This window comes from Xenopus tropicalis, chromosome 4, assembly GCF_000004195.4.
Source record: "Xenopus tropicalis strain Nigerian chromosome 4, UCB_Xtro_10.0, whole genome shotgun sequence".
In the NCBI taxonomy this organism is placed as follows: domain Eukaryota; kingdom Metazoa; phylum Chordata; class Amphibia; order Anura; family Pipidae; genus Xenopus; species Xenopus tropicalis.
In genome coordinates this window covers 148,513,665-148,798,774 of record NC_030680.2, presented here as the reverse complement: position 1 = coordinate 148,798,774, position 285,110 = coordinate 148,513,665, and the positions used below count along the sequence as shown (strand labels likewise).

At 45.9% G+C, this 285,110-nt stretch overlaps 8 protein-coding genes across 12 annotated transcripts in view; 3 read left to right on the top strand and 5 right to left on the bottom strand.

Annotated features, from left to right (window-relative positions):
• Positions 1-2,214: 2,214 nt before the first annotated feature.
• il17rd (interleukin 17 receptor D) lies at positions 2,215-76,795 on the bottom strand. The gene is made up of 13 exons (XM_002940030.5): positions 76,622-76,795; positions 27,315-27,372; positions 26,934-27,059; positions 17,343-17,461; positions 17,008-17,128; positions 11,982-12,026; positions 11,539-11,690; positions 10,666-10,731; positions 10,510-10,564; positions 10,252-10,362; positions 7,730-7,914; positions 5,074-6,001; positions 2,215-4,399 (listed from the first exon to the last, which is right to left on the bottom strand). The coding sequence occupies exons 1-13, from the start codon at positions 76,742-76,744 to the stop codon at positions 4,299-4,301; spliced, it is 2,190 nt and encodes a 729-aa protein (XP_002940076.1). The 5' UTR covers positions 76,745-76,795; the 3' UTR covers positions 2,215-4,298.
• A 35,163-nt stretch (positions 76,796-111,958) lies between these two features.
• On the top strand, positions 111,959-116,012 carry hesx1 (HESX homeobox 1). The gene is made up of 4 exons (NM_001016712.2): positions 111,959-112,131; positions 112,365-112,564; positions 114,629-114,730; positions 115,675-116,012. Exons 1-4 carry the CDS (start codon positions 111,972-111,974, stop codon positions 115,771-115,773), a joined length of 561 nt encoding a protein of 186 aa, NP_001016712.1. The 5' UTR covers positions 111,959-111,971; the 3' UTR covers positions 115,774-116,012.
• A 9,814-nt stretch (positions 116,013-125,826) lies between these two features.
• On the top strand, positions 125,827-147,238 carry appl1 (adaptor protein, phosphotyrosine interacting with PH domain and leucine zipper 1). Its single transcript, XM_031901258.1, has 22 exons — positions 125,827-126,016; positions 130,209-130,307; positions 130,989-131,048; positions 132,218-132,289; positions 132,750-132,837; positions 132,985-133,026; positions 133,714-133,772; positions 133,852-133,998; positions 134,453-134,535; positions 135,364-135,522; positions 135,606-135,794; positions 137,715-137,757; positions 138,800-138,856; positions 139,303-139,394; positions 141,497-141,679; positions 141,911-141,957; positions 142,362-142,536; positions 142,809-142,845; positions 143,691-143,837; positions 144,610-144,660; positions 145,881-145,970; positions 146,620-147,238. Exons 1-22 carry the CDS (start codon positions 125,963-125,965, stop codon positions 146,770-146,772), a joined length of 2,127 nt encoding a protein of 708 aa, XP_031757118.1. The 5' UTR covers positions 125,827-125,962; the 3' UTR covers positions 146,773-147,238.
• Positions 147,239-149,685: 2,447 nt separating this feature from the next.
• Positions 149,686-164,159, bottom strand: asb14 (ankyrin repeat and SOCS box containing 14). Its single transcript, XM_002935049.5, has 10 exons — positions 163,955-164,159; positions 162,299-162,435; positions 161,770-161,822; positions 160,663-160,794; positions 160,432-160,590; positions 159,097-159,342; positions 157,818-157,989; positions 151,973-152,516; positions 150,742-150,895; positions 149,686-150,317 (listed from the first exon to the last, which is right to left on the bottom strand). Exons 2-10 carry the CDS (start codon positions 162,418-162,420, stop codon positions 150,139-150,141), a joined length of 1,761 nt encoding a protein of 586 aa, XP_002935095.2. The 5' UTR covers positions 162,421-162,435; positions 163,955-164,159; the 3' UTR covers positions 149,686-150,138.
• A 2,494-nt stretch (positions 164,160-166,653) lies between these two features.
• Positions 166,654-250,820, bottom strand: dnah12 (dynein, axonemal, heavy chain 12). The gene is made up of 74 exons (XM_004914173.4): positions 250,678-250,820; positions 249,475-249,638; positions 246,651-246,741; positions 246,242-246,268; positions 245,883-246,072; positions 244,863-244,938; positions 243,638-243,796; positions 242,075-242,270; positions 241,003-241,191; positions 237,712-237,865; positions 237,409-237,500; positions 235,999-236,177; positions 235,227-235,362; positions 234,491-234,616; positions 233,538-233,672; positions 233,068-233,261; positions 231,697-231,940; positions 231,321-231,506; positions 230,384-230,584; positions 230,043-230,237; positions 228,838-228,959; positions 226,752-227,034; positions 225,780-225,899; positions 225,419-225,575; positions 220,835-221,007; positions 219,471-219,623; positions 219,019-219,258; positions 218,275-218,520; positions 216,644-216,763; positions 215,613-215,722; positions 215,340-215,520; positions 214,684-214,824; positions 214,235-214,318; positions 213,966-214,154; positions 213,767-213,886; positions 212,770-212,958; positions 211,334-211,485; positions 209,981-210,119; positions 208,383-208,549; positions 206,044-206,299; positions 205,278-205,577; positions 203,560-203,738; positions 202,438-202,630; positions 200,265-200,426; positions 199,081-199,275; positions 198,200-198,333; positions 197,152-197,314; positions 196,287-196,367; positions 195,700-195,876; positions 195,116-195,247; positions 194,815-194,904; positions 194,124-194,264; positions 192,293-192,534; positions 190,743-190,890; positions 190,314-190,459; positions 189,509-189,723; positions 187,911-188,103; positions 186,647-186,839; positions 184,997-185,169; positions 183,884-184,024; positions 183,004-183,162; positions 182,213-182,357; positions 181,588-181,738; positions 177,454-177,707; positions 176,751-176,891; positions 176,169-176,306; positions 175,780-176,013; positions 175,019-175,207; positions 174,256-174,359; positions 173,920-174,124; positions 172,840-172,977; positions 170,994-171,085; positions 170,842-170,909; positions 166,654-167,565 (listed from the first exon to the last, which is right to left on the bottom strand). The coding sequence occupies exons 2-74, from the start codon at positions 249,636-249,638 to the stop codon at positions 167,375-167,377; spliced, it is 11,883 nt and encodes a 3,960-aa protein (XP_004914230.2). The 5' UTR covers positions 250,678-250,820; the 3' UTR covers positions 166,654-167,374.
• Positions 250,821-254,463: 3,643 nt separating this feature from the next.
• Positions 254,464-267,909, bottom strand: kctd6 (potassium channel tetramerization domain containing 6). 4 transcript variants are annotated; one of them, XM_012960691.3, is made up of 3 exons: positions 267,824-267,909; positions 257,166-257,269; positions 254,464-257,073 (listed from the first exon to the last, which is right to left on the bottom strand). In XM_012960691.3, the coding sequence occupies exons 2-3, from the start codon at positions 257,244-257,246 to the stop codon at positions 256,387-256,389; spliced, it is 768 nt and encodes a 255-aa protein (XP_012816145.1). In that variant the 5' UTR covers positions 257,247-257,269; positions 267,824-267,909; the 3' UTR covers positions 254,464-256,386.
• A 160-nt stretch (positions 267,910-268,069) lies between these two features.
• Positions 268,070-274,904, top strand: pdhb (pyruvate dehydrogenase E1 beta subunit). Its single transcript, NM_001016212.2, has 10 exons — positions 268,070-268,117; positions 268,207-268,266; positions 269,916-270,023; positions 270,092-270,154; positions 270,761-270,796; positions 270,884-271,169; positions 271,506-271,616; positions 272,185-272,276; positions 273,186-273,327; positions 274,035-274,904. Exons 1-10 carry the CDS (start codon positions 268,082-268,084, stop codon positions 274,181-274,183), a joined length of 1,083 nt encoding a protein of 360 aa, NP_001016212.1. The 5' UTR covers positions 268,070-268,081; the 3' UTR covers positions 274,184-274,904.
• A 2,062-nt stretch (positions 274,905-276,966) lies between these two features.
• The window catches only part of pxk (PX domain containing serine/threonine kinase), a 49,737-nt gene continuing 41,593 nt past the window's right edge, over positions 276,967-285,110 (bottom strand). The window contains exon 18 of one of the 2 annotated variants that reach the window (XM_031901255.1): positions 276,967-279,072. In XM_031901255.1, the coding sequence (XP_031757115.1) occupies positions 278,858-279,072 (215 nt within the window). In that variant the 3' untranslated portion in view covers positions 276,967-278,857. The remainder of the gene's footprint in view (positions 279,073-285,110) is intronic. The other variant, XM_031901256.1, reaches the window with a different exon arrangement.

Here is a 285,110-nt window from a genome sequence, read left to right as displayed (position 1 = left end):
AAATAACTCTACGTGGCACAGACCTGGCACAATGACTCGCTGGCGCCTCCCTGGTGAGTGTAACAAACTACAATATTTACAGAAAATGTTACAAAGGAACCCCCCCCCCCTTTAAATATAATGGGATTTATAATGTCTGTATGTTGGCAAAGTTCACCTTCAGTGAGCGGATGATGGACATCATCGTAGCGGCTGTGCGGTTGGTCTGGTGGTTTTGGAAAGATTTACCTTTCTTATTCCATCTCTGCTTGGTTGCTAAGGCCAGTGATCCCAGCAACCGCAGAGTAAATAACCAGTCAGGGGTTTTATTTGTTCTTTTATTGCTCATCTTTTTAATCAGATCCTCTGCTGTTTACTTTATTGCCTGGTTACTAGGGTGAGTGGGCTTAGCAACAAGTGTTGCTAATTCTAAGTTGCAAAACAACAGAACAAGAACATTTATTAGTTTACACTGCAAGTAAAGGCCAACTTGTCCTTTAATTCTCTTTACACTGCGGTGGTCTTGCCCCAAAAAGGAAAAAAAAAACAATTCTGTGACTGAAGGGCACAAAATGTAAACCTGACCCCTCTGTTAGGGCTGTGGTACAGCAATAGGTGGCCCTGGGTATAGCGCCCCCGGGTGGCTACCCCCTGGAAATGCACAATGACCAATAAGAGGCACTTTTACTTATTTGGTGCTGGAAATGGCCCGGGTGATGGAGGATGCTGGGAGCTGTAGTTTAAATAAATGTGTAAAAATTCCAGACTGCAGATCCCTGGCAAACCCATTATCAGCGTGGGCCCCACACAGCACAGGCCCTGGGTGATTGGCTGCCTGGAAACCCATAATCAGCGTGGGCCCCATACAGCACAGGCCCTGGGTGATTGGCTGCCTGCAAACCCATAATCAGCGTGGGCCCCATACAGCACAGGCCCTGGGTGATTGGCTGCCTGCAAACCCATAATCAGCGTGGGCCCCATACAGCACAGGCCCTGGGTGATTGGCTGCCTGCAAACCCATTATCAGCGTGGGCCCCATACAGCACAGGCCCTGGGTGATTGGCTGCCTGCAAACCCATTATCAGCGTGGGCCCCATACAGCACAGGCCCTGGGTGATTGGCTGCCTGCAAACCCATAATCAGCGTGGGCCCCATACAGCACAGGCCCTGGGTGATTGGCTGCCTGCAAACCCATTATCAGCGTGGGCCCCATACAGCACAGGCCCTGGGTGATTGGCTGCCTGCAAACCCATTATCAGCGTGGGCCCCATACAGCACAGGCCCTGGGTGATTGGCTGCCTGCAAACCCATTATCAGCGTGGGCCCCATACAGCACAGGCCCTGGGTGATTGGCTGCCTGCAAACCCATAATCAGCGTGGGCCCCATACAGCACAGGCCCTGGGTGATTGGCTGCCTGCAAACCCATTATCAGCGTGGGCCCCATACAGCACAGGCCCTGGGTGATTGGCTGCCTGCAAACCCATTATCAGCGTGGGCCCCATACAGCACAGGCCCTGGGTGATTGGCTGCCTGCAAACCCATAATCAGCGTGGGCCCCATACAGCACAGGCCCTGGGTGATTGGCTGCCTGCAAACCCATTATCAGCGTGGGCCCCCATACAGCACAGGCCCTGGGTGATTGGCTGCCTGCAAACCCATTATCAGCGTGGGCCCCATACAGCACAGGCCCTGGGTGATTGGCTGCCTGCAAACCCATTATCAGCGTGGGCCCCATACAGCCACAGGCCCTGGGTGATTGGCTGCCTGCAAACCCATAATCAGCGTGGGCCCCATACAGCACAGGCCCTGGGTGATTGGCTGCCTGCAAACCCATAATCAGCGTGGGCCCCATACAGCACAGGCCCTGGGTGATTGGCTGCCTGCAAACCCATTATCAGCGTGGGCCCCATACAGCACAGGCCCTGGGTGATTGGCTGCCTGCAAACCCATTAATCAGCGTGGGCCCCATCAGCAACAGCACAGGCCCTGGGTGATTGGCTGCCTGCAAACCCATTATCAGCGTGGGCCCCATACAGCACAGGCCCTGGGTGATTGGCTGCCTGCAAACCCATTATCAGCGTGGGCCCCATACAGCACAGGCCCTGGGTGATTGGCTGCCTGCAAACCCATTATCAGCGTGGGCCCCATACAGCACAGGCCCTGGGTGATTGGCTGCCTGCAAACCCATTATCAGCGTGGGCCCCATACAGCACAGGCCCTGGGTGATTGGCTGCCTGCAAACCCATAATCAGCGTGGGCCCCATACAGCACAGGCCCTGGGTGATTGGCTGCCTGCAAACCCATTATCAGCGTGGGCCCCATACAGCACAGGCCCTGGGTGATTGGCTGCCTGCAAACCCATTATCAGCGTGGGCCCCATACAGCACAGGCCCTGGGTGATTGGCTGCCTGCAAACCCATTATCAGCGTGGGCCCCGTACAGCACAGGCCCTGGGTGATTGGCTGCCTGCAAACCCATTATCAGCGTGGGCCCCGTACAGCACAGGCCCTGGGTGATTGGCTGCCTGCAAACCCATTATCAGCGTGGGCCCCATACAGCACAGGCCCTGGGTGATTGGCTGCCTGCAAACCGCTTTTCGCTCTTATTGTCCCAGAAATGGAGTCTTCCCAGTGACCGGCGCCAGGAAGCTGCCATTGGGCAAAATCTCCCTCTGTCCTGTAGCCTCGTCCCATTGGGGGAAATAATGGTGATTACTCACAGCACTAGGGCCACAGAGCTGACACTCGTGTAAGGGGATCATCAGTCTCAGCGAATAAGGCACTGGGGTTAGAAATAAGAAGAAAATGTTGTGGAAAGACAAATATTTACCCGCCGCCCATTCCAAGGGCAAATAGTGAGTGAGTTCTGGTTCCTCTGAAGGACACTTGGGAAAAATCAATGCAATACTGGCTCTGAACTGCAGGGGGCAGACATAACATGGACTATCAGACTCTATGCACTCACAGCCGTAGCTCCCAGGGCATTTATAGAAACTGGGCCCTTCCAACCTTAAACTGAACTACAATTCCCAGCACCCCCTGGGGTTCAATAGCAACCAAACGGCTTCTGTTTGGGCACCTACATCACAATCATCATCTTGCCCCAATCTTCCCATCATGCTCTCATGTTGGCCACTTACCTCCCTGCTTCCAACTTATATGTGACCAGTATTAAAGGGGTGAGCGGCCACACTAATGCTTTTCTCTTTATGTAATAAAGGAGAGGTCTCAAAGGGGCAGTTTCTCAGACAATTTGCAATTGGTCTTCATTTTTATTATTTGTAGTTTATATTAGTTATTTCAGTTTTTGTTCAGCAGCTCTCCAGTTTGGAGTTTCAGCTGCTATCTGGTTGCTAGGGTCCAATTTAACCTAGCAACCAGGCAGTGGTTTGAAAGAGAGGCAGGAATATGAATGGAGGAGGGACTGAATAGAAAGATAAGGAATAAAAAGTATCAACAATGATAAAATTGTAAGCTCACTGGGCGAGAGTATTTCTGCTGCCGGGGTCAGTGACCCCCAAGGGAAATAATTCAAAAACTATACAAAATAAACAATGAAGACCAACTGAAACGTTGCTAAGAATGGGCCATTCTATACTAAAATGGAACCTGAAGCTCACCCACCCCTTTAAATATGTCTTTGTTCTGATTGGCCAGAGACCATACACTGCAATGGGTTTGGGGAACCCTCTGTCTCTAGACATCACTACCCAGGGGGCCTTCCGACTGCCCTATACTAAGTGACCAATGAAGACGCAGAGGGCGGAGCAGCAAGCTGCGCTTCTCATAGGGTGCTGCCCGTAGCCCAGGGCTGGGTGCCTGGGTGCAGGATAAAAGCAGCAGTGGCACAGTGGCACCGAGGGTCAGGGGCCAAAGTTCCGGTTGCTATGGTAACACTATGTCCATCACTGGCTCCGGCGCCATCACTTCATTTACAGTCAGGTTTGGGAAATCAGCTGCTGCAGAACCTCTTGAGCACGTGAGCTGACACTTTTAAAGGCACAGAGGTCTTGGTATGGTGCTTCTGCCTCCCCCCCTGCAGAGAAGGCATAGATGGTAGGGCCCTTCCTCCCCCCCACAATAACCGTTCCTTGTACTCGGCCGCTGGGGGCCCCATCAGAGTCCAGGGCCCAACCCAAACCCAGGAAGGTCACATGACTTTTGATTCAAGTAGGTTGAGGCTCAGCAGTCCCGTCCCGCCCTTATCCACGAACCCTGGGCTCTCACTTCCTAAAGTGGCAATGCATATTAACCTCTTCCCTGCCAGGCGGGCCCCCCCCCGCCCCCCACACACAGGGAAAGGCCGGACCAGGAAGGGGCTACAAAGGGGCGATGGCCTGGAGTTCCTCTGTGTGAAGGTGCAGATCCGCTTTGCAGATTCCATAAACCACGGATTTGGGGATGGACGGCTCCTCCTCTCCTGGAATGGAAAGCAATCAATCAGCTGATGCCATCAATGCCATTTCATTATCGGGGGCACAACATGGGGATTAAAGGGGAACTTAACCCACAAACTGTTTTCTGAAACAATAACTTAGTTAACTCCCATCCGTTAAAGGAGGGGGGGGTTCACCTTCAGTTCAACTTTTAGTACATTATAGAATGGCCTTTTCTTAGCAGCTTTTCAGTTGGTCTTCATTTTTTGTACTTTTTTAATTATTTGACTCTTTGCAGCTTTCAAATGGGGGTCACTGACCCCGGCAGCCAAACCCTATTGCTCTGTGAGGCTCCAGTTTTATTGTTACTGTTACTTTTTATTCCTTATCTTTCTATTCAGCCCCTCCTCTGTTCATATCCCTCTCTCTCTTTCAAACCACTGCCTGGTTGCTAGGTTAAACTGGACCCTAGCAACCAGACAGCTGCTGAAATTCCAAACTGGAGAGCTGGTAAACAAAAAGCTAAATAATTCAATAGCTGCATATAATAAAAAATGAAGACCAATTGCAAACTGTCTCACATCTACATCATACTAAAAGTTAATTTAAAGGTAAACATCCCCATTAATCAGCTGGCTTTTGCTACATTGTTTCAGCAGTCGCAACCAGCAGTGCAGAAACCAACATACAGTAATAATACACAGTCAATACATCGTACCTAGTCCGGATGAAGAAGAGACACTTTCCGCAATGGACGACGTTTCTGCCTGATCCGCCAACAGTCCATCCATTAAAGGCAGTGAGAGCTCAGAGGAGGGCACGGAAGAGTCATATATCCCAGAATCCCTGGGCATGTCCGCCTGAGTGACAGCTTTAACAGAATGCAACACGGGCTGCAGCGAGCAGCTGGCACTCGGCGCTGCATCTGGCGCCTCTAGCCCCTCCCTGGAGCTTTTAATCAGGGCGGCCGCTGGCGCCGCAATGTCCATTTTACCGGAGAGGTCGGTTTCCGCCACCTGTTTCCCCGTTACGTCGTTCAGCACCAACCCGGAGTCGAACTTCTCCATGACGGGCTCCTGGTAGTGGAGGGTCGGGGAGTGGGCCGGGAGGTGCTGCTTCTCGAACCAATCGGGTTCCTGGTCCTGGTACTGGTGCATGTTGCAGATGGCGATGTAGAGCGAGCGGCCGGCCTTGCTGCGGAAGTAGTTGCGCTTGCTGATGTTGGCGGGGTACTGCTCCGGGTCGTGCCAGCTCAGCTCCTTGGAGTACAGGTGGTAGTAGAGCTGGGGAAGGTGGTCCATCAGTTTGTACTTCTTGGTGTTGTCCAGGATTCCCGGGATGTCCGAGTCGGAAGAGTAATCGAAATAGACGGTGATGAATTTCCCAAGCTCCTCGGGGTTTCCCTCCCCACTGCCGCCGGCGCTGCTCAGTTTCTCCCCAATCATAGACATGGCGCTGACGAAGATCTCCCCCTTCCCGTCCTCGGGGGGCGCCCCCTTGTGCTTCCGCTTCTTCCTCTCCACAAAGTACTTGAGGCCCTTGGAGCAGACGATGATGATGTAGTGGGAATCCCGGATCTTGTGCTTCAGCCACTCGCGCTGCCCGTCCTTGCAGATCTTCAGGTTCTCCCACAGGTCCAGCGAAACCTGCAGGGCAAAACGGAGTGTTAGCCCATGGGACTACTGTAACTGGGGGGGCCATTATAGGATTTACATTGAGTGTTACTGGGCACCTTACTGCAGCCCCCATGGGTGCACTGGTATTCTCCCTCTGTTCTGCTCTGCAATGCATTCTGGGGCTGCAGGATGCTGGTGAGTATATTATAGATGGTTGGGCATTTCCTTAATCCAAAAGGGGAAGAATAAAGGAAAAATACGATTTCTAACTTTTTTTTTTATAGGGGTTTTGGATTTTTTAAACGCTAATCTTTGTATCAGACTCCTCCCCAATTTATCTGACATTCAGACACATGATTGGTTCCTAGGCTGTGACACAGCAATCATGTCAGATTGAATGGTTACCCGGAAAAATGCAGAATGAAGAGGTTCCACTTCGTAACACTAGGGGGCACACAGGCTCCATATTTATAGCAACTCCCAGCGAGCTTTTCCATTCTGTCCCCTGCCTGAGCTCAAAATTACACCAAACTGTATCACTAACCCTACTATCAGTTTGTGACCAGTTCCTTGCCAGCGTTGCTAGGGGCACGTAATATAGAGATTAAGCCAAAGGCAGAAGGGCCCAGCTTGGCATTTACCTGACCCTAATATACAGCTCATTGTGTTTCATGCTAACAAAAGAGGGCAAGCTACATAGCAAGTATGTCTGTATAATGTACCCCCTACTGTAAATGATAAGGATATTAGCAGTCACTGAGGGGTTCTGTGCCCATATAAAGGCACAAGGCTGCAGGCTGAGTTATACAGGGAACTCTGAGTATCACTCATGTATTATAAGGGATAATGTACCCCCTACTGTAAATGATAAGGATATTAGCAGTCACTGAGGGGTTCTGTGCCCCCCATATAAAGGCACAAGGCTGCAGGCTGAGTTATACAGGGAACTCTGAGTATCACTCATGTATTATAAGGGATAATGTACCCCCTACTGTAAATGATAAGGATATTAGCAGTCACTGAGGGGCTCTGTGCCCCCCATATAAAGGCACAAGGCTGCAGGCTGAGTTATACAGGGAACTCTGAGTATCACTCATGTATTATAAGGGATACTGTACCCCCTACTGTAAATGATAAGGATATTAGCAGTCACTGAGGGGTTCTGTGCCCCCCATATAAAGGCACAAGGCTGCAGGCTGAGTTATACAGGGAACTCTGAGTATCACTCATGTATTATAAGGGATAATGTACCCCCTACTGTAAATGATAAGGATATTAGCAGTCACTGAGGGGTTCTGTGCCCCCCATATAAAGGCACAAGGCTGCAGGCTGAGTTATACAGGGAACTCTGAGTATCACTCATGTATTATAAGGGATAATGTACCCCCTACTGTAAATGATAAGGATATTAGCAGTCACTGAGGGGTTCTGTGCCCCCCCATATAAAGGCACAAGGCTGCAGGCTGAGTTATACAGGGAACTCTGAGTATCACTCATGTATTATAAGGGATAATGTACCCCCTACTGTAAATGATAAGGATATTAGCAGTCACTGAGGGGTTCTGTGCCCATATAAAGGCACAAGGCTGCAGGCTGAGTTATACAGGGAACTCTGAGTATCACTCATGTATTATAAGGGATACTGTACCCCCTACTGTAAATGATAAGGATATTAGCAGTCACTGAGGGGTTCTGTGCCCCCCATATAAAGGCACAAGGCTGCAGGCTGAGTTATATTTATACATAATGGCCTCTTACCTCACACCCACAGAAATCTTGTAGGAAATAGGCAAAGCACTGGATGACATTAATGTGCTTTTGACAGTCTTTACTAGAGTAGCAAATAAAAACTCGAGGGCGCGGACGCGGTTTCTCCACATGCAGACTCCCTGCGTAAGTAGAAGATTCCGAACTCTCCTCGTCCAGGTGTGAGTAAATGTTTTCTGGTGGGCAAACAAAGACAATATGAGGGTACAGCTTATTGTGTGCCCAGAACATTCCTTCTCTGTATATTTGTATTTATACATATGGGTAGGGGGTGTCATAGTGTTTCCCTTAGACAGTACAGTATGGGAGTACAGCTTATTGTGTGCCCAGAACATTCCATCTCTGTATATTTGTATTTATACATATGGGTAGGGGGTGCCATAGTGTTTCCCTTAGACAGTACAGTATGGGAGTACAGCTTATTGTGTGCCCAGAACATTCCTTCTCTGTATATTTGTATTTATACATATGGGTAGGGGGTGCCATAGTGTTTCCCTTAGACAGTACTGTATGGGGGTACAGCTTATTGTGTGCCCAGAACATTCCTTCTCTGTATATTTGTATTTATACATATGGGTAGGGGGTGCCATAGTGTTTCCCTTAGACAGTACAGTATGGGGGTACAGTTATTGTGTGCCCAGAACATTCCTTCTCTGTATATTTGTATTTATACATATGGGTAGGGGGTGCCATAGTGTTTCCCTTAGACAGTACAGTATGGGAGTACAGCTTATTGTGTGCCCAGAACATTCCTTCTCTGTATATTTGTATTTATACATATGGGTAGGGGGTGCCATAGTGTTTCCCTTAGACAGTACTGTATGGGGGTACAGCTTATTGTGTGCCCAGAACATTCCTTCTCTGTATATTTGTATTTATACATATGGGTAGGGGGTGCCATAGTGTTTCCCTTAGACAGTACAGTATGGGGGTACAGTTATTGTGTGCCCAGAACATTCCTTCTCTGTATATTTGTATTTATACATATGGGTAGGGGGTGCCATAGTGTTTCCCTTAGACAGTACAGTATGGGGGTACAGCTTATTGTGTGCCCAGAACATTCCTTCTCTGTATATTTGTATTTATACATATGGGTAGGGGGTGTCATAGTGTTTCCCTTAGACAGTACAGTATGGGGGTACAGCTTATTGTGTGCCCAGAACATTCCATCTCTGTATATTTGTATTTATACATATGGGTAGGGGGTGCCATAGTGTTTCCCTTAGACAGTACAGTATGGGAGTACAGCTTATTGTGTGCCCAGAACATTCCTTCTCTGTATATTTGTATTTATACATATGGGTAGGGGGTGCCATAGTGTTTCCCTTAGACAGTACTGTATGGGGGTACAGCTTATTGTGTGCCCAGAACATTCCTTCTCTGTATATTTGTATTTATACATATGGGTAGGGGGTGCCATAGTGTTTCCCTTAGACAGTACAGTATGGGGGTACAGTTATTGTGTGCCCAGAACATTCCTTCTCTGTATATTTGTATTTATACATATGGGTAGGGGGTGCCATAGTGTTTCCCTTAGACAGTACAGTATGGGGGTACAGCTTATTGTGTGCCCAGAACATTCCTTCTCTGTATATTTGTATTTATACATATGGGAAGGCGGTGCCATAGTGTTTCCCTTAGACAGTACAGTATGGGGGTACAGCTTATTGTGTGCCCAGAACATTCCTTCTCTGTATATTTGTATTTATACATATGGGTAGGGGGTGCCATAGTGTTTCCCTTAGACAGTACAGTATGGGGGTACAGCTTATTGTGTGCCCAGAACATTCCTTCTCTGTATATTTGTATTTATACATACGGGTAGGGGGTGCCATAGTGTTTCCCTTAGACAGTACAGTATGGGGGTACAGCTTATTGTGTGCCCAGAACATTCCCTCTCTGTATATTTGTATTTATACATATGGGTAGGAGGTGCCATAGTGTTTCCCTTAGACAGTACAGTATGGGGGTACAGCTTATTGTGTGCCCAGAACATTCCCTCTCTGTATATTTGTATTTATACATATGGGTAGGGGGTGCCATAGTGTTTCCCTTAGACAGTACAGTATGGGGGTACAGCTTATTGTGTGCCCAGATCATTCCTTCTCTGTATATTTGTATTTATACATATGGGTAGGAGGTGCCATAGTGTTTCCCTTAGACAGTACAGTATGGGGGTACAGTTTATTGTGTGCCCAGAACATTCCTTCTCTGTATATTTGTATTTATACATATGGGTAGGGGGTGCCATAGTGTTTCCCTTAGACAGTACAGTATGGGGGTACAGCTTATTGTGTGCCCAGAACATTCCTTCTCTGTATATTTGTATTTATACATATGGGTAGGGGGTGCCATAGTGTTTCCCTTAGACAGTACAGTATGGGGGTACAGCTTATTGTGTGCCCAGAACATTCCTTCTCTGTATATTTGTATTTATACATATGGGTAGGAGGTGCCATAGTGTTTCCCTAAAAGCCTACTTTATATCCGATCTGTATATTAATGTTACATACCTTGCTGCTTCTTGCGGCACATTACAGTGAATAGAGTGGCAAAGGCAGAGATGATGACCAAGGGTACAGTAATGGCGATGGCGCGTATTGGGCCGGCCCAAGGGGAATGCACTGTTGGAGGAAGAGATATGGGGAAGGTTACACCTCTGCTTTGCACAATGGCAAAAAAGGGGATCCAAAACCTTTACATAGATACAGTAAAATCATTTAATGTCCCGTTATTCCCGTGGGTTCGGCCCCAGGGCCCCCCACACTTGCCTGGTTTCAGCGAGTAATGCATGAACCTCCTTGTCGTGTTGGTGTCGTCCACGAGCTGCGAGAGAAAGGAGATCTTTGTAAGCTTCCTCGGGATTGGGGAACATTAACCAATCAGCTAAGGTTTAGTTTCCCTTTAATTACAAATAAATTTTTTACCTCAATGACATAATCCCCCGGGGAGACGTTCTGGATGAGGCAGTTGGAGAAGTCTGTGTTCAGGACCTACAGACATAAAGGGTAAGTACATTGTTAGGGGGTTTTGAATGTTTTCATGGCAAAATAGTCCGTTTGCTGACTCCTTGCCAGTAGAGGATTTGCCCCCTGTGTCGTTGCCGTTATAGTTCTGCTGTGCCAGATGTAGGCATTCACTTCAGTAAGCAGCAGGGTGGACGAGATAAGAAAGCTTAACAAGAGGCAGAGTAAATAAAACCACTGTACTTTTAAAAAACGAAATGATCTGATTGGATAAGAGAGTCCCTGTTGGCTGAGCTGTGGCACCAGAATCTTTATGGACCATAAAAACCCAGTGAGCAGCACAGGGGCCACAACACAGACACCCCATAATATAAAAGAAGCATTCTGGGAGGCTCCTTGTATTTAGTAGACGGAATGCTATGCCAGGCTGACTGTGCCAGGATATGAGGGCACAGGGGCCCAACCCTCAGATACTGGCACTACCAGGCTCCATGCCCCATTGATGCCAATTGGCACAACCTCAGCCCAGAGAATCTGTTATGCAAACTGCTCTGCCAGGGATAAACAGGCAGGGATAATAACCGACAGTCGGCACATTGGCACTGGACCCCAAGTGCCACTTCATTTGCCCCAAACTGTGCCACCCTGGCAGCGCCACGAGGTATCTGTAAATGCAATTGCACCAAAGCACAATCTCTCTATCCCGTTCTGCCCTCTGGTTGGGGCTCTTGATAAAGTGTAGCAGTTGTGCTTTCCAGGAGTGTTAATGAGCCGCTACATTGCTTCAAGAGTCGCAACCAGCAATGCAGAGAAGCTAAACAGTCGGACACTCACCTGCCGGCAGATCTTCTGTTTAAAGGAGCCCTCGTGCTTCAGTTTGTAGTTGACCGAATAGGAGTTGAAGCCGAAATTCTGAGGGGCGTGGTCAAAGGACACCTGCATGTTGACGCCCTGTTGGGTGACGTTGACGTTTTTCGGTTTCCAGTCTGTGGGACAGAAGCAGAGGTAATGGTAAGGGTTAATGGGATAGTAGTTTGGGGCTTCTGTAAGGAATGGGGTGCCCCTAGCTATGCCCCAACCTACCCATAGCCTAAACTGCCCAATCCCACCCTGATACCCCAGTGCCATAAGCACATGCCCCTGGAACCCCCCCCAGAGAATCTCTGTAGGTCCCGACCCATTTCCAACCCACCCAGCCCTATCCCTTTAATCCTGCCCACCCCCCCCAGGCCTTCTGACTGCCCCCCCATCCCGGTGGCCCTTTACTGGATACTTACACGGCCTGCAGGTCAGACTGTCCGGCTGCAACAACGACTCGCAGGCTGCAAGATACAGAGGTAGGAAATCCGTTAGTACATTAATACTCGCACATACTCATTACTCTTAAAGGGATACTGCGGCCAGACTGCAAAGCATCTATTTATACCTAAACACACTTCTTACTTTGCTCCCAATAATGCAGTACTGATAGTAAGGGGGAGGTTCTGGTGCTCATATGGACCCTGACCCACTGCAGCTTGGGTTCTGCAGAACTGAATTAACCCCTTAAATGTCTGGCAAGCTGCATGGGAGGAAAATCAGGGATAGCCCCCCAACAGGTTGAAGTATAACTCCCATCAGTGTCAGCTGACTCCTGCCTGCCTATAGGCCTGCTGGAGTCATGGAGGCACAATATGTAACATATATGCACAAATATATATATTATATATTATATATATATATATATATATATATATACAGTGGTGTGAAAAACTATTTGCCCCCTTCCTGATTTCTTATTCTTTTGCATGTTTGTCACACAAAATGTTTCTGATCATCAAACACATTTAACTATTAGTCAAAGATAACACAAGTAAACACAAAATGCAGTTTTTAAATGAGGGTTTTTATTATTTAGGGAGAAAAAAAATCCAAACCTAGATGGCCCTGTGTGAAAAAGTAATTGCCCCCTTAACCTAATAACTGGTTGGGCCACCCTTAGCAGCAATAACTGCAATCAAGCGTTTGCGATAACTTGCAACGAGTCTTTTACAGCGCTCTGGAGGAATTTTGGCCCACTCATCTTTGCAGAATTGTTGTAATTCAGCTTTATTTGAGGGTTTTCTAGCATGAACCGCCTTTTTAAGGTCATGCCACAACATCTCAATAGGATTCAGGTCAGGACTTTGACTAGGCCACTCCAAAGTCTTCATTTTGTTTTTCTTCAGCCATTCAGAGGTGGATTTGCTGGTGTGTTTTGGGTCATTGTCCTGCTGCAGCACCCAAGATCGCTTCAGCTTGAGTTGACGAACAGATGGCCGGACATTCTCCTTCAGGATTTTTTGGTAGACAGTAGAATTCATGGTTCCATCTATCACAGCAAGCCTTCCAGGTCCTGAAGCAGCAAAACAACCCCAGACCATCACACTACCGCCACCATATTTTACTGTTAGTATGATGTTCTTTTTCTGAAATGCTGTGTTACTTTTACGCCAGATGTAACGGGACACGCACCTTCCAAAAAGTTCAACTTTTGTCTCGTCGGTCCACAAGGTATTTTCCCAAAAGTCTTGGCAATCATTGCGATGTTTTTTAGCAAAATTGAGACGAGCCTTAATGTTCTTTTTGCTTAAAAGTGGTTTGTGCCTTGGAAATCTGCCATGCAGGCTGTTTTTGCCCAGTCTCTTTCTTATGGTGGAGTCGTGAACACTGACCTTAATTGAGGCAAGTGAGGCCTGCAGTTCTTTAGATGTTGTCCTGGGGTCTTTTGTGGCCTCTCGGATGAGTTGTCTCTGCGCTCTTGGGGTAATTTTGGTCGGCCGGCCACTCCTGGGAAGGTTCACCACTGTTCCATGTTTTTGCCATTTGTGGATAATGGCTCTCACTGTGGTTCGCTGGAGTCCCAAAGCTTTAGAAATGGCTTTATAACCTTTACCAGACTGATAGATCTCAATTACTTTTGTTCTCATTTGTTCCTGAATTTCTTTGGATCTTGGCATGATGTGTAGCTTTTGAGGTGCTTTTGGGCTACTTCTCTGTGTCAGGTAGCTCCTATTTAAGTGATTTCTTGATTGAAACAGGTGTGGCAGTAATCAGGCCTGGGGGTCACTACAGAAATTGATATTGAAATTGAAAATTGAAATTGATAAACCACAGTTAAGTTATTTTTTAACAAGGGGGGCAATCACTTTTTCACACAGGGCCATGTAGATTTGGAGTTTTTTTTCTCCCTTAATAACGTAAACCTTCATTTAAAAACTGCATTTTGTGTTCAATTATGTTATCTTTGACTAATAGTTAACGGTTTTTGATGAGCAGAAACATTTAAGTGTGACAAACATGCAAAAGAATAAGAAATCAGGAAGGGGGCAAATAGTTTTTCACACCACTGTATATTATATACAAATATATATATTTTATATATATATATATATATATATATATATATATACACAATATACATTTTGGTCATTTCCCTGTGGGACCAAACTGTAAATAAAATCCTTATAAACGGTGCTTAGTGATGTCATCAGTTATAATCGGAGCTTAGTGATGTCATTTCTGTCACATGACTCACTGAAACTTGTATATTTTAATAAAGTGCCCCCTGTTGTCAAATATGAGGATATTAGAAGTTGCAGAGGAGTTCCTTATAATATATAGTGAATAAAGTGCCCCCTATTGTAACATATAGGGATATTATAACCCCCAGAGGGGTTCCTTATAATATATAGTGAATAAAGTACCCCCTATTGTAACATATAGGGATATTATAGGCCCCCGAGGGGTTCCTTATAATATATAGTGAATAAAGTACCCCCTATTGTAACATATAGGGATATTATAAGCCCCCAAATATGAGGATATTAGAAGTTGCCAAGGAGTTCCATGACCAGTATAAAAGCATGAGGCCGAAGGCATCGTGCTTTTATACAGGTCATGGAACTCAGAGGTGACTTCGGAGTTCCATTATGACTTATAATATCCCTATATGTTACAATAGGGGGCACTTTATTCACTATATATTATAAAGAACTCCTCGGGGGCTTATAATATCCCTATATGTTACAATAGGGGGCACTTTATTCACTATATATTATAAGGAACTCCTTGGGGGCTTATAATATCCCTATATGTTACAATAGGGGGCACTTTATTCACTATATATTATAAGGAACCCCTCGGGGGCTTATAATATCCCTATATGTTACAATAGGGGGTACTTTATTCACTATATATTATAAGGAACTCCTTGGGGGCTTATAATATCCCTATATGTTACAATAGGGGGCACTTTATTCACTATATATTATAAGGAACTCCTTGGGGACTTATAATATCCCTATATGTTACAATAGGGGGTACTTTATTCACTATATATTATAAGGAACTCCTCGGGGGCTTATAATATCCCTATATGTTACAATAGGGGGTACTTTATTCACTATATATTATAAGGAACTCCTCGGGGGCTTATATTATCCCTATATGTTACAATAGGGGGCACTTTATTCACTATATATTATAAGGAACTCCTCGGGGGCTTATATTATCCCTATATGTTACAATAGGGGGTACTTTATTCACTATATATTATAAGGAACTCCTCGGGGGCTTATAATATCCCTATATGTTACAATAGGGGGCACTTTATTCACTATATATTATAAGGAACTCCTCGGGGGCTTATAATATCCATATATGTTACAATAGGGGGTACTTTATTCACTATATAGTATAAGGAACCCCTCGGGGGCTTATAATATCCCTATATGTTACAATAGGGGGCACTTTATTCACTATATATTATAAGGAACCCCTCAGGGACTTATAATATCCCTATATGTTACAATAGGGGGCACTTTATTCGCTATATATCTGCCCACAGTCAGCACAGGACAGGCCCCATTTAGGCAGTGACTGGCTCTCCCATAATAAATACTGTTATTATCGGGCAGAATGGCGGCCAAACTCCCAGCACTCGGCTCTATTTTTGTTGTGGATATTGTTAAACAATGCGTTCGTGGGATGAAAGGATCCGGGGGCCCCGGCGCTGCCAAGATTTCCTCATTCTCTTCTTGTGGAAAGGATGAGTTTATGGATTGGGAAAGTCTCCATGGATAATGTTCCTGCCAGACCCTCCCACTCCCCGCAGGCTTCTCGCTATTAACCCAACCGTGTGTGTAACGTTTCTGTGAGAGGTGCACAGGCATCTGTGAGAGATGGGGCCCACGGAGAGCTTGTTAGGGCCCCTTCCCATGACCCTAACTGCAAACAGCAACCAGTGTATTGGAATCTTTCTTTGTAATGAGTGGGGGGGGGGGGGGCTACAAAGCACAGTCTGACCCTAACCATAAACATTCATTCACATCAGGTTCTTTCCAATGGGCTGTTAGCGAGTGTGTATAGTGTGCCCAGAACATTCCTTCTCTGTATATTTGTATTTATACATATGGGTAGGGGGTGCCATAGTGTTTCCCTTAGACAGTACAGTATGGGGGTACAGCTTATTGTGTGCCCAGAACATTCCCTCTCTGTATATTTGTATTTATACATATGGGTAGGGGGTGCCATAGTGTTTCCCTTAGACAGTACAGTATGGGGGTACAGCTTATTGTGTGCCCAGAACATTCCTTCTCTGTATATTTGTATTTATACATATGGGTAGGGGGTGCCATAGTGTTTCCCTTAGACAGTACAGTATGGGGGTACAGCTTATTGTGTGCCCAGAACATTCCTTCTCTGTATATTTGTATTTATACATATGGGTAGGGGGTGCCATAGTGTTTCCCTTAGACAGTACAGTATGGGGGTACAGCTTATTGTGTGCCCAGAACATTCCTTCTCTGTATATTTGTATTTATACATATGGGTAGGAGGTGCCATAGTGTTTCCCTTAGACTGTAAAGCTCATGGAACTTTGAGTATAATGTACCCCCTACTGTAAATGATAAGGATATTAGCAGTCACTGAGGGGTTCTGTGCCCCCCATATAAAGGCACAAGGCTGCAGGCTGAGTTATACAGGGAACTCTGAGTATCACTCATGTATTATAAGGGATAATGTACCCCCTACTGTAAATGATAAGGATATTAGCAGTCACTGAGGGGTTCTGTGCCCCCCATATAAAGGCACAAGGCTGCAGGCTGAGTTATACAGGGAACTCTGAGTATCACTCATGTATTATAAGGGATAATGTACCCCCTACTGTAAATGATAAGGATATTAGCAGTCACTGAGGGGTTCTGTGCCCATATAAAGGCACAAGGCTGCAGGCTGAGTTATACAGGTCAGTAAGGGAGAGGACTAATTGACTATACTCACTGCGGGTTCTGAAGAAGAATGGATGGTAGTTGCTTTCGTTCCTTACGGAGGGAAAAGGGACAATTTTTGCAAAATAATCCGTTTCAAATTTCAGGTTCATAAACGGCTGCGTTTCCATTACCTGCAGAGGGGAAACATAGGGTTAAAAGGTGCCATTGTGCCAGCGCCAAGTCTCATCTCTTTCCCTGAGGGCAATGTGTGAGCCCTGGCCGGGCACAGAAAGGGTTAAACACTTGCAGCCAATTACCATTAAAGTCAATGACGGGGCAATTCCAACATCCTACAGTACAGAAGGTGTCGGGAGTGCTGGGGGTTAATAACGGTATCACACTTACGACTCTCTTGTAGTTTCCGTTCAGCTGCTTCGGGTCCTTCATCACCATCTGCTGACAGAATCTCCCCTCCGACTTCAACTCTTCCACAACAACCCGGAAGCCTTTCAGGTAATCCATGCCTACGGAAAAACATACGAATATGGCGGGTCAGTGGCACTGAAACAATATAGCCAGTTCCCTTCCAAGTCTGTAAATCAACTTCTGCAACATTGTTTCAGGAGTCAGAACCAGCCGTGCAGAGAAGGGAAAGGGACAGGCACAGTGACAGTTACACATAACTATAAACCCAGTGAGAATGAGGGATGAATGGATATTGGGGAGTTGTATCAGGAGTCAGAACCAGCAGTGCAGGGAAGGGAAAGGGACAGACACAGTGACAGTTACACATAACTATAAACCCAGTGAGAATGAGGGATGAATGGATATTGGGGAGTTGTATCAGGAGTCAGAACCAGCAGTGCAGGGAAGGGAAAGGGACAGACACAGTGACAGTTACACATAACTATAAACCCAGTGAGAATGAGGAATGAATGGATATTGGGGAGTTGTATCAGGAGTCAGAACCAGCAGTGCAGAGAAGGGAAAGGGACAGACACAGTGACAGTTACACATAACTATAAACCCAGTGAGAATGAGGGATGAATGGATATTGGGGAGTTGTATCAGGAGTCAGAACCAGCAGTGCAGGGAAGGTTACACATAACTATAAACCCAGTGAGAATGAGGGATGAATGGGTATTGGGGAGTTGTATCAGGAGTCAGAACCAGCAGTGCAGGGAAGGGAAAGGGACAGACACAGTGACAGTTACACATAACTATAAACCCAGTGAGAATGAGGAATGAATGGATATTGGGGAGTTGTATCAGGAGTCAGAACCAGCAGTGCAGGGAAGGTTACACATAACTATAAACCCAGTGAGAATGAGGGATGAATGGGAAGTTGCTAATTAATATTTTATTATGAAGTATTTTGGAGGAGTTGCCCTTTAACCCTTTTACTGCCAGCCATTTTGGTCAAAGCGGAACTTGTATTGCCAGACAGTTTTTGAACATTTTGCACTGTTTCACTTTAGGGGCCTTTCCTCGGGGGGACTTTTAGTTTACCAAGGAAAACAATATATCGTTTTTTTCAGAACAACCTAAGCTTTCAAAATATGGTAGAATTTTTGTGTAATTCCAATTCTGTAACAAGATATAGGCTTCTAAATGTCTAAAAATGCAAAAAAAATCAAATTTTCCATAATATAATCACACATACTAGAAACAAAAATTATTTTATGCACGAATATACAACTGATTTGGAAAGTCCCATGTCTCCTGAACGTGCCAATACCAAATATATATAGTTTTATGGAGATTTCTCACTTGTATAGGTCAAAAACTCCCAGCAGTACACTACCAAATTCCCAAAGCACTGCTCCAAAAAAACTGCATACTTTGGATTTCAAGGCCAAAATTCCACTAACAGAAGGTTTATCCCAGAAAATTGTACATTTTTGGAAAGAACTGATTCTGGGGAATACAGAATAGGCACAACTGTCTGTCTACTCCAAACTATCAAGTCGCAATGCTTTCCTAAAGTTATTGGTTTTTATCAAAATTTGTGATTTTTTTTAAAAATCGCTTCAAAGCTTCTAGTCTATAGTATCTTATCTCCTACAGGTCATAAAGTAACCAAATAAAACACCCTAAATATGAATGCCTGGGGTCCACTGAACAGTTTGATGCCCAATATGTATAGGTTTACCTAAGTATGTGGCATGTAGGGGCCCCAATGTGAACATACCCCCATATATACTGTCATTTCTGTCATTTCAGCTTCTGCAAAATCAACACATTTACATCATTATATGTGGGATGAAGCTAGTAAAAAGTACGCTCACCCCAGAAAGTCATATATTTTTGGAAAGTACACATTCCCCCGAATCTAAAATGGGTACCCATGTCTTTCTACTCCAAAGTACCAAGCCGCACAGCTTTTCTAAAGTTAGCAATTTTGATGACATTTCCAAAAATCCCCTCAAAGCTTCCACTTTGAAGCATCTTATCTCCCACATAGCATTAGGTACCAAGATAAAACACCCTGAATTTGAACGCCAGGGGTCCACTGAACAGTTTGATGCCCAATATGTATAGGTTTACCTAAGTATGTGGCATGTAGGGGCCCCAATGTGAACATACCCCCATATGAACTGTCATTTCTGTCATTTCAGCTCCTGCAAAATCAACACATTTACATTATTATATGTGGGATAAAGCTACAAAAAAGTACGCTCACCCCAGAAAGTCATATATTTTTGGAAAGTACACATTCCCCCGAATCTAAATGGGTACCCATGTCTTTCTACTCCAAAGTACCAAGCCGCACAGCTTTTCTAAAGTTAGCAATTTTGATGACATTTCCAAAAATCCCCTCAAAGCTTCCATTTTGAAGCATCTTATCTCCCACATAGCATTAGGTACCAAGATAAAACACCCTGAATTTGAACGCCAGGGGTCCACTGAACAGTTTGATGCCCAATATGTATAGGTTTACCCAAGTATGTGGCATGTAGGGCCCGAATGTGAACATACCCCCATATATACTGTCATTTCTGTCATTTCAGCTTCTGCAAAATCAACACATTTACATCATTATATGTGGGATAAAGCTAGTAAAAAGGATGCTCACCCCAGAAAGTCATATATTTTTGGAAAGTACACATTCCCCCGAATCTAAAATGGGTACCTATGTCTTTCTACTCCAAAGTACCAAGCCGCACAGCTTTTCTAAAGTTAGCAATTTTGATGACATTTCCAAAAATCCCCTCAAAGCTTCCACTTTGAAGCATCTTATCTCCCACATAGCATTAGGTACCAAGATAAAACACCCTGAATTTGAACGCCAGGGGTCCACTGAACAGTTTGATGCCCAATATGTATAGGTTTACCTAAGTATGTGGCATGTAGGGGCCCCAATGTGAACATACCCCCATATGAACTGTCATTTCTGTCATTTCAGCTCCTGCAAAATCAACACATTTACATAATTATATGTGGGATAAAGCTACAAAAAAGTACGCTCACCCCAGAAAGTCATATATTTTTGGAAAGTACACATTCCCCCGAATCTAAAATGGGTACCCATGTCTTTCTACTCCAAAGTACCAAGCCGCACAGCTTTTCTAAAGTTAGCAATTTTGATGACATTTCCAAAAATCCCCTCAAAGCTTCCACTTTGAAGCATCTTATCTCCCACATAGCATTAGGTACCAAGATAAAACACCCTGAATTTGAACACCAGGGGTCCACTGAACAGTTTGATGCCCAATATGTATAGGTTTACCCAAGTATGTGGCATGTAGGGGCCCCAATGTGAACATACCCCCATATATACTGTCATTTCTGTAATTTCAGCTCCTGCAAAATCAACACATTTACATCATTATATGTGAGATAAAGCTACAAAAAAGTACGCTCACCCCAGAAAGCCATATATTTTTGGAAAGTACACATTCCCCCGAATCTAAAATGGGTACCCATGTCTTTCTACTCCAAAGTACCAAGCCGCACAGCTTTTCTAAAGTTAGCAATTTTGATGACATTTCCAAAAATCCCCTCAAAGCTTCCATTTTGAAGCATCTTATCTCCCACATAGCATTAGGTACCAAGATAAAACACCCTGAATTTGAACGCCAGGGGTCCACTGAACAGTTTGATGCCCAATATGTATATGTTTACCTAAGTATGTGGCATGTAGGGGCCCCAATGTGAACATACCCCCATATATACTGTCATTTCTGTCATTTCAGCTCCTGCAAAATCAACACATTTACATCATTATATGTGGGATAAAGCTACAAAAAAGTATGCTCACCCCAGAAAGTCATATATTTTTGGAAAGTACACATTCCCCCGAATCTAAAATGGGTACCCATGTCTTTCTACTCCAAAGTACCAAGCCGCACAGCTTTTCTAAAGTTAGCAATTTTGATGACATTTCCAAAAATCCCCTCAAAGCTTCCACTTTGAAGCATCTTATCTCCCACATAGCATTAGGTACCAAGATAAAACACCCTGAATTTGAACACCAGGGGTCCACTGAACAGTTTGATGCCCAATATGTATAGGTTTACCCAAGTATGTGGCATGTAGGGGCCCGAATGTGAACATACCCCCATATATACTGTCATTTCTGTCATTTCAGCTCCTGCAAAATCAACACATTTACATCATTATATGTGAGATAAAGCTACAAAAAAGTACGCTCACCCCAGAAAGCCATATATTTTTGGAAAGTACACATTCCCCCGAATCTAAAATGGGTACCCATGTCTTTCTACTCCAAAGTACCAAGCCGCACAGCTTTTCTAAAGTTAGCAATTTTGATGACATTTCCAAAAATCCCCTCAAAGCTTCCATTTTGAAGCATCTTATCTCCCACATAGCATTAGGTACCAAGATAAAACACCCTGAATTTGAACGCCAGGGGTCCACTGAACAGTTTGATGCCCAATATGTATAGGTTTACCTAAGTATGTGGCATGTAGGGGCCCCAATGTGAACATACCCCCATATATACTGTCATTTCTGTCATTTCAGCTCATGCAAAATCAACACATTTACATCATTATATGTGGGATAAAGCTACAAAAAAGTACGCTCACCCCAGAAAGTCATATATTTTTGGAAAGTACACATTCCCCCGAATCTAAAATGGGTACCCATGTCTTTCTACTCCAAAGTACCAAGCCGCACAGCTTTTCTAAAGTTAGCAATTTTGATGACATTTCCAAAAATCCCCTCAAAGCTTCCACTTTGCAGCATCTTATCTCCCACATAGTGTTAGGTACCAAGATAAAACACCCTAAATATGAACGCCAGGGGTCCACTGAACAGTTTGATGCCCAATATGTATAGGTTTACCTAAGTATGTGGCATGTAGGGGCCCCAATGGGAACATACCCCCATATGATCTATCATTTCAGCTCCTGCAAAATCAACACATTTACATCCTTTATGTGGGATAATGCTACAAAAAAGTACATTCACCCCAGAAAGCCATATATTTTTGGAAAATACACATCCCCCCGAATCTATAATGGGTAAATATTTCTTATTGCTACAAAGTACCAAGCTGTAAAGCTTTCCTAAGTTTGCAGATTTATATGACATTTTCGAAAATCGCATAAAAATGTTGCAATTTGCCGCATTTATCTCTCACAATTTCTTGATAAAGATCAGATAAAGACAAATCACCCCAAAAAGGAACACCAGAGGTCTACTGAACAGTTTGATGCCCAATATGCATAGATATACCAAAGTCTGCGGTATGTACTGAACCCTAAATGAAAATAGCGCATAAGGATTTCTCGCCTGCCAGCTCAGCTTTTGCACACAGAGCCCCCTGTCAGTGTATTATGTGCCAAAACTTCCCCTAACTATACAGATCCCCCACAAAACCATATATTTTTGGAAAGTACACATTCTGACAAATCCAACAAGGGTAAAGAGTCCTTTCTACACCAAAGTACCAATCTGCAGAGCTTTCCTAAAGTTATTGGTTTTTATGACATTTCAGAAAATCGCCTAAAAATGTTGCAATTTGTCGCATTTATCTCACACAATTTCTTGCGTACAAAGGCAAGTCACCCCAAATAGGAACACCAGAGGCCTACTGAACAGTTTGATGCCCAATATGCATAGATATACCAAAGTCTGCAGTATGTACTGAACCCTAATGAAAATAGCGCATAAGGATTTCTCGCCTGCCAGCTCAGCTTTTGCACACAGAGCCCCCTGTCAGTGTATTATGTGCCAAAACTTCCCCTAACTATACAGTGACCCCCACAAAACCATATATTTTTGGAAAGTACACATTCTGACAAATCCAACAAAGGTAAAGAGTCCTTTCTACACCAAAGTACCAAGCCGCAAAGCTTTCCTAAAGTTATCGGTTTTTATGACATTTCAGAAAATCGCCTAAAAATGTTGCAATTTGCCGCATTTATCTCACACAATTTCTTGCGTACAAAGGCAAGTCACCCCAAATAGGAACACCAGAGGCCTACTGAACAGTTTGATGCCCAATATGCATAGATATACCAAAGTCTGCGGTATGTACTGAACCCTAAATGAAAATAGCGCATAAGGATTTCTCGCCTGCCAGCTCAGCTTTTGCACACAGAGCCCCCTGTCAGTGTATTATGTGCCAAAACTTCCCCTAACTATACAGATCCCCCACAAAACCATATATTTTTGGAAAGTACACATTCTGACAAATCCAACAAGGGTAAAGAGTCCTTTCTACACCAAAGTACCAATCTGCAGAGCTTTCCTAAAGTTATTGGTTTTTATGACATTTCAGAAAATTGCCTAAAAATGTTGCAATTTGTCACATTTATCTCACACAATTTCTTGCGTACAAAGGCAAATCACCCCCAATAGGAACACCAGAGGCCTACCGAACAGTTTGATGCCCAATATGCATAGATATACCAAAGTCTGCGGTATGTACTGAACCCTAAATGAAAATAGCGCATAAGGATTTCTTGCCTGCCAGCTCAGCTTTTGCACACAGAGCCCCCTGTCAGTGTATTATGTGCCAAAACTTCCCCTAACTATACAGATCCCCCCACAAAACCATATATTTTTGGAAAGTACACATTCTGACAAATCCAACAAGGGTAAAGAGTCCTTTCTACACCAAAGTACCAATCTGCAGAGCTTTCCTAAAGTTATTGGTTTTTATGACATTTCAGAAAATTGCCTAAAAATGTTGCAATTTGTCGCATTTATCTCACACCAATTTCTTGCGTACAAAGGCAAGTCACCCCAAATAGGAACACCAGAGGCCTACTGAACAGTTTGATGCCCAATATGCATAGATATACCAAAGTCTGCAGTATGTACTGAACCCTAAATGAAAATAGCGCATAAGGATTTCTCGCCTGCCAGCTCAGCTTTTGCACACAGAGCCCCCTGTCAGTGTATTATGTGCCAAAACTTCCCCTAACTATACAGAGACCCCCACAAAACCATATATTTTTGGAAAGTACACATTCTGACAAATCCAACAAGGGTAAAGAGTCCTTTCTACACCAAAGTACCAAGCCGCAAAGCTTTCCTAAAGTTATCGGTTTTTATGAGATTTCAGAAAATCGCCTAAAAATGTTGCAATTTGCCGCATTTATCTCACACAATTTCTTGCGTACAAAGGCAAGTCACCCCAAATAGGAACACCAGAGGTCTACTGAACAGTTTGATGCCCAATATGCATAGATATACCAAAGTCTGCGGTATGTACTGAACCCAAAATGAAAATAGCGCATAAGGATTTCTCGCCTGCCAGCTCAGCTTTTGCACACAGAGCCCCCTGTCAGTGTATTATGTGCAGTAACCCCCCCCTAACTATACAGTGACCCCCAGAAAACCATATATTTTTGGAAAGTACACATTCTGATGAATTCAAAATAGGTAAAGTTATTTTTGTACACCAAAGTTACACCTGGCAAAGCTACGCTAAAAACAGATCAGGAACACTTATATAGGGATAAAATGTGATAAAACCACAAAAATTGTGCAAATCAGTGAAACAACAAAATAAGTTACATGACAGTGTAATTAGTGGCCAGAATATCTGATCCAATAGTTACGCTGTCAAAATAAACAGTTTTTAGGTAAAAGAAAATAAAAACAAAGTGGTAAAATGAAAAAAAAAAAAAAAAAAAGCAAAACAAAAAAAAACCAAAGTGTTTGTGTATACATGTGTGTACATGTGTAAAAGTTGTGTGATAGTGTGTAAGTGTGTATATGAGTGTAAATAAGTGTATAAAAGTGTGAAAAATGAAAAAAAAAAAAAAAATAAATAAAAAATAAAAAAATGCTAAAATGTGTGCTGTAAGTGTGTGTAAATGTATGTAAGTGTGTATAAATGTATGTAAATGTGTGTATAAGTGTGTAAAAGTGTGTAAATGCAATAAAAAAAAAAGTCCTTACCTGTTCCTGAAGACCGATCGCCTCCTTCCTCATTTGGGCCGGCGCTGGGGGAGAGGGAGGAAGCAGGAAGCAGCAGATGCGATGCGATCGCATCTGCTGCTTCCTGGAGGGTCCTGCGAGCGATCGGCTCGCAGGACCCTGATGACAGCCCCCCTGGCACATTGCCCAGGGGGGCTGTCATTGTTAGAAGCCCTCTGCAGCGGCGGCACATGCCGCCGCTGCAGAGGGCAGCGCTTAAACGCCAACGACGTATGAGACACGTCGTTGGCGTTTAAGCCCTTTTACTGCCATCACGTATGCCATACGTGCTTGGCAGTAAAAGAGTTAAACAAGGAACAGTTTAGGGAGGTTACATGAGGATACAGGGGTCGTTGCACTAATATCTGTCAATACTACAAGTCGCTCCAACAAAAGCGCTTTGGCCCCGGTGATGTTTAACAGGATTTTCCACGCAGACGACTGCCAGCGCTTCCCGTGCAGTGATGTCATCATTCTCGCCAATCACGTAAGCGTCACGTTTCTGAACGTGCAGATCACACCTTGGCCACTAGAGGCCCCCAGACTGATCTCGTCCAAGGATGGTTCTGCTCAGCCAGGAGCCGTTGAGGAGTGGGCACCTGGGAATAGGGAGTCTGGGCTCCACGTCTCGTTGGAGATCTTTCATTGTCGGACTAAACTCGCCAGAACGAGTGGCCCCTGATGGGTTTCTGGCGGCGGGACATCCTCCGGTGACTGATTTACAAGTCGGTTCCCTGGGCCGGAGTTCCAGCTGCTCCCACTGGCAGTAACAAAGGCTGCAGAACCCCAGGGCAAGGATAGAGGGCGCCACATCATCAATGCACAACCAGCAGCCACCCCAGGGGATTCTGGGAGCAGAACCAAATAAATTGGCCAGTGGGAGAGTCCCAAGCCGGACTTGGATTTCTTACTATTGAGTGCTATTCTGATACCTACTGGGAGCTGCTATCTTGCTCCCTTCCCATTGTTCTGCTGATCGGCTGCTGGGGGTGAGGGGGGGGTATCACTCCAACTTGCAGCGCAGCAGTAAAGTGTGCCTGAGTCTGAGCTTTCAGAAGGTGCCAGCGCTACACATTAGAACTGCTTTCAGCCTATTGTTTCTCCTACTCCCATGTAGCTGGAGGAGTCCCAAGCCGGACTTGGATTTCTTACTATTGAGTGCTATTCTGATACCTACTGGGAGCTGCTATCTTGCTCCCTTCCCATTGTTCTGCTGATCGGCTGCTGGGGGGGAGGGGGGGGGATATCACTCCAACTTGCAGCGCAGCAGTAAAGTGTGCCTGAGTCTGAGATTTCAGAAGGTGCCAGCACTACACATTAGAACTGCTTTCAGCTAACCTATTGTTTCTCCTACTCCCATGTAACTGGAGGAGTCCCAAGCCGGACTTGGATTTCTTACTATTGAGTGCTATTCTGATACCTACTGGGAGCTGCTATCTTGCTCCCTTCCCATTGATCTGCTGATTGGCTGCTGGGGGTGGGGGGGGGGGGAATATCACTCCAACTTGCAGCGCAGCAGTAAAGTGTGAGTGAAGTTTATCAGAGCACAGATCACAATGCAGGTCAGTCGGATCGCGGAATACTGGTGCAACTTACCAATTTCATTGGCCGTCCAGAGGACCGAAACCGCCACTTGGTCATTGCAGGCAAACTGGCTGATGGTTATGTTCTGCACATCCCCAATCAGGTGCTTTCCTCCAGGGTTCATGTAGGCAGTGCAGTCTGCGGCAACAGGGACAGTGGAAACTGTTATAAACATGAATTTTAAAGGGGAAATTCACCCTCCCCGTTTAAACATATTAAACAGAACTTTCCGTCCCTGTATATTATGAATGTGTATTTCAGATACACAGGTGGGAGCTGCCATAGACTCCACTTCTGGCCTGTGTGTAGGAGGGGCTTATAGGGCTAAATAAATCCTCATACACAAACTGTATTTAAAGTCCATAAAAACCCGACTGTGTGTGTAAAACTTACTGTCATATCGGAAGGTGACGTTGGGCAGCCCTGCGTTCCTGCTCAGCGCAGACGCTCCCTAATAAACAGAGAGAAAACGGATAAATCTCATGGAATGTTCCGATGGAAACACTCAATAATAACACTTATATCCTATATTCCCATAAAGCTCAGTGTCTCGTAACTTCGAGCAGGACTACAATTCCCAGCATGCTTCAAAATACAATCAACGGTCATGTGCATGCTGGGAGTTGTGGATCTGCACCATGTTATTCATCATTAGATGTAGAGAGAGATATTCTGAGATAATTTGCAATTGGTCTTCATTTTTTATTATTTATAGTTTTTTTTAGTTATTTCATTTTCAGTTCAGCAGCTTTCCAGCATGGAGTTTCAGCAGCTATTTGGTTGCTAGGGTCCAAGTTACCTTAGTAACCAGACAGTGGTTTGGATGAGAGACTGGTATAGGAATAGGAGAGGGGCTGAATAAAACATATTCAAAGGGGATGTTCACATTTGCATTAACTTTTAGTATGATGTAGAGAGAGACATTCTGAGAAAATTTGCAATTGGTCTTAATTTTTTATTATTTGTAGTTTTTTAGTTATTTCATTTTCAGTTCAGGAGCTCTTCAGTTTGGAGTTTAGCAGTAATTTGGTTGCTAGGGTCCAAGTTACCTTAGCAACCAGGGAGTGGTTTGGAAAAGAGACTGGTATATGAATAGGGGAGGGGCTGAATAGAAAATAAAGACAGTTTGCAATTGGTCTTCATTTTTTATTTGCCGGTTTTGAATTATTTAGCTTTTTGTTCAGCAACTCTCCAGTTTGGAATTTCAGCAGCCGTCTGGTTGCTAGTGTCCAGTTTAACCTAGCAACCAGGCAGTGGTTTGAAAGAGAGACAGGAGGAGGGGATAATAGAAAGATAAGGAATAAAAAGTACCAATAACAATAAAACTGGAGCCTCACAGAGCAATAGGGTTTGGCTGCCGGGGTCAGTGACCCCCATCTGAAAGCAGTAGCTACCATTTCCCAGAATCCCCTATCAGCCAAAGGAACCGCCAATCCCATACTAAATAGAATGAATGTATATTTAAAAGTTACATTTGCTTTCATTATGAAAAAAAAAAAAAAAAAATCAGTATTAGGGTAGAGTTCCCCTTTAAAGACAAATAACGAGCACAACAGAAGCCTGGTCCTTATCAACGGGGCAACATTTCCCAGTTTCCCTTGTGCTTTTTAATTGATACAAGAAGACAAAATCTAACTTTTATGGCCTCATTAGCGCAGAGCAGAGTCGACTTGGTGGGGCCCCCGAGTGAGGACGACGCCAGCCCCCCGAGAGATGCTCGGTAACGACCCAATTAGCCCCTTCGTTTCTGAGCAGATGGCTGCAAACTGGGCAATTCCAATCTTATTTACTGCCGCCCCGCTAATCCCCCCCCAGCGACACCTTCCCTGTTAAGTCAAGTCATTATTTGGGGGGGGGGGGGGGGGCGCTGGGTGCCGAGGATGCTGGGAGTTGCAGTTTAGCAGAAGCAAATTGATTGGAAAGTCAACTTTTTTTTTTTACTGGGCAAAATGTTGAGGTTTATATCCCCTTTAATAGCAAAGTCAGTGTCCCGGTGCCTTTGGGAGGAGTTGGCACCGAGGTAAAACCAATAACAATGGGGCCTTTGAGGGGAGAGATAGCGGGAACAGAGGGTTCCTATCGCTCTATAAAGAACAGAGAGAGTTTAATCACAGTTACACCTTATCGGGTAACAAACGTAGGTAATTAAACCCCCGGCCAGCCTGTAATCACTCATTAGCCCGCCCAGGGTCTCCATTCCCTTACAAGCCCTCCCATTCCCTTACAAGCCCCCCCATTATTATTGTAGCCTGACACAAAGGTTCCCAAGCCCCGCCCCCCTCGCCAAGGGGCCCTATAAAGAGATCCCATGCCCGTGGGGCTCATTCCCACACACCCACACTGTTCTTTACAGCAATCATGGTGTAAGGTGCCCCCTGCCTAATGATAGTGGTACGACCCAGAGCAGGGGCCACTATTAGAAATCTATTTTGCACTCTAGGGGCCAATAACAAAAGATGCCAAGTTCCCCTTTAAAGTAAGCTGGCTACACATGCAGAGAATTAGGTTACTGAGTAGAGAAGCACCTTCTGACGCATCTCGGCTCAGTTCTGCCACTGAGCTTTCAATAAATTATAGAACTGAGCAGAGATGAATCAGGGGGAGCTCCCTATAGATCCTCTCAGGTCCCTGTCTGAGTTTCAAATGAGGGGTGGGTGTGTCCTAACGGTCCCTGCCAGAAGCACAGAAGGAGGGGGAGAGCCAATCACAGCCCTGCAGTCACACAAGCACAGACAGGCTTCAGTTCCCTATCAGGTCAGCCTAGCTGCTGATTAGTTTGCAGGTTAGCAGGGCATCTTTGCTCTTGGTACCAGGGTATTTGCCCCCTGGTGCCTTGGTACCCATAAGCCAAAGCCAAGTGACGAGAGGTCGCTCGGTACCATGGGAGGGGCTCGGTACCACGGGAGGGGCACAGACTTTACACGGGATCCGTTCCGGCCCGGAGCACAAAGCCCATATCTGGGTAATGATATTTGCACTTACAGGGCTACTGTGTGTGATAAGCGCAGCCGGACGCCCGGCACAAAGTACATCTTTATCAGAACCATTTGGCCCATTTACTTTAATTCCCCGATTACAGAGAATGGCACCTCTATATCAGACTGAGGGCAGAGGAGCCATTGCCCACGCTCACGGATCTCGTGCCCGCGGCGCCAGTCGGGTTTTGTGCTTGAAACCGTTTCAGAGTATAATTGCCCCGGGTCAACAAACTCAGGGGTGAGATTTGTCTGCGGCCTGTGTCTGAGGAAGGAACAGCTAAGCCTTCAAAGGGTTAAGTTCAAGCATGTTATATGCTATTCCTAGCAACTTTGCAATTGGTCTTCATTATTTATTTCTTATAGATTTTCAATTATTTGCCTTCTTCTTCTGCCTCTTTGCAGCTTTCAAATGGGGGTCACTGACCCCGGCAGCCAAACCCTATTGCTCTGTGAGGCTCCAGTTTTATTGTTATTGTTACTTTATATTCCATATCTTTCCTATTCATATTGCCGTCTCTCGTTGAAATCACTGCCTGGTTGCTAGGGTAAACAAAAAAAGCCAATTAAATAAAAAAACAACAATAAATACAAAATGCATATTGTCTAAGAATATCAATGTCAACGTCATACTAATAGTTAATTTAAAGGTAAACAAGCCCTTTTTTGAACTGTTTAAACACAAGGGTCTCTTGTTGTACTGCAACTCCCAGCAACCCGTGACTACTAGAGAAGCACAGATTTCATCCCCCTTGGAGCACCCCTCTCCCAATGCAGGGTTGATATAAGGAGATCCCACACATATATACCTGCAAGCCCTTTGGTTATACAGTTCCTCCCCCTTTTATTTTGTCTGAATGAGTTAAATGAACAGGGTGCAATTCCAAATGTTGCGTGCCAGTCTCGCAGAGCTGCCAACCTGGAAACGCTGTGTGTGCCATTGCTAGGGGGCATCCTCTACAATCCTGAGCGAGGGAAGAGGGGGGTTCATAGAGACCTGGGCTGTTCCTGCTGAGCATTTAATGATAGGTGCGAGCGGAGACCCTCCAACTGTCGGCTGGAGCTGCCAGACATCACAGGCTAATGAGGGGTTTGATCTTGTCAGTAAGTAGGTGTTAGGGGCCCCTCTGCAGGAAGGAGCTGAGCGGAAGCTCACTAGGGGGCACTTGGAATAACACCCCCCTTCACCAAGGATCCTTTGAAAGGTAACACATTAAGGAAACACTTCAATGCTACAGGGGCTTTATGGGGTCTCAAATGAGTGACTACAGCCCATAGCGAGCGCGCAAACACCCCCCCACCCACCCCAGAGACAGTGTATGTTACGGAATAGACTAGATTTATAAACAGGTAACAGACATGGAGGAGAATTGGCTTCTGCTACATTGTTTCTAGAGTCACAACCACAGCTTGCAAAACAGCAGACATGATGTTTATGGGGCACTTTTTATCTCTAAATGACACTGTTACACAGCAAATAATTCCCTCTGCCATTTAACCTTTTATTCTTCAACCAACAAATGTATTTGTAGCTGTAATATTGGTGTGTAGGCGCCATCTCAGTGCCTTGTGCCTGAGTCTGAGCTTTCAGCCAGCGCTACACATTAGAACTGCTTTCAGCTAACCTATTGTTTCTCCTACTCCCATGTAACTGGAGGAGTCCCAAGCCGGACTTGGATTTCTTACTATTGAGTGCTATTCTGATACCTACTGGGAGCTGCTATCTTGCTCCCTTCCCATTGTTCTGCTGATCGGCTGCTGGGGGTGAGGGGGGGGGGATATCACTCCAACTTGCAGCGCAGCAGTAAAGTGTGAGTGAAGTTTATCAGAACACAGGTCACATGGCTGTGGCACCCTGGGAAATGAAGAATATGGCTAGCCCCATGGGAAAAACAGATTACAATGCAGGATTCTGCTGGAGAAACTCTATTAACTGATGGATTTTGAAAAACAAAACACATGTTCTCCCGTGACAGTAGTGCTGGGCGGTATACCGGTTTAACCGGTATACCGTTTTTTAAAAAAAAAACGGTATGAGTTTTAAACATACCGCTATACCGGTATGCGCGCCTCCTGCTGTTTTTCTCCTATTACTTCCGGGTTGCGGGGGGGCTGGGGTTGGTGTTGGGGGGGTGGGGGGCCACCAATATTTATTATTTATTTTTTTATTTATATACCGTCAAATACCGTGATACCGATATAATTTTGAAAAATACCGTGATAAAAATTTTTGGTCATACCGCCCAGCTCTACGTGACAGGATTTCCGCAGGCGTTTATGTCCCTGTAGCGTGCGAGACACTAGCGCACACAAGAGATAAGCATAAGTGGATGTCGGCGGGATGAGAGGGTGTCGTGAGGAAACGGCCTCAGGTCCAGACGTGCCCCCCGTAAGCTCTGCATTCCCCTCCGACACGCCAGCGCTCTCTGAATTCCTCCCGTACGGGGAGGTGTCTCAGCTCACAGGAATGTGTCTCCCTCCTCACCTGTGCGTGCAAAGCTCCCTACGTGACAGCGCCGAATTGTAGGTGATACTGTCACATTTTTGTGCATAGGGAACAGGTACAGGTGCACCCAGTTACACTGGGGGGGGGGGGGTAATAAGTCAGTGTGCGTGACAGCAGGGAATGGCCTTTATTATACACCTCAGGCTGGGGGCCACCTATAGGTGCTGAGTTATTATTACAGAGAAAAGGGAATTATTTAACCATTAAATAAACCCAATAGGGCTGTTCTGCCCCCAATAAGGGGTAATTATATCTTAGTTGGGATCAAGTACAGGTACTGTTTTATTATTACAGAGAAAAGGGAATCATTTAACCATTAAATAAACCCAATAAGGCTGTTCTGCCCCCAATAAGGGGTAATTATATCTTAGTTGGGATCAAGTACAGGTACTGTTTTATTATTACAGAGAAAAAGGAAACCATTTTTAAACAAGTGAATTATTTGATTATAATGGAGTCTATGGGAGATGGCCTTTCTGTAATTCGGAACTTTCTGGATAATGGGTTTCCGGATAAGGGGTCCGATACCTGTATAAAGCAAATGCCAATGCAGAGAAGCTTTGCAGGGACAAACCCCACTGACCCCCAATGAACTGACTTATTAGCACTTTATTATTTTTATGAACTACTAGGGACTAGTTACTGGGCCCCACAGCAATATCATCTGCCCGCGACGCTTACGCAATCTACGTAACTTGTGCAAAAACTTATGTTACTTTCAAAGAAACTTAAAGTATAAATTCCACTGACCCCCCCCCTCCCAATTCAAAAACTGACTTATTAGCACATTCATTATTTTTACTATTTTTATGAACTGCTACTGACTGGTTATTGGGCCCCACAGCAACATCATTGGGCCCCTAAACTTACGCTGTTTACGTAACTTATGCAAAAACTTACGTAACTTCCAATGGCAACGCAGAGCAGGGGCAGGTAGGTGGGAAGGGGTTAAACTTAGGATGAACCCCACTGACCCCCAATAAACTGAATAACTTATTAGCACATTAATCAATAGAACTCTTTATACAAACTGCTTATTATAGAGGGACATCAGCTGTTTATATTGCACAGATAAGAAGTGTGTCCAAAATTTTGGTTCTGGGCGCTTGTGTTCATGGGGGGCCCCATATAAATAACTTGTGTGGGGATGCTGGGAGTTGTAGTTGAACAACACCTGCAAAGCCTCCATGCACCGTTACCAGCTGAATGTTACAGATCCCACCATGGAGAAATCACAGGAAGAACAATATCCTTATATTCCTTTCCCTTTCATGTGCGAGAGGAAGAGATGGCACCTTCCCTAACAAAGCCTGGCCGCTTTTATGGCCCAATAAACATCCTCTGGTCTGATGGCCGCACACCTGTAGCATCGCCTGTACAGTTTACACTTCATTCAAAGCCCTCGCACAAGTGTGTGAGAAGTGTTGGGTCACTAGGAGCCCCCCCTATACAAATATACAGAGAAGGAATGTTCTGGGCACACAATAAGCTGTACCCCCATACTGTACTGTCTAAGGGAAACACTATGGCACCCCCTACCCATATGTATAAATACAAATATACAGAGAGGGAATGTTCTGGGCACACAATAAGCTGTACCCCCATACTGTACTGTCTAAGGGAAACACTATGGCACCTCCTACCCATATGTATAAATACAAATATACAGAGAAGGAATGTTCTGGGCACACAATAAGCTGTACCCCCATACTGTACTGTCTAAGGGAAACACTATGGCACCCCCTACCCATATGTATAAATACAAATATACAGAGAAGGAATGTTCTGGGCACACAATAAGCTGTACCCCCATACTGTACTGTCTAAGGGAAACACTATGGCACCTCCTACCCATATGTATAAATACAAATATACAGAGAAGGAATGTTCTGGGCACACAATAAGCTGTACCCCCATACTGTACTGTCTAAGGGAAACACTATGGCACCCCCTACCCATATGTATAAATACAAATATACAGAGAGGGAATGTTCTGGGCACACAATAAGCTGTACCCCCATACTGTACTGTCTAAGGGAAACACTATGGCACCCCCTACCCATATGTATAAATACAAATATACAGAGAAGGAATGTTCTGGGCACACAATAAGCTGTACCCCCATACTGTACTGTCTAAGGGAAACACTATGGCACCCCCTACCCATATGTATAAATACAAATATACAGAGAAGGAATGTTCTGGGCACACAATAAGCTGTACCCCCATACTGTACTGTCTAAGGGAAACACTATGGCACCTCCTACCCATATGTATAAATACAAATATACAGAGAATGGTGATGTAGTGTAGTAAGTGGGCAGCAGGGCGAGACAGAAGGCACAATAGGCAAACACTGGGTAATGAAAGGGAACGGAGCAGCTCAGGCTGTGGGCACCATATTAATAGCCCAAATAATACCGGCTTTTGTTTGCAATCCCATTAATAAGCAGAGGCTGGCATTGTGCCCTCTGCCTTCTGTTGTATAATGGTGCCAGTCTGTACCTAAACTTTGTTCCCATTACAATCCACACTGAAACCTTTGTTATGGGAACCTTAGGGTAATGGCACATGGAGCGATTTGGGGTGTTTCTAGCAACACTGGCGAGGGCCCAACGGCTCCAAAATACCCACATGAAACTGCAACGGGCACTTCCAAGAGGTTAAAAAGGGGGTAATTCGGAGCATTGTCTGCCGGTGGTGCAATTGGGCCGGGTGCAAAAACCGCCAGATCTTGAAATGAAAAATACTACTCTGCCCATGCCCAGTGTCGGACTGGCCTGGTACAGGTATAGGACCCGTTATCCAGAATGCTCGGGACCGAGGGTCTTTCCGTAATTAGGATCTTCATACCTTAAGTCTACTAAAAAAATCAATAAAAGGTTAATTAAACCCAATAGGATTATTTTGCACCCAGTTCGGATTAATTATATCTTAGTTGGGATCAAGTACAGGTACTGTTTTATTATTACAGAGAAAAGGGAATCATTTAACCATTAAATAAACCCAGTAGGGCTGTTCTGCCCCCAATAAGGGGTAATTATATCTTAGTTGGGATCAAGTACAGGTACTGTTTTATTATTACAGAGAAAAGGGAATCATTTAACCATGAAATAAACCCAATAGGGCTGTTCTGCCCCCAATAAGGGGTAATTATATCTTAGTTGGGATCAAGTACAGGTACTGTTTTATTATTACAGAGAAAAGGGAATCATTTAACCATTAAATAAACCCAATAGGGCTGTTCTGCCCCAATAAGGGGTAATTATATCTTAGTTGGGATCAAGTACAGGTACTGTTTTATTATTACAGAGAAAAGGGAATCATTTAACCATTAAATAAACCCAATAGGGCTGTTCTGCCCCAATAAGGGGTAATTATATCTTAGTTGGGATGAAGTACAGGTACTGTTTTATTATTACAGAGAAAAGGGAATCATTTAACCATGAAATAAACCCAATAGGGCTGTTCTGCCCCCAATAAGGGGTAATTATATCTTAGTTGGGATCAAGTACAGGTACTGTTTTATTATTACAGAGAAAAGGGAATCATTTAACCATGAAATAAACCCAATAGGGCTGTTCAGCCCCAATAAGGGGTAATTATATCTTAGTTGGGATCAAGTACAGGTACTGTTTTATTATTACAAAGAAAAAGGAAATCAGTTTTAAAAATCTAAATTATTTGGTTAAAATGCAGTCTATGGAAGACAGGCTGTCCTTAATTCGGAGCTTTCCGTATACCGGGTTTCAGGATAACGGATCCCATACCTGTACCGAGTTCTCCCATTGGGGCCCCGGCCAAACTGCTGTGGAAGTGTATGTATGTATATGTTTATTTATAAAGTGCTACTTATGTACGCAGCGCTGTACAGTAGAATACATTAATACAAACAGGGGGTTATTAAGATAAATACAAAGTATTACAATAAACACAGATAAATACAAGTTACAGTTGCAATAAGATAAGAGTCAAAGACACAAGAGGATGGCGGTCCCTGCCCCGTAGAGCTTACAATCTATATAGTGTGCTCTTGGTGTTCCCTAGGAAGCCCAGTCCAACACTGCCTGCGCCCCTCAGGGCTGTTTCCAACAAACAAAGCCAGAAAGTGCCCAAAATATATTATGTAACCGTATCAGATCCAGGTCAGTGAATCAGAGCGGTCAGTAATTGGCACAGAACTGTCCTGGTTCTGCCATGTAGGAACCGGCCGGCCCACAGTGAAACAGAACGGCTGCTCCATCTGTCATATGGCGTTAATTAGAACGCACACGTACTGGGCTCTACCCAATAGAAAGGCTGGGAGAGAGCACAAGATGTTCAGTGTTTTCTGCCTCATTCTATGCGTCAGTACCGAGTCGCCGTATGGCCCAACCCACTTCTGGTTCTAGTATTTCAAGCAAGAATGTATAGCAGCGCCCATGGGAGAGCGTACAGCTCCTAAATACTAGGGACGCATCAAATCCGTTATCTTTGGTTTGGCCAAAATCCTTCGTGATATCTATCTATATATTTTCCTATGCTGCAAATCATATTATCCTATCCTGTATTTCTCCTTTAGCGCCTTTTTGGCTGTAAGTGTTAATATGAAGAGGAAGCATCGCCTCTAATGCAGAAAACTTATGCAAGAGGCAAAGTACTGGACTTGCAGTACCGCTTCTCACCAGTTGTGCCTCCACAGGCAGCAATGCAACAGCGCCCCCAACTACATACACCTCCAAAAAAAGCATCTTGTTTTGGAAGTTTAATCAGCTTTAGAAGGTACCTATTATGGATAATTGTACTTTTATTCAGGGGGTCACCTCACCCCATAAAACAGTATTGTCATATTTTTAACCCTTGATGTAATAATTTCATTTCAAGACACCAGTTTGTCTAAATAAAAGTACTTTTAGGGTATACATTAGCCATATCAGCCTATCGAACAAGCTGTTCAGGCCCCGTTTCTGTTGCTCCATAATCACGACCACAATAACCATATTCAGTTTCGGTTCATTAAATAATTACATATCTGGCGATAAGCCCACTGTATTGCTTTCAATAAAGGGGTAGTTTAACTTTAAATTAAATGTTGGTTTGATGTAGGCATCAATACTTTAAAATAACGCACAAAAAAATAAAAAAATGAAGACCAATTGCAAATTGTTTTAACTTTTTGTTAAGCAGCTCTCCAGTTTGGTATTTTAGCAGTAACTTAGAGTCTTATTTACCCTAGCAACCAAGCAAGATGAATAGGAGAGGGCCAGCATAGAAAGATAAGTAATATAAAGAAACAGTAACAATAAAACTGGAGCCTCACAGAGCAATAGGGTTTGGCTGCCGGGGTCAGTGACCCCCATTAGAAAGCTGCAAAGAGTCAGAAGAGGAAGGAAAATAGTTCAAAAACTATGAAAAATAAATAATGAAGGCCAACTGCAAAGTTGCTAGGAATAGGCCATTATATAACATGCTAAAAGTTAATGTAAAGGTGAACCACCCCCAAACTATTCACCCTCAGCCGCCTGTTCGTGCTTCCCACTCGGGGGCCCCCGGAATGCCAACTGTCAGCCGCAAAGACCGCACGAAATAAATAGAATCCCCATGAGCTCCGGGACATCACAGGCGGCGCTTAATGAGTTAATTGCGCAGAGATTGCATCCGAGGGCCCCGCTCTGTGATGTATATACATTGTACAGATTTCCATCAACAAAAAAGCTCTTGTGATCTCGGCTCTGGGAGAATTAAAGGCCGCATTCTGGGATCAATTATAGGGAGAAATTCAATCCAGCTGAGCCGGGCAGAGCCGAGATCCGTATCGGGGTCCGGCGAGCGCTTTCTCGGATATCTCTGTGCGTCTCAACGTCAGGCCTTGGGCTCTCTCTGTATCTCAGTCATTAGGATCTTGTCAAACTACATTCATTCTTTCCCTTTGTGCTAATGCCCCCCCCCCAACTGAATAAAAGGCGTATTGTTAGGGGGCTCTGAACGCGGGCTCACTGTAGGGGAAAAGGTATCGATGGATTCTAAGCAATAACCCCAGCATGGGAAGCCCCCAGATGTAGTTAAATACAACTCCCAGCATCCCCTGTCAGTCGAAGAGGCTTCTAAGAGCTGAAGAACATTTGGGGGGCCTCCTAAATAGGGTCAGTTTCGTGCAAACATTACATTACTCCCAAAGAGGGTCCTAAAATGCCCATACAGGGGGTACCCCGTGCACATGGGGGTACTTTGGGTCAGGTATAGAAAACCAGGGCAACCAATCAGCAGCCACGGTGTACTGGACCTTGGGCACTTTGTTCGGAGGAATGAATAAGCATTCAGCCACTGAGGCTGCACTTTACTACTCTGATGTAAGCCTGAAGGGAAAGCATTTTCTGCCATTAAGGCTAAGGGCACCCATGGTGGGTGCTATGAATGCTCCCAAGTAGGGTCAGACTGACTAGCAGATCAGGACTGGATTTTCAAGGCCCAAATAGCTCCGGCCCATTTGGCACAATCAACAATTTTGCCAGTCCGGGCCAGGGTACCTACCTTATTACCAAAGCTGAATTTAGGCACAAGTGTCCGGTTTTTGTTTTTACACATTGTCACTGGGAAGGGGGTGGGGGGTGGCCCCTAAATTTGTTGGCACTGAAGGGGGCTACATAATGATATAAGGAGCCAGAAATATGCAATGGAGGTGGGGATTGGGCAGATAGGGATGGGTCTATTGGGTCACCAAGAGCTGCTATGTATTGGGGCAGATTGGGAATATGCATTGGGGGAGGATTAAGGGATTACATATTTACTAGCCAGTACCTTGGCAGAATTTAGCTGGTGATATACTGGTTTTGCTGGGCAGGTATGTGCGCCCTAAGTCATTCAGATGACAGCAGGAATCCCCGAGAGGAGTGCCACTATACTAACTGCCAGCGAGCGGACATTGCCCTCCTCCTTTCTTATCTCCCCCGTGGAGCTACTTCATCTTATCAAAGTCCTTTCTTGCCAAAAGGGAAAATAAATGGAAACTGTGAGCCGTTCTGATAAAGTCTATCATTAACCTTTCCATTATGCTGGGCACGTGCCGGGCACTCATGGCCCAAAAAATGCAACACGCGCCGCAGTTGGTCTATTAATTCTAACTGGGAATAAGCTGTATTTAGGTTTGATGCACATTTGTGCCGGCGTCAGTGCAAGGCTATTGGGTGTGAGTTTGGTAACCAGCAGGGAATAAACTGTATTTGGGTTTGATGCACATTTGTGCCGGTGTCAGTGCAAGGCTATTGGGTGTGAGTTTGGTAACCAGCAGGGAATAAACTGTATTTGGGTTTGATGCACATTTGTGCCGGTGTCAGTGCAAGGCTATTGGGTGTGAGTTTGTGCCGGTGTCAGTGCAAGGCTATTGGGTGTGAGTTTGGTAAACAGCAAGGAATAAACTGTATTTCGGTTTGATGCACATTTGTGCCGGTGTCAGTGCAAGGTTATTGGGTATGAGTTTGTGCCGGTGTCAGTGCAAGGCTATTGGGTGTGAGTTTGGTAAACAGCAAGGAATAAACTGTATTTCGGTTTGATGCACATTTGTGCCGGTGTCAGTGCAAGGTTATTGGGTGTGAGTTTGTGCCGGTGTCAGTGCAAGGCTATTGGGTGTGAGTTTGTGCCGGTGTCAGTGCAAGGCTATTGGTTGAGAGTTTGTGCCGGTGTAAGTGCAAGGCTATTGGGTGTGAGTTTGGTAACCAGCAGGGAATAACTGTATTTCCGTTTGATGCACATTTGTGCCGGTGTCAGTGCAAGGCTATTGGGTGTGAGTTTGTGCCGGTGTAAGTGCAAGGCTATTGGGTGTGAGTTTGGTAACTAGCAGGGAATAAACTTTATTTCCGTCTGATGCACATTTGTGCCGGTGTCACTATTGGGTGTGAGTTTGGTAACCAGCAGGACTCACAGACATGGGAAGTAACAATAAAAGTTCTGCCGTCTCAAGATTTACTGCCCCTCAATAGCACCACGATACAGGGGGGGTAATAAACTTCAAGGTCCAGTCTGACTAAGCAGCATTAATCTGCAGGTCCCCCCGGGGCACAGGGAAACGCTGTTCATCCTCGCACCTCGTTTAGAGCTTAAACGGCAAAAACACTTTGAATGTGAAAAGGCCGAGCAGTTTTGGGTCCTGTAATGTGTTTTCCAAAGGAAGCGAATGGGCGTCTCTGGGACGGGCCTGTACAATATAATAATACGGCGCGGGACACTAGCGGATCAGGACAATAAGCCCCCAGCGCTGTCTCCCAACAGAACTACAGTTAGATGGGACACAGGCCCGACACTCCCATACCCCAATGTGTTTACTGAGGTTTAACATTCTATAGAACAAAGGGTCTCTCTGTGCGCATCGGAATATGTTTCCCCCCCATCTTCTGCAATAAAATGGGTGGACAGGAGACACTAGGAACACTGCATGTCTGTAAAGCAAAACATTATACTAATAACCACTAAATATATTCAAAGGGGATGTTTACCTTTAAGTTAACTTTTAGTATGATGTAGAGAGAGATATTCTGAGACAATTTGCGATTGGTCTTCATTTTGTATTATTTGTAGTTTTTTAGATATTTCATTTTCAGTTCAGGAGCTCTTCAGTTTGGAGTTTAGCAATAATTTGGTTGCTAGGGTCCAAGTTCCTGGTTATCCAAGCAACCAGGAAGTTGCTTGGATGAGAGACTGGTATATGAATAGGGGAGGGACTGAATAGAAGAGGCAGAAGAAGAAGGCAAATCATTCACCAACCATAAAAAATAAATAATGGAAACCAACTGCAAAGTTGCTAGGAATAGGGCATTGTATATCATTTTAAAAGTTAACATAAAGGTGTACCGTCCCTTTAAGAGCATTGTTTACAAAAGAAATTATTTTTGCATTTTCAATTAAAAGGAAAATGATACCCAAAACATTTATTTTGATTAAGTTAATTGGGGGACTCCCAATGCAGTGGTTGCCAGATGGCAGGAAACTCATTAGCAACTTCAGATCCAGGTTCCTGGCTGATCAGACAAAATCTAGAGACAGAAACTCTAAAAACAGGGCCTTTACTTGTATGGGGAACTGTAACTATATACTCATATAATGTATTCTCCTATTCTCTCAAAAGCAGCAGTCCTGCCCTGCTTTATGGCTGAGATTCTAGCTATCTGTATAACAGAGCATTCTGTCACAGTGGCACAGATCCTATCTGATCCCCCCATTGTAAGCAGCAGTCCTGCCCTGCTTTATGGCTGAGATTCTAGCTATCTGTATAACAGAGCATTCTGTCACAGTGGCACAGATCCTATCTGAACCCCCCCCCCCCATTGTAAGCAGCAGTCCTGCCCTGCTTTATGGCTGAGATTCTAGCTATCTGTATAACAGAGCATTCTGTCACAGTGGCACAGATCCTATCTGATCCCCCCCCATTGTAAGCAGCAGTCCTGCCCTGCTTTATGGCTGAGATTCTAGCTATCTGTATAACAGAGCATTCTGTCACAGTGGCACAGATCCTATCTGATCCCCCCATTGTAAGCAGCAGTCCTGCCCTGCTTTATGGCTGAGATTCTAGCTATCTGTATAACAGAGCATTATGTCACAGTGGCACAGATCCTATCCCCCCAATTGTAAGCAGCAGTCCTGCCCTGCTTTATGGCTGAGATTCTAGCTATCTGTATAACAGAGCATTCTGTCACAGTGGCACAGATCCCATCTGATCCCCCCCATTGTAAGCAGCAGTCCTGCCCTGCTTTATGGCTGAGATTCTAGCTATCTGTATAACAGAGCATTCTGTCACAGTGGCACAGATCCTATCTGATCCCCCCCCCCCATTGTAAGCAGCAGTCCTGCCCTGCTTTATGGCTGAGATTCTAGCTATCTGTATAACAGAGCATTCTGTCACAGTGGCACAGATCCTATCTGAACCCCCCCCCCCCATTGTAAGCAGCAGTCCTGCCCTGCTTTATGGCTGAGATTCTAGCTATCTGTATAACAGAGCATTCTGTCACAGTGGCACAGATCCTATCTGATCCCCCCCATTGTAAGCAGCAGTCCTGCCCTGCTTTATGGCTGAGATTCTAGCTATCTGTATAACAGAGCATTCTGTCACAGTGGCACAGATCCTATCTGATCCCCCCATTGTAAGCAGCAGTCCTGCCCTGCTTTATGGCTGAGATTCTAGCTATCTGTATAACAGAGCATTATGTCACAGTGGCACAGATCCTATCCCCCCAATTGTAAGCAGCAGTCCTGCCCTGCTTTATGGCTGAGATTCTAGCTATCTGTATAACAGAGCATTCTGTCACAGTGGCACAGATCCCATCTGATCCCCCCCATTGTAAGCAGCAGTCCTGCCCTGCTTTATGGCTGAGATTCTAGCTATCTGTATAACAGAGCATTCTGTCACAGTGGCACAGATCCTATCTGATCCCCCCCCCCATTGTAAGCAGCAGTCCTGCCCTGCTTTATGGCTGAGATTCTAGCTATCTGTATAACAGAGCATTCTGTCACAGTGGCACAGATCCTATCTGATCCCCCCATTGTAAGCAGCAGTCCTGCCCTGCTTTATGGCTGAGATTCTAGCTATCTGTATAACAGAGCATTCTGTCACAGTGGCACAGATCCTATCTGATCCCCCCATTGTAAGCAGCAGTCCTGCCCTGCTTTATGGCTGAGATTCTAGCTATCTGTATAACAGAGCATTCTGTCACAGTGGCACAGATCCTATCTGATCCCCCCATTGTAAGCAGCAGTCCTGCCCTGCTTTATGGCTGAGATTCAGGCTTTAATTGAAAACACTTTTCACCAGGCAATGACAGTTGGCACAGAGCAGAGTGCCCTTTACTTAGGGAAACAACTATATTAATTAGTATTCATTAATTAGTAGGAATTTGAGCATGAAAGCACCCACTGAACTACAAACACAAGTCATGACAGGGGATAATGGAGTCTGTATCTGGACCTTCCTGTGTTTCATTAAGAAAACAAACATGGAAGGTAATTAGCAGGAGATGCTCCATCTCAGTATTTCTCCTTTGATTCCGTGCCTTTTCCATCCGTGCACATTGATCACTCAGCAGAAAGCCCGGCACAGTCACAACCCAGTGGAAGGTTGGGTTCAGGCTGCAATTAGCTTGTAATTAATTGCTCCGAGCAATACAGATGGGAACAGGACTGGGGAAACAGTCTGCCACCAGATGTGCTCGGCCCGCTATCTGATCGGCATTTATTTCCAACTCTGGGCTATAAATTAAAGATAATGGGGCTCATTTACCAATCCCACGAACACAAGGGCTGGAGCCTGAAGGTCCTACTCCCCCAGCGCCGGCACCCGTGGGATTTGGGGCAACACTTGGGGTTACAAACAGAACACGGTCGGTCCAATGATGAGAATCTGGAGTCGGCACATTTCAGTGTATGTCCCAGAACACACGGCTACCCTATCTGCCGGCCACCAAGTCTCCCAATTCATCAGTTGGGGCAACAATGGACTTCTGTTCCCCAATCACTGCGGCCTATTGACCGCTCCTATAGCCCTGGGCTACACTGCTGCCCTGGGAATGTTTATTTTTATTATTTATCACTATTTATCAGGACTGGGCCTACCAGCCGCTAACCAGAGCCGGGCAATTACCAATCCACAAAGGGATTTCCCCCTCATTAGATCTCAGTACTCTGCACAAACAAGTCGCACGAGGGTCCGGGACATTTTCCCACATCTCCTTGTTGCATTGGTCTGTGCAAATACAAGGGAGGGGGGATAAAGCGGCTGTTTGTTTGTGCCGGGTATGTTCTGTGTGAAAACAGTGCTGGAAAAACACAATGTAGAAAGAAAACAATAATATTTACCCTTTATGCTTACGTGGAAGAGCATTCGGCCTTCCCTGGCCTTACTATACATTAAGGAATATATTCTTTTAAAGGGATAGTTCACCTTTAAAGTAACTTTTAGTATGATGTAGAAAAATTGGAGTTATTGTTCAGTAGCTATTTGGTTGCTAGGGTCTAATTTACCCTAACCACCAGGCAGTTGTTTGAATGAGAGATCTGGAATATGCATATGTGAAGGGCCAAATAGGAAGATAAGCAATAAAAAGTGATAATAACAATAAAATTGTAGCCTCTGAGCAATAGTTTTTGGCTGCCGGGGGCAGTGACCCCCACTTGAAACTAAAAAAGAGAGGCAGGCAAAAAATCTATAAGCTATAAAATAAATAATGAAGACCATTTGCAAAAATAGGACATTCTATAACATACTGTAAGTTAGATTAAAGGGGTTCATAAAGGGGTTATTAATTTTACCCCAACAAGTCTCAACAACAAGGTATTTTGAGGGGCTTGGTTGACCCCAAGGGAGCACAATTTCCCGCGGGTAATAAAGCATATCAGTATACAGGTATAGGACCCATTATCCAGAATGCTCAGGACCAAGGTTATTCCGGATAAAGGATCTTTCCGTAATTTAAGTGTACTAAAAAATAAATAAAACATTAATTACATTTTATTATTACAGAGAAAAGTGAATCATTTAACCATTAAATAAACCCAATAGGGCTGTTCTGCCCCAATAAGGGGTAATTATATCTTAGTTGGGATCAAGTACAGGTACTGTTTTATTATTACAGAGAAAAGGGAATCATTTAACCATTAAATAAACCCAATAGGGCTGTTCTGCCCCAATAAGGGGTAATAATATCTTAGTTGGGATCAAGTACAGGTACTGTTTTATTATTACAGAGAAAAGGGAATCATTTAACCATGAAATAAACCCAATAGGACTGTTCTGCCCCAATAAGGGGTAATTATATCTTAGTTGGGATCAAGTACAGGTACTGTTTTATTATTACAGAGAAAAGGGAATCATTTAACCATTAAATAAACCCAATAGGACTGTTCTGCCCCAATAAGGGGTAATTATATCTTAGTTGGGATCAAGTACAGGTACTGTTTTATTATTACAGAGAAAAGGGAATCATTTAACCATTAAATAAACCCAATAGGGCTGTTCTGCCCCCAATAAGGGGTAATTATATCTTAGTTGGGATCAAGTACAGGTACTGTTTTATTATTACAGAGAAAAGGGAATCATTTAACCATGAAATAAACCCAATAGGGCTGTTCTGCCCCCAATAAGGGGTAATTATATCTTAGTTGGGATCAATTACAAGGTACTGTTTTATTATTACAGAAAAAAAGGAAATCCGTTTTGATATTCTATATTATCTGATTAAAAAGGAGTCTATGGGAGATGGATAATGGGTTTCCGGATAAGGGATCCCATACATGTAGCGAGAGAAGCTGCTGCAGATAAAAAGAATTGTGGCTGTTTTATTTAATTTCTCGATCGCCCCCCAAACCGGTTCCTGTTACACCCGACAGATCTCGCACGTTATAAAATAGCCGGGAAACGTCACAGAATAGAGCGGCTATGCCGGGGCTGGGAATGGGGCAGGTTTGAGTGGGAGCCAAGACAAAGGTTTGCGTGCCGCTACCCCCGGTCAGATGCAGCTCCTAATTACAGTCTGTGTGCAGGGATATTTCCTGAGAAGAAATCTAATCGCTCCACTACGGGCCCTCATCAAACACGGGTTGTGTCAGTACACGTTAGCCGAGGCACAGGGGGGCAGGACTGGCTCCCCCTCACTAGCAACACCCCTAAAAACAAGGGCATTAAAGGGGGGTATGTAGCAGAAGCAGAAGTCGACTTCCACTATATTGTTTCATGGCTCTTAAAGGGATTCTGAGCCCCTGTATAAAGGCAAACAACTGATTGGTTGCTATGGGTTTCTAGACCCTTTTCTCTGTAATAATAAAACAGTACCTGTACTTGATCCCAACTAAGATATAATTACCCCTTATTGGGGGCAGAACAGCCCTATTGGGTTTATTTCATGGTTAAATGATTCCCTTTTCTCTGTAATAATAAAACAGTACCTGTACTTGATCCCAACTAAGATATAATTACCCCTTATTGGGGGCAGAACAGCCCTATTGGGTTTATTTAATGGTTAAATGATTCCCTTTTCTCTGTAATAATAAAACAGTACCTGTACTTGATCCCAACTAAGATATAATTACCCCTTATTGGGGCAGAACAGCCCTATTGGGTTTATTTAATGGTTAAATGATTCCCTTTTCTCTGTAATAATAAAACAGTACCTGTACTTGATCCCAACTAAGATATAATTACCCCTTATTGGGGGCAGAACCGTCCTATTGGGTTTATTTAATGGTTAAATGATTCCCTTTTCTCTGTTATAATAAAACAGTACCTGTACTTGATCCCAACTAAGATATAATTACCCCTTATTGGGGCAGAACAGTCCCATTGGGTTTATTCAATACTTAAATGATTTTTAACAGATTTAAGTTATGGAGATCCAAATTACCTAAAGACCCCTTATCCGGAAAACCCCAGGTCCCGAGCATTCTGGATAACGGGTCCCATACCTGTACTAGGACTAGGAGTTTAAAAATTCCTTGAAAAAAGCAAATAAAACCAAATAGGTTTTTCCCACTCAATATGGATGGAGCTTTTAAAGGGGAAGTAACAGGGGAAGTAACTGATCCCTTGCACAAAAAACTAGGGAATCCACTAGTTGGAATTCAGCCAAACCCCGAATCCTTTGTTAAATATTAGGGCAAATTAGGATAAGGAAGGGTTAAAGAGAACCGCGCACATCATCAGTTGTGGAGAGAATTTTGGAATTTGTTTGACAATATTTCTAATCCCACAGGAATAAACAGATACAATTGTGTATAATTTGTTTCATTCACATTTGATCATAATTCTAATTTTATGATATTTAAAAGTCATTAATGGCCCCTCTGTGTCTGGAATGTTCTAGGCCCTGAATAATATTAGCATATATATAGATTATACCTGTATATATATGAACATATGGTTATAGTAGGAAATTGTGAAACCAATCCCATGTATAAAACTAAATTTCATCCTTGCGATTTATGGGGAGAGTAACAATGTGGAAAATATAGAAAAAGCATTACAATATATTCATTTGTTTTAAATCCATACTTTGATCACCAGCACTAACTCTGGACTATTAAAGAAACTGTGCCAAAACGGATTATATTCGACTAAAACCTCTTTTTTTCATGCAGACTTTGTCTGGAAACATTAGGCAGGATATAGATTAACTCATACCTAACCAGGGCAGGTACTTCCTACCCCCACTGCTACTATAGGCACCATCTCTCCCTACTATACCTGCTATCCCACAGCCACAGTCCCTTCCCAGAGGCTATTATCCCCCCCACTGCTACTATAGGCACCATCTCTCCCTACTATATCTGCTATCCCCCAGCCCCAGTCCCTTCCCAGAGGCTATTATCCCCCCACTGCTACTATAGGCACCATCTCTCCCTACTATACCTGCTATCCCACAGCCCCAGTCCCTTCCCAGAGGCTATTATCCCCCCACTGCTACTATAGGCACCATCTCTCCCTACTATACCTGCTATCCCACAGCCCCAGTCCCTTCCCAGAGGCTATTATCCCCCCACTGCTACTATAGGCACCATCTCTCCCTACTATACCTGCTATCCCACAGCCCCAGTCCCTTCCCAGAGGCTATTATCCCACTGCTACTATAGGCACCATCTCTCCCTACTATACCTGCTATCCCACAGCCCCAGTCCCTTCCCAGAGGCTATTATCCCCCCACTGCTACTATAGGCACCATCTCTCCCTACTATACCTGCTATCCCACAGCCCCAGTCCCTTCCCAGAGGCTATTATCCCACTGCTACTATAGGCACCATCTCTCCCTACTATACCTGCTATCCCACAGCCCCAGTCCCTTCCCAGAGGCTATTATCCCCCCACTGTTACTATAGGCACCATCTCTCCCTACTATACCTGCTATCCCACAGCCCCAGTCCCTTCCCAGAGGCTATTATCCCCCCACTGTTACTATAGGCACCATCTCTCCCTACTATACCTGCTATCCCACAGCCCCAGTCCCTTCCCAGAGGCTATTATCCCCCCACTGCTACTATAGGCACCATCTCTCCCTACTATACCTGCTATCCCACAGCCCCAGTCCCTTCCCAGAGGCTATTATCCCCCCACTGTTACTATAGGCACCATCTCTCCCTACTATACCTGCTATCCCACAGCCCCAGTCCCTTCCCAGAGGCTATTATCCCCCCACTGCTACTATAGGCACCATCTCTCCCTACTATATCTGCTATCCCACAGCCCCAGTCCCTTCCCAGAGGCTATTATCCCCCCACTGCTACTATAGGCACCATCTCTCCCTACTATACCTGCTATCCCACAGCCCCAGTCCCTTCCCAGAGGCTATTATCCCCCCACTGTTACTATAGGCACCATCTCTCCCTACTATACCTGCTATCCCACAGCCCCAGTCCCTTCCCAGAGGCTATTATCCCCCCACTGCTACTATAGGCACCATCTCTCCCTACTATATCTGCTATCCCACAGCCCCAGTCCCTTCCCAGAGGCTATTATCCCCCCACTGCTACTATAGGCTCCATCTCTCCCTACTATACCTGCTATCCCACAGCCCCAGTCCCTTCCCAGAGGCTATTATCCCCCCACTGCTACTATAGGCACCATCTCTCCCTACTATACCTGCTATCCCACAGCCCCAGTCCCTTCCCAGAGGCTATTATCCCCCCACTGCTACTATAGGCACCATCTCTCCCTACTATACCTGCTATCCCACAGCCCCAGTCCCTTCCCAGAGGCTATTATCCCCCCACTGCTACTATAGGCACCATCTCTCCCTACTATACCTGCTATCCCACAGCCCCAGTCCCTTCCCAGAGGCTATTATCCCCCCACTGCTACTATAGGCACCATCTCTCCCTACTATACCTGCTATCCCACAGCCCCAGTCCCTTCCCAGAGGCTATTATCCCCCCACTGCTACTATAGGCACCATCTCTCCCTACTATACCTGCTATCCCACAGCCCCAGTCCCTTCCCAGAGGCTATTATCCCCCCACTGCTACTATAGGCACCATCTCTCCCTACTATACCTGCTATCCCACAGCCCCAGTCCCTTCCCAGAGGCTATTATCCCCCCACTGCTACTATAGGCACCATCTCTCCCTACTATACCTGCTATCCCACAGCCCCAGTCCCTTCCCAGAGGCTATTATCCCCCCACTGCTACTATAGGCACCATCTCTCCCTACTATACCTGCTATCCCACAGCCCCAGTCCCTTCCCAGAGTCTATTATCCCCCACTGCTACTATAGGCACCATCTCTCCCTACTATACCTGCTATCCCACAGCCCCAGTCCCTTCCCAGAGGCTATTATCCCCCCACTGCTACTATAGGCACCATCTCTCCCTACTATACCTGCTATCCCACAGCCCCAGTCCCTTCCCAGAGGCTATTATCCCACTGCTACTATAGGCACCATCTCTCCCTACTATACCTGCTATCCCACAGCCCCAGTCCCTTCCCAGAGGCTATTATCCCCCCACTGCTACTATAGGCACCGTCTCTCCCTACTATACCTGCTATCCCACAGCCCCAGTCCCTTCCCAGAGGCTATTATCCCCCACTGCTACTATAGGCACCATCTCTCCCTACTATACCTGCTATCCCACAGCCCCTAGTTTGAGGCTATCATCCCCAGTGACTAGACTCCTATAAGTACATTTCTGCCAATAACAATTGGGAATAGGAAGTCTCAGTAGAGGTGGTTGTTGATTTAATAATACTAATAATGATTTTAATAAACACACACAATTACACAAAGGAAGAATTTTCTCTGTAAAAAAACAAAAGAAAACAAAAACTAAAAAAGGGGGTTTAATTATCTTTCTATCTATAGGGACTTGGCTGAAATCAGACCCTGCAGCCTCGGCTCTAATGATCTGAAAGGGAAATATTTCCTGTGTGTGCGCTGCCAGTTTTTGCTCCCAGAGTGATACAGCAGATGTCATCCAGCACAATAAATTCTTTTATTAACCATAAATTTGAGACGGCTTCTGGGATTTGAAGTGTTTGGTTTCATGCTGAAAAAATGTAATGGTATCTACAGATTGTTAGTGTGCGAGGGAAACGCAGGGACACCATTCAGAGCCTTTGATCAGAACTTAAAAAGAAAAAGATTGTAGAATAAGCGAGCAGATAGCGAGCCTTAACCATGTACCTGCCGTCACAACTCGGGAAGTGATCCACAGGTGAATCAGTTGGTTACAAACAAAAAATGTTTGACTGAGAGATTACAGCAGAATTATATATTCACAGTGGGGCAGATTTCAGAAAAATACAGATTCTCCCCTCTACAATGAGTTTTGCAAAAAAATATTGGGCAAGGATAACATTGGTGCTGATTTGAACCTCATCCAATGAGTCCCCATAGGCCTAGAGCAGTGGTCCCCAAGCTCCTAAGTGCCAAATAAGAGCTATGATTGGCTATTTGGTAGCCCCTATGTGAACTGGCAGCCAACAGGAGGCTGTGTTTCATATCAAACAAAGTTTTTATGCAACCAAAACTTGCCCCCAACCCAGGAATTCAAAAATGAGCACCACTGGGAGCAACATCCAAGGGGTTGGTGAGTAACAATTTGCCCCCGAGCCACTGGTTGGGGATCACGGCCTAGCCCAGTGATGCCCAACCAGTGGCTCAGGGTAACATGTTGCTCCCCAACCCCTTGGATGTTGCTCTCAGTGCCCCCAAACCAGGGAGATATTTTTTAATTTCTGACTTGGGGGCAAGTTTTGGTTGAAAAAAAACAAGATTTCCTACCAAATAAAGCCCCCTGTAAGCTGATAGGGTGCATAGAGGCTGCCTAATAGCCAATCACAGCCCTCATTTGGCTCCGCCATGAACTTTTATGGTGCTTGTGTTGCTCTCAAAGTCTTTTTGCATTTGACTCTGGCTCACGAGTAAGAAAGGTTGGGCCCCCTGCCCTAGACTAAAGGTGGCCATACACGCACCGATAATATCGTACGAAACCTCGTTTCGTACGATATTCGGTGCGTGTATGGTATGTCGGCGAGTCGACCAATATCGCAGGAAGCTGCTGATATCGGCCGACTCGACGATCGGACCAGTTGGAAAATTTTGATCGGGCGCCATAGAAGGCGCCTGATCAAAATCTCCCTTCAGAGCTGAATCGGCAGAAGGAGGTAGAAATCCTATTGTTTCTACCTCCTTACCTGCCGATTCAGCCCTGAATGGTGTGTGGCACATCTGACGACGTTTCGTGCGACCGATGGTCGCCACGTGTATGGCCAGCTTAAGTCTGGTTGTTTCCCCTGGGTTAAATGTATCTATCTTTATGGGTATGGCCAGCATTAAGCCAACTCCTCTACTTCATTCTACTGAAAGGACAAAGGGTCCTAAATTGTTCATCTTAGTCTAAAATGACCATTATGCTGTGCTACAGTTTTTACAGCCATAAAGCAAACACAGGCTGCTGTCCTGATGCGAAGCAATGAGACAGTCACACGAATATCAGTAAAAACCCCTATGATTGTAGCTGCTGATATCAGTCCCTTAGACCGATTCGGCAGCTTATCGGCCCGTGTATGGGCAGCACCGAGGGGCCTGACTGACTGATATCTGGCCTGAAATTGGGCAGATATCGATCGGGAAGGTTATAAGATTTAGTCGGATCGGGGACCGCATCGGCTCGTTGATGTGGTCCCCGAACAGACTGCGCCCATATTGCTCACCCGTAGGTGGGGGATATCGGGAGAAGATCCGCTCGCTTGGCGATCTTAACGTGTATGGCCACCATTACTCATGCTGCCAGATCTGGCATGGAGACCAATTGCCCCAGAATTACTCCCTACATCATACTAACAGTTAACTCAAAGGTGAACAACCCCTTTAACGCTCTTAGCACAAAGCTAATCCACAACTGATCCCATTTGCTGTTTGGGAATTCCTATAATGAGGTAAAACTGGATTCAGCTACAGATTTTTCTCATGAATCAGCCGGACATTAGATAGGACTGATTTATGTGAGCAAAATGGCTGAACTTGATGGATGGATGTGGTTTTTTTTTAACCTTAACTACTATGTAACTATGAAACATCAATGATCTCAGATCAAAGTGAAGCTGTTGAACTACTAAGCCAGATGTTGCTGAACTATGAGAGGCTCGGAGTGGTACTTACACAATGACTAGAGGGGCTGCAGAGCTCTAAAGCCTAATATGTAATTACTCATTTCATCTGCCCTACAGCCCTGCCATTAAGCAAGCAGCTCGGGTTGTAAAAAGACTTCTGCTTCCATTCATTGAATTAGGAATGGTTTGTGCGCACATCCTCAGAGCGCACATGTTCCAATTGGTTATTCATTATAAGGAGTAGAAAGCATTCCGCGCAGCGGTGTCCCTATGACACATTCTATATGGAATGCTCCCAATCCCTGCACGTTTCCTTATGTTCCCATCTGAGCATCCCATTTAAACATTCATGGAAATAACTTGATATTCTTTAATAAATTCTTTAGGCAGATAGCGGCTGCATTATTCATTCACTGAATTCCACATACAGATGCCCTTATAGAGGAGACACATGCAGAAGATTCCCCTGTGACCATTCATAGAAAAATGTAAATAAATGAGCACAGGGTTTATTTCCATGGTTTTACCTTCTCTTGCCCTACTAGCTCTCTGGGCTATATGGGAGTTGTAGTTCATCAACAGCTGAAAAATCACAAGTCACAACTCTTATATTATACAGATATAGGACCCCTTATCGACAATGCTCGGGACCAAGGGTATTCCGGATAAGTGGTCTTTCCGTAATTTGGATCTTTATAAATTAATAAAACATTAATTAAACCCAATAGGGCTGTTCTGCCCCAATAAGGGGTAATTATATCTTAGTTGGGATCAAGTACAGGTTCTGTTTTATTATTACAGAGAAAAGGGAATCATTTAACCATTAAATAAACCCAATAGGGCTGTTCTGCCCCCAATAAGGGGTAATTATATCTTAGTTGGGATCAAGTACAGGTTCTGTTTTATTATTACAGAGAAAAGGGAATCATTTAACCATTAAATAAACCCAATAGGGCTGTTCTGCCCCAATAAGGGGTAATTATATCTTAGTTGGGATCAAGTACAAGTACTGTTTTATTATTACAGAGAAAAGGGAATCATTTAACCATTAAATAAACCCAATAGGGCTGTTCTGCCCCAATAAGGGGTAATTATATCTTAGTTGGGATCAAGTACAGGTTCTGTTTTATTATTACAGAGAAAAGGGAATCATTTAACCATTAAATAAACCCAATAGGGCTGTTCTGCCCCAATAAGGGGTAATTATATCTTAGTTGGGATCAAGTACAGGTACTGTTTTATTATTACAGAGAAAAGGGAATCATTTAACCATTAAATAAACCCAATAGGGCTGTTCTGCCCCCAATAAGTATTAATTAGTTGGGATCAAATACAAAGCACTTATTTTTACAGAGAAAAAGAAAACTTAATTTTAAAAATCTGAATTATTTCATTTAAATGGAGTCTATGGAAGACAGGCCTTCCGTAATTCGGAGCTTTCTGGATATCGGGTTTCCGGATAATGGATCCCATACCTGTATAACTAATAGGGACTCACAAATCCTGTTTTGCCCAGGACCCATTATTCACGCCCTGACACAAAGCCTGCCCTGAGACTGGTGGAATACATGCTTAGCAATACCAAGCATTAACCTTTCAAGACGGCACAAAATGACAAATAAAGCACAAGGGATATTAGTAGCAGGAATCGGGCCCCTTGGTTCATTTTAGAGTGGGTTTTAGTTCACATGAATTGTACTGACTGAGCCCTTTCACTGGGCGCCTGAATGCCCCCCTATTAACTCCCTGCATGACATTTCACGCTTTCCAGCCTCTATTTAATAGGAGGCCAAGACGTGAGTGACATGATTACTGAATTCCCCTTCCCAAATGGGACTATTTGCTGTAACACGAGCTCCGCCAGCTCGCCATTGTTCTGGGCTTATGAATAAAAGATGGCGTTTGTGCGTCCTATATGCGAGAGAGCGACTTTTCACCTGTTAGGTTGTCAGATTCTAACTCTGCTGCTTCACACGGACCACTGACTGTATTGAAGAAAAGAAGGGGAAATAAAATCCCCCCTAGGTAAAGGAACAAGTGCCCATTTAGCCATTATCTATTGTATATCAGTGGCAAGTATCACAACAGGATCCGAACCATTCATAGGCGCCTGCTACTGCTCAAAGGACACAACACAAGGGGGGGGAATAATACAGAGTAAAGGCATTTAGTCACACAGGCCCTTATCTCCTAGATTTGGTAATTCTGGTAACATTTTATGGGTAAGGACCCACAGAGCGGATCAGTCGACTGCAACAGATCTCTGCCATCGCAGGCGACTAACCGCTTCCGAAATGGCTTTCCACCAACAATTGGAGTCGCCGGTGGAAAGGTATTTCAGATCAGTTAGTCGCCGAGATCTATCGCAGGCAACTGAACCTCTCTGTGGGTCCTAAGGGTGAAGACACACAGAGCTACTAGTAGCAGCTACTTTTTCACGGCTACTAAACACCAAAAAATCCCCTGCCATAGACAATACTGAGAATTGCCTCTGCTAAACACACGTAGGGACAATTATCAGTAAATGATCAGCATTGTCTGTTTTAGTAGCCACGACAAGTAGCTGCTACTAGTAGCTCCGTGTGTCTTCCCCCTAAGGGCCAGATATATTTAAGTACGAATTACAAGTACAATTTACGGAAATTCCCATTAAATAAGCAAATCTCTGATGCGTGTCGCGCTTGTCCGAAAATATCGTGGAAGACCTGAAAGTTGCGTAATTTCCGTATCCGAACGATCGTAAACGGTGCAAATACCTTCCTGACTTTGAACTTCAGTGTGTGATTTTGGAAGCCTCCCATAGGGCTCAATGGCACTCTGCAGCTCCAACCCGGCCCAAGGAAAGTCTCCCATAGGGCTCAATGGCACTCTGCAGCTCCAACCCGGCCCAAGGAAAGCCTCCCATAGGGCTCAATGGCACTCTGCAGCTCCAACCCGGCCCAAGGAAAGTCTCCCATAGGGCTCAATGGCACTCTGCAGCTCCAACCCGGCCCAAGGAAAGCCTCCCATAGGGCTCAATGGCGCTCTGCAGCTCCAACCCGGCCCAAGAAAAGCCTCCCATAGGGCTCAATGGCACTCTGCAGCTCCAACCCGGCCCAAGGAAAGTCTCCCATAGGGCTCAATGGCACTCTGCGGCTCCAACCCGGCCCAAGGAAAGTCTCCCATAGGGCTCAATGGCACTCTGCGGCTCCAACCCGGCCCAAGGAAAGTCTCCCATAGGGCTCAATGGCACTCTGCGGCTCCAACCCGGCCCAAGGAAAGTCTCCCATAGGGCTCAATGGCACCCTGCAGCTCCAACCCGGCCCAAGGGAAGCCTCCCATAGGGCTCAATGGCACTCTGCAGCTCGAACCCGGCCCAAGGGAAGCCTCCCATAGGGCTCAATGGCACTCTGCAGCTCCAACCCGGCCCAAGGAAAGCCTCCCATAGGACTCAATGGCACTCTTCAGCTCCAACCCGACCCAAGGAAAGTCTCCCATAGGGCTCAATGGCACTCTGCAGCTCCAATCCGGCCCAAGGAAAGTCTCCCATAGGGCTCAATGGCACTCTGCAGCTCCAACCTGGCCCAAGGAAAGTCTCCCATAGGGCTCAATGGCACTCTGCAGCTCCAACCTGGCCCAAGGAAAGTCTCCCATAGGGCTCAATGGCACTCTGCAGCTCCAACCCGGCCCAAGGAAAGTCTCCCATAGGGCTCAATGGCACTCTGCAGCTCCAACCCGGCCCAAGGAAAGTCTCCCATAGGGCTCAATGGCACTCTGCAGCTCCAACCCGGCCCAAGGAAAGTCTCCCATAGGGCTCAATGGCACTCTGCAGCTCCAACCCGGCCCAAGGAAAGTCTCCCATAGGGCTCAATGGCACTCTGCAGCTCCAACCTGGCCCAAGGAAAGTCTCCCATAGGGCTCAATGGCACTCTGCAGCTCCAACCCGGCCCAAGGAAAGTCTCCCATAGGGCTCAATGGCACTCTGCAGCTCCAACCTGGCCCTAGGAAAGTCTCCCATAGGGCTCAATGGCACTCTGCAGCTCCAACCTGGCCCAAGGAAAGTCACCATACCGAAGCTTGAATGAATTCCGAAACTTTCGTACTTGTTGCAACAAATACGATTTTGTCACAAACTACGAAAAAGTTGCGCAATTTCACAAAAATATTGTATAAAATACGCAAAAGTTGTAAACTTTAGAAAAAATTGGAATTTTTTGTCATCTGACCTGTCGCACTTTAATGAATGTGCCCCTAAGGGTAAAGACACACAGAGCTACTTAGTAGCAGCTACTTGTCACGGCTACTAAATGCCAGAAAATCCCCTGCCATAGACAATACTGAGAATTACCTCTGCTAAACACACATAGAGACAGTTATCAGTAAATGATCAGCATTGTCTGTTTTAGAAGCTGTGACAAGTAGCTGCTACTAGTAGCTCTGTGTGTCTTCACCCTAATGGGAGATAAAACAGTAAAAACAGGTTTCACGTATACAGGTATAGGACCCGTTATCCTGAATGCTCGGGACCAAGTGTATTCCGGATAAGGGGTCTTTCTGTAATTTGGATCTCCATACCTTAAGTCTACTAAAAAAAATAATCAATAAAACATTAATTAAACCCATTAGGATTATTTTGCAACGAGTAAGGATTAATTATATCTTAACTGGGATCAAATACAAGGTACTGTTTTAGTTTTACAGAGAAAATTTTTAAAAATATGAATTATTTGATTAAAATGGAGTCTATAGGAGACGGGCTTTCCATAATTCGGAGCTTTCTGGATATCGGATTTCCGGATAAGGGACCTCTTACCTGTACTTCGGTATATTACTGATGATCAGAATACAAGTACAGGTATAGGACCCGTTATCGAGAATGCTCGGGACCAAGGGTATTCCGGATAAGGGGTCTTTCCGTAATTTGGATCTCCATACCTAAAGTCTACTAAAAAATCAATAAAACATTAATTAACCCCAATAGGATTGTTTTGCATCTAATAAGGATTATTTATATCTTAGTTGGGAAGAATTACAAGGTACTGTTTTATTACTACAGAGAAAAGGGAATCGTTTAACCATTAAATAAACCCAATAGGGCTGTTCTGCCCCAATAAGGGGTAATTATATCTTAGTTGGGATCAAGTACAGGTACTGTTTTATTATTACAGAGAAAAGGGAATCATTTAACCATGAAATAAACCCAATAGGGCTGTTCTGCCCCCAATAAGGGGTAATTATATCTTAGTTGGGATCAAGTACAGGTACTGTTTTATTATTACAGAGAAAAGGGAATCATTTAACCATTAAATAAACCCAATAGGGCTGTTCTGCCCCAATAAGGGGTAATTATATCTTAGTTGGGATCAAGTACAGGTACTGTTTTATTATTACAGAGAAAAGGGAATCATTTAACCATTAAATAAACCCAATAGGGCTGTTCTGCCCCAATAAGGGGTAATTATATCTTAGTTGGGATCAAGTACAGGTACTGTTTTATTACTACAGAGAAAAAGGAAATCAGTTTTAAAATTCTGAATTATTTGGTTAAAATGGAGTCTATGGGAGACAGGCTTTCCGTAATTCGGAGCTTTCTGGATAACGGGTTTCCGGATAAGGGGTCCGATACCTGTACTTGCCATTTAACACTACAAAATATGACCCAGAAGTTGGAAGTTTAGGTGGAATGGAGAAAGAATGGCAGCACAGTGTGACAGGAAGAATCTGTTGCCTTGGCAACCTGTGGCATGGCAGGAGTCCATTTTGTACTACAGGGGGGCTGCTGGGACAAACAACTAGTGCATTCCACTTATCTTTCCTCCTATTCTGTGCAACTGCATGAGTTCCCCATCGTGTTCAAGGCAATGGATAAAAAGGAGAAATAACCTCATTTTGGAAGCCCTGGGAGTTACCGTCGTTAGCCGGCCTTTCTACAGATTGTAATTAATTCACACAGTCAGCTAAGCAGGAATTTTCTCAGAGCCTTCACCAACACAAAAGTCCGGAGGGTGGGAGACTGCATTCTGTTCTGATGGGAGGGAGCTACAAATACCTCAGGGCCTTCCAACATAAAGGGGAGAAAGACCCCTCTCAGGCCGGCCCCAAACCTGAAAGCCCCCAACTTCAAAGTCAGGCTATGGGGGTGTCAGATACGTTGGCAGGGAGGGAGGGGCTGACTGACAGCAAAATAGGCCACTCAGTCGCTCCCTACACCAAGGTCAGCCTGACAGATTATAAAAAAGGTTTTCTAAAAATATTTTTGTGAAACTTTTTCCCTGGTTCATGATTTAAAATGAATTGGGTTTGTATGTAAAAGCTTAACGAACCGTGGTTTGGTTCTAAAAAATAATAATTACATTTTCCCTGACAGAAGGGAATGATTTAGTGCTACTCTCCCTCACAGTGCAACATATATAGTGAACTCAGTAATATAAGCACTTGTGATGGTCAGCTCAGTGCTCTGATAGGCTGGAGTCAAAGGTCTTATCAGCCTATCAGAGCACTGCACACCTAGGGGCTGATTTACTAACCCACGAATCCGACCCGAATTGGAAAAGTTCCGACTTGAAAACGAACATTTTGCGACTTTTTCGTATGTTTTGCGATTTTTTCGGATTCTGTACGAATTTTTCGTTACCAATACGATTTTTGCGTAAAAACGCGAGTTTTTCGTATCCATTACGAAAGTTGCGTAAAAAGTTGCGCATTTTTCGTAGCGTTAAAACTTACGCGAAAAGTTGCGCATTTTTCGCGTAAGTTTTAACGCTACGCAAAATGCGCAACTTTTTACGCAACTTTCGTAATGGATAGGAAAACTCGCGTTTTTACGCAAAAATCGTATTGGTAACGAAAAATTCGTAAAGAATCCGAAAAAATCGCAAAACATACGAAAAAATCGCAAAGTACCGATCATTACGAAAAAAACGCAATCGGACTCCATTCGACCCGTTCGTGGGTAAGTAAATCAGCCCCCTAGTGGAACCTTCAACCCAGCAGTTAGATGACCCAGCAGTGAGGAATTGCTGTTACAGGTATGGGACCGGTTATCCAGAATGCTCAGGACCTGATAAGGGATCTTTCCGTAATTTGGATCTCCATAACTTAAGTCTGCTAAAAATCATTTAAATATTGAATAAACCCAATAGGATTGTTTTGCCTCCAAGAAGGGGTAATTATATCTTAGTTGGGATCAAGTACAGGTACTGTTTTATTATTACAGAGAAAAGGGAATCATTTAACCATGAAATAAACCCAATAGGGCTGTTCTGCCCCCAATAAGGGGTAATTATATCTTAGTTGGGATCAAGTACAGGTACTGTTTTATTATTACAGAGAAAAGGGAATCATTTAACCATTAAATAAACCCAATAGGGCTGTTCTGCCCCCAATAAGGGGTAATTATATCTTAGTTGGGATCAAGTACAGGTACTGTTTTATTATTACAGAGAAAAGGGAATCACTTAACCATTAAATAAACCCAATAGGGCTGTTCTGCCCCCAATAAGGGGTAATTATATCTTAGTTGGGATCAAGTACAGGTACTGTTTTATTATCAGAGAAAAAAAGGATATCATTTTTAAAAATTAGAATTATTTGCTTATAATGGAGTCTATTGGAGATGGCCTTTCCGTAATTCGGAACTTTCTGGATAACGGGTTTCCAGATAAGGGATCCCATACCTGTACAGGAGAGGAAGATGGAGGGAGCAAGGCAAGAAGGCAACTGTTCGACAAGGATCCTATAGGCCAGGATGGAGAGATTAACACTTCATAAAGTGTTGCCTATGGCGGGTAATATCGGGCTAACTAGATCGCTTGGCCCTAGGGCCAAACAAACAAATATATGGGGTATATGGGCCACTGGATCGGAGACCGCATTGGATCATTGAAAATCAAACTTGCCAGATCGAGATCTGGGCAATTTTAGGCCAGATATTGGTCGGGAAGTCCCATAGGGGGTGCCCATACACAGGCAGATAAGCTGCAACCTTAAGATGGATACAGAAATGCTATATTTATATCAGTATAAATACAAAATATGCAAAAAATAAATACAAAAAGCCTGTTTTGGCCCATACCCCAGGACTACAAAAGACAGCCCCCGCCAGAGCTTTAATTTATCGAACAAAACATCAGATTTCCATATATTTTTCCTTGAACGCCAGTTATTTCATTACAGTGGGAAACGGTGACTATATGAGAAGAACCCTGGCCCTAGGCAGCCCGACTGAGAAGGGCTGCAACTTTAATTTCTGGCTACAGCGAGCCGAGAGCCCCAGGGTGCACTTATATTTCCCAAACAGCTTGTCCCAGCTGCTCGGCTGCCATCTAAACAGTCTGGAGCTTCACACGCTTAAAGGGATAGCGGCAAAATGACAGCATTTATATATATATAGTTATGTAAGTTCCGCTGCACCCTGAACTCATTTATGTCTTCAGTAATAATAATTGGTATTTATTTGAAAAAGAAAAAAAATATTTCACCGGCCGGAGTAAAGGAAACGCTAATGATAAAACCATTCTGCCTCCATGGAGTCATTCTAGCGCAAATGGTGGGAGAGATCCCTTGATCCCAACTAAGATTTAATTACCCCTTATTGGGGGTTTATTTAATGGTTAAATGATTCCCTTTTCTCTGTAATAATAAAACAGTACCTGTACTTGATCCCAACTAAGATATAATTACCCCTTATTGGGGGCAGAACAGCCCTATTGGGTTTATTTAATGGTTAAATGATTCCCTTTTCTCTGTAATAATAAAACAGTACCTGTACTTGATCCCAACTAAGATATAATTACCCCTTATTGGGGGCAGAACAGCCCTATTGGGTTTATTTAATGGTTAAATGATTCCCTTTTCTCTGTAATAATAAAACAGTACCTGTACTTGATCCCAACTAAGATATAATTACCCCTTATTGGGGGCAGAACAGCCCTATTGGGTTTATTTAATGGTTAAATTATTCCCTTTTCTCTGTAATAATAAAACAGTACCTGTACTTGATCCCAACTAAGATATAATTAATCATTATTGGAGCCAAAACAATCCTACTGGGTTTAATTACCGTTTAAATAATTTTATTAGTAGACTTAAGGTAGGAGATCCGAATTACAGAAAGACCCCTTATCCAGAAAACCCCAGGTCCCGAGCATTCTGGATAACGGGTCTAATACCTGTATTTCCATAAAATATTAGTCTATAACTAACTTTATGTATGACAATAATAATATATTCTCAGTTCTGCATTTGTGTTTACTTTAGGCGTATTTATTACACATGGGTGGCACCTTGTTACGATATGGGTGGGCTTCCTGAATAGCCAGGCTCATTCTTTCAGATTAGGATCAGTATTTGTAATTTATATCATAGGTGCCTGTAGGCCAACCTTTATGTGTATGAATAGTTCCAAAGTAGTCTGTATGAATCAGCTCTGACACATGGCAGCCTGCCTTCAGCCCAATGCTTTGCCAGACGGGCAGGCCGAGAATCAGCCAATCAGCTGGCCTCTGCTCGCTTCTGTGCCCGCACTTCAAGGCACTGCGTCAGTCTGGGTGCAGACACACGGAGCAGATTTCAGCAAAGAAGTGCATGAGTATTTATTTATATATATATATATATATACCCGTCTGGCATTAGCCTAACCCTGTAAGTAATCTTGCAGGGAGATAGAAAAACATGGTTTACAACAAAGCACTAAGCTGACTCCTACATATGGGTTCCTCCATGACACCTACACAGGGTCGGACTGGGTCTTGTAGGCTTCACCAACCCAGGTACGAACACTGCAACCAACTTAGCCCTCCAATCTCCCCCCCCTAACAATGCGACGCAAGCGACAGAATGCAACGCAGTGGAGAAGGCACACCCACGAGTTGGGAAGTTCACGACTGGGGTGGGGGACCCCCAAGGTGGCAGCCATGGTGGGCCCCAGACTCCCCAGTCCTGGATGTATATAAACGTTCCCAAACATGCAGAAAATATACTGATACTAATGTGAGAATTGTATTTACCCCTTTGGGATTTAATGCAATGCTGCTCTGAATAACCCTATGGGGCTGGGAATCTGTAACTTCAGGGCCACCATAGCAGAATCTAAGATGTTTTTAAACAGACGGCTGTTAAAAGCTGCCTGCTGACTTGTTGCTATAGGCAACTAGACCCATACCTTGTTTTGCACCTTGAATTACATTTCTTAAGGGAGACATATAGGTTAAAAGAAAAAAACTAATTTTATAGGAAATTATGTATATAATACATGGTGCTGGTTTCACTTTGGTCTGTAAAAATGGCCCCTTTATTGGAGCTCCCTATAGATCCTCTCAGGTCCCTGTCTGGGTTTCAGATGAGGGGTGGGTGTGTCCTAATGGTCCCTGCCAGAAGCACAGTAGGAGGGGGAGAGCCAATCACAGCCCTGTAGTCACACAAGCACAGACAGGCTTCAGTTCCCTATCAGGTCAGCCTAGCTATTGATTGGTTCCAATCCTACAGTGCCACCGGCCCCCCTGCACAGCCTGGGAAAGGAGGCAACAGGAAGTGGAATAGATGGGCGGAGCTAGTGAGGTTTTTGGATACATTTTCAATAAATCAGCCCGAAATATAACTTTTTAAAGCCCATTCCTTCTATAATTAGATGAGTACAATTCATTGGCACAATATGGTTTTTCACACAATATCCACCACAACACTCGCAGTATCCCAATCAGTAAAATTCCGGCCATTTTATGTATTAAAAAAAGTTGCGTTCTGCAGTAAGAAAGTCATCAGCGTGAAAATGAAAGGCTTCTATTACTGGGTAACACAGCTATTAAGGCTGTAAAAGACACTCATCCATCAACAACAACCCTTCATTCCATTATCTCACCCTAATATTACAGTCATTTCACATGGCTTCAAAGCCCTTTGCTGGAAGCTTTTTATATTTACAGCACTGTCTGCTGGAGAGGCCTGTGATAGGTAAAAGCAGGAGATCCAGAAGGATAAAACGCAGGTTTAAGTCATATAAATGTATTAAACATTGTAGACAGTTGCCTCCCCCCACAGTTTGGGATTGAACCCCAGTGGTCCCCCCTTCCCTGTAATCATAGCTCAAGCGTATATTGCAGCCCCGCCATCGCTCTCAGGGGTGAAGAGGTTAATTGCGACCTTGTAAGTTACGGGCTCCGCAGACAAACACATGCGTCGGGAAGGGAATTAGCTTTGTATGTTCATGGTAAGACCCGACTTCCGGATTTCCTTACTGATCTGCTTGAAGGGGCAGCTGGTTCCCATTAGGTGCCCCCACTAAATGCTCCAGCTTTAATTAAGCGCTGTCCCCATCACGCGAAAACCAACCAACGAGGCAGCCGAGATCACGCAGAGGGTCCCAAATAAAAACATCTACTAATAACGAGGGGGGGGGGGGACTAAGGGGTTTAACCCCAGGCTACTAAATAGGGCCAGGGCAAAGGGCAAATTAAGCCAAATCCCCTTCCCCTGAATTACGGGTGCCAGTTAATTGCGGCTTGTGTCGGGCACCTCAATGCCCTTATACAATGGCTCATTTATTGATACCCAGAGGCTACAAGAAATAAACCTTCCTGCTCTGCTGCTGTTTCTAATAAACCCACAGATATGTGGGAAGAAACAAAGGGTTCTGATCCGGCCCAGGCACATCTCATTTTTAAAGGGGAAGTAAGGCGCTTCCACAGATCCCACAATCTCTTTCTAACAGGGTCTGCTCTATATATTCTCTATGTATTCTCCTGTCCTGCTGTGTCTCTTTACCAGCCCAAGGACCCCACCACCCTTTAGCAGGGAAGATCTGTGCCTCTAATGATGCCCCCAGTAGCCCCCCATCTTCTTTTCCGCTTGATTCCCACCACATGCTCTGTGCTGCCCTTAGGGACCCACTCACAATATACTGTATATATACAATATTATTCACAGTACAGGAATAGGAGCCGTTATCCAGAATGCTCGGGACCAAGAGTATTCCGGATAAGGGGTCTTTCCGTAATTTGGATCTCCATACTTTAAGTCTACTAAACAAATCAATAAAACATTAATTAAACCCAATAGGATGGTTTTGCATCCAACAAGGATTATTTATATTTTAGTTGGAATCAATTACAAGGTTCTGTTTTATTTCTACAGAGAAAAAGGAAATCAGTTAATACAATTCTGAATTATTCGATTAAAATGGAGTCTATGGGAGACAGTCTTTCCGTAAATCGGAGCTTTCTGGATAACGGGTTTCTGGATAAGGGATCCTATATCTGTACAAGGTTGGATAATAATCAATTCAAATTCATACTACATGGCAGCATAGAAACTGGTGCAGCCAGCAGTAGAATTGAGCCATAATCAGCCCTGTAGCATCAGCTTCTATGACAGATGTGACTTCCTGATGATTTCCCACATCCCCTAAGCTTAGCTCCTCCCCAGCAGCCCAGAGCCCACTGAGCATGTGCAGTGCCACTGACACACAAAAGATGGGGAGCTGCTGCCAATAATTCAGATAAGGACCAATGATCAACACTCATTACCTGTATTATAAAGAGTAGGCATCTTATGTCTGGGAGTAGACACAAAAGTAGAATTTAATACACTTTGTTCTGTATATTTAATTATAATACACAAAGGCAACATACCTACACATATATCCTTAGCGCTTAGTGATATCATTAATAATAATCAGTGCTTAATGTCCTCATTTGTTACACGACTCACTAGAATGTATGAACTCCAAGGAATAATATAACCTTTATTGTAAACCATAAGGATATTGGAAGTCACCTCAGAGTTAAATGACCCATTTAAAAGCATTCAGCCTGCAGCCTTATTATTTATCAAGTCACAGAACCCCTCAGTGACTTCTAATATCCTTATCATTTACAGTAGGGGGTACATTATCCCTTATGATACGTGAGTGATACTCAGAGTTCCCTGTATAACTCAGCCTGCAGCCTTGTGCCTTTATATGGGGGGCACAGAACCCTTCAGTGACTGCTAATATCCTTATCATTTACAGTAGGGGGTACATTATCCCTTATAATACATGAGTGATACTCAGAGTTCCCTGTATAACTCAGCCTGCAGCCTTGTGCCTTTATATGGGGGGCACAGAACCCCTCAGTGACTGCTAATATCCTTATCATTTACAGTAGGGGGTACATTATCCCTTATAATACATGAGTGATACTCAGAGTTCCCTGTATAACTCAGCCTGCAGCCTTGTGCCTTTATATGGGGGGCACAGAACCCCTCAGTGACTGCTAATATCCTTATCATTTACAGTAGGGGGTACATTATCCCTTATAATACATGAGTGATACTCAGAGTTCCCTGTATAACTCAGCCTGCAGCCTTGTGCCTTTATATGGGGGGCACAGAACCCCTCAGTGACTTCTAATATCCTTATCATTTACAGTAGGGGGTACATTATCCCTTATAATACATGAGTGATACTCAGAGTTCCCTGTATAACTCAGCCTGCAGCCTTGTGCCTTTATATGGGGGGCACAGAACCCCTCAGTGACTGCTAATATCCTTATCATTTACAGTAGGGGGTACATTATCCCTTATAATACAAGAGTGATACTCAGAGTTCCCTGAGAAAGGGAAATTTTAGAACAAGCTAAAAATAACCCTGGAAAATAAAAGAAAGCACAGAAATGATTAGTTACAGGGCAATAGGATAGGCCCCTAATCTCTATATTGCCCTAATGCTGCTTTACAGCTCCATATGTCTGTGCAGAAGGAGAGGAACAGGTGGGTCTCATATCCCGGCAATATCCCGGCAATATCCTGCAGCCATATGTTCCCTCCCAGCCCAGTGCGGCGGCGCAAACATCTCAAGGGACGTGGGTTTCTTTGTCTTTGTTTCACTGACATGGGAAATTGCAAAACCCACACATCTACATTAGGGCAAAGACACACGGAGCTACTTAGTAGCGGCTACTAAACGCCAGAAAATCCCCTGCCATAGACAATGCTGAGAATTGCCTCTGCTAAACACACGTAGAGACAATTATCAGTAAATGATCGGCATTGTCTGTTTTAGTAGCCATGACAAGTAGCTGCTACTAGTAGCTCCGTGTGTCCTCTCCCTTAGAGCTAGATTGCTTGCTTAGGGCAAAGACACATGAGGCGATTATTCGCCGTGACTTTTAAAAAAGTTAGTCGAAGCAACTAATCGCAACTTTCCCACCATAGGGTACTGTGCAAGTTGCTGAGACTAATCGCCCCGTGTGTCTTCGTCCTAAGCAAGCAATCTAGCTCTAAGGGCTCTGGCACACGGGGGAGATTAGTCGCCCGCGATAAAACTCCCTGTTCGCGGGCGACTAATCTCCCCGAGTTGCCTACCCCTGCTATCCCGCCGGCGAACATGTAAGTCGCCGGCGGGATGGCAGACACGGCGGCGCGATTTCGCGCAAATCGCCGAAAAAGACTTTTAAAAAAGTTAGTCGAGGCAACTAATCGCAACTTTCCCACTATAGGATACTGTGCAAGTTGCTGCGACTATTCCACCCCAGTGTGTCTTTGCCCTTAGGGTAATAACCCCCCATGTAGTTTACCCCCATGTAGTTTACCACTAGGACATGAAGCTGAAGTATATTAAGGAGATTTTACAAGCACCACTGCTTAGGGCTGACTCCTTACTTCCGAATGCTCCCCCCCCCACCAGGGTCAGGGCTGTAATCTATAGACGGAAGGGGGATGTGGAACTGTCAATCACAGTTCCGCTTGGTGGAGTTGCCCATTTTAGGGTCGCTCTTTCATACCCTTGAGGTGATGGACAGCTCTGGTGTATAGTAACGGTGGGGGGGGGGGGCTGAAACCCTGTCCATAAACACAGCAAGTGCGGATCCGGTAACAAGGTCACTGAGCGCAGCCATAACGTTCCAGGTTTAAACAAACTCCCACCAACGGCTCCAGGTTCATTCTGGGATCAGATAAGTATTTACAATCTGTTCTCCCTTATTCTCCCAGTCTGGCATTCTAACCCTTGGCTGGTTGCTGGGGAAAGTAGGGGCCTAGCAACCGTATAACTATTTAAAGGAGGAGGTTTACCTTTCAGTTTTAAAGCATCCCATTCCTAGCAACTTTGCAATCAATTATTTATTTTTCATAGTTTATGGATTATTTCCCTTCTTCTTCTGCCTCTTTGCAGCTTTCAAATGGGGGTCACTGACCCCGGCAGCCAAACCCTATTGCTCTGTGAGGCTCCAGTTTTATTGTTATTGTTACTTTTTATACCTTATCTTTCTATTCAGCCCCTCCCCTATTCATATTCCAGTCTCTCATTCAAACAACTGCCCAGTCGCTAAGGGAAATAGGACCTTAGCAACCAAATACCAAATTGGAGAAATGCTGAACAAAATTAAAAAAAAAAAAAATGAAGACCAATTGCAAATTGTCTCAGAATATCATCATACTAAAACTTAAAGGTGAACTAACCCTTTAGCATCAAAAAGTTAAAACAATGTAACTCCCCAGAGGTACCGGAGTTACATTTAAACTGAGAATCCCCAGATAATTTAGGTTTTACTTGTCCTTTAAAATAACACAGCATGCACAAGCACACACTTACACACAACTCTCTCCCTGTGCATTGTGGGAAAACATGGCTGGATTTCATTCCATTTGGAGCCCATAGCGAGTACAGTGCTAGTGAATAAGTTCCTTAGCAGATGGCAGAATTCTCCACCCATAAAATAGAAATGACGAGCGGATTTCTACAGGCTGACGAAAACCATACGGCAAATTATGCCCCCCCGGCCCCCCAGAGATGTCCAGCTGCCGCCAGCTGTTGGGAAAACCAGGTTGTGCCCTAATCCCATGGTTGCTGGGGGTCCTACTCCCATGGTTGTCGGGGGTCCTACTCCATGGTTGCTGGGGGCCCTAACCCCATGGTTGTCGGGGGCCCTAACCCCATGGTTGTCGGGGGCCCTAACCCCATGGTTGTCGGGGGCCCTAACCCCATGGTTGTCGGGGGCCCTAACCCCATGGTTGCCGGGGGCCCTAACCCCATGGTTGCCGGGGGCCCTAACCCCATGGTTGCCGGGGGCTCTAATTCCATGGTTGCTGGGGGACCTACTCCCATGGTTGCCGGGGGCCCTAATCCCACGGTTGCCGGGGGCCCTAATCCCACGGTTGCCGGGGGCCCTAATCCCACAGGGGCCCTAATCCCACGGTTGCCAGGGGCAGTGCGAACTGGTCTGGTTTATTATATGGGATATTCAGTCCTTCACCTATTCACATTCCAATCTCTCATTCAAATCAATACCTGGTTGCTAGGGTAAATAAGACCTTAGCCACCGGGTTGCCGCTGAAATACCAAACTGGGGAGCTGTCGAACAAAAAGCTAAAATAAAAAAAATAAAGACCAATTGCAAACTGTCTTGGAATATCCATATCTAGATCATACAAAAAGTTAATTCAAAGGTGATCCACCCCTTTAAAGGACAAGTTAAAGAACAAAATACCAGCTATTACCCAGCAATTACCCCAGGCTGAATGCCCATAATCTCTATATTAGAAGCAGAACATGGTGGCGCCATATTTCCCAGGTGTCCCTTGGGCTGGGCGCAGGTCAGTATGTTCCATTGTATACGGATTAAAGTTCTTAGGAACACAAACCGGAGGCCTTCTTCCAACTCTTTCCAGTTTTAAAAATCCCTGCCTGGTTTCTAGGTTAATATGGACCCTAGCAACCAGACAGCTGCTGAAATTCCAAACTGGAGAGCTGCTGAACACGGACATGCGGAGCTACTAGTAGCAGCTACTTGTCACGGCTACTAAAACAGACAATGCTGATCATTTACTGATAACTGTCTCTACATGTGTTTAGCAGAGGCAATTCTCAGCATTGTCTATGGCAGGGGATTTTCTGCTGTTTAGTAGCCATGACAAGTAGCTGCTACTAAGTAGCTCCGTGTGTCTTCACCCTTAGAGCTAGATTGCTTGCTTAGGACGAAGACACACAGGGCGATTAGTCACAGCAACTTGCACAGTACCCTATGGTGGGAAAGTTGCGATTAGTTGCCTCGACTAACTTTTTGAAAAGTCACAGCGACTAATTGCCTCATGTGTCTTCACCTTAAACAAGCAATCTAGCTCTAAAGGGTGAAGACACACAGAGCTACTAGTAGCAGCTACTATGGGGCAGATTTATCAAAACACGAGTTCGAATCCCGAATGGGAAAAATTCGGATTGGAAACGAAAATTTCTGAAGTTCGCAAATCTCACGAAAATGCTTCCGGAAAAATCGTATTAGTCACGATAATATCGTATTGGCGATCCGAAAGTCATGAAATTTTCGTACCGAACAATTGTAAACAGCGGCAAAATCGATCCGATTTTTTAGCGCGAAAAATACGAAAAAGTCGCGGAAAATACGATTGGACCGACCAAGCGAACAGTCCGAGCGTTTGTGGATAAGTAAATGTGTCTCTACGTGTGTTTAGCAGGGGCAATTCTCAGTATTGTCTATGGCAGGGGATTTTCTGGCGTTTAGTAGCCGTGAAAAAGTAGCTGCTACTAAGTAGCTCTGTGTGTCTTCACCCTAAAACTTCAAAAGCCAAATAATAAAGGGTAAGTATAGCGTGGAACAGCTTCAGTATAAATAAAGCACCAACATATTCCACTCTGATCAATAAACACAAAGGGGCCATTCCCATTCAGCTCATTCCAACTCCTGCCTGGTTTCTAGGTTAATATGAACCATAGCAACCAGACAGCTGCTGTAATTCCAAACTGGAGAGCTGCTGAACACGGACACATGGAGCTACTAGTAGCAGCTACTTGTCACGGCTACTAAAACAGACAATGCTGATCATTTACCGATAACTGTCTCTACGTGTGTTTAGCAGAGGCAATTCTCAGTATTGTCTATGGCAGGGGATTTTCTGGTGTTTAGTAGCCTTGAAAAAGTAGCTGCTACTAAGTAGCTCTGTGTGTCTTCACCCTTAGCAGAGGCAATTCTCAGTATTGTCTATGGCAGGGGATTTTCTGGCGTTTAGTAGCCGTGAAAAAGTAGCTGCTACTAAGTAGCTCTGTGTGTCTTCACCCTAAAACTTCAAAAGCCAAAGAATAAAGGGTAAGTGTAGCATTATACAGCTTCAGTATAAATAAAACACCACGGCGCTGCTGTACAAAGGAAGGGTGCAAAGAGATTCAAGCCCCCCCCCCCCCCAGACTAAAGGTGTCGCCCCATTATAATGTGCTGCTCTGATCAATAAACAAACAGGGGCCATTCCCATTCAGCCCCATGGGGGAACCTGCTGCATTTCAATCAGTCAGTCGGGAGCAGCACCGCCGAGGGGGGGGGGGGGTGGAAGGGCCTGTGGTTAAAGCAGAGGAAATGCAGAGGAATTTTAATAGGGCAAATAGTGGCCTTTGTTTCCTCCAGAGGAGTCACATCAAAAGGGAAGGCTACCCCTGAGCAAACAGTGGGCTATCAGTCATTTCATGGGCTGACAGGCCCATTCAGCCCTCAGATCCCCGGCAGATAGCGCAGCGGAACCGGTCCGACAGGTTTGTTCCAAGGAAATAGCTGAGATTCTGGGAAAATACCCCCGTGGCACGGAAAGGCGGTTTGGGAATGAGATCCCTCACGCGAGGGTGCGAGATAAAACGAGCGCTTTCCACGCATCGCGGGGGCCCAACAAAGAGCCAGAGGAGCTAAATGATCTCTGTAATGGTGCAAACACTTCAAAGGGGCAGGAGAGACGCGCAGGGCATGGGGGGGGGGGCAAATTCTTCAGTTCAAAGCCCCTGGGCCAGCGCATAAACAATGCCATTCTCTTGCCAAAAATGATTCCGCGGCACGCAACAATGCGGCAGGTATCACCTAATCCCTCACATTCCAGGGGAGCAAGCTACACGGCAAGGGGCTGCGTTCACTAGGGTGGGAAAATACGATTTTGTCTTTAGAAGTAAAGGCACCCATACACGTTAAGATTCGCTCGCTTGGCGAGGTCACCTACGGGTGGGCGATATCAGGGAACGTGTAGGCCCTGGGGCCAAATGATCGAAATATAATGGCGGCAATGGGGCAGTCACCAAGCGAGCGAATCTTCACCCAATATGTGTAGGCTAAATATAAATATATATAAATTATATAGGCGGCAATGGGGCAATCGGTTTGGGGGCCGCATCAATGAGCCGATGCGGTCCCCAATCCAACTGAATTTTCTAACCTGGCCAATCGATATCTGGCCAATTTCAGGCCAGATGTCGGTCGGTCAGGCCCCTCGTTTCTGCCCCTACACGGGCTGATAAGCTGCGAATCAGTCCAAGGGACCCAGCTACAATCGGCCCGTGTATGGGGACCTTAAGACATACCAAACTTTTCTGCTCTCCTCATAGACAATGACAGAACAGCACCTCTAGTGGTCATATTTACAGTAACGACCATTCCTGGGTAACCGGGATCTTATTCGCTTTTGCAGCCAATAAGGGTCCCGAGTTGTGACCATGGCTCCCACAGATGTTGCTGAACTACACCTACCCAATTCTTCACCATATAACCAAGTGCTGGGAATAACAACACACTTTCCCATTGTGGCGTTACTTATTAAAGGGGAAGCAATGCCTCAGTGCATTCTGCTATGTAACGTGAATAAATAAACATATGAAACACACAAATATTTGCAGACACTGCTGCACTGAATAAAGGAAACGTGAAATAATCTTCCCACTGATGGAACAGTGTTGCTTATTTATAAAGGTGGGTCCTGGAAATCATTACCCCCCCCCCCACTAAGGAAACTGCACATTTATATGTAAGTTATATGGGGGGGTTAACTCTGGTGCCCCCCGGTTAAAATACAGACCCCAGTTTACATTAAACACCAAAACGTTTTTTTGCACCACTGTCTGGCCCGACATCTCCTGCTGCAAAAGGGTTAATTGGTGGGATTCCTTCCCAGTGCCCCCAGGCTGTGGGATATGTTTTAACCCCTCCCATGACTTCCTAAAATCAGGAAAGGAAACACTAATCTCCCCAGGGGCCCCCACCCCCTCCCACCCCCTCCCCTGTAACCCAAGTGCAACCGGACAAATAGCTGCAGCTCAACAGGTAAAGGGAATGGAAAGTCTTGCGCCAGCTGCACCCAGATACAGGTAACCCCTGCCCTTAGGGTGCAGGTAACCCCGGCTGCACCCAGATACAGGTAACCCCTGTGTTTAGGGCGCAGGTAACCCCTGTGTTTAGGGCGCAGGTAACCCCTGTGTTTAGGGCGCAGGTAACCCCTGCTCACACGTTTAGGGTGCCGGTAACCCCTGTGTTTAGGGTGCAGGTAACCCCTGTGTTTAGGGTGCAGGTAACCCCTGCTGATCACACCTTTAGGGTGCAGGTAACCCCTGCTGATCACACCTTTAGGGTGCAGGTAACCCCTGCTGATCACACCTTTAGGGTGCAGGTAACCCCTGCTGATCACACCTTTAGGGTGCAGGTAACCCCTGCTCACAGGTTTAGGATACAGGTAACCCCTACTCACACCTTTAGGGTGTAGGTAACCCCTGCTCACACCTTTAGGGTGCAGGAAACCCCTGCTGATCACACCTTTAGGGTGCAGGAAACCCCTGCTCACAGGTTTAGGATACAGGTAACCCCTACTCACACCTTTAGGGTGCAGGTAACCCCTGCTCACAGGTTTAGGATACAGGTAACCCCTGCTCACACCTTTAGGGTGCAGGAAACCCCTGCTCACAGGTTTAGGATACAGGTAACCCCTGCTCACACCTTTAGGGTGCAGGAAACCCCTGCTCACAGGTTTAGGATACAGGTAACCCCTACTCACACCTTTAGGGTGCAGGTAACCCCTGCTCACAGGTTTAGGATACAGGTAACCCCTACTCACACCTTTAGGGTGCAGGTAACCCCTGCTCACAGGTTTAGGATACAGGTAACCCCTGCTCACACCTTTAGGGTGCAGGTAACCCCTGCTCATAAATTCAGGGTACAGGTGTCTCTGCGCTCACATACCAGGATCTCTCAATGAAATACAGACAGCCCAGATACAGAGGACCCCTCTTCCCCTACTCATGCTATGAGCTCTCAGTCCAATAATGACAAATAGTCAAGGCCAGCACTGGGCAGGGGTAACCCCGATGCACCTACTCGTGCCAGGAGCTCTCAATCTGCTTGTCGCACACAGCCCAGCACAGGGCACAGGTGTCCCATTTGCACATACCAAAGCCCTGGATACAAGTGCTGGTAAGGGATTTAGCCAAGCCACATACCGGCTTGTAATCAGATGAGGGAGAAAATCCATGGCACCGTGCCCAGGCTGCCAAATGTTCCAAGCCCCCCCCCCATCCCCTGATTCAGGAAAGAAAGGATCTAATTTATGTACCTTATCAGCCAGTAACATGGTGCCCACACTGGCACAGAGTACTCAGCAGTCTCTTGTGAATGTGCATTTCTCAGACTGGCACACTACAGCAACACATAGAGAGATACTAGGGGCAATGAGCCCAGACTGGCACAGGTACCCCCAATACTCATGCCCATACTGTGGATTTCCCAGGCTGGCTGGTAAGGGATCTATTAGCTACAGAGCTGCACAGACTGGCACAGGTACCCCAATACTCATGCTCAGACTGGCACAGGTACCCCAATACTCATGCCCAGGCTGGCACAGGTACCCCAATACTCATGCCCAGGCTGGCACAGGTACCCCCAATACTCATGCCCAGGCTGGCTGGTAAGGGATCTATTAGCTACAGAGCTGCACAGACTGGTACAGGTACCCCCAATACTCATGCCCATACTGTGGATTTCCCAGGCTGGCTGGTAAGGGATCTATTAGCTACAGAGCTGCACAGACTGGCACAGGTACCCCCAATACTCATACCCAGGCTGGCTGGTAAGGGATCTATTAGGCTATAGAGCTGCACAGACTGGTACAGGTACCCCCAATACTCATGCCCATACTGTGGATTTCCCAGGCTGGCTGGTAAGGGATCTATTAGCTACAGAGCTGCACAGACTGGTACAGGTACCCCCAATACTCATACCCAGGCTGGCTGTTAAGGGATCTATTAGGCTATAGAGCTGCACAGACTGGCACAGGTACCCCAATACTCATGCCCAGGCTGGCACAGGTACCCCAATACTCATACCCAGGCTGGCTGGTAAGGGATCTATTAGGCTATAGAGCTGCACAGACTGGCACAGGTACCCCAATACTCATGCCCAGGCTGGCACAGGTACCCCCAATACTCATGCCCAGGCTGGCTGGTAAGGGATCTATTAGCTACAGAGCTGCACAGACTGGCACAGGTACCCCCAATACTCATACCCAGGCTGGCTGGTAAGGGATCTATTAGGCTATAGAGCTGCACAGACTGGTACAGGTACCCCCAATACTCATGCCCATACTGTGGATTTCCCAGGCTGGCTGGTAAGGGATCTATTAGCTACAGAGCTGCACAGACTGGTACAGGTACCCCCAATACTCATACCCAGGCTGGCTGTTAAGGGATCTATTAGGCTATAGAGCTGCACAGACTGGCACAGGTACCCCAATACTCATGCCCAGGCTGGCACAGGTACCCCAATACTCATACCCAGGCTGGCTGGTAAGGGATCTATTAGGCTATAGAGCTGCACAGACTGGCACAGGTACCCCAATACTCATGCCCAGGCTGGCACAGGTACCCCCAATACTCATACCGAGGCTGGCTGGTAAGGGATCTATTAGGCTATAGAGCTGCACAGACTGGCACAGGTACCCCAATACTCATGCCCAGGCTGGCACAGGTACCCCAATACTCATGCCCAGGCTGACACATATACCCCAATACTCATGCCCAGACTGGCACAGGTACCCCAATACTCATGCCCAGGCTGACACATATACCCCAATACTCATGCCCAGACTGGCACAGGTACCCCAATACTCATGCCCAGGCTGGTTGGTAAGGGATCTATTAGCTACAGAGCAGCCCAGACTGGCACAGGTACCCCCAATACTCATGCCCAGGCTGGTTGGTAAGGGATCGCTCAGGCTATAGAGCTGCACAGACTGGCACAGGTACCCCCAATGCTCATGCCCATACTCCCAGGCTGGCTGGTAAGGAGTTAAACAGACTGGCACAGGTACCCCCAATACTCATGCCCAGGCTGGTTGGTAAAGGATCTCTCAGGTTATAGAGCTGCACAGACTGGCACAGGTACCCACAATGCTCATGCCCAGGCTGGCTGGTAAGGAGTTAAACAGACTGGCACAGGTACCCCCAATACTCATGCCCAGGCTGGCTGGTAAGGAGTTAAACAGACTGGCACAGGTACCCCCAATACTCATGCCCAGGCTGGCTGGTAAGGAGTTAGACTGGCACAGGTACCCCCAATACTCATGCCCAGGCTGGCTGGTAAGGAGTTAGACTGGCACAGGTACCCCCAATACTCATGCCCAGGCTGGCTGGTAAGGAGTTAGACTGGCACAGGTACCCCCAATACTCATGCCCAGGCTGGCTGGTAAGGAGTTAGACTGGCACAGGTACCCCCAATACTCATGCCCAGGCTGGCACAGGTACCCCCAATACTCATGCCCAGGCTGGCACAGGTACCCCCAATACTCATGCCCAGGCTGGCTGGTAAGGAGTTAGACTGGCACAGGTACCCCCAATACTCATGCCCAGGCTGGCTGGTAAGGAGTTAGACTGGCACAGGTACCCCCAATACTCATGCCCAGGCTGGCTGGTAAGGAGTTAGACTGGCACAGGTACCCCCAATACTCATGCCCAGGCTGGCTGGTAAGGAGTTAGACTGGCACAGGTACCCCAATACTCATGCCCAGGCTGGCTGGTAAGGAGTTAGACTGGCACAGGTACCCCAATACTCATGCCCAGGCTGGCTGGTAAGGAGTTAGACTGGCACAGGTACCCCAATACTCATGCCCAGGCTGGCTGGTAAGGAGTTAGACTGGCACAGGTACCCAGGGCATATGCCAGGCTGGTGTAAATACACTGATATAACGCATATATGACAATAATCGCAATAGCCGACCAGCCGCAGCTGCTGCAGAACTTCTAATCAACTCGCAAACACGGCGCAAAAAGTAGCGCAACTTATGAAGAGGCTTTGCGGGCGGTGCAAGGATGGGGGGGTGCAGCACCGGGGCAGATACCCAGGCAACTCTGGGGGTACAAGCAGGGAACAAGGGTGAATAAGGGGGACACAGCCGGGGGTTGTTACCTTGGATCCGCAAGAGTCAGCCGATCCCCTCCGCGTCCCCCCGGAGCCCCCCGATGCCGGGCAGGGCTGCGGTACCGCCAGCAGGGTGAGTAGGCACAGGAGCGCATCCAGCCGCCGAGCCATCGCAGCCCACGGAGAGCTTGTCTGAGCCCCGCACCGCGCCTGCGCACTGCTCCTGCACTAAGCCCCGCCCTGCTCCTGCACTAAGCCCCGCCCTCATGTACCTTACAGCGCTAGGAATGGGAATAGGCCGCGCCTCCGGCAAACTGGCTACGCCCACCTCTGTCTGACTCTGTCTGAAGTGTGTTGTACCGAACCCAAAGCGTCCCCAGGCCCGGCTCTTACTGCCCTGTGTGGTGCCCACTGTATGCCCAGCCCTGTGTGGTACCCACTGTATGCCCAGCCCCGTGTGGTACCCACTGTATGCCCAGCCCCGTGTGGTACCCACTGTATGCCCAGCCCCGTGTGGTACCCACTGTATGCCCAGCCCCGTGTGGTACCCACTGTATGCCCAGCCCTGTGTGGTACCCACCGTATGCCCAGCCCTGTGTGGTGCCCACCGTATGCCCAGCCCTGTGTGCTGCCCACCGTATGCCCAGCCCTGTGTGGTACCCACCGTATGCCCAGCCCTGTGTGGTACCCACCGTATGCCCAGCCCTGTGTGGTACCCACCGTATGCCCAGCCCTGTGTGGTACCCACCGTATGCCCAGCCCTGTGTGCTACCCACCGTATGCCCAGCCCTGTGTGGTACCCACCGTATGCCCAGCCCTGTGTGGTGCCCACCGTATGCCCAGCCCTGTGTGGTGCCCACCGTATGCCCAGCCCTGTGTGGTGCCCACCGTATGCCCAGCCCTGTGTGCTGCCCACCGTATGCCCAGCCCTGTGTGGTACCCACCGTATGCCCAGCCCTGTGTGGTACCCACCGTATGCCCAGCCCTGTGTGGTACCCACCGTATGCCCAGCCCTGTGTGGTACCCACCGTATGCCCAGCCCTGTGTGCTACCCACTGTATGCCCAGCCCTGTGTGGTACCCACCGTATGCCCAGCCCCGTGTGCTACCCACCGTATGCCCAGCCCCGTGTGGTACCCACCGTATGCCCAGCCCCGTGTGGTGCCCACCGTATGCCCAGCCCCGTGTGGTGCCCACCGTATGCCCAGCCCCGTGTGGTACCCACCGTATGCCCAGCCCTGTGTGGTACCCACCGTATGCCCAGCCCTGTGTGGTACCCCCGTATGCCCAGCCCTGTGTAGTACCCACCGTATGCCCAGCCCTGTGTGGTACCCCCGTATGCCCAGCCCTGTGTGGTACCCCCGTATGCCCAGCCCTGTGCCTGTGTAGTACCCACTGTATGCCCAGCCCTGTGCCTGTATGGGTACCGAGGGAATGCCCAGCCCTGTGCCTGTATGGGTACCGAGGGAATGCCCAGCCCTGTGCCTGTATGGGTACCGGGGGAATGCCCAGCCCTGTGCCTGTATGGGTACCGAGGGAATGCCCAGCCCTGTGCCTGTATGGGTACCGAGGGAATGCCCAGCCCTGTGCCTGTATGGGTACAGAGGGAATGCCCACCACTGTGCCTGTATGGGTACCGAGGGAATGCCCAGCCCTGTGCCTGTATGGGTACCGAGGGAATGCCCACCACTGTGCCTGTATGGGTACCGAGGGAATGCCCACCACTGTGCCTGTATGGGTACCGAGGGAATGCCCAGCCCTGTGCCTGTATGGGTACCGAGGGAATGCCCAGCCCTGTGCCTGTATGGGTACCGAGGGAATGCCCAGCCCTGTGCCTGTATGGGTACCGAGGGAATGCCCAGCCCAGTGCCTGTATGGGTACCGAGCGAATGCCCAGCCCTGTGCCTGTATGGGTACCGAGGGAATGCCCAGCCCTGTGCCTGTATGGGTACCGAGGGAATGCCCAGCCCTGTGCCTGTATGGGTACCGAGGGAATGCCCAGCCCTGTGCCTCTATGGGTACCGAGGGAATGCCCACCACTGTGCCTGTATGGGTACCGAGGGAATGCCCAGCCCTGTGCCTGTATGGGTACCGAGGGAATGCCCAGCCCTGTGCCTGTATGGGTACCGAGGGAATGCCCAGCCCTGTGCCTGTATGGGTACCGAGGGAATGCCCACCACTGTGCCTGTATGGGTACCGAGGGAATGCCCAGCCCTGTGCCTGTATGGGTACCGAGGGAATGCCCACCACTGTGCCTGTATGGGTACCGAGGGAATGCCCAGCCCTGTGCCTGTATGGGTACCGAGGGAATGCCCAGCCCTGTGCCTGTATGGGTACCAGAGTATGCCAGGTACTGTTGCTTTATGTGTACCCAAGAGTATCAGCGCCACTGAACCTGTATACATTATAAAAGTATGCCCTGGTTTGTTTAGGCAGAATTTACCCGGCACTGTGCCAACTCTGAGAGTAGTGGTTGGTAGGAAGCTCTGTCTTGGGAAAATCCCAGTCGGGAGCCGAGTAACCCAGAGCCGAGAGGGACCCGAGTGCTGTCGCTTCCAAGAGTTTCTGCAGCAGCCGCATTCTCCTCTCATATGGGAATCTACTTATCTGCCCTTATGCCCCATGTTAAAGTAATCTCATCCTAAATGGGCTGTTATTTGCCTCTCCTGCCAGCCTGTCCCCACATGCCCATATTAACCAAACGGTGGCTTTGTGCCTGGCACCCCCTCCTACCCCCCCCTTCATACCTTCCCTGGGCAGTCACAGTGATAAATCTGCTCATATTCTGCATATTCCATTCCTATTGCAGCAACAGCCTAAGGGCAGTAAATTGGGCAGAAATGATATTTAAAAAAACACTGTCTCCATCTTGCCCTACTGTCTCCATCTTGCCCTACTGTCTCCATCTTGCCCTACTGTCTTCATCTTGGTCTACTGTCTCCATCTTGCCCTACTGTCTCCTTCTTGGTCTACTGTCTCCATTTTGCCCTACTGTCTCCTTCTTGGTCTACTGTCTCCATCTTGTCCTACTGTCTCCATCTTGTCCTACTGTCTCCATCTTGCCCTACTGTCTTCATCTTGGTCTACTGTCTCCATCTTGCCCTACTGTCCCCATCTTGCCCTACTGTCTCCATCTTGCCCTACTGTCTCCATCTTGCCCTACTGTCTTCATCTTGGTCTACTGTCTCCATCTTGCCCTACTGTCTCCTTCTTGGTCTACTGTCTCCATCTTCCCCTACTGTCTCCATCTTGCCCTACTGTCTCCTTCTTGGTCTACTGTCTCCATTTTGCCCTACTGTCTCCTTCTTGGTCTACTGTCTCCATCTTGTCCTACTGTCTCCATCTTGTCCTACTGTCTCCATCTTGCCCTACTGTCCCCATCTTGCCCTACTGTCTCCATCTTGCCCTACTGTCTCCATCTTGCCCTACTGTCTCCATCTTGTCCTACTGTCTCCATCTTGTCCTACTGTCTCCATCTTGCCCTACTGTCCCCATCTTGCCCTACTGTCTCCATCTTGCCCTACTGTCTCCATCTTGCCCTACTGTCTCCATCTTGCCCTACTGTCTCCATCTTGCCCTACTGTCTCCATCCTGCCCTACTGTCTCCATTTTGCCCTACTGTCTCCATCTTGCCATACTGTCACCATCTTGTCCTACTGTCTCCATCTTGTCCTACTGTCTCCATCTTGCCCTACTGTCTCCATCCTGCCCTACTGTCTCCATTTTGCCCTACTGTCTCGATCTTGCCATACTGTCACCATCTTGTCCTACTGTCACCATCTTGTCCTACTGTCTCCATCTTGTCCTACTGTCACCATCTTGTCCTACTGTCTCCATCTTGTCCTACTGTCTCCATCTTGCCCTACTGTCTCCATCTTGCCCTACTGTCTCCATCTTGCCCTACTGTCTCCATCTTGCCCTACTGTCACCATCCTGCCCTACTGTCTCCATTTTGCCCTACTGTCTCCATCTTGCCCTACTGTCACCATCTTGTCCTACTGTCTCCATCTTGTCCTACTGTCTCCATCTTGTCCTACTGTCTCCATCTTTCCCTACTGTCACCATCTTGTCTTACTGTTACTATCATGCCCAACCATTGCCATTTTGCCCTCCTGTTGCCATCTTGCCCCTCTAGACCTTCTACCATAGCCCCTACCCTGCCTACGGCTGCTCAGTCCCAGAGTGGCCACTGACACATGGTTACAGAGTCCCTGCAGAATCTGAGGCCTTTCAGACCAAACAGGGAGCCTGGGCTTCCTTTCGGCACAACCAGCCCATTGTGTGGGCCCCGTGTGTAAATTCCTTAATGAAAGAAGAACCAGGAAATATCTGAATTAAATTGAACAATATCCAGCAATATTCGGGCTCTTTCCACTAGACTGAGGCTGAGGAAGCCTGACTGGGTAGTAGGAGGTGCCAGCCTGCTACACTGGTTTCTAGAGCCCCATTAAAGTGTCAGGGTGCCTGTGGCTATGAAGTTCTGCTCGGGAAGCCCTGGCAATTATTATATCCCTGAGGGTCCCTTCCAGGGACCCTCAGGGATATAATAATTGCCAGGGCTTCCCGAGCAGAACTTCATAGCCACAGGCAATTATTATATCTATTATATTATTATATATATATTATATATATTATATGTGACTCTGGTGGCCGTATGTATCAATAATGGGGCAACAGGCAAAGTACAAATTTTTCCATTGCCTTTGCCGATGCCCTACTCACCCTGGCTGCCTTGCCTTTTTCTCTGATCAATCCCTCCTCTTCTGAGAAAATCCAAGATGGCAGTGCATTCCACTGTGGAATGCACAGCCATTTTGGATTTTATCACAGGCATTTAACCAAGCAGAGAAAGAGGAAAGGAAGGAAACTTTGCTACTGGAATTCTGCTTCTACACATAAAGGTGATACTTACTGGCATGTGTGGAGTAAATGGGGTGCTTATATATATATATATATATGTGATTCCCTAGGTCCGTGTGGGGGTGCCGCACAAAAAGTATCAACTTAGTATACAGTTTGGCCATTTCCCTATGGGACCAAACTCAAAATCATATCTTTATAAACGGTGCTTAGTGATCTCATCAGTTATAATCGGAGCTTAGTGATGTCATTTCTGTCACATGACTCACTGAAACTTGTGTATAATAATAAATAAAGTGCCCCCTGTTGTAAAATATGAGGATATTACAGCTTATATATATATACCCTATATGTTACAATAGGGGGCACTTTATTCACTATATATTATAAGGAACCCCTCGGGGGCTTATAATATCCCTATATGTTACAATAGGGGGCACTTTATTCACTATATATTATAAGGAACTCCTCTGTGACTTATAATATCCCTATATGTTACAATAGGGGGCACTTTATTCACTATATATTATAAGGAACCCCTCGGGGGCTTATAATATCCCTATATGTTACAATAGGGGGTACTTTATTCACTATATATTATAAGGAACTCCTCGGGGGCTTATAATATCCCTATATGTTACAATAGGGGGTACTTTATTCACTATATATTATAAGGAACCCCTCGGGGGCTTATAATATCCCTATATGTTACAATAGGGGGCACTTTATTCACTATATATTATAAGGAACTCCTTGGGGGCTTATAATATCCCTATATGTTACAATAGGGGGCACTTTATTCACTATATATTATAAGGAACCCCTCGGGGACTTATAATATCCCTATATGTTACAATAGGGGGCACTTTATTCACTATATATTATAAGGAACCCCTCGGGGGCTTATAATATCCCTATATGTTACAATAGGGGGCACTTTATTCACTATATATTATAAGGAACTCCTTGGGGGCTTATAATATCCCTATATGTTACAATAGGGGGCACTTTATTCACTATATATTATAAGGAACCCCTCGGGGACTTATAATATCCCTATATGTTACAATAGGGGGCACTTTATTCACTATATATTATAAGGAACCCCTCGGGGGCTTATAATATCCCTATATGTTACAATAGGGGGTACTTTATTCACTATATAAATGTATATATATTTCTATAATAAATAAATTATATCAACTAATTTTCCCAGTGGGAAGGGAGGGATTCACTATTATGCAAAATAACGACGGGGGGGGGGGGGGGGGCAAAAAACAGGAGCTGTATGTTATTGCCCCCGGGCAGCCTCAAGGCGCATATCAATGCCGAGTGTTTGGGCAGAAACATTACAGGGGAACAGCTGAATGAGAGGAGTTTGGGGGCATTTCCTGGGAAACAGACAATTTCTCACCTTCCGTGTCACTGACATTAAACACAATGGGCCCCTCTCTCTCTAACGGCTTCACACACTATTGCCCCCCCCCCCCCTTACTTACCTTACAGGCAAATTCACTTTTAAATTACTTTGTGATACAGACACTTCTGATGTCCTAAGGCAGTCTGTTATCCAGAGATTTTGTGAAGTTGTATCAGGAGTCAGAACCAGCAGTGCAGGGAAGGGAAAGGGACAGACACAGTGACAGTTACACATAACTATAAACCCAGTGAGAATGAGGAATGAATGGATATTGGGGAGTTGTATCAGGAGTCAGAACCAGCAGTGCAGGGAAGGGAAAGGGACAGACACAGTGACAGTTACACATAACTATAAACCCAGTGAGAATGAGGAATGAATGGATATTGGGGAGTTGTATCAGGAGTCAGAACCAGCAGTGCAGGGAAGGGAAAGGGACAGACACAGTGACAGTTACACATAACTATAAACCCAGTGAGAATGAGGAATGAATGGATATTGGGGAGTTGTATCAGGAGTCAGAACCAGCAGTGCAGGGAAGGGAAAGGGACAGACACAGTGACAGTTACACATAACTATAAACCCAGTGAGAATGAGGGATGAATGGATATTGGGGAGTTGTATCAGGAGTCAGAACCAGCAGTGCAGGGAAGGGAAAGGGACAGACACAGTGACAGTTACACATAACTATAAACCCAGTGAGAATGAGGGATGAATGGGTATTGGGGAGTTGTATCAGGAGTCAGAACCAGCAGTGCAGGGAAGGGAAAGGGACAGACACAGTGACAGTTACACATAACTATAAACCCAGTGAGAATGAGGAATGAATGGGTATTGGGGAGTTGTATCAGGAGTCAGAACCAGCAGTGCAGAGTCTATTTTGTCAGGGAGGATGCTGGGAAACAGGGGCAGACACACACATATTACTGAAAATATGTTCTTATTTATTATCTTTCTAATCAGCCCCTCATCTTCTAGTCTCTCATTTAACCTTGTTGCTAGGGTAAATCGGACCTAGCAACAGGATAACGGCTAAAATGCCAAACCGGTGAACCATTGAACAAAAAGCTTCAAAATAAAAAAAAACTGCAAGAAATTCAGCCCAATTGTATATTAGAATATCATTGTCTGCATCATACTAAGGGGCTGATTTACTTACCCACGAACGGGTTGAATGGAGTCCGATTGCGTTTTTTTCGTAACGATCGGTACTTTGCGATTTTTTCGTATGTTTTGCGATTTTTTCGGATTTTTTACGAATTTTTCGGATCCAATACGATTTTTGCGTAAAAACGCGAGTTTTCCTATCCATTACGAAAGTTGCGTAAAAAGTTGCGCATTTTGCGTAGCGTTAAAACTTACGCGAAAAGTTGCGCATTTTTCGTAGCGTTAAGTTTTAACGCTACGAAAAATGCGCAACTTTTCGCGTAAGTTTTAACGCTACGCAAAATGCGCAACTTTTTACGCAACTTTCGTAATGGATACGAAAAACTCGCGTTTTTACGCAAAAATCGTATTGGTAACGAAAAATTCGTACAGAATCCGAAAAAATCGCAAAACATACGAAAAAGTCGCAAAATGTTCGTTTTCAAGTCGGAACTTTTCCAATTGGGGTCGGATTCGTGGGTTAGTAAATCAGCCCCTAAGAGTTAATTTAAAGGGAAACTACCCTTTGCACTTCCCTGCACCCCGGACCCACGTGACAAACACTTTCTGTAGCTGAAGGGAAGTGCGGAATGAGCTTACAGGAATGACGCAGAGCACATCATGAAAGGCAAACAATCCCAGCGGTGGGTCAGCCGGAGGCAAGTGAACCATTAAAGGCCACACAGTCTGTTCCGGCTCCCTTGTACGTGATGGAATAGTAAAGAAAAGGGCCACACTTGGCTTGTAGCACAAACAATGACGCCTGGGTGTTACAGGGGCCCTCCTGCACTTGGCCTGTCCCTGTACAGTAGGAACCAATCAGAATCTCTCTACCCAGCCATTCATTACTGAGAGGCTGAGCGCCACCTATGGCACACAATGGGAAATGCATTAGTCACGTAAAGGGCAACTTTACCCTATTCCTATCAGATAGGGCTGTTATTATTAGTACAGGTATGGGACCGATATCTTAGTTGGGATCAAGTACAGGTACTGTTTTATTATTACAGAGAAAAGGGAATCATTTAACCATGAAATAAACCCAATAGGGCTGTTCTGCCCCAATAAGGGGTAATTATATCTTAGTTGGGATCAAGTACAGGTACTGTTTTATTATTACAGAGAAAAGTGAATCATTTAACCATGAAATAAACCCAATAGGGCTGTTCTGCCCCAATAAGGGGTAATTATATCTTAGTTGGGATCAAGTACAGGTACTGTTTTATTATTACAGAGAAAAGGGAATCATTTAACCATGAAATAAACCCAATAGGGCTGTTCTGCCCCCAATAAGGGGTAATTATATCTTAGTTGGGATCAAGTACAGGTACTGTTTTATTATTACAGAGAAAAGGGAATCATTTAACCATTAAATAAACCCAATAGGGCTGTTCTGCCCCAATAAGGGGTAATTATATCTTAGTTGGGATCAAGTACAGGTACTGTTTTATTATTACAGAGAAAAGGGAATCATTTAACCATTAAATAAACCCAATAGGGCTGTTCTGCCCCAATAAGGGGTAATTATATCTTAGTTGGGATCAAGTACAGGTACTGTTTTATTATTACAGACAAAAAAGGAAATTATTTTTAAAAATCAAAATTACTGTATATACTCGAGTATAAGCCTAGTTTTTCAGCACCCAAAATGTGCTCAAAAAGTCACCCTCGGCTTATACTCGAGTTGGGTGCCTCCAGACTAGCACCCTCTGTCTTTTGTGTGCAAATTAGGCCCCCCGCAACCAGACGCTCCAGTGCCCTGGCCCGCTCCCAAATTCATCTTCATCTACCATTCTCACCTGTCCCATTCTGCACTAGACATTGTACTTTATATTCTATATAATCTATATATAGTTTTGAATGATTTTAACTCTTTGTGTTTTAGCTGGGTTGCTAATTGAGCTAAGGGGGTAGTACTCTTAAGCTATCATTGTTGATACCATATTGTTTTTGTTGACTCTCTTCTCCACTTACAGAGCTAATTTACTGTTTTTCTTTGAAATAAATATTTAAAAACATATACCCCACTGATGCCTCATTTAATGTAATTGTATTGGTATTTATTTTGATTATTGATACTTAGCAGTAGCTGCTGTATTTCCCACCCTAGGCTTATACTCGAGTCAATAAGTTTTTCCAGTTGTCTTAGGTACCTCGGCTTATATTTGGATCGGCTTATACTCGAGTATATACGGCATTTGCTTACAATGAAGTCTATGAGAGATGGCCTTTCTGTAATTCAGAACTTTCTGGATAACGGGTTTCCGAATAATGGATCCCATACCTGCATGTATTGTACAGAAATTAGTGGTGTTTTATACAGTATATACAATATATATACAATTATTTATATTCTGCAGTGCAGCATTATACCTCATTCACATAGGGTTAATCGAGCATTACTCCATATGTTGGAATAGTGATGAGCTGCTCATCACCGCTGATCATTATTGCTGAACTATAACCCCCAGGTTCCCTACAACCTCTGCTACAACTGGGGGGCTGCAGGGTTCCTGACTGAACATCTGAGGGAGTCTGAGAGTACCCACAGCTGAAACTGGACAAACTGGGACAATTTGTGTTTTTATTTTTTCTATTCTGTGAGAATATGTTTTATTAACTAACATTGTTGCTGTTGTTCCGCAGCAGTCTCACTTGCCCTTTAACCCAAAGGAGGAACTGGGGGCACAGACAATAGTTATAATAATAACACTTACGTTATCAGATATAAAATGGTATGTTCCTACCATCTCAGCCCCCCACTTTTACCCCCAGGGCCAAGTTCCCCAGTCCGACACTATTCTAGTAGAAGATACAAACCATAATGGTCACAAACAAGCAGCCCATTGGCTGTTCTGATTACGTCCAACTACAACAATTAATGTCCCCTTTAAAGCTCTGGAAAATAAATACAAAATGCACTTTTGACCACTAGAGGGTGCTATTTATCTACCCAGGCAGCACCTCATGTAGCTTTTGCCCCTGGTGTGTAACACCTGCACCTGTAGCCCCCCCCTGCTGTTGAACTGCAACTCAATACTGGGACTGTAGTTTAACCACGGAAGGAGCGTTGGGGGGTTGGACACCCCTTATGTATATATTAACATTATGGGGTCCCAGCCTTCCTGCAATATCTTGTAACCTTCATACAGTATGCAAACCATGCAATTTAAGTTTGTAGGGAAATAGTGGTGATCTGCTCCACCGGCCACATCCCATAGGAATCTGACTATCCTGCTACACATTCCTGCCTTGTAATGCCACCTACTGGTGGGTGTCGGTACTACCCCCAAGTGACAGGGACAGTACCTCCCGGCTTCCCTTGCAATTAGTGGAATATTTAGCCAAATGAACTAATTATGTTTAACCCTTTCTGTGCTGCAGATCAATAGAATCTTACACTGCTGACATGGAAGTACCCAGGGTGCCACTGCCGTATGTACATGGCATGGAAAGTGTTAAACCCTTAGAATCCAGAATCCAGTTTAATAGGAAGATATTTGTTTTATTTATGAAAAAGCACCCTAGGGACCCACCCTAACCAGCATGGGGGTAATTGCGGGTAGTGCCCCATAGGACCCATTTGGTGCCGTTTCTTTTTTCATGGGATTCAGTGGGGTAAAAGCAAAGTGGAGCCTTGTGTGGGGCAAATAGAGGCAAAGTAGACTCAGCCCTTTGCTTTAAGGCAGGGATCCCCAACCAGTAGCTCGGGGGTAACATGTTGCTCACCAACCCCTTGGGTGTTGCTCTCAGTGCCCCCAAAACAGGGAGTTATTTTTGAATTCCTGACTTGGGGGCAAGTTTTGGTTGAATAAAAACAAGATTTCCTACCAAATAAAGCCCCCTGTAAGCTGATAGGGTGCATAGAGGCCCCTAATAGCCAATCACAGCCCTCATTTGGCTCCTCCATGAACTTTTATGGTGCTTGTGTTGCTCCCCAAGTCTTTTTACCTTTGACTGTGGCTCCCGAGTAGGAAAGGTTGGGGATCCCTGCTTTAAGGGGTGATTCACCTTTGAATTAACTTTTAGTGTGTTATTCATAGCAACTTTGCAATTGGTTTTAATTATTTCTTTTTTATAGTTTATGAATTATTTCCCTTCTTCTTCTGCCTCTTTGCAGCTTTCAAATGGGGGTCACTGACCCCGGCAGCCAAACCCTATTGCTCTGTGAGGCTCCAGTTTTATTGTTATTGTTATTTTTTGTTACTTTGTTATCTTTCTATTCATATTCCCATCTCTCGTTTAAACCACTGCCTGGTTGCTAGGGTTAATAAGACCCTAGCAACCATAGAGCTGCTAAACTACCAAATGGAAAGCTGCTGAACAAAAAAGCTTAATAGCCAAAAAAACATAAAAAGTAAAAAAAAGAAGACCAATTGCAAAATGTCTCAGAATGTCTACGTCATATTAAAAGTTATTTTACAGTGAACTACGCCTTTAAATATACAGTGCAATGCCGCTCTGTACTTAGACATAGGCGTCTGCAAAAAGTCATCAACCAAAAACAACCCATGTCTCTGGACTAAGCCTGGATACTGTAACTAGGTGCCAAGTTTGTAGGAAACCCAATATATTGGCAAAGCCCACAGCACAATTGTGTAACTAGGGGGCGCTGTTTGAGCACAGAGTAGAAATCATGTGACATACATATATAAATGTGTATATTGGGAGCCGGAAGATAAGACTGTATGGGGAGTGATAGACACACAGTAACACCTTCCCTTATAGAATAAATACAGAGGGATCAGACTGGGATTCTGGGGGTTCCCTTGGAGCAGCAGCCACAGGAGCCACGCCCCCCCCCCCCCACTCCCTACTCTATAATATTCAATAGCACATACTGTACATACAGTCTCTCTCACATACAAACACACTTAGAAACGCGCTGCACACACACGCACATGTAGCCTGTCCAACACACTGAAGCAGAGACATGCCAGTAATTTCACTGCAGAAAATGGACTACGAGGACATTAAGCGGGGCATGCCAGCAAGATCACTGTAGAAATGGATTATGGGTATATTAACCCCAGACATGCTAGTAAGATCACTGTAGAAACGGATTATGGGCATATTAACCCCAGACATGCTAGTAAGAACACTGCAGAAATGGAATATGAGCACATTAACCCCAGACATGCTAGTAAAATCACTGTAGAAATGGATTATGGGCATATTAACCCCAGACATGCTAGTAAGAACACTGCAGAAATGGAATATGAGCACATTAACCCCCAACATCTAGTAAGATTACTGTAGAAATGGATTATGGGCATATTAACCCCAGACATGCTAATAAGATCACTGTAGAAATGGAATATGAGCACATTAACCCCAGACATGCTATTAAAATCACTGTAGAAATGGATTATGGGCAAATTTACCCCAGACATGCTAGTAAGATCACTGTAGAAATGGAATATGAGCGCATTAACCCCAGACATGCTATTAAAATCACTGTAGAAATGGATTATGGGCATATTAACCCCAGACATGCTAGTAGGAACACTGTAGAAATGGAATATGTGCACATTAACCCCCAACATCTAGTAAGATTACTGTAGAAATGGAATATGAGCTCATTAACTCCAGACATACTAGTAAGATCACTGCAGAAATAGAATATGAGCGCATTAACCCCAGACATGCAAGTAAGATCACTTCAGAAAAGGAATATGAGTGCATTAACCCCAGACATGCTAGTAAGGTTACTGCCAAAATGGAATATGAGCGCATTAACCCAATACATGCTAGTAAGGTTACTGCATAAATTGGACAATACACACAGTAACCTGTAGAAAATGCCTGGCTCTTCCCCCTGCATAGCAACTAAAGATGCCCCAGTGCCCCACTATGGAACTAGTTTCATTCCCAAAGACAAGATAGTTTTAGGTGGGCAGTGTTAACCCCAGACATGTTAGTAAGTTTGCTGAAGAAATGAAATATGAGCACATTAACTCCAGACATACTAGTAAGATTACTGTAGAAATGGAATGTGAGATCATTAACTCCAGACATACAGTACTAGTAAGATCACTGCAGCAATGGAATATGAGCTCATTAACCCCAGACATGCTAGTAAGGTTACTGTAGAAATGGAATATGAGCCCATTAACCCCAGACATGCTAGTAAGGTTACTGTAGAAATGGAATATGAGCTCATTAACCCCAGACATGCTAGTAAGGTTACTGTAGAAATGGAATATGAGCTCATTAACCCCAGACATGCTAGTAAGGTTACTGTAGAAATGGAATATGAGCTCATTAACCCCAGACATGCTAGTAAGGTTACTGTAGAAATGGAATATGAGCCCATTAACCCCAGACATGCTAGTAAGGTTACTGTAGAAATGGAATATGAGCTCATTAACCCCAGACATGCTAGTAAGGTTACTGTAGAAATGGAATATGAGCTCATTAACCCCAGACATGCTAGTAAGGTTACTGTAGAAATGGAATATGAGCTCATTAACCCCAGACATGCTAGTAAGGTTACTGTAGAAATGGAATATGAGCTCATTAACCCCAGATATGCTAGTAAGATTACTGCATAAATTGCACAATGCACACAGTAACCTGCAGAAAATGCCCGGCTCTTCCCCCTGCATAGCTGGAACATAGTAACTAAAGATGCCCAAGGGCCTCACTGTGGAACTAGTTTAATTCCCTTAAGACAAGATAGTTTTGGGTGGGCAGTGGGTGGGCAGTCAGCAGGACCAGGGCCAGTTGGCAGGGAAGAGGCTGTGTATCTAGTGAGCAGGGCCTAACACTGCCCCTGTTTGAAGGCAAAGTGCCCTCAGTTGCCCCTATTTGCCCAAGCTCGGGCAGGCATTATATACAGGGTACCCAGGTGCCTTGGGCATAATGACCAACCTGAGGAACAGGTGCCACCAGTGAGCCGTGCCGCTAGTAACGGGTGCCACCAATGAGCCGTGCCGCTAGTAACGGGTGCCACCAGTGAGCCGTGCCGCTAGTAACGGGTGCCACCAGTGAGCCGTGCCTCTAGTAACGTGTGCCACCAGTGAGCCGTGCCGCTAGTAACGGGTGCCACCAGTGAGCCGTGCCGCTAGTAACGGGCGCCACCAGTGAGCCGTGCCACTAGTAACGGGTGCCACCAGTGAGCCGTGCCGCTAGTAACGGGTGCCACCAGTGAGCCGTGCCGCTAGTAACGGGTGCCACCAGTGAGCCGTGCCGCTAGTAACGGGCGCCACCAGTGAGCCGTGCCGCTAGTAACGGGTGCCACCAGTGAGCCGTGCCGCTAGTAACGGGTGCCACCAGTGAGCCGTGCCGCTAGTAACGGGTGCCACCAGTGAGCCGTGCCGCTAGTAACGGGCGCCACCAATGAGCCGTGCCGCTAGTAACGGGCGCCACCAGTGAGCCTTGCCGCTAGTAATGGGCGCCACCAGTGAGCCGTGCCGCTAGTAATGGGCGCCACCAGTGAGCCGTGCCGCTAGTAATGGGCGCCACCAGTGAGCCGTGCCGCTAGTAATGGGCGCCACCAGTGAGCCGTGCCGCTAGTAACGGGTGCCACCAGTGAGCCGTGCCGCTAGTAACGGGTGCCACCAGTGAGCCGTGCCGCTAGTAACGGGTGCCACCAGTGAGCCGTGCCGCTAGTAACGGGCGCCACCAGTGAGCCGTGCCACTAGTAACGGGTGCCACCAGTGAGCCGTGCCGCTAGTAACGGGTGCCACCAGTGAGCCGTGCCGCTAGTAACGGGTGCCACCAGTGAGCCGTGCCGCTAGTAACGGGCGCCACCAATGAGCCGTGCCGCTAGTAACGGGCGCCACCAGTGAGCCTTGCCGCTAGTAATGGGCGCCACCAGTGAGCCGTGCCGCTAGTAATGGGCGCCACCAGTGAGCCGTGCCGCTAGTAATGGGCGCCACCAGTGAGCCGTGCCGCTAGTAATGCGTGCCACCAGTGAGCCTTGCCGCTAGTAACGGGTGCCACCAATGAGCCGTGCCGCTAGTAACGGGTGCCACCAGTGAGCCGTGCCGCTAGTAACGGGTGCCACCAATGAGCCGTGCCGCTAGTAACGGGTGCCACCAGTGAGCCGTGCCGCTAGTAACGGGTGCCACCAGTGAGCCGTGCCGCTAGTAACGGGTGCCACCAGTGAGCCGTGCCGCTAGTAACGGGTGCCACCAGTGAGCCGTGCCGCTAGTAACGGGTGCCACCAATGAGCCGTGCCGCTAGTAACGGGTGCCACCAGGGCCGTGCCGCTAGTAACGGGTGCCACCAGTGAGCCGTGCCGCTAGTAACGGGTGCCACCAGTGAGCCGTGCCGCTAGTAACGGGTGCCACCAATGAGCCGTGCCGCTAGTAACGGGTGCCACCAGTGAGCCGTGCCGCTAGTAACGGGTGCCACCAGTGAGCCGTGCCGCTAGGAACGGGTGCCACCAGTGAGCCGTGCCGCTAGTAACGGGTGCCACCAGTGAGCCGTGCCGCTAGGAACGGGTGCCACCAGTGAGCCGTGCCGCTAGTAACGGGTGCCACCAGTGAGCCGTGCCGCTAGTAACGGGTGCCACCAAGCAGGTCCAAAATGGGGCAAAGGGCTCTGGTTTTGCTGTGACTGTAGGTGCTGCCATACTGCAGCCTGGCATTCTAACCCTCTTGCTTTGTGTATAACTTGTTTACATCGTTGTAGGGAATGTTTATTGCTCCTGTAAATCCCCAGGTTTGTACCCGTTGCCTTTATTTCCTAATCCTTCCGCTCCAACTGCAGCAACAAGGGCCACACCTTAGGGCCTAATCAGTGGGGATCAGCAGCTAAATGCCCCCCCCCCCCTGTGCCTATTGCTAAGCCAAGAGCCCATAAGTCCCTATGCTGGGGGGGCGTATAAACTATGGATTTCCAGCTCCTGGCCCCCCGCTGATGTTGAGCTGCAACTCCCACCATTACTATTTAGAATTATTTCTCCACATTAGACAGTGATATTCTCATTTAATTTCCATTAGGGACGCACCAAATCCACTATTTTAGGGTCCGGACGAACCCCGAATCCTTTGTGAAAGATTCAGCCAAATACCAAACCGAACCCTAATTGGGACAAGGAAGGGTTAAAGTGAAAAGTTATCAACTTTTGTGTTTATGTGACAAAAACTGCATCCCTAATTTCAATTGGTCTTCATTTTTTTATCTGTGTTCTGTGGCTGTCAGAATGGAGTTTGTCTGGTTGCTGGAGCTTAATCACCCTAGCAACCAGAGAGCAGTTTGAAGTCATAATGGAAGACAGATAGTAAAGAAATTACAAGTATCCTATTTCTTACCCTTGTTTCTTATATGATTAATTGTTAATTATAACTGAATGTAAAGCTTCCTGGCCCTATAGAAACAAATGGTGGATGATGATGATGATGATGATAAGGATGATGACAATATAAAACGTTGATCTATTTTTTGGTTGCCGGGGTTAGTGACCTCAGCAACCAGACAACATTTTTGGCTGCAGGCCTGAAAGGTGCAAAAAAGGAATTCAGAAAAGCCTACCAAAATGTAAAGTACTTCACTACAGGCCCATATATATATATATATATATATATATATATATATATATATATATATATATATAGGTAAACTTCCCCTTTAAATGTTACTATTTACACCTTTGAGACACCCTTACTGGGGTTGATTTATAAAGACTGGGCAAATTTGCACCTGGGCAGTAACTCATGGCAACCAATCAGGTATTTACTTTCACCGCTCAACTTGCAGCTGGATGGGAAAGGCTAATTACTGATTGGTTGCCAGGGTCGAACTGGGCCACCGGGAAAATACCCAGACCCGACCCTGGTGGGCCCCAGTGGCCCAGACCCGACCCTGTTGCATTCAGGCGAGGACATTGGGTGGGGGCGCCTGCGGGGGGAGGGGGGATTAGGGGTGCGCGGTGGGGGCCCCTGCAGGGGACATGTCCAGAGGAGGTGCCTCGGGGGGTGCGGGGCCCCAGTGGGCCCTGCACCCCAAAGTCCTACCCTGTTGGTTGCTATAGGTTACTGCCCAGGTGCAAATTTGCCCAGTCTTTATAAATAACCCTCACGGCTGTCAAGCAGGGAAACTCTCGCTCTCAGCCACTTCCTCTACTTTTAAAGGGGAACTTCACCCAAAACAGTTTATATGCTTAATATAAATGTCATTCTAAGCAACTGTCCAATATATTGTCAATTGTGTTCTTTGTTGTGTTATTGTTTCCCCTGCTCCAGAGCAATGGTACGAGCCGGCCCTGCCCAGGGGGTGGGGAAATCAGCCAAACTGACCAATAGCGTATCCTGTATGTAGGACAGGGGGGCCCTGCTGGAAACTTATTCATTCCTATGGCCCTTCCCCAGTACCCCCCCCCATTCCCTATTCCCCACATATGGATCCCATCGGCCCCCGTATCTGTGGATTTGCCCGGGATATTTCCCTGTATATTTCCAATGCGAGTTTAAATGCGGTTTCCGTTCTATAAAATAAACACATAATATTGGGGGGCGGTACCACAATCGCCATGGTATCGGCATTTATTTGCAGTTGCTGAGATGAAAATGGGAATTATATTACAGGTATGGGACCTGTTATCCAGAATGCTCGGGACCTGGGGCTTTTCCGGATAAGGGATCTTTCTGTAATTTGGATTTCATTAACTTACGCCTACTAAAAGATAATTTAAACATCATTTAAACGTAACAGGATTGTTCTGCCCCAATAAGGGGTAATTATATCTTAGTTGGGATCAAGTACAGGTACTGTTTTATTATTACAGAGAAAAGGGAATCATTTAACCATTAAATAAACCCAATAGGGCTGTTCTGCCCCAATAAGGGGTAATTATATCTTAGTTGGGATCAAGTACAGGTACTGTTTTATTATTACAGAGAAAAGGGAATCATTTAACCATTAAATAAACCCAATAGGGCTGTTCTGCCCCAATAAGGGGTAATTATATCTTAGTTGGGATCAAGTACAGGTACTGTTTTATTATTACAGAGAAAAGGGAATCATTTAACCATTAAATAAACCCAATAGGGCTGTTCTGCCCCAATAAGGGGTAATTATATCTTAGTTGGGATCAAGTACAGGTACTGTTTTATTATTACAGAGAAAAGGGAATCATTTAACCATTAAATAAACCCAATAGGGCTGTTCTGCCCCAATAAGGGGTAATTATATCTTAGTTGGGATCAAGTACAGGTACTTTTTTATTATTACAGAGAAAAGGGAATCATTTAACCATTAAATAAACCCAATAGGGCTGTTCTGCCCCAATAAGGGGTAATTATATCTTAGTTGGGATCAAGTACAGGTACTGTTTTATTATTACAGAGAAAAGGGAATCATTTAACCATTAAATAAACCCAATAGGGCTGTTCTGCCCCCAATAAGGGGTAATTATATCTTAGTTGGGATCAAGTACAGGTACTGTTTTATTATTACAGAGAAAAGGGAATCATTTAACCATTAAATAAACCCAATAGGGCTGTTCTGCCCCAATAAGGGGTAATTATATCTTAGTTGGGATCAAGTACAGGTACTGTTTTATTATTACAGAGAAAAGGGAATCATTTAACCATTAAATAAACCCAATAGGGCTGTTCTGCCCCAATAAGGGGTAATTATATCTTAGTTGGGATCAAGTACAGGTACTGTTTTATTATTACAGAGAAAAGGGAATCATTTAACCATGAAATAAACCCAATAGGGCTGTTCTGCCCCCAATAAGGGGTAATTATATCTTAGTTGGGATCAAGTACAGGTACTGTTTTATTATTACAGAGAAAAGGGAATAATTTTTAAAAATTAGAATTATTTGCTTATAATGGAGTCTATGGGAGATGGCCTTTCCGTAATTCGGAAATTGGATAACGGGTTTCTGGATAAGGGATCCTTTACCTGTACAGGGTCCAAAGTGGTCCTAAGGGTCATCATTTTATATATGGAAATACACAAGTTGCCCCGGCAGCCTATCTGCCCGTGTATGGGGCACTCACATGGACCTACCGGACTCGGCTCATGTATGGCCACCGTAAGGAGAATTACTAGGCCCAAGTACGGAGCCTTGTGGCCTCCGTCGTTATTTGGAACTGGGGATAAGGTTATGAGTACTGGGCAGTAACCCGTAGCAGCCAATCAGCGATTGGCTTTTTTCAGCTGCATGTAGAACAATGAATGCAACAATTTGATTGGTTGCCGTAGGTGACTGTTCATGAGCAGATTTGCCCAGAATAGATAAATGACCCCCCCTGAAGGATCGGTCAGAAAGGGAAGGGGAGAGTTGGGGTGCAGCGTGAATATGGTACCAAGTGCAGGAGGGAGGGGCAAGCGGTACCAAATGCAGCTCAGTCCTGTCACCCCAGGGTGCCCCATGGGCCCCCACAACCCCCCCGAGCATGCATAGAGTATCCTTATCTTAGGCACAGTGGGGGGAAGGAGCTCAGCTGGGGAGCACTGGCGGGGTACTGGCCCTGTACTCATGGCTCTGACTAAATGGGGCCCCCCGATTTCTACCTGTGGCCCTGTACTCATGGCTCTGACTGTGTGGGGCTCCCCGATTTCTACCTGTGGCCCTGTACTCATGGCTCTGACTGTGTGGGGCTCCCCGATTTCTACCTGTGGCCCTGTACTCATGGCTCTGACTGAGTGGGGCCCCCCAGTTTCTACCTGTGGCCCTGTACTCATGGCTCTGACAGTGTGGGGCCCCCCTATTTCTACCTGTGGCCCCTGTACTCATGGCTCTGACTGTGTGGGCCCCCCGATTTCTACCTGTGGACCCTGTACTCATGGCTCTGACTGTGTGGGGCTCCCCGATTTCTACCTGTGGACCCTGTACTCATGGCTCTGACTGTGTGGGGCCCCCCAGTTTCTACCTGTGGCCCCTGTACTCATGGCTCTGACTGTGTGGGGCCCCCCAGTTTCTACCTGTGGCCCCTGTACTCATGGCTCTGACTGTGTGGGGCCCCCCAATTTCTACCTTTGGCCCTGTACTCATGGCTCTGACTGTGTGGGGCCCCCCGATTTCTACCTGTGGCCCCTGTACTCATGGCTCTGACTGTGTGGGGCCCCCCGATTTCTACCTGTGGCCCCTGTACTCATGGCTCTGACTGTGTGGGGCCCCCCAGTTTCTACCTGTGGCCCCTGTACTCATTGCTCTGACTGTGTGGGGCCCCCCAGTTTCTACCTGTGGCCCCTGTACTCATGGCTCTGACTGTGTGGGGCCCCCCAGTTACTACCTGTGGCCCCTGTACTCATGGCTCTGACTGTGTGGGGCCCCCCAGTTTCTACCTGTGGCCCCTGTACTCATGGCTCTGACTGTGTGGGGCCCCCCAGTTTCTACCTGTGGCCCCTGTACTCATGGCTCTGACTGTGTGGGGCCCCCCAGTTACTACCTGTGGCCCCTGTACTCATGGCTCTGACTGTGCGGGGCCCCCCAGTTTCTACCTGTGGCCCTGTACTCATGGCTCTGACTGTGTGGGGCTCCCCAGTTTCTACCTGTGGCCCTGTACTCATGGCTCTGACTGTGCGGGGCCCCCCAGTTTCTACCTGTGGCCCTGTACTCATGGCTCTGACTGTGCGGGGCCCCCCAGTTTCTACCTGTGGCCCCTGTACTCATGGCTCTGACTGTGCTCATATAATAACCCCAGTTAAACAGTTGCCTCCTGATTTTCTCTGCAGGTAAATAGAAGCCAAAGAGCCCCGGGGCCACTTGTAAAATCCAAGGAAAACCATTTGTTTTCTTATCTTCAGAGTTAATTGGAACACGACAGGGAGTTTTATCTGCCCCCTGGGGATGAGAGGGGCGTGTGGGGCCCTCCTCCTACAAATTAGCAATATCCAGGTAAGGTGCTCAGTCATTAGCCCAATGGCCACTCAATTAATGGGCCTATTGTCCTGGATGTGGATTCAGCCCTTATCTTGATATTAATTCAAGTGGATCTGGGAAAATGTTGCTGGAAGGGGAATATTAACAACAACAACTCAAATAAAATGGAAAAATAGAAATGAATTATTTTCATTGTAGTGATTTTAGAAATGATTATTTAATTCAAGAGAAATAGGTCCCATTCATGTATCCCATGATGGCCTCAAGCCTTGTGCCTTTATATGGGCACAGAACCCCTCAGTGACTGCTAATATCCTTATCATTTACAGTAGGGGGTACATTATCCCTTATAATACATGAGTGATACTCAGAGTTCCCTGTATAACTCAGCCTGCAGCCTTGTGCCTTTATATGGGGGGCACAGAACCCCTCAGTGACTGCTAATATCCTTATCATTTACAGTAGGGGGTACATTATCCCTTATAATACATGAGTGATACTCAGAGTTCCCTATATAACTCAGCCTGCAGCCTTGTGCCTTTATATGGGCACAGAACCCCTCAGTGACTGCTAATATCCTTATCATTTACAGTAGGGGGTACATTATCCCTTATAATACATGAGTGATACTCAGAGTTCCCTATATTGACCCTCAACCCAGACAAGCACAGACCCCTCCAGTAGAACACCCAGTGTTCTTCCCAATGTTACTGTGATATCACAAACGTTCCCAGTTAGACGCGTCTGTCCACCTAATCCACGCGGTTTAAGTGGGATTTGCCAGTAGCCACGGGGCTCCAGTTGAAGCAACAAGGCCAGTAAACTTGAGCCACAGAACATACAATAAGTCCCGCCGGGTTGGGGCTGTTGACACAAGGATTTCCAATCATGTAATTGCTTTTCATTAGAAATAATAACAGTTTCTTCCCCCCCAGTTGCATAATGGTATCAGAGATTATATATTATATATATATATTATAAGGAACTCCTCGGGGGCTTATAATATCCCTATATGTTACAATAGGGGGCATTTTATTCACTATATATTAGAAGGAACCCCTTGGGGGCTTATAATATCCCTATATGTTACAATAGGGGGTACTTTATTCACTATATATTATAAGGAACTCCTCGGGGGCTTATAATATCCCTATATGTTACAATAGGGGGTACTTTATTCACTATGTATTATAAGGAACTCCTCGGGGGCTTATAATATCCCTATATGTTACAATAGGGGGCACTTTATTCACTATATATTATAAGGAACCCCTCGGGGGCTTATAATATCCCTATATGTTACAATAGGGGGCACTTTATTCACTATATATTATAAGGAACCCCTCGGGGGCTTATAATATCCCTATATGTTACAATAGGGGGCACTTTATTCACTATATATTATAAGGAACTCCTCGGGGGCTTATAATATCCCTATATGTTACAATAGGGGGTACTTTATTAACTATATATTATAAGGAACTCCTCGGGGGCTTATAATATCCCTATATGTTACAATAGGGGGCACTTTATTCACTATATATTATAAGGAACTCCTCGGGGGCTTATAATATCCCTATATGTTACAATAGGGGGCACTTTATTCACTATATATTATAAGGAACCCCTCGGGGACTTATAATATCCCTATATGTTACAATAGGGGGCACTTTATTCACTATATATTATAAGGAACCCCTCGGGGACTTATAATATCCCTATATGTTACAATAGGGGGCACTTTATTCACTATATATTATAAGGAACCCCTCGGGGGCTTATAATATCCCTATATGTTACAATAGGGGCACTTTATTCACTATATATTATAAGGAACTCCTCGGGGGCTTATAATATCCCTATATGTTACAACAGGGGGCACTTTATTCCCTATATATATATATATACAGTAAGCACACAGTGGAAATAAAGCAATTGAATGGATCCAGTTAGTGACACACAGTAACTGTTAAAACCGACCAGATTGAAATAAGGGCCCATTAATCATGTTATTTATATGTTGATGCCCGCCCCCCTCGTTAATTGCCCTTTGGCCACCAGAGATGGGGTATTATGTTCCCGAATGCCTTTGTGATGCTGCTGGGGGACAGGCTTGGGCCGCGGGCGCTTAATAGCGAGGGGGTAAAGCAGCTTTTCCCTGACTGGATTAGGCAGCTCTGCGCCTATTGTGCTTCCCCCGCTCAGCTTGAAGGTGAAACAATGGGTGGGAATTACCTGCCAATGGGCCCGGCGAGACACTGGATCCCAACCTTACTGGGAGCGAGATTTAATTCCATCACCACTGTTCCCTGAATGTAGGGATTGTTCCGTCCCTAATCCGCCCACAATGTGGATACTTTTCTGTTACTCTCCTTTAGATTAACTTCTCTCCCACCCGTGAGTTGCACTTAATCCCATAACCCTGACAGTATTTCCTCCCAACACGACGGAAAAGTCCATCTTCATACAGGGAAAGTTCACTTTCAAATTAACAGTTCTTAGCAACTTTGCAATTGGTCTCCATTTTTTATTTCTTATATTTTCTAAATTATTTGCCTTCCTCTTCTGACTCTTTGCAGCTTTCAAATGGGGGTCACTGACCCCGGCAGCCAAACCCTATTGCTCTGTGAGGCTCCAGTTTTATTGTTATTGTTACTTTTTATTCCTTATCTTTCTATTCAGCCCCTCCTCTATTCATATATAAGTCACTCTCTCAAATCATTCCATGGTTACTAAGGTAAACTGGACCCTAACAACCAGATAACTGCTAAAATTCCAAACTGGAAATCTGTGGAGCAAAAAGTAAAATAATTAAAAAAAACTGCTAACAATAAAAAATAAAGAGGCTCCTGTTTTATTTATTTATTTAATCTAGTAACAGGTGAGTGAGGGATATCTTCCCCCTAGTAACAGGTGAGTGAGGGATATCTTCCCCCTAGTAACAGGTGAGTGTGGGATATCTTCCCCCTAGTAACAGGTGAGTGTGGGATATCTTCCCCCTAGTAACAGGTGAGTGAGGGATATCTTCCCCCTAGTAACAGGTGAGCGAGGGATATCTTTCCCATAGTAACAGGTGAGCGAGGGATATCTTCCCCCTAGTAACAGGTGAGCGAGGGATATCTTCCCCCTAGTAACAGGTGAGCGAGGGATATCTTCCCCCTAGTAACAGTTGAGCGAGGGATATCTTCCCCCTAGTAACAGGTGAGCGAGGGATATCTTCCCCCTAGTAACAGGTGAGCGAGGGATATCTTCCCCCTAGTAACAGTTGAGCGAGGGATATCTTCCCCCTAGTAACAGGTGAGTGAGGGATATCTTCCCCCTAGTAACAGGTGAGTGAGGGATATCTTCCCCCTAGTAACAGGTGAGTGAGGGATATCTTCCCCCTAGTAACAGGTGAGTGTGGGATATCTTCCCCCTAGTAACAGGTGAGTGAGGGATATCTTTCCCATAGTAACAGGTGAGCGAGGGATATCTTCCCCCTAGTAACAGGTGAGCGAGGGATATCTTCCCCCTAGTAACAGGTGAGTGAGTGAGGGATATCTTCCCCATAGTAACAGGTGAGCGAGGGATATCTTCCCCCTAGTAACAGGTGAGCGAGGGATATCTTCCCCCTAGTAACAGGTGAGCGAGGGATATCTTCCCCCTAGTAACAGGTGAGCGAGGGATATCTTCCCCCTAGTAACAGGTGAGAGAGGGATATCTTTCCCATAGTAACAGGTGAGTGAGGGATATCTTCCCCCTAGTAACAGGTGAGTGTGGGATATCTTCCCCCTAGTAACAGGTGAGTGAGGGATATCTTCCCCCTAGTAACAGGTGAGTGTGGGATATCTTTCCCATAGTAACAGGTGAGTGAGGGATATCTTCCCCCTAGTAACAGGTGAGCGAGGGATATCTTTCCCCTAGTAACAGGTGAGTGAGGGATATCTTCCCCCTAGTAACAGGTGAGTGTGGGATATCTTCCCCATAGTAACAGGTGAGCGAGGGATATCTTCCCCATAGTAACAGGTGAGAGAGGGATATCTTTCCCATAGTAACAGGTGAGTGAGGGATATCTTTCCCATAGTAACAGGTGAGAGAGGGATATCTTCCCCCTAGTAACAGGTGAGCGAGGGATGTCTTCCCCCTAGTAACAGGTGAGCGAGGGATATCTTCCCCATAGTAACAGGTGAGTGAGGGATATCTTTCCCATAGTAACAGGTGAGAGAGGGATATCTTCCCCCTAGTAACAGGTGAGTGTGGGATATCTTTCCCATAGTAACAGGTGAGTGAGGGATATCTTTCCCATAGTAACAGGTGAGTGAGGGATATCTTCCCCCTAGTAACAGGTGAGAGAGGGATATCTTTCCCATAGTAACAGGTGAGCGAGGGATGTCTTCCCCCTAGTAACAGGTGAGTGAGGGATATCTTCCCCCTAGTAACAGGCGAGCGAGGGATATCTTCCCCCTAGTAACAGGTGAGTGAGGGATATCTTCCCCCTAGTAACAGGCGAGCGAGGGATATCTTCCCTCTAGTAACAGGTGAGTGAGGGATATCTTCCCCCTAGTAACAGGCGAGCAAGGGATATCTTCCCCCTAGTAACAGGTGAGTGAGGGATATCTTCCCCCTAGTAACAGGTGAGTGAGGGATATCTTCCCCCTAGTAACAGGTGAGTGAGGGATATCTTCCCCCTAGTAACAGGTGAGTGAGGGATATCTTCCCCCTAGTAACAGGTGAGTGAGGGATATCTTCCCCCTAGTAGCAGGCGAGCGAGGGTTATCTTCCCCCTAGTAACAGGTGAGTGAGGGATATCTTCCTCCTAGTAACAGGTGAGTGAGGGATATCTTCCCCCTAGTAACAGGCGAGCGAGGGATATCTTCCCCCTAGTAACAGGTGAGTGAGGGATATCTTCCTCCTAGTAACAGGTGAGTGAGAGATAACTTCCCCCTAGTAACAGGTGAGTAAGAGATAACTTCCCCCTAGTAACAGGTGAGTTAGAGAGAGATCTTCCCCCTAGTAACAGGTGAGTTAGAGAGAGATCTTCCCCCTAGTAACAGGTAAGTAAGAGATAACTTCCCCCTAGCAACAGGTGAGTAAGAGATAACTTCCCCCTAGTAACAGGTGAGTTAGAGAGAGATCTTCCCCCTAGTAACAGGTGAGTTAGAGATAACTTCCCCCTAGTAACAGGTGAGTTAGAGAGAGATCCTCCCCCTAGTAACAGGTGAGTAAGAGATAACTTCCCCCTAGCAACAGGTGAGTAAGAGATAACTTCCCCCTAGTAACAGGTGAGTTAGAGAGAGATCTTCCCCCTAGTAACAGGTGAGTAAGAGATAACTGCCCCTAGTAACAGGTGAGTAAGGGATAGCTATATCATTTGCCCCCTATTTTCTGGCTTTATCTGTCCACCATATGGGATATCCAATCAGCTTCTGGTACAGATGAGTGTTGTTAATAGCCCTGATCTGATCTGATGCCCCAGTGGGGCTTATTGATAGGGGCTAATATGACCCATTGTGGCCAAAGGCTTCTGGTCCCATGAGAATTCCAATCCACCAACCAGGCTTCCCCTTTCAGTTCATCTCATCATTCAGCGCTGACTATTGGTGAAAAAATTATCAAATCAAGTGACTTGGTCGTTTCGTGGCCAACGTGGGGCCAATGAGTGCTGCTCGCTGGAGGGGAGACAGGTAAGGGCTCATTACCCAGCAGTAACCATGGTGATGCTAATTGCCTCGTCTCTTGTTGTCTGACCAACCCCTGCGCCCCCCATGGAACATGTGGCCCCCCATGAACCCTTCTGTTGCCTTGTCTGCAAATATCAATGGTCTCTCAGCTGGAAAAGCCATTCCTTTGTCTGTCGTGTCTGCAGAACTGCACCTTGGGGGTCTCTAAAGGGGCATTATTCTGAAATAGGGGGCCCAGCCTGAAGGCCAGTTAGGGGGGGATTTGGGGTGAGTGCTTATTTGTGCCCTGGGTACCCCTGGAACTATAGCAGGGTGACTGTTACCCCAATGTTTCTATATATCTGTAACCTTGTTATGGGCTAAGGGGGCCCAGCCTGAAGGCCAGCTAGGGGGGGATTTGGGGTGAGTGCTTATTTGTGCCCTGGGTACCCCTGGAACTATAGCGGGGTGACTGTTACCCCAATGTTTCTATATATCTGTAACCTTGTTATGGGCTAAGGGGGCCCAGCCTGAAGGCCAGTTAGGGGGGGATTTGGGGTGAGTGCTTATTTGTGCCCTGGGTACCCCTGGAACTATAGCGGGGTGACTGTTACCCTAATGTTTCTATATATCTGTAACCTTGTTATGGGCTAAGGGGGCCCAGCCTGAAGGCCAGTTAGGGGGGGATTTGGGGTGAGTGCTTATTTGTGCCCTGGGTACCCCTGGAACTATAGCGGGGTGACTGTTACCCCAATGTTTCTATATATCTGTAACCTTGTTTATGGGCTAAGGGGGCCCAGCCTGAAGGCCAGTTAGGGGGGATTTGGGGTGAGTGCTTATTTGTGCTCTGGGTACCCCTGGAACTATAGCGGGGTGACTGTTACCCCAATGTTTCTATATATCTGTAACCTTGTTATGGGCTAAGGGGGCCCAGCCTGAAGGCCAGTTAGGGGGGATTTGGGGTGAGTGCTTATTTGTGCCCTGGGTACCCCTGGAACTATAGCGGGGTGACTGTTACCCCAATGTTTCTATATATCTGTAACCCTGTTATGGGCTAAGGGGGCCCAGCCTGAAGGCCAGTTAGGGGGGGATTTGGGGTGAGTGCTTATTTGTGCCCTGGGTACCCCTGGAACTATAGCGGGGTGACTGTTACCCCAATGTTTCTATATATCTGTAACCTTGTTATGGGCTAAGGGGGCCCAGCCTGAAGGCCAGTTAGGGGGGATTTGGGGTGAGTGCTTATTTGTGCCCTGGGTACCCCTGGAACTATAGCGGGGTGACTGTTACCCCAATGTTTCTATATATCTGTAACCTTGTTATGGGCTAAGGGGGCCCAGCCTGAAGGCTCCCTGCCTCCCTGCCTCCCAGCCCCCGGGGGCCCAGGCCAAGAGTGGCGGCTGAGTTGGAGATGGCAGAGTTTCCGCCTCCTTATGGAACATTTCCCATGCCAGTGAGTAATGCCAGGGAGCCTGTGGGCCCCGCCAGTGAGTTGGCCTTTTCCCTCCCATTTCCCAGATGCGCCTGCAGGACAAGTTCCCCTTTGATTTGCCTACAGGGAGAATGCTAATGGCGGCTCTCTCCCCCTATAGAGTATTGTCACTGTCCCTAGGGCCCCTTTTCTGCCCACAGTCTCCTGTTTGGGGTAATTACACTTCCAGTTACACAACTGTATCTGTTGCTATGGGAACTGCACTTGACTTTATGGAGCATCTGTTGCCAGAGGTACTAATCATGGAGATGTACCTCCTCCTAATACTCAGTGAGTAGCTTTAATCTCTGACATAAAGCAGCCCAGTAGTGATGTGCGGGCCGGTCCAACACCCGTGGGACTCATGGTATTACCCCATTAGCTGTGGGTATGTTGGCACTTGGTACTGACAGTTACCCCCCATATCTCAGCAATTAGCCCTTCAGCTCCTGTTTGAGAGTGGAATGTAGATTATTGAGATTAAAGGCCACACGTACCTAATGGAAGTGTCAGGCTCCCGTGGCAACACTCCCATACAAACACTTACCTGTGCACTTGTTGCCGTGCCCCCCCCCCCCCGCGCGTGTTGCACTTTGCACAATTACCAGCTACAGATTAGTGTAAGGGGCCTCGTTAGGGTATTAAACAGATTCGTTCAGAGTCATTTATTTATTTTTTTTGTCCTTTGCTCAAGGGCTTTGGAGGCTCAGCAGATGGGTCACTTTGCCTAAATCCCATAATTAGCCCCTTAGCGAGCGGGAAGGAAGGGCCACATTGTAGCTGAAATGGATTGTAACTGATTGGGATCATGGGAAGGAAATCGGCTGCCATTTTGGTATCGGTAATGGCCATTGTATCCAGACCTTGATGACTGTGCGGCCCTTCTGCCAATCACTGCCAAGCATCAGCAGGAGGGCTCCTAGTTGGATTGCCAATGGCAGACCCTTTCCAGGATCCAATAACAAACATCTGAGGCCTCACACAGGCTCTTTCCCATTGGCCTTACTATATGTTGCTTGTCCCCAACATAACTTCAATGTAGGGCCCCCCAAAATTGGTAAGTTGACCTCCAAGATATATTCAAACTGAGGGTCTTGTTGCCCCCCCATACTCCTGGCCCCCCTGCAACCGCAGGATTTGCTTTCTCTGTAGCCCCGCCCCCGCTCTTTGCCATTGGCCTTACTATAACCAGTTGGGGGTAGCACACCCAATATAACATAACGAAGGCAACTTTAATTCTAAGCAACTCTTACGTTACACAGGAATTACCTGTAAATGTAATTGGTTTCAACCCGTTCTTACTATTCCCTGCACTGCTGGTTCTGACTGCTTGTACCATTGGAACCATGGAGCAATAGGCAGCTCTCCTACAGAGATGACCTGATTCTCGCCACATTTAAGATTATATTAGAACTTTACTTTTATTATTCTAAACTGCAGTAGGCTGATGAAAGCTAACTTCTGATTGGCCCCAGTCAGACCTGATGTAAGGAACTGAGTTTGTGATTGGCCCAACTGCAAGGGAAATTGTATTTGTACAAATCAGTTCCCTGTGTTTGTATTGAGCTCTTCTACCCAATACTGTTTGTATCTGTCATTATTCTCTTTCACTTTCTGCAGGAACAGCCCCCTAAGTTTGCCCATAGCCTGTACAGAGAGATACCATAAAACTATGGCACATAGGGATTCCCCTGTACTAAGCACAATTCAGCAGGAACAGCCCCCTAAGTTTACTCATAGCCTGTACAGAGAGATACCATAAAACTATGGCACATAGGGATTCCCCTGTACTAAGCACAATTCAGCAGGAACAGCCCCCTAAGTTTGCTCATAGCCTGTACAGAGAGATACCATAAAACTATGTCACATAGGGATTCCCCTGTACTAAGCACAATTCAGCAGGAACAGCCCCCTAAGTTTGCTCATAGCCTGTACAGAGAGATACCATAAAACTATGGCACATAGGGATTCCCCTGTACTAAGCACAATTCAGCAGGAACAGCCCCCTAAGTTTACTCATAGCCTGTACAGAGAGATACCATAAAACTATGGCACATAGGGATTCCCCTGTACTAAGCACAATTCAGCAGGAACAGCCCCCTAAGTTTGCTCATAGCCTGTACAGAGAGATACCATAAAACTATGGCACATAGGGATTCCCCTGTACTAAGCACAATTCAGCAGGAACAGCCCCCTAAGTTTGCTCATAGCCTGTACAGAGAGATACCATAAAACTATGGCACATAGGGATTCCCCTGTACTAAGCACAATTCAGCAGGAACAGCCCCCTAAGTTTGCTCATAGCCTGTACAGAGAGATACCATAAAACTATGGCACATAGGGATTCCCCTGTACTAAGCACAATTCAGCAGGAACAGCCCCCTAAGTTTGCTCATAGCCTGTACAGAGAGATACCATAAAACTATGGCACATAGGGATTCCCCTGTACTAAGCACAATTCAGCAGGAACAGCCCCCTAAGTTTGCTCATAGCCTGTACAGAGAGATACCATAAAACTATGGCACATAGGGATTCCCCTGTACTAAGCACAACTCAGTAGATGACAGTGGGGGGCGCTTTCTCTATTGTTCATATAAATCCCCTCTCCCCGGCAGGTCTCAGGTAGGAGAGCAGGTGGGAGTGGGATTCGTACATGAGTGGGGGTTGGACTTCAGCCAAACAAATATATTAATGCTCTTAAACCTCTTAAACTGAGTTCTGAGTCTCAGTAATTATAGAGGTGCAGTTCCCAGTGTGGTACCATAGTAATAACGGTCACATGTCCCAATAACAGCCAATCCGCTGCTGTGCCATTCACCTACCACAAGCAAGTGTGAGAGAAACCTGAATCCCCTGGCTGCATTCTAACCCACCAAATCCCACTTAAAGTTAACTTTCAGTATCTTATTAATTTTCCCATTCCTAGCAACTTTGCAATTGGTCTTCATTATTTATTTCTTGTAGTTTTTGAATTATTTGCCTTCTTCTTCTGCCTCTTTGCAGCTTTCAAATGGGGGTCACTGACCCCGGCAGCCAAACCCTATCGCTCTGTGAGGCTCCAGTTTTATTGTTATTGTTACTTTTTATTCCTTATCTTTCTATTCAGCCCCTCTCCTATTCATATTTCCGTCTTTTATTCAAACCACTGCCTTGTTGCTAAGGTAAACAAGACCCTAGCAACCATATAGTTGCTGTAATACTAAACTGGAGAGCTGCTGAACAAAAAGCTCAATAACTGATAAAACACAAAGAATAGAAAAAGAAACCAATTGGAATATTGATGAATTTCTAGGGTACAGGGTTGCCTATTTCTCCGGCCTTCTATGGGGAGTTTGGGGCTATTGAGTTTATGGGGCAATTACTATTTCTTGCCGTGATTTAAGAACAATGAACAAATATTTTTAAACCCCAATTTTGTAAAAATTTGTAAAAATTGAAGGTTTTTCCAATTCAAGCTTTGTGATGGACGAAATAATTCAGCAGGCAAAACGGGACAGATTTGCTCGTTCAAAAATAAATGACTTAGGGGAGGGTATTATGAGTAATGTATCAGTGTTTGCAGATGACACAAAACTCTGCAGACCAGTCAATTCTATCCAGGATGTGACATCCCTGCAGCAGGATCTTGACCAACTGGCAATCTGGGCAGCTAAGTGGCAGATGAGATTTAATGTGGATAAATGTAAGGTCATGCACCTGGGATGTAAAAATATGCCCCCACTTATACCCTTAATGGGACTGCACTAGGCAAATCCATAATGGAGAAGGAGCTTGGAGTCCTTGTAGATAATAAACTTGGCTGTAGCAAGCAATGCCAGGCAGCAGCTGCAAGGGCAAACAAGGTTCTGAGCTGTATTAAATGGGGTATAGATTCACGGGAGGAGGGGGTTATTCTTCCCCTTTACAGAGCGCTGGTAAGGCCCCATCTAGAATATGCTGTTCAGTTTTGGTCTCCAGTGCTCAAACGGGACATTATTGAGCTAGAGAGGGTCCAGAGAAGGGCAACTAAGCTGGTAAAGGGTATGGAAAGTCTCGGTTATGAAGAAAGACTGGCCAAGTTGGGTCTGTTTACACTGGAGAAGAGGCGCTTAAGAGGTGACATGATAACTATGTATAAATATATAAGGGGATCATATAATAACCTCTCTAATGTTTTATTTACCAGTAGGTCCTTCCAACGGACACGAGGGCACCCACTCCGTTTAGAAGAAGGGAGGTTCCATTTAAACATTCGGAAAGGATTTTTTACAGTGAGAGCTGTGAAGTTGTGGAATTCCCTCCCCGAATCAGTCGTACTGGCTGATACATTATATAGCTTTAAGAAGGGGCTGGATGGATTCTTAGCAAGTGAGGGAATACACGGTTATGGGAGATAGCTCTCAGTACAAGTTGATACAGGGACTGGTCCGATTGCCATCTTGGAGTCAGGAAGGAATTTTTTCCCCTCTGAGGCAAATTAGAGAGGCTTCAGATGGGGTTTTTTGCCTTCCTCTGGATCAACTTGTAGTTAGGCAGGTTAGGTATAGGCATTATGGTTGAACTTGATGGACGTATGTCTTTTTTCAACCCAACTTACTATGTTACTATGTTACTATGTAACTTTTAGCCCGTTGTAGAGAGTGATATACTGAGACAGTTTGCAATTGGTCTTCATTTTTATTATTTGTAGGTTTTTAGTTATTTCGTTTTCAGGTCAGCGGCTCTCCAGTTTGGAGTTTCAGCAGTTATTTAGTTGCTAGGGTCCAGGTTACCTTAGCAACCAGGGAGTGGTTTAGTAGAGAGCCTTGTATATGAATAGGAGAGGGGCTGAATAGAGAGATAAGGAATAAAAAGTAACAATAACAATAAAACTGGAGCCTCACAGAGCAATAGGGTTTGGCTGCCGGGGTCAGTGACCCCCATTTGAAAGCTGCAAAGAGTCAGAAGAAGAAGGGAAATAATTAAAAAATTAAACACTATTAACACAATTGATTTTTTGATGATGGCTGTAATAGGTTTTCATTATCTGTTATGCAAAACAACACAAAAATCCAATAAAAACACATTGATGAGGAATTCAGCGGAACAAAATGGCCGTTAGACCCCGGCAGCTCCTACAGGAGCCAATGGGAGGTTTCCTGCCAACATTCGGCCTATTTCATTGTTGCCGTTTTTCAAAAAACTTCTATATTTTTCAGACTTAATGAAAATGAATGTTTTCCTACCACAATTGGACACTCGAGTTTTTCTGATTGGAGTTCCTTGTAGCGACTGAGAGACGAGCTCGATCAGGTTTTATTAGAGATTTTATAAGTTTTACCAATTAACAAATGAGTAAATCGCTCTGTTCGCCCTCCGCCATGTTGGATTTGACCCAGTGTTTTGGTTCCCCCCTACATTGCGGCCTCTGGTCCCTCAGCCAATGGGAGGTTTCCTGCACTACTCAAATGTTCTACAAGTTTTTCTGATTGGAGTTCCTTGTAGCAACTAAGAGAAGAGCTTGATCGGGTTTTATTCTAGATTTTAAACGTTTACAATAAAAAACAATTAACAAATGAGTGTAAATCGGCCTATTCGCCCACCGCCATGTTGGTTTTGACCCAGTGTTTCGGTTCCCCCCTACATTGTGGCCTCTGGTCCCTCAGCCAATGGGAGATTTCCTGCCAACATTTTTTCAAAAAAGTTCTACAAGTTTTTCTGATTGGGGTTCCTTGTAGTGAATGAGAGAAGAGCTCAATCAGGTTCAATTCAAGATTTTATAAGTTTGCGCCATGTTGGTTTTGACCCAGTGTTTTGGTTCCCCCCTACATTGCGGCCTGTGGTCCCTCAGCCAATGGGAGGTTTCCTGCCAACATTCTGCCTCTTTAATTGTTGCTGTTTTTTTTTTAAAAAGTTCTACATTTCTCAGACTGGAGTTCCTTGTAGTGACTGAGAGACGAGCTTGATCGGGTTTTATTCTATATTTTATAAGTTTTACCAATGAACAAACAAGTAAATCGGCCTGTTCACCCACTGCCATGTTGGTTTTGAGCCAGTGTTTCGGTTCCCCCCTACATTGCGGCCTGTGGTCCCTCAGCCAATGGGAGGTTTCCTGCCAACATTCGGCCTAATCAGTGGTTTCCTACCACAATTTGACACTCGAGTTTTTCTGGTTGGAGTTCCTTGTAGCGACTGAGAGACGAGTTCGATCGGGTTTTATTTCAGATTTTCTAAGTTTACAAATAAAAAACAATTAACAAATGAGTAAATCGGCCTGTTCTCCCACCGCCATGTTGGTTTTGACCCAGTGTTTTGGTTCCCCCCTACATTGCGGCCTCAGTAACTCGCTGTAAATGTCCCTTTTCACGCAAATAAGTGTTAAATAAACGAGCAGATTATTATACAAAGCAGGGGGCGCAACTGCTCGCGTCGGCTAATCCGGGACAGCGGGAAAGACAATGGCACTGATTTCTTAACGACATTTCCGGCCCACCGCCGCGTGCCTCATACCTGGCTGCATTGTGTCTGTATTGAGCCCGGTAACTGCTACATATGCATAAGAACTAAACCATTTCAGCAGGATTAGTCTAATAGCATTAAGAGATTATCTTCCTCCTTAATTTCCCTAAAAAATAAAAAAAAAATGAAAATAAAAACACTTAAATGAGATTATTTCCTACTTGACTGGTTCGGTAGAATGGCGGAAGCGGCGTCGGTTAATTTATGAAACGAGGAGCGATGGGACGAGGCGATGACGTTCTACATTGGTGGTTTCCCATAATAGAGGAGTTAGTCGGCGGTACTTAACTTCTTTAGAGAAAGTAGATATTCTGGTTGGGGGAGATAAGGGTCTGTCCCACTCCAGCGCTCCCCTAGTGTCCCCATTAGCTGCTAATTACATGCCAAACAAATAAACAATTAACTCTCCTTGCCTCTCCGTAGGGGAGGCTCCATTGAGATGCTAAAACTTTCTAATGAAAGATTTTAATTAATGAGGTTGTAAATCCAACCCCCTTGTCAACGAGGCCGCACAGAAGGCCAGAGCTGGGGCTGCGGCTCTATAAAAGCCAAGGAGAAGCCCAGAGAGCCACAACTTTCCCATTGAGTCTCTCCAGCGGAACCATGTCTCCTGGTCTTCAGAAAGGATCCCGTCTGATGGAAAACAGATCTCCGCCATCTTCCTTTTCCATCGAACATATCTTAGGATTAGACAAGAAAACGGAGGTGGCATCGTCGCCCATTATAAAGCACCACCGGCCGTGGATACAGTGCAACAGTGAGGGTAGGTGGTGTCTTCTTCTTAAGCTCAGCCTAGAGCTCCTATTAATGCCCAATAATGGTCTATTGAACATAGAATTAGGCTGGTTGCTAAGGTATATTCCATTCCATGGGATTTCCATGGACCTACTAGAAGCAAAATGTTAGTGTCCAATATATTCTTGAAAGCAAAATGGAGTCATTATTTGTGCATGTCTTGGCTGATATGGATTCAAACTCCTGTGTTTCTCCCCATAGGAGTCGATGGCACCTTTTGGCACATCCCAGTGATCAGCTGTGATCTCCCCGTGCAAGTTCACGCCTTGCGCCGATCAATGGGAGAAGAGACCCAGGTCAGGTTGGAGAAGTGTTGTGGGGAAGAGGACAGACTGACCTATAAGAGAGAACTGAGCTGGTACCGGGGGAGAAGACCCAGAACAGCTTTCACTAGAAGCCAGGTAAGAGCAACTAAGATATAATTACCCCTTATTGGGGCAGAACAGCCCTATTGGGTTTATTTAATGGTTAAATGATTCCCTTTTCTCTGTAATAATAAAACAGTACCTGTACTTGATCCCAACTAAGATATAATTACCCCTTATTGGGGGCAGAACAGCCCTATTGGGTTTATTTAATGGTTAAATGATTCCCTTTTCTCTGTAATAATAAAACAGTACCTGTACTTGATCCCAACTAAGATATAATTACCCCTTATTGGGGCAGAACAGCCCTATTGGGTTTATTTCATGGTTAAATGATTCCTTTTTCTCTGTAATAATAAAACAGTACCTGTACTTGATCCCAACTAAGATATAATTACCCCTTATTGGGGCAGAACAGCCCTATTGGGTTTATTTCATGGTTAAATGATTCCTTTTTCTCTGTAATAATAAAACAGTACCTGTACTTGATCCCAACTAAGATATAATTACCCCTTATTGGGGCAGAACAGCCCTATTGGGTTTATTTAATGGTTAAATGATTCCCTTTTCTCTGTAATAATAAAACAGTACCTGTACTTGATCCCAAGTAAGATATAATTACCCCTTATTGGGGCAGAACAGCCCTATTGGGTTTATTTCATGGTTAAATGATTCCTTTTTCTCTGTAATAATAAAACAGTACCTGTACTTGATCCCAAGTAAGATATAATTACCCCTTATTGGGGCAGAACAGCCCTATTGGGTTTATTTCATGGTTAAATGATTCCTTTTTCTCTGTAATAATAAAACAGTACCTGTACTTGATCCCAACTAAGATATAATTACCCCTTATTGGGGCAGAACAGCCCTATTGGGTTTATTTCATGGTTAAATGATTCCCTTTTCTCTGTAATAATAAAACAGTACCTGTACTTGATCCCAACTAAGATATAATTACCCCTTATTGGGGGCAGAACAGCCCTATTGGGTTTATTTAATGGTTAAATGATTCCTTTTTCTCTGTAATAATAAAACAGTACCTGTACTTGATCCCAACTAAGATATAATTACCCCTTATTGGGGGCAGAACAGCCCTATTGGGTTTATTTAATGGTTAAATGATTCCTTTTTCTCTGTAATAATAAAACAGTACCTGTACTTGATCCCAACTAAGATATAATTACCCCTTATTGGGGCAGAACAGCCCTATTGGGTTTATTTAATGGTTAAATGATTCCCTTTTCTCTGTAATAATAAAACAGTACCTGTACTTGATCCCAACTAAGATATAATTACCCCTTATTGGGGCAGAACAGCCCTATTGGGTTTATTTAATGGTTAAATGATTCCCTTTTCTCTGTAATAATAAAACAGTACCTGTACTTGATCCCAACTAAGATATAATTACCCCTTATTGGGGCAGAACAGCCCTATTGGGTTTATTTAATGGTTAAATGATTCCCTTTTCTCTGTAATAATAAAACAGTACCTGTACTTGATCCCAACTAAGATATAATTACCCCTTATTGGGGGCAGAACAGCCCTATTGGGTTTATTTCATGGTTAAATGATTCCCTGGATATACCCAGGTCCCAAGCATTCTGGATAATGGGTTCTATATCAGTACTGTGTGCCAAAGCATTGGGACAAAGCTCAGAAATGAACAGCAAAAGAAATGAAAGAAAAGGTTCAATTGTTTCATAACTAAAAGCAAATGGGATCACTATATATCTTGTTGTCTAATCATGCAACAAAATAAAATGTAATTAAATAATGTATATATTTATTATACACCCATAAAAATAGATATATAACATATATGTAATTATTATTTTTGTTTATTAAGACAATTTGATGTCTATTGTCTGCAGCAAAAACATTGTGTACAAGATAATTATTTGGAAGGAGTATTTTTCATCTTTCCAAAATTTCCTTCCAAATATATATATATTTACATTTTATATAAAGCTGAGACAGTCCAGACCCCCTGCCTCACAGTATATTATATAGTGACCCCAAGGAACTGTTATTGGGCAGAATATGACACAGAGGACTTGACCCCGCTGGGCTCCCGTATAAATGTATCTGTCTGTCCCTTAGATTGAAATACTGGAGAATGTGTTCCGAGTGAATTCCTATCCGGGCATCGACATCAGGGAAGAGCTGGCCGGCAAATTAGCTCTGGATGAGGATCGGATCCAGGTAAGGGCTCCTCTTGCTTAGACACATCTATCTATCTATCCATTATATATCTATCTATCTATCTATCTATCATCTATCCCTCTATCTATCTATCTATCTATCTATCATCTATCTATCTATCCATTATATATATATATATCTATCTATGTACTGTCTTTCTATCTACAATCTATCTATCTCTGTCTGACTATCTATCTATCTACTGTCTATCTTTCTATCTATCTATCATCTATCTATGTACTGTTTATCTATCTATCTGTCTATCTATCTACCTATCTACTTGACTATTTATCATCTATCTATCTATCTGTATCTATCTACTGTCTATCTTTCTATCTATCTATCTATCTGACTATTTATCATCTATCTATCTATCATCTATCTATCTATCTATCTATTTATCTATCATCTATCTATCTATCTATCTATCTATCATCTATCTATCTATCATCTATCTATCTATCTATCATCTATCTATCTATCTATCTATCTACTGTCTATCTATCTATTTACCTATCTACTTGACTATTTATCATCTATCTATCTATCTATCTGTATCTATCTACTGTCTATCTTTCTATCTTTCTATCTATCTATCTATCTATCTACTTGACTATTTATCATCTATCTATCTACTGTCTATCTTTCTATCTATCTATCTATCTACCGATCTACTTGACTATTTATCATCTATCTATCTATCTATCTATCTATCTATCTATCTATCTATCTACTGTCTATCTATCTATCTTTCTATCTATTTACCTATCTACTTGACTTTTTATCATCTATTTATCTATCTATCTATCTATCTACTGTCTATCTATCTATCTATCTACCTATCTACTTGACTATCTATCTATCTATCTATCTATCTATCTATCATCTTTCTTTCTATAATACTTTGAAGATTTGTTCTCAAACTCCTGTTTCTTTTCTGGCAGATCTGGTTTCAAAATCGCCGGGCAAAACTCAAAAGGTCTCACCGGGAATCCCAGTTCCTGATGGTTAAAGACTCGCTGTCATCCAAGATACAAGAATGAGGGTCTGAGTGTCCCTTTGCCCGGCTGGGATATTGTTATATAGCAGTACTGAGTATGGGCAGAGGGGCCCGGGCACGGCACTACATGGACCTTGGACCTTTCCCTGTATATTTTATTCTGCGTATTTGTCTAGAAGTCCGAGATATGTAAATATTCTGTAACATAACTCTGAAACAATAATGCACTTTCTGTAAATAGCCTGTTTTTATGAATTATAATAAATATTTTTAAGAACTTGATGCATGTTTTAAATGTGTTGGTCACTAAAGGGCAGGGATCTCCTTTCCTACTCGGGAGCCTCAGTCAAATGTAAAAAGACTTGGAGAGCAACATAAGCACCATAAAAGTTCATGGAGGAGCCAAATAAGGGCTGTGATTGGCTATTAGGGGCCTCTATGCACCCTATCAGCTTACAGGGGGATTTATTTGGTAGGAAATCTTGTTTTTATTCAGCCAAAACTTGCCCCCAAGTCAGGAATTCAAAAATAACTCCCTGTTTTGGGGGCACTGAGAGCAACATCCAAGGGGTTGGGGAGCAACATGTTACCCCTGAGCCACTGGTTGGGGATCACTGCTTAAGAGTATGGGCAGCAGGAATGTAGTCTTCTAAATATACACAATATATCTGATTATCTACGTAGGGGATCTTATAAATATACCCCCCTAACTGGCCTTTAGGCTGGGCCCCCTTAGCCCATAACAAGGTTACAGATATATAGAAACATTGGGGTAACAGTCACCCTGCTATAGTTCCAGGGGTACCCAGGGCACAAATAAGCACTCACCCCAAATCCCCCCCTAACTGGCCTTCAGGCTGGGCCCCCTTAGCCCATAACAAGGTTACAGATATATAGAAACATTGGGGTAACAGTCACCCCGCTATAGTTCCAGGGGTACCCAGGGCACAAATAAGCACTCACCCCAAATCCCCCCCTAACTGGCCTTCAGGCTGGGCCCCCTTAGCCCATAACAAGGTTACAGGTATATAGAAACATTGGGGTAACAGTCACCCCACTATAGTTCCAGGGGTACCCAGGGCACAAATAAGCACTCACCCCAAATCCCCCCCTTCAGGCTGGGCCCCCTTAGCCCATAATAATAACAAAAACAAAACTTGATAATAAAAGAATTTCTATAAGAATCCATTAAGCGACATCTCCCAGTTAATTATAACCCAATAACTCACAGGGATTTGGGTCCCGCCAGGAGCTTGTGGTTAAGTCGCAGGTCCCTATTGAGAGGGGGATTTGAATGAAAAAACCTTGGAATTACACAAAACAAACACAAACTATTAGCAGCCCCCCAGGGGGCACAGTGTGTCCCACTGCCCAGCCAATCCGTGTATTTACTGAGTTACTCACATATTCAGGATCTGGGGGATGATCCCCGACCCAAGGGCAAATGTTATTTCACATATGTAACATTCATATGTACTGTGTGTTGTATCCACCTATTCACCCCATATGGAAAAGTAGCCTTATTATAAGGATATTAGCAGTCACTGAGGGGTTCTGTGACCATATATGTATTATAAGGGATAATGTACCCCCTACTGTAAATGATAAGGATATTAGCAGTCACTGAGGGGTTCTGTGCCCATATAAAGGCACAAGGCTGCAGGCTGAGTTATACAGGGAACTCTGAGTATCACTCATGTATTATAAGGGATAATGTACCCCCTACTGTAAATGATAAGGATATTAGCAGTCACTGAGGGGTTCTGTGCCCATATAAAGGCACAAGGCTGCAGGCTGAGTTATACAGGGAACTCTGAGTATCACTCATGTATTATAAGGGATAATGTACCCCCTACTGTAAATGATAAGGATATTAGCAGTCACTGAGGGGTTCTGTGCCCATATAAAGGCACAAGGCTGCAGGCTGAGTTATACAGGGAACTCTGAGTATCACTCATGTATTATAAGGGATAATGTACCCCCTACTGTAAATGATAAGGATATTAGCAGTCACTGAGGGGTTCTGTGCCCATATAAAGGCACAAGGCTGCAGGCTGAGTTATACAGGGAACTCTGAGTATCACTCATGTATTATAAGGGATAATGTACCCCCTACTGTAAATGATAAGGATATTAGCAGTCACTGAGGGGTTCTGTGCCCCCCATATAAAGGCACAAGGCTGCAGGCTGAGTTATACAGGGAACTCTGAGTATCACTCATGTATTATAAGGGATAATGTACCCCCTACTGTAAATGATAAGGATATTAGCAGTCACTGAGGGGTTCTGTGCCCCCCATATAAAGGCACAAGGCTGCAGGCTGAGTTATACAGGGAACTCTGTTCCTGCTGTGTCATTAAAAAAAACAATTTTTATCCAATTTCTCTCAGTACCAACATAGGGAAAACCTTACACTGTGCTCTATGAGACCTTCCCACACACAGACATTATAGGAAACAGTGTGAAAAATAGAAAAATTGCCCATAACTTATAGGGTTTGTTCACTTGTAAGTTAACTTTTAGTATGATGTAGAGAGTAATATTCTGAGATAATTTGCAATTTGTCTTCATTTTGTATTATTTGTAGTTTTTTTTTAGTTATTTCACTTTTTGTTCAGCACCTCTGCAGTTTGGAGTTTCAGCAGGTATCTGGTTGCTAGAGTCCAAATGACCTTAGCAACCAGAGAGTGGTTTGAATGAAAGACTGGTATATGAATAGGAGAGGGGCTGAATAGAAAGATAAGGAATAAAAAGTAACAATAACAATAAAACTGGAGCCTCACAGAGCAATAGGGTTTGGCTGCCGGGGTCAGTGACCCCCATTTGAAAGCTGCAAAGAGTCAGAAGAAGAAGGGAAATAATCCAAAAATTATAAAAAATAAGGAATTGAAAAGATGTATAGAATTGGCTATTTTATAACATTAACTTACAGTTGGACCTTTTAAATGTTCTTATAATAAAAAAGTGCATTTGTATAAAAAAAAGTAATTTCTATTCTATGGCAATTGGCCCTTTAAAGGAACAGTAACATTAAAAAATGAAAGTGTATAAAAATAATTAATATATTATGTACTATTGCCCTGCACTGGTAAAAGTTGTGTGTTTGCTTCTTAAACACTACTACAGTTATATAAATACCCTGCTGTGTAGCCCCGGGGGCAGCCATTTAAATTGAAAAAAGGAGAAAAGGCACAGGTTACTAAGCAGATAACAGATAAGTAGCATAGATTCCCATTGTATTCTACACAGTTATCTGTTATCTTCTTATGTAACCTGTGCCTTTTCTCCTTTTTTCAATTTAAATGGCTGCCCCCATGGCTACACAACCGCTATTTCTATTAACTACAGTAGTCTTTCTGAAGCAAACATACAACTTTTACCAGTGCAGGGCAACAGTACATTATATATTAATAATTTTTATACACTTTCATTTTTTGGTGTTACTGTTCCTTTAATGTCACTTACTGAGCCACTCCCACCGGCCGAGGCTCCTTTGCTGATTTGCTGGAACGGAGCAGCCATAGAAGTCGTTAGTAAGAGCCCTGATTGCTGCACAAATCGCCCTGATTACGGGGCATTACCTTAATAAACTGTTTATAGAGAGACTGGAGGGCTGCAGAGAAGCAGCGCCACCTAGTGGGGCAGGTATTACCTAAACTGTTTATAGAGAGACTGGAGGGCTGCAGAGAAGCAGCGCCACCTAGTGGGGCAGGTATTACCTTAAACTGTTTATAGAGAGACTGGAGGGCTGCAGAGAAGCAGCGCCACCTAGTGGGGCAGGTATTACCAAACTGTTTATAGAGAGACTGGAGGGCTGCAGAGAAGCAGCGCCACCTAGTGGGGCAGGTATTACCAAACTGTTTATAGAGAGACTGGAGGGCTGCAGAGAAGCAGCGCCACCTAGTGGGGCAGGTATTACCAAACTGTTTATAGAGAGACTGGAGGGCTGCAGAGAAGCAGCGCCACCTAGTGGGGCAGGTATTACCTTAAACTGTTTATAGAGAGACTGGAGGGCTGCAGAGAAGCAGCGCCACCTAGTGGGGCAGGTATTACCAAACTGTTTATAGAGAGACTGGAGGGCTGCAGAGAAGCAGCGCCACCTAGTGGGACAGGTATTACCAAACTGTTTATAGAGAGACTGGAGGGCTGCAGAGAAGCAGCGCCACCTAGTGGGACAGGTATTACCAAACTGTTTATAGAGAGACTGGAGGGCTGCAGAGAAGCAGCGCCACCTAGTGGGGCAGGTATTACCTAAACTGTTTATAGAGAGACTGGAGGGCTGCAGAGAAGCAGCGCCACCTAGTGGGGCAGGTATTACCAAACTGTTTATAGAGAGACTGGAGGGCTGCAGAGAAGCAGCGCCACCTAGTGGGTTTCATCGGTAGCAGCAATAAATGCAGTACTTGGCCCAGTTACAGGGGCATTTGGAGAATTTGCCCCCCACTGCATTGCAGGGGCAGTCTGTGTGCTTGCGCCAGATGCACCTTGGGAAGCTCTTGGGTGCCACTCTAGTGCCCACTGCTGCTACAAAGCTCTGTGTCTCCATTCTTAAAAGCAAATATTTGCCCAGGATCCTGGTGGGGGCAGTTATAGGGGCATTCTGGGAAAAAAATGGCGATTTGTGCCTTTTGTGCACTATTTAGTGAATAAGCCTTACATTGTGCTGCAGTAGTAATTAGAATTAACATATGCACCGGAGGCATCCAATATGCAGCCCCCGCAGTGGTTGTTGGACTGCAACTCCCAGTATCCCCTTAACATAGGTTGCAAGGCACCGGACAATTGCAGCAGGACAAGACGGAGACAATAACAGTGTTGCCCAATGTGCAGCCATTCAGTTGCCCTTAATGTACAACTCCCAGCACCCACCGACGGCTGAACTGAAGTCTATCAGGGAGTGCTGGAGCTGCACCCTAAGGGCAATAGGTTGGGCAGAGCTGATAATGATGCACGGGGCACCCGTTGGTACTGGCAGAGACTCCTGAGTGATTTACCTGATGGTAGGACTGGCACTGAGCCTCTCTCTATGCTCCACTTGTGCAGCTCCATGTGCCGAAGGCTCTGATTGGCTCTTGAGCACGCCAGCTTGGCCCCATGAGAGGTCCCTTGAACTGTGACTCCTGCCTGAGGGACAGTCTCCCTATTCGGTGCCATGTTGCTGGGCACCCTGGTACTGCCGTATAATCCCCAGAAACTGCCAGAGAGAGGGTGATGAGACCCCACGTGCACAGCACTCAGGTTTCTCTATAGCAGGGAGTTGCAACTCCTGGCCCCCCTGCTGCCAATGGGCCAATATCCGTAGGCCCCCCTGATGCCAATGGGCCAATATACGTAGGCCTCCCTGCTGCCAATGGGCCAATATCCGTAGGACCCTTTGCTGCCAATGGGCCAATATCCGTAGGCCCCCCTGCTGCCAATGGGCCAATATCCGTAGGAACCTTTGCTGCCAATGGGCCAATATCCGTAGGCCCCCTGCTGCCAATGGGCCAATATCCGTAGGCCCCCCTGCTGCCAATGGGCCAATATCCGTAGGCCCCCCTGCTGCCAATGGGCCAATATCTGTAGGCCCCCCTGCTGCCAATGGGCCAATATCTGTAGGCCCCCCTGCTGCCAATGGGCCAATATCCGTAGGCCTCCCTGCTACCAATGGGCCAATATCCGTAGGCCCCCTGCTGCCAATGGGCCAATATCCGTAGGCCCCCTGCTACCAATGGGCCAATATCCGTAGGCCCCCTGCTGCCAATGGGCCAATATCCGTAGGCCCCCCCTGCTGCCAATGGGCCAATATCCGTAGGCCCCCCTGCTGCCAATGGGCCAATATCAGTAGGCCTCCTGCTGCCAATGGGCCAATATCCGTAGGCCCCCCCTGCTGCCAATGGGCCAATATCCGTAGGCCCCCCCCTGCTGCCAATGGGCCAATATCCGTAGGCCCCCCTGCTGCCAATGGGCCAATATCTGTAGGCCCCCCTGCTGCCAATGGGCCAATATCAGTAGGCCTCCCTGCTGCCAATGGGCCAATATCAGTAGGCCCCCTGCTGCCAATGGGCCAATATCCGTAGGCCCCCTGCTGCCAATGGGCCAATATCCGTAGGCCCCCTGCTGCCAATGGGCCAATATCCGTAGGCCCCCCTGCTGCCAATGGGCCAATATTCGTAGGCCCCCCTGCTGCCAATGGGCCAATATCCGTAGGACCCTTTGCTGCCAATGGGCCAATATTCGTAGGCCTCCTGCTGCCAATGGGCCAATATCCGTAGGACCCTTTGCTGCCAATGGGCCAATATCCATAGGCCCCCCTGCTGCCAATGGGCCAATATCCGTAGGACCCTTTGCTGCCAATGGGCCAATATCCGTAGGCCCCCCTGCTGCCAATGGGCCAATATCCGTAGGACCCTTTGCTGCCAATGGGCCAATATCCATAGGCCCCCCTGCTGCCAATGGGCCAATATCCGTAGGACCCTTTGCTGCCAATGGGCCAATATTCGCAGGCCTCCCTGCTGCCAATGGGCCAATATCCATAGGCCCCCCTGCTGCCAATGGGCCAATATCCGTAGGACCCTTTGCTGCCAATGGGCCAATATTCGCAGGCCTCCCTGCTGCCAATGGGCCAATATCTGTAGGCCCCCCTGCTCAGAGATCAGTGGCAGAAGGACAAGCAGTAGTTGATTCTGACAGTTCTACCCCAGTATCTGGGCATTAGTGCCACCCTGGCAGTCAAATTTGCCAGCCTATACCCTGAGGGGGATCTGAGGGGCAACTGCGGTAGGGTGGGCAGAATGGGGGTTGCAACAGGTTAAGGAAATGTGGGGCCTGGACACCCCATAATGATGCTGTGGGTGGGGCATGGCCAGGGGGTGTGGTCACATATCTCCCCCCAAAAAAGGGGCTGTAAAATGAGCCCTGTGACATCATCATTTCAGGCTGCACTGATTGGTTACTTTCCCTAATGGGGACCAGTTGGGGTTCTCACTAAGGGGCACTAAGTAGTCATGGTGATAGCAAAACTGCCAAATGCAGGTGGGGGCACCTCTAGTTGCCCAGGGGCCCAAAGGTTTGGCCAGCGCACAACCTGATAGAAGCCTTCAATACTCTGAGTTCCCTTTCTATAAGGGACACTGCTCCTTATTTACAACTGAGGTAAAGTGCAAAGATTTGGGCAAGTAGCTAAGTTCCCCCCCAAAATGCAAAACTGCGCCTCAGTTCCCTGTAGATCTGGGCGGTACCGCGTAGGCGGAGCAAACAGCTGCGCAGCGGGAAAGGTAAAAGATTTTAGCCCCTCCCCCAGCACCATTTCTTTTCTGCTTGAGGAAATAAAATATTAGGCCTTTCCCCCGACATTTTCTGACATGTTTTTACCCCACTGTCTTAATAAGAAAAGACCCTCATCCTCTTCCTTTCCAACTGAAGGGTGCAGGGAGTTGTAGTTCTAATATAGTCGCCACCAAAGAAGGACACACCGCTGACTGGCATTTGCTGTTTGCGGGGTATGCTGGGAACTGTAGTCCTGAGATAGAGCACCCTGTATAGTAGCGCTCAGACTGACTGAGACCACCGCTATAATGGGAGAGACGACCCCAGGCTCAGCCATTCCCGGGGTAGGGTAGGTGCAGGGAGTTGCAGGGGGTACTGAGATACAGGGGGTACTGGGATACTGGGGGTACTGGGATACAGGGGGTTACTGGGATACTGGGGGTACTGGGATACTGGGATACAGGGGGTACTGGGATACTGGGGGTACTGGGATACAGGGGTTACTGGGATACTGGGGGTACTGGGATACTGGGGGTACTGGGATACTGGGGGTACTGGGATACAGGGGGTACTGGGATACAGGGGGTACTGAGATACAGGGGGTACTGGGATACAGGGGGTTACTGGGATACTGGGGGTACTGGGATACAGGGGTTACTGGGATACAGGGGGTTACTGGGATACTGGGGTTACTGGGATACTGGGGTTACTGGGATACAGGGGTTACTGGGATACTGGGGGTACTGGGATACTGGGGTTACTGGGATACAGGGGGTACTGGGATACAGGGGGTACTGGGATACTGGGGGTACTGGGATACTGGGGGCACTGGGATACAGGGGGTACTGGGATACAGGGGGTACTGGGATACAGGGGGCACTGGGATACAGGGGGCACTGGGATACAGGGGGTACTGGGATACAGGGGGCACTGGGATACTGGGGGCACTGGGATACTGGGGGCACTGGGATACTGGGGTTACTGGGATACAGGGGGTACTGGGATACTGGGGGTACTGGGATACTGGGGGTACTGGGATACTGGGATACAGGGGGCACTGGGATACTGGGGTTACTGGGATACAGGGGGTACTGGGATACTGGGATACTGGGGGCACTGGGATACAGGGGGTACTGGGATACAGGGGGTACTGGGATACAGGGGGTACTGGGATACAGGGGGCACTGGGATACAGGGGGTACTGGGATACAGGGGGTACTGGGATACAGGGGGCACTGGGATACAGGGGGCACTGGGATACTGGGATACTGGGGGTACTGGGATACTGGGGGTACTGGGATACAGGGGGCACTGGGATACTGGGGTTACTGGGATACTGGGGGTACTGGGATACTGGGATACTGGGGGCACTGGGATACAGGGGGTACTGGGATACAGGGGGTACTGGGATACAGGGGGTACTGGGATACAGGGGGCACTGGGATACAGGGGGTACTGGGATACAGGGGGTACTGGGATACAGGGGGCACTGGGATACAGGGGGCACTGGGATACTGGGGGTACTGGGATACAGGGGTTACTGGGATACAGGGGGCACTGGGATACTGGGGGTACTGGGATACTGGGGGTACTGGGATACTGGGGGTACTGGGATACTGGGGGCACTGGGATACTGGGGGTACTGGGATACAGGGGGCACTGGGATACAGGGGGCACTGGGATACTGGGGGTACTGGGATACTGGGGGTACTGGGATACTGGGGGTACTGGGATACAGGGGGCACTGGGATACTGGGGGTACTGGGATACAGGGGGCACTGGGATACTGGGGGTACTGGGATACTGGGGGTACTGGGATACTGGGGGCACTGGGATACTGGGGGCACTGAGATACTGGGGGCACTGGGATACAGGGGGCACTGGGATACTGGGGGTACTGGGATACAGGGGTTACTGGGATACAGGGGGTACTGGGATACAGGGGGTACTGGGATACAGGGGGCACTGGGATACAGGGGGTACTGGGATACAGGGGGCACTGGGATACAGGGGGCACTGGGATACAGGGGGCACTGGGATACTGGGGGTACTGGGATACAGGGGTTACTGGGATACAGGGGGCACTGGGATACTGGGGGTACTGGGATACTGGGGGTACTGGGATACTGGGGTACTGGGATACTGGGGGCACTGGGATACTGGGGGTACTGGGATACAGGGGGCACTGGGATACAGGGGGCACTGGGATACTGGGGGTACTGGGATACTGGGGGTACTGGGATACTGGGGGTACTGGGATACAGGGGGCACTGGGATACTGGGGGTACTGGGATACAGGGGGCACTGGGATACTGGGGGTACTGGGATACTGGGGGTACTGGTATACTGGGGGCACTGGGATACTGGGGGCACTGAGATACTGGGGGCACTGGGATACTGGGGGTACTGGGATACTGGGGTTACTGGGATACTGGGGGTACTGAGATACAGGGGGTACTGGGATACAGGGGGTACTGGGATACTGGGGGTACTGAGATACTGGGGGTACTGGGATACAGGGGGTACTGGGATACTGGGGGTACTGGGATACAGGGGGTACTGGGATACTGGGGGTACTGGGATACTGGGGGTACTGGGATACTGGGGTTACTGGGATACAGAAGGTACTGGGGTTACTGGGATACAGGGGGTACTGGGATACAGGGGGTACTGGGATACAGGGGGTACTGGGATACAGGGGGCACCTGGGGCCACTCAGGGCCAATTCTCAGCGAACCTTCCCCTTAGCGTCATCTTGACAACTTCCTGTCAGTCCCGCCTCTTAGCAACCATACACACAGACAGATCGCTCAGCCGCCCAATAGCAACTTCGCGCTTGTGAGTAACAGCGCGGCTGAGCCAATGAGAAGAGGGTGCGAAAGGCACAAGGCGGGATGTCCGCTGGCAGGGCGCTGCTGTAGAATTCACGGTTCTGTTTACAGTCCCCGCTTGTCCCGCTGCTCCCCGGCCCAGGAACCGGCGCCATGCTCGGCACTGACAAGCTGCCCATCGAGGAGACGCTGGAGGACAGCCCTCAGGTACCGGGGTGTCAGAATGAGGGGAGTGAGGGCTACCGGGAACCGGGGAGGGGCTTGTTGGCCGTGTCACTCCCAGGGAGGCACCGAGAGGGTTAATGAGAGCAGCAGGGGGGGCCGGGGGGGGGAAGGTGGGGCCGGGGGGGGGGGGGAAGGTGGGGCCCGGGTACAGGGGCCGCTGGGGAGGGGCCAGGGCTGCACAGGCTTATGGGGCGGGGGCATAGAACCGACACCAGAACCTCATTGGGCCGGGGGGGGGGGGGTTGGCACAGGGCATAGTGAGCTGGGGGATAGAACCGGCACCAGAACCTCATTGGGCCGGGGGGGGGGGTTGGGTGCTGGGTATAGTGAGCTGGGGGGATAGAACCAACACCAGAACCTCATTGGGCCGGGGGGGGGGGGGGTTGGTTACTGGGCATAGTGAGCTGGGGGGATAGAACCAACACCAGAACCTCATTGGGCCGGGGGGGGGGGGGTTGGTTACTGGGCATAGTGAGCTGGGGGGATAGAACCAACACCAGAACCTCATTGGGGCCGGGGGGGGGGGGGGGGGTTGGTTACTGGGCATAGTGAGCTGGGGGATAGAACCAACACCAGAACCTCATTGGGCCGGGGGGGGGGGGGTTGGTTACTGGGCATAGTGAGCTGGGGATAGAACCAACACCAGAACCTCATTGGGCCGGGGGGGGGGGGTTGGTTACTGGGCATAGTGAGCTGGGGATAGAACCAACACCAGAACCTCATTGGGCCGGGGGGGGGGGGGGTTGGTTACTGGGCATAGTGAGCTGGGGGATAGAACCAACACCAGAACCTCATTGGGCCGGGGGGGGGGTTGGTTACTGGGCATAGTGAGCTGGGGGATAGAACCAACACCAGAACCTCATTGGGAGGGGGGGGGGGGGCTTGGCACAGGGCATAGTGAGCTGGGGGATAGAACCGACACCAGAACCTCATTGGGAGGGGGGGGGGGGGGTTGGCACAGGGCATAGTGAGCTGGGGGATAGAACCAACACCAGAACCTCATTGGGAGGGGGGGGGGGGCTTGGCACAGGGCATAGTGAGCTGGGGGATAGAACCAACACCAGAACCTCATTGGGAGGGGGGGGGGGTTGGCACAGGGCATAGTGAGCTGGTGCATAGCCAAGGGGTGAGACCTGCAGCTGCTGCGGAACCTCTTGCCAAGCAGATTGCTGAACATGTAGGAGTGGGACATGAGGGGTAGTGGGGTCGGTACAGAAAGTCCCCCCTGATGTGGGTCATTTTGCTGGTTAAGGATGGAAGGGAACTGTGAGAGGGTTGGGTTCTGTTACTTATTGGTCTTATTCCTCCCAGCCTGGCATTCACACCTTGGCGCGGTTGCTAGGGTCAGTGGGAGATATAATGGCAGAGAATAAAAGGGAGGAATAATCTGATTTCCCCTTCAGGAAGTAGATTCCGTTTATATAAAGAGTCGTCATTCTTTGCCGTCTGTTGTGATTATCAGAGAAACACTGGGATTTATTGGAAGGTTTGGCTCCGCCCAGAACAAACACTGCGTCCAATCACAGTCACACGTGCACATAAACAGTTTGTATGATAGGATCAGCAAACATCTTCCTTCAGTTTTGGGTGGAGTTCCCCTTTAATAATTCTGCATCCAAAAAACCGCAGCAGTTTATTCCTTTCTCAGCTCAGTAGGTCAGTGACGGCCAATGAGAGCCAGCCTCCGCACAGCTCAGTAGGTCAGTGACGGCCAATGAGAGCCAGCCTCTGCACAGCTCAGTAGGTCAGTGATGGCCAATGAGAGCCAGCCTCTGCACAGCTCAGTAGGTCAGTGACCGCCAATGAGAGCCAGCCTCCACACAGCTCAGTAGGTCAGTGACGGCCAATGAGAGCCAGCCTCCACACAGCTCAGTAGGTCAGTGACGGCCAATGAGAGCCAGCCTCCACACAGCTCAGTAGGTCAGTGACAGCCAATGAGAGCCAGCCTCCACACAGCTCAGTAGGTCAGTGACGGCCAATGAGAGCCAGCCTCCACACAGCTCAGTAGGTCAGTGACGGCCAATGAGAGCCAGCCTCCACACAGCTCAGTAGGTCAGTGACGGCCAATGAGAGCCAGCCTCCACACAGCTCAGTAGGTCAGTGACGGCCAATGAGAGCCAGCCTCCACACAGCTCAGTAGGTCAGTGACGGCCAATGAGAGCCAGCCTCCACACAGCTCAGTAGGTCAGTGATGGCCAATGAGAAGCCAGCCTCCACACAGCTCAGTAGGTCAGTGACGGCCAATGAGAGCCAGCCTCCACACAGCTCAGTAGGTCAGTGACAGCCAATGAGAGCCAGCCCCCACACAGCTCAGTAGGTCAGTGACAGCCAATGAGAGCCAGCCTCCACAAGCTCAGTAGGTCAGTGACAGCCAATGAGAGCCAGCCCCCACACAGCTCAGTAGGTCAGTGACAGCCAATGAGAGCTAGCCTCCACAAAGCTCAGTAGGTCAGTGACAGCCAATGAGAGCCAGCCTCCACAAGCTCAGTAGGTCAGTGACAGCCAATGAGAGCCAGCCCCCACACAGCTCAGTAGGTCAGTGACAGCCAATGAGAGCCAGCCTCCACACAGCTCAGTAGGTCAGTGACAGCCAATGAGAGCCAGCCCCCACACAGCTCAGTAGGTCAGTGACAGCCAATGAGAGCCAGCCTCCACAAGCTCAGTAGGTCAGTGACAGCCAATGAGAGCCAGCCCCCACACAGCTCAGTAGGTCAGTGACAGCCAATGAGAGCCAGCCTCCACACAGCTCAGTAGGTCAGTGACAAGCCAATGAGAGCCAGCCTCCACACAGCTCAGTAGGTCAGTGACAGCCAATGAGAGCCAGCCTCCACACAGCTCAGTAGGTCAGTGACGGCCAATGAGAGGCAGCGCCTACACAGCTCAGTAGGTCAGTGACGGCCAATGAGAGCCAGCCTCCACACAGCTCAGTAGGTCAGTGACGGCCAATGAGAGCCAGCCTCCGCACAGCTCAGTAGGTCAGTGACAGCCAATGAGAGCCAGCCTCCACAAGCTCAGTAGGTCAGTGACAGCCAATGAGAGCCAGCCCCCACACAGCTCAGTAGGTCAGTGACAGCCAATGAGAGCCAGCCTCCACACAGCTCAGTAGGTCAGTGACAGCCAATGAGAGCCAGCCTCCACACAGCTCAGTAGGTCAGTGACGGCCAATGAGAGCCAGCCTCCACACAGCTGAGTAGGTCAGTGACAGCCAATGAGAGCCAGCCTCCACACAGCTCAGTAGGTCAGTAACAGCCAATGAGAGGCAGCGCCTACACAGCTCAGTAGGTCAGTGACAGCCAATGAGAGCCAGCCTCCACACAGCTCAGTAGGTCAGTGACAGCCATTGAGAGCCAGCCTCCACACAGCTCAGTAGGTCAGTGACAGCCAATGAGAGCCAGCCTCCACACAGCTCAGTAGGTCAGTGACGGCCAATGAGAGCCAGCCTCCACACAGCTCAGTAGGTCAGTGACAGCCAATGAGAGCCAGCCCCCACACAGCTCAGTAGGTCAGTGACAGCCAATGAGAGCCAGCCTCCACACAGCTGAGTAGGTCAGTGACAGCCAATGAGAACCAGCCTCCGAAATGAGGCAAATTACAAAAATGATGTTTCATAACAGTTTCTTTTTACTGGGTATTTGTATGAATTCTCTTATCCAATGAGTAACTGAATACGATGTGTTTCTCCCATAAGGCACCACTGTAATGCTAATTAACTCTGATCATGTGATGTTTCCTCTTATTACTCACGGTTAATTATCTCCCCTCCCCAGTCTGTCAGCATCCAGCCCTTAATGAATAACTCTGGATTAATTGTTCCTTCCGTGCCAGTCAGTGTGTCGGCTTCCGCTGCCATTTGGGATAAAGTTTCTCTGCCCTGCCCCCAAGTATCTGTCAACTTATCTCTAAGTACTTACCAACCTGCTCGTTACACTCAGCTAGGGAGACACCGATCTCTGTATAAACAACCCTCTTTTCACCCTTTGTTGGACCTGTTTTGGCTCATAAGCAAGAGTCCATTATGCAGGAACATTATATGTGCTCTGTGACTGCTGCGTGCACAGCCCGGGGGCAACAAACCGCTTCCACTTCTGTTTGTGAGACTCCCGGGGCCGAAGTCTGCAGACTCCTCTGATTGGTGAATCTTTCATCCTAAATTTCCTTTCCCTTTTGTTTCCAGACCAGGTCCCTACTGGGGGTGTTTGAGGAAGATGCCGCTGCCATTTCCAGTTACAGTAACCAGCTGTTCCACGCTATGCGCCGGATCTACGACGCTCAGGTACCGGAACATTTCTACTTACTGTCACTGTGTCTGTCCCTTTCCCTTCTCTGCACTGCTGGTTCTGACTCCTGATACAACTCCCCAATATCCATTCATCCCTCATTCTCACTGGGTTTATAGTTATGTGTAACTGTCACTGTGTCTGTCCCTTTCCCTTCCCTGCACTGCTGGTTCTGACTCCTGATACAACTCCCCAATATCCATTCATTCCTCATTCTCACTGGGTTTATAGTTATGTGTAACTGTCACTGTGTCTGTCCCTTTCCCTTCCCTGCACTGCTGGTTCTGACTCCTGATACAACTCCCCAATACCCATTCATTCCTCATTCTCACTGGGTTTATAGTTATGTGTAACTGTCACTGTGTCTGTCCCTTTCCCTTCCCTGCACTGCTGGTTCTGACTCCTGATACAACTCCCCAATACCCATTCATCCCTCATTCTCACTGGGTTTATAGTTATGTGTAACTGTCACTGTGTCTGTCCCTTTCCCTTCCCTGCACTGCTGGTTCTGACTCCTGATACAACTCCCCAATACCCATTCATCCCTCATTCTCACTGGGTTTATAGTTATGTGTAACTGTGCCTGGCAGTGGGGATTCTGGGAATTGTAGTTTCACAGCAGTAAAATATCATTAGTTTTCTGATTCTCTGACCTTTCCTTTCTGGTTTGTTATCAGAACGAGTTAAGCGCCGCCACCCACCTGACCTCCAAACTCCTGAAAGAATATGAGAAGCAGGTAGGTACCAGCATTTAGCGCCTTATTGGCTGCAGTGCGTCCTGACCTGCTATTGGTTTGTTGGCGGTACGTTTTGGAAGGGGCAGTAAATACAGTATGTACATAGGGATAGGGGAGTACACAGCACTGTACATTCCTACAGTACATCAATAGTGCAGACTGGGGGGGGATATGGACCCCAAAGGCCACTTCTTCACATGTTCCCCCCCCCCAGCCTACACGGTATAAACTCCACGTGTGCCATTACCCTAAGGCCAGTGTTGTTGGGAGTCGCATCTCTCACTCACAGGAGTTTGTTTATTCGGGAAGAGCCAAACTAAACATTGTATTGTGTTCCGAACCCGGAGCAGATTCATTTAATTAAATCAGTAATTGGCCCTGGGGGGGCCCCAGGGGCTGTGTCTGTGTAGTTGGGGACAGAAGGAACCCATATCCTTAGCATGTTACATGAGGATCCATGAATTGTATGTGCTGTCACTGTAACACTTATCTCTGTAATTGCCCTCTATTAACTGTCAGTCTCTTCCTGCAAAGCAAGGTACAAGGTGACCGTTGAGCTTCCTGCAATTAAATGTCGGTGGCTTTCTGCCCTGTCAAAGCGTTCTACAGAGTCCCTGGGAAGGGGAAAGCATTCAGTGGCTTCTGATATCCTTATCATTTACAGTAGGGGGTACATTATCCCTTATAATACATGAGTGATACTCAGAGTTCCCTGTATAACTCGGCCTGCAGCCTTGTGCCTTTATATGGGGGGCACAGAACCCCTCAGTGACTGCTAATATCCTTATCATTTACAGTAGGGGGTACATTATCCCTTATAATACATGAGTGATACTCGGAGTTCCCTGTATAACTCAGCCTGCAGCCTTGTGCCTTTATATGGGCACAGAACCCCTCAGTGACTGCTAATATCCTTATCATTTACAGTAGGGGGTACAGTATCCCTTATAATACATGAGTGATACTCGGAGTTCCCTGTATAACTCAGCCTGCAGCCTTGTGCCTTTATATGGGGGGCACAGAACCCCTCAGTGACTGCTAATATCCTTATCATTTACAGTAGGGGGTACATTATCCCTTATAATACATGAGTGATACTCAGAGTTCCCTGTATAACTCAGCCTGCAGCCTTGTGCCTTTATAACACTAACACTCTTGGTGTCTCCCAGCGCTTTCCTCTAGGGGGCGACGATGAGGTCATGACTTCAACACTACAGCAGTTTTCCAAAGTGATTGATGAAGTAAGTCCTGTATTTATGTTCTGGGTGCTGCGCTGTGTCTTTAAATGAACTCCCTGCCATTATGATTTTATTCGCATTTAATTTGGTGGGAACTAAGATGTAAAACCGTAACAAAGAGCATTTCTCTGTAATGGCAGTAAGGGGCATATCTTTATAGTGGTACACCAGCATCACCAGTGCCCATAGCCACCAATCAGTAATAGGACTTGAACGGCCGCCTAAAAGTTTGAAAACCGAAGCAAAGATCTGATTGGTTGCTTTGGGCAACATCACCGGGGATGTTGGTTTACACAGCATAATAAATGCCCTAAATGTGTCCCTAAATTTTCAATTATATATATATATATATATTATAAAAGTATTTAACTCATGTAGCTGCCTAATTGCCTCATGACAGAGAGATATAGAGGGAGATACATGTAGTGCTATTGGCCTCACTGCAGTGTGTTCTACCCAATAGCTGAGCTCGTGCCATGCCGTTCTCTCCACCCAACTGGCCGATGCAATGATGTTCCCTATTGGCCAATTCAAAGAAAGGGATTTGAAAGGTGAGTCCACTCTGTATTATAACCCAATTATAGGAAAACCTGCCCAATAATAACACATTAGAGCTCTATAAATAATAAAGGATAATAATAATAATCCCTTTTCAACCCTTGTTTTTATTTGCCTTTTTTTTCTATTTTTTTCCCCAGAAATATTAACACTAAAAGAAGTTTTCCAAATCGCCAGTAACGGTAGGTACTGGGCCTTTGCTGAGAATTTTGTAGAGAATTTTCTTTCCACCCTGGGATCAGTTTCAGAGGTGTTTGAATTTATAATTGAAACTGAATTGCAGGCAGTGGATACAAGGAGTGGCATCCCAGCCAATATGGTAGGGGAATGTACATCGCCGGCGCAGCTTTAGCTGCTATGGAATTATCCAGATAGAAAGGGAATTGGGAGAGCAGGAATCATTGACACTAGGCCCCCCAAATATATCAAAAGGCACTAAGGTTGCCAAGGAGCAGTAACTCATAGCAACCACTTTACTTTTAAACAGGTAGCCAGTAAATTCTACCCGCTGATTGGTTGCTATGGATTACTGCTCCTGGGCAACCTTAGTGCCTTTTATTACATAACCCCATTAATGTTTCAAATAAATTGCCTCTATGGGAAGGCAAACAGGTGTTTGTTGCTGAACTGTAACTTTCAGCTTGTTCCAACAGATACACTGAGGTTATGTTAATCCCTACCTGCAATGCATTCTGGGGGAACATAAGATTGAGAGAGCTTATATATATATATATATATATATATATATATATATATATATATATATATATAATTTTATTGGTGTTTAATGAAGGATAAGCCCTAGGGCACTGTTTATTCGCTGAAGTACTGGCCCACCGGGCTCCTAATGAATCTCCCTCTCTGCTCAGATCACGACGTTGCCATCAACAGGTACAGCCGGCTCTCCAAGCGAAGAGAGAATGAAAAGGTTAATTATTTATATTTATGCTTCCCGGGCCTGTTCTGTCGGACCTCGCAGTCTCAACCCTGTTCCTTTTATTTCCCAGACCAAGTTTGAAGCCACGGAAGACGTTTACACGGCCCGGAAGAAGCAGCACCAGACTATGATGCATTATTTCTGCGCATTGAACACCATTCAGTATAAGAAGAAAACTGCCATTTTGGAGCCGTTGCTAGGGTACATGCAAGCCCAGGTAACTGGTTTATGATTTGGGGAGGAGTCAAAGTATGAATGGGCGGTCTGCTCTTGTTTTGAAAGCGAAACCCCCCCCACATATCAATACCCTACTCCGTACCCCTTCCAGCACAAATATGCCCCCTACAGGCACGCTGGCCACACCTTCTGGGGCAGGAAAGGCTAAGCCAATACATATGCAGCAGATGGATTTGGGTTCGCTGCAGGAACCTATAGCAGAAGTCAATGGGTCCTGCGGGAGCATTAATCTGATTGGTGCTCAATTTAAATCCATAAATGTTTAATTCAACCCCCTTCCCGCTTAATGGGGTATTTATGTAGCAAATGAGAGAAAGGGAATGGGGCTAAGCCCCGCCTCTATGTAAGAGACCCGAGTGCGCAGGCAGCACAGAGCGATGGGCTTATGGAAATCCCTGGTGTATAATGGAGTCCGTGTGTTTCCTTCCGCACAGATCAACTTCTTCAAAATGGGCTCAGAAAATCTGAACAGCCAATTGGAGGAGTTCCTAACGAACATTGGAACCAGCGTGCAGAGGTGAGTAAAGGCAGATAGGCCTACCCCTTACTGGGGTCCTCCAGTGGGGCCCCTCCCTCCGGGGCTCCTCCCTCCGAGTCCCCCAGGGTGTGAGAGCACCAATCAGTCGCGCTGCATCTGGGGCCTGTGCCCATTCATGTTACATAAGCGCAATGTACTGGGTGTTTCCATCTCCTGTGCGCATTGCTATGGGGGTTTCCTTTGCTCTTCCTGATACGGCACCTGTGGGACGGCTTTAGTACTGGTCACATTGGTGGGACCCCAGCACCCAAATTTGCAGCTGTGCCTCCATGTTTAACGTGCACTGCAGCCCTTTCCTACACTGTACGCTTGGTCCCATCTCCTGTACTGTTTCCCGCCACTCATCCTTTCTGTGCCCCCAGCCAGCTTGGAGTTCTGGAGAAAAATACTGCCATTCATGATATTTAGGAGCCTCTGTGCAATTATATTAACTTTGCAATTGGTCTTCATTATTTATTCTAGTTTTTTAATTCCTCTTCTACATTATTCCAGCCCCCCATTCATATTTCAGTCTCTAATTCAAACCATTGCCTGGTTGCTAAGGGAAACAAGACCATAGCAACCAGATAGCAGCTGAAATTCCAAACTGGAGAGCTGCTGAACAAAAAGCTAAAAAAAACACAAATAAAAAAAAAAATGAAGACCAATTGCAAATTGTCTCAGAATATCAATCTCTACATCGTAGAAAGGTGAACACCCCATTTAGAGAGCAACCTAGTCACGTGACCAGCATATGGTACAGGAGATGGCCCAGCAGCGCCCCCTACCTGCGAGGCTCATACTAACTGTTGCTGCTTCTTCCCGCAGTGTCCGGAGAGAGATGGACCAGGACATGGAGAACATGCAGCAGACGATCCAGGACATGGAAGCAGCCAGTGAGCCCCTGTACCTGCCAGACCCCGACCTAAAGAAACTCCCCGTGAATCGCAACTTGACCCGGAAAGCGGGTTACCTCAACATACGCAAGTACGAGCAATCCTATTGGCTAAGGCTGGTCACTGGCACTAGCAGCTTCCCTCTGACAGTTGTGGGTGTCCCTGTTGTTCTAGCAAGACCGGCCTGGTGTCGTCCAGTTGGGACAGACATTACTACTTCACGCAGGGCGGGAACCTGATGAGCCAGGCGAGGGGCGACGTGGCCGGGGGGCTTGTCATGGACATAGATAACTGCTCGGTGATGGCCATCGATAGCGAGGACCGGAGATACTGCTTCCAGATCACGGCGTTCGACGGCAAAAAGTGCGTGGTGTTTCTGTATCTGATAAAATGTGTTAGTGCCATTATATTATAGTACCAATCCCTGCCCTGCCCAGGGGCCGCTCCTTCCCAAATGTACAAACATACAGAGACGGAATGTTCCGGACACACAATAAGCTGTACCCCCATACTGTACTGTCTAAGGGAAACACTATGGCACCTCCTACCCATATGTATAAATACAAATATACAGAGAAGGAATGTTCTGGGTACACAATAAGCTGTACCCCCATACTGTACTGTCTAAGGGAAACACTATGGCACCCCTACCCATATGTATAAATACAAATATACAGAGACGGAATGTTCTGGGCACACAATAAGCTGTACCCCCATACTGTACTGTCTAAGGGAAACACTATGGCACCTCCTACCCATATGTATAAATACAAATATACAGAGAAGGAATGTTCTGGGCACACAATAAGCTGTACCCCCATACTGTACTGTCTAAGGGAAACACTATGGCACCCCCTACCCATATGTATAAATACAAATATACAGAGAAGGAATGTTCTGGGCACACAATAAGCTGTACCCCCATACTGTACTGTCTAAGGGAAACACTATGGCACCCCCTACCCATATGTATAAATACAAATATACAGAGACGGAATGTTCTGGGCACACAATAAGCTGTACCCCCATACTGTACTGTCTAAGGGAAACACTATGGCACCTCCTACCCATATGTATAAATACAAATATACAGAGAAGGAATGTTCTGGGCACACAATAAGCTGTACCCCCATACTGTACTGTCTAAGGGAAACACTATGGCACCCCCTACCCATATGTATAAATACAAATATACAGAGAAGGAATGTTCTGGGCACACAATAAGCTGTACCCCCATACTGTACTGTCTAAGGGAAACACTATGGCACCCCCTACCCATATGTATAAATACAAATATACAGAGAAGGAATGTTCTGGGCACACAATAAGCTGTACCCCCATACTGTACTGTCTAAGGGAAACACTATGGCACCCCCTACCCATATGTATAAATACAAATATACAGAGAAGGAATGTTCTGGGCACACAATAAGCTGTACCCCCATACTGTACTGTCTAAGGGAAACACTATGGCACCCCCTACCCATATGTATAAATACAAATATACAGAGAAGGAATGTTCTGGGCACACAATAAGCTGTACCCCCATACTGTACTGTCTAAGGGAAACACTATGGCACCCCCTACCCATATGTATAAATACAAATATACAGAGAAGGAATGTTCTGGGCACACAATAAGCTGTACCCCCATACTGTACTGTCTAAGGGAAACACTATGGCACCCCCTACCCATATGTATAAATACAAATATACAGAGAAGGAATGTTCTGGGCACACAATAAGCTGTACCCTCATACTGTACTGTCTAAGGGAAACACTATGGCACCCCCTACCCATATGTATAAATACAAATATACAGAGAAGGAATGTTCTGGGCACACAATAAGCTGTACCCTCATACTGTACTGTCTAAGGGAAACACTATGGCACCCCCTACCCATATGTATAAATACAAATATACAGAGAAGGAATGTTCTGGGCACACAATAAGCTGTACCCCCATACTGTACTGTCTAAGGGAAACACTATGGCACCTCCTACCCATATGTATAAATACGAACATACAGAAATGGAATGTTCTGGGCACACAGCGCAACCTCTCAGGAAATGGAACATAAACTCCTTGTGATTAATGTCTGAAAGGAACTTGTCACCAGGAAATGAAGTGTTAGAACCGATGGGTTGGTCACGTGACTATCCGCACATTGTTTGCCACTTAAGATCTGTTTGTGGCCCCCGTTGCAGGGAGTTGTGGCCCCCGTTGCAGGGAGTTGCTGTTATGCACATTCTCATCCTAATTTGTTTATTTGTTTTCTTTAAGGTCAGTCATTTTACAAGCAGAAAGCAAAAAGGACTGCGAGGAGGTAGGTGCTCTAAGCCAATGTGCCAGTCCCTCCCCAGAATCACCAGTTGTTTGGGGGGCAAGTGCACAGTACCCCGAATTTCCCTCTGTGCCTTACACCTATAGCTCTTTGGGCTCCCACATGTTACTGGACTACAGCTCCCAGCATGCATTAAAGGAGGCATATAGGGTAAACTAAAAACCTTGTTGGCAGTTATGAATAATATACGGTGCTAGCTTCCCTTTGGGCTAAATATTAACCCTATCTGTAACAATGGCCCCTTTATTGGAGCTCCCTATAGATCCTCTCAGGTCCCTGTCTGGGTTTCATATGAGGGGTGGGCGTGTCCTAACTGTCCCTGCCAGAAGCACAGTAGGAAGGGGGAGAGCCAATCACAGCCCTGCACTCACACAAGCACAGACAGGCTTCAGTTCCCTATCAGGTCAGCCTAGCTGTTGATTGGTTCCTATTCTACAGTGCCGCCGCCCCCCTGCACAGCCTGGGAAAAGAAGCAGCAGGAAGTGGCACAGATGGGCGGGGCTAGAGGGGGTGACTTTCAATAAATCAGCCCTTTCCTTCTGTATTTAGATGAGTACAATTCATTGGCACAATATGGTTTTTCACACAATATGTCCCATTTAACCTGTTGTAGTCTGGCTGCATCTGGCAAGGGCAGGCCTTTTGAGGGGCTTGGGGCAAGCTGAACCAGTGCGGAGCCCTCATACCTAAGGATCCCACTTACTCCTCTCATTGGACATCAATAAGCACCATGGGATATGTGTATGTGGCAGCTAGCCACATCGACATGCCAGGCCCAGGGCAACTGTCCCTATTGGCCACCCTCTAAGCATCTGGGGACCCAGGAAACAGAATGTAAACGATCCAATCAGGCAGAGAGTCATTGTATCTTCCTGCGTCCAATCCTGAGTGTAGATCTAGGATCCCTGCCATAAAGCGAGACAGGGCTGCTGTTATTATTTGCCAAGGAAGTAGAGACCCATGAATACTAGGACATACATGTCCCTTCCAATAGAATTCTAATACAGATTTTCTTTCTCTACAGTGGATCAGTACAATAAACAACATCTCCAAGCGGATTTACCTGACGGAGAACCCGGAGGTGAGTATCCCAAATGCTCAGAGCTCAGCACCCGGTTCTATTGGTACCGGTTATTATTTAGAGATCCAACTCATTTCAAGTTAAAAAAAATGGATTTGATTGGGTATGGTGGTCTTTTTATTCCCAGGGGATTACTAGTTTGCATAGCTAGAGAATGGGTGGAGCTTTGGCCAACATATACTCTCCCTATGTTAAATGTGCCATATACAGCTGAGACTCTCGTGTATTTCATTTTTGTTATAGATTTACCCTGGTGTTTTGGGGTGTTACTTTTTTTTGGGGGGGGATAAACTCCGTTGCCGGGCAGATAGCGTAGGGCATCCCTTTGTACTTTCTCCATAGCTTGGCACAGAGCTGTATCTGGCATAGAGAGCCAATCTTATATTTCAGAGGAGTTCAGTAAAGCCCTGGGATTCCCAAGTAAAGACAAGTTATTTCCACCTTAGGAAACGGCTGCGAGAGTCAACCAATCAGCACTGGAGGCCGTGACTCCCTCCCCGTCCTTCCAGCAAAGGCACGAGAGTATGCGGCCGGCAGTGTGAGTATGGGGCTTGTCCTACTGTGCGCTCCGCTATCTGCCCTCCCTGTAGGGGCAAAACTCCATGTTGTTTCCTTATTATCCTTATCATTTAACCATTAAATAAACCCAATAGGGCTGTTCTGCCCCAATAAGGGGTAATTATATCTTAGTTGGGATCAAGTACAGGTACTGTTTTATTATTACAGAGAAAAGGGAATCATTTAACCATTAAATAAACCCAATAGGGCTGTTCTGCCCCCAATAAGGGGTAATTATATCTTAGTTGGGATCAAGTACAGGTACTGTTTTATTATTACAGAGAAAAGGGAATCATTTAACCATTAAATAAACCCAATAGGGCTGTTCTGCCCCAATAAGGGGTAATTATATCTTAGTTGGGATCAAGTACAGGTACTGTTTTATTATTACAGAGAAAAGGGAATCATTTAACCATTAAATAAACCCAATAGGGCTGTTCTGCCCCCAATAAGGGGTAATTATATCTTAGTTGGGATCAAGTACAGGTACTGTTTTATTATTACAGAGAAAAGGGAATCATTTAACCATGAAATAAACCCAATAGGGCTGTTCTGCCCCCAATAAGGGGTAATTATATCTTAGTTGGGATCAAGTACAGGTACTGTTTTATTATTACAGAGAAAAGGGAATCATTTAACCATGAAATAAACCCAATAGGGCTGTTCTGCCCCAATAAGGGGTAATTATATCTTAGTTGGGATCAAGTACAGGTACTGTTTTATTATTACAGAGAAAAGGGAATCATTTTTTAAAAAAAATCTATATTATTTAATGAAAGTGAAGTCTATGGGAGAAGGCTTTCCCATAATTTGGAGCTTTTTGGATAACAGGTTTCTGGATTAAGGATCCCATACCTGTACAAATATTCCAAACCCCCCTCCAGGAATCCCATTTACTTGTGGACTCTTGTTAAGCAAAGAATAAAATAAATACTATGCTTTATGCTCCCATTCCCTATACAAACAAATAGACTGATGTCCCCAGACAGTAATTCCCTTGAATCAAATAGATATTTCCAAGGTTTTTTCACAATAACAAATATATTTTTATACTGCAGAGTAGATATATCCAGAGAAATGCAGTGCCAGCTGATGTTACCCCCAGAACACCAACTCTGCATTGTTTGCCCCCAGAACACACAACAGTGTAATTGAGGAGGAAAATAGCAAAGGGAAAGTAAAACTGCTGCACACATTGTTGCCGGTGGCTTGACCTTCCCTGGGCTTAAAGAGCGGCTGTTATTCTGTCCCCATTCTCTGTGTATCCCTTACACCCCCCGCAGGGTTGGGGCTCCCCCATGATCTCCAGTTGGCGGCTGCTTTAGAGAAGCGCTAAATCTGTCAGAGAGTCACAACTCAGCTATTTCCTCCAATCTGCTTGGGGATTAATGGGGTTTAGTTCAGCTCTACCTTGGTAACAAGACACTGGCAATTTCTCCTTTATTCTCTGTGCTTACTGTTCCTACTCTCCCTCCCTTCAGATCAGCTCGGCACCAGTTCTAGTTTCTAACTGGTACCAGTACATTGTGATACACAGAGTAGCCTATATACTGACCCCCTCTGCCTGGTTCTTGTTACTGGTACCAGTACATTGTGATACACAGAGTAGCCTATATACTGACCCCCTCTGCCTAGTTCTTGTTACTGGTACCAGTACATTGTGATACACAGAGTAGCCTATATACTGACCCCCTCTGCCTAGTTCTTTTTACTGGTACCAGTACATTGTGATACACAGAGTAGCCTATATACTGACCCCCTCTGCCTGGTTCTTGTTACTGGTACCAGTACATTGTGATACACAGAGTAGCCTATATACTGACCCCCTCTGCCTAGTTCTTGTTACTGGTACCAGTACATTGTGATACACAGAGTAGCCTATATACTGACCCCCTCTGCCTAGTTCTTGTTACTGGTACCAGTACATTGTGATACACAGGGTAGCCTATATACTGACCCCCTCTGCCTAGTTCTTGTTACTGGTACCAGTACATTGTGATACAGAGTAGCCTATATACTGACCCCCACCCCTTACGTAGCTATTGGTGCAGGGGGTAAATGATGCAATTGTTTCTGTTTCAGACCCTCCAGACCCCACGCCACACGTACCAGCAGCACCGGATCCATTGGATCAGATTCTTCAGCCCTTACCGCCCTCTCACTGGACTCCATTGTAGCTCCTGACACTCCCATCCAGTTTGACATCATTTCCCCAGTTAGCGAGGACCAGTCCGGGCAGCCGAGAACCCCGGGGCAGACTGGCAGGTAAGGACTAGACATAAGCCAAGGGCAGGGTTGTTGGGCACAAAGGCCCTTACGTGGGCACCCAGTAGGGCGGGTTCCACAGCAGCTTGGGGTTGGACCCGTGAGTAGTGTAGAACAAGTGTCTCCGACTCACGGACAGCTGACCCCCATTGGCATTCTGGGAGTTGTAGTTCAGCCCCACTGGTTGGAGATCATTGGTTCCCTGCTAACAGGATTCTCTTCCTTTTCCAGACGAACAAACCCATTTGGAGAATCTGGGGAGAAGTCAGAATCTGAAGGTAACAAATGTCTTTCCTCCACTATAGTGATTGGCTAAAAGTCCCCATACACTGCTGATAGTAGCTGCCGATATGGGTCCTTTGGACAGATTCGGCAGCCAATCGGCCCGTGTATGGGCACTACCGACGGGCCTGCCCGACCGATATCTGACCTGAAATTGGGCAGATCTCGATCGGGCAGGTTAAAAAATCTAGTTGGATCGGGGACCGCATCGGCTCGTTGATACGCTCCCTTAACCGACTTTGCCTATACCCGTCGTTATAATTCGACATCGCCAAGCGAGCAGATCTTAAGGTGTATGGGCACCTTAAGGAATGAAAGGGGCGGGCATTTTACAAAGGGTTGGGGGGGCCCTTGTATCTTATTTCCCAGAATTCATTGTTCCCCCAACCCGCCGTTACAGACTCCATCTTGCACCAGCTGTTTATTGTGCGGTTCCTCGGCTCCATGGAAGTGAAGTCTGACGAGAGTGCGGAAGTCGTGTACGAGACGATGCGGCAGATCCTGGCAGCCAGAGCCATACACAACATCTTCCGTATGACCGAGTCCCACCTCCTCGTCACGTGCGACTGCTTGAAGTAAGCTCTACCCCTTTAGGCTGGGCTGAGAGGGCATTTGCCCCTGGGTCATTGGGGGCCCCGTGGGGTAAAATGATTCAGTTGCAATTGTTGCATGTTCCTTGGGCACCCAACCTGCAGCCTGTAGGATTTTGTTATTCCCAGCATCACCTGACAGGCAGTAGCCCTTATTAACCAATCAGCTCTTCTCAAACAGAGTTCAAAAACCAAAAGCTAAGTTCCTATTGGTTGCAGGCAGTGATAACAAGTGTTTTATTTCTATTTTATTTTAGGCTGATTGATCCACAAACCCAAGTCACGAGGCTGAGGGTGAGTTTGCCTTTTTCCTGTGAGCGGGGTGATTATTCTCTTTTCCACTTGGCTCCTCCCTACAGTATGTAGCGGAAATATCGGATTTCTTGATGAGCTTAACTTTGCCCTTAAAATGGGGCAGTCGCCTATCCAGGCTGCTCTTTGGGGTATAAGCCCCGCTGTAATGTCACCCAGTAGGTAAAACTCCTATCCCAGCTGCGCCCATTGGTGCCAGACCTGTAGCCAAAGCCCCAGCATCCTTCACTGCATGGCAGAGGATCATGGGAGTGTTAGTGCAGCCTCCCCGTTACTGTTCCCATGTAGCCTGGATGGCAGAGGATCATGGGAGTGTTAGTGCAGCCTCCCCGTTACTGTTCCCATGTAGCCTGGATGGCAGAGGAACATGGGAGTGTTAGTGCAGCCTCCCCGTTACTGTTCCCATGTAGCCTGGATGGCAGAGGATCATGGGAGTGTTAGTGCAGCCTCCCCGTTACTGTTCCCATGTAGCCTGGATGGCAGAGGATCATGGGAGTGTTAGTGCAGCCTCCCCGTTACTGTTCCCATGTAGCCTGGATGGCAGAGGATCATGGGAGTGTTAGTGCAGCCTCCCCGTTACTGTTCCCATGTAGCCTGGATGGCAGAGGATCATGGGAGTGTTAGTGCAGCCTCCCCGTTACTGTTCCCATGTAGCCTGGATGGCAGAGGATCATGGGAGTGTTAGTGCAGCCTCCCCGTTACTGTTCCCATGTAGCCTGGATGGCAGAGGATCATGGGAGTGTTAGTGCAGCCTCCCCGTTACTGTTGCCATGTTGCCGTTTCCCACCCTCTGTGTGTTCTGACTACAAACCTTCTTTCCCCCCCAGTTCCCTCTGGCCAACGTGGTCCTGTACGCCACCCACCAGGAAAACAAGCGGCTGTTCGGCTTTGTGCTGCGCTCGGCGGGGGGGCGGGCCGAGGGGCGGCCGCTCTCTGTCTGCTACATCTTCGAGTCCAACAACGAAGGGGAAAAGGTAAAGAAGGGCCAAGTCCCTATATTGGGGGTCATTCTATTGGCTGTAAATAATGTTATTGGGACCTCCCAGCAGGAGTGAGTCGCTCGCAGCAGGATAAACCCTTAGGTTTTGGGGCTCACAAATAAAGCATCTTTATAGCTCCTAGCTAGTATAGAATGCCCCATTCCTAGCAACTTTGCAATTGGTCTTCATCATTTATTTCTTTTAGTTTTTGAATTATTTGCCTCCTTCTTCTGACTCTTTGCAGCTTTCAAATGGGGGTCACTGACCCCGGCAGCCAAAACCTATTGCTCTGTGAGGCTCCAGTTTTATTGTTATTGTTACTTTTTATTCCTTATCTGTCTATGCAGCCCCGATACTATTCATTTTCCTATCTCTCGTTTAAACCACTGCCTGGTTGCTAGGGTAAAAAGGACCCTAGCAACCAGCTGCTAAAATACCAAAGTGGAGAGTTGCTGAACAAAAAGCTAATTAACTGAAAAACCATAAATAATGAAGACCAATTGCTAATTGCAGTGTCTAAAACATTAAAAGTTAATTATAGGTAAACTTCCCCTTTAAGTCGGGGGTGGGGCTGCATTCGCCAGTCCCTGATTTTATCTCCTTTGAACCTGATGATTATTGTATTTATTCTGATTAAGCTGATGGGGTAGTTTCTATGGTAACTGTAAGCATTGTTTTGGGACCAGGGATTGGCTGATGGGTGGGCAGGTCTGTCCAATCCACATGGCGTTGCTTCTTACAAATCTCACATTTGTTCCCTTCACAGATCTGCGATTCCGTGGGGCTGGCGAAACAGATCGCTCTTCATGCAGAACTTGTAAGTGTCGCTGAACTGCAACTCCCTGCATGGCTTGTTAAAGGGGTTGTTCACCTTTAAATTAAGTTGGAATTGGAATTTACGCAGCTATAATATGAATAGGGGGCTGTTCCCGCTGAATTGTGCTTAGTACAGGGGAATCCCTATGTGCCATAGTTTTATGGTATCTCTCTGTACAGGCTATGAGCAAACTTAGGGGGCTGTTCCTGCTGAATTGTGCTTAGTACAGGGGAATCCCTATGTGCCATAGTTTTATGGTATCTCTCTGTACAGGCTATGGGCAAACTTAGGGGGCTGTTCCTGCTGAATTGTGCTTAGTACAGGGGAACCCCTATGTGCCATAGTTTTATGGGATCTCTCTGTACAGGCTATGGGCAAACTTAGGGGGCTGTTCCTGCTGAATTGTGCTTAGTACAGGGGAATCCCTATGTGCCATAGTTTTATGGTATCTCTCTGTACAGGCTATGAGCAAACTTAGGGGGCTGTTCCTGCTGAATTGTGCTTAGTACAGGGGAATCCCTATGTGCCATAGTTTTATGGGATCTCTCTGTACAGGCTATGGGCAAACTTAGGGGGCTGTTCCTGCTGAATTGTGCTTAGTACAGGGGAATCCCTATGTGCCATAGTTTTATGGTATCTCTCTGTACAGGCTATGAGCAAACTTAGGGGGCTGTTCCTGCTGAATTGTGCTTAGTACAGGGGAATCCCTATGTGCCATAGTTTTATGGTATCTCTCTGTACAGGCTATGAGCAAACTTAGGGGTCTGTTCCTGCTGAATTGTGCTTAGTACAGGGGAATCCCTATGTGCCATAGTTTTATGGTATCTCTCTGTACAGGCTATGAGCAAACTTAGGGGGCTGTTCCTGCTGAATTGTGCTTAGTACAGGGGAATCCCTATGTGTCATAGTTTTATGGTATCTCTCTGTACAGGCTATGAGCAAACTTAGGGGGCTGTTCCTGCTGAATTGCGCTTAGTACAGGGGAATCCCTATGTGCCATAGTTTTATGGTATCTCTCTGTACAGGCTATGGGCAAACTTAGGGGGCTGTTCCTGCTGAATTGTGCTTAGGAATCCCTATAGTAACACAATAGGAGGGTTATTGAAGGTACAGAGGAAGTTTTAGGAGCAAAATAAAGCAAAAAGAATCAATGGGGAAAAAATGAAGGTTTGCTCATTAAAGGTCATGTGACCTGATCCGATATCTTTGCTCGCTGACAGGATCGCCGAGCGTCGGAGAAGCAGAAAGAAATCGACAAAGTCAAAGAGAAACAACAGAAAGAAATCAGCAAACAGAAACAGATAGAAAAGGTAGGTCCCTACCCCTGAGCAGTTTTTACCCCCGGGGGGGGGGGGGCAATACTCCCTTTGTGCTTCTCATGCTACTGTTAAACTGGTTATCAGATTTTCCTAAAGTATGAAAAAGTCACTTTTTGGGTGCAGTTTTCCTTTAACGTTTAAAGGGGTAGTTCACCTTTTAATATGTTGTAGAAATTGATATTCAGCGACTATTTGCAATTGGTCTTCATTTTTTAATATTTTATGGTTTCAGCAGCTCTCCATTTGGTCTTTTAGCAGCTATCTGGTTGCTGGGGTCTTATTTACCCCAGCAACCAGGAAGTGGTTTCAACGACAGATGGGAATATGAATAGGGGAGGGGCCTAAATATAAAGATAAGGAATAAAAAGTAACAATAAAACTGGAGCCTCACAGAGCAATAGGGTTTGGCTGCCGGGGTCAGTGACCCCCATTTGAAAGCTGCAAAGAGTCAGAAGAGGAAGGGAAATAATTAAAAAACTATAAATAATGAAGACCAATTGCAAAGATGCCAGGAATAGGCCATTCTATAACATACTAAAAGTCAACGAAAAGGTGACCCGCCCTAATGGCAGTGTATCAGTTGGGGGGCCCCGGTTGCTCCCCCGTTGGGGCGATCTGACCGTAACCTCTGTACCCCCAGGATCTGGAAGAGCAGAGCCGTTTAATCGCCGCCTCCAGCAGGCCCGCCCAGGCCAGCGCCGAGGGGCAGTTTGTGGTTCTGAGCAGCAGCCAATCAGAAGACAGCGATGTGGGGGACGAGGGGAAGAAGAAGCAGCGAGAGTCGGAGGCGTGACGGAGGCCGATTAAAGGCACGGGCAGGACACATCGCCTTTTATTATCCCCGTAATCACTCGAGTACAAGCGCTCATTACTTTGCCTTTGGGAAGCGGCCATGTTTGGGGGCCGCCATACTGACCCGGGGCGCCCCCGCGGAACCTTCGGTGCCCCCCAGACCAAGCCTATTGTGATGCTGCCTCCATTTACAGGACAATAAAGGGGAAGCGCCGAGCTTGATGGGAGTTGGGCGTCGGCCTCGCGCCGTCCGTCGTCGTTTGTAATGAATCGTTGTCGTAACGGGACGCTCTTGTGCCCCATCGTGATTAAACCTTTTAATTGCTGGGGGCGGGGGGGGGGTTAATGCGTTTGCCCTCAATGCCCTCTTGAATGTCCTGCCGCCGTCCATAAGGGCAGTCAGGTGTATGGTTTAAAGGGCAAGCTAACCTCAAGATTAAAATTTTAATAAGTCACATTCTAAGAAACTTTGCAGTTGGTCCTTTTTTTTCTGCTGATCTTTAATGTTAACCCTTTAGCATCTGAAACAAAGTGGGCCTGTTCCAGGCACGCCCAGTCTGTGCAACTCCCAGTATAGGGGTAGGCGGCACGTACTGACTGGGGGATCCCGGGAGTTGCCCACTTCTACCTCTTACCTGTCAGGTTCTATAGGGATAAATGTAGAACAGTAATTACAGGGGGTCAGACAATGATATGAGGTATAGCGCCCCCTGCTGGGAGCTCCGACTTTCCACAACCACTAAGGGCAAAGACACACAGAGCTACTAGTAGCAGTGTACAGGGGCCCAGGGCCACTGGTTTGTCTGGGGTAGTAGGCACAGGCACCAGTAGGCACCCCCCCTTACTGCACCTTAATGCCCCCCCCCCCCACCCGGGCACATAATTAACAATAGTCACTCCCCCCAGGGATTATGGGAGGCAAGAAAGTAGCTGATACTGGTTGTCATGGAGAGTTTTGCCTTTACCAGTTCAGTGATACCATGTGACACAAACAGATGGAATGATGGGTAAGTGGGTTGGGCCTGTAAGTGCGTTGCCTGATTCAGCGATACCATGTGACACATACAGATGGAATGATGGGTAAGTGGGTTGGGCCTGTAAGTGCGTTGCCTGATTCAGCGATACCATGTGACACAAACAGATGGAATGATGGGTAAGTGGGTTGGGCCTGTAAGTGCGTTGCCTGATTCAGCGATACCATGTGACACAAACAGATGGAATGATGGGTAAGTGGGTTGGGCCTGTAAGTGCGATGCCTGATTCAGCGATACCATGTGACACAAACAGATGGAATGATGGGTAAGTGGGTTGGGCCTGTACGTGCGATGCCCGATTCAGCGATACCATGTGACACATACAGATGGAATGATGGGTAAGTGGGTTGGGCCTGTAAGTGCGATGCCTGATTCAGCGATACCATGTGACACATACAGATGGAATGATGGGTAAGTGGGTTGGGCCTGTAAGTGCGTTGCCCGATTCAGCGATACCATGTGACACATACAGATGGAATGATGGGTAAGTGGGTTGGGCCTGTATGTGCGATGCCCGATTCAGCGATACCATGTGACACATACAGATGGAATGATGGGTAAGTGGGTTGGGCCTGTAAGTGCGATGCCCGATTCAGCGATACCATGTGACACATACAGATGGAATGATGGGTAAGTGGGTTGGGCCTGTATGTGCGATGCCCGATTCAGCGATACCATGTGACACATACAGATGGAATGATGGGTAAGTGGGTTGGGCCTGTAAGTGCGATGCCCGATTCAGCGATACCATGTGACACATACAGATGGAATGATGGGTAAGTGGGTTGGGCCTGTATGTGCGATGCCCGATTCAGCGATACCATGTGACACAAACAGATGGAATGATGGGTAAGTGGGTTGGGCCTGTACGTGCGATGCCCGATTCAGCGATACCATGTGACACATACATATGGAATGATGGGTAAGTGGGTTGGGCCTGTAAGTGCATTGCCTGATTCAGCGATACCATGTGACATATACAGATGGAATGATGGGTAAGTGGGTTGGGCCTGTAAGTGCGTTGCCCGATTCAGCGATACCATGTGACATATACAGATGGAATGATGGGTAAGTGGGTTGGGCCTGTACGTGCGATGCCCGATTCAGCGATACCATGTGACACATACAGATGGAATGATGGGTAAGTGGGTTGGGCCTGTACGTGCGATGCCCGATTCAGCGATACCATGTGACACATACAGATGGAATGATGGGTAAGTGGGTTGGGCCTGTACGTGCGATGCCCGATTCAGCGATACCATGTGACACATACAGATGGAATGATGGGTAAGTGGGTTGGGCCTGTACGTGCGATGCCCGATTCAGCGATACCATGTGACACATACAGATGGAATGATGGGTAAGTGGGTTGGGCCTGTACGTGCGATGCCCGATTCAGCGATACCATGTGACACCTGAGACGGCAAATAAAAGGTTTCAGTGGGGAATAGATATATTTGCTATTGATTTTTAAGGTCTCTAAAGGGAAACTAAGCCACCTTTATAAGCTGGATTTATAGTTCTGTAGGTATAGATGCCCATTTCTGCGCGGGAGCTGCCCTGCTGCTTGCAAATAGCCATAGACTAAAATGAAGCCACAGCAGCCAGCCTGGCATTGCCCATAATAATCCCAGCACGGGGTGTTTCTAAGGGGCAGAGAGACCAATAGTCCAATCAATTTTATAAATTAAATGAAATCGATTTCATTATTTATCATTGTCCAAGCCTGTTTAAATCTGATTGGTGGGGACAGGTTTGGGGGGTAGAGTCCGGGGCAATTCCTACTCCCCCACCCATCAGAATCGAGCTCCATATCTGCCTTCTGCTCGGATAAATCCACCTTCCTGAACCAAGTCCGAAATCAGACCCAAAAAAACTGCTTTAGAATCTTACAAACCTCTTTTTAATTAAAGTCCAAAAACCTACAGGCCAGTTATTGGCTCCTGAAAAACAGTCCGAAGTGTGTGTGTCCTTAGATTGTAAGCTCACTGGGGCAGGGAGGGAAGTAAAATGCCTTCTTGTTGCTATGATTATAAACCTTAGTAACTGGGCAGCAGGGGTAGGGGAATAGGAGAGGACCTACAGGTCCTGGGGTGGGGGGGGGGTAATTAGTAGGGTTAGTAAAGGCAGCGAGTCCTTATATAACAATGTCATGTGACTTGCCAGGAATATGGGTGCCAAGGAGACGGGAGCAGGGAATTGGGTGCTGGGGGTCGGTGCCAGTTGGTTGGCAGGGTGAGTAGCCCTAGGGTGCCAGCAAGGCTGATTATTTCCATGCCAAGGGCTTGATAAAGTGCCCCAGGGCATCCCCCCCCCCTTGGGATTTGGCGCAGTTACCAGGGTGGGGCAGAGCTGGCCTGTCCGTACAGATCGTACTCCCTGTAGCGGATATAATCCTTCAGCCGATTGGGCAGCGGCAGGAATGACATGAAGACCGGGCAGCGCAGGTGGAGGCGCCCCAGGCACTTCCTGATCTTCAGGCGGCACAGGTGCTTGAGGGGCCGCGGGTTGGCTGCCGGGGAGAAGAGTAAGGAAAGGGTTAACCCACTCATTCTGCACTTTCCCTATAAACACCCATTGGGTTTATCTGCCCCCCCTCCTCTCGCTTCCATGGGGATGCCATACCCCTAACTGTCAGAATGGTGCTGCTTGGCACTGCCCAGACTGCCAGCCGCAAAGGATGCTGTTCCCAGTAGTGCCCAGAAGGGGGCATCTGCAGGTGTCAGTGTCAGGCTTGCCTGGTCAGCTGGGCAAAAAGGTAGAAACTGCCCAACCAGATCCGAGCAGCCTCAGTGCCAGTTTACTGAGTACCCCCAGCTTAAAGCCTGGGTATATTTCCCCTTGAAATGGTTTCTTTGTGTTCCCACCCAGCACCCAGTCAGTTTACCCTCCCCCACTATCTCTCTGTTACCCCTGGGGCATGTGGGGATCCTTACAGGCAATTTGCTGGATTTCCTCCCATTGTTTCTGTTTGCTGAGGACATTGGTCAGTTTGCTGCAGAACTGCACTTGGTCGACATAATCCAGCAGCACCCGGACGACGTTCCCCGAGAGGTGCCGGAGCCAAGTCAGGGTGATCACTTCGCAGAACTGGGGAGAGAAAAGGGTTTGCACTGTGGGTTCTGACTCCTGACACTTTCGCTCTCCTGGTTTCGGGTTATTGTAGATCATGTGAGGCTCTGGTTTTATATACTGTGGTTTTATTTCCTCTGCCTGAGCTCATGTGTCTTATCTTCCCCACCCAGTGTAACTGGGCCACTGAGATACAGGGGGGGGGGGGGACAGGGAGATGGCACAGAGTGACCATGGGAAGAGAATGGAGGCGCCCAGTGTTTGGGGTTGGAACAGGAAGGAAGCAGGGTAATTTAACAGGGTTGGGCAAAGAAATGGGGGAAGGGGCAGGGAGAGAGAGTGGGGCTCGGGGAGAGAGTGGGGAGAGAGAGTGAGTGGGGCTCGGAGAGAGAGTGAGTGGGGAGAGAGTGAGTGGGGCTCGGAGAGAGAGTGGGGAGAGAGAGTGAGTGGGGCTCGGGGAGAGAGAGTGAGTGGGGAGAGAGAGTGAGTGAGTGAGTGGGTAGAGAGTGAGTGGGGCTCGGAGAGAGAGTGGGGAGAGAGAGTGAGTGGGGCTCAGGGAGACAGTGGGGAGAGAGAGTGAGTGGGGCTCGGGGAGAGAGTGGGGAGAGAGAGTGAGTGAGTGGGGAGAGAGAGTGAGTGGGGCTCGGAGAGAGAGTGGGGAGAGAGAGTGAGTGGGGCTCGGGGAGAGAGTGGGGCTCGAGGAAGGGGCAGGGGGAGAGCATAAGGCAGTACTTTGGAAGTCAGTTGTTCCCCAACCCCTTGGATGTTGCTCTCAGTGCCCCCAAACCAGGGAGTTATTTTTGAATTCCTGACTTGGGGGCAAGTTTTGGTTGAATAAAAACAAGATTTCCTACCAAATAAAGCCCCTGTAAGCTGATAGTGTGCATAGAGGCCCCTAATAGCCAATCACAGCCCTTATTTGGCTCCTCCATGAACTTTTATGGTGCTTGTCTTGCTCCCCAAGTCTCTTTCCATCTGACTGTGGCTCCCGAGTAGGAAAGTTCGGGGCCCCTGGTTTATAACAAGCTAAAATGTTACATAAAAATGAATTTCCCCTTTAACCAATAATCTCCGTGGGAGTCGCCGAGACCCTACCATTGTGTCCTTGATGACGGTGGACGTCCATCCCTCGATGCCGCGCATACAATGCTCTCGGTTCCCGTCGGGGCAGTCGAAGCACCTGTAGGCGTCGTAGCCGTTATTGAGCAACAGTCGCAACATGACTTCGTCCTTCAGCGCGTACTGCAGGGCCGACGGGAAGTGCAGGGGGTTCACCCGACAGATGTAGTTGACGTTGGCCCCGTGTCGGAGCAGCAGGTTTACCAGCTCGTAGTTTCCCATCCGCAGCGCCACCTGCAGGCAGTTGATAGGGTCCTGGTTGGGCAGCGCCCCGGCCTCTAGCAACAGGTGGGTGGAGCCAATGTCATTGTTGGAAACGGCAAAGTACAGAGCGGATTTCCTCTCATCGTCGTAACCTTTGCGAACGCGTTGGGCCAGCATGAAATTCACATCGAAGCCCGATTGGATGAGCAGATCCAAGCACTGCGGGTGCCCCCCGGCCGCCGCTGAGTGAACTGGACTAATGCCGCTTCTCCTGATCACCCCAATATCTGTCACTGGAATCAGAAGTTTTAGGGCCCTGTAGGATGGAGGCAGGAAAATGCAAAATATGTATAATTCCATGTATAATAATAATAATACCCCAGAACCCACAGCGGGATAAATACAGTGCCAATTCCATGTATAATACCCCAGAACCCACAGCGGGATAAATACAGTGCCAATTCCATGTATAATAATAATAATACCCCAGAACCCACAGCGGGATAAATACAGTGCCAATTCCATGTATAATACCCCAGAACCCACAGCAGATAAATACAGCGCCAATTCCATGTATAATACCCCAGAACCCACAGCAGGCTAAATACAGTGCCAATTCCATGTATAATACCCCAGAACCCACAGCAGGATAAATACAGTGCCAATTCCATGTATAATACCCCAGAACCCACAGCAGGATAAATACAGTGCCAATTCCATGTATAATACCCCAGAACCCACAGCGGGATAAATACAGTGCCAATTCCATGTATAATACCCCAGAACCCACAGCAGGATAAATACAGTGCCAATTCCATGTATAATACCCCAGAACCCACAGCAGGATAAATACAGTGCCAATTCCATGTATAATACCCCAGAACCCACAGCAGGATAAATACAGTGCCAATTCCATGTATAATACCCCAGAACCCACAGCAGGATAAATACAGTGCCAATTCCATGTATAATACCCCAGAACCCACGGCGGGATAAATACAGTGCCAATTCCATGTATAATACCCCAGAACCCACAGCAGATAAATACAGTGCCAATTCCATGTATAATACCCCAGAACCCACAGCAGGATAAATACAGTGCCAATTCCATGTATAATACCCCAGAACCCACAGCAGGATAAATACAGTGCCAATTCCATGTATAATACCCCAGAACCCACAGCGGGATAAATACAGTGCCAATTCCATGTATAATACCCCAGAACATACGGCAGGATAAATACAGTGCCAATTCCATGTATACTACCCCAGACCCACAGCAGGATAAATACAGTGGCAATTCCATGTATAATACCCCAGAACCCACAGCAGGATAAATACAGTGCCAATTCCATGTATAATACCCCAGAACCCACAGCAGGATAAATACAGTGCCAATTCCATGTATAATACCCCAGAACCCACAGCAGGATAAATACAGTGCCAATTCCATGTATAATACCCCAGAACCCACAGCAGATAAATACAGTGCCAATTCCATGTATAATACCCCAGAACCCACAGCAGGATAAATACAGTGCCAATTCCATGTATAATACCCCAGAACCCACAGCAGGATAAATACAGTGCCAATTCCATGTATAATACCCCAGAACCCACAGCAGGATAAATACAGTGCCAATTCCATGTATAATACCCCAGAACCCACAGCAGATAAATACAGTGCCAATTCCATGTATAATACCCCAGAACCCACAGCAGGATAAATACAGTGCCAATTCCATGTATAATACCCCAGAACCCACAGCAGATAAATACAGTGCCAATTCCATGTATAATACCCCAGAACCCACAGCAGGATAAATACAGTGCCAATTCCATGTATAATACCCCAGAACCCACAGCAGGATAAATACAGTGCCAATTCCATGTATAATACCCCAGAACCCACAGCAGGATAAATACAGTGCCAATTCCATGTATAATACCCCAGAACCCACAGCAGGATAAATACAGTGCCAATTCCATGTATAATACCCCAGAACCCACAGCAGATAAATACAGTGCCAATTCCATGTATAATACCCCAGAACCCACAGCAGGATAAATACAGTGCCAATTCCATGTATAATACCCCAGAACCCACAGCAGGATAAATACAGTGCCAATTCCATGTATAATACCCCAGAACCCACAGCAGGATAAATACAGTGCCAATTCCATGTATAATACCCCAGAACCCACAGCAGATAAATACAGTGCCAATTCCATGTATAATACCCCAGAACCCACAGCAGGATAAATACAGTGCCAATTCCATGTATAATACCCCAGAACCCACAGCAGATAAATACAGTGCCAATTCCATGTATAATACCCCAGAACCCACAGCAGGATAAATACAGTGCCAATTCCATGTATAATACCCCAGAACCCACAGCAGGATAAATACAGTGCCAATTCCATGTATAATACCCCAGAACCCACAGCAGGATAAATACAGTGCCAATTCCATGTATAATACCCCAGAACCCACAGCAGATAAATACAGTGCCAATTCCATGTATAATACCCCAGAACCCACAGCAGGATAAATACAGTGCCAATTCCATGTATAATACCCCAGAACCCACAGCAGGATAAATACAGTGCCAATTCCATGTATAATAATAATAATACCCCAGAACCCACAGCGGGATAAATACAGTGCCAATTCCATGTATAATACCCCAGAACCCACAGCAGGATAAATACAGTGCCAATTCCATGTATAATACCCCAGAACCCACAGCAGGATAAATACAGTGCCAATTCCATGTATAATACCCCAGAACCCACAGCAGGATAAATACAGTGCCAATTCCATGTATAATACCCCAGAACCCACGGCGGGATAAATACAGTGCCAATTCCATGTATAATACCCCAGAACCCACAGCAGATAAATACAGTGCCAATTCCATGTATAATACCCCAGAACCCACAGCAGGATAAATACAGTGCCAATTCCATGTATAATACCCCAGAACCCACAGCAGGATAAATACAGTGCCAATTCCATGTATAATACCCCAGAACCCACAGCGGGATAAATACAGTGCCAATTCCATGTATAATACCCCAGAACATACGGCAGGATAAATACAGTGCCAATTCCATGTATACTACCCCAGACCCACAGCAGGATAAATACAGTGGCAATTCCATGTATAATACCCCAGAACCCACAGCAGGATAAATACAGTGCCAATTCCATGTATAATACCCCAGAACCCACAGCAGGATAAATACAGTGCCAATTCCATGTATAATACCCCAGAACCCACAGCAGATAAATACAGTGCCAATTCCATGTATAATACCCCAGAACCCACAGCAGGATAAATACAGTGCCAATTCCATGTATAATACCCCAGAACCCACAGCAGGATAAATACAGTGCCAATTCCATGTATAATACCCCAGAACCCACAGCAGGATAAATACAGTGCCAATTCCATGTATAATACCCCAGAACCCACAGCAGATAAATACAGTGCCAATTCCATGTATAATACCCCAGAACCCACAGCAGGATAAATACAGTGCCAATTCCATGTATAATACCCCAGAACCCACAGCAGGATAAATACAGTGCCAATTCCATGTATAATACCCCAGAACCCACAGCAGGATAAATACAGTGCCAATTCCATGTATAATACCCCAGAACCCACAGCAGGATAAATACAGTGCCAATTCCATGTATAATACCCCAGAACCCACAGCAGATAAATACAGTGCCAATTCCATGTATAATACCCCAGAACCCACAGCAGGATAAATACAGTGCCAATTCCATGTATAATACCCCAGAACCCACAGCAGGATAAATACAGTGCCAATTCCATGTATAATACCCCAGAACCCACAGCAGGATAAATACAGTGCCAATTCCATGTATAATACCCCAGAACCCACAGCAGATAAATACAGTGCCAATTCCATGTATAATACCCCAGAACCCACAGCAGGATAAATACAGTGCCAATTCCATGTATAATACCCCAGAACCCACAGCAGATAAATACAGTGCCAATTCCATGTATAATACCCCAGAACCCACAGCAGGATAAATACAGTGCCAATTCCATGTATAATACCCCAGAACCCACAGCAGGATAAATACAGTGCCAATTCCATGTATAATACCCCAGAACCCACAGCAGGATAAATACAGTGCCAATTCCATGTATAATACCCCAGAACCCACAGCAGATAAATACAGTGCCAATTCCATGTATAATACCCCAGAACCCACAGCAGGATAAATACAGTGCCAATTCCATGTATAATACCCCAGAACCCACAGCAGGATAAATACAGTGCCAATTCCATGTATAATACCCCAGAACCCACAGCGGGATAAATACAGTGCCAGTTCCATGTATAATACCCCAGAACCCACAGCAGGATAAATACAGTGCCAATTCCATGTATAATACCCCAGAACCCACAGCAGGATAAATACAGTGCCAATTCCATGTATAATACCCCAGAACCCACAGCAGATAAATACAGTGCCAATTCCATGTATAATACCCCAGAACCCACAGCGGGATAAATACAGTGCCAATTCCATGTATAATACCCCAGAACCCACAGCGGGATAAATACAGTGCCAATTCCATGTATAATACCCCAGAACCCACAGCAGGATAAATACAGTGCCAATTCCATGTATAATACCCCAGAACCCACAGCAGGATAAATACAGTGCCAATTCCATGTATAATACCCCAGAACCCACAGCAGGATAAATACAGTGCCAATTCCATGTATAATACCCCAGAACCCACAGCGGGATAAATACAGTGCCAGTTCCATGTATAATACCCCAGAACCCACAGCGGGATAAATACAGTGCCAGTTCCATGTATAATACCCCAGAACCCACAGCGGGATAAATACAGTGCCAATTCCATGTATAATACCCCAGAACCCACAGCAGGATAAATACAGTGCCAATTCCATGTATAATACCCCAGAACCCACAGCAGATAAATACAGTGCCAATTCCATGTATAATACCCAGAACCCACAGCAGGATAAATACAGTGCCAATTCCATGTATAATACCCCAGAACCCACAGCAGGATAAATACAGGGCCAATTCCATGTATAATACCCCAGAACCCACAGCAGGATAAATACAGTGCCAATTCCATGTATAATACCCCAGAACCCACAGCAGGATAAATACAGTGCCAATTCCATGTATAATACCCCAGAACCCACAGCATATAAATACAGTGCCAATTCCATGTATAATACCCCAGAACCCACAGCAGGATAAATACAGGGCCAATTCCATGTATAATACCCCAGAACCCACAGCAGGATAAATACAGTGCCAATTCCATGTATAATACCCCAGAACCCACAGCAGGATAAATACAGTGCCAATTCCATGTATAATACCCCAGAACCCACAGCAGATAAATACAGTGCCAATTCCATGTATAATACCCCAGAACACACAGCAGATAAATACAGTGCCAATTCCATGTATAATACCCCAGAACACACAGCAGATAAATACAGTGCCAATTCCATGTATAATATATAGGCACCATGAACCCCTTTATGGGAAGAGATAATGAAAGCTTGGGCTTACAAAATATGCCCCCTGTAGGCAGCGCGGTGTATCGGCAAGTGGCCGGAGTGTTTCGGTACATTGGCGTCTGCTCCGTATTCCAGCAACAGGGAGACGGCGTCGGGGTTACCTGCTGCCGCTGCTTCAAACAGGACTGACGCTGAATCAGAGGCCTGAGCTGTAACGTTGGCGCCTATAGGAGAGCAGAGAGAGAGAGAGGGCGGGGCTTTAAGCAGAACATGGAATGAACCCCACCCACTCAAAGGGAACCATTTAACCATGAAATAAACCCAATAGGGCTGTTCTGCCCCCAATAAGGGGTAATTATATCTTAGTTGGGATCAAGTACAGGTACTGTTTTATTATTACAGAGAAAAGGGAATAATTTAACCATTAAATAAACCCAATAGGGCTGTTCTGCCCCCAATAAGGGGTAATTATATCTTAGTTGGGATCAAGTACAGGTACTGTTTTATTATTACAGAGAAAAGGGAATCATTTAACCATTAAATAAACCCAATAGGGCTGTTCTGCCCCAATAAGGGGTAATTATATCTTAGTTGGGATCAAGTACAGGTACTGTTTTATTATTACAGAGAAAAGGGAATCATTTAACCATTAAATAAACCCAATAGGGCTGTTCTGCCCCAATAAGGGGTAATTATATCCTAGTTGGGATCAAGTACAGGTACTGTTTTATTATTACAGAGAAAAGGGAATCATTTAACCATTAAATAAACCCAATAGGACTGTTCTGCCCCAATAAGGGGTAATTATATCTTAGTTGGGATCAAGTACAGGTACTGTTTTATTATTACAGAGAAAAGGGAATCATTTAACCATTAAATAAACCCAATAGGGCTGTTCTGCCCCAATAAGGGGTAATTATATCTTAGTTGGGATCAAGTACAGGTACTGTTTTATTATTACAGAGAAAAGGGAATCATTTAACCATTAAATAAACCCAATAGGGCTGTTCTGCCCCCAATAAGGGGTAATTATATCTTAGTTGGGATCAAGTACAGGTACTGTTTTATTATTACAGAGAAAAGGGAATCATTTAACCATGAAATAAACCCAATAGGGCTGTTCTGCCCCAATAAGGGGTAATTATATCTTAGTTGGGATCAAGTACAGGTACTGTTTTATTATTACAGAGAAAAGGGAATCATTTAACCATTTTTAATTTTTTGATTAAACTGGAGTCTATGGGAGATGGTTTTGATGTAATTCGGAGCTTTCTGGATAACGGATCCCATACCTGTATAGGGTTTGGGGGCTTGGCCTACATGCCACTCACCTCGTTGGATGAGCATTTCCATGACTTCCGTGTGCCCATTCTGTGCCGCCAGTGCCAGTGGGGTGAACCCGTAGTTACTGGTAAAGCCAACATCGGCCCCCGAGCGCAGGAGCAGCCCCACTAGGTCCTTCTTGCCCAGCTTGGCTGCCTCGTGCAGGGCGGTGCGGTTGTCGGCGCATGGGAAGTTGGCATTGGCACCAAAGCGCAGCAGGAGCGCAGCAATATCATAGGCCCCATGGCGAATGGCTACAGAGAAACACAGAGGTGAAGTTGCGCCATACGGCAAAATGGGGAGCAGTGTCCAGTTGGCTGGACCAGGCCCTCACAGGCCCATTAAAACTGACTGCCTATGGCGTCTTACAGCCCCCCCCTGGCATTTGCCAGAACCCACAGGTTGCCAGTCCGGCCCGGTATGTACAAGATACAAGGGATACAAGCGCAGGGTGCAAAGTGCCATTTCTTAACGTTTTAAAGGGGTGATATACCTTTAAGTTAACTCTTAGGGGCTGATTTACTAATCCACGAATCTGAATCCCGAATGGGAAAAAATCGGATTGGAAACAAACATTTTGCGACTTTTTCGTATTTTTTGAGAATTTTTCGTCGCCGTCACGACTTTTTCGTGAATTGTCGCGACTGTTTCGTAGCCGTTGCGACTTGCGCGAATTGTTGGGACTTTTTCGTGAATTGTCTCGACTTTTCCGTAGCCGTCGTGACTTGCGCGAATTGACTTTTTCGTATTGAGCGCTAGTAAACGGCGGGCAAACCTTTCCGATTTTTTTCGTGACTACGGCTACGAAAAAGTCGCAACAATTTACGAAAAAGTCACGTCGGGGACGAAAAAAATCGCAAAATACCGATCATTACGAAAAAACCGCATTCGGACACTTTTGATCCGTTCGTGGATTAGTAAATGGGCCCCTTAGTGTATAGAGTTATAGAATGGCTCATTCTAAGCAACTTTTCAATTGGTCTTCATTTTTTCTTTTTCATAGTTTTTGAATTATTTGCCTTCTCCTGAATATTTCCAGCTTTCAAATGGGGGTCACTGACCCCATCTAAACAAAACAAATGCTTTGTAAGACTAGAAATGTATTGTTATTACTTATCTTTATATTCAGGCCCTCGCCTATTTGTATTCCAGTCTTTTATTCAAGTCAATGTATGGTTGCTATGGTAATTTGAGCCCTGGCAACCAAATAACTCAAAAACAACAAATAATAAAAAATGAAGACCAATTGCAAATTGTCCCAGAATATCACTCTCTACAGGGTTACCTTCTGGGCTTGGTTCATGTGATCAGAGAAAGTGCCCCCGATAATGGGGCCCATTTACCTACAACGAGGGGCGACTCCTCCGCGCCATTCAGGATGTCGGGGTCACAGTTGTTGGACAGCAGGAAGTTGACATTTTCCAGTCTGCAGTTTTCTACTGCCAGGAAGAGCGGCGTTTCCCCTTTAAATGTCGTCTGCTCCCAGGTGGCGTAACTGACCGCTGGGGACACAGAGCGCCAAGGTCACATGACAGTAGAACCGCCCCTTTTAGCAGTTTGTCCAAATGACTTACCTTTAAATGTTATTTCCAGGATGTTTCTATCCAACTGCGCGGCAGCTTCGTGCAATGGCGTCCAACCGTTATCGTCAGCCTCGCAGAACGCCAGCCGGTGGGCACTCAGCTTCGTTAGGGTCTTCTCATCTCCTGGGAGACAAAGGCTAATTAGTATTAATTATCAGTTTTATAATCAACACCTAGGCTACTCTTCCCCCCGCCGAAAACCGGGCAGGGGGGCAGGGAATGACATCATGAGATGGGACAGTGACATCACTGGGCAGAGCAGTGACATCACAGGGGGCTGAGCTATGATGCAGTGATTGGTGATTGGCCAATCAGTGATTGCTGCATGAATCTAATAAAGTCCCGCCCAGTTTTCCAAATTAGGAAAAATAAGAAAACCCGCAGGCAGTTTTGGCCCTTCTGAAAACCGGGCTTTCTGGGTCAAAAATGGACAGGTGGCAACCACCTACCTGCACCCACAGCACCCCCAGCACCCTCCAGAGAGCAGTTACTCATAACAGTTCCTTCTCCTGCAGAGCTTACAATCTAATCTTCTTAGCACAGGCCAGCCATCAGAATCAGTTGATAAAGCAGTAATTATTGGCCCATAAGGGAGTAAAGGTAGCCATAGCCAGGCCGGTACACTTGGCCCACGTACTGTATGGGGCCCTCCGATAGGCCTAACTGGCCAGAAATCAGCCAGATCAGGTAGGTTGGATTTTCCCTTTGGATAAAGGACCAGATCTGTGCGTTAATGTGGCCCTCAGTCTGACAGCCACCATGGGGCAATTATGATCCAATCATTTGGCTGATATTGCCCACCTGATATTGCTGATTTTTGGCCAGATATCAGTCAGGTAGGCCCATTGGAGGGCCCCATATACAAGCAGATAAGCACATGCAGTGATCACAGATTGACCAATCACTGCATCATAACCCAGCCCCCTGTGATGTCGCAGCTCTGCCCCATGATGTCACTGTCCCACCCCATGATGTCACTCCCCGCCCCCTTTACCGGCTTTCGGCAGGGGGGAGAGTGGCAAACCTAGGTGACCCATAAGCTAGCACTTACAGTACGTACAGTGTGGGGGGGTTCCCTGGGGGGGGGGGGTTCCGTACCTGCCCGTATGGCTGCCACAATCTGCTCGTGTTCCCGGCTCAGTGACGAGGAGCTGGACAAGAGGGAAAACCGAGTGAGTGACGTCCTATGACTAATTAAAAAGGAAGGTTAATATATGTAGGGGCCTGAAGGTTTAGTTACCCTTTATCCAGGCAATTCCCTAAGACAGATGAGTGTGGACCTAAATTATAGTTGTTAAATTCTAGCTGTTTCCTTTAGTGCCCCGACTGCTCCCCTTTATTTATAGACCCGCCCCTGCCCTGGCGATGATGTCATAAAACAGGGCGGGGCAGGCACCAGCCTATAAATCCATCTGTGCATGTCCCCCGAGAGATCTGCGCTACATTCCTGTAAATAAACAGTTAAAGTCCTTTGGGGCCCAATTGATTTAATCAACCTGAGAGTTACAGTTCTGCAACACCCTCCCACAATGCACAAGGGCCCATTCCCAGAGAGGTTAATTTGACCGTATATAAATATATATCAGGGCTCAGGTCTTGGTTTATTCCTCTGTATTCGACCAATTACCTGTTGCTTTGCGCCGTTTGGGCGATGGGGTCCTTGAGGAAGGCTTCCTGCAGGCTCTGATGGATCACATACTGCGCATCAACATCGCGCTCCAGCTCGTCAGTCAGCATGGAGAAGTCCATATTGATTGGTTACGGCTGGGAGGGGCCAAGGGTAACACTGCTGATTGGACGTCTGATTCTACTTTCAAGCAATAAAAGGTGCACAGGGTACCGCCCCCGAGGAGCTGGAACTGAGATATTTCTAAAGCAGACTAAGGGCAGGCTAATGGGATATGCAGAAATAGAAAATATCTCTATTCCTTCAGTATCCGCAGATAATCTACTGCTCTCCAAATTCAATTCCAGATATTCCCACATTTTACAATAGGGGGCACTTTATTCACTATATATTATAAGGAACTCCTCGGGGCTTATAATATCCCTATATGTTACAATAGGGGGCACTTTATTCACTATATATTATAAGGAACTCCTCAGGGACTTATAATATCCCTATATGTTACAATAGGGGGCACTTTATTCACTATATATTATAAGGAACTCCTCGGGGGCTTATAATATCCCTATATGTTACAATAGGGGGTACTTTATTCACTATATATTATAAGGAACTCCTCAGGGACTTATAATATCCCTATATGTTACAATAGGGGGCACTTTATTCACTATATATTATAAGGAACTCCTCTGTGACTTATAATATCCCTATATGTTACAATAGGGGGTACTTTATTCACTATATATTATAAGGAACTCCTCGGGGGCTTATAATATCCCTATATGTTACAATAGGGGGCACTTTATTCACTATATATTATAAGGAACCCCTCGGGGGCTTATAATATCCCTATATGTTACAATAGGGGGCACTTTATTCACTATATATTATAAGGAACCCCTCGGGGGCTTATAATATCCCTATATGTTACAATAGGGGGCACTTTATTCACTATATATTATAAGGAACTCCTCGGGGACTTATAATATCCCTATATGTTACAATAGGGGGCACTTTATTCACTATATATAATAAGGAACTCCTCGGGGGCTTATAATATCCCTATATGTTACAATAGGGGGTACTTTATTCACTATATATTATAAGGAACTCCTCGGGGACTTATAATATCCCTATATGTTACAATAGGGGGTACTTTATTCACTATATATAATAAGGAACTCCTCGGGGGCTTATAATATCCCTATATGTTACAATAGGGGGTACTTTATTCACTATATATTATAAGGAACTCCTCGGGGGCTTATAATATCCCTATATGTTACAATAGGGGGCACTTTATTCACTATATTATATTATAATCCTTTCTAATGGATTCAAGTACATACCAATCTGAATCTAAAGCAATGAATTCCTGCTGCAGACTGAACTGATTTCCGTGCAGCTGTGCATCTCAGTTAATTGCTAATTAGCCCTGTGGGATGGGGATTCAATATGCGGCCGGTATTAAAGGGGTGAGGGGACAAGTGTTATTACATACAGTGATGGGCTACCATTAAAGAGATAGGGGGGGCAATACTTCTGGGGGGGGGGGGTTGCTGAACTCTCTAGGCCGGCTGCGCAGCACAGGTGGTGTCTGTATCCATGAGCCAATGGGGATCAAGTTTCCAAATAAACAAATGGAATATTTCTTACCTTCTGTTTGTCTCCCTAGGGCAATATGTGGGCGCTCTGGGTCATGTGATCGGGCAGCCCCCCCGGTCTGGTTCATATACCCAGTGTAACCCCCCTGCCGGGGCACCGGAGCCACATTGCACCTCTCAGTATAAACCCACAAACGATTTGTTATGGTCGCCCCTCTGCGAGACATCTGCGGCTCATCCCAGTGACCTATAAATACCCAGTCATGAGACTGCCACGTGGGGCTGAGTCTGGCAGCACCGGGGGGATTAGGGCCCGGCCCGGGGGGATTAATGAGCTGCATCTCTCATTGTCTCACTGGCACATACCTGGGGGGGAGTCTGGCACCCATAGGCACCTATAATTACCCAGCATTTGGGCAACGGGCGGCTATAATTACCCACAAACTGTCAGCGTTAGGGCAACGGGCGGCTATAATTACCCACATACTGTCAGCATTAGGGCAACGGGCGGCTATAATTACCCACATACTGTCAGCATTAGGGCAACGGGCAGCTATAATTACCCACATACTGTCAGCATTAGGGCAACAGGCGGCTATAATTACCCACATACTGTCAGCATTAGGGCAACAGGCGGCTATAATTACCCCGCATTAGGGCAACGGGCGGCTATAATTACCCAGCATTAGGGCAACGGGCGGCTATAATTACCCAGCATTAGGGCAACGGGCGGCTATAATTACCCAGCATTAGGGCAACGGGCGGCTATAATTACCCAGCATTAGGGCAACAGGCGGCTATAATTACCCCGCATTAGGGCAACGGGCGGCTATAATTACCCCGCATTAGGGCAACGGGCGGCTATAATTACCCAGCATTAGGGCAACGGGCGGCTATAATTACCCACATACTGTCAGCGTTAGGGCAACGGGCGGCTATAATTACCCAGCATTAGGGCAACGGGCGGCTATAATTACCCAGCATTAGGGCAACGGGCGGCTATAATTACCCAGCATTAGGGCAACAGGCGGCTATAATTACCCACATACTGTCAACATTAGGGAAACGGGCGGCTATAATTACCCACACACTGTCAGCGTTAGGGCAACGGGCGGCTATAATTACCCACATACTGTCAGCATTAGGGCAACGGGCGGCTATAATTACCCAGCATTAGGGCAACGGGCGGCTATAATTACCCACATACTGTCAGCGTTAGGGCAACGGGCGGCTATAATTACCCAGCATTAGGGCAACAGGCGGCTATAATTACCCAGCATTAGGGCAACGGGTGGCTATAATTACCCACATACTGTCAGCGTTAGGGCAACGGGCGGCTATAATTACCCAGCATTAGGGCAACGGGCGGCTATAATTACCCACATACTGTCAGCGTTAGGGCAACGGGCGGCTATAATTACCCAGCATTAGGGCAACGGGCGGCTATAATTACCCAGCATTAGGGCAACGGGCGGCTATAATTACCCACATACTGTCAGCGTTAGGGCAACGGGCGGCTATAATTACCCACATACTGTCAGCATTAGGGCAACGGGCGGCTATAATTACCCACATACTGTCAGCATTAGGGCAACGGGCGGCTATAATTACCCACATACTGTCAGCATTAGGGCAACGGGCAGCTATAATTACCCAGCGTTAGGGCAACGGGTGGCTATAATTACCCACATACTGTCAGCATTAGGGCAACGGGCGGCTATAATTACCCAGCATTAGGGCAACGGGCAGCTATAATTACCCACATACTGTCAGCATTAGGGCAACGGGCAGCTATAATTACCCAGCGTTAGGGCAACGGGCGGCTATAATTACCCACATACTGTCAGCATTAGGGCAACGGGCAGCTATAATTACCCAGCGTTAGGGCAACGGGCGGCTATAATTACCCACATACTGTCAGCATTAGGGCTATTTTACAATAGTGGGTATTGGGCACCTCAGACCTTTCCCTAGTTCCGGCCCGGAACTGAGTAAAAGAGCACCCAGAGACGCTTCCTGCAGCAGTAACCTAACCTCTTGCAATTCTGACTTCTGCCCACTCCCAGGAAAGGACAGCAGGGGGAGCTCTTGCAGCACATTCATGGTGTTAGTATTGTTAGAGAACCCTGAGTACGACTGTGTATTTGTGTTGCCCGAGGGACAGACCATAATACTCTGACACACTCAATGGCTGTGACAAGGGGAACATCTTGGTATCGAGGTGACTGACAGGAATCCCACACCCACCGGGAGCCTGAGTGATGGGAATGGGGTCAAATAAGGATGAGGAGCTCAGGTTGCCCCGGTGACGGGGGTGGGGCCAGACAGTTGAGGATGATGATAAAATGGAGAATGAAGGTTGAATGTACATCTGTCCCACATTCCCCCAAGTATCACAGACTGGAGGTTTATGGACTATTTGGGTTGGGCCCCTGGCACCCAATATCAGGGTTCCCTTCATCTCCCTGCCCTATGGGGAATGAGTGAGTGTCACTAGGTTGGGTGGGCGCCGGGGGAATATTAGGCCATTGGGCTTGCACTCACAAAAGAAGGTGCTGCCATTTTAATTCTGCAGTTTCCCAGGTGCCATCAGAAACCCATTGGACTTGGTAGAACTTGGATATCTGGGCGGCAGTTTTACCTTCTGGGCAAGTGCAATGGCTCCCCCTTCTGTAACTGTAGGCTGGGGGGGAGGGGCTGGCTCGGTGGCATCACTTCCTGTTACACCCCCAAGGAAGCCGAGACCCTGCATCCTCTGCAGTCCAATCGGATCTTTTTATTTAAGAACATTTACAGAGTGAAACACTTTTGGTTGAACAGATTATCCATAATGTACATTTACATTCAGTACAAAGTGCTGCAAATCTGAACCAATCATATCTGATAGATCTCCCTACAACCAGATCCAATGCTGAGGTCGGGAGCAGTTGCCTATGAATATTCCCTGGTACAGTCGCACTCTGTGCCCAAATTACTGTGGCCCCATTTTGGGTGGAATTCATCCCAATTTTCAAATAGTAGTGCTACAAGGATAACACTAGAGGGCGCTGCAGAGATCTCAGAATGTGCCCATAGTGCTGCCCGTCAGTGCTACTGTCTCTTTAAGATACAGGAAGATCTAACTCCCAGGACTGGGCCACTCGCTGACTTTTATGTTATGTGAATATGATTTTAACCCTATAATAGTAGAATTTCCATATATAATTTAGAGTGGGGGTTCATATGTTAAATGGGCGGAAGGTACAGTTGGTAAATTAAAACCAAATAAGGGCACAGAAAATGAATAAATATATAAATAAGACTTGTTATAGCAGCTGCAATATGGAACTGTGTGCCAAGGCCAATAAGCTGGCACTGCCCTACCTGACTGAACTGAGAACATTCTATGCTGTGCCCTGTTGCCCCTACATGGGGCATTTTCCTGCAGTTGGAGCAGCTCCTTATTGGCCAGTCGTGCCCGGGTCGGTTGCAGTTAGTCGTCCAGCTGGCACAGCAGAGCCACCCCTCGCTTGATCCAGTGCTGGACGGGTTTGTCGGTTGGCAGTAACATGCCGATGACAAAGTTGGTGGAATGGCCGGTGGTGGAGAGGGTCCCCTTGCGCTCGCTGGTCTTGTACAGGGGGCACAGGTACGACTTCGACTTCTTAATATCCGACCTTTTATCTTTAGGAAAGAGAGATGGTGTCGCATTATTGGCATTGCTACCCGCACAGACGGGCACAGTTGGCAGGTAAGGGACCAAAACTACCCAAATACCCCGACAACCTGACCAGGCCTTGGGTTGGGGCCAGACCCCCCCAATCTACCCAAATACCCCGACAACCTGACCAGGCCTTGGGTTGGGGCCAGACCCCCCCAATCTACCCAAATACCCCGACAACCTGACCAGGCCTTGAGTTGGGGCCAGACCCCCCAAACTACCCAAATACCCCGACAACCTGACCAGGCCTTGGGTTGGGGCCAGACCCCCCAAACTACCCAAATACCCCGACAACCTGACCAGGCCTTGGGTTGGGGCCAGACCCCCCCCAATTTACCCAAATACCCCGACAACCTGACCAGGCCTTGGGTTGGGGCCAGACCCCCCAAACTACCCAAATACCCCGACAACCTGACCACTCTGCACCAATTTTGCCCCCCTCAATTCAAAATCCTTGTGTCTTAGTGGGCCTTCCATTTCATCGGGGCCCCTGAGTGGTCTGCCACTGGTCCCTACTGGGGGGGCCCTGACTGGTCTGCCACTGGTCCCTACAGGGGGGGCCCTGACTGGTCTGCCACTGGTCCCTACAGGGGGGGCCCTGACTGGTCTGCCACTGGTCCCTACAGGGGGGGCCCTGACTGGTCTGCCACTGGTCCCTACAGGGGGGGCCCTGACTATATATGTGAATAACTAAAATATTCAGAGGGCAACTTGTAGAGTGTAAGCTCTTTTGGGCAGGGCTCCCTTCCCCTCCTGTATCGGTTATTGATTGCTTTATATGTTACTCCTTGTAGAGTGTAAGCTCTTTTGGGCAGGGCTCCCTTCCCCTCCTGTATCGGTTATTGATTGCTTTATATGTTACTCCTTGTAGAGTGTAAGCTCTTTTGGGCAGGGCTCCCTTCCCCTCCTGTATCGGTTATTGATTGCTTTATATGTTACTCCTTGTAGAGTGTAAGCTCTTTTGGGCAGGGCTCCCTTCCCCTCCTGTATCGGTTACTGATTGCTTTATATGTTACTCCTTGTAGAGTGTAAGCTCTTTTGGGCAGGGCTCCTTTCCCCTCTTGTATCGGTTACTGATTGCTTTATATGTTACTCCTTGTAGAGTGTAAGCTCTTTTGGGCAGGGCTCCCTTCCCCTCCTGTATCGGTTATTGATTGCTTTATATGTTACTCCTTGTAGAGTGTAAGCTCTTTTGGGCAGGGCTCCCTTCCCCTCCTGTATCGGTTACTGATTGCTTTATATGTTACTCCTTGTAGAGTGTAAGCTCTTTTGGGCAGGGCTCTCTTCCCCTCCTGTATCGGTTACTGATTGCTTTATATGTTACTCCTTGTAGAGTGTAAGCTCTTTTGGGCAGGGCTCTCTTCCCCTCCTGTATCGGTTACTGATTGCTTTATATGTTACTCTGTATGCCCAATGTATGAAATGCAGTAATTCCCTGTAGAGTGTAAGCTCTTTTGGGCAGGGCTCCCTTCCCCTCCTGTATCGGTTATTGATTGCTTTATATGTTACTCCTTGTAGAGTGTAAGCTCTTTTGGGCAGGGCTCCCTTCCCCTCTTGTATCGGTTATTGGTTGCTTTATATGCTACTCCTTGTAGAGTGTAAGCTCTTTTGGGCAGGGCCCTCTTCCCCTCCTGTATCGGTTACTGATTGCTTTATATGTTACTCCTTGTAGAGTGTAAGCTCTTTTGGGCAGGGCTCTCTTCCCCTCCTGTATCGGTTACTGATTGCTTTATATGTTACTCCTTGTAGAGTGTAAGCTCTTTTGGGCAGGGCTCTCTTCCCCTCCTGTATCGGTTACTGATTGCTTTATATGTTACTCCTTGTAGAGTGTAAGCTCTTTTGGGCAGGACTCCCTTCCCCTCCTGTATCGGTTATTGATTGCTTTATATGTTACTCTGTATGTCCAATGTATGAAACCCACTTATTGTACAGCGCTGCGGGATATGTTGGTGCTTTAGAAATAAATGTTATTATTAATAATAATAATGTATGTGGAATACCCAGACTTCACTGCTTTATCTGCCATTGGATGTTCCAAGATTTGGATCTGGCGCTCAGGTTGGACTCCGGGGCCCCTAGGGGGACCAGAATCTACTGCTTAATAGCAATGTGAGCTCCACGTCACCTAATACCCTGGTGGAGCTGTTTCTGAACTACAACTCCCAGCAGCACTGATGGTTCTACAGCCGCCATCTTGCCCTACTGATGCCACCCAGTCTCACTGTACCTGCTGCCCCCCCACTAACAACTGTTGTTCTGTTGGGGCAGTTTTCCCTAAATAGCCCAGAGCCCGTGCACTAGAGGAGACTGGGAGAATCGTCTGTGATCTTTTCATCTCTGGATACAGACTGTGATTACTGTAAGAACCTGTGAGCCGTTGGCACTGCCAGCTTTGGGCAGGACTATGAGCAAATTCCTCCTCGGGCACTGACAGCGGGCGACACACACTGACACTGAGTTATGGGCTGTGAGAACGGGACCTGTTGTATCACTTTACTGCAGTACAGCTGCTTGTTATGTGCCCCAGTAATTATACATAGTGACTGTCTGTGTCAGTTGGAGTGATATCCCCCCCCCTCACCCCCAGCAGCCGATCAGCAGAACAATGGGAAGGGAGCAAGATAGCAGCTCCCAGTAGGTATCAGAATAGCACTCAATAGTAAGAAATCCAAGTCCGGCTTGGGACTCCTCCAGTTACATGGGAGTAGGAGAAACAATAGGCTGAAAGCAGTTCTAATGTGTAGCGCTGGCTGAAAGCTCAGACTCAGGCACACTTTACTGCTGCGCTGCAAGTTGGAGTGATATCCCCCCCCCCCACCCCCAGCAGCCGATCAGCAGAACAATGGGAAGGGAGCAAGATAGCAGCTCCCAGTAGGTATCAGAATAGCACTCAATAGTAAGAAATCCAAGTCCGGCTTGGGACTCCTCCAGTTACATGGGAGTAGGAGAAACAATAGGTTAGCTGAAAGCAGTTCTAATGTGTAGCGCTGGCTGAAAGCTCAGACTCAGGCACACTTTACTGCTGCGCTGCAAGTTGGAGTGATATCCCCCCCACCTCACCCCCAGCAGCCGATCAGCAGAACAATGGGAAGGGAGCAAGATAGCAGCTCCCAGTAGGTATCAGAATAGCACTCAATAGTAAGAAATACAAGTCCGGCTTGGGACTCCTCCAGTTACATGGGAGTAGGAGAAACAATAAGTTAGCTGCCAGGAGCCCCCCCCCCCCCCCGGTTACTCACTTGGCTTTATCCAGATGACAGGCACCGCATCAAAGAGCAGTTTGGGCAGCTGTTCCCCGAGGACCCCCCTGGTGAGAGGCAATAACACAGGGCATTAATACCCTACAAGCCAGTAAGTCTCCCTAAGTGCCTGCCCTGCTGATATCACTGACCTCTGTCTGTCCCAGCGAGCGCCGTCCAGGAACAGCCCATTAATATAAACTCCATCTTCCGGGGGTGAGTCGGCAGAGTCCGACGACAGGACCTGAGGGAGATACCGGCCCAGAGTCACGTTCAGAACCTTTATTATAAGTGCATTATTTCCATAATAAAAAGCAGTAGTTACCCTTTAAACAGAGGGATCTTTGCTTTACCTGTAAAATCCTTTTCTCTCTACATTGAAAGGGGGGCACTGGGGTTCATTTAGTGTCCTTATGGGGCCACAGCCCCCCTTAGGGGAGTTATTTATTCTCCTTCCTTTCTAGGCGCCCGAGACAGGAATTCAGGGGCAAGTTGGCGCCAAATTTGAATGATGCGATCATTGAGGCACATGATCTTGTACAGAGAGTGAGCTCTGTGGCTGAGGAGCGTGGTGGGCTTGGCCGCAGGAGATACTTCACCGCGGGGGGGTGGGGGTACTATGGCATGTCTGTACAGTCCTATATAGCCCATTGGAGTAGTAGAGGAGGTCACCCAGTTTCAAGGAGAAGTTATTCCCCTCATTGGTTTCTGTTTCACCCAGTTTCAAGGAGAAGTTATTCCTCTCATTGGTTTCTGTTTCACCCAGTTTCAAGGAGAAGTTATTCCCCTCATTGTTTTCTGTTTCACCCAGTTTCAAGGAGAAGTTAATCCCCTCATTGGTTTATGTTTCACCCAGTTTCAAGGAGAAGTTAATCCCTTTATTGGTTTCTGTTTCACCCAGTTTCAAGGAGAAGTTAATCCCCTCATTGGTTTCTGTTTCACCCAGTTTCAAGGAGAAGTTAATCCCATCACTGGTTTCTGTTTCACCCAGTTTCAAGGAGAAGTTAATCCCATCACTGGTTTCTGTTTCACCCAGTTTCAAGGAGAAGTTAATCCCTTTATTGGTTTCTGTTTCACCCAGTTTCAATGAGAATTTAATCCCCTCACTGTTTTCTGTTTCACCCAGTTTCAAGGAGAAGTTAATCCCCTCATTGGTTTATGTTTCACCCAGTTTCAAGGAGAAGTTAATCCCTTTATTGGTTTCTGTTTCACCCAGTTTCAAGGAGAAGTTAATCCCCTCATTGGTTTCTGTTTCACCCAGTTTCAAGGAGAAGTTATTCCCCTCATTGGTTTCTTTTTCACCCAGTTTCAAGGAGAAGTTAATCCCCTCATTGGTTTCTGTTTCACCCAGTTTCAAGGAGAAGTTAATCCCATCACTGGTTTCTGTTTCACCCAGTTTCAAGGAGAAGTTAATCCCATCACTGGTTTCTGTTTCACCCAGTTTCAATGAGAAGTTAATCCCCTCATTGGTTTCTGTTTCACCCAGTTTCAAGGGGAAGTTAATCCCATCACTGGTTTCTGTTTCACCCAGTTTCAAGGAGAAGTTAATCCCATCACTGGTTTCTGTTTCACCCAGTTTCAAGGAGAAGTTAATCCCATCACTGGTTTCTGTTTCACTCAGTTTCTTGAAATGAATCCCCTCATTGGTTTCTATTTCACCCAGTTTCAAGGGGAAGTTAAATAAAATGCTCCTAAAATGGCTGCTGGAGCACTTCCTGTTTCCCTGTCTCCATAATGCTTTTTGCTTACCCATAATGCCCTGTTCTAACCATTTAGCGGATGCCATTCTCCACCGCTGTGTTTCCCTGGTGACTATACGTAATGGCAAATGTTCCATAACCCACACTAGCCAATCATTGATTGAGGAGAGCTGGGATTGGCTGGCCAGGGAACCAGGAAGTGGCAGATATAGTGCAGCAGATCTGGTATAAATGCTTGTGTGGACGATCTCACAGATTTCTACATAGGGACCAATCATTAAGGGTGCGAGGGCGGTACCTGAAATTCGTATCCAATCAGATCGATAGGAATGCGGTATTTGCGGGCGTAGTTCTGCATGGCGCCTGTCAGGAACGCTTGTGTGAAGAAGAAGCCGGATAACCAGAACACATTCGGCTTTCCGCATTCAAACCAGTTCTGGAACAAATAAAAAACATTCATGATTTTTTAAGCCCATTCCTTCTATATCTAGAGGAGTATAATTCCCTGGCACATTCTTCATTTTTATATGATATGTCTCCTTTAACAATACTTTCAGCTAGAAAAATTTGTGATTTTCTAATGTAAACTATACATGTTTTAGCATTATTGTGACATTTTATAAATACAGCAATGATCGAGTTTCAATCAAATTTATACCATGTTGAGTTTATACGTCTTTGAAGCCCCATAGGGCCACACAGACCATGACAGACTGCAGACTGTTGCCAGTGAAGCGCAAACAGGATGTTTTTGTGATGAAATGAAGGCGGCCAATACGCCATATGAAGCACAGGTCAGCGACATTTGTCCAGGCTTATTAATATCCTGTTTTTATTATCTTGCTTTTCACTGTAGGGTAACATAGTTCCTGCTATAATCAGCATTATACTGCCCCCCTCAGGATGGCTCAGGCTCTGCAGGTTCCATATTATTACTCAGCCCTGTGGCACAGCCTTCTGAGCGTTCCTGCTATAATCAGCATTATACTGCCCCCGTCAGGATGGCTCAGGCTCTGCAGGTTCCATATTATTACTCAGCCCTGTGGCACAGCCTTCTGAGCGTTCCTGCTATAATCAGCATTATACTGCCCCCCTCAGGATGGCTCAGGCTCTGCAGGTTCCATATTATTACTCAGCCCTGTGGCACAGCCTTCTGAGTGTTCCTGCTATAATCAGCATTATACTGCCCCCGTCAGGATGGCTCAGGCTCTGCAGGTTCCATATTATTACTCAGCCCTGTGGCACAGCCTTCTGAGCGTTCCTGCTATAATCAGCATTATACTGCCCCCGTCAGGATGGCTCAGGCTCTGCAGGTTCCATATTATTACTCAGCCCTGTGGCACAGCCCTCTGAGCGGCGCACCTGTGAGTTCCCTCACCTGTAAGAACTTGAGACGAGCCAGGAAGTCGCTGACGTAACTGCCCAAGGGTTTCAGGCTGGGGTAGGAACGCTTGGCCCACGTTTCCGGGACCTTCCCTACTATTAAGCTGCCCGACAGGGCTTCCAGCTCCGAGTCCATGACAACGAGGCCTTTGATAGCTTTCTGCAGGTTCTGCAGTGTTGTCCTGATGGTTCGGGTTAAGCTGGAAGAAACACAAAGTGCACTTTTAAAATGAGATAGTGATTGGTCCCCGTTATGTTATGTGTATTGTGGCACCGTGAGCATTTCTATAGGCACAGATATTACAGATACAGGCAGGAACCCCTTACTTACTTATTAAACCTCTCCATTTCCTGCACCAGAACAGTGTTCATACTCTCCTCATAGCGCACCGGGTACTTCTGTAGGGCGGCCTCGATATCAAAGTCTTTGGGCAACTGAATAAAAACAACATGTGGAGGGAAATGACTTGCCTTGTTGGGGGCCAACAATGGGAAGGGAGCAAGATAGCAGCTCCCAGTAGGTATCAGAATAGCACTCAATAGTAAGAAATCCAAGTCCGGCTTGGGACTCCTCCAGTTACATGGGAGTAGGAGAAACAATAGGTTAGCTGAAAGCAGTTCTAATGTGTAGCGCTGGCTGAAAGCTCAGACTCAGTCACACTTTACTGCTGCGCTGCAAGTTGGAGTGATATCCCCCCCCCCTCACCCCCAGCAGCCGATCAGCAGAACAATGGGAAGGGAGCAAGATAGCAGCTCCCAGTAGGTATCAGAATAGCACTCAATAGTAAGAAATCCAAGTCCGGCTTGGGACTCCTCCAGTTACATGGGAGTAGGAGAAACAATAGGTTAGCTGAAAGCAGTTCTAATGTGTAGCGCTGGCTGAAAGCTCAGACTCAGGCACAAGGCACTGAGATGGCGCCTACACACCAATATTACAGCTACAAATACATTTGTTGGTTCAAGAATAAAAGGTTAAATGGCAGAGGGAATTATTTGCTGTGTAACAGGGTCATTTAGAGATAAACAGTACCACATAAACATCATGGCAGTGTCCCTTTAACCAGTTTAAGGGAGTGTGAGTGTATCTGCCTCACCTTGCTCAGTATATCATTTGCTATTTCATACAGTGTATGGTCGCTGGCCCCGGTGGCCCCTCCTTGCCTGCCCCCTCCCTGGGTGAGCAGTAACGACTCAAAGATGGTTTTGGTTTGCTGAAGATCCTTTGATATATCCACATTTTCATGTAACCCAAAAACCTCTGGGTGCTGGCTGAATGGAAGTCTCTGTCCATGGGGAGAAAAGAAGAAAATTAAACACAACTTAAGCTTTTTGAATAGTGAACAATTTTGCAATACACATCAATTAAAAAAATATGCAGCCTTTTCATGATGTTTAATGTAATAATCTGGTTTGCCCCGCCCCCTGTTCCCTAAGCCCCGCCCCCTGTCCCCCTGCTGGTCTGGCTGACTACTTTGTGACTCTAAAATGTAACAGTAGTCGCCTGCCTTCAGCCTGCCTCCTCCCAATCCCACAATCCCCTGCTGCACACATGATGTCAATAAGGAAAGGAACATCCCAGTGCAATGCATTGTGGGTTATGTAGTTCCTGTCTGTAAACTGTGCAGAAGTTGTTACAATCTGTAACATCAGTGTTTTAGTCCCTCCTCCCCTGCCAGGATTTCAAATGATGCAGAAAGAGAAGAACTGTTTTGCAGCAGGATTTCAGCCTATAAACATGGGATTTCTGTATTTAGACATTTTTTCCAAGCCAAAATTAACCCTCTGCAGTAGGACCGACACAAACAGAGATAACGATTACAAGATAAAAGACTTCAGTGTATAAAATAATTGTCACCTTGATGAACTCAATGTAGTCCTCATAGGAGCTTTTTGGGGGCACCTGATAATTTCCGCTGGGGGAAAAGGAATATCGGGGTTTTTCTATAATGTCGTTATTGTAGAAATCTGCCAGGGTGGTCAATAGGAGGCGCCGGTCCCAGTCGTCAGTCACACGCCCCCCGTAGTTACACTCTCCGGTGAGGTAAGAAATGGCTTCGAAAGGAACGGTCTCATAATCGTTGATGAACAGCTGAAAGGGTTAATAAGTAAATGTTTAAAGAGACAGTGACACGTTGCCCTCAATATCACTATTGCTTAGAACCAGAGCCAATAAAGTAATGCACCCTGTGCCCCCACATATCATTGGCCAGGGCCCAAACACAATACAAAGCAGAGAATAATCACCTGCAGTTGCCGGATACTGATTCGCAGATCAGATTCATTAAACCCGTAGGGAATGTTCCATCCGAGGGGCCCAAACTTCTTCCGTTCTTGGACCAGCGCGTGGAAAAAACAGACTCCATAGAGAAGTTTCTCCCAGATCTGCAGGAGAAATAGAAATTTAGCACCATGCACACAGCGTTCTGTAAGCCGGAGACATAACTACAACATAGCAGCTCCCAGTAGGTATCAGAATAGCACTCAGTAGTAAGAAATCCAAGTCTGGCTTGGGACTCCTCCAGTTACATGGGAGTAGGAGAAACAATAGGTTAGCTGAAAGCAGTTCTAATGTGTAGCGCTGGCTGAAAGCTCAGACTCAGGCACACTTTACTGCTGCGCTGCAAGTTGGAGTGATATCCCCCCCCCCCCCAGCAGCCGATCAGCAGAACAATGGGAAGGGAGCAAGATAGCAGCTCCCAGTAGGTATCAGAATAGCACTCAATAGTAAGAAATCCAAGTCCGGCTTGGGACTCCTCCAGTTACATGGGAGTAGGAGAAACAATAGGTTAGCTGAAAGCAGTTCTAATGTCCCTTTAAAGATCTTACCTGCTCTTTGCCAGGGCAGCCAATAAAGAAGCCGGGGTCAGAGATGGGGTCTGTGAGATACGACTGCAGCAGATTTAACCTGAGCCCTGTGGGGGGTTCGTTAGTCATCTTCACCCCATTCTGCAGGATGGTGACGGGGAACTGAAAGAGAAGGAGCAAAGCTTTAGTGTGGGGATTACAGTGTAATTGTTGCAGCAACAATTCGATAAAGTCGGGATTTTCGCAGCAACAATTCAAACAGCAACAATTCATTTTTTACAATTTTTCACTTTTTTCTGTTATTTAGCTCTTTGTTCAGCAGCTCTCCAGTTTGTTATTTCAGCAGCAACCTGGTTGCTAGGGTCTTGTTTACCTTAACAACTCTGCAGTGGTTTGAATCAGAGACAGGGATATGAATAGGAGAGTGGCTGAATAGAAAGATAAGTAATAAAACGTAACAAAAACAATACAATTATAAGCTGCCGGGGTCAGTGACCCCCATTTGAAAGTTGGAAAGAGTCAAAAGAGGAAGGCAAATAATTCAAAATCTATAAAAAATAAATAATGAAGACCAATTGCAAAATTGCTAGGAACAGGGCACTCTATAATATACTAAAGGTGAACAACCACTATGCTGCCCCCATATTGTATCAGTAAATCCCATTCCAGTCCCAGCTTGTGAGTGGGAGACGAGGGCACACAGGGCCGTATTCCCAGTTTGTACCTTTGGGGAGGGGTAACTTGTGAGCCAGAGGCGGAAGTCGGGGTGGCACGTGTCGGCGCTGAACTCTTCGCAGATCTTTTCCAGCGTTGGCATCCAGGACACGGCCAGGTGGCAGTTTTGCAGACAAACCCACGTGCCTTCTACTAGGGCCTCTTTAATCATCTTGGTGGCTACCGGCCCCTGGCCTTGTCCCAAGGAGATGGCTTGGAACTTGTCTCCTCCCATGGCTTTGTCGTTGGCAAATTTAAGCAAACCTTGCAAATAAAGTATAATCATTGTAATGGCAACTGGTAAAGGAGGAGATCATTGGTACTGGCATATTCAGGGTGAATTGTATCGACCCGATAGTATAAACATCATGGAGGGGCTAAAGCAGTGGGGTCTGCTTCCTCCATTTCTGTATATAAATCTCCGCTCCGTGCCGGCTCTCAGGAAGGAGTGGGTGGAGACTGGGTGGGAAGCTTTACATGTGAGTGGTTGGGTGCCTCAGGGTGGAGGGCCAGGTGAGTTTGTTTCTCTGTGCTGGGCCCCTCTGAAGATTTTTTTGCAGTATGGGGGGGCCCGACCAGAGTAGTTACACAACTGGACTATAGATAGTACACAAAGGACGTTTCCTTTGTGTAAAAAACATCACTATAGAGTGGGGACCCCTGTATGGTTCCACACATCACTATAGGGTGGGGACCCCTGTATGGTTCCACACATCACTATAGGGTGGGGACCCCTGTATGGTTCCACACATCACTATAGGGTGGGGACCCCTGTATGGTTCCACACATCACTATAGGGTGGGGACCCCTGTATGGTTCCACAAATCACTATAGGGTGGGGACCCCTGTATGGTTCCACACATCCCTATAGGGTGGGGACCCAGCCCAAGCACACATCACTATAGGGTGGGGACCCCTGTATGGTTCCACACATCACTATAGGGTGGGGACCCAGCCCAAGCACACATCCCTATAGGGTGGGACCCAGCCCAAGCACACATCACTATAGGGTGGGACCCCTGTATGGTTCCACACATCACTATAGGGTGGGGACCCAGTCCAAGCACACATCCCTATAGGGTGGGACCCAGCCCAAGCACACATCACTATAGGGTGGGACCCCTGTATGGTTCCACACATCACTATAGGGTGGGGACCCAGCCCAAGCACACATCCCTATAGGGTGGGACCCCTGTATGGTTCCACACATCACTATAGGGTGGGGACCCAGCCCAAGCACACATCACTATAGGATGGGGACCCCTGTATGGTTCCACACATCACTATAGGGTGGGGACCCAGCCCAAGCACACATCACTATAGGGTGGGGACCCAGCCCAAGCACACATCACTATAGGATGGGGACCCAGCCCAAGCACACATCCCTATAGGGTGGGGACCCAGCCCAAGCACACATCCCTATAGGGTGGGGACCCAGCCCAAGCACACATCCCTATAGGGTGGGGACCCAGCCCAAGCACACATCCCTATAGGGTGGGGACCCAGCCCAAGCACACATCACTATAGGGTGGGGACCCAGCCCAAGCACACATCACTATAGGGTGGGGACCCAGCCCAAGCACACATCACTATAGGGTGGGGACCCAGCCCAAGCACACATCACTATAGGGTGGGGACCCAGCCCAAGCACACATCACTATAGGATGGGGACCCAGCCCAAGCACACATCACTATAGAGTGGGGACCCCTGTATGGTTCCACACATCACTATAGGGTGGGACCCAGCCCAAGCACACATCACTATAGGGTGGGGACCCCTGTATGGTTCCACACATCACTATAGGGTGGGGACCCAGCCCAAGAACATCACTATAGGGTGGGACCCCAGCCCAAGCCACCACATCACTATAGGGTGGGGACCCAGCTCAAGCACACATCACTAATGGGTGGGGACCAGCCCAAGCACACATCACTATAGGGTGGGACCCCTGTATGGTTCACACATCACTATAGGGTGGGACCCAGCCCAAAGCACACATCACTATAGGGTGGGGACCCTGTATGGTTCCACACATCACTATAGGGTGGGGACCCAGCCCCAAGCACACATCCCCTATAGGGGTGGGACCCAGCCCAAGCACACATCACTATAGGGTGGGACCCCTGTATGGTTCCACACATCACTATAGGGTGGGGACCCAGCCCAAGCACACATCACTATAGGGTGGGGACCCAGCCCAAGCACACATCACTATAGGGTGGGGACCCAGCCCAAGCACACATCACTATAGGGTGGGACCCCTGTATGGTTCCACACATCACTATAGGGTGGGACCCAGCCCAAGCACACATCACTATAGGGTGGGGACCCCTGTATGGTTCCACACATCACTATAGGGTGGGGACCCAGCCCAAGCACACATCCCTATAGGGTGGGGACCCAGCCCAAGCACACATCACTATAGGGTGGGGACCCAGCCCAAGCACACATCACTATAGGGTGGGGACCCAGCCCAAGCACACATCACTATAGGATGGGGACCCAGCCCAAGCACACATCACTATAGAGTGGGGACCCCTGTATGGTTCCACACATCACTATAGGGTGGGACCCAGCCCAAGCACACATCACTATAGGGTGGGGACCCCTGTATGGTTCCACACATCACTATAGAGTGGGGACCCCTGTATGGTTCCACACATCACTATAGGGTGGGGACCCAGCCCAAGCACACATCACTATAGGGTGGGGACCCAGCCCAAGCACACATCACTATAGGGTGGGACCCAGCCCAAGCACACATCACTATAGGGTGGGGACCCAGCTCAAGCACACATCACTATAGGGTGGGGACCCAGCCCAAGCACACATCACTATAGGGTGGGACCCCTGTATGGTTCCACACATCACTATAGGGTGGGACCCAGCCCAAGCACACATCACTATAGGGTGGGGACCCCTGTATGGTTCCACACATCACTATAGGGTGGGGACCCAGCCCAAGCACACATCCCTATAGGGTGGGACCCAGCCCAAGCACACATCACTATAGGGTGGGACCCCTGTATGGTTCCACACATCACTATAGGGTGGGGACCCAGCCCAAGCACACATCATACTATAGGGTGGGGACCCAGCCCAAGCACACATCACTATAGGGTGGACCCACACATCACTATAGGGTGGGACCCAGCCCAAGCACACATCACTATAGGGTGGGACCCCTGTATGGTTCCACACATCACTATAGGGTGGGGACCCAGCCCAAGCACACCCAGCCCAAGCACACATCACTATAGGTGGGGACCCAGCCCTGTATGGTTCCACACATCACTATAGGGTGGGGACCCAGCCCAAGCACACATCCCTATAGGGTGGGGACCCAGCCCAAGCACACATCACTATAGGGTGGGGACCCAGCCCAAGCACACATCACTATAGGGTGGGGACCCAGCCCAAGCACAGCATCCCTATAGGGTGGGACCCACGCCCAAGCCACACATCACTATAGGGTGGGGACCGCAGCCCCAAGCACACATCCCTATAGGGTTGGGGACCCAGCCAAGCACATCCTAGGGTGGGGCCAGCCAGCCTAATAGGGTGGGGAACCCAGCCCAAGCACACATCACTATAGGGTGGGGACCCAGCCCAAGCACACATCACTATAGGGTGGGGACCCAGCCCAAGCACACATCCCTATAGGGTGGGGACCCAGCCCAAGCACACATCCCTATAGGGTGGGGACCCAGCTCAAGCACACATCACTATAGGGTGGGGACCCAGCAAAGCACACATCACTATAGGGTGGGGACCCAGCCCAAGCACACATCACTATAGGATGGGGACCCAGCCCAAGCACACATCACTATAGGGTGGGGACCCAGCCCAAGCACACATCACTATAGGGTGGGGACCCAGCCCAGCCATGTAAAGTTTTAAAAGAAACCAGAAAGACATCTACAGATGCATTGCTAGTGCCGGCTGTATGGCTAGAGCCGGGTGTATGGCGAGTGCCGGCTGTATGGCGAGTGCCGGCTGTATGGCGAGTGCCGGCTGTATGGCGAGTGCCGGCTGTATGGCGAGTGCCGGCTGTATGGCTAGTGCCGGCTGTATGGCTAGTGCCGGCTGTATGGCTAGTGCCGGCTGTATGGCTAGTGCCGGCTGTATGGGTAGGTGACTTACTTGCCATCGGATCAGCCCCAGGTGATAACACAAAGATCAGAGGGATTGTAGTGCTGGAATCCATGTAACTCTTGGATAAATCAAAGGGCGGTGGTTCCACAAATTTCTTCCCCAGCTTTTCCGTGACATAATTAGTGATGGCGGGGCTTATCTGTGGAAGGAAAATGGTACAGGAGTCACCTGTTACATGAGACAGTTATATGAGAGAGGAGCAAGCTGAGCATGCTCGAGCCCAAGCCCTGGAGGTTTGAACTGAGAGAAGGAAGTCTGATAGAGAGGAACATGTGTACAGAATAGAAGGAAATAAATCCTGTGTTTGTTTTGATAGAGGACTCAGCGTGCAGCGTTTCTGTGAATGCTTATGGCTGTATTTATATAGACCTTTCTGATAAAGCTTATTTAGTTTTAACCTTTCCTTGTTCTTTAAGACGATGTTTCTTATGGCCTCTTATATGCCTCTTGGGGCAACATAGTCCGTTTTACTAAACCACACTGAGATACAGAACCCCTGTCCCCCTCCCACGTGTTCTACAGCAGACGAGCAGAACAGTTCTGTAAGTTCCAGGTATATACCAGCACAAGCAACATCAAATGGAACCCCCCACAGTCACCCCTTGTTTCCTACCTTGTCTGGCCTCAGGCAGCGCAGAACAATCATTTTCTGAAGCTCATTCAGTTGGTTGTTGAAAGGACTGGGGAAGGGGGCAGCGTGGGGCTCTTTGCTGTCATATATGGCGTGCCATTCATTCGCCTGCCCAATGAAGTGCTCCCTGGGATATTAGAATAAGCCTGTTAGACCCTAAAGTTCTAGTGGGCATCCTCTTTGTTTCCTGGTTGGTGCAAAGAGGATGCTTTCGGATCAGTTCTCTGTTGTTGCACACTAGCGCCCCCTGGAGGGTGCCTGACACCAGCTCAGCTGTTTAGAAGACTTGCCAGGCTGGGTTAGACTAGCTTAAAGGAACAGTAACACCAAAAAATGAAAGTGTATAAAAGTAAGTAAAATATAATGTGCTGCTGCCCTGCACTGGTAAAAGTTGTGTGTTTACTTCAGAAAGTCTACTATAATTTATATATTAAGCTGCTGTGTAGCCATGGAGGCAGCCATTCAAAGGAGAAAAGGCACAGGCACATAGCAGATAACAGATAAAACACTATTGTATTCTACAGAACTTGTCTGTTATCTGCTATGTAACCTGTGCCTTTTCTCCTTTTTTCCAGCCTGAATGGCTGCCCCCGGGGCTACACAGCAGCTTATTATATAAATTATAGTAGTGTTACTGTAGCAAACACACCAGTTTTACCAGTGCAGGGCAACAGTGCATTATATGTTTATTACTTTAAAGCTCTTTTATTTTTTGGTGTTACTGTTCCTTTAACCTACCATGGAACCAAAACCTTCCACCAATTCATCTTTACCTCAGGCCTTTAAAGGCTGGCAGATCACTGGCGCGGCAGATCTCATCCCAACTCTTCTCTGGCAGCCATGACGGCGCTGGGTTTGGAACATTGTTTTGGAGGCCAATGCCCCCCGTCAGCAGGAACATGAACTCTGGGGTTTCAATCTCCTTCTTTGCCCTAGGGTTACAAGAGTTGCAAAGTATGGAGATACCGAGTCTGGGGTACAGGCTATTATACATTCCAGATGTACTGATACTTAGGCCCCACCCTTTTACCCATCACTCTCTGTATGTATCACATGGTATGACTGAATCAGTGAAGCCCAAATAACCAGGGAATATCCTAACTCTGATTGGCTGAAAGTCTGTATAGCAATGTGACTATTCTGTTTCTCAGATTGGCTGAAATTCCACTCTAAAACTGTGACTATTGTAATTGGCTACAAGCTTTTATACCAATGACCTAACTGGCTATAGATTTGTTGTGCTTTTATACCAATGGCTATGGATTTGTTCTACCCTGTGACTTATTGTAATGTTCTGATTGGTTGCAATTTATACAACTATGTGGCCATTAACTTTTTCAATGTGGCTACAGAGTTAATTTAATACTGTCGATATTCTGATTGGCTACAAATGTTGTAATGCTCTAATTGGCTACACTCTGATTGCTGCACATTTGTGTAGCAATGTGACCACTCTCTTTCTTTAAATGGCAGTAGATTTATTCTAAACATGAAAATATTATAAAGCAAATAACACTTGAATATTTCATTGCTCTGACTAATGTTCTATATACATGTTAGAGTATTAAACTCCAATTACGTGGGTGCTCACACCCTTCTAAGAATGAAACATTGCCCCCGTGGGTGAGAAGCCAATGAGAAGTCCTGACTCACATGAGGAGGTTGCAGCAAAGAAGGAAGGAGAATAACAGTTTATCTTTCTCAAACAGCGAGCGGCAGACGTTGCAGTACAGGTTGTACGTGAAGTGATCGTTCAGGTAGCGAAGGCGCTTTTCCAAAATCTTGGATTTGTTGCTGAAAGGAGAAATAATGGAACTTGTGTTACAGACTTCATGTCAATTTGGTGAAATGTCAAACACAGCTCTCAGCAGGAGCCTGGAAAGAGCTGGCGGAGGATGCTGGGAGTTGTAGTATGACATAGGATATAAATGCAAATAAAGGAAATATAAATGGAACAGGACAGTGGAGAGATTTGCTTATAAGAATGTAATAACATTGAAAAATTACACTGAACAGTTAAGAAGCAGTAACAGCCTAGTAACACTAGGGGGAGCCAAAGGAGTAACTTTAAATTCTGCTTTACTATGTATGTATGTATGTATGTATATCTTTATTTATAAAGTGCTACTTATGTACGCAGCGCTGTACAGTAGAATTCATTAATACAAACAGGGGGTTAAAATACAAAGTATAACAATAAATACAGATAAATAAAAGATAAATAGAGTTGCAAGAGGATGGAGGTCCCTGACCCGTAGAGCTTATAATCTATATAAACTATGCAAGTTTATAAAGAAAAGAGGGCTCGTTTACGTCCCCAAGTGCAGTGGGCAACTTGCACTTTTCCCTGCAGTAAGCTACATGTAACACACACTTTCACTAAGGGTGAAGACACACAGAGCTACTTAGTAGCAGCTACTTTTTCACGGCTACTAAACGCCAGAAAATCCCCTGCCGTAGACAATACTGAGAATTGCCTCTGCTAAACACACGTAGGGACAGTTATCAGTGAATGATCAGAATTGTCTGTTTTAGTAGCCACGACAAGTAGCTGCTACTAGTAGCTCTGTGTGTCTTCACCCTAAAGGTAGTTGCATCAAAATGCGCTCCTTGCATTTCTGTATAGTTCTGCTTGGCTCCGCTCAGTCCTCCCTGCTGGTTTGTGCCCACAATGACAACAGAATTCTGGGGAAAACCACTGCATTGTGGGGAAAAAAACTTGTGCACTTTCCACACTGCGCCAAGGTAAATGAATAAGGATCTCACCTTTCCTGAATGGAGTTGATATACAGATTGACGAACCAGTTGAGGGAATACTGATACATGGGGTCAATGTTGGCCAGATCGGCAATACTGAAGAACAACACCGAGGAGTGCTTGGCGATGGGCCTGTAACCCTCTCTGGACTCGGCAATTTTTATTTCCGTTTTCTCGGCATTCTTGAAAGAGACAATAAATAAGTCTATAGCGCCGGCATCCAGATAATATGAATAACCATAAAGTGAATGTTTGTATAAAGCAGATACTATGTATTATATTGTGTCACTGGATCTCTGTATAAATATAACAATCACCTTCCTGCTTGATGCATTTTTACACTGAAACAATAAAAATGATTCATTGATGACTAACAGGGTCGGACTGGGCCGGCGGGGCACTGGGAAAAATCCCTGTGGACCCCTCCGGCCCAGATCCGATCCCCACAGGAGCTCCCCAGGCAGGGCCGCCATCAGGGGGGCACAGGGGGGACTGTTGTGCCAGGCCCGGACAATATCTTCGCTTTAAAGGGAGCCCGGCCGTGATACAGTTTTTTTTAGCTCGGGCCCCCTTTAAAGAACTACGGGCCCTGTCATTGGTGGCCAGCGGGAAATTTGATTGGTTGCGCCCCGTGCTTCCGTACGCGTGGGGCGCAACCATATAAAAGGTGCAGATCAAGCAGGGAGCCAGGCAAGGATCTAGTGGACGCAGGCAGAGATAGTTGCTGGTGGGGGACCTGGAGGATGCCGGAGGAAGCCGCAGGGGAGCCGGAGGGAGTCGCTGGGGGGGGGGCTGGAGGAAGTCACTGGGGGGGTGGAGCTGGAGGAAGCCATTGGGGGGGAGCTGGAGGAAGTCGCTGTTGGGGGGGAGCTGGAGGAAGTTGCTGGGGGGGGCTGGAGGAAGTTGCTGGTGGGGAGGGAGCTGGAGGAAGTCGCTGTTGGGGGGAGCTGGAGGAAGTTGCTGGGGGGGGCTGGAGGAAGTCGCTGGTGGGGAGGGAGCTGGAGGAAGTTGCTGGTGGGGAGGGAGCTGGAGGAAGTCGCTGGTGGGGGGGGGCTGGAGCAAGTCATTGGTGGGGGGAGCTGGAGGAAGTTGCTGGTGGGGGGGGCTGGAGCTGGAGAATGCTGGGGGAGCTGTGCAGTTGTTGGGGGGAGCTGGGGCACATATGAAGAGGGGGGAACCGCAGGAACTCACTGGTAGGGGGGAGCTGGAGGATGCTGGTGGGAGCAGGGGGGGAGCTGGAGGATGCTTGGGGGGGTGGGAACTAGTGATGTGAGTTACAGTGCTGGGGGAAATTGCTGGGGTCAAAATATAAATTTATGCTAGCAGTTGCAGTGCTGTCTTTTGTTGAGATCATATCATAATTGCATGACGGGGCATTACTGTCTGTATCACATGCTGGTGGTATTCTGGATCCAAGTAATTGGATGCTAAGGGTCTCCATGCTGTTTAATTGCATGGATTTGTTGGGGCAAAATTTTGTTGTGAGGGGCCACGTGATTTCTGATGGTGGCCCTGTCCCCGGGCAGCAGATCTCCCCCGAAGGGGGTCAGAAGGGAGGCAGTGGCCCCTGCGGAGGCCCCTTGGGGATTGCAATGGGCCCTGCTCCCCCCCAGTCCGACCCTGATTACTAATTTCACTACTGCCAGGCAGCGGCCGTACCTGTTGTTTCTTTGTGATCTCATTGGACATGACTTTGGCTGAGTCTAAGATCTGAATTGCGCTTTCGTCCTCCAAAATATTCCCTTCTGATGACTGTAATGTCTCCAGGATTTTGTCCTCAATCTCCTTCAGTTGTTTCTTGTTGGCCGCAGACTGTAATATCAGTGCATTTCTCTCCTCTTCCAGCTCCGGCCTAACAATAACGAATTTAATAATTAATGGTGTGACAAATACTGGATTCGATGAATCCCTAAATAATTCAAAAACTATCAAAAAATAAATAATGGGGACCAATTGAAACGTTGCTAAGAATTGTCCATTCTATAACATACTAAGAGTTAACTTAAAGGTGAAACTACCCCTTTAAAGTGTACCCTGGCAGATCCAGATTTTGCCAGGAAGTGTCAGTATCTCCTTTTATAAAGGAGAGACACCACATGTTCTTTATCTTTGGCTTCTACCTGGGAGCCTGGGCCTTGGGGCTACTGAAGGAGGTAGGCCCTTGGTAACGTTGGGGAATAGGGCCCTGTAATTGGGACATTAGAGAGTATCCGGTGTAGCGCCCGTACCATTACTCTATGGCAGTTAGGGTTGAGCTAGAAAGAGCAGTCCTGAGCTCCAATGTAGGAGTGGCAGATTGAAGGTATTTCCCCCAGGCCATATTGCCTGTAGTGTAGGGATCCCCCAATGGAGAGGGAATCAGGATAGAGGAATTCCCTGGAGGGGATCCAGGCCCCTATTGGGTGTTGCTGAGGTAAAGTGAGATTCCTGCCAAGGCTGCCTGTCCTATAAACACTCTCTGTTGTGTTGTTTGCAAGAACCTCACCCTCTGTCTTTATTTATCAGTATAGCAACAAGAAAGGTGTCGTTTCACACAAGACTGCACTGTATTATGGAGGATAAAGGTCCCCATACACGTTAAGATTCGCTCGCTTGGCGAGATCGGCAAGTGAGCGGATCTTCACCCGATATCCCCACCTATGGGTGGGCGATATTCGGGAGCGTGTAGGCCCTAGGGCCAAACGATTGAATTATAATTGCGGCAATGGGGCAGTCGGTTTGGGGGCCGCATCAATGAGCCGATGCAGTCCCCGATCCAACTGAATTTTCTAACCTGCCTGATCGATATCTGGCCAATTTCAGGCCAGATATCAGTCGGGCAGGCCCATCGTTTCTGCCCCTAAACGGGCCGATAAGCTGCCGAATCTGTCCAAGGGACGAATATTGGCAGCTACAATCGGCCCGTGTATGGGGATTTACCAACCTCTCTTTCGCCACAACAATCCCCAGGAGTTGGTCTTCCAGGCCTTCGGGAGTGATCATGAAGTTCAGCAGGGAAACCTTGGTGGCCAGCTCGGGCAGGTAATGTGGGTTCCTTAGTTTGGTCGTTATGTAGAATCGGAAATCGCTTGAATATTCTATAGTGGTCTCTCCAAGCCGGATGCATTCCACGCCCCCTGGAAAAGGAAATGATAATACAGTGACAAGGTATCAGACGTGTGGGGATGGGGGGGTCCTAAAAAAGGACATGTATATAAAAAACAGAATATTAATACTACAGATTTACTTCCCCTTTATGGCTCAGTATAACAGGCAGTATATGCTGAATCAGAAGGGCAGGGTAATGTCACCCATGGGGATCTGCCATCTCTTCTGCCTGGTTTTGGTGAGTCCGGATGCTATAACTAGGGATGTACCAGATCCAGAATTCGGTTCGGTATTCGGCCAGGATTCGGGCTTTTTGGGCAGGGCTCGGTTTCGGCAGAACCAAAAAAAAGTGGATTTGCTGCATTCCTAACTATAACCACCCCCAATTACCAAATGACAAATCTGATAATACGTGTGAAGCTCGCTGTACCCATAATAACAAGAGAATGTGATTTTTTTATAGTGTAGAGTAATAATAAATGATACTACCGTGATCTGCTCCCCCGTTGCAGCATTAAACAGAAAGCAAAACACAAGGTTACATTCAGCAATATATTCATTATATTATGACATAAAGTCATGTAAAAAATAACTCTCCTTTTCCAGTATAACTGTTCCCTTCTTTATTCCTATGTCTTTCACCTCTCCTTCTGCCTTTAAAGGGGTTGTTCACCTTTAAATTAACATTTAGTATGATGCAGAAAGAGATATTTGCAATTGGTCTTTCCTTTTTTTATTATTTGTGTTTTTTCTGTTATTTAGCTTTTTGTTTAGCAACTCTCCAGTTTGGAATTTCAGCAGTTATCTGGTTGCTAGGGTTCAAATGACCTTAGCAACCAGGGAGCGGTTTGAATGAGAGACTGGAATATGAATAGGGGGGGAACTGAATAGAAAGATAAGGAATAAAAAGTAACCATAACAATAAAACTGGAGCCTCACAGAGCAATAGGGTTTGGCTGCCGGGGTCAGTGACCCCCATTTGAAAGCTGCAAAGAGTCAGAAGAAGAAGGCAAATAATTCAAATAATATCAAAAATAAACAATGAAGACCAACTGAAAAGTTGCTTAGAATTTACCATTCTATAACATACTGAACGTTTCGAGCTGTTTGATCTCACTGCCCCTCATCATCGCTTTTCTGGCCCATTCTATATTTCCCATCTTCCCTCCTTTAACCCTTCATTCCCAGCAACCTTTTTGCTTGGAATCTTCTGTCTGCCATCCCTTCTATTTCCTTTCTTTTTGATTCTTCCCTTACTCACTCTATTTAACCCTACCATTACCCTAACAATAAATAGTCCTATTTACAACTTTCCATTAAATCACAGAGGTACTGATTCCCTCTATGTACATTGATGTGTTTCAAATGTTAGCGACACTCAGGGGCACATCTCTGTTACTGGACAGGTTGTACAGTCTCTACCCAGAATCCTACCCTGTTTAAATGTCTGTTTCAGTAACAGGGGCTCCAGGGACGGATCCAGGTCCTCTCCCACATTTTCGAGAAGAAGGGGTGTCCCAAACTGAATGCAGTTCTCCAGAGTGCGCATGTAGTCTGAGTCGGTCAGTTTGATCACGCTCAGCTGGTTTTCTCTCTCTGAATTCTTGATCCATTTGTTGGCTTGGCTTTGGGGGTCAATCATGAGTGGCCTAAATTATGAGAGGGAAGCTTAATCAGTATTTATGTTCTGTGTTCCTGCTTTGGGACAGTGAGCCAGTGAGGAGCTGTGTATTTAGCAGTTTATAGGAAAACTATACCCCAAACAATGTCGGTCTCTATAAAAATATATTGTATAAACAGCTCATATGTAAAACCCTACTTCATCTAAATAAACCATTTTCATATAAATATACTTATTTAGCAGTATGTGCCATTGGGTAATCCTAAATAGGAAACTGCCATTTTAAGTACTAAGGGCCGCCCCCTGGGATCATAGGGTTCACAGTGCACACAAACAAGCCAAGGCACACATACATGCTAGGCCCCATCAGCCAATGAATGGGCAGAGTTCTGCCTTTTGCTCCCACACTACTTCCTGTTACAGTTAGAGCTGCATCACTTCCTGTCAGCTGATCTCTGAGGGAGCACACAGCCCATCACTAAATGGCAGCTCAAGGGAAAGGATGTAAAAGGGCAATATTTACTGATATATATATTCCAGTTTGGAACTCTGTACATTACACATGCCAGGGCAGATGCTAAACAGTGTCTTCCTTTACCCCTAATCTGTGGTACATACCAGCGCCTAGAATTGCTGACAATGACACCGTTGTCGATAGAGAAGTTGTCGGTGGGCAATCCGGCAATGTTCCAGGATCGGATCTGAATTGGGTCTCCCAGAGTCTTACTCAAGGAAAAATCATCAGAACACGGGATCATTTTGCTCTGAAAGTAACACAAAACAATACGTTATAGAAAAAACAAGTACAATCAAAGTCAATCCAGGGTTTATAATACAGTGGGGGTAATTTAGATATACTGGGCAAAATTGCATTGGAGCAGTAACTCATGGCAACCAATCAGACGATTGCTTTCCTAATGCTTAGGGATTAAGGTACCTTTATAGAAAGGCTGCTATTTTATTGCATAGTTGTGATAAAGTTCCATTTCTGGAAGAGCTCAGAACCAATGTTGATAGATCTAGAATACACCCAGAACATGCACGCACCTTGCACATCTTGCTCCACGCCCTTGTGCACTCCTGACGGAACCCTGCAGTAAATGCCCCCAGGTAAGCAATGACCCCGGCTGATACCAGGACGTCTCCCGTCAGATTATCGTATGTATTCTGCAATGAATCTGCCGCACTGGACCATCTGGAAAGAGTCAATTATGGAATATCGGTCACAATATAGAATATTCTGTAGATATATTCTTATAGTAATACTTGGAAATCATACAGAGCTATTTACCTTTATATAACAACTGTAATTAACAGTATTACCTATACCCCGAACTTGGCACAATTAACTTGCACAATTTGTATAAAGCTGCTTTGTGGATACTCCTTATTAATTATAACACTCTAAGGGTGAAGACACACGGAGCTACTAGTAGCAGCTACTTGTCACAGCTACTAAAACAGACAATGCTGATCATTTACTGATAACTGTCTCTACGTGTGTTTAGCAGAGGCAATTCTCAGTATTGTCTATGGCAGGGGATTTTCTAGTGTTTAGTAGCCTTGAAAAAGTAGCTGCTACTAAGTAGCTCTGTGTGTCTTCACCCTTAGCAGAGGCAATTCTCAGTATTGTCTATGGCAGGGGATTTTCTGTTGTTTAGTAGCCGCTACTACTTACTTGCTGGTGAGGGGTGGGTATGGGAGGGGCAGGCAGTGACACAATAGGGTGGAGTAATGACCTAAGGGGCGGGGAGATGGCACGTAGTTGGAGGGAGCAGATTGGGGAGGGAAAAAGGCAAGACTGAGGTGGTCAGGGGCTAAACTTAAAGGACAAGTCAACCCAAAGTACAACTGTATTGCCTAATAAAAGAAAACATAATTCTAAGCAACTTTGCAATTTACATTCATTACAAATGTGCAATGGTTTGTGACTTATTTGTATATATAATTGCTATTAGAAGCAGTGTTTGTCCTTTTCTATTCCCTGCCCTGGGGGCTCTGGCATATGAAACAATGTAACACAAGGCAGCAGCCTGACAGACCTGACTCGCTGGAGGAGGCCCACCTTTGCAACATTGTTTAAACAGTAACATGCAGGAGTTCAGCAAATGCTGCTTTCAATAGCAATTACATTTACACATAACTTCTAAAGCAATAAAAATTTTCATTAAATTCACATTGGAAAGTTGCTTGGAATTATGTTTTATTTTATTAGGCAAAAAGTTATATTTGGGGTTGACATGTCCTATATTATATTTATATTATAAATCTAATATATTATTATATTATATTATAAATTTACTGGCAACTACATTATGGGTAAATTTATAATACAGGCCCTAACCTTGACAGGTGTTTTGCTGGCCGAGTTGGCTACAGGGGGTACGGCAGGAAGGCTCTGGGCTGGGCTATACCACCCTTACAGGGGGAGTTGCAGGGAGTTGGATCTACCTGCCCTAGTCTCTGGTACAGATGGGGTAGGAGGCCTTCATGCCCCAGGAACCATTGAGTCAGACAGTGCCCTTGCTATATAACTTAGTAAAGAGACATCTGCAGTCTTGTGAACTCTCATCCAGCGCTACTTCTTCTGATCTAACCTGGATTTTTCACCTCCAAGACCCCCTATGAGTTTCTCAGCTCTCTCCAGTTTCTTGGCGCACAAGTCCACTTGAACCTCAAGCCGTGCCTTCTCCTCAGTTTTCTCACGGAACGTGGCTTCCAGCGCAGCCAGACGGTCTTCCACTTCCTTCAGCTCAGCCCTCTTGGTATTGAGCAGTGCCATGGTATTAGCCAGGGACTCCTGCGCTTCTGCAAGCCGGGCTTTTTTGGGGGCTACCACCTGTTTTTTGTGGGCGATGGAAAAAATTGTTTCAGGGTAAAATGTTTGAGTAAGACTGAATAAATACTAAATAATCTATAAAAGCAATGGAAAAGTAAGAGGGACAGCACGAGATAACAAGGCCAATGTAAGGCGCAGTAATATGAGTGGTTTCCAAACTGCAGCGCTGCCCCCTAGTGGACTAATTAGGGTAAGATTTGTGGGAAATGCATATTTGGTCCCTAGATACACATGGAAGCCTATTATGAAGGTTATTGAAGGGTGGTTCAACTTTAAGTTAACTGTTAGTATATTATAGAATTGCCTATTCTAAGCAACTTTTCACTTGGTCTTCATTATTAATTTCTTATAGTTTTTGATCTATTTGCCTTCTTCTTCAAACTCTTTCCAGCTTTCAAATGGGGGTCACTGACCCCGGCAGCCAAGCTCTGTGAGGCTACAATTTTATTTTTCAGACCCTTGCCTATTCATTTACCATCCTCTCATTCAAACTGCTCCCTGGTCACTAAAGTAATTTGGATCCTAGCAACCGGATAGCTGCTGAAACTCCAAACTGCAGAGCTGCTGAACAAAAAGTGAAATAACTAAAAAAATGAAGACCAATTGCAAACTGCAATATTACTTTCTACCTCATACCGAATTATAAGAAGCCCATCTCCCATAGACTCTATAGGAGTTGGGCTATTATAAGTAAATAATGGAGAATGCCATAATGGGTATAGTAGGCTGGGCATGAAATTTGTTTTGACAAACTGTATCCTACCCACTGGGCCAAGGGGAGGCATATTCCAAAGTTTTATTTTGTCCATTAGCTAATGCACCAATAGGTCAATATTTAGTTTAAAGGGAAATTATACCCCCAGAATGAATACATAACCAACAGTTTATATTATGTAAGTGGCCTTTTAAAGAATCTCCCCAAATTGGAATATATATATCAGTAAATATTGCCCTTTTACATCCTTTCCCTTAGCCGCCATTTAGTGACGGGCTGTGTGCTCCCTCAGAGATCAGCTGACAGGAAGTGATGCAGCTCTAACTGTAACAGGAAGTAGTGTGGGAGCAAAAGGCAGAACTCTGCCCATTCATTGGCTGATGGGGCCTAGCATGTATGTGTGCCTTGGCTTGTTTGTGTACACTGTGACTCCTATGATCCCAGGGGGCGGCCCTTAGTACTTAAAATGGCAGTTTCCTATTTAGGATTACCCAATGGCACATACTGCTAAATAAGTATATTTATATGAAAATGGTTTATTTAGATGAAGCAGGGTTTGACATATGAGCTGTTTATCCAATATATTTTTATAGAGACCGACATTGTTTGGGGACATAGTTTTCCTTTAATAAATTGGAAAAGGGGTGGAGGGACCTTAATGCCCAGATAGACAAATTGGTCTATTAATTATAATTGGTCTAGTAATTATTTGCATGGTACAGGTTTCTAATTGTTCATCAGGGTTTCCAAAATGGGGGACACAAGGGCAATACATTAATTCTATAATAATTTGAGAGACATGAAGGTAACTATTGGTTTGTACCACTGCTGCCTAGTTTCAGATTCAGAATTGACCCCCCGCCGCCACCCATACCTTTGCGACTCTGTCGTACACCTCCATGGCCAGGATCCATTTACACAATCCCTCGGCGGCAGAGGAGGCTTTGGCTACTTTGGCCGGATCAAAATCGGGGTTAGTGATGTATTCACTGCGGATTTTCTGCATGACAGCCACCTGCACCAATGTGAAAATAGAGCGTTTAATCAGATAACTGTATATTCCACACATGTCACTGTTCAGGGGATGCTGGGAGAAGCACCAACCACTTCGGACATCCCTCACTCAAATTTTGAAGAGAAGAGATCTGGGGGGGACTTGAGTTTCCCTCCATTCCCATAAATACAGGAGATCATGGGGCAGGTTTCACCTTCACCAACAGGGGTAGGGTGCCATCTGCAGTCATCATACTACTAAGCTAGAAGGACCCTCCACCCCCCATGGGGCACCAACTATCAATCCCATGCACTCAAAACCATGCTCCTGATCCACCCAGCCACCAAGCCCTGACCATGTTTTACCCAAACCCTGCCCATTCCCCCTTTGCGGCCCATGTTTTATACTTTTACATCTCTTAGGGCCCCTTCTTCAGTACCCCTTGTAGCCACCTGATGGCAGCCCTGAGCAGGGGCAGAGAATCATGGGAGTCACAAGGTCATGGTGGCACAGATAACTGGGCATTTAAAACATGGACACAAAGCTCTGTACATGGAATGAACACACTTACTGGGATATTATCTTTGTCGTATTCCCTAAGGTCTCTCAGGAAATTCATATCCCCGAGTAGTTTCTTGCTTGGGCCCCAGTAATCCAGAATCTACAAGAACAGGATGAGTGAACAGTTTAAATGGATCACAGTACACAGATATACCATTAGGATGATATTATTGGATTGAAGGCTAAAGAAGGGGACTCCCAGTGGTGAGGCTGAAGGTTGCACATCTAAAGCAGGAAAAGTAGATGGGGGCCCAGCCTCGGGGGCAGTTAGGGTGAAATTAACTGGAGATAACCAACATCATGTGTGTTACCTTCTGTCCTGTTCCTGCAGGGTCATTTATCTTCTCTGGTTTAATTTCTTTCATAACACAAACAGCCGACATAACCAGCTTCACTCCGGATGGGGGGTTCTTCATGGATTTTACAATGGTTACATCAGAAGGCTATGAGCACATGTATGAACACAATTAACAATTATCTTCAGATATTTGCCCCTTACCTGCACTAAACTAACATATAACATTTGAGGAGAACAGAAAATTAGACACAAGTGTACTATGCACATTAAGTTCCCTAGTGCAGCTTACACATATGGTTGCTAAAATGCATTAGAAAGAGAGATCTGTAAGGTCAAGTCTATTTAATAATTAGTAAATGTTGCAGTTCTGCCCCATAATTCTGTTTCAGAGAATGTATTTATGTATTGTATTTAAAATTGCTGTACAGCTCTGTGTACATAAGTAATGTTAGATAAATTAAAATATACATACATACACATTAGCAACCAATGAAATGTTTACATTTATGATTTTATTTGCACCAGACGGGTAAAAGCTAACTGCTGATTGGTTGCTATGGGTTAATGTCTACATAGCCCTCAATATGTGAAACTTGCCTTTAGAGTGTCCAAAGCAGACAGGGCAGCCTCCAGAGCTGGGATTGCCTCCGCCAAGTCGCTCTCACACTCGTTCTTCAGCGCCTGCGCTTCTGTAGCTTTCTGGGTTGCTATTTCTTCATCCACACGGACTATTTTACTCTTCGCTTCTACTTCTGCTGATTCTTTTTCTATAATCTGGAAATCAGAAACATTACCTTTATCCCACTACTACTGCTCCATCTTACTTCCTGGCCAGCCAATGTCTATCCCAGATTTTCTTCCCTTCACTAGGGGAAGTTCAGACAACTAATGATCCATCTTATTGCATGCTGTGTCTATTGTGGCCCATCTTCTTCTATTGGGTTTTTATAATTTTCTATCTTACTTTATGCTCAAGGAAACCCTGTGCCTATTCTGGGCTTTCTTCTCCTATCAGATTCTATATTTCTGTGGTTACTGTGCTGCCCATTCCCTCACTGCTTGGGAAAGATCAGACTATTAATGCTCCACGTTAATTCATGCACAGGAATCCTTGAGTCTATCTGAAGCCTAAGTCTCCTAATGTTCCACCTGTACCATCAGTGCCTGAGGGGCTAGTACTTTACCTTCATCATATTGGCATTTTCCACTTTGGCTTCCTCCAGTTTTGGCTGCAGTTCCACTAGCTCTTTCTTCATCTCCCCCACCTACAACCCCAAATGAATACAAGATTTACCATAAATAATAATAGTTTTTTACCAATCTGCATTAGCAGAGAAGAGACAAAAAAGCAGAAAGGAGGTGGCATTTCACTATAATAAGTCTTACCCATGTATGTAATCAAAGGCATTAATTATCCCCAGGAGCAGAAGCCCATAGCAACCAATAATATGTTTGTGTTTAAACAGGTGAACAGTGAATGCTACCTGCTGACTGGTTGCTATGGGTTACTGCTCCTGGGCAAACTCAGTGCCTTTTATTTAGGGATGCACCAAATCAAAGATTTGGTTCGGGATTTGTCCTTTTTCAGCAGGATTTAGATTAAGCCGAATCCATGCCTTTGGCCAAACCAAATCCGAACCCTTGAAATCACGTGACTTTTTGTCACATAAACACAGAAGTTGAAATTGTTCACCGCGCGTGGTTGTCTTTAACTCATCCTTGTCCTAATCTGAATCTTTCACAACGGATTTGGAGTTCAGCCTGATCCTAAAAGAGTGGATTTGGTGTATCCCTACTTTTACTACATAACCCCCTTAGTGCCTAGAACCCATATCATGCCACACCCTCTATTTATCACTACAGTTGAGAGAATTCTCCATAAGTATATATTAAGAACTTCTTCCATTCCCTGCACCCCCTTATAGATAGTTCCATTCTCAGTGTTTGCCAGGTTAGCTTACTAACTGTACAATGATGGCAAATACATTGGCGCTGCCAGCCAACTGCCCACACACACACACGCTAAAACATCTCCCCCATGGCACAGACCTGTGACTCAGCGAAGGCGAGTTTGTCCAAACCATTTGTGTAGCGCTTTTTCGCTTTCATGACCGTGTCCCGTTTCTGGGATAAGAGTTGTCGGAAGGCGGCAATAAGTTCCAGGTAAGATGTGGGGGTAACATAATTATGTCTCCCCAAGTCCCTCAGAAACCTGGTGATTATAGCAAGAAATGAAGGTGTTACTAGCTGCAGGGCTGATTTATTATTGTTACACCATAGGACTGTCTCAGCATTGTAGGCAGAATAATATATCTATTGCCTTAAGTCTCAGGGCATGTGATTTGTTCAGCAGCTCTCCAATATGGAATTTCAGGTGCTATCTGGTTGCTAGGGTCCATATAAACCTAGCAGCCAGGCAGTGCTTTTAAAGAGAGACAGGAATATTAATAGGAGAGGGCATAAATAGAAAGATAAGGAATAAAAAGTAACAATAACAATACAATTGTAGCCTCACAGAGCAATAGTTTACTGTTAGTTTAAGTTTTTTTTAGTTAGTTTTAATACTGGCGTCACCGACCCCCATTTGGAGCTGCAAAGGGTCAGAAGAGAAAGGCAAATAATTCAAAAACTATAAGAAATAAAACATGAAAACATATTGCAAAGTTGCTCAGAAATGGCCATTCTATAACAAGCTAAAAGTGAAACAAAATTGTGTAAATTCAGCATTTAGCAATTTAAACCCTATCACTGAAGGCGAACCACCCCCCTTTCAGAGATGACAGATATCTGGGAAGCTCTCATAGAAAATGGGGGGTGGTAAGAGACACAGTGGGGTGTATAATTGTGTATATTCATCAAAATAGGAGAGTTTTGCTCCAAGGCACAGCCTGGATAACCTCCTTGTAATTGAAACTCTTTGGAATGTTCTGTGTTCTTTGTTTCTTAATGAGCCCAGCTTGGCACTGAGAATGGGCGCAGTTCTGCTCCAATGTTTGTGCTCAGTATTATTACTCCTAACAATTATCTGTGCCAAATCCCGCTTTTTACGGAAAATAGCACCATTTTGGCGCCCCACCAACAAGGAGAGTTTACTAACTTGTCAGACAGCGATATGGCCGAGGTGTGGAAGTATTTACAGATGGGCACGACTTCTCGTTGTTCGTGCTCTGAGAGTTCCAGCGTTTCCAAGAATTTAACAGCAACTCGTTCCAGGGCGTCTTCAGGCCAGGGCTGCAGGGCAGGGAAACCAAGGGGTTACACACAACCAGTTAAGGACAAGAAAAGCAGTTGAGTTAGAAACCAGTTGAGTAATGTATCTATACCGGCTATGCCTTCAGTTATGAGACCAGGGAAGAGCAGTGTCAGACTGGGGTGTCTGGGCTACCACCTGGGGGCCTCCTACCCCAGTCCAGAACTACTACACCCCTTTTTCCCCTACACTTGCGATGGGAGGCGGAATGGTGGGGGCTGCAGGGCCCACCTCTTTTTCCCCGGTGACCCGCTGGCCCCGTCCAAACCTGGGGAAAAACATGAGCCCAATGAGGGAGCTGCATTCAGGTTCGAACGGGGGGGTGCAGGGTCCACTAGGGCTGCAACCCCAAAGGACCACCGCCGTGGTCTCCACACCCCCACTGAACACCCAACCCCTTTTTTCCGAGCGAGCATACATGCAGGAACTGTGGACCCTTGGCTGTCAGCAAATAAATGAGAACTTAGCTGGCTGGCATGCTATGTAGGTGTGTGTATATATATTAGGGATGCACCGAACCCAGTTTTTTGGGTTTAGCTGAACCCCCGAACCCACCCCGATGGATTTGGCCGAATACCGAACCAAATCCTGGATTTGGTGCATCCCTAATATATACTTCTAATTATATATATATAATTATAAGTATATATCTTAATGATAAAGTGGATTCCCTCTTGATCATCCACAAAATATCTAGTATGGAGCATGTGTAACAGTAAAGAATCTACCTGGAACCAGTCGATGGTGCAGCAGTTGATGAGCGAAGGGAATTGCCGCAAACGGTTACGAAAAGCCTCTCCGATTGGGCTAAAGGCGACGACGATGTGAAGGTTTTCTTTGCAGCGGTTGACAAAGAAGGCAAAGAGAGCCAGGGGCCCCAGCTCCACATTCTTATTCCCAGCCTGGGCAGCCGGACGCACTCCCTGGAGCAACCAGAAACAGTAATGACCAGAGAGTCTTTTTGGAGGAGTGTGCAAAATATAATGATACTGTGTGTTACATTCATTAAAGGGGAACTCAAAATGTGTTAAAGAGCCCCACACAACACAGAAACCCCTAATACCCCTATCCCTGTAATCTGTTCCTTCAAACAGTAGGAATAAATCCCATGTTTATAGGCTGAAATCCAACTGCAAAACAGTTCTACTCTTTCTGCCTCATCTGAAATCCTGGCAGGGGAGGAGGGACCAAAACACTGATGTTACAAATTGTAACAACTTCCCCACAGCTTACAGACAGCATGCAGGAACTACATAACCCACAATGCACTGGGATGTTCCTTTCCTTATTGGCATCACGTGTGCAGCAGGGGATTGTGGGATTGGGAGGAGGCAGGCTGAAGGCTGGGGACAGGTGACTACTGTTACATTTTATCTGAGTCACAAAGTAGTCAGCCAATCAGCAGGGGAACAGTGGGCGGGGCTTAGGGAACTGTTCCAAACCAGATTATTACATTAAACATCATGAAAAGGCTGTATATCTTTTAACTGATGTATATTACTTGGAATGATATTTACTTTTTAAAAAGCTTAATTGTGTTTGGGTGGAGTTACCCTTTAAACTCACTGTTCAGGACACTAACAGCTGTTTAAATGGTAAGTGATTTCGGGTGTAAGCTTGCCATGGATTTGGTCACCCCTGTGCTGGCCCATATTGAACCATAACAGGGGCATATTGGGACCCAATGGTAAAGGATCTCTTTGATAGGCAGATAGGAAGTCATCTGACTGTGGAAATTTTGCCCCCAGAGGTGACAGGTGGATTTTGGCTCAAAAAAGCAAAATCAACAGGCAGTTGCCATTGAAGTGTATGGCAGGCAGGCAAAGCAGTGACATTTCTGTCATTTTACAGCAGACGGGGCAAAAGCCTTGTATACCCTGCGATTCTGCCCCAGGCGAATACATCACTTTACCTCCATAATTTCCTGCTTTTCATCCGGAGCAAACAGATTGGGAACCTCCCCTGTGTTTAGCAGGCTGTCGACATCTTCCAGAAATGCCTCTTGCTTGATCTGAGTGTCGGTAATGAGGAACACGGTTTTCTGCCCCTTAACCCCCGCATTCTTCAGCAGGCTCTGTAAATAAAGGCACAGTGAGGGGGTCACCGACGCTGGCAAGTCCCACCATATATGCTCTCATAGGAACATAAAGTGTTAAATAACTGTTGCAAACGCTCAAGCTCATTTATAAACTCTGAAATTTGCCTATGAGCAGTTTGTAGATTGTAAGCTCTTTTGGGCAGGGCTCTCTTCCCCTCTTGTATCGGTTACTGATTGCTTTATATGTTACTCCTTGTAGAGTGTAAGCTCTTTTGGGCAGGGCTCCCTTCCCCTCCTGTATCGGTTACTGGTTGCTTTATATGTTACTCCTTGTAGAGTGTAAGCTCTTTTGGGCAGGGCTCCCTTCCCCTCCTGTATCGGTTACTGATTGCTTTATATGTTACTCCTTGTAGAGTGTAAGCTCTTTTGGGCAGGGCTCCCTTCCCCTCCTGTATCGGTTATTGATTGCTTTATATGTTACTCCTTGTAGAGTGTAAGCTCTTTTGGGCAGGGCTCCCTTCCCCTCTTGTATCGGTTATTGATTGCTTTATATGTTACTCCTTGTAGAGTGTAAGCTCTTTTGGGCAGGGCTCTCTTCCCCTCCTGTATCGGTTATTGATTGCTTTATATGTTACTCCTTGTAGAGTGTAAGCTCTTTTGGGCAGGGCTCCCTTCCCCTCCTGTATCGGTTACTGATTGCTTTATATGTTACTCCTTGTAGAGTGTAAGCTCTTTTGGGCAGGGCTCTCTTCCCCTCCTGTATCGGTTACTGATTGCTTTATATGTTACTCCTTGTAGATTGTAAGCTCTTTTGGGCAGGGCTCCCTTCCCCTCCTGTATCGGTTACTGATTGCTTTATATGTTACTCCTTGTAGATTGTAAGCTCTTTTGGGCAGGGCTCCCTTCCCCTCCTGTATCGGTTACTGATTGCTTTATATGTTACTCCTTGTAGAGTGTAAGCTCTTTTGGGCAGGGCTCTCTTCCCCTCCTGTATCGGTTACTGATTGCTTTATATGTTACTCCTTGTAGAGTGTAAGCTCTTTTGGGCAGGACTCCCTTCCCCTCCTGTATCGGTTACTGATTGCTTTATATGTTACTCTGTATGTCCAATGTATGAAACCCACTTATTGTACAGCGCTGCGGGATATGTTGGCGCTTTATAAATAAATGTTAATAATAATAATAACCCATAGCAACCAATCAGTGATCGGCTTGTTTTTGTAAGGATAAAAACATACTTACGTTATTTCTAAAACAAGTTTTTTGTGTTTACATGAGGAAGTGCAATTCCTGGTCGTTATACTTCGCTTGTAGCAAAAACCTGGCAGGGATTTCTAGATACTTCAAGGGATTAAAGGATAACTAAGCCTTTCATTTTTAAATCCCATAAAATTACTCTAAGCAGTCACCAGAATAACATGCTTACTGCATACAGATTTATTTTGTTTTTCTATTGCAGTCAGTTTAACTGCAGCTCTCTTACTGACATCCTTGTCTGGTATTAAGCTCCACCCCCTTTTGCTTTCCGAGCCCTCCTTCTCTCTCTGACTATGAAGACCTTAAAAAGGCACCTTTTTAAGGTCTTCATAGTTAGTGAGAGAAGGAGGGCTCGGAAAGCAAAAGGGGGTGGAGCTTCATGCTAGACAAGGAAGTCAGTAGAAGAGCTGTAGTAAAGAAACCAAATAAATCTGCACGCAGGGAGAAAAGTATGTTATTCTAGGGGCTGTACAGAGTCATTTTAGAGATTTTTTTATTCTTACTTATTCTTTAAAGCACTGCTATCTGGAGATGCCTTGGACTATGGAGGTTGGGGAGGCAAGAAAGTATAACTGAGGCAGAGCAAATAAAACCAAGAAACCTTTCTAATTCATAAAGGAATGACCTCTGATGATGGGAATATAAACATGGAGTATTTATGTGATCTCAGTATCCCTTCAAAGACTGAAGTGGAAGTTGTTATTTAGACCAATAGAAACTATGGTAAAGGATCAGGTCTAAGGAGGAGAAAGACAGATGAATGCCAGAGCAGTTTGCTGTGTCCCTGTACCTTGAGGTCCTCTCTCCACTCATTCATGCCGTAACTCTTGGAGATTTCCGGTTGGAAGATGAACATCTTGGCCATGGCTGTTGCCAAACGAGTCATTGATTGCCGGCCGCTGCCGCCCACGCCCACCAACAGGGCATTGCCCCCAGGCTGCTTCAGGATGCGGCAAATGCGGGATAAATGTTCCAGAACATACCTGTAATAATAATAGGGCCCGCCAGTGATGTGCAGCAGTAACACAATCTGTAGGAACCAATCGCTCACAGAGGGGTAAGAAATTAACAGCTTCGCTTACAGATCAAAGGGAAAATCTTACATTATTTCGTTAATCCCTAAACGAAAATATGTAGGTTGGGGACCCCTGATGTAGATAACTAGAGTAAAGGGGAACTATACCCCTGAACATTTCAGGTCTCTATAAAAAATATATTGCATAAAACAGTCCATATGTAAAACTCTCTATAATCAAGTAACAAAGTATTTCAGTGAAATAAACAGACCATTTATTGGCTCAAAGTTATCTGATGAAGCACCCAATGGTGCGAAATGCGTTAGGAGAGTGGGTATCATGTGGCATTGGGATGCACCTATCCATTGTTTGGTATAGCATGTTTACTGCTTATTCTGAATTGTTTGTTTAATTTTGAGCCAATAAATGGTCTGTTTATTTCACTGAAATACATTGTTACTTGATTATATTACTGTTTCAGGACCTATCAGTGGGATATAACTTATAGATTCGCCTTCTTAATCCACCATTATTACTAATTCATATGTAAAACTCTGCTTCAAAATAAGCCATTTTGTGCTATTGGGTAATCCTAAATAGAAAATTGTATTTTAAGTACTAAGGGCCGACCCCCTGGACATGTTAGGTCACATCAGCCAATGAATGGACAGAGTTCTCTCTTTTACTCCCACACTTCTTCCTGTTACAGTTAGAGCTGCATCACTTCCTGTCAGCTGATTTCTGAGGAAGCACACCGACCACTACAAAATGGTGGCTCAAGGTATAACAGATAAGCCCTATAGAATACAATAGTGTTTAGCTTATCTGTTATCTGTGCTGGAACCTGTGCTGGAATGACTGGGAATGTATTTAGCACGGAACAAAATGGCAGGTACCTGAATATAACGAGGTTCATCCTACTCTTGTGGGTCTGGTTGTACTCATCCAAGCAGCGCTCCACAATCTCATTGAACTCTTGCACACTGGGGATCTCTGCATACAGTCTCTCATCTCCTTCCAGGTCGGGGTTTAGGTAGTCCCCAAACAGCAGGCTGCGGAAGTCCTCTTCTGAGAGCTACAGGGAACCATTCATTAAAGAAGCAATAATTAAAGGGGACATTTTGTGTGAAAAACAATATTGTGACAGTGAATTGTACTCATCTAATTATAGAAGGAATGGGCTTTAAAAAGTTGTGTTTCAGGCTGATTTATTGAAAATGTCTCCAAAAACTCCCCTAGTCCCGCCCATCTGTTCCACTTACTGCTGCCTCCTTTCCCAGGCTGTGCAGGGGGGCCCTTATTGGGGGCAGAACAGCCCTATTGGGTTTATTTAATGGTTAAATGATTCCCTTTTCTCTGTAATAATAAAACAGTACCTTTACTTGATCCCAACTAAGATATAATTACCCCTTATTGGGGCAGAACAGCCCTATTGGGTTTATTTAATGGTTAAATGATTCCCTTTTCTCTGTAATAATAAAACAGTACCTGTACTTGATCCCAACTAAGATATAATTACCCCTTATTGGGGGCAGAACAGTCCTATTGGGTTTATTTAATGGTTAAATGATTCCCTTTTCTCTGTAATAATAAAACAGTACCTGTACTTGATCCCAACTAAGATATAATTACCCCTTATTGGGGCAGAACAGCCCTATTGGGTTTATTTAATGGTTAAATGATTCCCTTTTCTCTGTAATAATAAAACAGTACCTGTACTTGATCCCAACTAAGATATAATTACCCCTTATTGGGGGCAGAACAGCCCTATTGGGTTTATTTAATGGTTAAATGATTCCCTTTTCTCTGTAATAATAAAACAGTACCTGTACTTGATCCCACCTAAGATATAATTACCCCTTATTGGGGGCAGAACAGCCCTATTGGGTTTATTTAATGGTTAAATGATTCCCTTTTCTCTGTAATAATAAAACAGTACCTGTACTTGATCCCACCTAAGATATAATTACCCCTTATTGGGGGCAGAACAGCCCTATTGGGTTTATTTAATGGTTAAATGATTCCCTTTTCTCTGTAATAATAAAACAGTACCTATACTTGATCCCAACTAAGATATAATTACCCCTTATTGGGGCAGAACAGCCCTATTGGGTTTATTTAATGGTTAAATGATTCCCTTTTCTCTGTAATAATAAAACAGTACCTGTACTTGATCCCACCTAAGATATAATTACCCCTTATTGGGGCAGAACAGCCCTATTGGGTTTATTTCATGGTTAAATGATTCCCTTTTCTCTGTAATAATAAAACAGTACCTGTACTTGATCCCAACTAAGACATAATTACCCCTTATTGGGGCAGAACTGCCCTATTGGGTTTATTTAATGGTTAAATGATTCCCTTTTCTCTGTAATAATAAAACAGTACCTGTACTTGATCCCAACTAAGATATAATTACCCCTTATTGGGGGCAGAACAGCCCTATTGGGTTTAATAAATGTTTAAATAATTATTAGGAGACTTATGGTATAGAGATCCAAATTACAGAATGACCCCTTATCCGTAAAACCTCAGGTTGCAAGCATTCTGGATAACAGGCCCAACTTACCCAACTGGCATTTATTACTCTGACACTTAGGATAGGAATACTTACAGGCTGGGATCCCTGTTTGAGATGTTCGAATACACCATCGAAGTTCTCCTTGAAGTGATCTTTCACAACATCTTTGATTAATTTAAAGAGCCAGGATCTGTCCTTGTCGTCCACCAGGCGGTCGTAGAAAACCCGAAGCACTTCGTGAACGAAGAGACGCACCAAGACGCGCTTATTCTCGACCGACTCCTTCTGGACCAGCAGGCAGCCTTGTATGACCCGGGAGAAATCCCGTAAATTGAAAGTGTAATGGGATTTGGCTGGCGTCGGCAGCAGGTTCTCCATTGCCTTCTTGTACACCTAGAATATAGAGAATATAGAGTCTAGAATATAGAGAATATAGAGTCTAGAATACAGAGAATATAGAGTCTAGAATATAGAGTCTAAAATATAGAGAATATAGAGCCTAAAATATAGAGAATATAGAGTCTAGAATATAGAGTCTAAAATATAGAGAATATAGAGTCTAGAATATAGAGTCTAAAATATAGAGAATATAGAGTCTAGAATATAGAGTCTAGAATATAGAGTCTAAAATATAGAGAATATAGAGTCTAGAATATAGAGTCTAGAATATAGAGTCTAAAATATAGAGAATATAGAGTCTAGAATATAGAGCTATTTATATAAGGACGTGGGTGGACTCTTTGCAGCTTTCAAATGGGGGTCACTGACCCCGGCAGCCAAAACCTATTGCTCTTTGAGGCTCCAGTTTTATTGTTACTGTTATTGTAACTGAAATGGCAGAGCAATAACCACCCCTTACCTCCATTGTTCCATTTACTATTTGGTTTCCAACTGTGAAGAAGTCTGGGGGAAACTCGTTGTTTCTGAGGTAGAAGGCCACAATGGCTGAGAAGATGCGCACCATGGTCTCGTCACTAAAAGCATTGATGGTGCAAACGTTGAAGTGACGCAAGAAGCGTGGGGTGACTGCATTCCTACCCCCGCCTGGGGGGCCCATTGCTCCCAGCAGCTGAATGTCTACCAGGGAGATCTTAGAGGTGTCCTTCAAATCGTACCTGAAAGCAGAAGCACTCACCCATGTTAGAATGCACTGATTTCTCTGTACAGGCTATGAGCAAACTTAGAGGGCTGTTCCTGCTGAATTGTGCTTAGTACAGGGGAATCCCTATGTGCCATAGTTTTATGATATCTCTCTGTACAGGCTATGAGCAAACTTAGGGGGCTGTTCCTGCTGAATTGTGCTTAGTACAGGGGAATCCCTATGTGCCATAGTTTTATGGTATCTCTCTGTACAGGCTATGAGCAAACTTAGGGGGCTGTTCCTGCTGAATTGTGCTTAGTACAGGGGAATCCCTATGTGCCATAGTTTTATGGTATCTCTCTGTACAGGCTATGAGCAAACTTAGGGGGCTGTTCCTGCTGAATTGTGCTTAGTACAGGGGAATCCCTATGTGCCATAGTTTTATGGTATCTCTCTGTACAGGCTATGAGCAAACTTAGGGGGCTGTTCCTGCTGAATTGTGCTTAGTACAGGGGAATCCCTATGTGCCATAGTTTTATGGTATCTCTCTGTACAGGCTATGAGCAAACTTAGGGGGCTGTTCCTGCTGAATTGTGCTTAGTACAGGGGAATCCCTATGTGCCATAGTTTTATGGTGTCTCTCTGTACAGGCAATGAGCAAACTTAGGGGGCTGTTCCTGCTGAATTGTGCTTAGTACAGGGGAATCCCTATGTTGCCACAGTTTTATGGTATCTCTCTGTACAGGCTATGAGAAAACTTAGGGGGCTGTTCCTGCTGAATTGTGCTTAGTACAGGGGAATCCCTATGTGCCATAGTTTTATGGTATCTCTGTACAGGCTATGAGCAAACTTAGGGGGCTGTTCCTGCTGAATTGTGCTTAGTACAGGGGAATCCCTATGTGCCATAGTTTTATGGTATCTCTGTACAGGCTATGAGCAAACTTAGGGGGCTGTTCCTGCTGAATTGTGCTTAGTACAGGGGAAATCCCTATGCTGCCATAGTTTTATGGTATCTCTCTGTACAGGCTATGGCAGGGGTCTCAAACTTGCGGCCCGCGGGCCATTTGCGGCCCTCGGTACAGTATTTTGTGGCCCGCACCAACGCCTTCTCAAAAGCAATGAATGGATCACGATTTTTATTGCGATTCAAGGGATAATGCAAGGCACGGCGGGCGGGAGCTGCTGATTGCGGAAATGATGTTATGCCATCATAACAGTTATTATAGAAAGACGTTCTGTGTGCACAATTAGCTGCTAAGGAGCAAATTGTGCACACAGAGCGTCTTCCCATAATAACTGTTATGATGGCATAACGTCATTTCCGCAATCAGCAGCTCCCGCCCGCCGTGCCTTGCATTATCCCTTGAAAGCCAATTTTTTGTGAAATCCCTTATGCGGCCCAGCCTCATCCTGACTTTGCCTCCTGCGGCCCCCAGGTAAATTGAGTTTGAGTCCCCTGGGCTATGGGCAAACTTAGGGGGCTGTTCCTGCTGAATTGTGCTTAGTACAGGGGAATGCCTATGTGCCATAGTTTTATGGTATCTCTCTGTACAGGCTATGAGCAAACTTAGGGGGCTGTTCCTGCTGAATTGTGCTTAGTACAGGGGAATCCCTATGTTGCCATAGTTTTATGGTATCTCTCTGTACAGGCTATGAGCAAACTTAGGGGGCTGTTCCTGCTGAATTGTGTTTAGTACAGGGGAATCCCTATGTGCCATAGTTTTATGGTATCTCTCTGTACAGGCTATGAGCAAACTTAGGGGGCTGTTCCTGCTGAATTGTGCTTAGTACAGGGGAATCCCTATGTTGCCATAGTTTTATGGTATCTCTCTGTACAGGCTATGAGCAAACTTAGGGGGCTGTTCCTGCTGAATTGTGCTTAGTACAGGGGAATCCCTATGTGCCATAGTTTTATGGTATCTCTCTGTACAGGCTATGGGCAAACTTAGGGGGCTGTTCCTGCTGAATTGTGCTTAGTACAGGGGAATCCCTATGTTGCCATAGTTTTATGGTATCTCTCTGTACAGGCTATGAGCAAACTTAGGGGGCTGTTCCTGCTGAATTGTGTTTAGTACAGGGGAATCCCTATGCTGCCATATAGACACTGATTTAATTACCAGTTTCCGTGGTCAAAAAACTGGCGCAGGAGTTCAATGGGAGGTTGGGCTCCGTATTTCTCCAGAGCCGGCATGTTCATGTCATCCACAAATATCACACATTTCTTTCCCATCGGAGGCCCATACACGCCTTTGCGCCTTTTATCCAGCCTGTCCATAATGATGTTCTGAAATAAGCATTGCAGGTTTTTATTTTAGAACCGTGGCCCCTGCGCCCAGGTTAATAATCGTCACCATTGCAGGCTGCTCGTTAGAAAATGCTTAGTGTCCCCTTTGGGGCAGATTTATCAAACTGTGAGATTAGAATTTACCACCGAAAAACTCACCCACTTTCTATTCATTTCTATAGGGTTTTTAAAGGCGTATTTATTAAATGGGGAGTTCTAACTTTCACCCATTGATAAATACACGTCTAAAAATCCCATAGGAATGAATAGAAAGTGGGTGAGTTTTCCTGTGGTAAATTCTAATCTCACAGTTTGATAAATCTGCCCCTTAGAGTTTATGACTTATTTATGTGATTTTATACAGGTATGGGACCCGTTATCCAGGTTGCACAGGACCTGGGGTTTTCCGGATAAGGGGTCTTTCCGTAATTTGGATCTCCTACCTTAAGTCTGCTAATAAAATTAATTAAACAGTAATTAAACCCAATAGGATTGTTTTGGCTCCATTAAGGATTTAATTATATCTTAGTTGGGATCAAGTACAGGTACTGTTTTATTATTACAGAGAAAAGGGAATCATTTAACCATGAAATAAACCCAATAGGGCTGTTCTGCCCCCAATAAGGGGTAATTATATCTTAGTTGGGATCAAGTACAGGTACTGTTTTATTATTACAGAGAAAAGGGAATCATTTAACCATTAAATAAACCCAATAGGGCTGTTCTGCCCCCAATAAGGGGTAATTATATCTTAGTTGGGATCAAGTACAGGTACTGTTTTATTATTACAGAGAAAAGGGAATCATTTAACCATGAAATAAACCCAATAGGGCTGTTCTGCCCCAATAAGGGGTAATTATATCTTAGTTGGGATCAAGTACAGGTACTGTTTTATTATTACAGAGAAAAGGGAATCATTTAACCATTAAATAAACCCAATAGGGCTGTTCTGCCCCAATAAGGGGTAATTATATCTTAGTTGGGATCAAGTACAGGTACTGTTTTATTATTACAGAGAAAAGGGAATCATTTAACCATTAAATAAACCCAATAGGGCTGTTCTGCCCCAATAAGGGGTAATTATATCTTAGTTGGGATCAAGTACAGGTACTGTTTTATTATTACAGAGAAAAAGGAAATTTTTAAAAATGTGAATTATTTGATTAAAATGGAGTCTATGGGAGATGGCCTGTCCATAATTCTGAATTTTCTGGATAATGGGTTTCCAGATAAGGGGTCTGATACCTGTATATATATATATATATATATATATATATATATAGGGGTAGGGATAGGTATATGATAGGTATATGTTATATCATTTTGGTGTTAGTATCACTTTAAGTAAGCAGACAAATGAATGTGTGTTTGCCGAGCCTAGGAGTTCATGTAAATGGCATATGTATATGAATAAGAGCGTGTCATTCTGACCTGTATCTGATTGGCGCTGGTCCGAGCAGAGAAATTAATAAAGAAAGGAAAGAATTTTTCCTTATCCAAACTGTTCATTAACTTGTCCTTAACGTAAACAGATTTTCCAGTTCCAGTCGGGCCAACAAATAACAGGGGTCTAGGAGAAAGGAGAGTTCTTTGTTACAGCCGACAGATGCACATATACTGGGTACATAGGAAACGGATGGACCTTTCGGTAGGTCATGGAATCACAGCGCTCCCCTTCCCATGCATCTACACCTGGCTTCTCCCATATGGGGGCCAGTATAAATAAGTATGACCGTGTGTACTTTATTCACTATATATTATAAGGAACTTCTCGGGGACTTATAATATCCCTATATGTTACAATAGGGGGTACTTTATTCACTATATATTATAAGGAACTCCTCGGGGGCTTATAATATCCCTATATGTTACAATAGGGGGTACTTTATTCACTATATATTATAAGGAACTCCTCGGGGGCTTATAATATCCCTATATGTTACAATAGGGGGTACTTTATTCACTATATATTATAAGGAACTCCTCGGGGGCTTATAATATCCCTATATGTTACAATAGGGGGTACTTTATTCACTATATATTATAAGGAACTCCTCGGGGGCTTATAATATCCCTATATGTTACAATAGGGGGTACTTTATTCACTATATATTATAAGGAACTCCTCGGGGACTTATAATATCCTTATATGTTACAATAGGGGGCACTTTATTCACTATATATTATAAGGAACCCCTCGGGGGCTTATAATATCCCTATATGTTACAATAGGGCCCACTTTATTCACTATATATTATAAGGAACCCCTCGGGGACTTATAATATCCCTATATGTTACAATAGGGGGCACTTTATTCCCTATATATTATAAGGAACTCCTCGGGGATGTATAATATCCCTATATGTTACAATAGGGGGTACTTTATTCACTATATATTATAAGGAACTCCTCGGGGACTTATAATATCCCTATATGTTACAATAGGGGGTACTTTATTCACTATATATTATAAGGAACTCCTCGGGGGCTTATAATATCCCTATATGTTACAATAGGGGGCACTTTATTCACTATATATTATAAGGAACTCCTCGGGGACGTATAATATCCCTATATGTTACAATAGGGGGTACTTTATTCACTATATATTATAAGGAACTCCTCGGGGGCTTATAATATCCCTATATGTTACAATAGGGGCACTTTATTCACTATATATTATAAGGAACTCCTCGGGGGCTTATAATATCCCTATATGTTACAATAGGGGGTACTTTATTCACTATATATTATAAGGAATGTACCACTAAACCAGGGACTCACTTTTCGTATCTGATGCACATATCCATGAGGAAGGTGTATCTGACAGTGTCCATCGTTGGCACGATAATGTCCTGAATCTTCGTCTGCTTGTCGCCAAGGCTGGTGCTTTTGATGAACTCGTTCCAGTGAACCCAGCGGCCCCTTCCCTTCAGCTGGAGGGAGAAAGCAAATTCTTTTATGTAATGTCTTGCAATTGCTTTTCATTTTTTATGATTTTTCAGCTATTTAGCTTTTTGTTCTGAAGCTCTCCACATTGAAATTTCAGCAGCTATCTAGTTGCTAGGGTCTAGTTTTTTATAAACTATATAAAAAAAATAATGAAGACCAGTTGGAAAGTTGCTAGGAATAGTGAACCACCCCTTTAGTCAAGGTGGCCATACGCTGCCTAATAAATCCTGCAGCTTATTGGCCCATGAATGGGGCCACTCACAGGCTTAACCAACCAAAATCTCTAAGCTGATTGGGCAGGTTTGATTTTCCCGCAGTATCGAGGACCAGATCTGTATGTTGATGCAGTCCTTGAACTCACCAAAGGATCTTTTAAAGTATGGGCAGCTTTAGGTCCATGTAATTCCTTCTCGTATCACTAGTGCTATTTAGTTTGAATGCTCCCCTCCTCATTGTTTCATTCCGCTGGATTTGGGCACTTCAGGGAGGTAAGGTTGAGGTTTGGCAGCACCATATAGCTTAGACACACTAAAGGGCTTATTTATCTATTTCAAATTTGTAAATTCAAGTTTCTTCTTCTAAATCGAAAAAAACACATAGCGAATGGTCGGCTATTTATTAATAAGGAAACTTGTGCGAATAAAAAACTCGAATATTTCGAGTTTATGAGTTGTAAAAATATGGCTTGACTCCCATTGACTTCTATAGACACTCCCAAGCTTTTACATGGTACAGTTTATATAGAATAATGTATCTAAACTGATCAGACATTTATATATGTATCATAAATCATCAGTCTGTATCCACATTCCTTTTGTTTCAATGTAGCTCCAACCCCTGTAGATTGTAAGCTCTTGCGATCCTGTATACCCCTGTTTGTTAAACTTTTTAAGATCCCTGTTTGTTTAAATTTATTGTGACGTGCTGTGTAATTTGCTGGCGCTATATAAATAAATGATGATGATGACGAAGATGGTGAATTGTTACATTCGAGTTATCGTTTTTTTTGCACTTAATAAATACCAGACATTGGAGTTTTGGAACCATAACTCAAATTCCAGTTTTTTAAGTGCAATAAAAAAAATCTAACTCGACCATTGATTGACAGAGATTGTTCCTCCAATCTCCATCAGTAGAACCCACCGCATACAGTACATGACCAGGTTGAACAACCAGAACTTATCATATACTGTCACTTTGAACCCCTGTATATACCTCAGCAGCCGCAATGGAGATACTGAATGTGTGTGTGTAGGATGAATATTTACCTCATACACATAGTCATATACCAGGCCCTTATCATCGAAGGCACACTCCCATTTCCCCACAGCGGCTGGTATTGGGTGCTCAGCAGACTTTCCCATTAAGATTTCTTTGAGGAAAGCATCAAACTTCAGGCGACTGTCGGTGTCGCAGCAGCCACCAATAGACCACACCATGGAGAAGGCAAAGCAAGCCTGGAAAAGGAAAGAGATTTATTTGTGTAAATGCCATGAATTCCCTACTGGGCACGTGATGAAGTTAATTCAATAGCACATCACTTAGTGGACATGGGCCTAACCATCAGGAACATGTAGGCCAAGAAAATGTACCCGAAGCAATACTCTGTATTATATTAAGGATATGATATTTTGAAGGGGTTGCAAAAAAGGTATTGTTATTTAATTTATTTTATTTTTCAGCTTCCAATCCCTTACATTTAAAAGTGCCCCTGCTGAAGGGTAACTAGGTTGGCATTTGTTACAGGTGTTGTTCAACTTTAAGTTAACCTTTAGTATGTTATAGAATGGCTAATTCAATTGGTCTTCACTTTTTCTTTTGTATAGTTTTTGAATTATTTGCCTTTTTCCAGCTTTCAAATGGGGGTCACTGACCCCGGCAGCTAAAAAACGATTGCTCTGTGAGGCTCCAGTTTTATTGTTACTGTCACTTTTTATTATTTACCTTTCTATTCAGCTCCTCTCCAATTCATTTTCTAGTTTCTCATTTTAAAATAAACTCATGGTTGCTACAGTAGCAACCAGATAGCTACTAAAATTCCAAACTGGACAGCTCCTACATAAAAAAGCTAAATGATTCAAAAATCACAAATAATAAAAATGAAGACCAATTGCAAATTGTCTCAGAATATCACCCTCTACATCAGAGTAAAAATGAATGTAAAGGTGAACAACCCATTTAATACAAACAGACAAAGATGGCTGCCACGAGAGAGGCAGGACTCTGAATGATTTGGGGTTTCAGGTGCTTTATAATGTGACTCACCATTATCCAAGTGCGAATGTTTTTATTGGTGGGTTCCTCTCTGATGCAGTCAAACAACAACATCTCAAACAGTCGAGTGAGCGACACCACAGCATTGCTGTTACTTGTAGCCACCAGTTCCTTTAGCAGAACATAATAAGAAATTGTTACTAATATAGAGGAGAAAAACATAAAAAGGCTCATTTCTGAACACACATACCTTGCACTGCTTCCGCAGAAACCTCAAGGCAGGTTGGATCAGCCAATCAAAGAGCTGCTCAAGAAGCCCAAGATGTTCCTTGGCTTGCAGAGCCTCCGGCAGGGTGTTCAGCCAGGACTTCACCAGTGGGTTCCAGCCCAGCTGTAAGGGCTCCAAATAGATCATACCGCAGCGGCTAACTGTTGCAGGCTGTAGGTACAAAAACCCTCAGCATTTCGTGGAGAGGGGCACAAAGCAATAGGAAGGCTTGCTGAATAATAAATACTTACTGAGGCCTGGGACAGATCCATCGTCTCAAAGATCAGACTCATCTGAGGCGACATCTGAATGATCTCCCCACTCATTAAGCACAGCTGGAAAGGAACAACAATAACTGATTTAGCTAGAACATAAGCTGCGACCATGTGATTAATTAAACTATAATAAAATCAAATTAATGTGATCAATTCATTTTTAATAAAAAAAAACAAGCAGAAACCCTAAGGCCACCACTTAAATCTGGAAACCAAAGACTGTATATAATATGCTGGCTTTTGTACTCTGCTCTGATAACAAGCCAGATGGTCCTTCACCTCCTTCTCCTCTAAAATAAAGGGCAACATAGAACCATGCGGCCATCATACATTGCAAATATAGGAATGCCCATGTAACAGATCCCTTAATGTGATCAAGAAATGGGTTTAGTTATTCCATAATAATATTAAGGGAAATACTTCACCTTCTTGTTGTCATCTAGGACAGTGTTCATGCTTTCTATCCACAGCGTGTCAATGGGACCATCAAACACCACCCATTTGCGCTCTGGACTCTCCGATAACGCAAATTCCCGGAACGTGTTAGCGACATTTCCATCTGTCCACTGCAAACAATAGAGGAAAATGTTCACCTTCAGCTTTAAAGAATATATGATATTGAAATACCATAATGCACAGGGTCAGAGCAAGGGGTCCCAGCAATGCAGGAAGGCTGGGACCCCCATGTCGGAGGAAACAATGACAGCAATGCTCCAGTTGCAGTTCCAGCTGCCGAATTACAACTCCCAGCATTCTTCAGCAGACATGAGAAGCTGGCATTTACAGTAAAACACAAGATGGAGGGCCACAGTTTAATATGCTCCACCTGGGGGCCTGGGGCAGATAAACTTTGGGGGGAAACAATTACAACCAGTTGTGGTTCCAGCTGCCAAATTACAACTCGCAGAATTCTCCCAACATTCCTCATGGGATGCTGGGAGTTACAATAAAACACAAGATGGAGGGCCACAGGTTAGACATAAAAAATATGTAAGAAGTGATACACAGTATAATATGCTCCACCTGGGAGCCTGGGGCAGATACCCCTTTACCACAAAACTATTAAGTCAAACATAAATACCTCATGGGAAACTGGGTCGAACTGGCCAAAAAGCTGCCCCATGGTGATGGATTTTGGATTGACAGTCCTGAAGATGACCTTCTCCTCATCGCACTGTTGTTCGTTCATAAGAGACAGGGTATCCGCCAAGATATGCAGGACTTTGGTTTTCCCAGAAAAAGGCTCCCCAACCAGCATAAAGCTAATTAAGAGAATATAAGGATATGGATAAAATAATTATATAAGTATTTTTCCATGGATCAGATAGATATAGGGGGTATAATGCCAGCTTACCCGTGTCGAACAATCATCATCTCATAGGTCTGAATCATCTTCTCTAGGAACACTGGGACTGGCTGCACATTGTGCCTTCTGCAACATTCATGGGCACACTCCAGTAATTTCTGTACAAATACAAACATGGGTTTTACAGATATGGGATCCATTATCCAGAAACCTGTTATCCAGAAAGCTCTGAATTCAGTGTCGGACTGGCCCATCAGGATACCAGGAAAACTACCAGTAGGCCCAGGTGTCAGTGGGCCCTCTTGCTTCTAACTATTTGGCCAAACTACATGGTCATTCCCTATTTCTGTATGGGAAAAACAGATGAAAGGATAGAGGAAAGAGACTTGGATAATAAAGAGGTTGAGAGAGGAGAAGAGGAATAATAGATTAGAAAGTGGACCTATGGTTCAAGGTTTCCTGGTGGGCCCCCGGCATTTCAGTCTGACACTGTCTGAATTACAAGAAGTCCATCTCCCATAGACTCTGTTTTAATCAATTAATTCAGATTTTTAAAAATAATTTCCTTTTTCTGTGTAATAATAGAACAGTACCTGTACTTGATCATCAAGTTTAAAACGATCCTATTGGGTTTGACTTAAGTTTACGTTATGTTTTAGTAGACTTAAGGTATAGAGATCCAAATTATGGAAAGACCCCTTATCCAGAAAACGCCAGGTCCTGAGCATTCTGCATAATAGGTCCCATACCTGTACTATAATATCCTCCCTTATTTGCCAACATAATGAATCCATTTCTAGATCAATAAAGAACCTATATGAGCATCACAAGATCACAAGATTAACCAACATAATAATAATCTCTGTGCTTAAATTAATTAATTAAAAGAAAACTAAAATGGAAATTACATTTCTGAGCAAGAAAAAAAAACATATGATGAAAAAAATGTACATTTCTATACTTAAACTGAGTTTAAGAGAAATAAAATGAAAATTACATTTCCGTGCAAAAAGAAATACTATATGGAGATATCTCCATCAGGGAGCAGCCTCTGTGACTCGGCAGATCTCGGTACTCACTTGGTAATCTGCTTCTGGGAGGGCGGTGCCAGGGAAAAGGTCGCTGGTGATGCCATTAAACAAGGGGATATCGTGGGACAAAAACTTGGGTTCGTTGACGTCTTTTATTGAGCGAAGAAGCTGCATGTTGGAAACCAATATTATGGTGAAAATACTGCACTTTTCATTGAGACATATTTGCATAGAGGGTTACATTACAAGCCAACTGAAGATTAAGGGATCCCCTATTTACTCCGTTTTATAAATAGTGCTGTTATTTTCTCTAATATTTAAGAATTAGACTTCCATCATATATGTAAAAGTCCACAGGTTTTCTTTGTGGTGTCTCATCTTTCTCAAATCAGTCACAGACCTTTCTAGCCAGCATCACAGTCATTTGGATAATGGGTTCCGGCTGTGTATCTAGATGTTTCTGTATATTCCTACCCTGTACCCTTGTACAACTGCAATCCCTACCATAAAGGAGGGCAGCGCTGCTGATTTCTGTCAGATACATGAGGAACACAGTGACAATACACTGAAATATTTTGCACAGTACATACCTGTAAAATAACTCTAAGGGCATTACTAAGGCTTAATGCAAAATCATTTTAGGGCCTATGGGAACGGGACATTTTCATTTAACATATTTTTAAAATGCTTATCATCACTTAGTGCCCCTCGTTGCCATCCAAACCTCCTGGGCCCTCCGTAAATATCAGCTAGTTATGCCCCTTGCTCTTAAGAGATTATTATGGCCTTTATTCTAAGCTGTACTTAGTATAGACTCTAATACTCTAAGTATAGCTCTACACTTAGTACACCTTCATCATTTTATTACAAACATGTAACAACAACAACAACAACAAACATTTGTAAAACACTTTTCTCCCGTGGGACCCAAAGCGCATAAGCTTGTCTCAGATAAGTTATGTGGCCATAAATGCCAGGCTAAACAGGTGGCTTTTCAGTTTTGATTTAAACGTGTCCAAGGTTGGAGCTGTCTTGATCCCGTTTGGCAAGGCGTTCCACAGGGTAGGGGCAGCATGACAGAAAGCTCTGGATCCAAAGGTTTTCAGTTGAACTCTGGGGGTGGTCAGATTATTGGATCCATTTGATCTAAGATTGTGGGAGGTGTATTGTGGATTGTAGTGATGTGCAAGTTGACTCACAACCCGCAGGTTTACCCTTAGTTCAGGCTGGTGAAATTTGGGCAACCATTGCAAGTTTGGGTTGGGTTTGGCTCAGACTGGGAAAGTGCACTCTTCCTTGGCTCCAGAGGTTTCCCTGTCTTGGAACTTAAGACATGCACAGAAGTAGCATTGGCAGGGTCCAATTGGGCCAGCAGGGCACTGGGAAAATATATGTTTGGCCCAGATCCCAGATCCTGCCGGTGCTCCCCGAGCCCGCAGATCCCCCTCTCTCGATGTGCCTAAGGTAAGGATAAAGTATGCACGCTTGGGGGAGGGGGCTAGGTGGGCAGCGGGGGCACCTGGGGGTACGCGCTGGTCCTGCATCCCCCAGTTCGACCCTTAGTGCTGGTTAATTTCTATGGCAGCAATGTTAAAAAAAACCCAAAAACATTTGGAGCCCCCCTCTCTCTTATATATAAAGGAGGTCTCTCCCAACAGTCAGAACAGTTGAAGACTTACAAGAATATCTTCATTCTCATTTGGGAATTTCAGCTTCAGGTTTCCGGCAGCCACTAAAACGGCTTTGACTGCGCGCATTCCGTAGTCGTAATGGAACTGAGAGGAGAGCTGCTCCGAGCAAAGCCTGTAGGTCATGACGATCTTCACTGAGAGGGGCTTAGCATTGAGGAAACCATAGGAGTAAAGGGAAATCTCTGCTATCAGGGCATAGTTGGGCACCATCATGGCTACAGTCCTGAAAAGAACCTAAAATGTGGACAAAAAGCTAAATTTAATTAGTGAAGTGCATGCAACAGATGAAATAATAAATATTAGAAATGCCTTATTCCCATTACAGGCAGGGTCAGACTGGCTGGCAGAGTACCATAGCATCTTCTGGTGGGTTCAGTCTGGGACAATTTCATCAACCCTTTATAATAATAATATTAATAATAATAATAATAATAATAATAATAATATTATTATTATCCCTTATCCATCTTTAATCCATCCTGGATGTTTCATTCTTTGGTGAGTCCTCTGAGGCAAAGCCGGACCCTAACTGCAGTTGTTTTGCTCATTACTGGGGTTATGTAATAAAAGGCACTGAGTTTACACAGGAGTAGTAACCCAATGCAAACAATCAGCAGGTAGAATTTACTTGTAACCTGTTTAAAAGCAAACATCATATTGGTTGCTATGGGTTATTGCTACCAGGCAATGATGCCTTTTTATTACATATGGGGGGAAGACTTTAGAGTTTACCTTGAGGTTATCAGGAAGCTCTGATCGACCTGCGTAGCCGGGATTCATGGTTATGGCTACAAAGCAATTGGGGTTCAGCTTCAGTTCTGTCCCTTCAAAGTTGAACAAGTCCATCTTCGTCTGGATGGCTCTCTGGATGCAGAGAATTTGCTGAGCCACCACAGACAACACCTCGAGCTCTATACGGTTAAACTCATCGAAGCATGCCCATGCCCCTGACGATGCCAAGCCTTTGAAAAACTGCAAAAAGGAGTAAAAGTGTTAATTTCAGAACAAGTCTGGCACCGCAGTGCGTGGAATGAGTCCCTACCTGGCAGGCCATACGAAATGGTTATTTAGCTGACATATTAGCTGTAAGCCAGACAGCAGAAGTACATGTTGTATTGATAGGAACTGTGGATGGTAGGAGGGGGGTTATAGAGCATCTGGATGGATATAGGATTAATTAGTACCTTTGACATCGCTAAATAGTCCAAACCATCGGAGCAGTTGAAAACGACACACTGCACTGCCAGAGCTTTAGCCAAGTCTTTGGTTGTTTCGGTTTTCCCGGTACCTGCAGGACCCTCCGGAGCTCCCCCCAGATTCAGATAAAATGCCCCGATCTAAAAGACATAACACCTAGGATGCTAGTATAAAGGAACAATATGGCACAGCTTACAGAAGGGTGGGGATAATGATAATTGAATTTACAGCAGCAGAGATTATTTTACAGAACAGCAATATGATCAAATATTGCCATCTGTTGTTTTTCAGAAATAGTGCCCCCAGTGAAAGATAGAAAGGAAATTAGGGTGAGGACGGGGCAGCAGCACCAGATTATTTACAACAGACCTCTGGACCAAATGACAGGCCTAGCTTGCCCCAGCCCCTGAAACCTAGGGGGAAAATCATCAAACTTAATCAGAATTGCCCCTGAGTCAGAATTGCCAGTGGGCCCCCTATACTTCTGAACCCCCCACGCCCCCAATGGCAATATCACCCCTAATGTTACTCTCTACTAGTGATGAGCGAATTTGTCTCATTTTGGTAAAAAAAAATTGCGAAACGGTGAAAAGAAGAAAGGTCTGTCTATGTAGCCATTCTCCTATGGTATCCATAGCCAGGGTGCCTGGTGGGAATTAGACAATGTGGGCCAACAATCCATCAGAAAGGTAGTTTACCTTTAAATTAACTTTTAATCTGATGTAGACATTAATATTCTGAAGCAAATTGTATTGGTTTTAATTTTTTATCTTTTGTGGTTTTTCAGTTATTTAACTTTTTGTGCAGCAGCTCTCCAGTTTGGAATTTCAGCAGCTATCTGGTTGCTAGGGTCCTGTTTACTTTAGCTACCAGGCAGTGGGTTAAATGAAAGACTGGAATATGAATAGGAGGAGGGCTGAATAGTAAGATAAGTCATTAAAAGTAACAATATTAAGACATTTTTGAGCGAACTGAGCAATAGTTTTTGGCTGTAGGGGTCAGTCCAGTGAACACTGGAAAAATACGGAAGGCAAATAGTTTGCACACTATAAAAAAATATATAGTGAAGACCAATTGCAAAGTTGCTAGGAATAGGACATTCTATAACATACTAAAAGTTAATGAAAAGGTGAACCACCCCTTTCTAATGAGCAATAAATTGTCACACTGTCAGACTGTTGCACAGAGCTCCGGACTTGCACCATACACAGCTCTCTGCCCTAGTATAATATATAGTAGTATAATAATATTATTATATAATAATATAATTCTCTACCAACCCACCAGAAATGGGATCTGACACTATTTTAGTAATACGTTTTCACCGGCAGATCTCATTCATAGCTCATACCAAGGTTCGGTAACATCTGTCTGTGAGGGGCGTAATGACGAGTCGAGGCGAATTCCCCAGATACTCGTAGGCGTATTTTACATTGCAGTTAATGATGCGGACACGGGCGTTCTCATTCTCCCAGTAATAGCGCAGCTGGGCCAGCCACTGGAAATCTGTCTCGTGAGAGACGCCTGCAAGAGAGAGATTGTATAACTGGGGACCTGTGTTACCTGATGTCTGACCTGGCCTACAGAACTTTCCCTGCCATCTCTCTGCATCTCAGTATCTATCAGACCAGCCGCGCAGTGAATAATATGGTAGAGAAATATTATGGGCCTCATTTACTAACCATTGATTTTTAGTATTAAACTTGATTCAAATTTTTGAATTATTGGTACAGAGAAAAGGGAATCATTTAACCATGAAATAAACCCAATAGGGCTGTTCTGCCCCCAATAAGGGGTAATTATATCTTAGTTGGGATCAAGTACAGGTACTGTTTTATTATTACAGAGAAAAGGGAATCATTTAACCATGAAATAAACCCAATAGGGCTGTTCTGCCCCAATAAGGGGTAATTATATCTTAGTTGGGATCAAGTACAGGTACTGTTTTATTATTACAGAGAAAAGGGAATCATTTAACCATGAAATAAACCCAATAGGGCTGTTCTGCCCCAATAAGGGGTAATTATATCTTAGTTGGGATCAAGTACAGGTACTGTTTTATTATTACAGAGAAAAGGGAATCATTTAACCATGAAATAAACCCAATAGGGCTGTTCTGCCCCAATAAGGGGTAATTATATCTTAGTTGGGATCAAGTACAGGTAGTTTTATTATTACAGAGAAAAGGGAATCATTTAACCATTAAATAAACCCAATAGGGCTGTTCTGCCCCAATAAGGGGTAATTATATCTTAGTTGGGATCAAGTACAGGTACTGTTTTATTATTACAGAGAAAAGGGAATCAATTAACCATGAAATAAACCCAATAGGGCTGTTCTGCCCCCAATAAGGGGTAATTATATCTTAGTTGGGATCAAGTACAGGTACTGTTTTATTATTACAGAGAAAAGGGAATCATTTAACCATTAAATAAACCCAATAGGGCTGTTCTGCCCCCAATAAGGGGTAATTATATCTTAGTTGGGATCAAGTACAGGTACTGTTTTATTATTACAGAGAAAAGGGAATCATTTAACCATTAAATAAACCCAATAGGACTGTTCTGCCCCCAATAAGGGGTAATTATATCTTAGTTGGGATCAAGTACAGGTACTGTTTTATTATTACAGAGAAAAGGGAATCATTTAACCCAGTGCTGTCCAACTTCTGTGGTACCGAGGGCCGGAATTTCTCTGACCTACGTGGTGGAGGGCCGATAGTCAAATGTTGACTACGCCCATGTATGTGAAAGCCACACCCTCTTATAAAGACACACCCCTTTGCCACACCCATTTTTAGACAACACACATTCTGGCATCTGTAGAAACTGGGAGCTGGGAGCTAGACCACAGGTAAGAATGTGTTTTTCTCCTGTCTCAGAGTACAAGCTCCCCATTTCATAGTGTAAAATAGAAAATCAATAAATACATTGTAAGAATTGTCAACATGGCACATAGAGCTAAATTAATGTATTTTGGGAGCATTTATTCACAAACTGGGGACCTATATTACAAGGTCAGCACCAGTGTACCTACTGTAGGTACATATGCTGACAAGCAGTAAGAGAATGCCTGGTACATACACTAGCACAGCACTGCTACAACCTCAAAGACCAGAAACTGAACAGGTGTACCACTGGCAGTATGTGCCTTAAGTATGTGCAGATTAGCATAGTGCTCTAATACAGGAGATTCAGTGATCAGTGGGACCTCAAAATATTTATACATGCACTTAGATTGTAAGCTCTACGGGACAGAGACCTCCTTCCACTGTAAATTATACCACATGGCACTGTGTCTTTACACTTATTTATTGTATTTATTATAATACTTGTCCTCCCTGTGTGTAAGTTTCTCTGTTGTAAAAATGTACAGCCCTGTGCACCCTTGTAGCACTTTCTAAATAAAGTTATACATACAAGACTACAAAAAAAATTTGCACTTGTTTAGTACCACAATAGATTGATATAGGCCAGAATAATCCTCAACATTTATACAGAAGGAAATCTTTTACAGCACTCATTAAAAGGCACATTAAACCCACATAAAATGGTACAATAAGGCTTAGCAACAATGGGTACCCTGATTTCCTGTATCAAATTGAACACTGACCTCCAGCATTGAATGGGATAGGAATTACAACTGGTACACTGAAATAATACCCCAGTATAAATTGGTACTGTGACCCATTAAGCCCAAAATTCACCCCATCATAAATTGCTACAGACACCCCTAATATTAACCACCAGCAGGGACTGACACTGTGACCCACAGCGTTAAAAATCATTATCCCCACAGTTAGGCTCACCACTTTTAGGGCAGGCTCTGGTAGTATGATGCAGGCATGGGCAGCAAGTTTAGGGACCAAGGCAGCAGATGGCAGGTGGCAAAAGACCAGATGAGGATCGCGCAGCCGCATTCTATCTGCTGAAGGCACCTTGCCAAATACAAAGGGAATGTGGGGGCGGAGCTTGTGCCGCGAGTGGGCGGAGCTTGTGACAGCATATCTGGACGTCCTATCGGCCGGTAGGAGACTGACTGAATAAAGCAGGGAGACTTTAATGAAAGTGCGGGGAGACACTGGACAATGTGGAGATGCACAGGCTGCTTGTTAGGTAATCGGTTTAGTTAGGGGAGGTGTGCGCACAGCCTAGATTTCAGATTTACCCACAGTGTTGCGGGCCGCAGTATACAGCCTTGCGGGCCGCATGCGGCCCACGGGCCGCCAGTTGGACAGCGCTGATTTAACCATTAAATAAACCCAATAGGGCTGTTCTGCCCCAATAAGGGGTAATTATATCTTAGTTGGGATCAAGTATAGGTACTGTTTTATTATTACAGAGAAAAGGGAATCATTTAACCATGAAATAAACCCAATAGGGCTGTTCTGCCCCAATAAGGGGTAATTATATCTTAGTTGGGATCAAGTACAGGTACTGTTTTATTATTACAGAGAAAAGGGAATCATTTAACCATGAAATAAACCCAATAGGGCTGTTCTGCCCCAATAAGGGGTAATTATATCTTAGTTGGGATCAAGTACAGGTACTGTTTTATTATTACAGAGAAAAGGGAATCATTTAACCATTAAATAAACCCAATAGGACTGTTCTGCCCCCAATAAGGGGTAATTATATTTTAGTTGGGATCAAGTACAGCTACTGTTTTATTATTATAGAGAAAAGGGAATCATTTAACCATTAAATAAACCCAATAGGACTGTTCTGCCCCAATAAGGGGTAATTATATCTTAGTTGGGATCAAGTACAGGTACTGTTTTATTATTACAGAGAAAAGGGAATCATTTAACCATGAAATAAACCCAATAGGGCTGTTCTGCCCCCAATAAGGGGTAATTATATCTTAGTTGGGATCAAGTACAGGTACTGTTTTATTATTACAGAGAAAAGGGAATCATTTAACCATTAAATAAACCCAATAGGGCTATTCTGCCCCAATAAGGGGTAATTATATCTTAGTTGGGATCAAGTACAGGTACTGTTTTATTATTACAGAGAAAAGGGAATCATTTAACCATTAAATAAACCCAATAGGGCTATTCTGCCCCAATAAGGGGTAATTATATCTTAGTTGGGATCAAGTACAGGTACTGTTTTATTATTACAGAGAAAAGGGAATCATTTAACCATTAAATAAACCCAATAGGGCTGTTCTGCCCCAATAAGGGGTAATTATATCTTAGTTGGGATCAAGTACAGGTACTGTTTTATTATTACAGAGAAAAAGGAAATCATTTTTAAAAATGTGAATTATTTGATTAAAATAGAGTCCATGGGAGATGGCCTTTCTGTAATTCTGAACTTTCTGGATAATGGGTTTCTGGATAAGGGGTCCAATACCTAAATATTAGACATTCAGAAAAATGAAAATGTATAGAGTCTTAGTAAATCTCTTCCTACATGTGCTACTGGTCTCATATCCTTACAGGCAGGTTTACTGGCATTATAACTGGCACTAATATAGATGGTGAGCCAATGATCCTCATCGGTCACTTCAGAGCCTTACAGAATATCAATATAGTCTCCTGCCTTCACCCAAGGCACCCTAGGGCCAAATGATCGAATGACCATGGCGGCATAGGCGCTGGCAGATCAGGGTGTGTATCAACAAGCCGATGTGGTCCCTGATCCAAGGGAAACTCAAACATGCCCAATCAAGATCTCCCCAAAATTAGGCCGGATATCGGTCAGGTAGGCCCATCGGGGGTTCCCTTAAACGGGTCGGAAAGGCCACCTTTACTTGCTGGAGTCATGTAATAACAGGCTCACATTTTGCAACCAATGAGAATCTTGCTGCCAAACAACAAACCAGTAAATGGCACCCATTGCTTTCTATAGGTTCCATAAACTGGAGCAAACGTTGGGCCTGTGAATACCTGACCCTATTTTTGTTCACAGGACAATTACAAACGTACCTGTTTCCACCATGTCCATAACGACATCCCGTGCGTGTACATCGATGGTTACCAGCGCCCCCAGAGTGATGCGAGTTTGCTTAGACAGCGTTCCTCTCACAAGTTCAACAATATCATTCAGCTGGAGCTGAAGTTTGTCGTAATAATTCCTTAGGCCCTGGAATGGGACAATGAAATGGAGTGAGCAAGGTATAATAAAGCAGAAGATCCTGATTGGACACTCAGCTATAGAAAAGGACCAATGATAAGCCAACATGGAGGATTTAGCTAATGGCTTGTGCAGTGGTTTCAAGCGTCAAACGTAGCGACTGTGCAAAGCTGTTTCTCTATGGGATAAAAGAATGAAGCTTTCAGGCCTTACCTGCGGCCCATCACGGATGGCTTCACTCACTTCACTAGTCCAGAACATCTGGGAGACACAGAGCACCACTTGGCCTGGCCAATCTCTCACCCAGTCTTTCCTTAATGTTTCCGGATAGGCCTGTTAGAATAATAAGTAAATGACTTAGTATTTTTAGAATGGTCAATTCTAAACAACTTTCCCATTGGTCTTCATTATTTATTTTTATATTTTTTGATTATTTGCCTTCTTTCAAATGGGGGTCACTGACCCCGGCAGCCCAAACGCTCTGTGAGGCTCCAGTTTAATTGTTACTTTTTATAATTTCAATTTCTTTTAAGGTCCTCTCATATTCACATACCAGTCTTTCATTCGAACCACTCCCCGGGTTGCTAAGGTAATTTGGACCCTAGCAACCAAATAGCTGCGGAAATTCTGAACTGGGGAGCTGCTGATCAAAAACTGAAATAATTAAAAAACTACAAATAATAAAAAATGAAGACCAATTTCAAATTGTCTCAGAATATTACTCTCTATATCATACTATATGTTCAACATTACTATATTGTACTAAAGCTCAATGTTAAACAACCCCTTTAAGGTTTTAGTCTGCTCTGCTCTATGCACTTCTAATAATCCCATAGGAATGAATTGATGGGTGATTTTTTTCTGGGGTGAGCTTTTATCTCACATTATGATTAATCTGCCCATAAATGTTAGTTTCAAGCAGCGTCGGACTGGGCCGCCGGGGCAGCCTAGACCCAAACCCTCCGGGGCGCTCCCGTGATCCTTCGGTCTCCCTTCCCCGGGGTCAGAGGGTGTTGGGGGCCCCTACAGGGGGGGTGTGAAGACGGCGGAGGCCATTGGGGGGTGCCCATAAGGCAGAAGCCCTGGTGGACCCTGCACCCCCAGTCCGACCCTGGTTTCAAGACAGAGGTCTCTCTACAACTTTATTGCACAGACCAAAAGACCCCACAAATAGTGATACCGTACCAATCTAGACCGGGCGATCACATCCCGTACGCTCCGCAGCATGACATCTTCCACCTGTACCAGCCACTTTTCCACGGCCCCCCGAGCCTCCGAGGTGGAAATGGTTTCAATCAGCTCCACGTGTTCCCCCTCCGTGCTGTACATTGCTCTAATGTCCAGGTTGGGCAGGAACTCCAGCTTAGCGATGCCCTCAAAGCATTTCTTTAAATGTGGCTGAACTCGGAGAGGGTCCTTGGTCTCGGACAGAATCTCCAGCATTTCATCGTTGGACAGGAAGAAAAAGCTGCAAGCAGCAGTGCACATGTACCATTTATATAAACATAACAGTAACTCAAAGTCGTATATGGTATAAATACGAATTAAACACGATCATTGTTGTATTTATAAAATGTCACAATAATGTTGTTATCAGTTGTACGAAAATTTGGAGTTAACGTTCAAAAATCACGAATTTTTAGAGCCAAATTCAAGTTTACATGGACATTCATTTCCATGAATCCCCTTTATTTTTCCCAAACAGGAAGGGCTCCAGCAGCCATTTTATGAGCATTGGCGCTCGTTCTTGGAAAACAATAATGTGTTTAAATTTTACTTGAAACTGGGTGAAATAGAAAACAATGATGGGATCAACTTCCCCTTGAAACTATGAAATAGAAAACAATTATGGAATGAACTTCTCCTTGAAACTATGCGAAATAGAGAACAATGATGGAATTAACTTCCCCTTGAAACTGGGTGAAATAGAAAACAATGATGGGATCAACTCCCCCTTGAATATGTATCAAGGACAGGCTGTTGCTATTCTATTCCTCTACTATTGCTATAATGCTACTCGACTAACTAAAATTTTAAATATCATGAATTATTTCTGAAAATTTTTGAAAATGTCTGAAAAACTCGAATTTCTGAAAAATCCCGAAAATATCTAGAAATGAAAAAACAAAGTTGCAAAATTGCTTAGCAAATGTACCCCTAAACAGCGTCGGCCTGGGCTGCCAGGGTACCGGGAAAAAACCAAGTGGGCCCCAGCGGCCTAGATCTAACCCCCCCCCCCCCCCCAGGGCACTCCCGCGATCCACTGTCTTCCTCCCCCGACGCACTGCAGGTAAGTATCTTTTAGGAGCGCTCAGGGTTGGGGGGTGGAGGGTGTTGGGGGCTTCTGCGGGGGGAGGGGGGTGAAGACGGCGGGGGCCATTGGGGGGTGCAGGGGCCCCTGAGGCAGAAGCGCCGGTGAGCCCTGCACCCTCCATTCCGAAATGTGGCAAATCCTAAATCTTCTCCCCTTTTGCTCCTATTTGCCAATGCTTTATACCTTATTACAATAACATGTACAAAATAAGGGAGATTGCTCTGCATTTTATGCAACTTAGGGAAATTGAAAAAACCCTCTCTGTAATGTTATATACAATGCAAAATGTAACCATACGGGCTGGCCCAATCTGGAAACTTCTCCTGACAGAAGGAACCTGTGCCGGGGAGGCAAGAAGAGGCAGCCAAGCTTATTCTTCCCAGCAGAATGACTCCGCCCTCCCCTGCCAATGATTACCAATTAACCCAGGGGTCCTCAAACTTTTTAAACAGGGGGCCAGTTCACGGTCCCTCGGACTGTTGGGGGGCCAGACTATATTTAGTCCTCAAACTACGGCCCCTGCTGGGACCTCAACCCTGGCTAGTACCTGTCTGCCTCAGCGTGGTCCTTGGCCCCAGCGCGTCATTAGCGTCGCCCAGTAGGACACGGTGGTGTGGCCAAGGACCATGCTGAGACAGACAGGTAGTAACCAGGAGCGAGGACTCATCGGGGGCCGGGTAAATAACAATGGGGGGGGCCGTATCTGGCCCGTGGGCTGTAGTTTGAGGACCCCTGAATTAACCCAATGTGGGGAATTCACAAAAATGCTGATATTAAGACAAAATGAAAGTGGAGATTGATTTGTCGGATTTTTGTGAATTTTTGTGAATTCCCCCCCAATGAATAGTCAGTGCAGAGAAGACAGTTGTTCCCTTCTAGATTAACTCACATCCTCTAATAAGAATGGATAATAGCAAAAAAGCAGGTTATTAAATATACAGTTGCTAGAAATAATACCGTGGAAAGAAAAGTCTCTTCTTTTCTAGATAAGCATTAAGACCCTTCATGATTTTTTCTAGAAGCATATTGCTGTCCTGAAGTTTCTCCAGAAGCCCCGGTAAGGAGGTTGCATTCAGCACCTGGGAAAAAGGTAAAGTTCAAGCCAAATCATTTTGTGCAATCCAAGTAATGCCGTATATAACAATTAATATTAAAACAATAAATTGGCTGCTGTCTAAGAAGCCCAGTAAAGTCAGTTTGCATTCAATTCAAATTTAATGAATTGGCACAATGCTAATTTTTTGGTTGTGTTTCTTGGATACTCTACTTAAACTATTATGTGGAAGAGGGGATAAAGAAGGGGCCCAAACATAATTTTGAATGCCTAAAGGTGGCCATATTGGCGATATTGGGCTAATTCGGTCATTTGGCCCTGGAGCCAAATAATCGAATTAGAACAGTGGGTATAGGCGCCCGTCGGTTTGGGCGGGTATAGACGCCCGAATGGGCTTGTTGATGCGGTCCCTGATCTGACGATAAATCAAACCTGCCCGATCAAGATCTGCCCAATTTCAGGCCAGCTGTCAGTCGGGCAGGCCCATCGTTAGTGCCCATACATGGGCCGATAAGCTGCGAATCGGTCTAAAGAACCAACATCGGCAGCTAGAATCTGCAAGTGTATGGCCACCTTAATTCTTCTCAAAAATTCTAAATCAGGGGTCCCCAAACTTCTGACAGAAGGGGCCGGATCAAAGGCTCCTCAGACTGTTAGGGGGCCGGACCGCCATCACCAGCTTCCAACCCGACACCCCCCCGCACTGCCGCAGCTGCAGGGGCAGGGGTGCCTCTTTCATATCCCGCCATCAAACCAAACTGTTCACAACTCCTGTTGATGTTGCTTATAGCAGTCAATCAGATGCTTTGCTTTGGTTTCCTTACTGTTGAAATCTAATTTCTGATTGGTTGCCCTGGGCAACATCACCAGTATGGCTTCACTCCCCTTTTTACACAGCATGATAAATATACCCCTAAGGATTCAGATGAATCTGAGCACTGCAGAAATTGTAGGGACTTGGCCCAATCTCAAAATTTCTCAAGCAAAAAAGTACTTACTAAATTAAATTAAAGAATGTCCAGGATTTGTCAGGTTTATCCAATAACAGCTGAGGTGATTAGGAGACAACATTTATTAGCCAGGGAGGGATGAAGCCGGCGGATAATACCTTTGCTTCTTTCACGCAGTGCTTCATAATCTCCTTCCAGTTTCGATCCACTGTCTGGAAGAGGCGCCCTTCCTCAGGCATTTGCTGCATGATGTCCTCAGAGGAGAAAATGGGCTCTAAGTAAAGCCACTGCGCCTGCACTTTCAGCCATTCGTCGATGGTCTCCTGTATGCGCATCAGTCGCTCCTCCCATTGCTGAAGAAGGAATTGGCCAAGGATTAATATGAGAAACACATTTACCGAGGCCTAATTCCTGTTACCCTTTAGCCTGTACATACGTAGGACATCTTGGTGGTGTCTGACTCCAGGAATAAGGCCCTAGTGAAACATAAACACATTACCTTGATTTCTTTTTCGAAGGGCTTAATGAAAGTTGATCCCCTCATTGTCTGAGTCTTTACGATCTGGTCGTCCAAGGTTGTCTGGATTTCATCCACGGCAGACAGAATGGACACCCCAGACTCCCGATAGGGGCTTGTACTGAACGAAATGGTGTCCCACAGCTCCACCATTGTATGCATGGCCTTCTCAAGGGAGAACTCCTGTGGATAGGATGTACACACCTTGTAAGATTATGATCCAAAGGTTCTGGTACTGGTCAGATATATGCACGGAAGCACAAGATGTCACTGAATTACACTGAAGAGGCTGTAACTAGTAGGGTGTATTAGTTCATGCTCCTGCCCTAGGAAGTGAATGCACATTACAAAAAACTGGTGAAATATTTTTGACCACATCTATTTTTGCAACCACACCCCCTAAATACCACTCCAATTTAACAAAATTGGCAGGTTTTTTAATATTTGGACACATTTCTGGGGGTTTAGGGGTCCTATTTTATGCGTTATTACAGTTTTGCTAATGAAAGTGAATTTGCCCTTTAAGAGTCTCAGTTCCCCCAAGAGACCTGCAGCAGCCAATCAGCAGAACAATGGGAAGGGAGCAAGATAGCAGCTCCCAGTAGGTATCAGAATAGCACTCAATAGTAAGAAATCCAAGTCTGGCTTGGGACTCCTCCAGTTACATGGGAGTAGGAGAAACAATAGGTTAGCTGAAAGCAGTTCTAATGTGTAGCGCTGGCTGAAAGCTCAGACTCAGGCACAAGGCACTGAGATGGCGCCTACACACCAATATTACAGCTACAAATACATTTGTTGGTTGAAGAATAAAAGGTTAAATGGCAGAGGGAATTATTTGCTGTGTAACAGTGTCATTTAGAGATAAAAAGTGCCCCATAAACACGACAGTGTCCCTTTTACGTTCCCATAATGTTCTTACCTTGCTGGCTGCAACACTAATCTGCTCAAACTCCTCCAGGTAGGGAGTTAGATTTTGCTTTAGAACCTTCCTCAGTGTCGATCCAGAATCAGGGGTCAGGTCATACTGCACAATATCAGACATCTGATGCCAATGGCGGGTCCGAATGCCCGGGTTGCAAAGGATGCTCACCAGGGGGAGATATTCCTGTACAAGAGAGAGAGAACAAGACATAAATTCTATGTTTGCCAATTACATCTTCATTAGGTGAAATTGTCCAGAATATGTATAAACCCCATAATAAAACCACATGGCTAAACTGGACAGGAAGGAAGTGTATAGTAACCAGTAAGTGCCCATATAGGAATGATGCACTTCAGCATGAATGGCACCATACCTTAAATGCTTTGACCTGCTCCATCACAGTGGAACACATCAGCGCTGTGGGGTTTTCCTTCTTCTCTTCCTCCTCCTTTTCATCAGTGAGCATTCTGCGTTGTGAGGACTTTTTCTTCTCCTGTTCAGCTTTCTGCTGCTTCTGCTGGAAAAACTTCATCATTTTGTATACTTCCCGGAAGATCTCATCTAATTCAGCGTCCATGGTCTCTCCATTCAGGTCCAGGAATGCTCCATCCATCCACCTGGAGACAGAAGAATAGGTTGTGGAGGAGACTAAGAACATACACAATTGGCACACTAAATGCCCCAAAACTCTCATTAGCCTTCCTCCCCTTCTTCACCTGGGAAAGGAATGGTGCATTATTTGAAATCCTGGCAGAGGAGGAGGGACTAAAACACTGATGTTAATAATTGTAACAACTTCTCCACAGCTTACAGGCAGCATGCAGGAACTACATAACCCACAATGCATTGCACTGGGATGTTCCTTCCCTTATTGACATCACCTGTGCAGGGAATTGTAGGATGCAGGCTGAAGACAGATGACTACTGAGTCTCAAAGTAGTCAGCCAGATCAGCAGGAGAACTGGGGGCGGGGCTTAGGGAACTGTTACAAACCATATTATTACATTAAAAAATCATGAAAAGGCTGCATATTTGTTTAATTGATGTAGATTGCAAATTTGTTTGAAATTATGTTTAAGGGGAGTTCCCCTTTAAACTGTCTTTTCTCAGAGCTGGCAAATCCTTTTTTTTACAGAAATGGCATTTGCCCATTAAGAATGTACCAGTGAATTATACTCCTCTAGATATAGAAGGATTGTGCTTAAAGTTGTGTTTCGGACCAATTTTATTGAGAAATTCCACCAAAACCCCACTGGTCCCGCCCATCTGTGCCACTTCCTGCTGGCTGAATTCTCTGGATGTTCAGGGGGTGCGGCGGCTCTCAGTACACTGCACTGTAGGATAGGAACCAATCAGCAGCTAGGCTGACCTGATAGGGAACTGAAGCCTGTCTGTGCTTATGTGACTGCAGGGCTGTGACTGGCTATCCCCCTCCTACTGTGCTTCTGGCAGGGACCATTAGGACACGCCCACCCCTCATTTGAAACACAGACAGGGACCTGAGAGGATCTATAGGGAGCTCCAATAAAGGGGCCATTTTTACAGATAGGATTCATTTTTTTGAAACCAGCACCATATAGTATTCATAATTGCCTACAGGATTAGGGGTTTATTCCATTCATCCAATATGTCTCCTTTATTATATATTTAAGTATATCAAAATTATTCTATGTAATTAAAACTTGATTGTCCCTGTTACGATAGTCACACGATAGTAAGAAGACACATTATGAGGTTTTCATACCTCTTTTCAGTTCTCTGCCATTTATAGATCAGGCCAAAAAACTTCTGATACATTTCAATGCTGGCTTTGAGGGAATCCAGTTCTGGGTACACAGTCGGGTCCCATTTATACAGAACTTCCTCTTTATTAATAAACGCCATCACCTCCTCCGTCTCCGTTATGCGCTTCTGCACCGTCCGCACGTCGGAAACGTACTGAGAGAAGAAACATATATAATATTATATTATCTGTTAGCCATCCCAATCTTTAGTGCTCATCACTCACCATCTAGCCGAGGTAGGTAGAAAGTACAGGGCTAATATATACCAAGCGAGACACATATAGGCACAAACACATTCATGAATGCTGATTGGTTGCAGTTTTGTGCCTAATGCTGTCCCTTGTGATAGTGAATAACTCCAATTATTGTATACACCTGTACCCTTTCCGTTCCTTAAGGAACATTCCACTGTGTATTTTTTCAGCCTTACCTGCTGCATCATTTCCAGCTCTGAGCATTCAGCAAATTCTTCCACGCGACGTGAGAGTTTCTCCAGTTCCAACAAAAGCTTCTCCCTCTTCGCCAGCAACTCACTCTCCCCTTTACGCTTGGCCTTTTCAATCAGCTAATAAGGAACAGCACCGCGTTATAACAAGTACAAATGCACCCTGCTTCCATTTGTATTAAAGGGGTGGTTCACCTTTAAGTTAATGTTTAGCAGGTTATAAGCAACTTTCTAAGCAACTTTTCAAACAGCCAAACCCTATTGCTCTGTGAGGCTCCAGTTTAATTGGAGTCTGCTCCTATTCATTTATGAGTCTTTTATTCAAATCACACCCTGGTTGCTAAGGTAATTTGGATCCTAGCAACCAAATAGCTGCTGGAACTCCAAACAGGAGAGCTGCTGAACAAAAAACTGAAATAATTCAAAAACTACAAATAATAAAAAATAAATACTAATTGCAAATTCTCAGAATTACTCTCTACATCATACTAGTTAATTCAAAGGTGAATGACACATTAAAGGGTGGTTCACCTTTAAGATAATGTTTGGTATGTTTTCCTAGCAACATTGCAATTGGTCTTCATTATTTATTTTTTTATAGTATATATATATATATATATATATATATATTATTTACCTTCTTCTACTGACCCCCAGCTTTCAAATGGGGGTCAGAAACAAATACTATGTGAACTTATAATTGTATCAGTATTGTTACTTTTATTCCAGTATATTTCAGTATCTCATTCAAGCCACTGCCTGGTTGCTAAGGTAAAGAAGACATTAGCAACCAGATAGTAGTTGAAATTCCAAACTTGAGAGTTGCTGCACAACAAACTAAATAAAATAAAAAAATGAAAACCAATGTTTTATTACCCTGTATTTCTGTACAGAGAAAATATGCTATTGTCTTCATTTCTCATATACACTTTATGTACCTCATCATTTGCATCAAACACAGGGTTTATGTTCTGCGGCCAGAGAAGGACGGTAGCATTCAGCGTGAGATCCTCCGGGGGGAATAAGTAAACATCGAGCAGGTAATTCATACGTCTCTTACATTCCTGTAAAACAATGTTACTTTCAGATTAAACCACAGGATAGTCAGTAATTTACTGTTAATTAGTCAGTTGGGTGATTTATGATTTTTGCCTTTGGTATATTGGTTTTTAGGAAAGCTAAGAGTGAAGACATACGGAGCTTCTCAGTAGCAGCTACTTGTCACGGCTACTAAACATCAGAAAATCCCCTGCCATAGACAGTACTGAGAATTGCCTCTGCTAAAACACACGTAGGGACAATTATCAGTAAATGATCAGCATTGTCTGTTTTAGTAGCCGTGACAAGTAGCTGCTACTAGTAGCTCTGTGCGTCATCACCCTTAAGGTGAAGACACATGGAGCTACTTAGTAGCAGCTACCTGTCATGGCTACTGAACACCAGAAAATCCCCTGCCATAGACAATGCTGGGAATTGCCTCTGCTAAAACACACGTAGAGACCGTTATCAGTGAAGATCAGCATTGTCTATTTTAGTAGCTGTGACAAGTAGCTGCTACTTTTAGCTCCTTTTGTCTTCACCCTAAAGGGTAAATAACACACTGCATGTAAAGCAAATTAAAGGTACAGTATATTTGATACATGTCTGGCTTATTACAAGCCCCCAGTCACTTACAGCAATCCGAGCGTTCAGCTCCGCAAGGTCTTTAGTCTTTGCTTGTTCCACATAAGCAATCTCCTCTATCACGTCCTCTGTTGTTTCAGGAACCTTCAGTGCTCTTGCTTTAATTGTCTCAAACTCAGTACAGATCCTATAACACATAGAGACATATTCATTTAAAGTAATATCAGTAGCCAAGTACTATACACTGTGCTGTTACTGGGGCTATGCCAATATCCCTGCTAGTGCTTCTCTGGCATTAAATAGTATAACTTATATTAAATTCAGGGATCATACTTGACCAACGTGTCACGTAAACACGAAAGTTGAAAAATTATTTTTAAACCTTCAGTGCCTTAATTTACATATGCAAATTCCGATTTTATTCGGCCGAATCATTCGTGAAGGGTTCAGGGTTCGCTTGAATCCCAAAATAGTGGATTCGGTGCATCCCTAGAAATTACATAAATGATGTATATGTTCTACAACCATAGTATAAAGAATGCATTCACCCCAAATATCACTCTTATTGGCCCTCAGTTTGCACCCCCCCCCCCCCCCCACAGTCCTGCAACCACGGTTGGAAAGCAGGATGTTTTACCCAAAAAGAGGAGGAAACAGCTTGTCAGGACTAATAATGCAGACTCCTGCTGCTTGTACCCAGAATGTGTGCTTTATTCCAATAACTTAAAAAAACACAGTTTTACATTCACTATATGTGCCCTTTTCCTCTTATGGTCCAAACACGGGACAGAAAATGAGTTGGTAAAATGAAAAATAAACTCACATTTGGTTTTCCTGCCTGTGGTCGGTCACCAGTCTCTCCAGCAGGATATTGGCAAAGCTTTTTGCCTTATCGGCCAGACCCTGCTTTAGATCGTCACAGTCCAGCTGTACCATAGTAAAGTGGGCCCGGACTGGCAAGTTAGTGATATCCTTAGCAAGCTGGAGAAACTGCTCTACAAACTGTAAGGGAACCACAACAAGTTAGTAACAGAGCATTACATTTGGATAGCTTATTATATTATAGAGTAAAGATCCCTGTGAAGCTATTCCCAGGTTACAGATAAGGGTGAAGACACACTGGGCTACTAGTAGCAGCTACTTGTCATGGCTACTAAATGCCAGAAAATCCCCTGCCATAGACAATACTGAGAATTGCCCCTGCTTAAACACACATATCAGTAAATGATCAGCATTGTCTATTTTAGTAGCCGTGACAAGTAGCTGCTACTAGTAGCTCTGTGTGTCTTCACCCTTAAAGGAACAGTAACACCGAAAAGTGTATACATTTTAAAGAAATTAAACTATAATGTACTGCTGACCTGCACTGGTAAAAGTTTTGTGTTTGCTTCAGAAACATTACTAGAGTTTATATAAACCCTGGTGTGTAGCCATGGGGACAGCCATTCAAAAGAAGAAAAGGCACAGGTTATATAGCAGCTAACAGATAAACCCTGTAGAATACAATGGTGTCTTATCTGTTATCTGCTATGTAACCTGTGCCTTTTCTCCTTTTTTCCAGCTTGAATGGCTGCCCCATGGCTACACATCAGCTTATTTATATAAACTATAGTAGTGTTCCTGAAGCAAACACCCCAGTTTTACCAGTGCAGGGCAACAGTACATTATGTTTCAATTACTTTAAAACACTTTCATTTTCTGGTGTTACTGTTCCTTTAAGGAACACACTGGTGTACCAGTAATCAGCTGTAGCTCCAAAATAATAATGTTCACCCCCAATCTCTTTAACTGACCCCTTAGGATTGACCTTCTATCTAGGCAAGTCCAGGCCCGGATTTGTGGAGAGGCCACAAAGGCCCGGGCCTAGGGCGGCAGAAACCTTGGGGCGGCATGCCGCCCCACCGCACAAAAATTTTAAAAGTTTTGTCCCCATACGGAGCAGTGGGGACTTCTCCCCACTGCTCCGCATGCATGATTTGGCCTACAGGGCATACGCGCACCCCTCACCCGCTGTTCACGCATGAGCGCGCAAAACCCCGGCTCCTTTTGCACGCATGCGCACTGGGGGGGGGGGGCGGGGGGGGGGGTGTGCGACCGGGGGCGGCCTCGGGGCGGCCAATTGGGAAATCCGGCCCTGGGCAAGTCTAGATACTATAACTCTACCCAACTGGCCTTCAAGCTGGGCCCCAGAGCTTGGGAACCATTTTATTAATGAGCCTTTACTCGTACGTACTGTTGTGTAGTCATCAAAGCTGTGCTCTTCTGCAAGAAACATATCCACTTGCTGACTGGCTGTTCCATCCACCAACCAGCTGTAGTTTTCCACTGTAATAAAAGGAACAAATGCAAATACACAGAGGATAGAATGAATCCTGATGGTGAAATGATACATTCTTGTTTTCTTAAAGGAACACTGCCATGGGAAAACATGTTTGTTACAAAACCCATCAGTTAATAGAGTTTCTCCAGCAGAATCCTGCATTGTAATCTGTTTTTCCCATGGGCTGGCATTGCCTGCAGCACAACTTGTACTTACCATAAGTGTTAAAGTGCATCTTAGGCCCCTCCAGATTGTGCCTCACTGCTTCTCTGAGTGTTGTATGTGCCCACTGCATGACATGGTCCGGCAACTTAGCTTCGATATTCTGAATGGAACCTCCGGAGAGCCATGACTGTACAGTCTGAATAGTCTGAGGGCAAAATAAATGAAGTATATGTATAATTATACATAGGACATAAAAAACAAGTACTTTTGCTTGACCTTACCTCCTCTGTTATTTTACATTTTGAAATAACATCAGACAACGGATCCAATATCTGTGTATATATACAGGTATGGTACCCGTTATCCAGAATGCTTGAGACCAAGGGTATTCTGGATAAGGGGTCTTTCTGTAATTTGGATCTCCATACCTTAAGTCTACTAAAAAATCAATAAAACATTAATTAAACCCAATAGGATTGTTTTGCATCCAATAAGGATTATTTATGTCTTAGTTGGGATCAAGTATAGGTACTGTTTTATTATTACAGAGAAAAGGGAATCATTTAACCATTAAATAAACCCAATAGGGCTGTTCTGCCCCAATAAGGGGTAATTATATCTTAGTTGGGATCAAGTACAGGTACTGTTTTATTATTACAGAGAAAAGGGAATCATTTAACCATTAAATAAACCCAAAAGGACTGTTCTGCCCCAATAAGGGGTAATTATATCTTAGTTGGGATCAAGTACAGGTACTGTTTTATTATTATAGAGAAAAAGGAAATCATTTTTAAAAATCTGAATTATTTGATTAAAATGGAGTCTATGGGAGACAGGCTTTCCGTAATTTGGAGCTTTCTGGATAACGGGTTTCCGGATAACGGATCCCATACCTATATATATATCATACAGTGGTGTGAAAAACTATTTGCCCCCTTCCTGATTTCTTATTCTTTTGCATGTTTGTCACACAAAATGTTTCTGATCATCAAACACATTTAACTATTAGTCAAAGATAACACAAGTAAACACAAAATGCAGTTTTTAAATGAGGGTTTTTATTACTTAGGGAGAAAAAAAATCCAAACCTACATGGCCCTGTGTGAAAAAGTAATTGCCCCCTGAACCTAATAACTGGTTGGGCCACCCTTAGCAGCAATAACTGCAATCAAGCGTTTGCGATAACTTGCAATGAGTCTTTTACAGCGCTCTGGAGGAATTTTGGCCCACTCATCTTTGCAGAATTGTTGTAATTCAGCTTTATTTGAGGATTTTCTAGCATGAACCGCCTTTTTAAGGTCATGCCACAACATCTCAATAGGATTCAGGTCAGGACTTTGACTAGGCCACTCCAAAGTCTTCATTTTGTTTTTCTTCAGCCATTCAGAGGTGGATTTGCTGGTGTGTTTTGGGTCATTGTCCTGCTGCAGCACCCAAGATCGCTTCAGCTTGAGTTGACGAACAGATGGCCGGACATTCTCCTTCAGGATTTTTTGGTAGACAGTAGAATTCATGGTTCCATCTATCACAGCAAGCCTTCCAGGTCCTGAAGCAGCAAAACAACCCCAGACCATCACACTACCACCACCATATTTTACTGTTGGTATGATGTTCTTTTTCTGAAATGCTGTGTTACTTTTACGCCAGATGTAACGGGACACGCACCTTCCAAAAAGTTCAACTTTTGTCTCGTCTGTCCACAAGGTATTTTCCCAAAAGTCTTGGCAATCATTGAGATGTTTTTTTAGCAAAATTGAGACGAGCCTTAATGTTCTTTTTGCTTAAAAGTGGTTTGCGCCTTGGAAATCTGCCATGCAGGCTGTTTTTGCCCAGTCTCTTTCTTATGGTAGAGTCGTGAACACTGACCTTAATTGAGGCAAGTGAGGCCTGCAGTTCTGAAGGCTGATGCCACACCAGGCGTAGGGCTGATTTTTTCGGCAAGCGGAAAAACGCTTGCCGAAAATTCAGCCCTACGCCTGCTACTTGTGCCTGCACCCGAATGAATGGGATACGCTCGGGTGCAGGCACATGTAGCCGATATACGCATGAAAACGCGAGACTTTGGATTCTCTCGCGTTTTCATGCGTATATCGGCTACATGTGCCTGCACCCGAGCGTATCCCATTCATTCGGGTGCAGGCACAAGTAGCAGGCGTAGGGCTGAATTTTCGGCAAGCGTTTTTCCGCTTGCCGAAAAAATCAGCCCTACGCCTGGTGTGGCATCAGCCTTAGATGTTGTCCTGGGGTCTTTTGTGGCCTCTTGGGGTAATTTTGGTCGGCCGGCCACTCCTGGGAAGGTTCACCACTGTTCCATGTTTTTGCCATTTGTGGATAATGGCTCTCACTGTGGTTCGCTGGAGTCCCAAAGCTTTAGAAATGGCTTTATAACCTTTACCAGACTGATAGATCTCAATTACTTTTGTTCTCATTTGTTCCTGAATTTCTTTGGATCTTGGCATGATGTCTAGCTTTTGAGGTGCTTTTGGGCTACTTCTCTGTGTCAGGTAGCTCCTATTTAAGTGATTTCTTGATTGAAACAGGTGTGGCAGTAATCAGGCCTGGGGGTGACTACAGAAATTGAACTCAGGTGTGATAAACCACAGTTAAGGCTGATGCCACACCAGGCGTAGGGCTGATTTTTTCGGCAAGCGGAAAAACGCTTGCCGAAAAATCAGCCCTACGCCTGCTACTTGTGCCAGCACCCGAATGAATGGGATACGCTCGGGTGCAGGCACATGTAGCCGATATACGCACGAAAACGCGTGAGAATGCAAAGTCTCGCGTTTTCTTGCGTATATCGGCTACTTGTGCCTTCACCCGAGCGTATCCCATTCATTCGGGTGCAGGCACAAGTAGCAGGCATAGGGCTGAATTTTCGGCAAGCGTTTTTCCGCTTGCTGAAAAAATCAGCCCTACGCCTGGTGTGGCATCAGCCTAAGTTATTTTTTAACAAGGGGGGCAATCACTTTTTCACACAGGGCCATGTAGATTTGGAGTTTTTTTTCTCCCTTAATAACGTAAACCTTCATTTAAAAACTGCATTTTGTGTTTACTTGTGTTATCTTTGACTAATAGTTAAATGTGTTTGATGATCAGAAACATTTTGTGTGACAAACATGCAAAAGAATAAGAAATCAGGAAGGGGGCAAATAGTTTTTCACACCACTGTATAAGCAAAAGGGCACTCTCCTAGATCAAAAATTGGTGTGGAAACAAAATTGTAGATATTTTTTTATATCTACAATTTATATATATATATATATATATATATATATATATATATACAATCAAACAGAATATATTACTGCGCATTTATATAGGTATCTGACTATAGCTGAATACCTGCAGTGTCCGTGACATTGTGGTCAGCATAAATAAAACTGATTCTTCTAGATCTTCCAAGCTGGGATAAAAATCCATTTTCTCATCATCGAAGGTGAGCTCCATTTTGAACAGAGGCAGATATTGGGGGTTGGTAGTGTCGAAAAGCTTAACAAAGCTCTCCACCGTTCGGGTCAATACATCTCGCAGCTGCATAATAGAAATAAGTATATTTAGTATAAGGAAACAACGGCTACAAAGAGAGTCACTATACATTTAGGGCTCTGGCACACGGGGGAGATTAGTCGCCCTCGACAAAACTCCCTGTTCGCGGGCGACTAATCTCCCCGAGTTGCCTACCCCTGCCATCCCACCGGTGAACATGTAAGTCGCCGGCGGGATGGCAGACGCGGCGGCGCGATTTCGCGAGTATTTTTGAAGGGCTATATCCAGTGCCATGGGGGGCACCCAGTCATTAGAAGTGTGCCTGGATGGACCTAAAATGGACAGAGATTGGGGTGCATGTGGATTTGGCCAAGTGGGCCATACAGAGCTGCACAGTTTATTACAGCAGTCCTGTATCCTGAAGGTCTTTAAAGGGACATTGTCATGATGTTCACCTTTGCGTTAACTTTTAGTATGATGTAGAAAGTAATATTCTAAGACAACTTGCAATTGGTCTTCATTTTTTATTATTTGTAGTTTTTTTTTTTAATTATTTAGCTTCTTGTTTAGCAGCTGCCCAGCTTGGAATTACAGCAGTTATCTGGTTGCTAGGGTCCAAATAACCAGTCGATTAAATGATCGATTGGTATATGAATAGGAGAGGGGCTGAATAGAAAGATAAGTAATAAAAAGTAACAATAACATTAAAATTGGAGCCTCACAGAGCAATAGGGTTTGGCTGCCGGGGTCAGTGACCCCCATTTGAAAGCTGCAAAGAGGCAGAAGAAGAAGGCAATTATTTTTAAACTATAAAAAATAAATAATTAAGACCAATTGAAAAGCTGCTTAGAACTGGCCATTCTATAACATACTACAAGTTTACTTAAATGCAAACCACCCCTTTAAAGTTAACGTACTATTGACTTGCCTGGTTAGACATGAGAGTTGTAACACATCCATAGAAAGAATCTGTTTTCTCTGGTCTGACCAGCTGTAGGGCTTCGTTGGTGGTAAAAAGATTAATCACTTTGGGGTACCAGGTGCTGAGTAACTTCTCCTCCGCCTTAGAGCAGGATAAAGTCACATTGTTCTTTAAAGAATCACATTCCACGGGTCCCTTGGCCCTGCGCAAACAAAGTCAGAATAAAATACCAAATGACTGACACATTATTCATGCAAAGGCAGGAATGCAGAGATAGACAGAACTCAGCTTTTCCTACCCCTTATCCAGAAACCCATTATCCAGAAAGTTCCGAATTACAGAAAGGCCGTCTCCCATAGACTCCATTTTAATCAAATAATTCAGATTTTTAAAAATGGTTTCCTTTTTCTCTGTAATAATAAAACAGTACCTGTACTTGATCCCAACTAAGATATAATTACCCCTTATTGGGGCAGAACAGCCCTATTGGGTTTATTTAATGGTTAAATGATTCCCTTTTCTCTGTAATAATAAAACAGTACCTGTACTTGATCCCAACTAACATATAATTACCCTTATTGGGGGCAGAACAGCCCTATTGGGTTCATTTAATGGTTAAATGATTCCCTTTTCTCTGTAATAATAAAACAGTACCTGTACTTGATCCCAACTAACATATAATTACCCTTATTGGGGCAGAACAGCCCTATTGGGTTTATTTAATGGTTAAATGATTCCCTTTTCTCTGTAATAATAAAACAGTACCTGTACTTGATCCCAACTAAGATATAATTACCCCTTATTGGGGCAGAACAGCCCTATTGGGTTTATTTCATGGTTAAATTATTCCCTTTTCTCTGTAATAATAAAACAGTACCTGTACTTGATCCCAACTAAGATATAATTACCCCTTATTGGGGCAGAACAGCCCTATTGGGTTTATTTAATGGTTAAATTATTCCCTTTTCTCTGTAATAATAAAACAGTACCTGTACTTGATCCCAACTAAGATATAATTACCCCTTATTGGGGCAGAACAGCCCTATTGGGTTTATTTCATGGTTAAATGATTCCCTTTTCTCTGTAATAATAAAACAGTACCTGTACTTGATCCCAACTGATATATAATTAATCCTTATTGGAACGTCCTGTTGTGTTTAATTACTGTTTAAATTATTTCATTAGCAGACATAAGGTAGGAGATCCAAATTACGGAAAGTACTGTACTATATGACAAAATAGAAGTGGTTTGGGACTGTAAAAGTTTATATGGGCTGTTCGTCATATTCTATCAGGTGACATCCAAATAAATGATAGGGCCAACAGATGGGGTCTGTAACAAGATGCTGCTATGGGGAATCCAGTTGCTGACATGAGAGGTACAGCATCTTCCCGTGTACGTTCAAATAAGCAAATAATGAACACAATGGGTTAACAGTAAGTCATGTGTCATTATTTAATCTGTCTGTAACATTGTGTGCCCTTGGCACCATTCTACCTCCATTTATTTACTGCTGCACTTATACAAATGTCAAATAATAAGCATAACCTAAATGAATATCCATGTACCTGTATCCAGAAAGATCAGCAATCAGTAGCTGTGAGAAGGTGCTGTAACCCAGATCCAGCATGGTCCTGAGCGCTGGGCGTAGGATGTGCAGGTTCTTGCTGATCTCAGTCTTTGACTGGACAAAGCTTTTGTGCCACGGTTTGGAGAAATCAAGACCCCTGAAAGCACACATTCTATTTTACTCTAAATCTAAAGAGTATTTTTTAAATCTTCCCCATTGTGTGCCCTCTGTGTTTTGCACAGTATTGTTCCAGCGTGCAGCACTATAGGGTACAACTTTAGTCTTAATTCAGAATAGCACTCAATAGTAAGAAATCCAAGTCCGGCTTGGGACTCCTCCAGTTACATGGGAGTAGGAGAAACAATAGGTTAGCTGAAAGCAGTTCTAATGTGTAGCGCTGGCTCCTTCTGAAAGCTCAGACTCAGGCACACTTTACCGCTGCGCTGCAAGTTGGAGTGATATCCCCCCCCCCTCACCCCCAGCAGCCGATCAGCAGAACAATGGGAAGGGAGCAAGATAGCAGCTCCCAGTAGGTATCAGAATAGCACTCAATAGTAAGAAATCCAAGTCCGGCTTGGGACTCCTCCAGTTACATGGGAGTAGGAGAAACAATAGGTTAGCTGAAAGCAGTTCTAATGTGTAGCGCTGGCTGAAAGCTCAGACTCAGGCACACTTTACTGCTGCGCTGCAAGTTGGAGTGATATCCACCCCCCCTCACCCCCAGCAGCCGATCAGCAGAACAATGGGAAGGGAGCAAGATAGCAGCTCCCAGTAGGTATCAGAATAGCACTCAATAGTAAGAAATCCAAGTCCGGCTTGGGACTCCTCCAGTTACATGGGAGTAGGAGAAACAATAGGTTAGCTGAAAGCAGTTCTAATATGTAGCGCTGGCTGAAAGCTCAGACTCAGGCACACTTTACTGCTGCGCTGCAAGTTGGAGTGATATCCCCCCCCCCCCTCACCCCCAGCAGCCGATCAACAGAACAATGGGAAGGGAGCAAGATAGCAGCTCCCAGTAGGTATCAGAATAGCACTCAATAGTAAGAAATCCAAGTCCGGCTTGGGACTCCTCCAGTTACATGGGAGTCGGAGAAACAATAGGTTAGCTGAAAGCAGTTCTAATGTGTAGTGCTGGCTCCTTCTGAAAGCTCAGACTCAGGCACACTTTACTGCTGCGCTGCAAGTTGGAGTGTCATCAATACAAAGTACAGCAAGTTACTTACACAGGGGATTCAAGCAGTGGCCCCGATTCTTCTTGTTCCAGTCCTTTGACTTCAGGCTTAACCAGAACACTCCTAACTGGAGCAGGAGGTGTAAGGAAAGAGAATAATTGTTTTACTAAATAAAAAAGTAACTAGTACAATGTGGGCAATGAGTGATCTTTAAAGTAAAGGGGTGCAGCCAAATAGCCCAAAACTAACCTCTTGCTCATTAAATACAATGGCATTCGGCATTACCTGAAAGTGCTTGTCAGGAAACCATAGCTTAGAAATAGCTTAGACATGGGGCTGTCCAAGCCAGGTATATTTTCATGCATTTAATAAAATCTATTTCTCATACATTTCTCATGTGTGAAAACTATGTTTGTGTTTATTCATTTTTTTAGGTATTTAAAGTCATACATCTTGTACAGACATATAATAAATGGACATCTATAAAGCTCAGGTTGGGCTGAAAAATCAGTTTAAATTCTCCTAGGTAAACCCAAAAAAATGTCCCTTAAAGATGTTGTTCACCTTTGGGTTACCCTTTAGTAATATGTAGAGAGAATTTGCAATTGGTCTTCATTTTTCATTATTGGTAGTTTTTTCATTGTTTAAGTTTTTGTTCCGCAGCACTTCAGTTTGTATTTTCAGCAGTTATCTGGTTGCTAGGGACCTATTTACCTTGGCAGTCAGGGAGTGGTTTTAGAGAGTGACTGATATATGAATAGGGGAGGGGCTGAATAGAAAGATAAATAATAAAAAGTAACGATAACAATAAAACTGGAGCCTCATGGAGCAATAGTTTTTGGCTGCCGGGGTCAGTGACCCCCATTTAAAAGCTAAAGAAAGGCAGAAGAAGAAGGCAAATAATTCGAAAACTATAAAAAAAAAATGAAGACCAATTGAAAAGTTGCTTAACAGCTGGCCATTATATTACATATTATTAATTATTACATTATAATATTATGAGCACAAAATGAGTAATTCCAATTCTGGACCAACCACATAAGTGGGAAAATAACACACATAACAACTTACCCAGGTGCCTCCTCATGCTCTTCTCAAAGTCATGTGAGACTTCCTGCATGAGTTCGGAGATAAGGGATTCCTTACTTGTTCCCTCCTTCAGCGCTGGCGGAACCAGGGTGAGCATTGCCTCCAGCCAATGGTTCTGTATAGGGACCACTGGGCTGCTCTCCACACAGCTCTTCATGAAGTAGTAGTTCATCTGGAACAGAAAGGAACTGGTAAGTCACATAATAAATCAAGATTTTTCCATTAAACAATCTATTATTGAAAATGTTTTCCAGTTTATGAAATCAAATAAAAGGAATTGAGCTATTTGCTGTCTGGACACAAGTTCCATTTCTGTTAGTAAAACCCATATAAATACTCACCCGGAGCTGTCTCTGCTCACTATTCATCTGCAGTGGGAAAAGCAAGAGGGAGAAACTTTGTTAGGGAGAAACAAAAAGTCTTATAATAAACTCAGGGCTTAACAGCACAGTTATACCAAGGGGGTATTTAAGCTGAAACACCTTCAAGTAACCAATAAAATTGTATTTAATTGTTTAAAGAGAAACTGCCACCCCAGTCAATAATAGAAATTCCTTCCCCATGCAATGGTAGAAGCAGAGTGAATTCCACTGCTATGTAGGCTTTTTATCAGAGCAATAAGGTATCAGTATGGGAAATGGAGGTTTCCAAGGCCAAAAACAGACCCACAGTTATACCAGAGAGACCTGCAGCTGTTGTTTGTTATTAAGACTATTAGTATAAGATATCAATGAAGAAAAGAGAACTTACAGTTGATGGATATTGGGGTTCTGGCGGGGTAGGAACCCTCCTTTTCTTTGCTTCCATTGTCTCTTCATATGCTTTCATAGCTGTATTTATTCTAGACAAAAGCAATCATATATCATTATTAAAATGCATTCATAGTAGTAGAACAGCAGTATATCTTATTGTACCTGGAACATACTGTATACTGTATCACTGTATATTTGTATTTATACATATGGGTAGGAGGTGCCATATTGATCCCCATAGACAGTACAGTATGGGGGTACAGCTTATTGTGTGCCCAGAACATTCCTTCTCTGTATATTTGTATTTATACATATGGGTAGGGGGTGCCATAGTGTTTCCCTTAGACAGTACAGTATGGGGGTACAGCTTATTGTGTGCCCAGAACATTCCTTCTCTGTATATTTGTATTTATACATATGGGTAGGGGGTGCCATAGTGTTTCCCTTAGACAGTACAGTATGGGGGTACAGCTTATTGTGTGCCCAGAACATTCCTTCTCTGTATATTTGTATTTATACATATGGGTAGGAGGTGCCATAGTGTTTCCCTCAGACTGTACAGTATGGGGGTACAGCTTATTGTGTGCCCAGAACATTCCTTCTCTGTATATTTGTATTTATACATATGGGTAGGAGGTGCCATAGTGTTTCCCTTAGACAGTACAGTATGGGGGTACAGCTTATTGTGTGCCCAGAACATTCCTTCTCTGTATATTTGTATTTATACATATGGGTAGGGGGTGCCATAGTGTTTCCCTTAGACAGTACAGTATGGGGGTACAGCTTATTGTGTCCTCAGAACATTCCTTCTCTGTATATTTGTATTTATACATATGGGTAGGAGATGCCATAGTGTTTCCCTTAGACAGTACAGTATGGGGGTACAGCTTATTGTGTGCCCAGAACATTCCTTCTCTGTATATTTGTATTTATACATATGGGTAGGAGGTGCCATAGTGTTTTTTTCTTAGACAGTACAGTATGGGGGTACAGCTTATTGTGTCCTCAGAACATTCCTTCTCTGTATATTTGTATTTATACATATGGGTAGGAGGTGCCATAGTGTTTCCCTTAGACAGTACAGTATGGGGGTACAGCTTATTGTGTGCCCAGAACATTCCTTCTCTGTATATTTGTATTTATACATATGGGTAGGGAGTGCCATAGTGTTTCCCTTAGACAGTACAGTATGGGGGTACAGCTTATTGTGTGCCCAGAACATTCCTTCTCTGTATATTTGTATTTATACATATGGGTAGGAGGTGCCATAGTGTTTTTTTCTTAGACAGTACAGTATGGGGGTACAGCTTATTGTGTCCTCAGAACATTCCTTCTCTGTATATTTGTATTTATACATATGGGTAGGAGGTGCCATAGTGTTTCCCTTAGACAGTACAGTATGGGGGTACAGCTTATTGTGTGCCCAGAACATTCCTTCTCTGTATATTTGTATTTATACATATGGGTAGGGGGTGCCATAGTGTTTCCCTTAGACAGTACAGTATGGGGGTACAGCTTATTGTGTGCCCAGAACATTCCTTCTCTGTATATTTGTATTTATACATATGGGTAGGGGGTGCCATAGTGTTTCCCTTAGACAGTACAGTATGGGGGTACAGCTTATTGTGTGCCCAGAACATTCCTTCTCTGTATATTTGTATTTATACATATGGGTAGGGGGTGCCATAGTGTTTCCCTTAGACAGTACAGTATGGGGGTACAGCTTATTGTGTGCCCAGAACATTCCTTCTCTGTATATTTGTATTTATACATATGGGTAGGGGGGTGCCATAGTGTTTCCCTTAGACAGTACAGTATGGGGGTACAGCTTATTGTGTGCCCAGAACATTCCTTCTCTGTATATTTGTATTTATACATATGGGTAGGAGGTGCCATAGTGTTTTTTTCTTAGACAGTACAGTATGGGGGGTACAGCTTATTGTGTCCTCAGAACATTCCTTCTCTGTATATTTGTATTTATACATATGGGTAGGAGGTGCCATAGTGTTTCCCTTAGACAGTACAGTATGGGGGTACAGCTTATTGTGTGCCCAGAACATTCCTTCTCTGTATATTTGTATTTATACATATGGGTAGGGAGTGCCATAGTGTTTCCCTTGACAGTACAGTATGGGGGTACAGCTTATTGTGTGCCCAGAACATTCCTTCTCTGTATATTTGTATTTATACATATGGGTAGGGGTGCCATAGTGTTTCCCTTAGACAGTACAGTATGGGGGTACAGCTTATTGTGTGCCCAGAACATTCCTTCTCTGTATATTTGTATTTATACATATGGGTAGGGGGTGCCATAGTGTTTCCCTTAGACAGTACAGTATGGGGGTACAGCTTATTGTGTGCCCAGAACATTCCCTCTCTGTATATTTGTATTTATACATATGGGTAGGGGGTGCCATAGTGTTTCCCTTAGACAGTACAGTATGGGGGTACAGCTTATTGTGTGCCCAGAACATTCCTGCTCTGTATATTTGTATTTATACATATGGGTAGGAGGTGCCATAGTGTTTCCCTTAGACAGTACAGTATGGGGGTACAGCTTATTGTGTGCCCAGAACATTCCCTCTCTGTATATTTGTATTTATACATATGGGTAGGAGGTTCCATAGTGTTGGGTGCAGGTCCTACAATGGCAACATTATGTTGTTACACTCGGGTGTGGGAAAAGTTTTGCAGATTAAGGTGAGATGCGGGTTGAGTTTTCCTGACCCAAACATCACTGCGCCCATGTCTGGCATGCTGTTCATGTCCTGCCCAAAATGCAAAAACCATAGAGTAACCATTTAAAGGAATATACAACTCACATTATATCATTCAGCGTTTTCTGTTGCTCTTTAGACCTTTTGTGCTTCATGATCCTCTTGGCATTTGCGCCAATGCTGGGAGATGCGACAGGAATGGATATAGGAGGCAAGCGGCCATTTAAATTCTGCCCCGGTGGGGGGCTGGGGCGCGTGTAAGAAGCCATCTATGTACAGAAACAAGGGCAATGATATTAGACACAGTGCAATAAAGGACAAGTATCCCTTGTGCAAATTACCTGCCAATGGCCAACCCTTTCAATGGAGCCGGCACCCCGGGAATAATTCAGTTTAGTTACGTTACAGTGTTGTCACCCCAAGTCACCCCAAGGCCGAGATGCGCTGAGTGCAGAATATAGAAAGGTAGAAATATCCAGGCATGAATAAATCCCTTTCTTAGAAGCGGAGCTGGTTTAAAGGGGAAGTTCTGCACTAAATTAAAGTTTAGGTTTAAAAAAACTTGAAAGCTTTTCAGTTTGCCATTATATTAATCTATGTACTTCATTATTTTTACCTTTCCTATATGACTTTTTACTAGTCTGCAATTAAAAATGCTTCTGTATCTGATCAGGGCACCAACTTTTAGTCTTATTTTATAGTTTTTTACTATTGGGCCCTTTTCTAGTTTAATCTATCTTCCATTCTGTCTTCGGATCTTCAATCTGGTTGCTAGGATCATGGCTGCTAATGGGGGCTGAAGGGGACAGACCACCGTTGCTAGGGCCCAAAGTAGTATTAACCTAATCCACATGGATAAAATGGACACTGGTATATATTATGTTTGACTGCAAGAGAATGCAGGTATGGAAAAGCCGTACTGGCTGAATATGAATACATTGGTGCTCTATAACTATGTGTTAATAATAATAGTAATAATAATATCTGAATAGAAATCAGGAATGCCACCCCAGATATTAATCTGCCATTCCCAGTATTCCGGGTTTCCAGCGGGATTCTGGGAGTTGTAGTTTAGAAACATGGGAAGCTCAGAGTGAATGTGACCTCACATGATTGACAGCTGTGACCAACCAAGAGGTTCTGCAGCAGCTGGGCAGTATGTACCTTGCCCAATATACAGGGTGGTAGGGATAATCACATTAGCTACAGACTGACTGAATAGGCTGCCAAACCTGCCCCTGTATGGAAGGTTGGGGGGTAACAGACCCTTTAAAACCCTTTATTCTGACCCACTGGGGCCCCACTTACCTCCCGGCAGCCCGTGTGTATGTGCAGCTCTCTGCTGCCCTCGCTGAGATGCCCCTGCCCCGCTCCGTGCCCTTCCCCAACTTGCCCTCAGCTGCTCACAACTTTGCCCCTCTCCTTACTCCCTGCCATTAAACAAGCCGGTTGCTCCGGGAGACGGGGGCGGAGACTGAGTTCCCAGGTACTTCCTCCTTTAGAATGGGAGGGGAGGGGAGGGGCTCTGTGGGAAACAAGGACACGCCCCCTTTAGCTTCCTTCTGTGTTGGTGTCAGTGTTACTGGTGGGAAATTCATGTGTAGAGCAAATAGCAGAGCCTGTACCCAGACATTACTGGGGTGAGGGGGGCAATGTATGGGGTCAGCCCACCCTGGAGTCACACAAAGCAATATTTATACACAAGCAAAGTCCATGATCAACTAAGGGGCTGATATTATTGACATTTACAGAAACAGTTTTATACTAAATATGATTCTCTTCTCTGAAGGGAAAGGGAAGGGACTGGGGCTGTGGGATAGCAGGTATTAGTAGGGAGAGATGGTGCCTATAGTAGCAGTGGGGGGATAATAGCCTCTGGGAAGGGACTGGGGCTGTGGGATAGCAGGTATGTAAGGGAGAGATGGTGCCTATAGTAGCAGTGGGGGAATAATAGCCTCTGGGAAGGGACTGGGCTGTGGGATAGCAGGTATAGTAGGGAGAGATGGTGCTATAGTAGCAGTGGGGGATAATAGCCTCTGGGAAGGGACTGGGCTGTTGGATAGCAGGTATAGTAGGGAGAGATGGTGCCTATAGTAGCAGTGGGGGGATAATAGCCTCTGGGAAGGGACTGGGGCTGTGGGATAGCAGGTATAGTAGGGGAGAGATGGTGCCTATAGTAGCAGTGGGGGATAATAGCCTCTGGGAAGGGACTGGGGCTGTGGATAGCAGGTTATAGTAGGGAAGAATGGTGCCTATAGTAGCAGTGGGGGGATAATAGCCTCTGGGAAGGGACTGGGGCTGTGGATAGCAGGTATAGTAGGGAGAGATGGTGCCTATAGTAAGCAGTGGGGGATAATAGCCTCTGGGAAGGGACTGGGCTTGTGGGATAGCAGGTATAGTAGGGGAGATGGTGCCTATAAGTAGCATGTGGGGGGATAATAGCCTCTGGGAAGGGACTGGGGCTGTGGGGATAGCAGGTATAGTAGGAGAGAGATGGTGCCTATAGTAAGCAGTGGGGGGATAATAGCCTCTGGGAAGGGACTGGGGCTGTGGGATAGCAGGTATAGTAGGGAGAGATGGTACCTATAGTAGCAGTGGGGGGATAATAGCTCTGGGAAGGGACTGGGGGCTGTGGGATAGCAGGTATAGTAGGGAGAGATGGTGCTATAGTAGCAGTGGGGGGATAATAGCCTCTGGGAAGGGACTGGGGCTTGTGGGAATAGCAGGTATAGTAGGGAGAGATGGTGCCTATAGTAGCAGTGGGGGGATAATAGCCTCTGGGAAGGGACTGGGGCTGTGGGATAGCAGGTATAGTAGGGAGAGATGGTGCCTATAGTAGCAGTGGGGGGATAATAGCCTCTGGGAAGGGACTGGGCTGTGGGATAGCACGTATAGTAGGGAGAGATGGTGCCTATAGTAGTTTTTTAGGGAAGGGTCCTTGTTTCCTTTTATGTCATTTATTGATTGCTTTGTATGGAAATCTATGCTTTGTATGTTCAGATCTATGGTACAGCGATACATAATATGTTTGCACTTTATGACTATTTGTTGATAATAATATCTGAATATTTTCTGTATACAAATCAGGAATGCCACCCTCCAGTTATTTATCTGCAATTCCCAGCAAGCCAGGTGTCCAGTGGGATTCTGGGAGTTGTAGTTCAGAAACAGAGGATGTGTTGCACATCACTTATATATATATATATATATATATATACAGACTGACTGAATAGGCTGACAAACCTGCCCCTGTGTGGAAGGTTGGGGGGTAACAGTCAGACAGACAGAGGGCAAGTTAAGGCCCCCCTGGTCTCAACTTGCCCTCAGCTGCTCACAACTCTGTCGCTCTCCTTACTCCCTGCCATTAAACAAGCCAGTTGCTCTGGGAGACAGGGGCGGAGACTGAGTTCCCAGGTACTGGAGGGGAGGGGCATTGTGGGAAATACATACACACCCCCTTTAGCTTCATTCTGTGTTGGTATCAGAGTTACTGGTGGGAAATTCATGTGGAGAGGTAAATGGGTCTGTGTGGGGCCTCCTGCCCCTTATACACTGGCACATGTACCGATCCCATGTTATCTGTGGAAACACATGGCTTCTAGTACTTCAGGAGCACCATTTGCGCAGTTAAAGTAATATTTACCTCAAATGATGTTTTAGCATCATGTAAACAGTGAATTTTTATTCCCAAGTATGGGGTCTGACCTGGCTGTGATAACAGAGACATTTGCTGTCCGATGAATGAAGTGTTTTCTGAATGATATTATTGTCTCAGTAAAATCATCCCTCCCATGCATGCACTTTGGCATTTAGGGTGCTTTTCAGCTGGCTCAGTAGCACCCAAAGGGTGCCTCCCATTGGCCAGAATAGGAGCCAAGTAACAGCACTGCTACTGGGTATTTCATCTGGGTCTAGTGAGCCTCTTTAGGTTCTAAAGTGCAGGTACTGGAAATAACAAGCTCTTCCCACTGACGTCAGTGCCTTCTCATAAACAGAAATTGTAAAGAAAAAACAAGCAATCCACGTCCAGATGTGGTTAAGCTGCAACTCTCAACACCATGTGACAGCTGTAACCTGTCAGTGGAATAGTGGGAGATGCAGTTTATCAACAACACATGGAAGGAGCTCCAGTTGCCCAAACTGGTTGTAGGTTTTAACTTATTGAACCAGGCTAAAGGTTGAGGATCTTTAGTAATAAAGATCCTGTACTTCAAAGTTGCCACAGGCGGTCACCTTACTGGAATCTGTTAGAGGTGTCAGTGGCACTGCATATGCTCAGTGGGCTCCAGGCAGCTGTTGAGGAGCTAAGCTTAGGGGTTGTCACAAATTACCAAGCGGAAAATGAGATTTGCCGGTCATAGAGGGTGAGGCCCCAGGGCTCATTTTCAGAGTTCCATGCAGTTATTATCTGTATGATTTACTAATGTGATATTTATATTCTATATACAGTATATTGTACATCGGTCCCTAAGCTCAGTAACTGCACAAAGTAATCAGTACAAAAGAAGATGGGGGGGGCTACTGGGGGCATCTTTGTTGGCACAGATCTGCTAAAGGGCTGAGGTTGCCTTGGGCTGGTACAAAAGCTCAAACATAATGTATAACATTTCTAGCCTACTTCTTTAGTTAGGCTTTACTTCTCCTTTAATCACTGCACAAAAAGGCAGATCCCACATTTTGTTAAGAGGGGAAAAGCTCTGTAAACATGACATCAATAACAAGTTGTAACTCAACCAGACCCTACATATAAAGGTTAGAAAATAACTATTTACCCTATTATTATGGGGTTGCGAATGTAATTACATACCTGCCAAGAGTCCTGTTATCCCAGGGCCAGACCGACAGTAAATATATCACACATATGTTTGGGCCGAGTCAGTCCTGACTCAAATGAGTTAAACCATAATAGAATGTGCTATGCTATGTCATGTAATAAATGCCTATGATACTACTAATGTGTAACTATTATTGCAATACTGTTATTCAAGTACTGTACATATTGATATTGTGAATTCAATAAACGCCTGAAGTTAAAAAAAAAACAAAAAACTGGGGGCATAACTGGGCATAACAAGGAGACACGGACAAAAAATGTTCCAAAATGCAGTATAATAATGATCCAACGACAAAATGATAGACAAGCAGCACACAGCTCTATGGTGACACTAAACGTATATTTGGTCAGAATTCCTTGTCTGCATAGAAACAAACAGTTTGTACAAATGACTTTGCTTCTCTGTAATACTGATCTCCATTCCCAAAGCAAAGTGTGTGGGATAACAAGCTATACATTGGCAAATGCTTAATTCACAAAGTAATTACCGTCCTTTGGGGCCTACAGTGAAGTGGGGGAGGGAGGGAATATGGGCAGAACTGCATTTGACTGGGGTAGTCAGGAAGTGGCCTAAAATGTCCCAATAAATGTATGACTAGAATCTTTTTTTCAGGACCTCTCCTACGTTTGTTGCCAGGGTGTGTGACCTTAGAAACCAAGTAACATCTTAACTGCCATACATGAAAGAGCTGCACACAAAGACCAACTGCACTACTGTCAGTTATCCCTAATTTTAAGGTCATGTTCCCCTTAAAAACTCCATAAGAGCTGGGTCTGAGGTGTATTCCAAAGTACAGTAACTGGAAATATCCATATTTATATGGATATATAATAAAGAAATATAGTGAAAATGCCTTCTGGATCCCATTCACTATTTTTCCCATGATTACAGGTGTCTTCTATCATTAAAACCTTAATTTTTTTTTTCTACAATAATATTGCAATATAGGCTCCTGAGGTGGATATACGTTTATACAATATATCTGACCTGTCGGTTCTGAAAATAAAAAATTATTTGGTAGCAAAAGTCCAGTTTTTGGATGTTTCCATCCTGTGGGTGCGTGGGGAGCCATAAATGCGCGGACTATTGTATATCACCACTTGACTACTAAAACTATGGTACCCTAAATAGCTTATCTGGTGTGCTCTGTAAATGTGGGCCCTACTGGACCCTGTACAGCACCCTCCCATACTAAAAAGGAGTTTAGTTATATAGAACTGAGGGAGAGGGCAGCTCAGTCATAATTAAAAAAGGTTACCATATAAACTACAGCACTTTTTAAAAATGCATGGTGCTTCTCTATCATTATTAAATTAAGGGATTTGGTTCTGGTTATCAGCTGATCTACCCAGCCCGGAATGGCAATCTGTGGGTTCTGGCAAATGCCAGAGGGGTTGCTGTAAGGTGCCATAGACAGTCACTATTTATTGGGGCTGTTTGGGCCTCTGTGTACTGGAGGCCTATTCTGAATCCCAAGCCTGAATCCAAACCCCTTTGCAATGCGCCTTTACAGCATGAGTTAATACTGTATTCTCAGTTATACTCAAACTAAAATTCGACTATTAGTTATTGGGTTCCATTTTGATTCAAATCCATAATAATAATTGTACATGAATAAAATCCAAATTCTGCACAGCTAGATACTAGGTTATTTAGGTGCATATGTGTGGCTGTACAGAAATCAGTGCAGCCTGCAGTACACCTCGGAATTAGGAGCTGTTATTAGTATTGGACACATAGCCTGACTGTAGTGTTACCCAAAGGTTACATTATAGCACAATGGCTCACAATGCTGCACACAGCAAGCAATAGAACAGCCCCATAGAGAATAACACAAAAGGCCAAGCTCATAACGCTGGATTTGTGAATCTCTCCAGTGCTGCGCAGCCATGCGTAGAGTTCTGTCACCACTGTACTGAGCACAATGGGCCCACTAGCAGGGTTGTATATTTAACATTAAAGCATTATTAGAACAACAAGTCTCCTCCATACAGGTACATGCATACACCGTGGATAAGCCGGGAATGTCGGGTTACATCACACTGCGAACGATTCAATCAGATTGGCTGTTAATAAATAGTCGTACAAATAGAAAATAAAACAAAAAACAGCGCACAAAGTCACAAGGTAACACTGCATCTCCTGCGTTCCCTCGTCCAGGTTGGCCACGGCGCCACAGGCATCAGTCGTCCGTCTTACGAGCCAGTCGGCAGAAAGTCCAGTTGTGCTCGACGGTGTTTTCGTTGGCGCGCTCGCTCATGTGGTGCACCCGGGTATTCCGGATGGTGAAGCCTTGCTTGGTGATGTATTCCATGAGATGCACGCGGAGGGCAACCTCCTGGTGGTAATCGCACGGTCCGAACGTGAAGGAGACCTGGCAGTCCCGCGTGTCCATCATGTGTTTGTTCCACTTGGTGAAATGGTTGGCGATTCCTTCCAGCAGGGCGTGCACCTTGGTGGTGATGGTGAGCTGCGTTATGATGACCGCCACCGGGTTGGAATACTTGGAGAGCTTCCTGGTGCTGGACAGTTCCACTACTTCCTCAAAGGTGTCCGTGGGGTACAAGGGTTTGGGGTCGTTGAGACATTGTATCAAAGGCTCAATCTGGTAAAAATCGGCTTCTTTGCGAAGCAAATCGAACTCTTTAAAGTCGACCGGCAAAGTCAGTTCCGATGTCCGTAAGAAGTTTAGGATGTACCGGAAAAGGGCTCCGTCTCGGTCAATGAAGTAGTTCCCCTGGGAGTCCCGAGCTGTGGGGAAATCCCCCCGGAACATGGCCCCCAGCATGGAGTCTGGATAACGTGTCAGGGTGGAGAGCGAGGTAGTGTAGACATGGCCGCCTACGTTAAGTGTGACCGGATCAGTCATCTGGAATGTAAGGAAAGAACGTTACTCACAGCACCCGCAGCAGGAAAAAGCCAAACCAAGGGGGCCCCTACTCCAACCAATGCAGCACGTACCATGTACCCCCAGTCTCCATTATCCATCTGTTCAAAGGATTGACCTGCCGTAAGCAAATGCTTCACTGCCGAGGGACGCATACACTTCTCTCTCCGGCCGGCTTCTGTAAGACAGATGTGCAGACGCTGCTTATTAGATGGGAATGACGGCACAAAGTCCCTATATTGGGAGCGGGGATGGTGACAAAGGAACAGAGAGGTGCTAATGTTATTCTGCACGTTGCTATATCCATCCTTTCTATATATAGAGAAGTGCAAGTCACACCGGGCTTTTCCCCCCCAAATCATTATAAATGATTGTGCTCCTGAGACACAGCGGCCGGAGCCTAAACTGCTCATCCCTATTACTCTCTAACTCGGCTTTAATATCCGTACGTACCATTAGGTACACATTATCTTTATAAATAGCTCCTTTATTGGAGTGAGGGGTGGGCGTGTTCTAACAGTCTCTGCCAAAAGCACAGCAGGTGAGGGATAGCCAATCACAGCCCTGCATTTACACAACTGAAGAAAGGCTTCAGTTCCCTATCAGATCAGCCTAGCTCTTATGGTGGCCATACACGTCACAGGTGGGCCATATCGGGGGGCCAAATGATCGAATTATAAGGATGGTAACCGACGCAGTTGGTTCAATGGAGTTGCATCAACAGTCCCCAAGCCTACTGAATTTTTTAACCTGCCCGATCGATATCTGGCCGATATCAGGCCAGACGTCGGTTGGACAGGCCAGTCGTTGCTGCCCATACACGGGCCGATAAGCTGCCAAATTGGTCTAAGGGATCGATATCGGCAGCTACAATCGGCCCGTGTATGGCCACCTTTAGAATTAGGGGTCCCCTGATATACTGAACCCTATACACCCCAAGACAGCAAGCCTGACCCTCTAGTTTTGCGACTTATGCACAAAGCGCACTACGCTGATACAATCGCTGCCTCAGTCTATTTCCAATATTGATAGATTCTATTTTCAGCAGCTCACCCTGCGGGATCTTTCCAAATGCTCATTAAAGGAGCTAAATCACTGGGGCTGAATGTTAGACACCCCCCAGTGACTGCAATCGCTTAACTAAACTTCTATCAAGCCAGTTTTGTTCCACAGACCCCAAAGTTTATATAAATAAGGCTGTATGAACAACCCATTGCTACCCCCGCCTTCAATCTCTGGTTTACAGATAAGGAAGATATTATATAAGGGTTTAACTTTGAAATAAAAACTGATTTACTGCTATTTAGGTCCCAGCCTTATAGACTGGCATAAAACTTATCTGTCACTAGCTGCTAAGGGCAACTACAATCTACACAGCTATGTACATACAGGCTCCTCACATCCCTCCTGTCACTTTGTCATTTCTAAACATTCCCATCTGGCAGGAGCACAGTGATTACGAGAGCTGGCAGTTGTGCCACCTTTGTTTTGGGGTTTATCTGATACGCCAATCTATATACTGGCCATAATCTAAAGCCTCACTTCTCAGCCCATTAAAATGTTCCAAACCAGTAGGGGGGCCCAGAGAGAGGGAACACCAGTGCGGGGGCCCCAGAGAGAGGGACCACCAGTGGGGGGGCACAGAGACAGGGAATACCAGTGGGGGGGCACAGAGACAGGGAATACCAGTGGGGGGGGGGGGGCCACAGAGACGGGAATACCAGTAGGGGGGGGGCACAGAGACAGGGAATAACCAGTGGGGGGGGGGCACAGAGACAGGGAATACCAGTAGGGGGGGGGCACAGAGACAGGGAATACCAGTAGGGGGGGCACAGAGACAGGGAATACCAGTAGGGGGGGGCACAGAGACCAGGGAATACCAGTGGGGGGGGGGCCACAGAGACAGGGAATACCAGTAAGGGGGGGGGGCACAGAAAGGGAATACCAGTAGGGGGGCACAGAAGACAGGGGAATACCAGTAGGGGGCAAGAGACAGGGAATACCAGTAGGGGGGGGCACAGAGACAGGGAATACCAGTAGGGGGGGGGCACAGAGACAGGGAATACCAGTGGGGGGGGGCACAGAGCCGGAATACCAAGTAGGGGGGGGGCCAGGACAGGGAATACCAAGTAGGGGGGGCACAGAAGACAGGGCATACCCAGTAGGGGGGGGCAACAGAGACAGGGAATACCAGTAGGGGGGGGCACAGAGACAGGGAATACAAGTAGGGGGGGGGCACAGAGACAGGGAATACCAGTAAGGGGGGGGGGCACAGAGACAGGGAAACCAGTAGGGGGGGGGAACACAGAGACAGGGAATACCAGTAGGGGGGGGCACAGAGACAGGGAATAACCATAGGGGGGGGCACAGCAGACAGGGAATACCAGTAGGGGGGCACAGAGACAGGGAATACCAGTAGGGGGGGCACAGGACAGGGAATACCAGTAGGGGGGGGCAACAGAGACAGGGAATACCCGAGGGGGCCCAGTGGGGGGGGGCACAGAGACAGGGAATACCAGTAGGGGGGCACAGAGACAGGGAATAGACCAGTAGGGGGGGGGCACAGAACAGGGAATACCAGTAGGGGGGGGCACAGAGACAGGGAATACCCAGTAGGGGGGGCAACAGAGACAGGGAATACCAGTAGGGGGGGCACAGAGACAGGGAATACCAGTAGGGGGGGCACAGAGACAGGGATACCAGTAGGGGCGGGCACAGAGACAGGGAATCACCAGCTAGGGGGGGCACAGACGACAGGAGTAATATCCAGTAGGAGGGGGGCACAGAGACAGGGAATACCAGTAAGGGGGGGGGCACAGAGACAGGGAATACCTGTAGGGGGGGGCACAGAGAACAGGGAATACCAGTAGGGGGGGGGGCACAGAGACAGGGATACCTGTAGGGGGGGGGGCACAGTAGACAGGGAATACCAGTAGGGGGGGACAGAGACAAGGAATACCAAGTAGGGGGGGGGCACAGGAATACAGTACAGGAAGACAGGGAATACCAGTGGGGGGGGGGCACAGAGACAGGGAATACCATAAGGGGGGGGGGCAGCAGAGACAGGGAATACCAGTAGGGGGCACAGAGACAGGGAATACCAGTAAAGGGGGGGGCGCGAGACAGGGAATATCCAGTAGGGGGGCACAGAGACAGGGAATACCAGTAGGGGGGGGGGGCACAGAGACAGGGAATACCAGTAGGGGGGGCACAAGAACAGGGAATACCAGTAGGGGGGGGGCACAGAGACAGGGAATACAGTAAGGGGGGGCACAGAGACAGGGAAATACCAGTAGGGGCGGGCACAGAGACAGGGAATACAGTAGGGGGGGGGCAAACAGAGACAGGGAATACCAGTAGGAGGGGGCACAGAGAACAGGGATACGCAGTAGGGGGGGGGCAACAGAGACAAGGGAATACCTGTAGGGGGGGGCACAGAGACAGGGAATTACCAGTAGGGGGGGGGGGCCAGCAGGACAGGGAATACCTGTAGGGTAGGGGGGCAACAGGAGAACAGGGAATACAGTAGGGGGGGCACAGAGACAAGGGAATACCAGTAGGGGGGGGCAACAGAGACAGGGAAATACCAGTAGGGGGGGGGGGCTACAGAGACAGGGAATACCACGTGGGGGGGGGGGCACAGAGACAGGGAATACCCAGTAGGGATGGGGGGGGGGTGGACAGAGACAGGGAATACACAAGAAGGGGGGGGGGGCACAGAGACAGGAAACCAGTAGGGGGGCACAGAGACAAGGGAATACAAGTAAGGGGGGGAGCACAGAGACCGGGATACGCAGTAGGGGGGCACAGAGACAGGGAATACCAGTAGGGATGGGGGGGGGCACAGAGACAGGGAATCCAGTAGGGGGGCACAGAGACAGGGAATACCAGTAGGGGAGGGCACAGAGACAGGGAAATACCAGTAGGGGGGGGCACAGGAGACCAGGGAGATGACCAGTGGGGGGGGGGCCAACCAGAGACAGGGAATACCAGTAGGGGGGGCACAGAGACAGGGGAATACCAGTTAGGAGGGGGGGCAAGAGACAGGGAATACGCAGTAGGGGGGGGCACAGAGACAGGGAATACCAGTATGGGGGGGGGCACAGAGACAGGGAATTACGCAGTAGGGGGGGGCACAGAGGACAGGGAATGACCAGTAGGGGGGGGGGGCACAGAGAACAGGGAATACCAGTAGGGGGCACAGAGACAGGGAATACCAGTAAAGGGGGGGGGGGCACAGAGAACAGGGAATACAGAGGGGGGCCAAGAGACAGGGAATACCAGTTAAGGGGGGGCCAGGACGGGAAAATACCAGTAGGGGGGGCAGCAGAGACCAGGGATACCAGTAGGGGGGGGGGCACAGAGACAGGGAATACAGTAGGGGGGGCACAGAGACCAGGAATACGCGAGTAGGGGGGGGCACAGGAGACAGGGAATACGCTAGTAGGGGGGGCACAGAGACAGGGAATACCATAGGGGCACAGAGAACAGGGGAATACCAGTGAGGGGGGCATCAGAGAACAGGGAATAGCCAGTAGGGGGGGCAGCAGAGAAACAGGGAATACCAAGTAAGGGGGGGGGCACAAGAGACAGGGTACCAAGTAGGGGGGGGCCAGCAGAGAAGGGAGATATCCAGTAGGGGGGGGCCAGAGACAGGGATGACCAGTAAGGGGGGCACAGAGACGAGGGGAATACCAGTTACGGGGGGCACAGAGACAGGGAATACCAGTAGGGGGGGGCACAGAGACAGGGAAATCCAGTAGGAAGGAAGGGGGGGGCAAGACAGAGACAGGGAATACCCAGTGAAGCTGCGCGGGGGGGGCACAGAGACAGGGAATACCAGTAGGAGGGGGCACCAGAGACAGGGAATCCAGTAGGGGGGGGGGGGGGGCACAGAGACAGGGAAATACCAGTAGGGGGGCACAGGACAGGGAAATAACCAGTAGGGGGCACAGAGACAGGGAATACCAGTAGTGTAGGAGGGGGGGCACAGAGACAGGGAAATACCAGTAGGGGGGGCACAGAAGACAGGGAATAACCATTAAGGGGGGGGACAGAGACAGGATACCAGTATAGGGGGGGGCACAGAGACAGGGAATACCAGTAGGGGGGGGGGCACAGAGACAGGGAATACCAGTACACAGAGACAGGGAATACAGTAGGGGGGCACAGAGACAGGGAATACCAGTAGGCGGGGGGCACAGAGACAGGGAAATACCAGTAGGGGGGGGGGGGCACAGAGACAGGGAATACAGTAGGGGGGGGCACAGAGACAGGGAATAACCAGTGGGGGGGGGGGCACAGAGACAGGGAATACCAGTAGGGGGGGGGGTGCACAGAGACAGGGAATACCAGTAGGGGGGGGGGGGGCACAGAGACAGGGAATACCAGTAGGGGGGGCACACAGAGACAGGAAGTACCAGTAGGGGGGGGGGGGGCACAGAGGACAGGGAATACCAGTAGGGGGGGGCACAGAGAACAAGGGAATTACCAGTGGGGGGGGGGGGCACAGAGACAGGGAATACCAGTAAGGAGGGGGCACAGAGACAGGGGAATACCAGTAGGGGGGGGGGTCGCACAGAGACAGGAAATACCAGTAGGGGGGGGGGGGGGCACAGAGACAGGGAATACCAGTAGGGGGGGGCACGAGACAGGGATACAGTAGGACAGTACCAGTAGGGGGGGGGCACAGAGACAGGAATACCAGTAAGGAGGGGCACAGAGACAGGGAATACGCAGTAGGGCGGGGGGGCACAGAGAGGGAATACCAGTAGGGGGGGCACAGAGACGGGGAAAATACCAGTAGGGGGGCACAGAGACGGGGAATACCAGTAGGGGGGGGGGCCACAGAGAACAAATACCAGTAAGGGGGGGGCAACAGAGGGACAGCTACCAGTAGGGGGGGGGGCACAGAGCAGGGAATACCAGTAGGGGGGGCACAGAGACGGGGAATACCAGTAGGGGGGGGGCACAGAGACGGGGAATACCAGTAGGGGGGGGGGCACAGAGACGGGGAATACCAGTAGGGGGGGGCACAGAGACAGGGAAATACCAGTGGGGGGGGGGGGCACAGAGACGGGGAATACCAGTAGGGGGGGGCACAGAGACAGGGAATACCAGTGAGGGGGGGGGCACAGAGACAGGGAATACCAGTAAGGAGCGCGGCACAGAGACAGGGAATACCAGTAGGTGGGGGGCACAGAGAGCGGGGAATACAGTAGGGGGGGGGCACAGAGACCAGGGAATACGAGTAGGGGGGGGGGGGACAGAGTACGGGAAGACCAGGTAGGGGGGGGCACTAGAAGCAGGGAATATTACACACTAGAGAATGTGTGGTTGGGGGGGCACAAAGACAGGGATATACCGGTAGGGGGCACAGAGACAGGGCAGAATACCAGTAGGGGGGGGGGCACAGAGACAGGGAATACCAGTAGGGGGGGGCACAGAGACAGGAATACCAGTGGGGGGGAGGCACAGAGACAGGAATACCAGTAGGGGGGGGCACAGAGACAGGAATACCAAGTAGGGGGGGGGCACAGAGACAGGGAATACCAGTAGGGGGGGGGGCACAGAGACAGGGAATACCAGTTAGGGGGGGGGGGGCACAGAAGACAGGGAATACCAGTAGGGGGGGGGCACAGAGACAGGGAATACACAGTGGGGGGGGGGGGCACAGAGACAGGGTAATACAGTAGGGGGGGGGGGCACAGAGACAGGAATACCAGTGGGGGGGGGGGGCACAGAGACAGGGAATACCAGTGGGGGGGGGGGCACAGAGACAGGGAATACCAGTAGGGGGGGCGCAGGGACGCTATATTAGCAGAGGAAAGGTACAAATGATAATGGAGGGGGTATATCTATGGGAGGGGGTATATCTATGGGAAGGTGCAGCAAAATCCCATGTCAGCGGGTTGGGACTGGCACTAACAGACTGGCAGCAGCAGGAGGGCTCCCCAATACGGGACAGAGAATGGGCCAAGCTGAGACCCCTACACGGGTTAATAACCCCCGGGCAGGACTATTGCGCCTGTATCTCACCTACTAGCGCTCCGCTCCCGGTACTGCCCCATACAGTGCCCCCGGTGCGGGGAGGGAAGGAGGATGGGCCTGAATCGTACGGTCCCAGGCCTGCAGCTCCCGCCAACCCCGCCCACTCGCTATCCACTCCCACAGCCCCGCCCACTCGCTATCCCCTCCCACAGCCCCGCCTACTCGCTATCCCCTCCCCACAGCCCCGCCCCCCACACCGTACTAAGCGCCAATCCATTAATATTCGCATATTCTCCCAGTGCAGCCTCATTATAGCCCACAGTACCCTGCTCCCCGACCCCCACACCTTCCTGCGCCCCAGTATCAACTCCCACTGCATTTCTGTACTGGCTCCCTATGCACCCCTGTATTATTATCCCCCATTGCACCCCTGTATTATTATCCCCCCATTACACCCCTGTATCAGTATCCCCCATTACACCCCTGTATCAGTATCCCCCATTACACCCCTGTATTATTACCCCCCATTGCACCCCTGTATTATTATCCCCCCATTACACCCCTGTATCAGTATCCCCCATTACACCCCTGTATCAGTATCCCCCATTACACCCCTGTATTATTATCCCCCCATTACACCCCTGTATCAGTATCCCCCATTACACCCCTGTATCAGTATCCCCCATTACACCCCTGTATTATTATCCCCCCATTACACCCCTGTATCAGTATCCCCCCATTACACCCCTGTATTATTATCCCCCCATTACACCACTGTATTATTATCCCCATTACACCCCTGTATTATTATCCCCCCATTACACCCCTGTATTATTATCCCCCCATTACACCCCTGTATCAGTATCCCCCATTACACCCCTGTATCAGTATCCCCCATTACACCCCTGTATTATTATCCCCCCATTACACCCCTGTATCAGTATCCCCATTACACCCCTGTATTATTACCCCCCATTACACCCCCTGTATTATTATCCCCCCATTACACCCCTGTATCAGTATCCCCCATTACACCCCTGTATCAGTATCCCCCATTACACCCCTGTATCAGTATCCCCCATTACACCCCTGTATCAGTATCCCCCATTACACCCCTGTATCAGTATCCCCCATTACACCCCTGTATTATTATCCCCCATTACACCACTGGTATTATTATCCCCCATTACACCCCTGTATTATTACCCCCCATTACACCCCTGTATTATTACCCCCCATTACACCCCTGTATTGTAAGCTCTTTTGGGCAGGGCTCCCTTCCCCTCCTGTATCGGTTACTGATTGCTTTATATGTTACTCCTTGTAGATTGTAAGCTCTTTTGGGCAGGGCTCTCTTCCCCTCTTGTATCGGTTACTGATTGCTTTATATGTTACTCCTTGTAGAGTGTAAGCTCTTTTGGGCAGGGCTCCCTTCCCCTCCTGTATCGGTTACTGATTGCTTTATATGTTACTCCTTGTAGAGTGTAAGCTCTTTTGGGCAGGGCTCTCTTCCCCTCCTGTATCGGTTACTGATTGCTTTATATGTTACTCCTTGTAGAGTGTAAGCTCTTTTGGGCAGGGCTCCCTTCCCCTCCTGTATCGGTTCCTGATTGCTTTATATGTTACTCCTTGTAGAGTGTAAGCTCTTTTGGGCAGGGCTCCCTTCCCCTCCTGTATCGGTTTACTGATTGCTTTATATGTTACTCCTTGTAGAGTGTAAGCTCTTTTGGGCAGGGCTCCCTTCCCCTCTTGTATCGGTTACTGATTGCTTATATGTTACTCCTTGTAGAGTGTAAGCTCTTTTGGGCAGGGCTCCCTTCCCCTCCTGTATCGGTTACTGATTGCTTTATATGTTACTCCTTGTAGAGTGTAAGCTCTTTTGGGCAGGGCTCCCTTCCCCTCTTGTATCGGTTACTGATTGCTTTATATGTTACTCCTTGTAGAGTGTAAGCTCTTTTGGGCAGGGCTCCCTTCCCCTCCTGTATCGGTTACTGATTGCTTTATATGTTACTCCTTGTAGAGTGTAAGCTCTTTTGGGCAGGGCTCCCTTCCCCTCCTGTATCGGTTATTGATTGCTTTATATGTTACTCCTTGTAGAGTGTAAGCTCTTTTGGGCAGGGCTCCCTTCCCCTCCTGTATCGGTTACTGATTGCTTTATATGTTACTCTGTATGTCCAATGTATGAAACCCACTTATTGTACAGCGCTGCGGGATATGTTGGCGCTTTATAAATAAATGTTAATGTAATGTAATGTATTATTATCCCCCATTACACCCCTGTATTACCTACCCCCTCAATACACCCCTGTATTACCTACCCCCTCTATGCACCCCTGTATTACCTACCCCCTCTACACCCCTGTATTACCTACCCCCTCTACACCCCTGTATTACCTACCCCCTCTATGCACCCCTGTATTACCTACCCCCTCAATACACCCCTGTATTACCTACCCCCTCTACACCCCTGTATTACCTACCCCCTCTATGCACCCCTGTATTACCTACCCCCTCTGCACCCCTGTATTACCTACTCCCTCTGCACCCCTGTATTACCTACCCCCTCTGCACCCCTGTATTACCTACCCCCTCTGCACCCCTGTATTACCTACCCCCTCTGCACCCCTGTATTACCTACCCCCTCTATGCACCCCTGTATTACCTACCCCCTCTACACCCCTGTATTACCTACCCCCTCTACACCCCTGTATTACCTACCCCCTCTATGCACCCCTGTATTACCTACCCCCTCAATACACCCCTGTATTACCTACCCCCTCTACACCCCTGTATTACCTACCCCCTCTATGCACCCCTGTATTACCTACCCCCTCTGCACCCCTGTATTACCTACTCCCTCTGCACCCCTGTATTACCTACCCCCTCTGCACCCCTGTATTACCTACCCCCTCTGCACCCCTGTATTACCTACCCCCTCTGCACCCCTGTATTACCTACCCCCTCTATATACCCCTGTATTACCTACCCCCTCTATACACCCCTGTATTACCTACCCCCTCTATACACCCCTGTATTACCTACTCCCTCTATGCACCCCTGTATTACCTACCCCCTCTATACACCCCTGTATTACCTACCCCCTCTATACACCCCTGTATTACCTACCCCCTCTGCACCCCTGTATTACCTACCCCCTCTGCACCCCTGTATTACCTACCCCCTCTATGCACCCCTGTATTACCTACCCCCTCTATACACCCCTGTATTACCTACCCCCTCTATACACCCCTGTATTACCTACCCCCTCTGCACCCCTGTATTAACCCCATCGCACCCCTGTATTATTATCCCCCCCCCCCCCGCAGCCCCATATCTCACGGTATCGCTGCGCTTGTGCCACACACGTCACTTTATCACCCCCCCCAGTAATGTACCCGGCCCAAGCTTTATACAGGGGGGGGGGGGGGGGGGGTCAGTCATTACCGCACTGCCCAATACCCCGGTGCTGCCCACATGATAGAAGTAAAGCTGGCGGGCCGCTCCATCCCCCCTGCCGGGGCCTCAGTGTCATTGCACAACCCCCAGCTGAGCGGAGATATTACGCTCCGAGCGGTACCCGGGCCGCACATGTAGCAGCTAGTGCTCCCCAAGCCTCCCCCCCCCCGCCCCAGTAATTCCGCCTTGGCCTCTCCCCAAACCCTCATACCTACCCACTCGCACACCCTTCGCATGAATCATCCCATTCGCAGCCTTCTCCCGTAAGGCGACAAGGATTACTTACTAAAAAAATTGTCCCTCACGACTACCCTTCCACGTCCCCCAAACCCACGCTACTGATTGGTTGTTGCACAGCAACATTCCCTCCCCGCTTTACAAGCTCTGTGTAGGCGGGGCCGTGTCAAGTTTATCGCAGAAATACAGTCACGCCTTGCTTTTCATTGGTCGCGCTGCGTCAGGTGACCGCCTAGCGCCGAGAGCGGATTTTTATTGGCAGAGGCGTTCGCGAAGGGCGACGTTTTGTCCAGAGGACAGAAGTAAGATGGCCGCCCTCAGGAGCTTGTTCTGCGGAGGGAAGGTAAAGAGACTAAGAGTTCGGGCCAGGTGGGACCTTTGCCTTTATTCTGTATGGATACTAAATGCTTCACTTTCCCTTGTCTTCTGCAGAGCTCGGTGTCCGTGTTTCTGAAGAGAAGCTTCCACAGAAGCACCCCGGCCGCCCTGCAGGTAACCCCTAGTACCTTAGCCGGTCTCCTGTGCTCGGTGTGGGGCTGGGAGAGTCCGCTGCTCCCTAGTGTCTGCTGGGACTCGGCTGCACTGGCTGTATAACCCTTCTGCGGAGCCTATTGGGAGGCAGAGCTGTCAGTCACTCCATTGAACCAATGACAGCCCAGCCCTGACCCCCACTGTGACCTTCCCCTATTCCCCTGCACAGAGGTTGTCATGGGAACCAAGTGACCACATAAGTACAATATAGTACTAGTTGTCCTTTAATCATCTGGTTTTTGTGCCATTGGTTCAGCGGTTGGAACAGCCAGACAGACACTGACTCCAATGGCAGTTATGTTTAATGATCTTTGTGAATTCTCTGTGTAATAATGAGTTGCAGTGTCATTGGCCACATTGGGCAAGTTTACAATGGAGACGAGGCGCTTAAGGGTTAAGGTTCAGTTTAAAAAAATGGGAAAGGATTAATTACTGTGAGAGCTGTGAATGGGGGCGGCCTAGGGGCAAGACAAATCTGGTGCTGTGGAGGTATGTCTTTTTTCAACCTAACTTACTATGTAAGTAACCCCTTTGTCTAGCCCAGTGATCCCCAACCAGTGGCTCAGGGGTAACATGTTGCTCCCCAACCCCTTGGGTGTTGCTCTCAGTGCCCCCAAACCAGGGAGTTATTTTTGAATTCCTGACTTGGGGGCAAGTTTTGGTTGAATAAAAACAAGATTTCCTACCAAATAAAGCCCCCTGTAAGCTGATAGGGTGCATAGAGGCCCCTAATAGCCAATCACAGCCCTTATTTGGCTCCTCCATGAACTTTTATGGTGCTTGTGTTGCTCTCCAAGTCTTTTTACATTTGACTGTTGCTCGTGAGAGGAAAAAGGCCTTCTGCTTTTTGGTTTTGGACAGCCTGTGTAGATCTAAAGGAAGCCCTTGTCTTACAGGACTCTGTAAGGATTATGTATGTTCAAAAGGGGGCGTGGCCACAAAGGCCTGGGCCTAGGGCGGTATAAATGTATGGGTGGCATGCTGCCCAGCCACAAGTGAAATTTGCTCACATATGGAGCACTGGAAACGGGATGCGCAGAAACCTTCAGTGAGTCCTGTCCCCCAGTGCTCCGTACGTGAGCGAAAATGATGCACGTAGTTCTGGGGGGCAGAGAGTGGGGCAGCCATTGGGGCTCCCCAAACGGAAATCCGGCACTGAGTGCTTACTGGTGTTATAAACTAAAGCCAGAATACATAAAAACAAAGTCCAAATGCTCCAAGTAATTTGATGGCTCTGATAAATGTTCATGATGGGGTGCTGCCGCCTTAATCTGCTGGTCCCAAACAGGCAGAAATCTACAAATAAATATAAAAGAAGGGGCGCGCTCCCATTGTGTAAAACCACATCGGCACATTTATTTAAACACAAGTACTGCACTTACAATTTTAGCTGGAAATAAAATCATTCAGGGATCTGTTGCTGATGGCTCCTTGGGGGAAACATGATGGGGCTGTGAGCAGTTTGCAGCAGAGACAAAGTATGAGGTATAGAATAAACCCATGGGATTGGGCCCAGATCAGGTTCTTGCTTTCTCAGATAATTAGGAACGATGCTTTTCATATTGCTTGGTGTTTACTAACGAGGTGCACGGAATTGTGTGTGTTTGCAGGTGACTGTACGGGATGCATTGAACCAGGCTATAGATGAAGAAATCGAGAGGGATGAAAGGGTGTTCCTGCTCGGGGAGGAGGTGGCCCAGTATGATGGAGCCTATAAGGTACCATTTCCTTAACGTTAAACATGGAAATGCTCAAATGTAAAGTCTAATCCCTGTCTACATTTCAGATCAGTCGGGGGCTCTGGAAAAAGTATGGGGACAAGAGAGTTATGGATACTCCCATATCTGAGGTATGAACCTGTACATGAAAGATATATAAATGCTGTGGGTCTGAGGTACTAACCCTGATCCATAAGCTTTGGGCTTATATTGGCTGCCAGTGACTGACAGAATGTCCATGGAAAGAACCAATAGAATTGCTTTTGCCAACTAACTGGATGCGATTGATCACAAGTAGCTAAAGTCAGCATCGGCCCATGCGTTTGGCCTTGACTTATCTGGCCCTACTAAGAAGTAACATTTGGGCAGTGCAGCTCTAGGATATAATGCTCTGAAGTACAGCAGTCTGTCTTACATTATTTCTTACTTGTCTGTTGTTCTGTCCATGGGCTCCTGCAGTTGAAACAGGGTTGGACTGGGGAGTGCAGTGCCCTGCAGGTGCCCCCACCAGCCGCGTCCCCTAACCCCCCCTCGCAGGGGCCCCCCTAAGCCCCCGCAGGGGCCCCCACCCAGCATCCTCCCCTGACCGCGTGTAAATTTAACGCGTCAGGGGAGGAGCAGTCAGGTAGAGGGAGCACAGCAAGGGTCGGGTCTGGGCTGCCGGGATTTTTCCCAGTGTCCCGGCGGCCCAGTCCGACCCTGAGTTTAAATAATGATCCTGTGTTTGTTCTCTATAGATGGGCTTTGCTGGAATCGCTGTAGGTGCTGCCATGGTACGTACATGATACAACTCACTTTTCCCACAGTATTTATAATTCAGTTTGGCTGTTCCCTGATGTGATTGTGCTGATTATACACAGGCTGGCCTAAGGCCCATCTGTGAGTTTATGACCTTTAACTTCTCCATGCAAGCCATCGACCAGGTGATCAACTCTGCTGCCAAGACCTACTATATGTCCGCTGGGCTTGTTCCAGTCCCCATAGTCTTCAGGGGACCCAACGGCGCGTCGGCCGGGGTGGCAGCTCAGCACTCGCAGTGCTTTGCCGCTTGGTATGCACACTGCCCTGGGCTTAAGGTGGTGAGCCCCTGGAACGCAGAGGATGCTAAAGGTCTCCTTAAGTCTGCCATTCGGGATAATAACCCAGGTATTTAATTCAATTATATTGTCTTTATAAAAAGGTTGCCTTTTATTTCTATTGAAGTACAGGAGAGGCAGGGTGTATAATGCATGCAATGAGCACTCCTTATTTGTAGTTATATGTAGCTGGGAAAGCTTTTTGTTTGCTTGGTGTATATTTACATTTATACAGTAGCCTGTTATAGCACATACGTAGGCTCTATTCAGCCGTAGCCATTCCAGCAGAAGGCTTCCTTTGGTTTTCCTGAGTGATTATACCTCTTTGTCAGGGGAGTGCCTCTGTGTTACCTTGCAATAAAATGTTATATTTTGAACAGTTTCTACTGTATTTTTCTTCTTTCAGTGGTGTTCCTGGAAAATGAGTTGATGTACGGGGTCCCTTTTGAGTTATCCGAGCAGGCTCAGTCTAAAGACTATGTCATTCCGATTGGGAAAGCAAAGATAGAGCGACCAGGTAAGCCTGTACTAGCACGTCTCTGTTAATTCTTGGTTGGGCACAGCAATATAATAGCCCACGGGTTAAGCCAACCATAACTCAACACTGGCAGATTTGCAGCTCTGTCAGATATAACTAGACAGTAATGTGAGCAAATCCACAAGGGTACAGTGACCCTGTATATCCGTAACCATGGCTTTCTCAGCCCATTGCATACCTGTTGTGTTATAATCCAATTGAACACATACATGACGCACTCCATTATATTTTCTAATAGCCAGTACAGGGACATACCATAATACCATGCCATTGTTACTTCTATGTAACAAACTTAATTTAGCAGGAAGAATCCACTGCTTGCTCAGAGCCTGCCCAGGGTGATACCCTACAATGTGCTGGAATAGCTATTTCCCTGTGCTAAATGCAGTTCAGCAGGAGCAGGCTTCTCTGTTTTATTGCAGCTGGGGCAAACTGGGGTGCGTATGGAGGGTGGCTTATAGTTAGTACTGATGCTCATAGCAGTACCAATTTAGTCCAACAGTTCAGTCAGATCATATTCATACATCAGAACTCTCATTTATCACAGGATCCCAGATAACACTGGTTTCTCACTCCCGCTCTGTTGGCCACTGTCTGGAGGCTGCCAACGTGTTGGCCAAGGAGGGAGTAGACTGTGAGGTAAGAAGCCATGCAGTAACACTGACTATTGTAATGTAGCAGAGACCCCAAGCCCTATCCTAACTCTTTTTCATTTTCACCCAGCACCTTGTTAGACCTTTTATTTATGTGAGAACGTTTCTCACAAATTGAGTTATAGTATCGAATCCTTAAAAGTCAATCTGATTTGGGTCTGTATGTTCAGCCCGGCACATAGCAAGAGTTAATTAAATGGCACCTATCACCCCTATATTGTTTCCCCCACCAGAGGTGCTGCCTAATTAGAGCCTGCACAATAGTTTATTTATTTATTTATTTTTTTTAAAAACTCCCCCCGCCAGCGCTGGGCTACCCACACCAGGAGGGAGCTTCTGATGTGGGCAGCCATGATTGTTGGCATTTATGCACATAGTAAGCGGATCTCCACGCTCATTTACTATGTACATGTATCTGGCATAGGAGCGGTGGATGTAACGCACCCTCCCACACTCGCTCATTATGCGCATGCATTTGCCCCAACATGGCTGCCGGGGCTGGGCAACCCGTGCTGGGAGGGAACCCTCCCAGCGCGGGCTGCCCAGCCCCGGCAGGGGCAGTTTTCTTTATCTAGAGTGCAGGCTCTATTAGTTTTCTGGTGGGGGGAAACAATATAAGGGTGATAGGTGCCCCTAAACATGGATGTCTATAAGCTTGGTCACACTGGTGTAAATGCCTGCTGGGAAATCCTTGTGCTGCAACTGCTTTGTGCCAGTGTGATCAGCCCAACCAATAGCATTCACCTTGCATGGATATAATGTGCCATAGAGAGAGATCTGATATCTGTGTTATACAAACTTGCTGCTCTAATTAAGGCCTCTGACCTTCCCTGTAGGGCTTGTGTTATTGGCTAATGCCACTTATTATATTAAATAAGCTTTTTTTCATTTTAAGGTAATAAACATGCGTACGATTCGCCCCATGGACATTGAAACCATCGAGACGAGCGTTGTGAAAACAAACCATCTGGTGACAGTAGAAGGCGGTTGGCCACAGTTTGGCGTAGGCTCTGAAATCTGTGCCAAGATCATGGAAGGTCGGTGCATCTCTGTGTCTCTGTCTCATTGGCTAATGATTTTATTCTATGTATTCTGAGGCTTCCCTCTTGTAAATAGAATGGGAGGTGGGCTCCTGGGGGGTTTGATAAGAAATTTTGTTTGCAGATACAAATTACTGGAATGTGATCTGTTTATGAAACAACAGACAAACATGTCTGCACAGACTCACCCCCTCTTAGGTGCCTTCACATAAGCCTGGGAAATAGGCCGGAGATGGGTGCTGGCCAAATCAGCACAGTGCTCCAACACTGCCTTACTGCAACACCATAAAAAAAGAAAGCAATATCTTCTCGCCCCCATCAGCCGATCAGCAGAACAATGGGAAGGGAGCAAGATAGCAGCTCCCAGTAGGTATCGGAATAGCACTCAATAGTAAGAAATCCAAGTCCGGCTTGAGACTCCTCCAGTTACATGGGAGTAGGAGAAACAATAGGTTAGCTGAAAGCAGTTCTAATGAGTAGCGCTGGCTGAAAGCTCAGACTCGGGCACAAGGCACTGAGATGGCGCCTACACACCAATATTACAGCTACAAATACATTTGTTGGTTGAAGAATAAAAGGTTAAATGGCAGAGGGAATTATTTGCTGTGTAACAGTGTCATTTAGAGATAAAAAGTGCCCCATAAACATCATGGCAGTGTCCCTATCCCCCCTCTAATTGTTGCAATGGTTCATTCCATTCCCAGGGCCAGCATTCAATTACCTTGATGCGCCAGTGGTCCGTGTGACTGGCACTGATGTCCCGATGCCTTACGCCAAGATCCTGGAAGAGAACTGCGTCCCTCAAGTGAAGGATATTATATTTGCAGTAAAGAAGACTCTGAATCTCCTGTAGGCGGATCCGGCATGGGAACACTTTATAGGAGGGTCATTTACATTTTAATGGGCGACTTGTTATCCTATGAACAGAGAGGATTCTGCTTCCTGCAGACTGAACTGCGACTGCAACATTTGTACTTTATAAATGGTTCTTGGAAGCTGCCTTATGTGCGAATTGTGTCCTAGTTACCCTTTCCCTGGGCAGCGTCCCCTTAATCACTCCCCCGCGGGTCATCTGTGCCATTTGTGTCCTCTATGGAGAAACCAGTTACAAGGAGGGACTGTTCAACTCTATTAGTCGTCCCTGAACCCAAAAATACTTCCCACAGTCCTGTCACTAGTTAAAGGGCCAATTCACCTTTAAATTATTCTTGTGTATGTTGTGGTTTTTGTTCTAGTTGCTATGGTCCATTTTGCCCTAGCAACCAGGCAGCGGTTTAAGTCAGAGACTGGAAGATCAGTGGGAGAAGCCTGAACAGGCTAACGGAATAAAAAGTAACAATAAAATTGTAGCCTTATAGAGTGTTTTGGCTGCCGGGGTCAGTGACCCAAATTTGAAAGCTGAAAAGTGACAGAAGAAAATGATTTAATAACTATAAAATGAAGAGACGTTAGCAAGTTGATAAGGACATTCTATAGTATACTAAAGTATATTTATAGGTGAACTTCCCCTTTAATGTCATTTCTGCAACATTTCTTCCTCTCTGGGGGGAATAAACCATTTTATCCACTGGAAAGTCTTTGTATTACCTGTGCCCGGAACCCCCTATATCCACACTGGTGTCCCACAGAGCCGGGTAGGAATAATAATAATAATATTATAATAAGAAATAGGAGCATTGAATGTTTCTTGCACAGGAAGCCAAAGTAAGAACTGCCATATGGCTACGTAACATCTGATTGGCTACTCGCTCTGCATGTCTAATACACAATGGGTGGAGTTGTAAAATCATTGCTCTTCTCCTTGGTTCTGATGGGGTTAATAGGGGGTTTAGGTGGAAAATGTCGTTTAATTCCTCTCCTGGACCTTAATTATCCAATTGAGCTAATGAAATTGTATGATTGCTTTAGTCAAGATGAGCTCCTCCTCCAAAAGGCCCCTATGATGCCCTCTATAGGGGGGGGGGGGTGAAGGCTGCACCCCAAACCTGCCCATGGTTCCAATTCTTCAATGTTTTACATCCCCCAACTGGCTGCCACACAGAACAAATATTTATATAAATGCACTGGATTCTGACCTCTCGTTGGCAGTCAGTGATAGGACAGTGGCTTGTGTGGATTACGGACTGAATACAGATCCATTTAACCCTTCTCATCCCATGCTGTTGGACCTCACACCAGCTTTCTCCTTAGTCCCAATCATTGCCTTAATGGCCTGACATGTTGTATCACTTATATACAAGAGGCAAAAAATAAATATATCCTTATAAACCGTGCTTAGTGATGTCACTTGTCACATGACTCCTTAAAGCTTGTGATTTATTTAAAAAAAAAACAAAAAAACCCTGTTGTAAAATGTAAGTAATGGAAAAGTCCGTGGCCTGGGCATTAGCACTGGGGGTTATAAGAGAGGCGATGGTAACCATCCGGATTGTAAATCTATGGCAGTGCCAGTCCTGTCATTGGCACCTACGGGTGATCCTGTGCCATGGACTGCCGGGGCCACACTGTACAGGTATCTGAACCCTTATCCAGAAACCCATTATCCAGAAAGTTCCAAATTACAGAAATGCCATCTCCCATAGACTCCATTTTAATCAAATAATTCACATTTTTAAAAATAATTTCCTTTTTCTCTGTAATAATAAAACAGTACCTGTACTTGATCCCAACTAAGATATAATTACCCCTTATTGGGGCAGAACAGCCCTATTGGGTTTATTTCATGGTTAAATGATTCCCTTTTCTCTGTAATAATAAAACAGTACCTGTACTTGATCCCAACTAAGATATAATTACCCCTTATTGGGGCAGAACAGCCCTATTGGGTTTATTTAATGGTTAAATGATTCCCTTTTCTCTGTAATAATAAAACAGTACCTGTACTTGATCCCAACTAAGATATAATTACCCCTTATTGGGGCAGAACAGCCCTATTGGGTTTATTTAATGGTTAAATGATTCCCTTTTCTCTGTAATAATAAAACAGTACCTGTACTTGATCCCAACTAAGATATAATTACCCCTTATTGGGGCAGAACAGCCCTATTGGATTTATTTCATGGTTAAATGATTCCCTTTTCTCTGTAATAATAAAACAGTACCTGTACTTGATCCCAACTAAGATATAATTACCCCTTATTGGGGCAGAACAGTCCTATTGGATTTATTTAATGGTTAAATGATTCCCTTTTCTCTGTAATAATAAAACAGTACCTGTACTTGATCCCAACTAAGATATAATTACCCCTTATTGGGGGCAGAACAGCCCTATTGGGTTTATTTAATGGTTAAATGATTCCCTTTTCTCTGTAATAATAAAACAGTACCTGTACTTGATCCCAACTAAGATATAATTACCCCTTATTGGGGCAGAACAGCCCTATTGGGTTTATTTCATGGTTAAATGATTCCCTTTTCTCTGTAATAATAAAACAGTACCTGTACTTGATCCCAACTAAGATATAATTACCCCTTATTGGGGCAGAACAGCCCTATTGGGTTTATTTCATGGTTAAATGATTCCCTTTTCTCTGTAATAATAAAACAGTACCTGTACTTGATCCCAACTAAGATATAAGATTTTATTCCCGTTCCGTTACTTTCCACAAGGTGGAATTAAAGGGCCGGAGACAGACAGAAGGGTTCGTTATTTTAATAAAAATATGACGGAATATACAATGTATCACAGAGCCGGAGACAAAACATATACACGACATTCCCTCTGCCGTCTGTGCAACAGGTTAAAGTGCAATAAAGGAGTCAGACAGCCCCGCGATGTCCCATCCTTGGAAACGGATTGCTGCTAATGGACTAAGCAATGTAAACACCCCTTTAACTGGTTTAAAGGGAATGTAACACCAAGCACATGTGGTATTTGCACTAGGGAACCCATGGGATGGACAGGCTGCGCTCAACTAGGATTCTGGGAACTGTAGGCTGCGCTATATATGTATATAAATGTTCAGCCTTTACTGAGCCAGTTATACCATGTGACACAAAGTGGGCGGGGTCAGTGACAAGACAATTACATGTGGCCATTTCATATCAAGGAGGGTTCTGCAGAGCCGTTTATACCATGTGACACACGTAATCTGTGATGGGTAATTGGGTGGGGCCAGTGACAAGCCAGTTTCATTAGGTTTTCTCATACCAGGGAGGGTTCTGCAGTACCATGGTGGGGAAGCAGCAGAGAGCATCAGTGGGGGGTGGGAGGATAAAGTGGCAGGAGTGGGGGGCATACAGACCAATCAGTGGGGGTGGGAGGATAAAGTGGCAGGAGTGGGGGGCATACAGACCAATCAGTGGGGGGTGGGAGGATAAAGTGGCAGGAGTGGGGGGCATACAGACCAATCAGTGGGGGGTGGGAGGATAAAGTGGCAGGAGTGGGGGGCATACAGATCAATCAGTGGGGGGTGGGAGTGGGGGGCATACAGACCAATCAGTGGGGGGAAGGGATAGGTTTCCAGACGTGACTTGGGGGCAGAATTACTGGCTCGGCTCTGCAGAGCTGAGGGCTTTGGGGTTCCCCTAAAGCTCACCAACTAGCCCCTGGCCAAGAGCATGCTGGGAGTTGTAGTTCTGCTGCAGCTGAGGTTTCCTACGTGATTTCATACAATGCGACATATGAACACAGGATACAGGGACGGATTTAAGGCAGAGAAAAGCAGTATTACAGTCACCACGATATGGTGGATACACGTCACATTCGCAGCCCTCCAGCTCAGAACGGCTGGAGGGCTCCCCTAAATCCCAGCAAACAGCTTCCTACATGGGAAAATTAGTTATGAGCTACAGTGAGATACACTTTATAGATACAGTCTGTGTGGGCAGAACACGGGAGCTGCCATATTGCTATTCCTGGCTCTCTCTGGGCTGTACGTCCCAGTCGTTCCATGTAGTGGGCGGATTTGCCATACGGATTCATACAGATAAATGTAGGGGCCCCTGAGGCAGGCCTACCTGGGGGGCCACATCTGGCCCAGTTTGACAGCCCTCTGCCCAATACCTGGGTAGCAACAGATACTGCTGTTTGCCTGAGCCCACACTATTGGCTGGCATTCTCCAACCCTACGTGTAATGCCCCTCCCCCTGCCTATTAAAGGGGAAATACACCACATACTAGTAAAAAGGAGTATATTGTCACTCACCAAACCATCCAGTACAGTCTTCCTATTAAATGAAATGCTAAAATGGGTGCCTTTAATGACCCTCCCGAATATAACAGCCCCAGACGGGCGAGAGGTCCCACCCAGACCCGCAGAGATGATTAACCATGTGCCACCTTGTGCCCAATCAGAGGGCAGCAAAGGGGAGGGGGCGTATCTCAGCCCCTGCGGGGCATCATACCTGCTTGGTACGTCCCGTATGAGCAGCGTCTATCCGCCTGGCCCCGGGGGCCCAATCAGAGAAGCGCTGTCCCATAAAACAGACCAGACTCCGTCAGGGGCCGGCGATAAATTTAAAAAGAGAAAAAAATAAAGTGGTGAAACGTCTAGCGAATGGGATTGGCGCTGTGTGGCGGCCGCGCTCAGCTGATCCGGGGGGCGCTGTGGTCGCTGGTGACGGCCTTCTTCAGTCCCCCCTTCCTGAAGTTCTGAATAGAACTGAGTAAGGCTCCGCGGTCGGTTCCATTCACGGCGGTGCCGGCGGGCGCTGCTGGCGGGTAACTAGGGGGCGCGGCTGCTGGAGGAGGCGGGGGCGCAGGAGGCGGTGGTGGCGCTGGTGTTGGATTGGTTGAGACCCCTGTGAGAGAAAAAAAATTTAAAAAAATCTCAGTCAATATCAAACAACATACACCCAGGCTACGGGCCCCTGGCACAACCATATCTGGGAGTGTATGGGCAGCTTTACTGCAGATTATTTTAGCAGAATTTCATCAATATGTGTCCCCAAACACAAGTAAGCAGCAGTCCTGCCCTGCTTTATGGCTGAGATTCTAGCTATCTGTATAACAGAGCATTCTGTCACAGTGGCACAGATCCTATCTGATCCCCCCCATTGTAAGCAGCAGTCCTGCCCTGCTTTATGGCTGAGATTCTAGCTATCTGTATAACAGAGCATTCTGTCACAGTGGCACAGATCCTATCTGATCCCCCCCATTGTAAGCAGCAGTCCTGCCCTGCTTTATGGCTGAGATTCTAGCTATCTGTATAACAGAGCATTCTGTCACAGTGGCACAGATCCTATCTGATCCCCCCATTGTAAGCAGCAGTCCTGCCCTGCTTTATGGCTGAGATTCTAGCTATCTGTATAACAGAGCATTCTGTCACAGTGGCACAGATCCTATCCGATCCCCCATTGTAAGCAGCAGTCCTGCCCTGCTTTATGGCTGAGATTCTAGCTATCTGTATAACAGAGCATTCTGTCACAGTGGCACAGATCCTATCTGATCTCCCCATTGTAAGCAGCAGTCCTGCCCTGCTTTATGGCTGAGATTCTAGCTATCTGTATAACAGAGCATTCTGTCACAGTGGCACAGATCCTATCTGATCCCCCCATTGTAAGCAGCAGTCCTGCCCTGCTTTATGGCTGAGATTCTAGCTATCTGTATAACAGAGCATTCTGTCACAGTGGCACAGATCCTATCTGATCCCCCCATTGTAAGCAGCAGTCCTGCCCTGCTTTATGGCTGAGATTCTAGCTATCTGTATAACAGAGCATTCTGTCACAGTGGCACAGATCCTATCTGATCCCTCATTGTAAGCCACACTCTCGTGCTGAGTGGAGGTGCTGTGAGGGAGCTCCTGTGAGGTGAACTTTCCCCAGGCCCTGTAAGGGTCTGGGGGGCTGTTTGTTTCCCGGTTTGGGGCTTAAAAAGAAAAACAAAAAACTGACTTTCTTTATTGTTGTGGAAAATGAAAAGAAGATTTTCTCTTCGTGTGAGGAATGAAAAGAAAACTGTTGTTTCTGGAAGGAAAGGCTCAAGCCAGAAAATGGCGGCAGAAAGTGAAGTAAGTAAAGCTAAGCCCAAGAGAAAGAAGGTGGGAGGAAGGGAAGATAGTGGAAGCAGCATGGAGGAGGAGGATATGAATGAATCCTTTTCACAAACAATATCAGAAGATTTGGAAAGAACTCCAGTTTTGTTGCCTGATGAGCCTGACCCACAAACAAGCATGTCCCCCCCCGAGTATGCCTCCCATCCCTATGTCTGGCTCTGAAACCCCTCAAAGTGCCACCAATAGTCAGTTGTGTGAGACCCCTGCGCAATTATCCTCCAGTGACCTGTTGGGGGGTGACAGTGTGGAACCTGAGACCCCCGGGAGGAGCGGGGAGTTTGGTGCAAGTAAAGTAATGGCAGCTGGGAGAGCAGAGAGATCCAGCAATGTGCCTGCGGGGCCTGTCTGTGTGGAGCTAAAGCATCGGGAGGCTAGCAGTGCATGCTGGGAGTTGTGTCCTGCGGAGGGCACGCATAATGCTGATGCGGCTGCTGAAAATGCTGCTAATTGCGCCTGTGAGAATCTGGCTATGGCGGTGGCAGAGGGGGCTTTGGATTGTGCAGAGGAGCCTGGAGTGGAGGTGGGGGAAGGGGGCTTTGGGCAGGTGAGCAAGGACTGTGTTACTGCTGGGAATCCAACTGCTACTAAAGCTAAAGCTAAAATGTCTTATTCTGCTGCTGTGGCTTCTCCTGCTACTGGTGGGGCCGCTATTCCTGCTGATCCACTCACTGCTACTGACTCACTTTCTGCTGCTGATAATAATGTTATTTCTGCTGATTTAAAGACTGTTTGTGCTGCTGCTAAAGAGACATTTTCAGCCTGTATAGAGACTGTTACTGCTGTGAGTAAAGAGACTGATACTAATTGTGCTAACGAGGCACTTGCTGCTGGAGAGAATCCTGACCCTATGGTGATTGCTAAAGCTCTAAGGACTGTGAACTTTCTTAAAGACAAAAAGAGAGCTTTGGAGAGGGATATTGAGAGGGGGATTGCTAACATTAAGTTTGCTAAAGGGGAAGCTAGAGCTTTAGGAATAAGAAAACTTGCTATAATAAATAAAGAGTTGGAGGAGGCTGATGGGGAAATTGAGCAAACTATGCTGTTAATTAAACCCTGGGAAGAGGTGTTTAAAAACAGAACTCGTTTTGATGAAATGCAACAGGCTGGTAAAGGGGGGAAATCATTTGAAGCAATGTATATGGATTTTGTGCTTAGGGGGGAGGAGGAGGGAACAGGGAAAGGGCAATCTGCTGTTATATCTGTACCTAAACCCTCTGATGTCCCCTCTGATTCTATTTCTACCTCTAACCCTCCTACCTGTACCCCCCCTACCTCTAACCCATCCACTCTTAACCCCTCTACCTCCAACCCCCCTACCTCCAACCCCCCTACCTCTAACCCCCCTACCTCTAACCCCCCTACCTCCAACCCTTCTAACCCCATTGTTTCTGCATGTTCTGTGGATAATGGGAATAATATGCTGGTAACTCCTGATAATGTTTTGGGTAAAGCAAATGAAGTGGCAAATCCTACTAAGTCAATGGAAGTGTCAAATGCAGGGGGAGAGGATCAAGGAAGTAAAGGGTTTTGGGAAAAAAGAAGATTTTTTGCAAGGCAACAAGAGACTCTTTTTGATGGGCCTGTGTTTAAAAGGATAAATGTAGTTAAGATTAAATGGGATGGGGAGAAGGAAAAGATGCCAGGCAGTAGGTATATCTGCAAGAATTTGATAAAGGAGTCAATGGGTTTTACACCTTCTGATGTTAATGCCTTTATAACAGTGTCTGATGTGGAATTTGAAGTAAGTTTTAAATTACCACAAGGTTTGGATAGATTTTGGAGTCTCTATCAGGAGAAGGGAAGATCCCCAGAGTGGGAAGGTTTCAGGGCCATACCTGTTTCAAAGCCAGAAGTTAAGAACGTCACTGTCATTTTTAAAAATGAATCCATTCCCCCAGAAGATGTTTTGGTCTGGCTTAAGCGCCAATGTAAGGTCCTGGCGCCACTGACAAGGTTATATAATGAGGAGGGTTTCTGGATTGTGGGATGGAAAGTACAAGTGAGATTGGATGTATCCAATAATGTTACTAAGCATCTCCCAAACTCTTTCTTTATCGGAAAGGAGAGGGGTGTCTGTTTTTATCCAGGACAACCCAAGCAGTGTTTCAAGTGTGGCTCAAAGCGTCATCTGGCCAATGATTGCACTCTCAAAGTTTGTGCATTATGTGGGGCTCAGGGGCATGTTAGTAAGGAATGCAATAAGGTAAGGTGCAACCTTTGTAATGATTTGGGACATACGCACCGGGAATGCCCAGAAGCCTGGCACAATATTGTAAGGAAATGCCCTAGAATTGAAAAAGAGTTTTTTCAGGAGGATGTACCCAGGGTGGAGGTGGGTGTATGTGAGGAAATCACTAACAGGAAGGAAGGTGGGGAAGTTTTGTCCCAGACTATTGAGAAGGATGGGGGAGAAGGGATAAGAAGGGAAGTGGAGGTTGAGAAAGAAGGATGGGAGGAGGTAGGAAAGAAAACAAGGAAGAGGGTAGGCAAGATGGTTTTCCAAACAAATATTGAAACCTCTAATAGGTTTGAACTCCCTGATGGGAAATCTTGGGGGGATATGGCTGAGGAAGAAGAGGAAGAGTTAAGCAGGTTGGAGGATGAAGAGAGGGAGCATGGGAAAGAAACAGGGAAGAAGCAGAAAAAGAAGAAGGTGAAAAAGAAATCCAAGGCTTCTTTGCCTCTTGTGACAGAAGAAATGAATTGTGAAATTGAAGAACAGGTCCCTTCCCATGTAGAAATGGAGATAACTGAGGATCAGGGGAAGAAAAGGAAAGGTCGGACAGAAAGTGATGAGGAAAGGGAATCTATAGATGGAAATGAGTTTTTTGAGAAAGACGGTGGCCCTTCAAGTGGATTAGGGAAGCCTCAGTATAAGAGATTTGGAGAGGGGAAGGAGGGTAGGCTGGCTAAATCTCCAAAATGTCAAAACAAGTGATTCATTTTTGTACTATCAACGTGTGTAGTATAAAGAACCATAAAACAAGGGCTGAAGTTTATGATTTTTTAGGGAAATCTAATTTTGATGTTCTTTTCTTACAAGAAACAAGATTAACTGATGGCACAGAAATGTTTAATGCTAAAAGAGAATGGCAGTTTGGACCCTCTTTTTGGTCTATTGCAGAGGAATCTGCAGGGGGGGTGGGAATTCTTTTTAAAGGTCATTTTGATCTTAAAATCAAACGTTTTTTGGAGATCAGAATAGGACGCTGTATACTCCTAGATGTTCATTTTCAGGGTGAGACGTTTAGGCTGATTAATGTTTATGGGCCACATACAATAGCAGAGAGGAAAGAACTGTTGGGCGAAATTAAACCTTTTTTGTGTGTTTCTTGTCCTGTCATTCTGGCTGGGGATTTTAATGAAGTCCTGAAGCCGGGGGACAGGACAGGTAAATATAATAAATATGAAGGGGCCTTTTTGTCTAATATTATCAGGCAGGCGGGGCTGGTGGATGTGGCGACCTGGAATGGGAGGAAGGGTGTCCATACTTATTTTTGTGCAAACCGTAGTAGTCGCATAGATTTGGTTTTTGTTAAAGAGAGAGATACTTTTTCAGATGTAAAGGAAACATTGGTAGATTTTTCAGACCATTTAATGGTTTCCTTTAAATATGGGATGTCAGAGCTCCCGAGAAGGGGTAGAGGGTTGTGGAGACTTGGATTTGAGTCATTGAAGGAAGCTGCAAGGAATGGCTCTTTTAGGAGTTTTTTTGAGGCCCAGTGGTCGAAGCTGGACTTCTTTGATTCAATCCAACAGTGGTGGGAGGGTACAAAAGAAGAAATCCGAACCTTCTTCACAAAACTATCTGTTAAAAGGGAGGGTATAAGATCTAGAACATACCAGTCTCTGAGAAAGAAGTTGGAAACCTTAATTTCGGCCGGGGTGGTGGGGGAGAAAATTGCCCAGTTGAAAACTCTGATGAAGCAGCATCAGTACAGTCGCCAGGACTCTATGGTTCTGGAAAGGGATTTTGGGGCAAAAAACTCCCCGGACCCTTTCCAGAACTGTAGAGAGACCTTTAAGAAAAAGCAGGTGACTGGCCTTATTGATTCTGAGGGAAGTTTGCAGAAATCCAGGGAGGGTATCCTCAGAGTTGTAAGGTCGTACTATGCCGGCTTGTTCAGACGTAAGGCTTTGGAGAGGGAAAGGACTGAAAGCTTCTTAAGGGCGACCCCAGGACCTGATACAGCTAATTTGGATTTCTCTACTTTGACAGCAGATATTGGGGAAGAGGAGGTGGAGGGTGCGATTGATAAGTTAAACAACAAGAAAGCTCCTGGGCCTGATGGGCTTACAGCAGAATTCTATAAGACCTTTAAGGAGCTGTTAGTCCCGGTGTTAACAAAGATCTTTAATGGATGTCTGGGGAGTGGGTTGTGTGAGTCAATGAGGTGCTCTGCCCTGATTCTGCTGTCAAAGGGGAAGGATGATGAGAGGATTGAGAACTGGAGGCCGATTGCCCTTCTCAACTCCGATAGAAAGATTCTGGCAAAGATCCTTTTTTCCCGGTTAATTTTATTTTCAGGCACTTTATTATCGTCCTGTCAGTTCTGCACGGTGAAGGGGCGGAGCATCTTTGGGGCGATCCTTACTATAAGGGAAGCCTTGGAGTCATGCAAAGCTCATGGTTGGGGTAAGTATCTGTTGTCTCTGGATCAGACAAAAGCTTTTGATAATGTTAACCATGATTATCTATGGGCTGTTTTGTCTAAATACGGCATCCCGGGCAGATTCATTAGTTGGATTAAAGTTTTGTATGAAGGGGCAAAAAGCTTCCCATTG

Excerpts from the sequence above, each read along its gene's own strand:
- pdhb (NM_001016212.2), top strand. The coding sequence starts at position 268,082 with ATGGCCGCCCTCAGGAGCTTGTTCTGCGGAGGGAAG. Across the intron at positions 270,797-270,883 it reads TCGCTGTAGGTGCTGCCATG|GCTGGCCTAAGGCCCATCTG; the intron begins GTACGTACATGA and ends GATTATACACAG. Across the intron at positions 273,328-274,034 it reads CTGTGCCAAGATCATGGAAG|GGCCAGCATTCAATTACCTT; the intron begins GTCGGTGCATCT and ends TTCCATTCCCAG.
- asb14 (XM_002935049.5), bottom strand. The coding sequence starts at position 162,420 with ATGGACTTCTCCATGCTGACTGACGAGCTGGAGCGCGATGTTGATGCG. Across the intron at positions 152,517-157,817 it reads GCCTACAGGGGGCATATTTT|GGCCCTAAAACTTCTGATTC; the intron begins GTAAGCCCAAGC and ends TCCATCCTACAG. Across the intron at positions 150,896-151,972 it reads CCGTCATCAAGGACACAATG|TTCTGCGAAGTGATCACCCT; the intron begins GTAGGGTCTCGG and ends TTCTCTCCCCAG.
- il17rd (XM_002940030.5), bottom strand. The coding sequence starts at position 76,744 with ATGGCTCGGCGGCTGGATGCGCTCCTGTGCCTACTCACCCTGCTGGCG. Across the intron at positions 17,462-26,933 it reads CTGGACGGCCAATGAAATTG|GCATGGATTACCTGAAAGGC; the intron begins GTAAGTTGCACC and ends GTTTTTCCGTAG. Across the intron at positions 11,691-11,981 it reads CAGTCTGACCTGCAGGCCGT|ACTGGAAACCGAAAAACGTC; the intron begins GTAAGTATCCAG and ends TCTGTCCCACAG.
- kctd6 (XM_012960688.2), bottom strand. The coding sequence starts at position 267,780 with ATGATTCATGCGAAGGGTGTGCGAGTGG. Across the intron at positions 257,270-267,752 it reads TGCGAAGGGTGTGCGAGTGG|AAGCCGGCCGGAGAGAGAAG; the intron begins GTAGGTATGAGG and ends TCTGTCTTACAG. Across the intron at positions 257,074-257,165 it reads ATGGAGACTGGGGGTACATG|ATGACTGATCCGGTCACACT; the intron begins GTACGTGCTGCA and ends CTTACATTCCAG.
- hesx1 (NM_001016712.2), top strand. The coding sequence starts at position 111,972 with ATGTCTCCTGGTCTTCAGAAAGGATCCCGTCTGATGGAAAACAGATCT. Across the intron at positions 112,132-112,364 it reads GATACAGTGCAACAGTGAGG|GAGTCGATGGCACCTTTTGG; the intron begins GTAGGTGGTGTC and ends TTCTCCCCATAG. Across the intron at positions 114,731-115,674 it reads TGGATGAGGATCGGATCCAG|ATCTGGTTTCAAAATCGCCG; the intron begins GTAAGGGCTCCT and ends CTTTTCTGGCAG.
- dnah12 (XM_004914173.4), bottom strand. The coding sequence starts at position 249,638 with ATGGCTTCTTACACGCGCCCCAGCCCCCCACCGGGGCAGAATTTAAAT. Across the intron at positions 227,035-228,837 it reads AAGAGACTTTTCTTTCCACG|CTTTTTCTTCCTGTCCAACG; the intron begins GTATTATTTCTA and ends TGCTGCTTGCAG. Across the intron at positions 215,521-215,612 it reads ATGATGATTGTTCGACACGG|CTTTATGCTGGTTGGGGAGC; the intron begins GTAAGCTGGCAT and ends TCTCTTAATTAG.
- appl1 (XM_031901258.1), top strand. The coding sequence starts at position 125,963 with ATGCTCGGCACTGACAAGCTGCCCATCGAGGAGACGCTGGAGGACAGC. Across the intron at positions 130,308-130,988 it reads GCCGGATCTACGACGCTCAG|AACGAGTTAAGCGCCGCCAC; the intron begins GTACCGGAACAT and ends GTTTGTTATCAG. Across the intron at positions 132,290-132,749 it reads TTTCCAAAGTGATTGATGAA|CTGAGCTCGTGCCATGCCGT; the intron begins GTAAGTCCTGTA and ends TCTACCCAATAG.